Source organism: Lepisma saccharinum, chromosome 29 (assembly GCF_977018435.1).
Source record: "Lepisma saccharinum chromosome 29, izLepSacc3.1, whole genome shotgun sequence".
NCBI lineage: Eukaryota > Metazoa > Arthropoda > Insecta > Zygentoma > Lepismatidae > Lepisma > Lepisma saccharinum.
Window position 1 is genome coordinate 10,091,024 of NC_139257.1, and position 288,358 is coordinate 10,379,381.

General features: G+C 38.3%; 2 protein-coding genes across 2 annotated transcripts; both read right to left on the reverse strand.

Moving 5' to 3' along the window:
* Positions 1-9,127: 9,127 nt before the first annotated feature.
* LOC145981358 (sodium-coupled monocarboxylate transporter 2-like) lies at positions 9,128-219,197 on the reverse strand. Its single transcript, XM_083114590.1, has 15 exons — positions 219,122-219,197; positions 96,761-96,971; positions 90,401-90,560; positions 88,028-88,093; positions 84,646-84,697; positions 82,718-82,785; positions 79,624-79,778; positions 77,819-77,959; positions 40,954-41,062; positions 40,132-40,241; positions 39,678-39,855; positions 34,087-34,173; positions 29,386-29,555; positions 18,379-18,601; positions 9,128-9,335 (listed from the first exon to the last, which is right to left on the reverse strand). The coding sequence occupies exons 2-15, from the start codon at positions 96,967-96,969 to the stop codon at positions 9,216-9,218; spliced, it is 1,848 nt and encodes a 615-aa protein (XP_082970716.1). The 5' UTR covers positions 96,970-96,971; positions 219,122-219,197; the 3' UTR covers positions 9,128-9,215.
* Positions 219,198-221,329: 2,132 nt separating this feature from the next.
* On the reverse strand, positions 221,330-221,857 carry LOC145981380 (protein GVQW3-like). The gene has a single exon (XM_083114619.1). The coding sequence runs from the start codon at positions 221,855-221,857 to the stop codon at positions 221,330-221,332; it is 528 nt and encodes a 175-aa protein (XP_082970745.1).
* Between the last annotated feature and the right edge of the window lie 66,501 nt (positions 221,858-288,358).

Here is a 288,358-nt window from a genome sequence, read left to right on the forward strand (position 1 = left end):
GCAGCACCCTTAAAGAAATTACATATATTATTAACAGTGAAATGGTAGGTTAAATCACAAAAAATTATCTTCTTACAGTTATTGGAAATTTTATTTTCTTTAATTTATGTCTGAACACATTTTCGGCTCAGCCTTCACCATTTTTAGTTAATAAAGCAATTATGATCAAACGTCACCGTTCATCCGCCATTTTCCAATATGGCGGACAGAGCACAACTCGGATTGTCGGGGACTTTTAGTATGTTGTTTGAAATACCATACTGGTGATATCTACCAATTTTTATCTCTGTTTGAATATTTTCCATTCTTTTTTCTAATTTGCCTGGACTAAAAGGAAAGATTACTTTCAGATAATAATATTTTCTGAGCAGAATCTGAATGTATACCAACGATGAATTGTTCAACAAGTGCCTCATCTAAATACTGATCATACACACATTTGGCTGCTTGTTGTTTGATTCTCACTACGAATTGAGTAACTGATTCTCCTTGAGACTGAATACATTTTCGAAACTTGAACCTTTCTGTAAACTTGTTGGTTTTGGGCCTGAAGTGCTGAACCATTTTGTCTTGAATGACAGCACATGTTAGATTACATGGCATTTCAGGAGCCGTAATATTGCGAAGTACTTGGAAAGCCTTAGGACCAATGACTGCTAATACAGGGTGTCCCACGAATGGCGCAACTAGGAATTAAGAGTGGCGTTACTTTGTAACCGAAACCTGTGTATACATAAGTCATACACCAAATGTTAGCCCTGTCCAAGTAGATATTTTTAAACATAGAAACAACAAACGGGTTGCAGTGTTCTTCATGCAGTGTTGCCAAATGTAAGTGAAAGTGTAAATTTATTTTTCCACAAAGCATGGAAAATTGCATGTCAAACATTCGTACGGAAATTTGGACGTCAATTTCCACCTTGGGTAGGTGGACTATTTCGCCATCTGTAGTTCAGAGAAAAAAACCGATCGTTTTCGCGTATAGCCAATCCTGAAATGCCTCGTAAAGGCGTACCGATCCAAATGGGTGTTTTAAAAAAAATATGAGCAACACTGTTGATGTTTGAAGGCAACAAAAGGTGTGTTTAGTGATGGTCTATAACATGGAAATACTGGAAACAGGAAAAAAAGAAAATGAAAATTATGGTGAAAAAACTGTTACTTACCTACTCCTGGCAACCATGCAATGCGATAAGAGCGCTCACCAAACGAGAACAAAAGAATCAGTTAGTTGTGTACCCAGAACTGTTTGAGCCGTGCATTTCGCATTGTTCGTAGGGGAAGATTACAATTGTTCTGTGAAATGAAGAACTCTTTGGAAGAGAGGGTGTTCATTGTGGAACATTATTTTTGTTCAAAATCGTACGCTAGTGTAAAAACTGTGTTTCGCGAGAAATATCCGTAATTTTCTGGAACAGTGTTCCAGAAAATTCGACGATATATCGACTTGTTTCCAGATTTCGTGAAACAGGATCAGTTAATGACAAACTCTACCTCAGACAACCACCAGTTTTGACACAAGGTGTGCTGCAGGATGTGGAGCAGAGAATATCACAATCTCCCAGGAAATCTGTTCGTAAACTTGTTGCACAGTCAGGTGTATCAAAAACAACAACTCACCGAGCGTTAAAACAATTGCACCTACGTGCATATAAGGTACAGGCTGTGCAAGAACTGAAGGAAGCAGACAAATGTGCACGTGTAAGATACTGCCAGTGGTTTAGAAATTTTATTAGAGACAATGGTGTGAATATTTTGGATAAGATTTTTTTCACGGATGAACCATGGTTCCACTTAAATGGATATGTCAACAGTCAAAATTCTCGACACTGGTCAAGTAACAATCCCCATTTGTTACATGAACAATCACTTCATCCACAAAAGATCGGTGTGTGGTGCGCGATTTCGCGGAGAAAAATAATCGGTCCATTCTTTTTCAACACAACAGTTGACGGAATAGTTTATCCTGACCTTATCACACAGTTTATTTCTCTGTTGGAACGTGATGAACTTGATTGTTGGTTTCAACAAGACTCCGCAACATGTCACACGTCTAATGAAACTTTAGACATGTTGGCAGCGTTTTTTGGCGATCACATTATAAGCAAAAACTTATGGCCCAGTCGCTCCCCGGATCTGACGTCTCCAGATTTTTTCTGTGGGGTTATTTGAAACAAACAGTTTACATTAATAACCCAAAAACACTTGATGATCTAAAAATAAACATTTGCACAGCCATTAACAATATAAATCAATCAACCTTGCATAAAGTTGCTTCCAACATGATAAAACGTGTTGATGAATGCCTCAGGGAAAATGGTTGTCATTTTCAACATCTTTTGTAAAGCTACACTGCCTGTTACGCGCATTGCATGGTTGCCAGGAGTAGGAAAGTAACAAATTTTTCACCATAATTTTCATTTTATTTTTTCCTGTTTCCAGTATTTCCATGTCAAAGACCATCACTAAACACACCTTTTGTTGCCTTCAAACATCAACAGTGTTGCCACTGTATCTCATAATTTTTGTAAAACACCCATTTGGACCGGTACGCCTTTACGAGGCATTTCAGGATTGGCTATAAGCGAAAACGATCGGTTTTCTTCTCTGAACTATAGTTGGCGAAATAGTCCACCTACCCAAGGTGGAAATTGACGTCCAAATTTCCGTACGAATGTTTGACATGCAATTTTCCATGCTTTGTGGAAAAATAAATTTACACTTTCACTTACATTTGGCACCATCACAGACCCCCCACCATGTTTCACGGTAGGCACTAAGCAGTCAATATCAAATGCTTCAGCAGGAGTTCTCCACACATAAACACGTCCTGTGGTCTGAAATAATGTGAAAGACGATTCGTCTGACCATATCACATGTTCCCATTGCTGCTGTGTCCAATTATTGTGCTCTTGGCACCCCCTTCTTCGCGTCACTGCATTACGTGGAGTCACCAACGGTTTGGGGATGGCAACTCTGCCATGAATGTTCACAGAATGCAGCTCCCTTTGAATGGTTTTCGTTGATACAGGGTCCTGGAGGTGATTGTTCATCTCTGCGGTTATCTGGGACAGTGTTGTCTTGGGCTTTCGAGTCACTATTCGCTTCAACACACGTCGATCCCTGTTGGATAACTTTGTTTTTCGCCCACTATTCTCCTTTGCAGACGTTGTCTTTCCATGTTGTCTGTAGGCTGTCAGAACAGTTGACACTGTGCTCCGTGCTACACCAACAAGTGTAGCTGTTTTTGTCACAGATGCTCCAGCCAGGCGGGCTCCTATGATCATGCCTCTTTTGAAGTCTGAAAGGTCGGACATACCTGCATTTGACGGATAGCTGACTGCTCGCATGCAACTCTCACACCAGCTTCTGATAGACTGATATGTTTGCTTTCATCGCCACTAGATGGTTGAAATCTCTGCTGAGTGTTGTTCCTTTTCCACGACGGCGTATATAGGCCTTTGCAAACCAAGGTGTTCATATTATTTTGTCCATTACCTGTTTATACATACACCCCCTCCTCTCCACACACACACACTCACGCACCATCATATATAAATGTATGTGTGTGTGTGTGTGTATTTGCATGCATTCTCTTACAACATACTTGTTTCTCTTAACATATTGCACTCTCACCCCCACATCAGTCCTTTTTATTCCTCTTCTTACCTATGTTCCTCGTTTTTTAATTTACTTGTTGTTGCTATCCCCTGATACTACCCAGGTCTTGTGCAATATATGCCGTCAAATATTTCTCAGTGTTCACATTATGTATAGATATGTAGACAGAGGCAAAGGAATTGAGGTTGGGAAAGAAAAAAAAAATAATTCGCATTCAGTATCGATGCAAACAGGTAGATGCAAGCGAGTACTCGACTGTTTTCCCTATTGACAATGACGTTACTGTAACCACATTCGTTATAAGAACAGCATTCATATCATGACAATCAGATTTCCATTTATCTGGTAGAGGTTAAATCAACATATTTTCTTGACAGAAAATAAACTAAACTAAATGTTTGGTAATTGCAACGTTGTGTTCTCTTGAAATCGATACGAATTACATAGGGTGTAGGCAGCAGTAGCATATGATATTCGTAGTATCTTTGCCATAACTCACTTTGTTAAACGCAGGAAGGATCCATGTGGTTATTTATTAATCGAAACACTGACCGTGTATTATGACGGATTTCTTCCGGAAAAAAATGAAGTGAATCAGTTTATTGGGGGCAGGAAATGAAATGAAAAGTTTCATGTGCCCACATATGGGTTTTTCTTTGTGTTCCCTCCCCTATTCCTTATTCATGTATCTTTATCGTTGCTATTCTAGAGAAGTATAATTGGAACGTGAAGAAACCAAAATACGATTTGATTGATTGATTGATTTGCTTTATTGTACTCTGCTTTTGTACCAATTTTGGCTAATTACGAAGATGGGGATGAGTGATGAGATGATATGATATGATGAAATTAATGAATGGTGACTCACAAACATCCATGCACAAGCCGACAATCGAAGCCGGGACCCCTTACGTCGTATCGCTATGTGCTAACCACTCCGCATCAGGGTCCGGTTCAAAATAAGAAGAAAAAGAAGCAATGTACATTGCTCATCAATAAGGTAGTAATATTTTATATTCGTTATCAAGGGGTGTAGTTTGTTAGACGTAAACTTTATGCTCAAATAAGCTAATATCTACTGCACCTACAATTACAATGGGAGAAGTACTAAATTGTACACCAGCTAGAAGTGGAATCCTTGGATTTCAAAACGCAGAGGTGCAACAACCAATTTTTGTCGGGGGTGGGGGCAAGTACCAGGGTAAAAGTACAGTAGTAGTAGTATTAGTGGTAGTGGTGGTGGTGGTGGTAGTAAAATAATGACATTATTATTATTATTTATTATTATTATTATTATTATTATTAGTAGTAGTAGTAGTAGTAGTAGTAGTAGTAGCATCAAAAACGTTATTATCCTCTTAAATTACGCAAATAGAGGGTAGAAGTCTGTGCAAAAGCATTTGTTTGGAACAAGCGATATGAAACATTTTTCAAAACCGTCAATTTCACATTAGCTAATAATGAAAAACAAGCACACAAACTGTATGTTTGAATGGCAAAAAATTCACGATAAATGCATTCCGATTATAATTCTTTTCGTACACATGACATGTATAACTTTCATGTACATCATATGTTTTAGACATATGCAACATGGAGCGACGTAAAATAAGAAAATACATATGCAACATGCTGCCACAAAATTGTGCACAAATTCAAAATTTATTCTATAGATATATGTACACCAGATGTATATTGCCTAAATACATTACATTACAGAAAACAATTGTATTGCGAGCAAAGCGTATAAGAAAATTTTTAGAACCAATTTTTCCAAACTGAAAAGAATATTGATTTAATATGGCGCAAATAATTTCACGGGGCGCCATTTCATTCTCTCTTTTACAGCTTTTAAAATTTAGATCACTAGGCGTCTATGACCGACTCCCGCCGCCCCCTAACTACGGCTCTGAACTTGACGAGATTGAGAAAAGCATGGAGTGCGAGCGAAGCGAACAAGAAAATTTTACGAAATGTATTTTTAATTGCATAAAATTTTAAATCAAGGGGGGGCAATTGCTCCTATGTGCCCCCTGCAAAATGCCCTTGGCCCTTAACGTTTGCCCCCCCTAGAATTGACTTCCGTCGAAGCTTTGGGGGGCAATGCCTCCCTGCTCCCCTGTAGTTGCGCCACTCTCAAAACGACAGCGTGGACACTAGTCTGTTTGACAAAGAAAAGTTTATTTAACCACGACACGATACAATCAGCGATTCACGAATCAATGGAAAATAATTTTTGAAATTGACTGACATATTCAAAATTGTAGTACAGTAATATTGTACTTTGATCGTTGCTCTGTCTTCATAAGCACGAAATTTGTGCCTCGTCAATATATTTCCCCCTTTTAAAAGCTTCTACGTTCTATTTAGTGAACATATTTCCATTTCGAAGCTGACTTCAAGCTACTCTAAATACTCCTGTTCGCGGTTCAGATTTCAATCACGGTTTCCAAGAAGATCAGTGTATGGAACACAGATTAGAAATAGGTTGTATGGAATGTCTTTTTTCAAATCCAAACTGTCCTTGCAACCAAGAGGGTGCGGATAGGGGCTTTGAACGCCTGCGGGGCAAGTCTTTCTCATCTATGGAATTCCGGTAATTGTGACGTAGTGAGATCAAGTCCAACATCTCTGGGCAGAGAATGAAGTCATACAACTCAGATGCTTGTATATTATCATTGTTATAATGTGATAAACAACAAGAAATAAAGACGGAGCAGTTGCATCTTCTATTGATAAGGTGTTTATAAAGTGAACGCTACTGTCTGTGGTCCGCCCACAATACTGTATATGACACGATTTTTGTGACAACGTATAGTTAAAAATAATAAATATATTAAAAATAATAATTATACTTGATGTAAATTAATTATGCAATATATAACTCAAATAATCTTAGTCCAAAATTATACTCATTGTTAAACCTTATTGCTTAATAAAGAAAAGTTATTATTATTAACTTCCTTCACATGAATGAGTTAACAATTTCGCGTCATTTCAATGTATGAAATGCACGTGGTAAAGGAGCCAGTGATTTCTTCAAACATCGCTAACTCCCTACGGAGGGCAACCCTCATGAGAACAGATCTCAACCTCCGAAGACTTGTGAGGGTGAGGGTGAGATCGAAACATGAAGGTGAGGGCGTTTGATGGTGATCGTGAAATGCTAGTCATGAGGGTGAGGGCGTGTGAGGGTGAGGACGAAGCCGAGTTGTGAGGGTGAGAGCAAAGTCAATCCGTGAGGGTGAGGGTGTGTGAGGGTGAGGGCGAAAGGTGAGTTGTGAGGGTGAGGGCGTGTGAGGGCGAGGGCGAAGTCAATCCGTGAGGCTGAGGGCGAAAGGCGAGTCGTGAGGGTGTGTGAGGGTGAGTGCGAAAGGCAAATCGTGAGGGTGAGGGTGAGAGCGAAGTCAATCCGTGAGGGTGAGGGTGAAGGCGAAAGGTGAGTTGTGAGGGCGTGTGAGGGCGAGGGCCAAGTCAATCCGTGAGGGTGAGGGTGAGGACGTGTGAGGGTGACGGCGAAAAGTGAGTCGTGAGGGTGAGGGCGAGTGCGACGTCAATCCGTGAGGGTGAGGGCGAAAGGTGAGTTGTGAGGGTGAGGGTGTGTGAGGATGAGGGCGAAAGGTGAGTTATGAGGGTGTGTGAGGATGAGGGCGAAAGGTGAGTTGTGACATATCAGTCTATCAGAAGCTGGTGTGAGAGTTGCATGCGAGCAGTCAGCTATCCGTCAAATGCAGGTATGTCCGACCTTTCAGACTTCAAAAGAGGCATGATCATAGGAGCCCGCCTGGCTGGAGCATCTGTGACAAAAACAGCTACACTTGTTGGTGTAGCACGGAGCACAGTGTCAACTGTTCTGACAGCCTACAGACAACATGGAAAGACAACGTCTGCAAAGGAGAATAGTGGGCGAAAAACAAAGTTATCCAACAGGGATCGACGTGTGTTGAAGCGAATAGTGACTCGAAAGCCCAAGACAACACTGTCCCAGATAACCGCAGAGATGAACAATCACCTCCAGGACCCTGTATCAACGAAAACCATTCAAAGGGAGCTGCATTCTGTGAACATTCATGGCAGAGTTGCCATCCCCAAACCGTTGGTGACTCCACGTAATGCAGTGACGCGAAGAAGGGGGTGCCAAGAGCACAATAATTGGACACAGCAGCAATGGGAACATGTGATATGGTCAGACGAATCGTCTTTCACATTATTTCAGACCACAGGACGTGTTTATGTGTGGAGAACTCCTGCTGAAGCATTTGATATTGACTGCTTAGTGCCTACCGTGAAACATGGTGGGGGGTCTGTGATGGTTTGGGGGGCTATATCTTGGAATGTTGTTGGCCCACAGGTCGTCCTGCGTGGGAGAATCAACGCAGAGAAGTACTGCACTATCCTGGGTGACCACCTCCATCCCATGGTTCAGACTTTGTTTCCCGATGCATGCCCCATCTTACAAGATGATAACGCCCCTATTCACACTGCTAGGTGTGTTGATGCATGGTTTGATGAGCACAGTGATGAGGTAGAACATCTCATCTGGTGTTCACAGTCCCCCGATCTTAACATCATTGATCCTTTCTGGGGTATTTTGGAGGCCAAAGTACGTAATCGGTTTCCACCTCCAATGACACTTTCGGAACTTGAGACTGTTTTGTGCGAGGAGTGGCTACGTATTCCAGTTCACACTGTACAGGACCTTTGTTTGTCTATCCCACGTAGGATACAAGCTGTCATTCAGGCAAGGGGGGCCCAACCCCCTACTAATACAAGTTTTCTGCAATTGCATTGGTGTTCATATTATTTTGTCCATTACCTGTGTATGTATATATATATATATATATATATATATATATATATATATATATATATATATATAAAAGGTAAAGTGTTCCTCTGTGCATAGCACCACGCCATGAAGGCGTATAGGGGGTGTGGGGGTAACGCCCCACACTTTCTTGATCCGGTCGTGAGTGGGGGTAGGACATATTCTGGAACCTTTCGATTTGGATAAAGGTAACATTGATTCGTGTGTATATATATATATATATATACACACACACACACACACACACACACACACACACACACACAGTACGTTCAGTTTTCAGTTTTAATCGGGGCCGAGATTACTCTTACCTGAAGACGGAGAGATAAGGCGCAGATGCCGGCATTTTCGATCTGTAACGAACTGCTTATTTTTACGCACGTTTTTAGCATGCAGACAATTATATTTATATTGCATAACAAGTACTAACCTATGTTATACGTAGGGATCGGATGTTGACCTGAGAAACGTCAAATATAGGCGTATTGAGTAGCATTAGAATGATTAAAGAATGACCTAAAATGGCAAAGGGATTATTTACAATAATTTTCGCTCTGAAAATTAAAACTTGATTTTTCACAAATAATTAGAGCGTAATTGATTAATTCGATGAAAACCCGTTCTTTGGTTGTTTAAGGTACTGAAAGAGAGAGATAAATGCAATTTATGGGATTTATTTTTAGTCTGACTTTCATGTCAGGTAAAAAGGTTTACAATATATTAAAAAAATATTTAGAAAAATAAAACCATATCGATTGTACAGTCGCTAATTTCTTGCTTCCATTATTTTCGTAGCATTGGGAGAGCTTCCAATATCATCTCCGTTTGTCTTGGAAACAAAGGGTGTTGCTGCTTCTTCCACCTCAGCTTCTGGTATATTGTAATCCTGTAAAGAAACAAAACAAAGTTTTCTAATTTAGCATCCGTTCAGTTATTTTAAGACACAAGAAAACATTTGGCACCCGCTACTCTAAATATAAATCAAAGGCCAGTTTCTTTGGTTGCCATTTTTATTGAAACACATATTGTCCGTATTAAAACATGGGTCTTAGGTATTGCATTAATGGAGGGTTTTCTGCACTGCATCAGTTGTGATATGACTCATGAGATTTACATGTTGTTTCTCATGTAGTCTACAGTTGTTACAAGAATAAAAAATAGTTTTTTGTTGTGACATTTCAGGAGAACACATGCTATAATGTCATGAGAAATTTATTTTTAATTTTGTTAAAGATACAATTGTAACAATGGTTGGTTATTTTTTTTTAAAAAAATAAGAATCAGTTATACGATGGATATTGTCAATGTTACATTGTTGTAACATAGCAACGTAACTGTGAAACACGCAGTCTGTGTTTATTATTATTATTAGATCTCGAATATCATCAAGCAATTCAAAATCATCATTTTCTTTGCAAAGGTTCTTCATGTCTTCTGTTACATTAAATTTTAAAGATGGTGGCCTTCCCTGCTTGTTAAAAGAAAACTCTATAGTGGGTCTATGCTGCCATTCTCATAATTTATTTTCCTCCACTGGATAAAATTTAAAAAAAAAATCTTCTAAATAAATGATGACTGCTTGTTTCATAATTAAGTTTCTATGTTACTTTAATGTAACATTGACAAGATCCATTGTCTAATTGATTTTTTTGTTTAAAAAATAGCCATTATTATAAATGTAAAACTAAAAATTAAAGTCTGATGAAGGGAGCGTGTGTTCTTCTGAAACGTCATAACAAAAAACGGTGTTTTCTTGCTTGTTACAACCGTAGACTACAAGAGAAATAACTCTACTGTGCAAGCAATGTGTACATACAAAAAATATACACACACACACACACACACACACATATATATATATATATATATATATATATATATATATATATATATATATATATATATATATATATATATATAGTATTATGACAAATCATATCAATATTATTTTGGTGTTAAATGGACTAATTTATACATCAAGTCATTTTCTTGTAATGTTGAATGGAAAATTGAATTCGGATGCTTCCTTTGTACGAAATGAAATATTTCCATCTTTGATTTCGTAGCCAGTATTCTCACACCAACAGTTCCTATTATAGTGGAACCACGAGCAAAACAACCTGCGCAGACCCGCGAGTCCTGTGCACCGTACCCCCGCGAGTAGGGGGAGGGGGAGAGTGCACCATGTTTCCTTATGGCCGGAGGTGGAGGGAAGAAGTTGCGCGGGGACTTTTCGTCCCAAGGTTTTTTTCCTTGTGGTCGATCTATAGTAAGCAGGTCGAAAATGTTAATTTGCAGAATAAGTCTCCAGGAGACAGCAACATTGAAAGTAAAGTTCTGATTCGATTATTGTACAAAACAATAAGTATACTAACGAAATCAATACACTCTTTTCATGTAGGCGAGAGGCAGTAGTTATGTTAATTATTGAACAATTTTTAAAAAAAGAAGTTTATTTCATAAAGTCCCTGAAATCCTCCAGAAACACGACTACACGACGATAGTGACATCTACTAGGAGCAAGTGAGTTAGAGAAATGGCGGGAAATCTGTCGTTGAAGGATTAGGACCTGATAACGTCTCGTTTTGGAGTATGGAAATTCATCTTCCTTGTGGGGCGTTTGAGTTCACGGTCCCACAGTAAGTCTGCCGACCAAAGGCATGCACTCCAGAAGAACTAGAAGGACGTATCAGTGAAACGTAAGCAGATGTTTCCAAGATGTCATTTGAGATAATTTGTGACATCTCGCCCGGTTGACAGTGCAGACTCATAAGTTGAATATTTCTTTGTGACAAGGATTGTCACGGACTTGGTAACAGAACACTTCTTACTGTGTGTAAAGCTATATATTTTTAATAAAATTAAACCCATTTCAAAATAAGATACTGAAAAAGGTTGGTGCTACTTAATTTCAAATTCAAATTGAGATTAAAATGTATAGATTTTATATTTGTTTCCTGTCACGTTTGGCTATTTTAAGAGTGATGATTGGATGGAATTCATGAACGGACACTTACAAGGAGCGTCAATCCCCAAGGCGGGATTAAAACGTAGGAGATTCTGGCCTACGAGATCGAAAGTCGACCAATGACAAATATTAATAGTTTTGCATTAAATTTACGTATTTTGTGTAATTATCGTCTGTAATTGCTCAGTTTATATTTAATAAAGAAAGGGTTGTGTATTATGTGTGTTGTGATGTCATGGAAACTGCTAACAACTTTAAAAAGGAAGAAAGGGTTATCTCAATTGGTTGTTGTTGAAGATATACAGTTTCCGTTTGTTTTCAAATAAGATTTATATAACTTTTTATTGCAACAAATACTAACGAATTTAGCATCATGTTATATTCTTATAACATATGCCTTGACCCTCAAAGGCTGTTGGGACACGGGTTATTAATATTCTAATAAACTTTTTAATTAGAGATAGATTAAGATACACGACTAAAAAATAATGACATCTAAGTTTCTTTATTTGTAGAGGAAATTTATACACAGCGCATAATGGACATTTTACGCTCATAATATAACTGAAGATAAAAAATATTGAAAAGAACGAAAAATATAAAAAAATAACATTCTATCATTTACTTCGACGAAAATCCTACTCGGGCTCAGGGGAGCATTTTTCTCATTCGACCAACCAAAGGATTAAGATTTGGGCTGCTTGAGCTTAGTATCCATAACAAAGAGTAAAAATGATTTATTGCATGTAACCCAATATTCGACCATGAGTTCGCAGCCAATCAATACAAGCAATGCTACAGAGAAAGTGAGAGGCAGGCAGAGAGAAGAAGAAAGACAGAGAGAGAGAGAGAGATAGAGAAGAAGAGAGACAGGTGAGGAAATGGCTAATGATTCTTATAAATTGACAAGCCAGGTTTCCCCTGTTGGAATCCCGGCCTGAGCATGAATGTTTGTGAGGATCGCGTGCACATCCGCACAGTATTTTTATCTTGCAGTGTTATCCTGCTCATCCCCACGCACCCACCCAGCGGCCACCTGGTGCACATCTGGCCTCATGACCTTGGGGGAAATTCAGAAGGCTAGTGTAGTTTTGGAGAGAGATCACACATGTATGCCAGACTTCTCTGATTGCGAGATACGAAAGCGACTCGCAAATTGCAAGAGAAGAGCAGAGGAAGAAATATTTACACCGGTATGCCAGATTTTTAAACACGAAATGACAGCACCTGTAAACCAAGGTTTAGATTTCGTGACAACGATTCCGCTGTACAGCGATAAGAAAGGATATTTGAACAAAGCAAGAAGGAAAGCTCTCGGCCTTAAACAGGACACACCAACGCCTAGCAACATCTCTTTCCCTGACGATATTCTCCGATTTGAAGATGGATCCACATTCTTGCAATATGACAGATTGGAAGAACAGAAACGAATTATGTGTTTCGGTTACGAGGGTTTGAGTCAAGCACTGACTAACAGCGGAGAGTGGTTCATGGATGGAACCTCCAAGAGCTGCCCTAAACATTTTAAACAGCTCCATACGCTGCATGCAGACATAGGAAGTGTAAAAGGCAGTACATCGGGCGTACCTGTTCTCTATGCATTGCTGCCCGACAAACGAGAGGTCAAGTATAGGCACCTGTTTTCATTCGCAAAAACGTGGTATGGTGAAGCTAACCCGAAAATGCTGAAAGTCGATTTCGAAACTGCGGCTGTGAATGCTCTGAAGGTTGTATTCCCCGATGCTGAGGTCTCAGGGTGCAACATGCAAGCTGTGGGCATGGTGGAGGAGTACACTAACAACGAAGATGTGCGGATGTGTGCTTCACTGACACTTGTGCCCCTGGAGTATATTGACGATTGATGTTGGTCATCATGGAGGACTACCCACCAGTAGAAAAGATTGAGGCGTTCAATGAATATTTTATTGAACAATGGCTCGAAAATCCAAACGTGCTTAGGAAAATTTCGATCTGCAGTGACCAGCGACACTGAACGAACAACGTCGTTGAAGGGTGGCACCATCGATTGAACGGCACCATATCAAGGAAAACACTTCACATTTCCTCTCTGGTAAAGGTGATAAAAGATGATACCACATTAAGTTTCCATGCCCTTAGAAGACAGGAAGTGTACGGCAACCGGCAGAAGAGGAGAAACTTTGCATATATTAAACTTGATGACAGGATAAATGACATACTTGAAAATTTGAGAAAATATGGTGACTTGAAGAAATGTCTGAGGAGTTTAATGTATGTGCATAAACTGGAGTAGATAATGTAATTTGTGTAAATACTTTAGGGTACCCCATTGCCATGTAATCTTTTCAACGCAGTACTTGCAGTTAGTACGCAATAAACTTAACAAGGCTTTCCTTGAAGCCGCCTAGAGGCATGGATCGAATGCGGTATGAATATATAATCATTGCTTTCTTTCCATGCTCTTGAGCGGCATGTATTAAGTCGCTTAATTTTGCATGAATATGTTTTCTTAGGCTGTGTAAACAAGCCTCCGTGCCTCTAAGGTCATGAGGCTAGGTATGCACCAGGTGGCTGCTGGGTGCATGCGGATGAGCACGATAACACTGCAAGATAAAAATACTGTGCGGAGGAGCACGAATATCGGATTGTGCCGATGAGCACGTCACTGTTTGTGAGTGTCCATTCATCAATTTCATCACTCATCTCCCAAATTAGCCACACCACAGCACACAGCGAAGTGAAATCAAACAAATCAATCAATTATAAATTGATAAATAACCACGTACACCCAACAACGCAGGAACTATCCCAGACATTAAGTAGGCGCGAGAAAGCGGTCGTCCGTTTATCAAGAAGATAAATGTTTGAAATGATTTGTAGCCCAGTACAATTTAAATCCAGGAACATAAACACATGCGCACACAAATTTATAAATTCGAATCCCTCAAAACAATTTTAAGACCTTAACGTGCCTCTTATATCTTACGTCTATAATTTTCAGATAACACATTCGATAAAGAAATCTAAAACACTTTTGTGTAAAGTAAGCATTGAAATGTTACATTTAAAACTGTTTATAGAAGAACTGTGTTGAAAATGAACTTACTAGCATACAGTACACTGAAAAGGTATTAATACATTAAAAAAGTACAGGATTTAATTTTCCATGTACGCTCATTGAATACCATATACTCGTTTATCTCCTTCCCCCCTAAAATGTTCAATACATATAATACACACACATTCTATTTGATTTCTGCATTCCCCTCCATTGCTATACTTTTGCACTTTGAGAAACCATGTGGAGCAAAAGTCATCATCCTATATGAATTGACCTTTATTTTTACATCTTGTTGTTTATATCAGTAGTGTTTTGTCAGTTAAATAGAAGGTACTCACGAAATTTATTATGTGCGAAAATGAATGAGTATACCCCCACAAGAACGTGAAAAATTGTGACAATTTTGCGTGACACTTTTCCGGGCAGAGTAATATCCCGTTTTGGTGATATGCCATGGCCGGCCAGGTCCGCCGATTTGACCACTTAAGATATTTTTCTTTTGGGGATATTTGAAGTCATTGGTTTATGCGAATAAGCCAGATACGTTACAGCAACTAAAGGACAATATTCAGCATGAAATTGAAAACATTTCCCCGCAGATTTCCAACACCATGGAAAACGCAATAAAAAGGTCCCAAATTTGCATCAATTCGAATGGTGGTCATTTATTGGAAGTTATCTTAAAAAATTGAGGACATAAAACTTACAACTATCAATAAAAGTTTAACACAAAAAACCTACTTTGTTTAATTTAAAACCCAAGCTATAGGCTAAGAAAATCAGGTGATGACTTTTGCGCCACCTTGTATATACGAGTATATATGAAACGATGTTTAATTGAGATCTTGCAGGTTGTGGATAGCCCTCCTTGACTCGGTGAAGAGGTAAGGAAGACGGACGAGCAAAGCACACTCACCTAATCGGGCAGCAACCCCTGTGGCGTCTCGGAGTCTGGTGACGACCCCGGCACCATCGAGACAGTTACCTCGAGTAGCAGGCGTATGCTGTCATCACCTGAACGGTGGTGTGCGTCGACCGCGCGACCACGATAACGTTTGCACACTCCTGATGTTTCCCAAAAGTCTGGGTTACTTATCCGACTCACCACGTGCCGTGTATCTGATGAGCTTGCAAGCTACCTAGCCACAACTTCCCTCTTTCGATCAGGAACAGCAACCCAAGCTGGATTCTGTCTAGCCAGAGGAATTTTGTTATTGTCGCTGCCTTGATTGGGACAGTGTGCTCGAGTTAACTTGGTTTTTACTTTAAGCTTTTGATGCCCGTTCGCCTTCCCATGACTATATATATTGTGGAACGATTCAAGGGAGACTCTGTGAAAAGTTAAATCTCTCTCCTGACATCAGTGCTCGGTCAAGCGGCAATACACTACACAAGGTAACATTCCACAAATAGCGGGAGCACATGACGTCAGGAGTCTCTGCATACTTCGATACTAGCGGGTTCAAACCCGTCAACGGCTGACAAATGCGGAAGATCTGAGCATGCAGCTAGGAAGTATTTGCCAGCAGCTTAAAAGAAGTAGAATTCGTGAGTTAGTCAGACCTCAGAATTCAGTAGAAGCTGGAAGAGAATACCAGCTACCAGGCGAAGACCTCCGGCACTTTTCAGGGCTCAAGCCCAGCTCGGGAGACCAAGACGTAGCTTTCGCCAAGGCCACCGATAACACATGTGCTGGTTGGCCAACCTGCATATGTACCACGGTTTGTAAGTCACAGACGTAGGTCAGAACGTCGTTCGGACGCCTTCTCAAAGGCCGTCTCTCCAGACCAGCGTGTGCTTCGTTACCTGCCACGGGAAGAAGACCGTGGGCCGTCGAACTCTGGACTCCGTGCGCTGTTGCCTGACGTCCACAGTCAACCTCTTGGCCGAGAGGTAAGATGTACATCGTCGACATCCCTTGAATTCTTTCCACTCACCGATAGATGCCTGTCAGCGAGATTGTATGGGGACCATAAAACGTAACCTTGCTCTACCATCTGACCCGTCACGATCCTCCCCGTAGTTTATGCTCTAGAAACCAGTTAACGCATCAATACATACAGGAATACGATGAGAAAAAGTGCCAGAATGGCGGATAAACACAAACGATGAAGGAGACAGTAAATACTTACCACACGAAAATAAAAAAAACTTGATATTTTGTGGTATTTACCGCATTATCATCGGAGAAGGAAGACACTGTGCTACTTTTCCCTTCTCCGATGATAATTCGGTAAATACCAGTGGCGTCTCGTCCCTTGGGGCTTCCGGGGCTTAGCCCCTAAAGAAAAACGGACGTATTGACGTAATTATCAATCACCATAACGCATAACTATCACACAGTCTTTTAAAAGGCGATTTTTACCCACGTAAATTCATCGTCTGTTGCAATGGATACGACAGCGCTCCTAGCGGCATTGATGTCAATTATCGTTTTCCGGGGCACGTCGCAAAGGAAGGCGTGGCCTACACCCACCTACGCTACAGTGAAGGTCACGTGCTAGCAGAGAGAGAGAGGGGGAGAGTCCAATGGATTTGAGTGCTGATTCGGGGCTAATTCCTTTGCGTCGCGTTCGATCTCGCGTGTTGTTCTGTAGTGTTGTGGTGGCTTTCATTCGCTATGTTTGAGTGAGTTTGGCAGGGTTGATGTTCGAACACAAATTGATGAAGGACATAGGCTGTCAATTACAAGACACAATAAATTTGTCCGGAAAAATAGGCATATATTAAATAGAATTATCGATTGCTCAAAATTCTGTGGTCGACATGAACTTGCTCTACGAGGACATAATGAAAGAGAACAATCTTTAAACAGAGGCATCTTCCCAGATTTATTACCCTTCATAGAAGAGGGAAAACTAAAGAGTGAACTTCGTGTTCTTTATTGTAGTTAAGAGTTGAAAAACATAAACTCTATCAGTAGATTGCATTCATTTTTTATTTACAATTATTTAGAGGGTACCTTTTCAAAAACAGTAAAAATGACAAACATAGTTTTAATAACACCAGTGGCAACAGCTGAACGATGTTTCAGCACATTGAAGCGTATTAAAACCTGCTTAACAAATGCAATGGGACAAGACAGACCAAATGCCTTGGCACTTGCTTACAATAGAGATAGAATACATTTTAAACATAGAGGGCTTAAACGAAAAACTAATAACAAAATTTGCTGAGCAGAAGGACAGGAGTCAACGTTCGTAGAAAGGTATGTTTCACAACAATACCTGTTTCTTTTGTAATCATGTGAATTGTCATTATATTTTAAATTCTTTTAAAAAAATAAGTCCAGTTTTGTAGTTTAGAAGATAAATACCCGTTTTTTGTTAATTCATGTAATTTGTCATTACACTTTAAATTCTTTCAAAAAAGAAGTCCAGTTTTGTAGTCTAGAAGAAAAAATACCTATTTTTTGTAATTCATGTGAATTGTCATTATATTTTAAATTCTTTAAAAAAATAAGCCCCGGCCAAATTTGAGTCCACGAGACGCCACTGTATACTGTACGTATACACACACCCCAATTCCTTAGATAGGCAAGCCAACAAGCTATTCAATTCTGTCTGCTCTTTCTGCGAGGCTATACTCTGTCTCCACTGTCTTTGGAGCATGGCCAGACATAGCAGCAGAGAAGGGGTGAAATCGAGTTGGCAGACAGAAGCAGTACGATGGCTGGTAACTGAAGTCGCTTTCCCCGTCCATTGGTGGAGCCGTCTCGCGTCACTACTTGCGCCATTACTTGTTTTCGTTCGCTTGCTCCAGAGATATCCTAGACAGAGTATAGCAGTTGAGCAGGATTGCGTTCAGTATTCTCCAGGAATTTTTTGACGATGGATCTTCCCTTTATTGGGAATTACAGGAAGTAATGGAGATAATTCCTTTGCCACTACATTATACAATGCAAGTGTAGTTTTAACTTACCTTATTTTTGCATTTATATTCAGGTAAATGCAGTATTGCTCTGACCCTCTTTGGCAACTTTGTGAAGAGTAAAAGTGCTCCAGGAGATAGTAAGTCAGGGTTGACATTTTTAGGGTCTTCAAACTTCGTGAAAAAGCTTACAGCAAGCCCAACCACTATAGTCGTCATCATGCCCAGGGAGCAAAGCCACAAGTAAGACAGCTTGTACAGAGGGAACACGTAGCTGAAATGAAATATACGAAGAGAAAAATAGAACGTTTCAACACATAACAGGTACTCAAGAATTTGGAACCAATGGTACAATACTAAAGTCTTGCTTGCAGCTCTTTGCGTAAAGTAGGATGGATACACTGTTTAGAAAATAATGGTACACTGTGAAACAGCATGCTAAGCGAATTTTGATGCTCAAAGATTTGGATGAAACTTCTGTTGTTTCTCCTTCCATTCTGCTTCTTGTAAATGTATAAAGGCCATTTTAACGGGCCGGACCCTGTGGTCGAGTGGACACCAAGGGTCCCGGGTTCGAATCCCGCTTAGGCTTGGTTGTTTGTGAATGTCCATTCATCAATTTCATCATTTCATCACTCATCCCCATCTTCGCAAATTAGCCAAGAGGCACAAAACGCGAAGTAAAATAAACTAAATCAATCAATCAATCATTTTAATGTCAATCGCCGTTTAGATTTACAACATGAAAGCCTTTGATAAATAAGTTTGTGAAACAGATAAAATCTAACTGAGAGATACGAATTCAACACATGGATAGGATAACTGAGCTCAGAATGTTTATAGTAAAAACTTGAAACAATATCATACTACAGAGCGCTCGAAAAGTCCCTGCACTCACACATTTGACAAAAGGAACGAAGCATTCATCTTGATGAGTTGACAACCTTGTCAATAGGGAGTGGTATGACCTTGTTTAGATTAGTTGTGTCATGGACACTTCTGGGTTCTAACGATCACATTGAAAGTTGATGTGATTATTGCAACCCAGTATCATGTTCTTTACTTCTTAATAATATATTGAGTATTACTAACACAATTTGTACAATATTCAATTAAACGCATGGGTTCGAACATTTCTATATTTAACTCCACAAACCATACACAAGAATCAACAAGTAACCATGAACACAACATACAATAATTTGAATTCATGGATATTTCAGTCCATGGCTCCATACATAACTTCCAAGTAACATATAACACCCGGAAGTGTCCGTGGCTGTACAATTACAGTTTGTCAATAATACCATTTTCGCGTGCACAGGGAATCGCTTTGTTGGAAGCATATTTTGAGTTTGTCACATGAAAATGTGTGCAGAAATGGATCCGGCTCCAAAAAATGGTTTGCCATTGGCCTCACATTTAGTTCACAAAATATTTTTGTGTACTTCAAGATATAGTTCGCAAATGTATGTATTCATTATGTTGACAAGTTAAATGTATTATAAGCATAAAATTCTGAAACTTTAAGTGTGGCGACCTTTCAAACGCTCTGTAGTCTGTCATATTAGCAGATAGTTTTGTAGTACTTATATAGAATTTCGAAGCAATGAATAACACAAAGGGTAGGGGATGTGTGAGCTCAAGAAACAAGCGTATCAATTAACGGTCCTTCGTGAAAGTCATGTGCATTCCATCTCCTGTCCGCCTGAGAGGGCTTGGGGTCAGCACAAGCACACCTATGGATTGTGTCGCACAGCCCCTATGGAGAACATAGAGTTTCCATTCTGCTTGCTCCATGCAGGAAATTGCGGCCCTATTTTCCGTATCCCCCCTCCATATTAAAATATTATTTTAATACTAATTTAGAACATACTCAAAATCCTATTCTTAAACTTACTGTTCCAGCAAGCTGTGTAATGTTACATGAATTGTTTCCTTATTGATTCATTCTAGGAAACTGTTATTTACAGACGACCTAAAATTCTTCCAAAGAATAAAAAGTATTGAAGTCTGTGTTTGTTTACAACAAGACATAAATAGATTGAGTACGTGGTGCTTATGGAACGGTCATTCTTTGAATGCAGCAAAATGCTATTCCGTTACTTATTCTAAACAAAAAAGGTCTTAAATTTTCAATATAAAATTAATAATATCAATCTTAAGAAATCGTAAACGGCAAAGGACCTAGGAATCTATTTTGACTGTAAGCTAACTTTCACTCACCATATTAACAAAATAATAAGCTACGCTTACAAACTTATCAGGTTCATTATTAGAATGGGAAAAGGCTTTCGAGACACCCAAACCCTTAAGGTATTATATTACTCTTTAGTACGCTTAAAACTTGAATTCGAGTCTGTTATATGGAACACTGACAGTATAGTACAGACTCCGAATACACAGGCTTGACGATTGAAGGTCAGTTCGCGACCTGCTGGAAAATATATATTGGAAAACTTCGCTCTCCTCTTTGGATATCACAATTTAAATTATGCGTTTCTAAGAAGACGCGGCCCAATAATCAAACATTTTTTGTGAACAGAACGCGAACAAACATTGTCAAAAAAATCTCCTAACTAGAGAATGACTGTCCTCTAAAATGCGTTAGAAAAGCGTAACAAAAATATTGATTTATTCTGTATGTCTTATATGCAATTTAAAAACTCCGTAATGAAAACACTCTCAAATAACGCTCACTGAAGCATGTATGACAACCTGTGTCTCTGTTCCATTATGTAACATGAACTCTCTACCTGGGCGTCAGCCTGTTCGGTTCATTTATGTAAATAAATAAATAAATATTGTCTATTGGGCATTCCATGGGATAGTGCCCCTGAAGCTCAGCTTTTTAATTAAATGAATTGCTGTAACTTTATCATGTCTTCTGAGTGATCTCATCTGTTGGATAAACATTCAAGTATCATACAGTTAGTAAGTAAAAGGTATTTTAAATATTATTAGTTTATTTTAACTTTTAGATTTAGTTGTGTTCTCCATTGCGACCCAACCATGACACCAAAAATCAATTATTTGCTCCTCTTATTGTTGAATTTTCCCCTCAGCTGCACTACAATATTCAAAGGTCAATTCCTTTTTCTCTTTGTCTTAAATAATATAAATATCATAATTTGAAAATTAACAGAAAGTTAGATAAATTAAAGGGGTGGGAAGTCTGGTGGTTTCTTTCTAAAGTACATGTTATTTTGACACTGACAGCTTATTCGTGCTCAAAACCTTGACAGAAACACAGCAGCATATCTGCGCGGTACGAAATGAATCGTTTTACGCTGGAACAACGGTGGGAAATATTGGAAAGTTATTTCCAAAGTGAGTGCTGTGTTGCCGAAACAGAGCGAATGTTGAAATGAAATTTCGGACGAAATAATGCACCAACCGCGCCTGCTGTACGGAAGTTCGTGAAGAAAGTTCGTGAGAGTGGCATGCTAAGTGATAGTGTTGCCCACGGGACGGGACGAGACGATGCATGAAAAGTCTCGTCTCGTCTCGAAAGTCTCGAAAAAAATACAAACAAAATAATTAATCAGTTGCGAATATTAATTTACTGGGAATAAAATATTTCCTTTGGAAACTCAAATCAGCGTCTATTACATAAAAAAGGCTATCTTATTTAGTTTTTATACTCTTCCGAAATCTAGTATTACTTCCATTTTTCAATGTATTCAAGCTTAGTAATTTTATGTTGTATTAGTACTCCAGATAGAATTACTTTGCTAAATACAGATTCAGATATCTATCTGTAAAAATATTGTGAGAGAGAACTATTCTCGATAATTTCTTTGAATGGAAAATTTATGAAAATATTCTAAACCTTACGAACATTACGAAAATTGCGGGCTTTGTTTGCTTTTCCATAGTAACGAAATTTATTATATGTTTATCCTTAAAACAGCTTAAATATATTTAACGCCTTTAAAGTAAAAACAACTACTATAACGAGTAAACTGCAGTTATGTGAGACATACAACAGTTGTTATCGTCACAACACGATTATTCCCACACAAGGAATAAGGACTATTCCACATAAAATCGTGCCATCTAAGAAACGGACCCAAAGCAATTTTTGTAGTGTTCTCATGGAAGGAAGTGATTCTTGACATGTAACCTCCCTTTCTGTTTGTAATATTTCCCCATCCAAACCCTCTCGCGGTCAGTAACCATATATATATTTATTAAGCATTCTGTCTGTTAAAACATGAAATTTCCCAGCGAAGGGAAAATTCCCTCCCTTCAAAATATTCGGCGAAATGAGAATTCACCTGAATTCTGTGAGGAAATGTAATCAATTTGTGCCATAACTTCCCTGGGTGATCGTTATCCTCTCCTGCTTATTACTGTTGGTTCGTTCGCAAGCGACACTTCTCGCTTTTCGCCTGTCGCGTAATGTTTGAGGCATAAGTCAGACCGAAGGAAGAAGTAACCAGACCAAAGCAACAACCTATGTCACTTGGAAACGAACCTCAGTAATAAATAGATACAACCTTCCGAACCGAAGTAGCACGACGAGCTGCACGTGTCGCTGGGAAAAGGTATTTTCTATCACTGCTCATATCAGCATCTCATTTCTAATTAATTTCTTGCGTCGGTTAAGCATTATCTTACTTCTCCATATTTCTGGATGTTCCAACATTTCTTCGATTCTTTAGCAAGCTCTTTCGAGTTATTTCTGTAAGATTCCCCCTCGCAAAACCTAATTTGCCACACGATGCCCGTAACGAATTTGCACAGACTATAGCCTCGTGTTGCAGGTATCTTTACTTGCAAAATCCTGAAAGTTCTTCAACAACTGCTACCCCAAGGGCATCCTTGCGCCAAACGATGTGGAGGTAGCCACTGCCATTGTTTACTGCTAGACATCTTCCAGCCATATTGGGGACAATCGTCATAAAATTCTCGCCGGCACAAACAGTTCATTCATTGCGACTCCTCTTCTCAAAATCAACAGCTCCATCCTCAGTACTGGTTGCGAACTCCAAAGATTTCGCACCAAAAACCTGCTAATAGGCCAATATAGTTATATACTCTGCGTTGACGTAAAGAATCTATATTGGCTGAAGTCAAAGGAGTAAAAGCGACATGCAAGATGCAAGAAGCGACGCTTGCCACTTGGAAATAAACCCTCAGTAATAAATATAACCTTCAGAACAGAAGCGACATGACGAGCGGGACGTGTCGCTTTCCGCTTTCGTGTCGCTCGGACTTGGCCGTTTTGTAATGTAGTGCATCGTGTCGCCTCTGTCCGTTGGTATCGCATGCGTGGGGAAAGCCTGCTTATAGACTAAAGAAGCTTGTGTCGCTTGTCACTTCGATGCGAAACCCTCATGTCGCTTGGGGATTCCACCAATCGAACGCAGGCTCTCGCGGCGTCTCATGCCGCTACGGTGTGCAATGCTGCTGTTGATGGGCTAGTTCCCAAGCAGCATGTGTCGCGTGTCGCTTCGATTTGAACTCTCCTTTACATGAAACCTTGCAACCGAAGCAACGAAACAAACTGTTCGGGGTCGATTGTCGCTTGTGTGTTGTACGGATTAGACCGTTTTCTGAATACTGTGCGTCATGTTGCCTCGGACTGTGAATGCTTGTTAATAAACTGAAGTTGCCTGTGTCAAGTGTGAACTACCCTAACCTCAAGGGAGCTTGCAGACCCAAGCACCAAGCGATACGCGACAAGCGACAAGCACCTGCTTGGAAACGAACCCTCAGTAAAATGTGACCTCCCGAACCGAAGTAACACGACAAGGTGTACGTGTTCCTTGTCGCTGGAACTTAATATCGTGCATAGTGTAGCCTCGGTCTGTTAGTTGGTAGTGCGTATGGGGTGAATATTTGCCTATATACGAAAGGGGCTCGTGTTGATTGTAACTTCGGTGCAAATTCCCTGTGCAGCTTGTCGCCTGTCGCTTTGGTTTGAAAGCTCCCTTACTGTACGATGGATAAAAATAGTAGATTGAATGCAGAAAAACAACAAAGTAGATTTGAAGACTAAAATTGGTAAACACTGTAAGTGCCACAATAATTCAAACACCGTTTTCCACGTTAAACTGTGAAATGTGCCATGCTTTAAAATGTGGTAAACGTGGAATGTGGCTGGTAGCCCTCTAAGTAGTTCAAAGGGCGTGTAACGAGGTCACTAGTGTGAACGTTCTTACGGCCTGATGTGCTGAACGTTACGATTTCCCAACACTTTCGCTTTTGGCACTTACAACGTTTACCACTTTTAGTCCTCATTTCATTCTCTATTGGGCATCCCCGTTGGCGCAGTGGTAGCGTCGTCACCTTGTAATCAAGGCAACACGGGTTCGATACCCGGAGGAGGTACACAGTGGTTCCGATCCCACTTTAAACTGTAGGTCCATTCCCGATTAGCCTTACTGTGCATAAAGTGGACGTAAAACACCAAATCATCTACCTAGCTATTGGTAATCAACAAACATTATATTAAATATTAATGTCCTTATGGTTAACGAACCTTATTCTTCTCACTATACAGTGAACAGAATATTTAAAGGTCTTACCCACTTTCGGGAATAATATTTTGTGATGTCTCCCACCTTTAACTTTTGATGGCATTATATCCTGCATTACTTTTATGAGACGAGACGACACAAAACGAGACGGGATGGGACGAGACAAACGTATATTTTTGAGACGAGACGGCACTTTCACGAGACGGGACGAGACAGACCAAAGTCTCGTCTCGTCTCGTCTCGTGGGCAACATTACTAACAAGGGAGGTTATCTAAGTGTCCCCCTCCGATTTCCATGAAACTTGGCAGGTGTATAGAAGGGCCCAAAGGAAGAAATACGCGTTTCTTTTGTTTCGGCTAAAAGACTGGCAGAGACACAAGTCGAGCATTTGAGATATGAAGTGCATGTCACTGGGAAACACAGCTATCACCGACGAGACGAAGAAAGGCAAATATATCACACAAGAGCATACAATGTGACAAAATGCGTTACATAAGACACGATACATGCTTGACACAAATCATGTGCAACGCACCACCACGACGTATCATATATTGGCAGTCTGTCAGGAGATACCTCACAAGCAGAGGAGATAAGAGTAAGGAAACGCGAAATGGTGCCAGGAGGCCACAGTTAAACACAATTATCAGGTGTGCTGTAGTGGGATGGTATATACGATAAGACATCATGAATCTAAATTCTGTATGTGTGACCCCGTATATTAAGGCTCACAGAAGAAAATAAGGACAACCGTTCTGTATGGAGGTACCATGTTGAATGTAGTGAATGTGGTCACACTTTTAATATAGGCATTTAATGCCAGTAACCCATCTTCTTTAACAGCAGAGGAGGCATATGTCGCAGACATTGTGAAGGACGTCACTGAAAGATGTACCGAAGATCCTGCGTACATTGTTGAATTTGCTACTTCCTTGGACTTTGACCAGCAAGACGATACGTATGCACACGCTTTGGAAGATACAGATGATGACACGGAAGAATACTATACCGACCATTGTTCACCACATACTATACCGACCATTGTTCACCACATACTGTATCCATTGGATATAAACGAAGAGCAGTTGACTTTTGGAGGAGTGGACAGAAGCGACGTTTGTCTCTGACCACCGTCCAAAATCAGTATAAGAAGGTTACCTCAACACGGCAACTACAAAGATGGGAAGAGCAGGTACGTGCAGGAGGAACACGGAAAAAAAGCTGTGTCAGGTTTCCAAGTACATTTTAGAAAACTTTAATGATGCCGTGCCAGCACAGGTTCCAATTCATGACATTGATATTCGGAGATGGGCTCTGCAAGCTAAAGCTGAATTGGACCTTCCTCGGTTTACAGCGTCACGGTTTTGGCTTTGGAAATTCAAGAAAGCACATCACATCGTTTCCCGGAAGGTCACCAAATTCATTTACACGCACATCTGCTGGCAAGGGGGAACATGTTCAGAACGAACGTGACTGCTTTGTGGATACTGTTAAATCATGTATTGCAGAGTACTCTGTCGAAAATGTGTTTAACTCTGATCAAAGTGGTTTTCATTTAGAAATACACAGTGGCCGCACCCTAGCTATTATGAGAACGAAGAAAGTGGAAACTATCGTGCAATCTGTTGCATCCACAACACACAGTTACACCATTCAACCAATTATTTCGGCCGCGGGAGAGGTGTTGTCTCCTGGAGGTACCTTTGGACCCTATGTCAACCGAACACTGATCCGTCCAGCAAATGTGTTCATTGCAGCCTCTACATCGGGGAAACTGACAACAAATCACTTTAAGACCTGGCGTGCACTTCCCAAACACAGTTGATTTCGGTGCTCTGCTATTGGATTCGTGGAGCGGACATAGTGATATTGTTATGCGAGAGGTGACACCACGGGACAAAAACATTACTCTTTTGACAATACCTAAAGGATTGACTGGCACTCTCCAACCATTAGATGTGTATGGATTTAGGAATTGGAAAAATTTCGTGCGACTGTTTTCCGATCTTCTCCTGTTACTACACAGTGACATTAATCTCCACCTACGCAATAACATTATCAAACTACAATCACTCACACATAACCAGTTGTCCTCACCCAGGTTTCGACACGTCTTCCAATACGCATGGTATAAGAATGGGTATCTTCCCGAAAGGCCACCTCCATTTGAGAATCCGGTGGCATTCTGTTTTGGTGTTGACAGTAATCCGATATGTGATGTTTGTGGTGCAGTGCAGTAATCAGATGTGCATGGTGTAATCGAATATTATGTTTAAATCATTTTTTTTCGGAGTACATTTACTGTGACGGGTATGTACATTGACACCGTGGAAGCAACAATGGGGGCGGTTTTCAATGTGATGCATGGGTGCATGGGTGTCTTTACTTTGTGTTGGCAGATCGCTTACCATAACGTTGTTTCGTGTTACTTTCTGATGGTAATAAATGTTTTATACATGCTGTGCATTCATCCTTGGAACTATCCTCTTGGGTCATTGGCTATGGATATCACCTATATGATATCTAGGTCATGCTTCATAGGGTTATGGTTCCCGTGTGCGGCTATTTTGATGCTCCGTTACCATGCTCTGGTCGATCTATTGTTATGCCCATCCCTATCCGGGAACAACGGTGTCTATGAATTCGGCATCTCTCTACAATTGCACTGCGCTTGGTACCGACAATCCTACAGTTCTGTACTGTGTGTGTTACAATTATATGAGCGTGTTCTTCCTATGCCAGATTTACGTAGTTTCGGGGTCAGATCCCCACTTCAATTTGTCCTCATCTTGACATTTGAGGAGAGGGTTTGCCCCCTAAAACAGTTTTTTAGCCGAAACAAAAAACACGTATTTCTTCCTTTTGGCCCTTCTATACACCTTCCAAGTTTCATGGAAATCGGAGGGGTACAGGGGTCAGATCCCCACTTCAATTTGTCCTCATCTTCACATTACGGGAGGTTTTGCCCCCTAAAACCGTTTTTAGCCGAAACAAAGAAACACGTATTTCTTCCTTTGGGCCCCTCTATACACCTGCCAAGTTTCATGGAAATCGGAGGGGGACACATGGGTCAGATCCCCACTTCAATTTGTCCTCATCGTGACATTAGAGGGGAGGTTTTGCCCCTAAAACTGTTTTTTAGCCGAAACAAAAAAAAAACACGTATTTCTTCCTTTGGGCCCCTCTATACCCCTGCCAAGTTTCATGGAAATCGGAGGCGGACACTTAGATAACCTCCCTTGTAAGTGATAACACAAGTTATCCTCGTGTTCGTCCAGTGCGCTCCGTCAAGAATATTGCTGCTGTTGCTGAAAATGTCCACCGAAAACCGAGAACGTCAACTCGCCACAGATCTCAGCAACTGAATTGCTGACTTAGCCGTGGGCGAGCTTTGGTTCCAGCAGGATGGCGCTACGTACCACACAAGCCGTTCAACAATCGCTCTCTTGCGGACTCAGTTCAATGAGCTTGTAATCAGCCATTTTGGTGATGTTGCCTGGCCTTCGAAAAGCTGCGATTTGGCTCCGTTGGACTTTTTTTGTGGAGTGCCGTTAAAGATCGATGTTATGCTGACAATCCAGAAACGATTCAGGCACTTAAGCACAATATTCATCATGCTATGCGTGCAATAGAGCCAGAAACCATCGATAATGTCCTGCAAAATTGGTTTGTCAGAATGGGCTACTGCCAAGCGAGTCGCGGCAGCCATTTGAATTAAATTACATTCCATAACTAATCGGAAGGTGTACTCTTGTCAATAAAGCAACAAACAAAAAAAATATTGCACGGTGTTTATTTTATCGCACTTTTAAAAAGAAACCAGCCGATGGCACATCCTATACTTATTAACTGAAGAGGCAGTGTTTCGTCTGTCCCACTCACGACACAAAAGTGTTCACTTGTAGCTACAAATCTGAGAAAATTTAGGGTAGTTATGCTTAATCAACAGTGTTATGTTTCATATTACATTGCACAGAAACTGTAATTAAAATGTTGTTTAGCTATCAGTATAATAGTTACTTTAATATAAAAAATGTAGTACGCTTGTCCCAGCAGTGACACTGGAATGTGACATGTCATTCTCTGTTACTTTCAACATCCAGAATGAACGTATATGTGTTTTTTTTGTATTTTGTTTGAATGCAAATAAAGAAATTAATAATTTTAATGTCTATTTTCTTTTTAAAGTTACGTGTGCGGAATACAATTAAAATACTTTCTTCTAAGTGAGTAAGTTAAACCGGTCAGCTACCACATTTTACAATCCTGCCTTAGCTACAAGAGTGGTCATTATACTGTGTATTCGGTGCTGGAATGGTTAATCTATACTCGCAAATGCTACCATTATCATCCGTCAAAATTAATGACCTGAATTTGGGAGTGAACATTAAATTTCCTACCCTTCAGAATAAGTTGTTGGTGTAGGCGTTAGTACCTCATTGCACATGCAGCCACCAACAGCGCCGGGCTTCTTCGGATAAACGAATAACCATTTTTCTCTTGCGAGTTGAGGCTTCATTGCGATTCAGAATAGGAAAATCATGCTCACATATCACTCCAGACACTTACCCTTCGGAAGAAGTGGTTGGTGTAGACGTTAGAGTTTCGTTGCACATGCAGCCATCAACAGAGACAGGCTTCTTCGGATAAACGATCAACCCTTCTTCTCTTGCGAGTTGAGCCTCGATTGCGATCCAACAAACAAAAATCATGCTCACAACAACTCCAGACGAAGCCCCCTAGGAAGTAAAACATATCCATCATACAGCAACTATAAACTGAATATATCAAAATAAACCAAAAATGAATAAATTAATGATTGTGGTATATTCAAGTGATTTATAGGTACAAATTCTAGCCCAATACTTCCACATGTCCCCCTTCCCATTTAAAGAAATGAAGTTAAATCCAAGGTGGCGGTCCCCAAGATTGCAGACGTTGTCATGACATGCACCAAGAAAGTTTCCCCCTAGGCCTAACATATTACAAGGGAGAGTCCGAAAATAAGTTTCCCCTGGCGACTGTGGACAGAGATGGGAAGGAAAAGCTAGAAACTTAAATGAGAAAAGGAATAGCATACTTACTTTATTTTTCCACATAGGAACCCCCGACATTCAGACATTTGCCATACCACTTGATAAGCTTCAAAAAACCCTCTTGGAAAAAATGAGTGTCCTGTATACGGAAGAAGTGTTCCACGAAATGTGTCACCTCAGCATTGCTTCCAAAGCGCCTTCCTCCGAGAGCCTTCTTCAAAACCGGAAACAGATGGAAGTCACTCGGCGTGAGATAGGGACTGTACGGCGGATGGGTAAGGCGCTCCCAACCAAGGATTGCAAGATGGTGTTGCGTAGCCCTCGCCGAGTGTGGTTTCGCATTGTCATCCAACAACAGCACGCCAGATGTGAGAAAGCCAGGCCGCCTACGCCGTATAGCCTGCTTCAATTTGGACAGGGTCTGACAGTAACGTGCCGAGGGAGTTGTCTTGAACTTCTTCCGGACAGGAGATGACGGATGTTTCCACTCCATTCGGATGTGCTATGGTGGACCCACGTTTCATCCCCCGTCACAATCCGAAAGATAACGCATGAGATGCTCCATATCTGCCGGGCCACAACTGAGAGCCACCTCCCCTCATTTGCACCCACTACGCTCACGCCATCTGTTGGATCGTGGTCTTACTTCACCCACTGGTATATGGGTGTCTGTTGTGTTCCAACACGGTCTGGTTAACCCCATTTCTGTACAATTTCCCTTGCAAAACTAGGGGGGGGGGTCTTATTTTAGGACTTTCCTTCGTACTAGCATAACCAGTTGCTGCAATCTACACTCCCTTTTATATTATAAGGGGTGGTCAGGGACTTTTGACTCACCCTATATATATGAAGACTATTTTCTTTATATATTTAACTTTTGTAAAATATGTTACGTCAATTCCTACAAGCACGAGTGTTATGGACGTGGCTAGGTTTAGGCTCAATCTCGATTGAAGTGAACGAAATAGAGGCCATGGATATGACCAATCTTAACACTGGCCTGATGATTCCATTAACTTCATTTTTTCACTGCCTTTTTTTTTAAAAAAAATAGTTACAGGTGATTAGGGAGAGAGTTTCCTGATTTTGTAAATCAACTCATGCTGTGTGAGGAAGTGTGTAGTAAATTGTGAAGTTTTATACAGTGTGAAAGCATACTGGAGACGTACAGCAATTTTGGCTTAGTTGCGGTCACTTGACGATACGTCCATAGCAAGGAATGGGTTTTAGAAGTCACACACCGTGGCCATGCGGTCTAAGGCGGCAGGCTTTGTGCACTGGTTCGAGTCTGGTTCCCTGGTAATAACTTTTCTCTTTCTTCACCGGTGGCCATCCACCATAGTGAGGAAATTAGGGAGCTACGAGTGAGTAGCGTAACCTGGGCATGGAAATATACAGCAACGACTAAAGGTCCGTCGTGCTGATCACACGTCACCTCGTAACTCATTGGATGATCACCCGCCTCTGCTAAGGGGCGTAGTTGTAACGTTGTCGCCAGGTAATGAAGGGGTCCCGGGAACGATACAGGGTGAAGGCACGTTGCACGGTGGATCGTTTTGGTTTCACTGTAGGTCCATTCCCGACCAGCCTGTCATTGAATAAATTGGACTTAAAACAACTGAAAGAAACAAGTGAACATCTGCTGATGCTTGCGGGAGTGAGGTTGGCAATCCAATCCGTAGATAGACGCTGATTCTCAAGAGTCATGGGTTATTGTTATTATGGGCAACGATTACAATCATTGGACATAAAATGCATTAAAATGAAAAGGTAAAATTACTTAAAATAGGATTTTTCCAAAGTATGCGAAATGGTGGTAAAAGTGGAACACAAAATGTTGGTAATGTCACTGTTTGTATTTTGATTTACACGTTTCTGATTATATCTATGTTTACATAAGGTAGGACCCAGGGGCGCCGACTTGTCGAAATTATTGGGGGGGGCCTCTGATCACTGAAATAAATTAATGAATGACTCACTCTCTCCCTTTTATAAGTTTTGGCCTCAGTGTTCGGAATCTCATAAAAGCTCATGAATTCCTCAAAAATATCAAAATTTATATTCACAGTTCGAATGCAGAATAGTAATTGCCCACGGATGGATATGTCACAAGTTTCGTCAACCATAATAGCAAAATATTCCCGACTTTTAATATCTGCTACCACGTAGTGCAAAACAGATCCCTCTAATACATCAATGATCTCGTTTTGAATGTCATGTGAGAGCCATTTGTAGCACGAACGTCCCATCCACTACCCTAGTTCATCCACATCGTCTTTTGAAACTCTTTTTAGTAAAAAATTCAACAATACACATAATTACATACTTAGTATATAGTAATAAGTCATGTGTTTTGCTGTCTCTGGTCATAGCCCCCCCAAAGTTGATGGAACATTTGAAATGTGTATTTAATGTTAAGTTCATGTGGCGCAATTCAGAGTAAACTTTACAAGAGAAGCAAAATAATACATTACATCCTCTTAAGCAAAATTATTTGGGGCGGGGGGCTCTGCCCCCACATCGTTAACATTGGAGGTGCTCGAGCCCCCCCCCCCCCTCCAGCCCCATGGAGTCAGCGCATATGGTAGGACCATAGATATGTAAACTTCACTATTAATTCTAAAAGTACACATTTGATTTACAAAATGTAAGGGCTCGTTTCTTTTATTACTCACAAATTTCAAGACTTTTCTCCCGTTCATTACAGAAAACCTCCAACGTCGTCTGAAAGCCTGTGGCACCCCACGAAACAAATAACTCTCTTTTACTGGGCGTTTCTCACATAGGAAAAGCAAGTCTAATAACTATATTGAGTCCCTTCTGTGGAGGACCATTTCACCCAAAATTGAAAGATTGCCCCACTAGAACAGTGACGTGCTGGTTCTGTAAAAAAGTAGGACATTTTTTTCAAGTTTGTAGGAAGAAAATCAATAAAGCTATCAATCATTTTGAATTTGCTAATGTTAATGAACAAAACACTAACGAAAGAGCAAATGCGGAGGATATTTTGTAAGAAAAATTCGAGGATCTAGTTCCAATTCAGAATTTTCATTAAGGAACTTGCCACTACTGTTACTTTTTTGATAGATCCAGGTGCTGATTGTGTATGTGTACCATATAGAGTGTTACTTCCAAGTATGTTTTGTAATTTAAGTACAAAGCAATCGGGCCTTAGAAGACCACTATGGTACACAATTAAAGGTGCTAGGTACTACGAATTTAACATGCTGATTTAAAGGCAAGGAATTTTGTACAAGAGTGTATGTTGTAGAAGGGTTGCAAAAAGCATTGCTTGGTCGAAATGCAGGGACAGCTTTAGAAATGCTAAAAGTTAATAATTACAGAAAAGTGAGAGGTTGGTGAAGTTGCATCCCCGAATGGAAAGACACGCTCCAGAGTGGTTGAAAGATTATGTTTAAAATATGGTTTTGTTATTGTAATGGGTATGGTTATGGTTCAAAAAGTTAAATGTACAATTTTCATATTTTGGTTAAAAGATTGAGGTTCTGAATTTCAATTAAGTTTCAGAAACTTTGTTTAAAATATTTTTTAGTGAGATGTAAGATTTATGTAGCATATGGAAACAAAACACTTAGCTTCAATAAAGAAGGGGATGTTGTGTAAGGTGCTGCCACCAAGGCAACCAAAGCTTCACACTGCCAGTGTCTGGAGCAGTACGTCTTCCGATCCACAGCCAGATAAACGCTTTTCTTTCTTTCCTGCAAACATGACAATATCTGGCACTATTCAGGTTTGTAAACTTCTATTGTTAATCTCATGCACTCGATGGTGGTATTGTTTTGTTTGTTTGCGGGCCCCACAAAGTACTTCATAATTGGATGGGTTAAAGTTACAGTGGTGTAAGTCACTTTAAAAAAAAAAAAAAACACTTAGACATAGAAACCAGGTCGAGATAAGTTAAGTTAATCTGTGAACAGAAAACGTGAAGTCAATCACAGATTCATTCAACTGTCAACAGCCGACAGTTTAAGGTCTAGTGATAAAGAAAACAGCTACTGTGTTGATCAGCAAAGTGCTGTGAGTCAGACTGTTTTTTCTTTTCAACAAAGTGACTTACACCACTGTAATTTTAACCCGTCCAATTATGTGAAATCAGTTCATTATATTTTAATCCAATCTCATGTCTAGAACCTTACATTGTATGTGAAAAAGTCACACACGTAACCCTTAAATGTCCCTAAAATGAAATTTAGAACTATGTTATTATACTTACTTTCGAGTTACACCAGGGATAAAACATTCCCAAAGTGAACAATCCTCCTGTGGTGCCGCAAACCATACTGGTTACTGTAATCATCGACTGTAAAATAGGTGTATAATTACAATCAAACGGAAAGGAGGGAAGCAAATATTAACAATTTTGTATTGATTTTAATTCAATTGCTTTGTAACTACACTACGCGGCAAAAAAGAATCGCCCCCTTGTGATAAAATCTAATATTTTTTTCAAGCAGTAGGTTTTATTTTTTTTTGTAATTATTTTGACAATTGTACATACTTTACGTCATTTTAACATTTTATGATATTTTACTTACTCTAACAATGAAGGCAATAATGAAGAAATGAACAAAAAAAGCTGTTAGTCGATTAAATTGTTAAGCTTTATCGCCTTTTGCCTTACGCTATTGTTTAGTTATTTCTTGAAAAATGTAATATACTCTACATTTGCAATAAAAAATATAATAACAAGGAATTAACATAATTTGTGTCACAACAATAATAATAATATGCCAAAATGTAGGAAAATGTAAGAATTCCCTCCTTCATGTACATACGTAGTATGTACTTTAAAATATCACAAAAATATATATTACATTGTTGAAAAAATTCCACAAATGAAGAAATACTGCATCAAAGAAAATTTTTACACTTTATTACTAGAGGGGGCGATTCTTTTTTGCCGCGGAGTGTACTTCCGGCGGAGTGAATATTGGTATTATGTGATATTATATCAAGAAATGTAATACATTTAGTAATACAATGGGATTATTTAAATACGTATTTACAAAACCTATTCACTTAGTACTAACCTAAGCACTACCAATATGAATATGATTTATATTATTTGGATGAATGAAAAATACAAAACACATAACGTCGTGTGAGAACCAAATTTGCAGTAGAGAGGAAATGGTGTATTCTTAGGAATACGACTGAATCTTAATACGAGTCAGTATGTTGAAGATAACTGACTCCACCTTCCTGCTAAAGACTAAAAGAGGAAATATGTCGATTTGACTCCAAGTAAAGCTCTTAAGAAGAGTTTATTTAAACAAAACTGAAAACCGCATTTCTGGACTTAGATGCCTCTTGTTCTCGTACGAGGATCAACAGTGACCAAATAATGACAGGAACCTATGAAGGATTACATAATGATCATTCATTTTATTATATTTAATATCTCTGTAATGTTTTCCTTCGTTTCTTTCCCCTTGGCTCTCCCATACAGAAATTGTATCAGGATTAGGTATTACTGTAATTTTAGTGAATCCCATTTTATTAGAGAAAAATATAGGGCTCTACCAAAACCCTCCAAAGCAAGCAGTAATTGTAAACTTCTAGCAATATATATTAAAGTCCTACACGTCTATGGATAATGTGAAGTCTTAATCACTATACTAGGTGCTGTATATCAAGAGACAGAGTTTCACTGGTTTCATGTTATTATTGGAATTTGTCTAATTTGGCATATATGATGTAATATCTCACGCACACATCAAGTTGAATTTGAGGCAGTGGAGTAACATTGCCCTTTTGTAGACGTAGTTTGATTATTCCTGCATGTTTCAATTTAGTACTAAATATATATATATATATATATATATATATATATATATATATATATATTTATAATTAGTATGTAGTTAATACTTTTGGCTCCAAGCAAAAGGATTATGCTCGCATATAAATATTTATTGCACTACCTAATACACCAATAATTTCTACATTTACTTGTCTAATCACAATAGCTTTAGGCTCCTTATTATAGATATGTAAAAATAAGAACAATCATTGATCATAATAAAATATCCCTCTTCAAATGTGAATTTACACTCACATCGTCTGAACGAGTCCCATTCACAATACGGTTCTAAACTATATTTGTGAGTAAAAATCACATATTCATATTACGTACGAATTTTCTTCCTACTAATCCTTCGACTAGAGCAATACGACGAATGCAGTGAAAGATCCTTTGAATGAGACACTTGGAGCAATGCTAATATTTGGGCTACATTCAAGAAGAATAGTTACCATTATTCATAATATAATAAATATACTTGCTCCATTCGTACTAAAATATCCTCAATATTAGAAGATATAAACCAACTGACTAACGCACCAGTTTGAACTCGTATAATGTCAGAATTTATGACTGAACGGCCCTCATTATTGAAATTCTACACCTAAAATATCTTAACACAATATTGAGGTCGTAACCCCTCTTAGGCCCGCCTAATGGCCTAGTGGTAACGACGTCGCTTTATGACCAAGGGGTCTCGGGTTCGTTACCCGTGTAGCCACATTGTAACTCGAATCCCACGTTCGACTGGAGACCTAGTCCCAATTAGTTCACCTGTGCACAAAAACGGACGTAAAACAAAATTCAAGCGCAAATAATCTCTCTTGTAGATATGAATTCTGAAATGAACAATGTTACACGGTTATTTGTAAAATAAAGGAGTAATTTATTATATGTATTATATATGTATAGGTATTTATATATATCTCTCATATTAAACACTCACATTAAAAATACATAAATTTATTTATTGCAAATCTCAATCGAAAAATGTATTCGAAACATTTCCAGAATGAAATATTATCTGACTATTAAACACGTAGGCAATATAAAGTATACTTACATTTTATTTTATTTATTTTGATTTATTTTACTCCGCGTTTTGTGCCTCTAGGCTAATTTGCGAAGATGGGGATGATTCATGAAATTATGAAATTGATGAATGGACATTCACAAACAACCATGCCCGAGCGGGATTCGAACCTGGGATCCTTGGCGTCGCAGCGCGATGTGATAACCACTCAGCCACATCGTCGGGCAAAGTATACTTATAGAAGTTGCAACAAAAAATAGAGTTTTAATTCCATTTATAAAGAAAGGTGCAACTTTTCAACTTAACTACTTTATATTTATTATCCTACATTATACTTAGAAACTATCTCACGAATAATAATTCTCATTACTTTTCATTTGTTTACAACACAATATTTCCCCTTCAGATCGTGTTATACTTAAATATATTAACTTGTCTATTCTCTGCCCTCAATGAGTATTGGAATTGCATATTAAGGAAATATATTACTTTAAATTGAAGACAAGTACTTGCAATATTAATTAAATTTCAAGATTTCTCAATATTGTCCTAATTTGAAATCAGTTCTCAGTTTTTCTCATGTATAAATAAGATGTATTGAAAAAGATTATAGGGTGATGATCCCCGAATGATAGATAAAACGTAATTGTTAATTACATTACGTAATATGTCTTTGGGTTTAAAAGATTTGAACTCTCTCATATGATACAGAAAATTATATTGACGATGCACCAAAACACAGTGAAGATAGATAAGCTGATTAAGATAGCGGGCTCATATTTATTAAACCTTCTCTTTATAAAACCCCCAGAACAAAATATTCCTGATGAGCTTGACAAGAGCTTCTTCAAAAGTCTAGAAATTTATTTATTCATTTACTAAGAGTTTCAGATACAGTCTTATTTGGCCATTTTACACTGAAACAACATAAAGTAGAAAAAAATAACAAAATATAAAAACAATAACAAGATGGGATAGATTTACATGTTCTTGGTCAGTAATATACAAAAATTACGTTCTGGAAGGAAAATATCTACATTCAGGGGTAGTTTGTTGTAGATTTCTGGGAGTCTGTAAAACAAGGATCGTTGTAGAAGGGATAGCCTAGTGGTTGGGTTCTGGAAGAGTTGCAGGTTTCGCCTTTGCTTTTGGGGTACCCTAAGTGTGAATTCACTGATTAGGAGATCTGTTCTGATTTTGCCATTTATTATCTTGTATAAAAATTTCATGTCAGCTAGATCACGACGAAAGGATGGAGTGTGAATATTCAGAGCAGCCATGATGTCTGATTTGGATACATGTCGAAAGGAAAGTATTCTATGGCGAACAATTGCAAGAAAGAAACTGAGAACAGAATCTATTCTGGTGAGATTGGTTCTTGAGGCCATTGCCCAAATTGGGGAACAGTATTCGAGGATGGGCGAGATGAAAGATTTATAGAATAAAGCATGAGATGATGGGTTTTAAATTTCGCTAAATCTGTATAGAAGACCGAGAAGGCGCATGGCTTTTTTAGTGGTAGCTATAATATGATAATTAAAAGTGAGTTTTTCATCCATGATAATACCTAGGTCCTTTTGGGTGGAGACGTTTTGGATTGGATTGTTTTCAATAGAATAAGTAGACAGCACTTTGTTCTTTTTTAGGGAATAAGTAAGGAAAGAGCATTTCTGAGGCTTTAGTTCTAAATTCCACTGACGACACCATTTAACTAGTTCTGTGAGATCATTTGGAAAAATCATCATGTCATGATGCGATGAGATCTCCTTAAAGAGTTTACAGTCATCCGCAAACAAAAGTATATTGATAGGGAGGGAGGACAGTTTTTCAGGGAGGTCATCCATGTACAGAAGGAATAGGAGCGGCCCTAAGACACTTCCCTGAGGAACTCCAGACAAAACGGGAAGAAAGTTAGAAGAGGTACCTGAAAGAACAACACGTTGTTCACGCTCATGGAGGTAGTCCTGCAGTAAAGAGAGAAATTTGCCATGGATGTTAAATCTGGATGATAATTTATGAAGAAGAAATTTATGATTAATTTTTTCAAAGGCTTTCGAAATGCCCAAATACATAGTGTCAAGTTGGGAGTTATTATCAATAGCTCTGGCAGCATGCGAAAGTAAGACAGAAATATTTGTTAGGCAAGAGCTGCCTGGAAGAAAACCATGTTGTGCTGAGTTTATATATGGTGACGTAAACTGAAGTAACCTGTTTTCGATGATTTTTTTCACAAATAATTGATAGTGGAGATAGAAGTGAGATTGGTCTATAGGATTTTACACATTTTTTATCTCCAGTTTTGTGAATGGGCACAATGTTGGCCCGTTTGAAGTTTTTCGGAAACACACCCTTAGAGAAACATTTGTTGAGTAAGGCAGACAGAGGAAGAGCCAAGGAGTATAGTGGAGATTTCATCTGGACCTAGGGACCAGTGGATGGGCAATGAAATATCACATGAAAATGTATCGAATATCGAAAAACAAGCTACCAATTCAGAGTTAAAAATTAGAGCATCATTATTAAGAATGGATTCTCATAATTAACACAGGGCCTCCCCGATGGCGCAGTGGTAGCGTCGTCGCCTTGTAATCAAGGGGTCCCGGGTTCGATACCCGGTGGAGGCACAAGTGGTTCGGATCCCACTTTAAACTGTAGGTCCAGTCCCGATTAGCCTAACTGTGCATAAAGTGGACTTAAAACAACATATCAATCAATCAATCATAATTAACAATGAAAGTACATGGATACTAAATTTATTCTACTTCGTAAACATTTTTCAAGAATAGAATAACTACTTAAAGTGAAATGTTTCTTGTTATTACAGAAAATTCAATCATACCTTTGCTTTACTATGCACGTAATTTTCAGACAAGCTTTCATGTATGACAATATATTCTTAAAACATGAAACGTTTAGTAGCAGTAGCTATTTTTGGGATGACTTTCTTTAAGGTTTAGTTTTAGCATACCTGGTTTATTGTTCCAAGATACGGAATGAAGAAGACTACACCAAACACAATCAATCCGTATAAAGCAGAAACCCATTTGGCAATTCTGAGAACTTTCTCTTCTGGCATTCTCCATTTGGATGCAACGAAGTCCTCCATGGTGATGGTGGCCAGCGAATTGAAAATAGTCGACAACGTGCTGTTAATTTAATTCACATTTCATTAATATGTACTTGAAAGAGCATAGCTTTGCGATTACAGAGCTTTAATATCTTCAGTTGAAAAACACACATTTATTTAAACTTATTCGCATTGCATGAACACTGTAAAACATTATGTTTATCTTAAATAATTAACTTTCTCAAGTGGTATCATGCATTTTGAGTAATATATAACGAGGTTATCCAAATGAAACATCACCACTCATTTTTTTTATGAAGTTCATGAACAATTATACATTATCACATAATCATACCTTAATGTTGCACAAAGGATTCCTCCAATAAATAGACCAGGGAAGCCTGGATAATGCCCCATCACATCCATCATGAAAAAAGGAACAATCTGATCTGATTTTGCTATTTTCTGCAATGAAGAATTCATGCAACGGTTTTGTTACGTGCATATAAGAATGCAGTATCATAAAATAGTTACTCACGATGGAACTTAATAAATATATTTCCATCTCAGTTATTAATTTGGTTGGCCCACTATTCATTTTATGGTAAAAACTTTCAATATACAGCCATAGGGATGGCGACAAGGGTTGGCGAGGGTAGTGCAGCCGCTTCTAAAAATTACTGTCCCCCCCCCAGAACAAATTTAAATATTTACGCTCTGGGAAAAATGTGAATATTTCATGTATATTTTCACTTTCTAATATTATCATCCCATAAGAAGCGTTGCTGTGAATTGGCTGAACAAATGAATTCAAACTTTTCTTTCAACATTCTTAACTCTGTTATTCAAAAGCGAATAGGAATGACTGGAGCTATTGAAAATAATGTAAAATAATGTAAAATAATGTAAATATAGTTTTTCCACTGTAGGTGGACAATTATCTCTGATAGATCGTTATGTTCCATATAGAAGAAAGAGTTAGTTTGCCAGAGTGTATTCCAGTTCCCTTATAGGTTTATTACGAATTTCTAAAATAAAAAAATAACTAAAGGGTTTTTGGTTCTCCATATAATATAAGTTATTACAAAAGTATTTAGTACAGTATACTTTCAAAACATAATTATGCGTATCATTTTGCACACGAAATGTAAGAGATAAATAGAAAATAAATGCATACCTGGGATAGCAATGGATCGCAGTTGTAGTACTTGGCGTATATGAGCAGTCCAATTAAAATCGTGGGGATATAGATTAAAAACTTCAGAATCCCATAATAAATAACCGCTCTGAAAAGAATAATATATCATATTTGCAATATTATTCTGTTACGTTTGTCTCTGTGTAACTAAACGCACGGTCATGAAAGTAGACGGCAGGGCGGAATTGCGCTGTTGCCACATACGGGAATGCAAAACGAGAGCGGGACAAGAGTCGCTGGTTCCCGTGCACTGTGTGGCAACGTCTACCGGGCTGCGTTGCCTAGTTCGAGCGTCAGACCGACCTCTCTCCGGGGCACTTTTGTTTCATCTCTGACCTTTCGAGCAAATACTGTCAGTTTGTATCACATGGATTACAGAGACCGACTCTACAACAAGATCTTTCGTTCTCTTAAACCTTCGAACACACAGGGTTGTGTTTCGACGTGGCAACAGTGCGAACTTCTACTACACGCCTAATTTCATGGCCGTGCTGTCCCTGAGGTAGGAGAACGACGATTGCACGTGACCTGTGAGGAATTCTTCTAAGGATAGGGTTGGGAAAAACGTGAACACATAAGTCTGTTCCGAAAAGCTTGTTTTCGTCAGAAAGTTACAATGGCCTAACTGGAGTAACAGTAGGCGAATTTTATAATTAATGGGGGAACCCCCGAATATAACCAAACCTCCACCCGTATACATTCGAGGGTATACGCTGTGTCTCAGTGCCTTTGTAAATAAACTGGGACGTCAATTTCTCGAATTACGGTTCCCCCGTTAATCATTGCTCTACATCTTTATTGGTAAATTTAAAATACAGATAATAATATAAATAGAATATAAGGTATGCATGATGCATTTACAATTGTGTTGATTGATTTGCCTAAGTATTCACTGACATGCAGGTTATGCCGTGTTGATATGATGATGAAAAGTCTGTATTGATGATTCTGGCAGCCAGAATTACATTTAGTCTAGTTACCTGGGGTCCAGGTCTATTTTTTACTTGACTGGTGGTATGAGGTCAGCCATTCAACACGCAGCTGAGTTTTGTCTGCACGTTTGGTTAATTTATCTTGATTCTATTTGGTTGTAACTCCACCCCAAAGGCAAGGTGTCCACCACCATTTTCATTCGATCTGTATACACAATGTGATGACAACGAATTGAAATAGTGACTTCAATAAGCAGATAACAACGCCTACTTCGAACAAACATAGTTTCATTCCTTAAAACAACACAGGATGTAGAATAAAGAAGTAATTAAAAAAGCGGTGGACAATTTGCCTACCATTATCTTTGACGTTGACTGTACAATATATGCAGAAAGCAAAATATTTGCAATAACTGAGTCGGGTGACACCTACGCCCGTTTGCACCAACATTGCACTAACTCGGGAGTAAAATGATCCGTGGGTCAGGGTAATCCTCGAGTAACGATCATCTTCTGTTGCACCAACACGAAAGGTGCGATGAACACAGCGAGTCGCGCAACTCTGGATTATCCCTACGAGGGTAACTAGCCTCAAAGCATGTGCCTAAACTCATACAAATGGAAGTTCGTGATTGGTCACCTCGTTCGAGAAGGCGTGGTTCTGCACGTCGTGTGGTAGGAAACAAGAAAACGATGGAAGTAAAGGGACCTGGGCGTTGGTATCTTAATATCTTAAACAGTGACAAGCAACGGGCACTAGAAAATTTCAAGTACGGAATAAGGATGGGGAAAAACATATTCACATAAATAAATTTTGATATATTAGTGCAGTTTGGAATCGTAGTAAGTAGTGTTACAGTGATATTTGTAGTAGATTTCAATATATATATATATATATATATATATATATATATATATATATATACACACTATGTGGAAGAAAGTCATTGGATACCCCGGTTTCAACTCTGAAACGAACTCCTCATGGAAAAGACAGTACAGACGGGTATATATACGGCAGCAGGAGGCTTCTCAGATCATTCGCTGATAAAATAACGGACAGGAAAGAGCTCGGCATGTTTGAAAGAGGGATCATAGTAGGCTGCTCCATAGGAGGCATGAGGATACGTAACATAGCTGATGCCCGACAGGTCCCTAAATCAACTGTAGCCTTTGTCATCAAGAAGTGGAAGGAAAAGGGACACTGCAGCAATGCACCACGAAGAGGAAGACCCACGAAATTGGACGACCGGGACAGGAGAGTGCTGAAGAGGGAGATTCGGAAAAACAGGACCCGTCCCTTGCATTCGATTGCAGAAGAGTTTCAAAGTGCGACCAATTTGACTGTTTCGACGAAGACGCTTCGCAAGGAGGCCCATGCGCTCGGTTATCATGGTCGAGCCGCTGCCCACAAACCCCTGATAATAAAAAGCAATAAGCGGCAGAGACTATGCTGGTGTAAAGAGCGGATAAACTGGACGGTGGAGCAATGGCGGAAGGTCCTATGGAGCGATGAATCACGCTTCACACTGTTTCGATCAGATGGGAGAGTGTGGGTATGGCGATTACCTAGAGAACGTCTGTTACCCAAGTGTGTAGTGCCCACAGTAAAATATGGTGGTGGCGGCATTATGTTCTGGGGTTATTTCAGCTGGCATGGCGTGAGTCCACTGGTACCGGTGTATGGCCACATGACGTCTGCGTCCTACCGAGATATTCTCGACAAGTCCATTCTCCCCACATTGTGGAGTTTCCAAGGAAACAAAGATTGTGTGTTCCAGGACGATAATTCGACTTGTCATGTTTCCAGGGCTACCACGGAGTACTATGCAGAAAATAATGTCATCCGACTGGATTGGCCTGCTCAGACCCCCGACCTCAACCCTATCGAACATCTATGGGACGAACTGGAGCGCCAATTGAGGTCGCGATCACCTTGTCCTTCTACAGTTCCAGGGTTGGTGACTGTACTGCAGGAGGAATGGCGGAATATCACACTCGGTGTACTACAAGACCTTGTGGCCAGTTTACCACGACGAGTGGCTGCTGTTATCGCTGCCAGAGGCGGACCGACCTCCTATTGATTGCAAGAAAACTGATGGTATCCGCTGACATGTGGTGTCCAATGACTTTCTTCCACATTGTGTGTGTGTGTGTATATATATATTGTTGTAAGCCCGTTTACCTGGGCTTTGAGAGGTACAGGGAAGTTTCATTTAAACATTTAGGTAGAGCTTAATAATGTTTGATGGCTGAACCTGCTCCGTAGGAGGGTAGAGATATGGAAAGTTGGTGTAAAAGGTTATTCACGCTTGTTCATACCTGGTAGATGTGTGTGTTGTCTTGTCCTAATGCTTCTCGCAGACCGAATCGTGACAGTTCCAAGGTTCTATCCAGCGACCCTCAGTTCACCAAGCCAAGCGATCCCTTGCGCCTTGTAGCATGCTAGGCAGCGGTAACTCCGTGTTCCATCGTCGTAGTTAGCAGTGTAACGTGTTGTAAAGTAATCGGACTAGTTATCCATGTAGCGTCGATGAGTGTCAGAATCAAAAGAGAGCGAGCTCCGGGTAGGAGCTTGCTTTTATCATTCTCGGCTTCGAAAGGTTGTTAAACCTTTCAAACGCGGTAGATCCTGTTTAGATCCACGCGTTTGCCTTTCCAGTTCCTGGTTTTACGGAAGTTACAAGCTAGCGCATTCTTGAGATCGCTCGCTGGTCGGACAAGTTCAGGAAATGAACAAGTGTGAATATTAACATGACGAGGTTTTCTCGGTCTAATGGTCTCCATATCTCTACATTCCCCTTGTTGAAATACTCGAACCACTCTGTGATGGTCGACTACTTCGGCTGGAGTAGATTATATTTAAAAATTAGGATTTATTAACAAATCATACTTGTAGAAAACCAATACAATAAATCACTAGAAGAATCACATCACCGTAGAAAAAAAATTGAAATCACCAGAAGAATCATATCATATCGTGGCACTAAACACCGTTGAGAAAAAAAATATAAAAACACGTAGAATTAAAAAAAAACTGAAAACTGTAGGTTATAGCCTCGTATAAACTCAAAAAGTACGAGCACAACAACTAAGTCTTGAGGCATGGATAAAATAATTGCTTAAGCGTAACACTGAACTAGTTTTGATTGAGTGATGACAGCACAATAAAAAAAAAAAAACACATGTCAGCACAGTGTGAAGAAACGCCGGGAACCGCAAGCGGTTGTATTTACTGTTTGCTGAGTTCAAAGTACACTCGGCGGAACATACACAATGCTGGGCGGAGCCTTGAGGCATGTTACCTATGGCAACTCTGTAAACTGCATGCCGCCATAAGCTGGACGTGCTGTGCAGCTGACGATAAATAAAAACACAAAAGAAAGAGACGTATCTCTAATCCAATATGGGTAGTACCCATGGGCACTAACTTTGGCACTGTAAATGACATATGTTTGTATTAATGGCATGTGCCTTACGGTACTTGAAATAGCTGAGCACCGGAACACTTGTAGCCGATGTAAAATAACAAGAAGGATCATGTGTCGTCAGTAAACAAGAGCACAATGCACTCAGTGGGCGGGGCCTTGTCGATGTAGATCGTCATGGGAGGGCAGTCTTGAAGTCAAATTTGCAATGGCGCTTCGGGGCAAGAAACGTCCTGGGTAAAGCGCTCCACATCTGGGTCGCGGCGTGAGAGATGGAAAGATCAGCCATGGGTTCAGACGGGAACGGGTCCTTGTTGGTGCTGGAACTCCACAAGAACGTTGTTGGTCTCTGCGATGAGCCTAGGTCTGTCGCTCGATGGTCGTCATGGGTCCAATAACATCCATGGTGATGAGATAATGAAACAAGCGTAAGAGGAAAAATTAGGAAAAAGCAAAAGGTAGTGGAGCAGATTTTCAATAAGTAATGACGGGTTATAAAATCGATTGAAAAGGGACTTTCAGTTAAAACTGGTGAATCATTTTGGGGGGGAGGGGAGGTAATATCTAATTTGAATGACGGCGAAGGGGCGTTATTACTTGTATGGTGTAGAGTTTTTAAGGGGACCTGTTTTTGATTAACAGGTTTACCTGAAGAAAAATTCGCCGGGGCAACGGGGGGGGGGGAGTAGGCGGAATAATTCCATGTTGTAAGGAAAGTTCGCCGGAGCGCAACGGGGGGGGGGGGGGAAGTTAGAATAGTCGGCTTAGCCGGGAATGAAATGAGAAAAGAAAGGGAGAATTCAGCGATAATAGAACGAACTAAGTGATTACGAGACATTTCCTTCTGTAATATGTGTAAATGTCGTTTATAAAAGCAATGGCAAGAATTTTATGTGTCTTGTGGACAAAGGTTTAAGCGCCTTCGATTCGCTGCTAATAAAAAAAAATTGAAAAAGAAGTGAGAAAGAGTAAGTAATATATTTGTGTAATAGTTCATTGAAAAATAAAGTAAGTTTGTAATTTCATGGGATATGAGCTATACCATGTTGTATGCTATCAATATTTGAACTATAAAATTAAAGAGAGAGTGGGAACATTTGCCTATATGTATTATATGCTTTATTAACATATTTAGTGCATTGCAGCTTTCAAAGAAGCAGTTCGCGGTACACCTGAGCGTAAATAAAAAAAATTGCTATGGCCAAAAAGCCAATTGTTCAAGCAAGTTCTACGCAGTTCATTTGTTCTTTAAATCATTGATCTTGTTCTATCTTAGTTCATTCGTTCTTTATTTCTTTGTACCTTTTTCTTCATTTGAGCGTATATGTACCAGCAAATGGGGAAAAAAAAAATATTTGGTAGTTCGGATCATAAACACACTAAGTACTTATTAGTCAAATCAGCTAAGTGATATGTTCTGACTATTACTATGCGTTTAAACGCAAATTATAAAATAACATTAAAATATCTGTAAAAAAAATTAATTATTAGGCAAGAGATGTATTATAAATGTTCCGACGATTGAGATAGCATTCTGTAATCCTAATCTTGTTAAAATTAAAAATGACCATGTTGTATTAAAAATAAAAATGAGTTCGTTCTAACGAAGAAATGCAGTGCGTGCACGAGGAGTGGAAGAAGGGGGAGGGGGGACGGTGGATGAGCGTGAGAAAATGCTGGATCATGCATGTGCAATGTACGCAACGAGGAACGAGGAGGCTAAAGCGAGTGACAACGGAATGGCGTGTTAATGAATGTTAGTGGGGTTATCATGGCACTAGTCGTAGCGGGCTTTAAGTCTAGAAATAGTGATAGTGTCAGTCTTTTGTTTACTTCTCCCGTCGATGTAAGTTACCTCGTAGGAATTCTCGTTAACTTTGCGAAGAATAGTTCCTTTATACTTATAAGAGGACGCAAAGGCTTTTGACACGCCTGGAGTTGGAGTGGCATCTAGAATCCATACATGTTGTCCTGGTGAGTACTGTATTTGTCTAGAAGTGCTGTCTACGTACCTTTTCTGCTGTTCATAACGCTTGTTCAAGTTGTCATGTGCGGTCTTACGTATGGAGGTCAGGAGTTCAAGTCTCTGTGCGTTCGTCTGGGAAACATTGTCGGGGTTCGAAGGAAGGACAGCGTCAGCTAAGATCCTTGGGTTGTAGCCAAATAAAGTCAAATACGGGCTCTGGAGGGATCCAGAATGGATTGTAACGTTGTGGCTGAACGCTGCGCTAGCTAGATAATCACACCACGAAGCTTTCTTTTCTAACACAAAGACTCTCATAGCTTTCTTTAAGTAACTAAATGAACTCTCAACTAATCCATTCGTGAAATGGGCACAAGTATCTACATATTTTAGTTGTACACCTGTAATATTGGCTAACTCTCGTAAGAGTAAACTTGAATTGGGCGTTGAACGATCTAAATAGATCGTCTCTGGGATGCCATGGACTAAAAAGACTTTCTCAACTAAAGCTGTTGCTATGTTTTGTGCATCGTGATTAGCCAAAGGAGCTGTTATGACGTACCTTGTACAACTATCAACTACCGATAGGAAATATTTGTATTTGTGCGTTTTTGAAGAGACTAAAGGACCACATACGTCAATATGAATTCGTTGGAAAGGGATTTGGGCTGGTTGAAATGTTTGCAGCGTATGCGGCTTAGAACCTTGTGGTTTCTTTGAAATCTGACAAGGGATGCAATGTCTAACCTTATCGTACACAAATTTCTTCATATTGGGGAGAAAGTAGCGCATAAGCATTAAATTATATGTCTTTTGTGCACCTTGATGACTTCCATTCATTTTGTGTGCATGAATAAGATCGAAAACTTGATTTCTTAATGCATGAGGAATACAAAGTCTATCCCTATTACCAGTTTTGATTTTATTAGTCCTGTATAAGACTCCATTTTTGAGTACATAAGAATACGAAAGCTTTTCTAGTTTAGGGTCACTAGCTTTATCTTTGTTTTCTAATACATCAATAATGTCTCTGAAATAGGGGTCTTTACGTTGTTCTGAACTAATATCAAAATCTGCTGCTTGTGCATGAAATACTTGATGAAAAAATAAGTCATCATCATCATCATCATCTTTCTTGTCATGATTAGTCTTGTCAAGCGGTAAACTTGCACGGGAGAGTGCATCCGCAAGTTCATTTTTACTAGCGCTGACATGCCTTATTTCGAAATCAAAATTCTGAAAATAAAGGGCTCTTCTTCCTAAAATAGAACTATGGTGTTTAGTTGAACGAAGATAAGACAAGGCTTTATTGTCTGTGAGAACCACAAAATGTTGATTCATTAGAAAAAATTTGAAAGTTTTCAGTACGTAATATGCACCTGCAATTTCGAGTGAAAATGTGTCAGCTCTTTTCTCTGTGTCTGTTAAGGCTCGTGAACAATAGGCACATGGATGTAAATTTCCTTCGTCATCAGGCTGTAACAGCGATCCTCCGATGCCAATTCCGCTCGCATCAATGTATACATATGAGGGGCGTTTAGGGTCATAAGGGCGGAGGATAGGGGCGGACGTGATCATTTCTTTCAGTGTTTCGAAGCTTTTCTGGTGTTCATCAGTCCATTGAAACTTAACATTCTTTTTAAGAAGCTTAAATAAACATTCTGTTGGTCCTGCAAAACCTTGCACAAATCGTCGGATGAAATTGACAAGTCCTAGAAAACTACGAAGCTTGCGTTTGGTGGTAGGGGTGGGATATTCCAAAATAGCTTTAAGAATGTGTTCTGAAATCTTAACTCCCTTTTGAGATACCAAATTACCAAGGACTTTAACTTCGGTAAAAGCTAGCCTACACTTAGAGGGTGATAATTTAAGGGATGCTGTTCGTAACTTTTGAAACACTCTGTCCAGTATGTTAAGCATGTGTGGGAGATTTGAACTGTAAATAATAATATCATCAGTGTAAACAGAAAGTTCTGAACTGTCTATTCCGCTAAGGGCAAGTTCGCTTACGCGATTCATTACACCGGGGGATGTTTTCAATCCCTGGCATAACCTAGCATACCTAAAACTACCAAGATTGTTAATAGAAAAGGCGGTAATGTCTTTAGAACGGTCTGTTAATCCAACCTGAAAAAATGCACTGGACATATCTAAAATTGAGTAATATTTCTTTCCAGCCATCTCTGTCATGATGGTTTTTATGTCTGGGGATTGCAAGGAAATCGGAGCTATTATCCTATTTAAATCGCGGAGGTCAGAGATAAAACGGTAAGTCCCATTGGGTTTCTTAACTAATAGGACTGGGTGTCGATAGGGACTCCCTTCACAGCGCTCTATAACACCTTGGTCTAGTAACTTCTGAACTTCCTGTTTCATGGGTTCTCGGTAATGAAAAGGAATAGGGTAGGTTTTGGCATACACTGGGGTGTCATCTGTCAGTTTGATATCATACTCCAAAACATTAGTTTTAGTCAATTTATCCCCTGGCCAGAGAAAAATATCTGCATACGTGTATGCGAGCTTTAGGATTTTTTCTCTTTCTTCTCGGGGAATATCAGGGTTAACTGTGAGGAGGGAGGGGTCAAATTTCTTTTGACTTTCACTAAGTTGTTGCTTTACTATAGTATTTTCATTACAAGAGTATGAAAATGCAACATCTTCACTTTTATGTTCCCAAACGGAAGTAACGTCAGTTAAAATTTCACATGTCGATATTTCGCCTAATATTGTGTCACTTTCCAAAGTGATTGTGGTTTCCGTAGGGTTGTGTATGTGAATGACAGGTGACTGCGGGTTTACTGCAGCATTGGGAAGGACTACTGGATGTTGGCTCATAAGGGAAGCAGATGGTGTAAAAAGTACAGGCTTATGGGTATTAGGTGTCGTAGTGGTAATGTTCAAATTGATATAAGTCTTGGATCGTGGACTTAACTGAACTGTGTTTGAAAGGGTAGCTTTTCCCTCATACACATTTACATTCTCAATTTGAGTAAATATGTCATGCGACAGCTGGTGAGTCTTGTACCTTGATCTTAAAATACTATAATTAGGAGTACGTCCTAAATGACAAAGAGTTATTGTATTGTCTTTTAATGACATTTCGCACCTTTGCGTTCTCAAAAAGTCATTTCCTAAAAGGGGAGGGACGTTAATTGAATCTACTATTCTAAATGGGTGCGAATATTTACGCTTTCCAATTATGATAGGAAGAACTACAATTTCAGACACACTCAGTTTCGATCCGGACACACCTTGGATTGTGGATTGTACTTTGTATGTTTTTCTGTCAGTAGGGAGAAGATGGGAAGGATAAATTGAGATTTGGGAACCCACGTCAATAAGTAAATCTACCTGTTTTCCTTGTATACTACTATTAATAAAGTATAGGCCATTTCTCTCAATTATAGGAACTTTATCTAGTCTGGTATTATCTTCGATTTCGTTCCTGCAAGTCGAAGACGATTTTAGTTTAAATCACTGTCTCGTTGTGGCTTGTAAAAGCAGTTGTCGCTCTCGTGATTATAACGACCACAAAACTTACAGGCTGAGGTATTTGCATCGTCGCGATTAGCCTGATCTCGACGCTGAAACCTGTTGTTACCATTACTTCTGAACTGGTCTCTTGAGTTCGATCGAAAATTACCTCTGTGATTAGCTCTAGAATTATTATTATTTCTGTAGGAAGAGGACTTATTATTCCCCTTGTTGAAACCTCTGTTATGTGCGTTTTGATTAGCCGTTTTCGCAAATTCCAGCACATTTGAGCAAAGATTGAAGAGAGAACTGGCGTTGATCTCTTCGTTCGAGTGCAGAGTTAAGGTCGAGATTTGTGACGAAAGTTTGTTTATTTCGTCACCAGAGGTAGCACTTGGAGCGTGTTCTACTCTGGGTACGGCTGGTGTTGCCGCGGAGCGGGCACTATCAGAACTCGGTATATGATACATTCCTTGATACACTGTGTGGGAACTATTTACGAGAGCCGGACTTTGGACTTGATGTGTCAATGGTGGGAGAGAAGATGGACACTGGTTGTATGGTACAAAGTGCTGAGTCGGGCTGAGTGCACTACTGGAGAGGGGGGAATAGACCTGTGCATGCGAACAGCTGTGAAATGGTGACGGAGTGAATGTCTGGGGTAAGCTCGCCTGAGCAATGGCCTGATCAATTTCCAATTTCTCTTCCAACATACGGGAATTAATTAATGACTGCTGGCGTTCGAAATTCTGTAGGTGGGCAATTAATTCTTCTGTTCTAGCAAAATGCTTGTTGGTTAAACAGCCAATGTATTTGGCTCGCAGTCCCGTGATGATGTAAGAGAGAGTTTGTTCTTCAGTGGCGTTCGGGAAGTATTGCTGGACTAATGCCTTTTTAGCAATAACGTAGGTGTGAATGGGCTCGCTTACCACCTGTTTTCTCTGGAGAATTATCTGTACAGGATCTGCTGACAAGTATGAACCCTTAAATAACGTACTTAGCTCGTCTTTGATATGGGTGTATGTCAAGTCTACAAAATTGGGTCGTTTCTGTATGTCATGAAAATAAGTTAAAGCGGTGTCCGTCAAAAATAAAGGTAACATCTCTTTACGCTTAGCTTCCGACCATCCTGCGGCGTGTGCTACATTTTGAAACTTAAGGAAAAATGAATCAATGTGCTTAGGGTCATTTCCGCTAAATGGTGCCGGGTATAATGCAGTTGGAATTGGGGTAGCCATGTTAGTCGTGGGAATTTCTACAGTTAAGTGATCAGAATTATTAACAGTGTTAGAGGAAGTTGAAACGGGAGCCGGGGTACTCGCTAAGGGCTGGGGTTGGTTTTTGTTAGGTGTTTGTAGTCCAAGGACAAATTGAGGGCAATTTCTATTAGCGGACCTTAACCGTGTTAGTGGAGGGGAGGGAATTGGGGTTAAAGGTCGTGAATTTATTGGATTTGCCGTGATTGCAGTTGCTAACTCTATGATTTGGTCGAGGGAGGAATCTAGGTGTTCGTGCAACGCTATCTGTGACGTATTCATAAACGAAGGTTCGTCGTGCTGACCAAAGAACAAATGAAAGTATGGGTATACAGTTATTTATGTCATTAATATATCGCTGGTCAAAGAAGTATAAGCAAGTGTTCTCATTCCTGTGTGAATGATGCTTGAATACATGTTATGCAGAAGAACTAGATTTTGTTGAAAAAGGGGGGGCTCGGCATAAAAGAAAAAGAGGGGTTGTTTTCCATAAGGTAATACACAAAATTGTCACTGGGTCTGACGCATCTTAAGCGTTTTGTGGGAGTATGAATTGGAATTACTAAAAATTTACTTTAAAAATGCTCCCAAAGTGGGAGGGAGGGGTGGGAGGGAATAATTTAATGTAAAGCAATTCGTACAGGAGGGTACTTAATTGCAAAAAAAGGGCCTGAAGCAACTCCACCATGTTGTAAGCCCGTTTACCTGGGCTTTGAGAGGTACAGGGAAGTTTCATTTAAACATTTAGGTAGAGCTTAATAATGTTTGATGGCTGAACCTGCTCCGTAGGAGGGTAGAGATATGGAAAGTTGGTGTAAAAGGTTATTCACGCTTGTTCATACCTGGTAGATGTGTGTGTTGTCTTGTCCTAATGCTTCTCGCAGACCGAATCGTGACAGTTCCAAGGTTCTATCCAGCGACCCTCAGTTCACCAAGCCAAGCGATCTCTTGCGCCTTGTAGCATGCTAGGCAGCGGTAACTCCGTGTTCCATCGTCGTAGTTAGCAGTGTAACGTGTTGTAAAGTAATCGGACTAGTTATCCATGTAGCGTCGATGAGTGTCAGAATCAAAAGAGAGCGAGCTCCGGGTAGGAGCTTGCTTTTATCATTCTCGGCTTCGAAAGGTTGTTAAACCTTTCAAACGCGGTAGATCCTGTTTAGATCCACGCGTTTGCCTTTCCAGTTCCTGGTTTTACGGAAGTTACAAGCTAGCGCATTCTTGAGATCGCTCGCTGGTCGGACAAGTTCAGGAAATGAACAAGTGTGAATATTAACATGACGAGGTTTTCTCGGTCTAATGGTCTCCATATCTCTACAATATATATATATATATATATATATATATATATATATATATATATATATATATATATATATATATATATATATTGTTTCGTAAGTTCGTTTACAACGCTTGGGAGGTGATTGTACGAGTGAAAATAAGATGGAAAGTTCATGGAACGAAATTCCGGAAACGGCTTTGTTGCCGAGTTATTGACGTTTGAAAACGTGGGAAAATTATTTTCCGAAGTGAATAATGGCAAAAGGGGTGGAGAGAAGTCGTCGGTGTTGGGCGGTCCACTAAGAAATTGGGTACGCTTTTGTCAAAAAATCACGCGGCAATGTTGTGCAATGTCGGCGCAAGGGATTCCCCAAAGGACGTGAACGAAGATGTTGACGGGAGTGGGGTGGGTGTGCGTTCTGCGTGAGCTGGTATCGACGAAAATTGGCATGTGTTGAATGGCACCAAAAAACAAGGAAAATTTCCTGAGCGAAGGGCACCATGACGTAAAAACGTAAAAAATGAACTGTCATAGGTTGCGTACCCAGAATGGCAGATGGGTGTCCGTGTGATCTGGTTAAGTACCACATTTCCCGCTAGGGGCACCAACTCCCGTTTCCTCATGAAGGAGCGCACGTGTCTGTGCTATTCGTGCTTCAGGTGTTCTTCCAGCAGCAGGTTGTTAAACATTCACGGTTGAATGGAAATACGTGAGGTTCTTGGACAGTAGTGTTGGGCAAACATTTGACCTAGCAGTGTTACGTGTTAATTCTTTGCCACAGCCCATCGTGTTCTGTGAAGTGTACTAGTGTTAACGGCCATAAACACTTGTAGCCCGGTGTAAGGGATGGCTGCATACACGTCCCAAGAGCTGGCGGACATGCATCTGATGTATGGGGAAGCTGGAGGTAATAGCCGTGCTTAAAGGCGTCTGTATGGAGCACGTTTTCCAAATAGGGTGTTACCATCACACACCTTATTTCAAACTGTAGACACTCGACTTCGGGAAACAGGATCAGTGTTGCCACCTCGTCGAGAAGTTGGACGACCGCGAAGTGTGCGAACACGACGGTTTGTGGAAGATGTGCTAACTGCAGGCCTAGCGACTTTTACATTTGGAGCCACATGACAAGACACAGGTAAACTCGCAAGAAGAGCTCAGGGAGAGGATCTTAACAGCTGGTCAACACATCAAGGGCACCATCACATCAAGAGTTAAGAGACCAAATGTCCGTAAAAACCTGCGTGCCTGCATTCGTAACGGAGGTGCCCACTTTGAGCAAGACGTGTAATGTTCTTTAATTGTATTGTGCATTGATTCCATTCACATGAAGATGAATGAAGTATTATTTCTTGTACACAAATGTGAATGTTAGCAACATTTGTACCTTGTTGGATAGCAGATGTCACAAGGAAGTAATTTAAGTAATTTGTACGCTTCGTGTCATACCATTTTTGTTATTAATATGTTGCCAAGTAAACTAAGAATGCATTTTTTTTATCATCACTTGTAAGTTTAGACCCACCCGTTACTTACATGTGATTGTTATTTGGGAAAAACTTTTTTTTTAAACGAACCACTTATTTATTAGCTATCAGAAAATGCTGAAATAAGTTCCATACAATAAGCAGTTTTTTCTCAATTCATCTTTTTATGTGGAAAATTGTCATTTTTTAAAAAAACAATTGAAATTCGATTATCTCGAAAACTACTAATTTTCGGACGGGGTATCATATGGTCAAATTTATTGCAAATTGTCTCTACTTTAACCCCTTTCAGGGAATACATCTAATTACCAGTCACCCTATATATATATATATATATATATATATATATATATATACACACACACACACACACACATATACACACACGGTGTGTGATAAGGCATGGTCAAAAATGAAATCAGAGATACATCGCGTCAAACCCAGACGAAAGTTCCTCTTCCACTTTTCCGAGAGATGCTCAGTGTCGGAGCTAGACACCACCGAAAGTGTGGGAAAGTACAGTTCACACCTCTGTAGGACGAGTACTATGGCAGTTAGAAAGACGGTTCCAAAGAAATCATAAAGGAATCTTATGCGCTCTACTAGAAACGCACCATGGGAGATCTATGGGACCTAATTCGGAAAGGACTCCCCATAGGAAATGAGGTTCCCCGTAGAAAGGATACGTGAAAGGGGTATCTGAGGACGGTGAAATAAAATACATTATAATGACCATACTGAAATTTCTGACATTTCACACTCGCGGTTTGAATCCCATATACCAATGATTTTATCGCTATGACAAAATATTGTAAAGTAATATCTGTGGTAATACATTAAAAATTATCGAATATACAACAGATTAATTTTACAATTTAGTTCTTTCCCACACAGCACACAAATGTCCAAAATATATCCAATGGATATCTTTTGGATATTTGTGTCGGAAGTTCTGGATATCCAATAGATATCCAGGAATGTCCAATTGACATCCACTGGTTATCTGCTGTATATCCATTTGTCCGCATACGTGATATCCAAAAGATATCCAGAAAGGATATGTTTTGGACATTTTCGGATCACTTTTGGACATGTTTTGGACATCAAGTGGGACGTAATCTGGACATTATGCTTTGATTTAGACTTTTTTGTACGTACTTTGGATATTGTATGAACACGAAAAGTACAATTTTTGATCTCATCTGGATATTATTTCGATATGAAAGGATGCATGCAACAGTCAACCACCAATGCTTGTTGTTAATTCCCTTGCTCCCCCTTAAAATAGGGACTAGTCAAGTTCGATAGTTCAGTGAACTAACCGATCTGTAACTACGCGCTGGTAATGAGCAGGCTGGAAAGTTCATATGGATAATAAACCTTTTCTCGAGCAAGGTCTCATCTCCAGGAAGCTATCAACTCGCGGCAAGCCACGGCACCTGGCGATCTGTTTATTTATTTATTTATTTATTCCTTGTTTTGGATGGCGAAGTTAAGGCACAAGCCTTTTCTTCCACTTAACCATCTCTACATTACATTTTATAAATTGATTTTTATAGCTAACTGTATGTTAAATATATAAAAAACTAAATACTTAAGATACCAAGAAATGAAACCTATAAAAAACTAAGAACATTGAAATACCAAAAAATAAAAGAGAAAAACGCAAAGAACATAAAAAATAAAGACAAAAATACATACACACTAAGTAAAAAAAATACACGTAAAACATAAACACACACGCAACAAACATAGTCAAATTACAGAAAAAGTCGGTGGGTGTTGGTCCTACCAGTTTACACGAAGGTTTAATTTTATTTCCCTGTTTTCAGTTCTGGTAAGTTGACCCCAGAAGATGATTTGTTAATTTTGATTTGAATTGGAGAAGAGAAGAAGAGTTTCTTATGTCGTTGGGGAGGTCGTTCCACGCTCTAGTGACCGTTAAGGAATTTCCATAAAACGTTGTCTTGTGGGAGGGAATGGCCAGCAGAGAGTTGTCTCTCGAACTGGCAAAGGTGTGTGCTGAACTTAGGGGTTGAAATCGAGAAAGTAGGTAGGACGGCTCTCGTGAGTTTACTATTTTGTAGAGCGCTGTAAGAGCGTGAAAGCGGCGGCGAGTGGAAAGGTCGAACCAGCCTAGGTCCTTGAAAGCCAGGGTCAGGTGGTCAAAAAATTTGATATTATCGTAGCGTTCCTCTGAACGCGGGGATCTTAAATAGGGATGTAACTATTAGTACTAGTTGATGGTAGAGGCAGCCCTGAACGGGCAGGTACAAATATCTAACTATTCATTAAAATAGACTCATGATTCGTTTCTAGACTGAAGTGAGCAATGCAAATGGCAGAATGGGTGTAGACTAGCTTACCCTGTTCGGTTTAGAAATAAGACCAGTAGCTCCTGCTTCTCCGATGATTCCAGATTAAAAGACCTCGTGTCGCTCTCATGCGCACGTATATAAACCCTCGCTTGGCCTCTCGTCACCTCTTGCCAAAGGCCAGTGTTCTTACCATTTCCTGTAGAAAGCTTATTCTACACATTCTGAGCAGGAGCTGACAAGGCCTGCCAGGGTCAATATTTCTTAACCGAACGGGGTATGGTACGACACCCCCTCTTGCAAGACAATTTCTAAAATTGAAATTGTAGTCATGAAAAGTTTAAATTGAACCTTCTGCCATTCACCAAAATTTAAAAGGTTGTTGTTTATTACATGAAAAAAAAAGGTTACATAAAATAAAATAATAAAAAAAATGTCGGAGACCCTTCACCGAAAATTAAATGGAACAGAATTAAGCTCAAGCTTGAAAGCTGAAAGAAAGTATTTTGGTTTCATTAGCCACACGCTGGAAGAGTCTTTCGTAATCAACAATGCTGACGGGTGGTCAACATGCGATATAAAGTGTTGTTCGCAGGTCCGTGGAGTCAGCGGAAAGTTCAACACACTGCAGCGTAATGCGATACATGCGACTGGCCCCTAAACAAATGCTAACCAAGCACCAGACGTAATCCATGAGAATCTTTAATGCCGCATGCTCGCAATCTTCCGCCTCATCAGGATGACAGTTCGAGGCGAGAGCAAAAGACCGTGGTAAACACCAAACTCCACTGGACTGCGCACAACCACACGAAGATGAAAAAATAGATGAAGGTTATGTTTGCACTTGCCACTGACGTTCTTAGCACACTATGTGTGCACACTATGACCTGAGAAATGATACGGCAGGGCAATCCAAATACATTCCAACCCCGGAGTCCTGGGGTACGAAGCACTGTTCTGTGACATACACGGTCCTTGACCGATCATTTTCACTGGGGGACCGGATTCGAATCCCGGTGTGGAAAGTTCCGGAATACTGGTCAGCAAAGGTCAGATGAAAAGACGTGGGCCGTGGGGCGGGTGAACACAGGGTAGTCCATGGGAAGCCACTCCAAGTAGCGGTTCCAAGCCCCAAAAATATGCCTTGTCCAATGGCGAACACTGGGGGGATGTTAGGATAGGCCCCCGAAAGTTCACAGCAGACGCCATTGCATACAGTAATTATGGCCACTGGTAGGATGAAACGTCACAGGTGTCCTGGCAGGTTGCTGATCCACAGGGCTGGGTCTCAACACATTTGGGTCGTTGACTGTACCCGGAAAGTTCGAATATGTGGTGAAGGACACTGCCTGGCCTTACAGAGCAAAAGGGGACGATGTACATGAAAGATGTTTATGCTTCTTCTTAAGGGGGTTAGAGTCGTGGGGGGGGGGGTTTTTTGCTCTGTAAGATGACATTTCTTCTTATGGTTTCTGACGCTCTTCTGATCCTGGGATGTCACTTGGAATAGGGTTTTCGGTGCTGCTACGTGACATACACCGCTGAAGCCCAAAGGAGGCTGGTGGGCTCCAAAGCCTTCAGGAATGCGTTCTTCTTCCGGCCTCAAAAAATCACTGGACTTTTCGAAATTCCTTGAACTCTTGGAATTCCCGAACAGGGGAGGAAACAGGTTGGACATAGGAATAAACTACATTGCTCACAGTCATTCAATATTGAAAAATATATAAAAATGTGTAAAGTAATCGTCTTTTATAGGCAAGTGAAAATCATGAGTAAAAATAAGTAAAAATAAACTGCCCAATAAGTGATATAAAATATAAAACAAAGTTTGAATGAAGGCTAAAGAAAATAAAAGGCGGAAAATGTCATTTGACGCCTTAACACTGGAACACCATTAAAATGAAAATCTAACTTCATCAAAAGTAATATATGTATATATTGACTAAATTATATATATATATATAGCCCCTGGCTTCTCCCAAAATATAAAATAATGTGCAATATAAACTAAAGTTATGACATGGCACTAAATGCCTTTTTTTTTCCACATGATCAATATACAATAAAATAAACGAAAATATCTAGGTTTAAATATTGATAAATATATAAAAGTAATATGTAGATGGTATAAAATATATCCCCTGGTATCAGAAAATTAACCCGACGAAATCCATTAATATCATGTCAGAAGTGTCAAAGCATTGTGAAAAATGAGGAACTGACGAAAAAAAATAATTAACCCAAAATCTGGTAACGTCACAGCTGTTAAAACGGACCTAGCCACAAGTAAATTCGGGATCACTAAGATATAATAAAAGAGTAAATGACATGGCTCCAATGACGTTAAGATCATTAATTACAAAAGTACATAAAAATGGATGAATAAATCAAGGCGACATAGTGACGTACTGTTAACGCTCACTAGTCAAGGTTTGTTTGCGCTTGCATACGCCTGACGTATAGCATAAATAAACAGTTAAAATGAAGTTCCAAATTAGTAATAGGATAATAGTAACGGGAAAATGGGACAAAAATATTTCATGAAATAATTGATCTAAATAAACGGAGAAAAATGGAAAAAACGGTTTAGAATACTAACCAACCAAAAAAAATCAAATTAAAATTGCTCAAAGCAAACCATAAACATCCCGGGTGTGACCCTAGGAGGTTGCCTTGACCGGGCTGAAACCGTCGGCAAAAAAAGGGGGGGGGGCGCATTTGTCTCTCTTAGGTAAAATGTAAATTTAAAACTGAAACTAATCTGGGTTATTGATTTAGAAAACATTTCTTGGCTATCTGTGAATAAATTTACGGTTCTGAGAATAAAGGAAAAAAATATAAGGCATTGCGTTAAACAGAAAAGAGGAAAAACTACTCTACGTCATGCTATAGCTCGCCGTGTATTTTCTTTGTCACTTAGCACAAATGCTCGCCGCGTAAGAGATTACACTTGACCCATGACAACTGTAAGCGTCTAAATCCACTCTTTTGAGGTTTTAGCCTAATAAGGTAAACAAAAACTACTTTTATGGTCGCCTTAGGAAAAGAAATTGAAACGGAACCGTAAATGAAACATCATGACGCCGGGCCGGGAGAAAAGTATAGGATTTCGTATGATATTACTTCAACTAAAGTCTATGACGTGTGGGAGAGTAAAATATAAGCACAATTACTCGCTATTACCTACTTTACGAAGATTAACATGAAATTAATCTGTAAGAAGTAATTAAATTTCATTTGGGAAACTTTTGAAAATTCTGAAGGAACGAGAAAAACGTCGCATAAATAAGCGCCCTTGAAGAGGCTATTATTCACACCTCGTTTGGAGACTAGGAATTTCATTGACGAAGCCAGCTGAGTGTAAAGTTCATCTACAACAAAGAAAGGTGTCATCAAATTCTCTCTCTCCGAGACTGAAATAAGATATGTTTCGTCCGCTATCTCGAATGTGAAAATTTCCGCACGGAAATCTGGCGACTTACATGGGAGGAAAATCCTGGACTTGAGTCTTGCGACTGCACATATCCTGAGTTCGAAGGAACAAAAGGAAAACAACGAATGAATCGTGCTTTCGGTGCAGAGATTAAACTTGCGTGTTTAAACCTATCGTAAGCTGACGGAATGTAAACGTGATTATACCTAAGGGGACGGCTTGATTGATTATAATATTCGCAAAACTTCATCGTTATTTAATGAAAAAAATGACAACCGGTTTTGCCTTAATTTAAACAACCTTTTTAACTTTTATCGCTATTTAGTGATTTAGTGATTTGCGATGCGATTAAATAACCACACGAAATCTGTTGAATAATGCTGAAGAGTGTTTATTTAAACATTAAGGAATGCCGTAACTTGAAATATAAATATCATAATATAAATACACATGAAATTTAAGGTATTTAAAATTCAAAGCTAGAAAACGCAAAAGAAGGAATATTAAGCTATCCTTTAATAAATAGCTGAAGGAGACATAAATATATGGATAATAACAAAAAAAATCTCGTTAATATGTGAAATACTCCACGCCTTGAATACCGCTTACGTCTCGTTCTACTTTTCATTACAAGTTGGCTTACGCCTAACTATGGTGTTTTAACAAACTAAAAGTCATGCAGACTAAGTCATTCTTATGCCATTGCGCTACAATGACAGTGTCATTCCTCTTGCTACGGGTACCTCTGTGTACACAATTAATTCGTAGGGGAAGACATAACCTTAAAACTAATGGAAGGGAGCGTCACACTTACTACCTTTAGTAGCGGACATCATTGCTCCTCTATTCCTTAAAACATATATATAAACACTTGCGCACTCTTTTATATTTCACTACCGGTATTTCTGCGCGTACAACTAAAACACCTATTATTAATCCTTAGCTAGAACATTGAATCAACGAGCGGGTTATACTCTAACCGAATGGTAGCGTCACTCTTACTACTTACGCCAGCGTATAGTAGCGGACATATAATTGCTCCTCTATTCCTAGAAATATAATTAGCGTTTCGTTTTTTCACATATTAACTTTACTTTAGTAAAAACATTCCTTAAATAAGGTAAAAATAAAAATGCTCTGCGACTGACTCGTGTATTCTCTCGACTATCTCCTTATCAATTTGCACTACAATTATTAGTACCAAGGCTCCCATCTTCGGGGCGAGGAGATTTCAGTCATTTTAAATTACGAGTGAGTCGACCACTGATCCTTGTGCATTTCAAAACTATACGTGATAAAATTAAATATCCTCCTTGCGATAATCTTTAACAGTTTAACTTAAAACACATAAACACAAACGGCGTTACTTTTTGGATCATTAACATGTTACGGTCTGTTTTAAAAATATATATGAAATTGAAACTTTAAAAGGACTTTAATTAATTAAAAACACAATTAACTTCAGCAATACTCTCTGCTGTGACCCACTAAGTACACACACCATGGTGTGATGGAGTCGTATCGTTTATAGCCGAAATATCATAAGTTACGCACCAAATTTACGTTAAAAAAAATACCAAATTGTTCAAGAGACTACTGCAAAAACAAGGGTCATCAAAATCAAGTGCCACTTTCAAAATTTAGCTAAATCCTGGGAATTGATGAAAATTTCCCAGGTGGTAGTTTTGTCATAGCCATCAGGGCCTGACCGAAGGTACCGGGTTCGAGCGAACCACGGCGTTACTAGGAGCGGAATGACAAGGGCTCGTCGGTAGATGTGCCCGGGCTGGCCAAATTCTGGGCGGAATATGACACTCGAATGTCCGACATCGAACCTTCCGGCGCGCGGAATGACGGACGTACCTTATGCCACATCGCAACGACGCGGAAAACCGCGACTGTTGCCTCATTGCCCGTGGCTACCAAAGGAAACATTCTATTTTCGTTTCCTCCGCATTGTAATGTGCTTTAATGCAGCGGGTGATTAGCCTATTGGGTGGGTGTGGTGGGTAAGGACTGAATTAAAGCTGAGTATCGACATTAACCATCATTAACATTAAAACTGCGTGCTACGCAGCTTTCCCCAAAAATAAAGATTCGGGGAGAAAAAACAATTCTGACATGTCACTATTTAACAAATTTCAATTTTCATTTATTTCAGAGTGAAATAAATGAAAAAAATCCGCAAGTCCACTACGTAGCGATGCCTATCCTTTCAATTTTTATGTTTGTTTAGGAAAACAAGGCATGACGCTTTTCATTTCCAAAAGAAAATGAAAATGACCGCATCAATCCACCACGTAGCGTTCCTCTGAACGCGGGGATCTTAAATAGGGATGTAACTATTAGTACTAGTTGATGGTAGAGACAGCCCTGAACGGGCAGGTACAAATATCTAACTATTCATTAAAATAGACTCATGATTCGTTTCTAGACTGAAGTGAGCAATGCAAATGGCAGAATGGGTGTAGACTAGCTTACCCTGTTCGGTTTAGAAATAAGACCAGTAGCTCCTGCTTCTCCGTTGATTCCAGATTAAAAGACCCCGTGTCGCTCTCATGCGCACGTATATAAACCCTCGCTTGGCCTCTCGTCACCTCTTGCCAAAGGCCAGTGTTCTTACCATTTCCTGTAGAAAGCTTATTCTACACATTCTGAGCAGGAGCTGACAAGGCCTGCCAGGGTCAATATTTCTTAACCGAACGGGGTATGGTACGTTATAAATGTAGCGCACACATGCATTTTGTATTCGCCGTAGACGTCTTGCTAGTTCACCGTTGAGGTCAATATATGTCAAGTCACAGTAGTCTATATGAGACACAACTAAGGACTCCACGAGTCTTTTTTTTACTTCTTGTGGTAAAATATTTTTAAGGCGGTACAGCGAGTGTAATGCTGCGTAGGATTTTTTACATATGGCCTTCACATGGTCACTCCAAGTGAGGTTTTCGTCCACAACGACTCCCAGGTCTTTGACCGAGTCAAGGCAAAATGGATAATAAACCTTTTCCTGCTCCCACAAAAATAGGCAATAATTAGGCTGGAGAGTTCAGTGAACTAACCGATCTCTAACTACTGCACTGGTAATGATCAGGCTGGAAAGTTCATGCGAACTTACCGATCTCAGTGGGTTTTAATTCCACCACTTTCTCCCCCCCCCCATTTAGAAGGGTACACCTTCTCTTTGGTAAGTGAATTGTTTTCATAAATGTTTTCCCTTGCAAGGTGACGGCCTAAGTGTTTTTCAGTATTGGAGTGGTACATATTTACTTATTCTGAGGATATTTCATTCAGATCTTATTTATTCAGTGACGGTAGTGGGAAATTTACTTCAGTTAGGAAAGTAATAATTTGCTATGGTGCGGCATGTGTTGGATATATCACGTGCCGTAGTTCCGAAGGATGATGGATATTATACAGCTGATAGTCAAGATGCTGTGGATCTATCAGGAAGGTATACATGGGTAAGAGATGCTATAGTGGTGTGCAGTGGTATGTAGGAAGGCAGTCGTGAAGAGCATCTTCGTACATTGTCCTGAGAAGTTGTGGATGGTGCGAGTTCATTCGACCAGTTATATATTTGGGACGGACGGCTTCGATGTGAGTTGTGATTTCGGGAAAGGTTAGTCGTTCATACAGTAGTTGTGTAGGACTTGGTAGAACTACTCTGAAGGCCAAACGAAGAGCATGTCTTTCCAGAACTTGTAGTAGTTTGTGATAGAATGAGTCCGGGGCTGATATCCATGCAGTGTGGCCGTAAATAACTGTAGGTATGTAAGACGACCTGGGAGTTGAGTCCCCAGGATGTTACAATTAGCCGTTTGAGCAACCTCAGACGATTTGTAGCTTTCTGAGCAATGTTGAGCAAGTGAAGTTTCCACAGTGACGTGCGGTGACGTTGACACTTGGGGTAGCAATCAGTGGCGTGCTCAAGGGTGTGGGGTTGGTGTGGGTCATATCCCTCCCCCCCCTTTAGGACACAGTATTCCTAAAAATAGAACGTCAATAACAGGAAAAGATTGCAAAATGATGAATGAGTACTAAAAAAGTACACGTAACCTCCACTCCCATTCGAAAATAAAAAAGATTTGATTTGACTACTAAGCCAGAGATCCTGGGTTCGAATCTCGGCTTGACCATGGGCATTCTTTGAGTGTGTCCCTTCATCAATTATATTGTATCATCTTCGCGATTAGCCAAAAGTGGCGGAGAAGCGAAGTAAAATAAACCAAATCAAGCAATCAATCAATGGTTTGACTTGATTTTTGTTACTTAGCGCCGACACAAAGAACACCCATCCCCAGGTCGGGGTTCGAACCCGGAACTCCTGGTGTCGTAGCGTGTAGTGATAACCACTCCCCCGCGGTTGGTTGATTTGGTGTTTTAAGTCCACTTTATGCACAGAAACAAAACAGGTAACAAAACACACTTTTTTGTAGTTTCTTCAATAATATTCATTTGGCTTCTTGAGTTCTGAGATACATTTTTCATTTCAAATTATTTCATTATTAACTGCATAGTACAACACAGGAACACTAGAGCGTGCTCATCACAGGTTCGAATCCCGGCCTGGATTGTTCGAGGTCCCTTCATCAATTTCATCATATCATCACTCATCCTCATTTTCGCCATAACCAAATGTGGCAGAAAAGCGAAGTAAAATAAACCAAACCAACAACAATATGAACGTGCGTTCTCTTGCCCAAATTAATACATCCGTTGGAGGCGAAAAGATTAGTATATTTAAATAAAACACTACTAAAACGAGAGCGAGAGAGAGCCTGAGCAAATATTTGTAATTTAATCATTATATATTCCATGTTTGAAAAAAAATATAAAATAAAGAAAGCATAATATTATTGTCTGAACATAACACGTTCCCATTTCATAAATAATGAAACTACATCCCATAAGGTTCTGTAAATACAGAGAACATACGTAAGTACTGCAGAAAATTTTCCCTTGAGTTCTTTAGAGGATTTACAAAGAATCAAGAGAAACCAATCCACTATCTGTCCTATAGGAGAGGGACTGGGGGACCTGAAACCACGGGCTTTCAACTATTGCAGCGGGGGCGAGGGGACAAGGGAGGTAGAGGCAGAAATCTTCCCTTTTCCTTCGGGCGACCATTTCTACCTGGAACTGTTATGGCGGAAGAAGAGCGAGCTAGGCCAGTTTTGCCCGCGGATCACACCGAGGAACTAGAAGCGCGTGAAAAAAAAGTGTTGCATATGAACTGTGGCTTTAACAAGACAATAAATATTGTGATTTGAAAATAATTATAGATTTGAGATTGATTAATCTATCTCTGCCAGACTGCACGTCACTGGGTTTCCAGGTTAGCTTGGAGTCAAATATGACTCCCAGGTATTTTGCAGTAGTGGTAGGCAGAATAGGAGGTCCCCGTATTTTGATGTTTAATAATGTTGGGTTCCTTTGGATCTTCGAGCGACAGCCTGTCTGCAGAAACACCAATGCTTGTGTTTTGAGAGCATTAATTGTGTGACGCCATGTGTCACACCATCTTTGGAAGGAGTTTATAGCTGGTTGGAGAGCTTTGTTTATAGCTTGGATGGTTGAACAACAGGCGAGAAAAGCAGTGTCGTCGGCGAATTGGTAGATAGAAACTTGTGGGGTTTTTGGCATATCGGCAACGTATAGTATGTAGAGTAATGGTGATAAAGCAGCACCCTGTGGAACGCCAGAGTAAGGGAAAATCGGGTATGACATCGCTCCATTTACATTGACATAAGCGATCCTATTTGTTAGGAAGCTGTGGACTAATCTGACATAGCAAAGCGGTAGGTGGAATTTATGGAGCTTGTAGATGAGTCCAGTATGCCATACTTTGTCAAATGCTTTCTCCAAGTCGAATTGCACTAGAGATGATGGTTTGGAAGTGTTGAAGTGATTTGTGATGCGAGTCGTTAGTTTTAACAAATTATCTAGGACACTATGTTGAGGTCTAAAGCCTGCTTGGTGCGATGGAAGTAAATTGTGAGCTTGTAAGTGCATGCTAAAGGTTGATGTGAGCTGAATAGGTCGATAGTTTGTGGGGTTGGTACTATCTTTGTTTGGCTTTGGAAACATTAGAACCTTCTAAATCTTCCAGTCTGTCGGATAGTGTCTTGTGCGGAGGATAAAATTGTAGATAATGGCCAGAAAGGACAGCAATGCAAGTGGGGCCGGTTTAATCAATACGTATGTAATAATGCCCAAGCCGGGAGAAGTGTTTCTCTTTCTACGCACAGTATTGAGAATATCGTCTGTTGTAATAGGAACAGTTAGAGCATTATTAGGATCAATAGCGTACGTATTACTGGGTTGCAGTTGCCTGTTATTGGGATTGGTGACTCTGTCAATTTTGGTCTGGATGCGGAGATTTGGAGCTAGTTGTGGTGTTGGAGTGAAAGTGTCTTGTAAGACATTTGCAAAGGCATGAGCTTTTTCAGTGTCGGTGTTTAGAACTGCGTCCTTAATTGTTATCGGATAAGGAGTACTGCTGGATTGTCCAATGAGCACCTTGGCTTTCATCAGTCAATTGGTTGCACGTTTCAATCCATCGACATTGTTTATAAGCTTTTATATAGTTTTGAACTGTACGCAACCATTGACGGAGTAAGTTAAGGGATTCAGGATTTCTCGTCTGTAGGTAGTCCCTGTATGCTCGTCGTGATGCTGTGATTAGATGAAGATATTGCGGAGGTAGCTTTGGTTTGTAACTATTGAGAGTGGTCGTAGGTATGTTAGTGGTTACCGCACTGGTAATCTGTGCCGTAAAATGTTCCACTGCCGTATCGAGTTCCTCTGAATTGTTTGGTGGTGGATGTGGGTCATAAAATGCATGCTTTAGCTTTGCACTATATGCCTCACAGTTTGCTCTGTTGAAACACCAGATTTTTCGAGGTTGTATTTTACTGCTCATATTGCGGTTACCAAGATTTAAGGTGATTTTCACTTGGTCATGGTCACTGCCAATGGAATCCAGCACAGAAATGTTCAAATAGGCACTAAGAGATGTTGATGTTATAACAACGTCAGGGGTAGTGTTACTTATGGGACGTGTAGCTCTGGGCAGTACATGACATTCCGCTGTAGTGTTTTGGTCCAGAAATTGTAAAAAGTTTGTTTTGTCTTGCATGCTGCGGCTATGATAATTGATGTCCGCTGCTTTGATATAATGTTTGCTGAGGTTTTGTATATGTTGAAAGAATTGGTATGGAATAGTCTCCCCTGGTCTTACATAGATGGTAGCAAATGTAACGACCCGGGATGGAAAGTAGATGGTACTAGCAGTATGTTCTGGTAAGTAGAAGTTTGGTAGGAAGGTAACTGTTCGATAAGGTATTTTTCTATATATTCCAATAGCTGTGCCGCCATTTAGTCGTAAGCCCGGCGGACCATCGTGGCGTAAAATATTGTATGGTAGTATATAAATGCTCATTTTTGGAGCAAGATAGGTTTCGTTTAGAGCAAAGCAGTGAAGAGATTCCTGCACGAGCAGGTGTTGCAATATAGCTTTTCGTTTAGGAAATGATCGGATATTTAAAAATAGAAAATTATACATATTCCGTACTGCCATATTCAAAGCCTTAAACAGCAGTTTCCAAGTGAGATATGTGGAAATGCACATGAGGACCAGAGTATGTTGCATGGAGTTGCAAGTTGAAAATTGTTTTAGTAGATGCTGTTACTTGGGTTAATATGTGAGTTCTTAAAAATGGGTGCACATTTTGGAGAGTCAGTGTGAAGAAGCGTATTAGATCTTCCACTGTTACTGGATGTCGTAGTGAGTTGTTAGGTTTTGTAGCAGTGTCATTGGTGCGCAGCGGAACTGTTAGGTCAGAGTTTTCAGGTGTTGCATCTGGTTTGGCTTTGCATTTGTAACTGTATGTAGGATGATTTTCCGTACATGTGACACATTTTGGTGGAGCGGTTTGGTTTTGACATTCTTTGGTTGAATGGGGTCCTGCACATTATCCGCATTTATCTCGGTTTGGACATTCAGCGGTAGTGTGCTTGTTGTACTGTTGGCATTTTTCACACCGCAATGGAAGAGGTTGTTGAGAACGGGATGATTCAACTTTGTATCTGCATCTGTACATGTATGCTCCACTGTGTAGTAGTGTGTCGACAGCACTTTGTGAGTCAGTTAGGACCCGCACCATGTATGTGGGTCCGTTGTTATTGCGAATACGGATAAATTTGCGGATTTGTACACCTTCGAATTCCAGTTTCTCAAAGATCTCTTCGTCTGACAACTGATAGTAGTGGGGATTTATGTGGTGGTGGTGTTTGTTTTTGAGTGGAAGCATTCAGTGCTTGGATACTTGCTTTGGGTTCATAAATTTCAAAAGAGGCTTTGTTTCTAATTAGTTTTGCAAAGTCAGGATCTGGAGATTTCAATATGATGTCATTACGGGTGAACAGTATTTGTGAAATTTGTGCCCTTGGCACATATTTAGATGTTTGTTGGAACACGTGTTTTGCTGTATTGTATTTGGTGTCGTAGTTGGAAAGAAGGAAATTGTAAAGCACTGGTTTCTGTGTGTTTATGTCGGTTTCTTTCTGTCTGTAGTCTGTTCGCTCTGGAAGTTTCTGCTTTTTGTTATTGGCAAGTGGTGACCTAGACCGATTGCGGGAATCCATGGAAGAGCTTCGGGAATTTGGGTTTTCAAGCTTGTTCCGGCCTCTGGCTCTGACATCTCTAGAGACAGTACCCCCAACCTGTTGGGGGAGCCCTTCATGAATCGTTTCACTGACACTACTTTGCAATCGGCGAGTGTGGAAATGGCACTTTTCACGTGAAGGAGAGTGAGAGTCAAAGTATTGGAACATACACTTACCAAAGAAAGATTTTGGAACCAAACAGCCAGTGATAAAGAGAACAGCAACCAGAGCCAACGAGAAAAGGATTGACTGCTATTCAGCAGAAATCAGCAAAAATGGGAAAGAGCTGAATCTTCTCCAGTGCCGTGATGATAACTGTCCGCCCCTGAATACCTATGAACGTGCTGTGCTCCCTGTGCGTATGATACAAGTTCATCGCGTTGCACGTCGAATCGGCAAAGCAAGGTTAGAGATTCGGTGAAGAGGTCCCAGCCTTGAGATGGTCTCCACCACACATAGCTCCTGATTAATAGTCATGAAACAGAATGGTTGGTCATGGAAGATTCACTTTTATTCACTGCATTACATTTTCTTCTCATCCTTGTAGCTTAATGTTCACACATCTTTCGAAGGGTATTAAAACACAATTTTTCATTATATTTGTAATCAAATATACCATTATTTGTGTTATAAAAACTTAAGTTTCCTTTATACATTTTGCGAGTGCCATCTAGCGACTGCAGGTAACATCGACATCATAATGTACCCACATTTCACTTCATAACACTGTATTTCGGTTTTTATTTCATTTTGTCATTATTGTTTATGTCTAATGAGTATCTCTATTGTTATATTAAATGGGTGTCTATTGTTATATTTTTTAAAAATGTACCCACCCACGCTAAGTACCACATAATTACTTCAAGGTTGCGTCCAGCTTGCCATATCAAGCTTGCTATCGTAAGCTTTCCGCAAGCTTGTGTGCTAACTGGGTATATATATGTGATGCTATAAGCGAGCATTGGCCCGATTATTGTATGCAGTGTATTGTAGCGTTTCTGATTCTAAGATTTTGAAAGTTTCAATCGCTGATAGTAGCAAATAACAAGACGCTCACCAACAATAAAAACAGTCACGAGCTTCTGATTCACTCAGGCCTCACGCGTAAAGAACACAAACTGAAATTATGTGTATAGCTACTGTCTATGCTAAATATATATAAGCAACGGGTTTTCCCGGTTGAGCTAAGCAGGATTTACTCGATTTTAGTCTCCATTGTATTGTAGCGTTTAGTAAGACTAAATCGAAATTTTCGGATTCTAAGAAGAAAAATATTAAATCACTAAACATAACAAGTAAATAAGTTTAGAAACGCTAATGCTGCAATGCAATTATTGTTTCAATTGCCAGATAAAGTACAAAAAAGTATACAAAATGGAAATACGTGAGACGTATACGCCAGTGGAGGGGTCTTCCCTACATTCCACCGCGTGACAAGAACCACCAACTAATATTTCAACCTTGCCCGAAACTCCTAACTCAATTCCTAAACCATTCAATCTGTTCTCGTTTGTCTCGTCAGTAGCGCTAGAAGCTATGACTGGAGGGCCACAAGTGAAACTTATGTACATATAATGTGAATATAATGTGAATCCAAATAAACTTAATAAACTAGGGAAACCACCTTTCGTTGTCGACTAATCGCTCGTTATAGGTAATGTGGAGCCTAACTTCCACAACAATTCATAATGTTTTTTATTTATTTATTTATTAACAAAATATACCTTTCCTTTAGATACACCCTGTACGTTAAGTTAAGCCAAATCTGATTAAGTCTTCTAGTTGTTAGTTATCAAATATCATAACACTATCTCACTTTCTCGTTTAACTAAAATGTACCCCTTTTTTAGGCACACCCTATATGCTGAGTTAGACCAAACACAAATAATCCATCTGATTATTCATACGGAATCTCATGCTTTTGAAATTACGGTTTTCAAAGTGACAGATTATACTAAACTGGTATGCCACCTGGGATCAAAACCACAGACAAATCACACGAGAGATAACACGAGAACTTTACTTAAGGCCTATGCCACCATACTAGACTCCCTTGAAATTACAATGGGACTGATCATTCCGGAGATTGTGAATACAAATTCAAGCTAAAACTGGTTAACTTCTTAATAGTAATGTATGCTCCTAGATATCATCATAATCCCACTATTACCGACAATTCTCAGGATGAAAAGTGGGAGGTGGGCGTCCCCCCCTCTGGAAAGAAACTGGTATAAGTATACAAGATGCTAATATATTCTACACACAGAGGTACCTTTGGGTTAAATTGCAACACCGCGAGTTAACAATAGGAACTTTATTCATTAATTAACATGATAAAGAATTCTTATATTAAGGTTCACAATTATTAATCAACGTTACTCAAAGGCCATATGTTAAATATCAACTACCTTCATTTTACCCGTGTCTGTTTGAAATAATAATATTAACACTGCTCAAACTTTCTAGAAGTACACCGATCTGTGACAGACAACACTTTAATGGCACTCAAAAGATGGCGGTGTACTTTTGATTCAATCTTTACAGCCTATATGCATCTCTTACAGATATGGATGCCTAATAAAAAATAATGAACATCCGCCGGAATTCAAAATGAAAATATCATAAGACTTGTGTTTTTAAATGAGACATTGGTTACATAAACGACTTTTGCTGACATTTCAACATCTACTTTGATAAGAGCTAAATCATATGTTAACCTGCGTCACATGACCTTGACCTAATTACATCTTTGCGCTGTATACAAGCCAATGAATGAGAAATTAATACCCTTTTACAGACAATATGGATAGATTACCTATGTTGTTCATAAATGTTTATTAATGACTAGTCAACGATATACTTTCCACGTAGCTACTCTGAGAATCTTTCGTTACCGACCACGTTTTGCGGTATTGCGTTTACGCGAATATGTTATGGCCATAACTCGTTGCACACGAATGCTAGCATAATACAGAATGCGATGATTGGGGGTTTTCTCAATTATCCTTACATCAGCATCTGGTAGTCACTTAAATATAAAGAATTTTACGTACTTACACAGTCACCGTTCATTCAATCATAAAATCCCATAAGCCGAAAATAAATTCACTTATCCTTCGTAAAATCATCCATCGCTTCCATATTCTTATGAAAACATCAAACGTTAACTTTCGTGCTCAAATCGTGCTATTCAGTTCAACTCGTACGTCCATGATTGAGCGGATATCCATCTATTTCACTCATCTTGTCCAACTTACTCGTCCATTCGTTCTTCTTCTTCCCTCCAGAATCCTTTTTCGTTCAGTCTTTTTTCCGGGTTTTCCAAACAATTCGATTCTGCCGTACTCTCTTCCTCAGATGTTATGCACATTCACTCTTCCCAAGATAAATACATAAATCCCAGATAATATCGTATTAATAGTACAATTTGCTTTATTTGCATAATGTTATTACTTAATTCAATTATAATTTACACGAATATTTTTATAACCAAGCGACTAAAAAAAAGAAAGAAAGAAAGAAGACTATTTCTTTACAAAGTGTCAACCGAGGACATCTATTGGGTACAATTGGTATTATAAAAACTTCAAAATGTATTACCGCCTACTGCTGCCATCTCACGTGCAAACAATAAATTAGATAACTTGTAACGCTAAATAAGCAATTTGAGATTGGCAGTCCTGAATCAAATTTCTTTCAAATACTCACTTGAGTATAAAGCAAATTAATTCTCACCAGAATGAGTCTTATGACAAAGTTTGTCATATTCTATGACAATTTTCTAGGGGTGTGCGGACAGAATTTTTTTGGTCGGGACGAGAAATTGTTTAAATCCCGACATTCGGGACGAGAAAAATTCGCAATTTCGCGACAAAGTAGGAAAATTTTCGGGATGGGAAATGTTCAAAATTTCCCGAAGCTCTGGAAATCTCGAATTCTACACGTAATTTTCACTTTAAGTGATTGTTTTTGCATCTCTGGTAAAAAAAAAAAAAAACGAACAATTTTCGATAAGTTCCGGACATTTACAATGAAGAAAACGTCGATAATTAACGACTTTTAAACATGACCATTCGGTTTTTCCCGACTGCTTGGGATCCCAAAAAGTCGGGAAATCATTTCCCGTAGTCGGGATTGGGACGGGAATTTTTTTTTCCGATCCCGGTTCCGACTTTTCGGGATCCCGCACACACCTACCATTTTCTAATATTCGAAACATATCCTATTTATGTTCATTCTTGGATAACAAGTTCTTGATCAGTTCTAGACATGTATTAGATATCCAGAATTGTATGTATTTTGGATATCCAGTTTTGAACAAGATCATGGATATGTTTTGGATATCCAGAATTGGATGTGTTTTGAATATTCAGTTTTGGAAGAGATCTGGCGACGTATTGGATATTCGGAATTGAACAATGTTTCTTACAACCAGTTCTAGACGCGTTTAGGCTTTGCATTAGATATCAAGAATTTGTCGAGTTTTACATGTTCAGTTCTGGATATCCTACGACGTCCAATGGATATTCAGAATTGGATATCCAGAAATGATGTCATTACCAGTGCGTAGTTAGATATCGGTTAGTTCATTGAACTCTACAGCCTAATTATTGCCTATTTTTGTGGGAGCAGGAAAAGGTTTATTATCCATTTTGCCTTGACTCATCTCACTCAACAGGTCGCTAGGTGCCGTGGCTTGCCGCGAGTTGATAGCTTCCTGGAGATGAGATCTTGCTCGAGAAAAGGTTTATTATCCATATGAACTTTCCAGCCTGCTAATTACCAGTGCGTAGTTACAGATCGGTTAGTTCACTGAACTATCCAACTTGACTAGTGCCTATTTTAAGGGGGAGCAAGAAAATTAACAACAAAAATTGGTGGTTGACTGTTGCATGCAGGCGAAACTTAGCAGAATGGCCATGCAAGAGAATCCACCGACCCAAAGACAGATGGCGAATCATCTAAAGATGTCTTTGGAAACTGTTAACCGCACCTTGCACCTGCATACTGGTGGTGGCTTGTGTGCACGGCTCTGTTCTCGTCCCCTTTGTTGGAGAACCGAATGCTGGGGCCATGCAATCCTTATACTTGTCGATCACATTCTTGAATAAAGTCAAATTAACGTCACAATTCTTGCTCTTACACTACTTCCTGATCATTGACACACTGAACTTTGCGTCATAAAGGGCTACTTCCCAAAAGCGACTCAGTTTTGGCAGCATTTTCAGCCAAGCAAGAAAACACAAAACACTTGGAAAAGTTATACAACTTACTCCTCCCAAAAGCGGCTCAGTTTGGGGGGATTTTCGGCCCAGTGAGAAAACACAACCACTCTTTTACAGCTCACACACTACACTGACAAACGTGCCCGACCAAGGTTGGGCAAGTTCATTCTGAGCATGGGGGGAAGGAATTGCGTTTGGTCAAACATACGCTGAACAGCCTTTGTATATTTCTTTAATATACAATAATAAATCACAACTACCTAAAAATAAATATTATTTTGCATTTTCACATGCATATGTTTTTTTACGGTTAGAGTGTGAACTGGTACCTGTTTATTTAGATTGTTCTTTATGTTTCGTTCGTAGTTAAAGATAGGAAAAATGCTTGTGGAACGATTAGGGCTATAAGAATTCCGTCCGTGACGAAGTGGTTAGCACAGTGAGCTACGATGTCTGATGCCCTGGGTTCGAATCCCGTCGTGAGTATGGGTGTTCTTTGTGAGTGTCCCTTCATCAATTTCATCATATAACTCATCCTCATCGTCGCGATTAGCAAAAGTTGAAAGAAAAACGACACTAAATAAGACAATAAAAATATATTATAAGAAACATTCTTTTTTCCGAACGTGTCCTAGAGTTTATTGTTGTGTCTGGCCTCCGAAAGGAATTTGAAAGAAATCATAAATGTCTTATATGTATTTTGAGCATCACGTAACTTAAAATTAGATGAAGAAACATAAAATCTGAGGGGAGTCTGAGATAACGTGGTTCCTTGGAGACGTATGCTTAAATCAAAGAGTGTGCATGGTTGCTACTGGATGTTCGGAAAAACAATTATAATCCCAGCTCAGAAATTACTTCCCGATTTTCTAGATCCGAAAAAGTCCGGAAATATATATAAAAATGCTTACTTTGTGAAGTTTTATCGATACTATAAGTGTCGGTAATTTGTTCGAAGTAACAAGTTTCGTTTCAGAAATTATAAACAGTCCTTATTGGAGAAATAAGGCACACAATTCTGTTTTTTTCCCAGTGTATAGTGATTTTTTATATTTCAATAAACAAGAACTTCCAGACTTTGTTTACGAAATTATGAACTTTTTCCTTCCTGAATTTATGGATTTTTTCCCCTTCCTGGCCCCGTCTCGACGAAAAACGTTATGTCTTGCATACACAAGTTGAAATCACATACAGCAGTGCTATTAATTAGCAGTTGAGGAATTTTGAACTCAACCGTTCCCCTCAACATTAATTTTTGAGCTGAAGATGTGTCATATTCTCGTTATATGCTAAGATGTCCTAGTAACCTATTATATTCACTGCAAATGCGTTCGTGTCCAACATTTTGAGACAATTTGTCCTACTTTCCGCTGATAGCCCTATGTGTGATGAGAACAGATTTTACTCAATTTCTGATATGATTTATTCCAGCATTTCCTTCAACTTCTATTACCTTGTTATTACCTCCAAAGCTTACACGACTTTTCCTTCGTGCTCGACCTTTGGGTTCAGAAATGTTCACAACACCCCCATCTCCCGCGTGTAAATAGCAGGCAACAACACTCTGGAAGACCATTATGTATACAATTTGTTTACTACATATTTTACGAAAATTTTAGAATGTTAGCTTGATATAACTGTGGATTGAAACGAAATAAATAAAATACCTGTTTTATACGCACACTGGAACGAGCGCAGGCCTGCTGTGAGTCACTCTGGCAGTGAAGGTCACTGATCGAAGCAGTTGGTGCTTACAGGCGCCTTATCTTTGCTCAAAGAAACACGGAAATCTTCTTTCCTTTTTTTCGCCAGACTAATGGTGAACATTTATAGGAACGTAAGGAGTAGTATCATATTCTATTGGAATTAGATTTCGTAACGTTTAAAATATATCATAACAATATGTAAATCTCTTTTGTGACCTACAATGAATGAACTTACATTTAAGTTTCATTGACATACGAAAGCGAAAATTTAGAGATCCTTCTTCCTTACGAAGAGTGTGGTGAACGTGAAACTACTTATTGTTCGCAACAACGATATGTATTATACAAATGGTCTCTAATAATAATCCCTATTACATCACAGGAAGTGATTCTTAAGGCAATTTTACCACGTATCCAACGTAACCAATATTCAGATTGATTCCAAGCTTCCGTTTGGCTTATTTTGTGTCGCATTTTTACCTATTGTGATAATCGCGACGATGAAGATGGTGGGTAATGATACGAATGCAATGCTACATCTAAGCCTCAACAGGTTTCAATCCTGGATCCTCTGGCTTTGTAGAGAGTTACTGTGATTTTTATTTTTATTTTCATTTGGTATTTTATGTCCATTTTGTGCACAGTAAGGCTAATCGGGACTGCATCTACAGTTTAAAGTGGGATCCGAACCACTGTGTGTCTCCACCGGGTATCGAACCGGGGACTCCTTGATTACAAGGCGACTCCGCTACTACTGCGCCATCGGGAAAGCTAAGAAAGAGAGTTACGGTGACTACGGTAATGAAGAATTGAAAGTAGCAGAACGACTAAGCTATTTTTAGTCAATAGTTAGTTAATTAATATTATGAATGTCAGTTCAAATTGAAAAAAAAACCTACGAAATTCCCAGTGTGCCGTTAGTTTTTCTCTTTCCACACATTACTTTGCTACTAGATATTTGCATACTAAGATGTAGAAAGTGCTACATTTTCAGTGTGTGGAATTGAGATTTATTTCTGAGAATGGAGTAGTGCGAAAAGGATCACCTCACATGTTTGGATTATACGCCCCCCCCCCCCCACACACACACTCACACAAAGGATATCGGCTGTTGTTCTTATAAGGAAATATAACATGTATGAATTGTGTCAAGAAAAATTGGAGCCTATTCACATCCCTACGAAACTTGGAAGAAAGCCCACGTAGAGATTGGTAAGTTCTGTTCCGATAAAATCGGGATGTAGGCCTATAGTAAATTAAAAAGCAAAGTGCTACCTTGTGCTTTGCACCAAGCCATGAGGGCGTGTAGGGGGTGTGGAGTTAGGGCCCCAAGCTTTCTTCATCAGGCCGAAGGTGGGGACGATGTGATCAGCACCACGGCCCTGGCCTCCTTACCCCCCCTTCCCTACGTTTCCAAGGCAACGTACACAATTGTCGACTTGTTTCCTTATCCAAAAACATTCCTATCCACTCAATACTTATGAGTTTCATTTACAATTTTTGCCCACGTGAGTATGGGAATTATTTTTAAAGAAATAGCAAAAAAGGTCATTGTTTTTTGCGTGCAAATGCCAAATATTTCTGCTCGTTCAATCAGAAAGCATCATGGCTGCATGAGAATTATGATAATCTCAGAGATATATTTTATCTTAAAATGGATAAAAGCTACTTACTTCTGTGCTCCCTTAACCGTTTTTGTGCTCAGACACCGCTGCATGGCCCCTTGATTTGAGATGAGATTTGTGAAGCCGAAAATTGATCGTCCAATAGCAACCGACCAGAAGGTGTGTCGTATTGTTGGATCGGTATTCATGCTGAAAAAGTGTAAATGATTACTTTTTTTTACGGTAAATCAACAAAGAGATTAGCTTGTATGTACAATAACATACCAGAGATTTCATGGGAATAATAATAATCTCTTACTGTATGAATCAGCATACAACATACATTATTCTTATGTTTGTATGTATGTATGCAGTTGTCTATCTATCTAATCTAAGCTATCTATATACTCGTATATATATATACAGGGTGTATCATAAGTAATAGCGCAAACTGACACAGTTGAAAGTACACTTTAATAGAAGCAAAAAGTCTCAGTAACGAGCCATTTTCGAGATAATTGCGAATGTTGTAGTTACAAGCCGCCACTGACTTCATTGTTTGTAAACGTCGTCCTAGTTGGTAAAATGCTAATAATGTGTGGGAATGTGTGGTTAGAAGCCGTCACTGATTGCATTTTGTAAACACCGAATGCTTTACTCCTTGCGCGGTCCGAGGTTTGCTCTTTGTTTACAAAACAGAACATTTCCGAGAGGTGGCGTTGTAATCAAACAGGATGGATACAATCAGTAGAGAGTCTAATCGTACTGTGGGAGTCACGTCAGATGTGCTGGACTGCGTAGTAAAAAGGGAACCTTACAGCCACGAAGAGTATGCGGATATGCATTTAATGTACGGTTTGGATAACGGCAATGCACGGGAGGCTGCACCCCGAGAGTTGCACATTTACAAGGGTACATCAGCACCTCAGAGAACATTATTATCATTATTATTACTGTATTATTAGCATTTTACCAACTAGGACGACGTTTACAAACAATGAAGTCAGTTGCGGCTTGTAACCACAACATTCGCAATTATCTCGAAAACGGCTCGTTTGCAGACCCATGTTGACTGAGATTTTATTGCTTATATTATCGTGTACTTTTAATTGTGTCAGTTTACGCTATTACCTATGATACACCCTGTATATGGGGTAAGTCGGGGAGAGGTGAACCCCCTTTTTAAGAATCGCTATACTTTTCTTATTTATGGCGATACTGGCGAGAAAATTTGACCATAGAGTTTTGGCGAGATATGCTAACGATAAATAATAATTTGTTGTTAAATATACCTAGATATGAAAGCTAAATTGTGAAAAACTTGCCTCAGGGCAATTATAAATATGTATAAATTCAATGGAATTAGGATTAAGAACAGTTTCAATTTTTAACGTCTACGGAGAAAATTTCATGCAGAATTCCAGGAGCCAATAATTCACGGAATTCAAGGAATTCCCGTTAAATGGCCGCCCTAGTATTGTGCAGGAAATTATGCACATATAATTCATTTTTCATATCAACAAGTAACTTTTGGTAATATCATTAGTATAGTATTAGAATAATTTGTGTATAATTTTGAAAATGATGATACAAATGAAAATAAATATTACATCATCATCCTGTCAAACGTTGTCTGTCTGTCATGCCGTGTCAATATATCTTGATCTTAAAAACACATTGTATCCTTGTATTACTGACTAAGATTGGTCGCATTGTTTTAAAATTAGATCTTTCCAAACTTTCTTTCTGTTCATCTAAAATGACGGGCAGATCACAGGTAGCAATACGTGGACGATTATACACGTCCTAAAAATCTGTAAATCTAATTTTCGGTTAATTGTGTACTACAATTTAAGTAGATCCAATTTGCTTACTTAAAAAATTCTAGTCTGCCAGAGTTTTCGTTGCGCTGCCACATGGTGTTAAAACCGCCAACCTCCACCAGTCCTCCTACTAGAAGAGCTATTTGGCAGAAATATACGAGACAGCCTTGAACCGTGTCTGTCCATATGACGGTTTTGATGCCGCCCTACAAGAAAAGAAATAACCCTTATGTACACATCTTATAGTATAACAATGCTATTTACAATGGTGTGGTCATGAGGAGTTTTTGAGCTTTAATCCCAACGGAAATGTTCGATACATAGAGTCACTGGGGGGAATATGCCCAGCCCCTCGTATCTCGCGCAACGTTAATGTTATGGCAACCCTGCGACTCTTGTTTGAAAGCGCCCTCCGTGGTGAGACGAGGCAGCAGGTTTGGAGCTAGTGAGAAAAATCTGAAGCCATCCAGGGTTAATTTCATGAGGTAAGAAGACAATGTTTGAGGTAATAATTTTTTGGACGTTGCTGTATTAACAGCAAGAGAGAAAGAAACTGAATTATACTTGTGTTTGGTGTAAAGATCAAGATTGAGGGAAACATATCTGCAGAATGAAACTGCCGCATGGTGCTCAGAGTTGCCAAACCAGTGATTCAATTTTCTGCTTGTAGCTGTGGGGTGATATGCTCACAGAAATTAAGTACAATATGCCCATGGACATTATTATGATATGAAAGAACCACAATGTGACTGGATCCAGTGTATTCGTTGTAGTATGTGGATGCATGCAATATGTATAAAATTCATGTCCATGTGTCCAAAGTGCAATGCAATTTCTCACAAATGTAAACAGTAAAAGAGGCTATGGTAAATTCAAATTAAACGTTGTTAGAAACGCTGTGCTTGTCTGTACAAATGATGTTCTGTTTACAAAACAAACGTTAATAATCTTCCAGTTAATGTTGTGTATTATTTTCCTTTAAATATGTCATGTCAAGTATTAGAGCAATTCGTATCATTCTACAGAATGATGGGGATCAAAACCAGTCACTCCCACAATTAATCAATGTGTGATGTAACTTATTCATCATTCATCCTCAATGATGAGAGCACTCGTCATTAACATGACAAGTCAAATGCTTGGCAGTGCGAAAGGCACAATTAAAACTAAAGAGCTTAAAAATTAGAAAAGACAATGGTCACTCATTGGGTTTTATGAACCTTCAAACCTGAATCATGGCTGGGTTAGGATAATTACCTATCTATCTGAAGGTGATGATAAATTCGAAGAATAAAATAAATTAAGACCTCTCTAGACTTCGTTGCTCGTTGACCAGGAATCGCCTCACTTTCTCTCAAGTCCTTTCTACAAGCTCCTCTCTCTCTTCAATCCGAATCAAAAGTCAGTCCCTTCTCAGTCTGTCTCACCTCTATATCACCCAACCCATGGAGACCTTCTTTCATGCCGAATCGTGATTTTTACTATCTCTATTGCAAAACAACTGACTCCATAAACCTGATGGAACTTCCTATATCCTGAATACATCAGGAAGTTTGCATAGCACAACACTGTGCATTATTCACATACCACAGAGGTTGAGACAACTGAAGTAAACAAGTGAATGTCCTGGTCAACATGAATCATCCAGAGAGAGGTTAAATAAAATATAATCTTATAGATTAATACGAATTGTTTCTTGTATTGGGCATTTTACCACTAATGGGTGGGCGTTTTACCCTGAACACGTGGTGATTTGCCCATATTGACGTTCATCTATTTAATTTTCTATGGTTTTTTTGCTTTAAGACTTACAGTAATAAAACTTATAGGTAACTATAACAAAACATGTAGCTTTCATTTGACATCCCTTTCATTGCGACACTCCTTCATTTCGCGAAGTTATAAACCTCCAAAAAAAAAGTTGGGCGTATTCACGCGAGTGACTCTATATGTGTATGTAGAGAGTATATACAGTGTCCCACAAAGGGGTTTATACTATTTGAATGTTAATAACAGAGAAAGTATTACAGATAACCTGATGGAACTTGTTGTATCTGGATCTGTCATGATTAGTGCTTCATGCCATTCATTTATTTCTCCTTAATTTAAGTTCAGTTGCCAGTAGTGACAAGTAATTGACAAGATGGCTGGGAACATTTCCGTTGAGCAACGGAAGTGGATTTTAAAATGTTTTTTTGGAAATGTGAGAACATGAAAGAAGTGCAGAGACAATGGCGGGCAGAATTTGATGTGTGGATTTCTTGGGGGATCTTGTGAAAGTTTGTACCACTGCTTCCATCTCTCTTTCGTCCGATACTGATTTCTTCCTGCCAGTCCGTCCCAGATCACACACACTTCCTTCCCTCTCAAACATGTCGCGTAATTTCGTAATTGTTACACGTGACGGTGGCGCAGTATCAAATTCTGCACGCCATCGTCTCTGCACTTCTTTCATGTTCTTACATTTCCAAAAACATTTTAGAATCCACTTCCGTTGCTCAACGGAAAGGTTCCCAGCCATCTTGTCAATTACTTGTCACTACTGGCAACTGAACTGAAATTAAAGAAAAACAAATGAATGGCATCAAGCACTAATCATGACAGATCCAGATACAAAAAGTTCCATCAAGTTATCTGTAATACTTTCTCTGTTATTAACATTCAAATAGTGTAAACTCCTTTGTGGGACACTCTGTTTGTATATATATATATATAGATTTATTGTTTGATTGATTGATTGAGTTGATGTTTTAAGTCCACTTTATACAGTAAGGCTGATCGGGACTGGACCTACAGTTTAAAGTGCGATCCAAACCACAATGTGCCTCCACCGTGTATCGAACCAGGGACCCCTTGATTACAAGGCATCGACGCTACCACTGCACCATCGGGGAGGCCCGTTTTAAATATTGAAGATAAGACAAATTTAATTAATAAAATTTCAAAATATAAGTAATTAAGCTACATATTTGCTGGCATTTTTAATTCCTTGCATACAAAGCTACTTGATTGTATCGTTTCCTTTAAATTTCGGATACAGTAATTTTAATTCTGTCACAGAACTCAATATTTTTTTTTAAAATAGAGTATCAATGAAGATCCATATGCATATTAATTGTATATAGAAGTAATGTACAGTACTTACGACTGATGTGTAAACAACGCAGGCAGTAATTATAATACCAACGGAGATATTTATGTTCCATCCAGCCACTGGAAAAAAATATATATATATATATTTTCGTTAAGACATTCATAAGAAAATATCGGGGAGGAGAATTAAAATAGTAGTTATGACATGCAACAGGATATTTGTAATAAACAGATGTGAAACTCCAAAAAGATTGACAGAAACAAAAGTTACAGATATTCACAATAAAAATCAGTTTAATACAATCGTACTTAATCGTATGCTCGGCCTGGCTGGGCTTACCTAGTTGTTTGTGCAAATGACAGACTAACCCTAATATACCAACTTAAAATGCATTAATGTATTAAACAGTGGCGCATTCTGAAATTATGACCTGGTTTACCTCAATAATTCTTAGTTCTTGTATATATTTATTAATATTAATTAGGTATAAGAGAAATAAAACACTAATGCAGGACAACTTCAATTTTTTTCGGCAAGTTCTTAACAGGGAATATACCAGGTGCGTTTTTTCAGCTGGAATATTATTTAAATTATGTATATATTATTCGACTAGTATACATGTAAGTTCAAAGCATTTTTTGGTAAAATCAAATGAACGAATAAATTTTCAGGAGGGTGGATTGGCTTACACAATCGTCCATCATGACGTTTGTATGTTTCGATAAACAACAATAATTTTTAAATCCTTTGTATAAAATCACATTTACAAAAATATCAGGTTTCAATAGGAGTATGCATATACTACAAGTTTCAAATTACTCTAATGACTCCAACATAACATTATTCTGCAGCATTTTATGTCAGTCTTTATAAGTATCAAATTAAATGTGTTTTTTATGCATTTGTGATGTAATAGAATTTTGGAAAGCAGAAAATATCTTCTAATTCGTGGAAATATACTTATTTTTATTTGTTGTTCACTCTATATCTTGAAGTATAATTCTTATTCAATCGTGTCGTAGTCCTAATGGCTCGGCACTCGCTTCCTCATGTTCCCCAAAAGGACTGCGTTTAGGTACACGCTTGACCAGATTAAATAAACGAAATGAAATATGTTTATGAACCCATATACGTCGTGATTGAGAATGGCAGGCACACAAGAGCAGATGGAACTTACCTGTTCGGGCACGCAGAGTCTCGAAACCTCTCTCTCTCTCTCAAGACCTCCAGCTCTCATCTCTCTCAAAGCGATCTGACCCCTTTTCCGATCACTGCCGGCGCTTTCTGTCCTGTCGTACTTCGCAATTGCATTGCGTTCACCCCGGCAGTGACCGGATATTTACCTGAGAAACTCCCGTCTCATCATCTTTGAGTTGCGAGACTCATACTCGCACCGACAGACATTACACGCAATACACACAGACTACTTAATTTTTTTTGGCAATCTTTCTCTGGTCATTCTGTATCTTCAGTGTAAGTAAATAAACACAGAGAAATAAGTATATTACTGAAATAAAGATTTTGAAATTTTCTTCTACAAATACACGTATAATGGTTGCAGGAGTGTGAGGCAAATCCATTTTTACTACAACGATGAAAAATTCAGAGCTTTAAGTTAGAATGATTTCAGTCGCTAGAAACTGAAGGATTGATCTGAGATTGAATGACACTTACGGCTCGACACATTTGAAGATAAACAAGAAACCAATTTTCAATTTTTTAGGAAGCTTCAAATTCTGTTCATATTTGTATATATATATCATTATAAAGGAATTGATGGGATGAGGCATTAAGTGTATATTTTAATTCTGTCGAAATGTACGTGAGTATTAGAAAAAAGACGAAAGTTAATATTAGGTTATTGATTTCTTAGTCAATTATAAAACTAGGAAAATCGGATTAAAACACAACTTTTGAATATGTTTCAATGTGGCGTAATTATACGACTAAATAGAAGCTACTGTAACAAATGTTCTTACCTTGATTCAAAGCTAACCCAGCCGTGTAGGCTGATATTGGTGAATATAATATCTAAAACAGATTAAAACAAGGATAGATATATTAATGCAAATAAAATACACATCTATACATAAGCCACCACGCTGAAATACTTTGTAATATCTAAAAGTACAACAAACAACTGTTCAATTGTTACAGAGTATTATTACTCTGCAAGAACTGTAAGCATTCCACCGAAAAACGCTGTATGACACTTTTGGGAATGTGCTGAGTTACCAGTAAAAAATCATGCTGCGGCCCTGTTTCTACAGGCTACAAGCTGGCCAGTCATAAGGTCAGATGTTGCCCAGTGATTGCTACTGTGTTTGTATAAGGTTTTATGTTGCTTCTACTGTAGTCCACTAACATACAACAGGTTTTATCCGTTGTTCTCGCATTCACTGAAATGTGGCATACAGCCTTATTCGGTGGAATGCTTCAACTGAAAAGCGTAATGATTATTGTGTCAGTCGAACAGTATATTCAGAGGGATGTAACTCAAATTTATCAAATTTGAAGGAGACAGGAACTCATGTATTCCTAGGAATATCTCTGGCTCTTAAAAAGATTCATAAAATTGGAGATACGTGTCTCCATCATTTTGCTAACGATTACAAGTGGAGATCTGACTCCAAATAAAGAAAGCTCTTGAGAGAATTTTCTTCAACCGAAACTGAAAACCACATTTTTTGAGTTACCTCCTTTGGTTCTCATCCGACGATATGTCAAATATCAATATCTCAGAAACTACTATAAGTGTAAAGATGAAATTTGGTGGAACAATGCCAATGAAGCATACATTAGCAAGAAGGTCGGTCTGTCCGTCAGAAGGAACGAATTTCAGGCCACGTCAGTATTTCTTGAACCATAAGATAATGAAATATAATAGTCAGTGAAGTTTGACATAACTAGTACAGAAAAACTCTCCATAAACTACTCTGGGCGGTCTGTCAACCTGTCTATGGGGGTAATCATTCTACGTAACTATTCAAACAAACATAAATTTTTGATGTTCATTTATGGAGAATAACTTGTACACCTGGACACAGAACTTGGAATGTAAAAACAGATATACGTATGTAAACTATTGGAATAGAAATTTTGGATAATTCTACTACCTCGCCTGATTTGTGTTAAAATTTATAGGTACATGTATATTTAAGAAATTATTATATACTCTCATCACACACATTACAGATAAAATTGCTATTGACATTTATATGAAAAGTACTAATTGGTTGCTTGTAATCAAAATATAATCACTTCGAGTAACAGATTCCAAGATTTTACATTTTGTTGATTAATATGAGATTAACTATTAGTTAAATTATCTGTAAGCTACAGCACCTGTAGATTATGGCTGTCATATATGCAGTATCTCTATGTTGTCGGTACTTAACCCTTAGTACCACACATAGGTTATATCTCCCCTTTACACAATGATCACATTATTCGTACATTCATAATCATCACTTTCCATAGGAATTTCTTACTACTCTACAATATTTCTAACATAGAAATTTGTATTGTATCTTTAGATTTTTCACTATGAGGATTATGAATGCTACTTTTTGTGCTTTGCTAGATTCTACGCTCGGCTACACAATAATATTAGGCTGAATTTCTGAATCATCGCCCAACTGTGGGATGATAACTAGATTTCATTAGTAGTGTTTTATTTCTTCTCAACCATACCTTATCCTTTTGAAATAAGAAATTTTCACTTGGATTGAAATGAGGTCTGCTGTGGGCCAATTGTTGCACAGATAAGCTAATTGGGACTGGACCTACAGTTTGAAGTTCGATCCGTGTCACTGTGTAATGTTTCTCCATCGAGTATGGAACCCTTGATTTAAAGCGACGACGCCATTGGGTGGATTCCAGTATTAGCTTGTATCTTTCACATACTCTCTGTGTGTTCAGCTGTACTTCAGGTATAAATAAATGTTTTTGAATAGAAAATGTTGTTCTTAACAACTACTCACAAGTATTTGCACTTTTGCTGCTTCTAAATCTAACACTGAAGAATTTCTATACTCGAGAGGAGCTAACAAAACATAAGAATATTCCTCGTGACACTTTTTTTAAGCATTCCTTTGGTTATCCCTACTGACTTTTCTGCTATTCCATTTGAACGCTAAAGTCCCATTCTTTGGTAAATCATTCATGTTCAACAGAATTAAATGGCTATCCACGGAATGCTATTTGTTGCTAACACCAATTTAAGCTAATATATCACCTTTACATCAGTTTTGGATTTTAATTAATAACTTCCAACCATTTTTAAAAGTAGTCATTAGTAATAAGTGAGAAGTGTCTCCATATTTACAAATGTAAACACTATTGTTTTACGGTTAATCTGTAATTGATGGTGATATTCAAAGATTATTACAATTTGATGCGCCATATTTCAGAATTTTTTTTTCTATGTCTGTTGCCATCTCAGGGCACTGACCAACAGTGGGGAATTATAGACGTTCAAATTGAGTGGGGTGACTGAGGCTGAAAGGAGTATGATTATCGGCACCCACCAATTCGGACACTTCATCTGTGAGATTTCGGAAAAGTTGCAGATACCATGTGCAACAGTCACTGATGTAGTGACGAAATGAGAGCATGAGGGTGTGATCAACATACAACCGCGACGTGGAGAAAAACAGTCTGGTAGTGTTCCGACGTGTGTTGAAGTCAAACCGGCAGGCTTCATTGGGCACTGTGGCCACGGACTTTCGAAAGGCATTGCGGAGTACTCATGCAGTGGGATTCATGAGTATTACTGTGCAAATTGTCCATGACTATTTTAATTAGTTTTTCTCTTACGTCCTATATGTTTTTTAAGCGATGGATTTTTATGTATACTGGTGTAGAAGTTGTCAACAGCTTGTTTTGAGTTTTCTTTTAATTCTTGAAGCTCTTATTGGGTCAAATAAAGTGCACGAACATGGTGATGGACAATTTGCAATATAGTACTCATGGATCCCAGTGTACCAACCGTTGAGAGGTGGTGGCACTGGTATTCCATGCCGGGCTTTTGATGCCTGGATCCCTGAATGCCGATACCTATCACACAATATTAGACAAACTCCTTGCTCCCCACCAAGCTGTTCACCATTTTGTAGGACGGATGGAAGCGACTACCGCCGTCATTTACCGTAACCTGGTGAAAAGTCTTCCTCGAACGGTAGAGGGTGGTATAGCTGCAAGAATGGCCGACACCTCGTACTGACACCAGACCAGCTCCAGGTAAGGACATTTCTACGGACATCTGGTTACTAATAGAGAGACTTCTGTATCACTTATGGGCAAATAACTTTGAAATATATTAAGTCTCAATCACTATTAGCTTGTTTGCTGTGTACTTACGTTTTGAATTATGAACATTCCTGAAGCCAGCAGACAAATGTAGTTGTTGAATCTAAGTTTTAAATACTGAAATAAGAAACAAACCAAATAGTTAATTTCCTTTCAACACAAAGGGGTATATGCAAGTAATTTGTGGCCCAAGTACGGAAGAGATATTCAGGGAAAACGTTTACAGTGTGTGCATTGAATTTTTGCTTTGCGTGGAATGGCAGCCTTGCTTTAACATAAAGTAAAAATATAAATAATTATATTAAAAAAACTCCCTTCGAGAGGAGGTAAGTGTATGTTATTAAATTATTGCTACTAATATTCACACTATCCATAAAATATTAAAATATTGCACATCTTTCATTGTTGGTCCATACATTTTTATGAATTGGTATTATATTTGCAACATGTGTATTATCACTCTTTCCACGACAACAACTGTCTAGTGACAATATTATTATTCTTTTCCCTACGTTCATGAGAGTTTATCGATGTACAGTGATTTAATGGGAGAATGACGAAATAAGGAAACTGACTGATTTTAGAAAAATGGAGCCGATCTGCAGGGCTACGTTGCTTGATTTCGTTCTTTGTATTATCGTATTTTGCATCAAGAATATAATCCAAACTAAATCTTCAAGAAATTGCTTTCATGCACTGTCAACAGATCACTTTCTAAAAGTTGTCTTTGTACGTTAGATGCGATCACAAATTTGTAGAAAATTAGAATTCTAAAGTGTAATTTCATCAGTGAAGGCTTTACGAAGAAAATTTAAAATACGTTTAGTTTAAGCATATATAATTGAAGACATAAAGGCTGTAAACACAGCTCCAAATTATTTAAGTTCTGTTGATTATTATTCCAAACCGAGTTTTGAACAATTTCTACAAGATTGTGGTGGTGACCAAAAATTGCGCACCGGTCCAAGGGCAACCTACATAGAAAAGTTTTCTTAGAAAGCATGCGCCATCGGGGAAGTCCTTGTTATCTAAGACTATATATATTCGTTTGTTAATTTATAATAGTTTGACAGAAAAAAATATTACGTTTGGGTCCCCTCAAACTGATCAACCTAGCTACGTCCCTGGAATGTCAGCGTGATCTCGATGAGTTCCTAACACGTTAGGAGCATTCTAATGCCTTGTTTTTTACACCTCGAAAGGAGAAAATGGTTACAAGCATGCTGTAATAACTTTTTGCTCGTAAAATATATGTTGGAAAAACCTTCGCCGCTTCATTTCTCGTGAAATTCTAGCCTGATTTGAAATATTACATCACCTCCTTTCCTTTGAAATGTTTGCTTTGAATTCAATATGGCGGTCAACAATATGCCGGACCCGCGCTTGAGACACACAACTAGGGATCTCCCTGTGCCTAACCTTCATGACCAGGATAACTCCTTTACATTTTGTAGAGAGTGTTAAGGAGCATTTGACTCGTCATAGTTCATGTAATGAGGCTTTTATCAGTCACATAGTTACACATATTATTTATTTTCTTCTGATCCCATTGCAGTCTCAGAATGATTTTTTGATATGTTTTAGAGCATGGCATGAGGGACAAAATATATTTTTTCACGGTTTCTGGCGATGACATGTTTTGAGATATTCAAGGTCAAAGATCAAGGTCAAGTGACAAAATTATATTTTTATCCAGAGGTAGGCTTGTTATATATCACTGGAAGGCTTGTTCAATTCCCTGTACAATAAGCTTTATTTGAGCTTCCTAGGCGAAATAGGGGTGGAGTTAAAGCACATTTAGCATAGCTAAGTGTTCTCAAAAAGGGCAATTTATACGAACTTTGACCTTGAATAATTTAACAATTACTAGACGCACGAGACTCAAAATTTTCATAGTTACTAAGTTCCATGCATAGTTTCAACTCCCCAAATTTCATGAAAATCGGAGTTGGTCAGGTTGTGGGCTGTGTTGATTTCACATGGACTCACTCTTATCAGATTTTGAGTTTTAGTAATTTCAACTGAAATTAGAGAAACACACAACCAAAAACTCAATATTTTTTTCATTATTCCATTGTAAATATAAATGTGCTTAAACGCACAGACATGAAAATAGGCTGGTAAGCAGAATTGCGCTGATGCAACGTATTGGAAAAGCAAAGCTAAAACGGGACAAAAGTCGCTGGCACTTTTATGTCATCCCTGAACTTTCGATCAAATACTGCCATTTTTTGTTACATGGATTACAAAGACAAACACTACCATGAGATCTTTCATTCTCTTAAACCTCCCAACACAAGGGGTTGTGCTCCGACGTGGCAACATCGCGAACTTTTGCCACCCGCCAACTTTCATGGCCGTGAGTTTAAGCTAATACATAGCATGCCCTGCAAATGAAAATGTCAAAGGAATATTCAATGTTACCTTGTATGATGAGGTCAGTCCAAGTTGCCTGAACACAGGGACGTAGAGATAAGAAGCAATAATTGATTTAGGGACAAGCAAGAACATTATTACCGAGTACTGTGTCCCATACATGTACATTTCGGACGGGAATCCCAATATTAACACCGCAGATAGAACACTGAAAGAAAGAGAAAATGTACTTTCAATACATGGTGTCCACATGAAACCACTTTGATTTCAAATTACAATTGTGAGAAACTACTTGACATAGAGTCTTGTGGTTTGCGGGATTATGTAAACTAACACAAATAGTTTTTTTTAATTAGTGCACTTTTAGGTTGGTTTCTTTCGTAACCATTAGTATGTCTTTTGGGATGAAATTGGCGACTTCCTTTCCACATACCACACCACACACCGCGTTCTCTCTTGTGTTGTCTTCATCGTTGCTAATTACTCAGAACCTAAAAAACTTTTTGAGTTGCTTTACATGATTCCGCAAACCGCAAGATTTTATGTCGAATAATTTCCTCCCAATCGTAATTTGAAATTAGGATGGTTTCATCTGCACACCCTGTATATTCGGTTAAGGAATTATGGGATGTTTGGCAGAAAGTCAAGTCATATGATATGTTTTACTATTTGCTTTATATGTAACTGCAAGTAGCAACTTATAGTAACCAAAATATGTTTGAATAGTGGCGCCCATACATTATTCCAATGTACGAGGGACATCCGGAAAGTAGTACCCGTTCGCGCCGTGTGGAGCGCTACTGACGCGACTAGCCGCCGCTCAAGGTCAAACGACTTCAGTTGACTGTCTGCTCAGTGTGTGCGACGTTTCGTAGCGCTGCCATTGTAGTTATTCTGTGAGTGTTTACAATGTTAAAAAAAATGAAAACTCCGCCACATGAGAAGTTAGGGCTGTGAAAAGATTTCTCAAGCGACGAATGCGCGAACGTCCATGATGACGAACGTTCCGGGCGCCCGTCTGTCATTACGGACGAACTGCTGAGTGAAGATGACGAATTCATCAAGAACAATCGGAGCGTCACACTGGATGAAATCAGTGAACAGTTCCCTGACGTTTCACGAACAATTCTTCGTGGGAAAATTTGTGCAACGTGGATCCCTCGCTTCCTTACTGATGAGCACAACAAGACGCGTATTGATGCGGCCATGAATTTGAAACACTAAGGGAGCGTGATACGAAAAAGTTTGCGAACCCCTGCTTTAACACATGTATTGGTAATTTCCTCGCCATAATTGAAGCTTTGGTCTGCTTGTGTGTTTTCTGAAACCTTCATGATGCATCTTCTTGACGGACAGTCCTGGTCCGCACAGCCCGTAGACCAGGATTGGGTTTGATAGGATATCTTTAAATTTTCATTCTTCTAGTCTCCTGGGCTGATACTGCTTTCTTCTCACATTGCATATGCAGATTGCACCTCTAGAGGCACTTAGGTATAAAAAGTGCATTTATGGCCATTTCTGTTTGTGCAAACTCGTTATAAACAGGTATATTGATTAAAACATGTATGCTTCAGAAATTAACCACACATGGCCGCATAAGGAGTAGAAACAAAACACATCACACATGTGAACACAGCAAATTAAGTCCTAACTATTAAAGCATGTTATAAAACACCAAAAACGAAATATTTGACAATAAAATCCTTAGAAAAATATTTTGATCTAAAAGGAATGAGGAGCTGTAGAGAAGGTTACATAATGTAGAATTACATATTATTAGAATAATTAAATCAAAAAGGCTTAAGTGGAAAGGTCATATTGGAGGGGATAGAAGGGTTTACAGGATTCTTGTTGGGAAACCTGGCGGTAAGAGACCTGCAGAAAAGCCAAAACGAAGATGGAGGAATAACGTTGAGATGGACCTAAAGGAAATCGGTAAGGATGGAATATATCTGATTTATATTCCCCAGGATAGGAACAGATGGAAGGCTTGTGTTGCTGCAGCCAAGAAGACAAGAGAGTTTGTTACTGAGTTAATATTAAATATTTATATTAACACAAAATACTATCAAATACATTTGACAATAGTCTTCTGGAATTTTCTTCCCTTTAAATTTCAACAAATAAAAATCGTGGATGGTAGTCAGATTATCCAACTGGTGATTTGTTTTTTTAAAAAAATTAAATATTCATATACTCAGTACTCTGTTTTAATATTACTTACTAAAAATTACAGCGCCTTGAATAACGTAGTGTGGAAAACGGCATAGTTCTGCGCGCTCTGGCTGGTTCCACTCGAAAATGATCCGCTAGAGGCGCTGGTGTTGAACCCGGTGCTTGGTATTCGTCTGCTTATAATGGAAGTAAATGGAGTTTTCGCTGCAACGTCTGATTCTTTTACATGAAGCATTTCTATGAATGTGATAATTGCTATGATATTTGGTACAGTGGTCGCGAAGATATTAACGAAAATTCTAGACAGTCGACCACGTCCTGTTATCGTCATACTTTCGTTAATAATACGGGAGAAAAAATACGCGTGGAATGCTCTTGGCAACTAAATTCCTGTGTATGAATTACGTTCATTATTATTATCATCATCATCATTTCTTTTAAAGATATACACACTGAAGCATTTGTATTTTTGATATTTACTGTCTCTTTTCTTCCGATTTAAACTAATCGCGGCGATGATGATAATGATGATTCCATGAAACGACAAGGGGAACCCCACAAAACTTTCTTAGTGCCATCGACATGAGTGTAAGGAAACTTTCAAACCAATGGGACAAGCGACACGGGATGTTCACACTGTCACACTAGTGACACACACTTCCAGACTGTAAAATAGCATTCATTGCACACGTTCATGTGGCGTATTCGCGTGCTACTTGTTACTTCGGTCGGAAAGCTCCTTAAAGGAAGGGTGCTCAGACCGAAGCGACGCGCTACAGTGGGAGTTCCCAAGTAAGTGACAAGCGACATGGTGCCTTCAGACTATTGGCAAGCATTCGCTGCTAATTGTGCTAACAACAGATAGGCGACACGAAAAATCGCACATTACAACAACAGATCTAGGCGACGCGATAAGACACACGTGTCGCTTGTGCGTCGCTCAAACTGGGCCATTTCCTCAATAGCTTGCAACATGTTGCCGTGGTTTGTTGTTCGCTCATGTGCGATGCAATGAGTGTCTTGCTTTAGGGAGATTACGCACCAAAGCGACAAGGGGCACGCGACATTTATCGCTTGAGGATTTCACCAAGCGAACGCTGGCCTGTGCTTCCCGTCATGCCGCTACGTTGCGAAATGTTGCTCTTGATTGGCTCGTTTCCAAGCAACATGTGTCGCTTCGGTGTGAAAGTTGCCTTGGACCGAAGGACCCGTGTCGCTTTGGTGTGAAATCCTCGTATCGTTTGTCGCGTGTCGCTTTGGTGTAAAATCTCCTTGAGGAAACGGTGCAGTCAGAGCTTGTTTCCCTACGGTTCGAAAGGCTGCATTGATTACGGGCTGCTCGCTTCCAAGCGACACTTGTGATTTGTCGCCTCGGTATGAAATATCTCTCAGGATACTATTTATATTCCAATAACAGAAAAATAAAACTCTAATACACAATCCAACACCTGACGTCCGGAATCACTTTGCGATGTTTCTTCTTGTGTTACGTATGCTATTTATTTATTAATTTTATTTTACTTTTTTTTTTCCAAATTAATGTCATTTCGTGACTGCAAATTACTCCACAAATATAACTGTTTCCATCAATTCACATACCGCCTTTCAAGACAAACAAATCTACATAATATATTCCAAAAACTAACAAAGCCGCATTACTTTCATAAGAAAATTAGCATCGGCATTGATCGCACTGCCATCTATGTTTCTCATCCGTCTGGGGAACCAGTTTCTTGGGTCGTTTTCCACACTACGTTATTCAAGGCGCTGTACTAAAAATAAACTTCTGCAAGTGAAACATATTACCATGTTGTTGCTTCACGTATGATCAAGAATTGGATTTATTGTTTACTAACTGACTTGAAACTTGACTGTTCGCTTAATCTAAGAATCATCGAATCAACAATAGACGAAAACTAATAATTAACATATAACACTGTGAAAATGGAAACCACAAGCCACAAGAAGATGAAGGCATGGACTACTTCGCTCACCTCCCTTGCTGTAACAAATCATCACCACGTAGAGTGTAATTGTATATGAATACTATAATATGTACTATAAAGAGTATTAACAATTTAGTTCGCATTGAAAATAAAAATGTTTACATATCTAAATAATTAAACGAACCGGAATGGTTTGTTAACATTTCTGACGCCGTCTGGTTCGCTTCGGTCCATTTCCAGCCTTGGTTTAGTCTTTGCGACAACATCGTTGGGTGGCAGCAATATAAAAGCACCAACCAGAGGCGCAACCACGAAGTTTTGTCTTGGGGGGGCAAGTACCAAGATAAGCGTACTACTACTAATAATAATAATAACAATAATAATGATATTTTTATTATTACTATTGGTAGTAGTAGTATCAAAGACGTTATTATCCTCATAAATTACGCAAAAATCGGTGCTAGAGCATTTGTTTGGAACAAACGATTGAAAATAATTTTTCAACACGTTCAATTTCACATTAGCTAATAATGGAAAACAAGCACACAAACTGTACTTTTGAATGGCAGAAAATGAATGATAAATGCATTCCGAAGATAATTTTTTTGTACATATAACATGTATAACTTTCATGTACAAGATATGTTTTACACATATGCAACATGGAGCGACATAATATAAGAAAATACATATACAACATGCTAACACTAAATTGTGTACGTATTCAAAGTTTATTCAATACATATATACAACACATATTATTTAAATACTTTACAGAAAGCAATGACATTGTGAGCGAAGCGAGCAAGAACATTTTTTAGATCCAATTTCTGCAACTGAAAACAATATTGATTTAATAGGGTGCAGATAATTTCACGGGGCGCCATGATATTCTCCCTTTTACAACTTTTTTCATTTAGGCCGCTCGGCGTCTATGGCCGACTCCAGCCGCCCCCTAGCTACGGCTCTTAATTTGACGAGACAGAGAAGCAGGCATTGCGAGCAAGAACATTTTATGAAATATAGCTTTTTTTTTTTGCATAAAATTTGAAGTCGAGGGGGACAATTGCTCCTCTGTTCCCTCCTGCAGTTGCCCTCGGCCGTCAACGTTTGGCCACCTTGCCCCTCCTAGAATATACTTCCGTCGAAGGTTGGAGGCAATGCTCCCTGCCCCTCCTGTGGTTGCGCCACTGGCACGAACTTTGTTCACGTCAGATAACAGACCTGATCAATCTAAGGATATTACGTAGTCTAGACCAATCACAGCCATGACAAATTCAACTCTTCCAAAGATAATATCTGTTTGACATTTTTTATTATTTTGTCAGATATTGACGACTACTAAAACAGAGTTAAGAATAATAAGTTATCAGCTAGTATTATAGTGCAATAGCTAGTAATATTTACTGATCAAGAGATGACTAGTGAAATATTCGTCGTGCTAACCAAGTAACTATTAATTTACGGCATGTTGGAAAGGATTAGACAAGGGATCTCCAAACCGTCGATCGGGAGCTACTGGTAGCTCGCGGTGTTATTTCCAGTAGCTCTTGAGATGGTTGGCTAGAATAGACTACAGATAAGAATGGCAAGATTTGAGTAGCAGAAAGATCTGCTTTTGGGGACAGATGGACACCTGGACAACTTGTTACAATATCTGTGACAACCTATTCACCCAAATATTATGGATGAAAATGAGTGTCATCCTTCTCATTAACATGGAGAAGTAAGATGTTAATGATTAGAGACAAGTTTTAAAATTTTACTGTGTTTGTAAGAAAAGTATTTAAATGTTTTGAACTTTCTTTAAGAAATGACAGCTTTTGTACGTTGCATAGAAATTAAAAATAATAATTTGATGTGATTTGATGTTACTTTTGTTATTTAGTGTCACTTTTTGTCACTTTTGGCTAATAGCGACGATGAGGATGAGTGATGAGTGATGATATGATGAAATTAATAAAGAAATACTCAAAAAGGAAACACATGCTCATGTCGGGATTCGACCCCGAGAGCCCTGGCGTCTTAGTATTGTAAAAATGGTTACATGTCTCAAAGTTTTTATTAACCAAGAAGGATCGTAAAAAATCAATCCACACTTGATAGCTCGTCATGTATTTTCAAATGTGGGAAGTAGCTCAATAAATCGGTGAGTTTGGAGACCTCTGGAGTAGACAATTTAAGAAGTTACATTATACAAGCAGGCTATGAAAATACAATGTGAACTCGGTCCTTGGCTATGTAAAACAATTGCTGTTAGACAGAATGTTGCATTTTATTATCTTACCTGTTGACCAGGGACATGGCGGCTGGAAAAAAATGCATTTGTCTGCTACTCAGAAAATACTCATTTGTGGTATTGTCTTTCTTCCTGTACACCCCGTAGAAGAGACCGACTGCTGACGAGAATATCAGCATTATCACAAAGACACAGTAGTCTGGCCATCCAAGTCTTGGCATAGTAGACCCCACGTCGCAATTCTCTTCCATATTCATACCTGAAAACGATACAATAGATTACGAAGTTTACAATGCACTATTGCAATATTTTTGTAATATATCAATTAATAAGTAGTCTCGGAAAAATAACCCAGGCTTGATTTTCTAAAATTACTGTTAACCTAACCACCGAACACACGCGCTGTTACAGCTTTCTTGATTTGATTGATTGATTTGGTATTTTAAGTCCACTTTATGCACAGAAAGGCTAATCGGGACTGGACCTACAGTTTAAAGTGGAATCCGAACCAATATATGCCTCCACCGGGTATCGAACCTGGGACCCCTTTACAGCTTTCTTGATAACGTAGTGGTATCGTTGGACTTCCAAACCATACAGGTGATCCACTGAACATGTGTATCACAATTTAGCTCCATGAAATTGCATGAGTTGGCTAAAACAATCAACCATGCCGAATTTAACACATATGTAGATAAAAAATATAAATGCACAACGACAAAGCAAACTGAAATTTGTGTTTCGACGTTCAAATGTACGACCTATGTCTGCTGACGTCTGCAAACGTTACAAGACTTGTGTGACATTCCTGCTAATCACGTACAGTGGGATCCATGAGTATTACCGTACAAATTGTCCATGACTATTTTCATAAATTTTTCTCTTACATCCCATGTGTTTTAACCGATGGATTTTTATGCATGCTGGTGCAGAAGTTGTCTGCAGTTTGTTTTGAGTTTTCTTTTAATTCATGGAGCTCTTATTGAGTCAATTAAAGTGCACGAACATAGTGATTGACAATTTGCATGGCAATATTCATGGATCCCACTGTACAAAGCTTTATTATTGATTATTTTTGTTAGTATGGGTACGTATAATTTGTGACTAAAATTGTGGGTGAAGTACTTATTATCATATCTCACCTTCCAGTTACAGTTGCAGCACACAAGTAACCCATTTTATATCCCAGCAACGAGACAAAACCTGATGTTTTTGAGAATGAATCTATATGCAACACTTCTACGGTGAAACATGGATTAGACTCCGATCATCTGCCTGTAAACTTTGAAATCACCAGGCCACTAGATGATCTAAACAATCACCAATCTAGAAAATGACACACCAACTGGAAGTAGTTCCAAAATATACTTCATAATAGAACCGACCTATCAATAAAAAAAAAAAGAGTACAGAAAAAATGCATAACTCAGTGGTCTTCATAACGAAAGAATTATTAACAGCCTACAACCTCAACAACAAAAGAGAAGCAGTAGCAGAAGTAAATCAAGAAGAAGACTAACTATTCACTACATGAATAGCCTTTGAAAAACGGAATGAAAAAAATCAGATGAGCAAAAAATAGAGAATACAAGACAACATTGAATATACTTAAAAATTAAGTCAAAGATAATATAGAAATTAAACCATGCCAGATATTGGGAATGAAATTTAAAGAAGTTGCCATCTTAGACATAAATTCTGGAAAATACTAAAACAATATCAAATATGGAGGAACAACCCAAAATAATTAGAAATGACAACGCAGAATTGAACGATGAGTAAGACATTGTTACAAATAATGAAAGACCTGAGGTAGAAACCTTCAAAAAAAAAAAAAAAAGAACTATGTTACCGACAAATTTTCCAGATCTGACAACACCCCTAATAGGTAGCAAATAATATAACAAAGCTTAAAACAGACATAGTGGCTGGCTTCAACAAAATCAAGCTTGAAGTGCTGAAGAAAGTACAAAGAAGAACCTTTGCATTATTCACGAAAACGTTCAAATAAATCCATCTTATGATCTCAATTTAGCAAAGTCCTCGAGAGAAAATTACTCAAAATACTCCAATCACATTGTACTATAAACAAAATTATTCCAAGTGCACAGTTTAGATTCATTAAAGGAAACAGCACTGTAGACATTCTGGTAAAAATAACAGACCTCATCACCACCAATAATAACAGGAAACATTATATCCTAGGCATATTTATACCGACAGAAAAAGCTTTTGATATGGTGTGGCACCAAGGACTGCTGCTCAAACTTAGAAATGTTACCTTTCAAGACATCCACGTTAACCTATTAGCAAACTGTCTTGACGAAAGGGCGATGCAAGACATTTTTTGTCCAAATCGACGCATGTAAGAGCAGGAGTTTCACAAGGATCTGCTATATCGCCACTTCTCTACGCCATTTATGTAAGTGACGTCCCCAGCTCAGAACATTGTTCAGTTGGATTTTACTCCGCTGGCACGGCTTGTTTTGACACGAGTAAGAACCTGAAATCATTTTTTAAGTGCATGCAAAGACTTCTAAAGTATGAACGTCTTGACCAAAATACGGCGAATGAAAGTAAATGCTGAAAAAAGTAGCGGCATATTGATCACCAGAGATACTTTTAAAAAATAAGCAACTCTGCAGGCGCTATGAAAGACAATAGACAAAAATGGAAAATGCAAAAGATCTTGGCCTTATTCTGAATCAGAGACATGCCAAAGGAGAACTCCATGCACTCCATCAAGCCCTCAAAATTAAAGTTATAAATGAATCAAACAAGCTACGGCCCTACTAAATGGCAGTTATAACCACCATGAAATATAACTGCATTCAATGGAAATAGGCAGCCAAAAATCATATAAAGTTACTCCAGAGAGTGCAAAATGATCTCAGAGAAAGAGAGGAAGACAAGATTATAATTGCTTCACAAACCCTAGGAGTGTAAACTCTTGAAGAATTCATAGATAAAATGGTCAAGAAAAGATGGAAAGAATAAATTAAATGACAACGAAATCAAAAGATATATGGGCAATTCCACGGAAATGTCAACCTCCAGACCAAAAACTCAAAAGATTTATAACAGAAAATGAAGATGATATAATGCAAGAGTTATACTTGTAGTTAATTAAACATGCCGTAGTTTCATTAAAGCAATACGGTAGGTGGTTAGGAACACCATTTTGCAAGATAGCCTGTGATATCTGCAAATTGCTAGGTACATGGAATGATATGTTGAGTGTGCATCTTAACGATCCATGAACTCGATATACCGGGTGGTCCATTTATAATGATAGTATGGAATATCGCATGAACGAAAAATTGCACAGAAAAAAGTTTGATACTATTGAGGGGGTAAGTCAATGCCGCAAAAATTTCGTCGCCGCCACCCACCCCTTAGGGAAGCTGGGTGGGGGTGGGGTAAATATGAAATTTCAAATGGAACACTCCCATTGATTTTACATATTTGGATTCCGTGTTAAAAAAGAGGTATTTTTGTTCAAAAAATTTTGTAAAAAAATTGCAACCTTCGAACATTTATAAACATTTGGTAGTTTCAGTTTCATTTTGTTCCCTTCATGTAATAACAGTTTTGGCTTCCGTTGAGAAAATTGCAAAAACGAATTTTATTCAAAAAATGTGTGCAAAGAATTCGGCAAAAGAAAATTGTTGGTAATTTTGAGACGAACTAACTGTGGAGGGTTTATCCAATACTCTACAGCGCGATAAGGAACCCCTACCTGTTTCCCCAAACTTGCCCCTTAACTTCCAACTAAATACCGAACCGACAAACCCGTCCCTATTCGCCTCGCCAGTAGCATAGGTAGCTATGACAAGTGAGCCACCGCTGAATATTTTCCAAAAATTAAAGTATTAATTGCGAAATTTACACAACCAGCCAATCCCACCGAACCTTAACTTTTATCTATCATTACTATCTGGACACCCTATATATATATATCTCACACGTGTGCAATTCCTTAAATATTCTTTAATTAACTTGTCAATACCAACGATTTTTTTGCAAATCACTCTAAAATTGATATTCTATGAAGATATCTGTATATTTCTAAAGAGGATAATAAATTATGATCAGTGTGAACCTGAATTCCCCCCCTCCTGGAAGAGAAGACAGTTATTAGCACACAAATTATTAAATCTCTTTACACTGATAAATTATTTAGGTGAATGTGTAACACCACGGTTTCGAAATGCACATTTATTAACAAAGCAAGTAATAAAAATAAAGATCACTTTCAGACATGATTTCCTTTGCAATAGGAAAATTAAACAAAATAAAAAAAAAATGGATAGCTTTCAAGTTTAACTAATTTATGAAAACATGTCTTCAAACAGCTTGTTTAACACATTAAAGCTGATAACAGCGGTGATAGATTCCACACTTCAACTATAGGTTACTCATGTTTTAGAAAAGGTCACATGACCTGGAGTGACAATCATAACAATTCACTTTTACAATTAACAAATATGAAATGTTAATTTTATTCTCATTGTAGGTCCATATTCATATCCCTTGCAAATATTATCGTTCAGCAAATTCCCGTAATCAAATTATTTTCAATATGACGAAGCCACATCCTTTGTTATTTTCCTAGGTTCGTGACTCAAGAAGTTCACATATAATGGCCATAACACAATGCATGCATGCTTCAATCACTGAAACGTTATGTTTCAAAGCTTCTTCAACAACCACGCAGTTGTCACTTCAATACTAGAAGAATTTTGTACTTACATTATTGTTCCGAATACAAACCATGTGACTCTGACAGCCGGCAGTGAATTTCACTTATCCTGCAATCTGATAATCCTTCGTCTCGTTACATGATCATGTCCGTATTTCCCGAGCTCTTGCGCTTAGAACTTGATATCAATAATAGCTTGTACTATCTTTACAAATCCGATATCCTTTGATTTTTCACCGCTCGTATTTACTTGCTACTTTCTCGTTCTCCATCTTCTTTTCGAGATGCCTTCCCCCGCGTTCAAAAGTTCCAGTTCCGGTCAACACTTTTTTCTTCTTCTTTTATTTCTGAGAGATTTTATGCACACTTAATCTCTTTGAAGTCAATGACCATATTTCAATTTAAGCACCCATTAAAGACATAATCTTTCAATTAGTTACATAATTATCACTTTGCTGTACCAGTTATCGCGATGACCAAATATAAATAAAAAACAAATGAAGTAATCCGCCTTATTTTTACATACCAATACCCATCATCGATGCATCGAGAAACCGCAAAGCCCATCTATTGAGCAAAAAATCAAACTATTTGCGACAGCACTGCAGGCTACTGCCACCTAGTGAGTAAAAACTGTACTCATTCAAACAACACGTAAACTATTCACATCGAGTCATATGAAAATTACCTACACTTTTGACATGAATTATAAAATATTAAATACAGTCTGCATTTTAAATAGTGTTTATAACAATATTCGTTATAAATGGCGCCCAACAAGGGCAGAACCCATACAAAACACCTCACACAATATAAATGAACAGAGCACTCTAATTTAGAACAACGGCATATACGAAACATAATGATTAAGTTACCTAATATACACCAACATTACTCATTCTGCACAGTCTATTCATTTGAGATCTTCTCAGAGAGTGGGAATTCTCAGTTCACACTGGTCACTTCATCCATGCATACTCTGTGCATACTGAATCAGGAGTAGGATATCCATTTACAAGCTAGCCCGCTGTAAGGTTGCACCCACTTGACAAAAAGCCCTCCGCTGGTTTAACTATACTTGGCCCAAGTAACGGATATAAGTTCCTTTACTCCTAACCATTATCCTCTAGCATCATTTTATTTATAATCTTCAGATTGGCACAAAGCCAATAAATTAGGCGTGATCCTTTCAACAATTGCCAAACCCAATTCAATAACCTATGCAATTCATCCACTAACTTATCAATACCCTAATTTCCATGAAAGGAACAATTTGTGTTCACTTCCGTCCTCCCACAATTAGCAATCCAAGCACCCCTATTTGGAATAGTTTACCACCACGTGTCGGCCCGCCGCAAAGTCAAACCTACTTGACAAATCGGTCCGCCGCTGGTTTAACTTCACTTGGCCTTCTAACCAACAGATCTAGTCTACAAAGGACACCTTGTTACCTAGTGATCACCATTCCCAGAATTTCCTTGCTTGCACAGCTGTAAGAGACTAGACTCAATATCAGCAATTTCCTTTATACCCATATCCAAGACTTTATTTACCCAAAATTCTAATTTATCCTTAGTACAATTCCAAAGTTTGCAATTCTGTACAGAGTGATTATCTAATTTTTCCCCCGTCATGCAGTCAAGTAAGGTGACCGTGGAGTTACGCTTATTTTCAATGCATATATATGGACCCAAATAGAGATTACAATATTTCTTGATAACTTTATCCCCGAGGTTGCCAGGTGCAAAATTCTTAATGAAAACCAAACTTCCTTCTCTTATTTCCGGTCTATCGTTCCCTTTCTCGTTTGCTCGATTAAGCTTATTTCGTCTTCGAGACGAACTCAGCAGTTCCGCCATTAATAGTTTCGAATCCCAAGAGCAATTTCTCGAACGATCCATTAAAGATTGGAAGTCTATCAATGTGCTCGATACGTTCAGTCTTAATTCCGAAGGAGCAAAGCCCGTTTGACAGGACACAGAGTTATTCAACAAAAACAAAGCATGTTCAATACTTCGAGGCCATTTTGCATGATCGGATGAGCATAACACGCGCATGAGTCTGTTCAATTCGCTATGATAGCGCTCCACCAAGTTGGAAGAGGGGTGGTAGGTCGGCGTGTAAGTCACATGAACCCCCCACAATTTCATAGCATTTTGAAAATTCTTGGATTTAAACTGAGGTCCATTGTCAGTGACTACTTTTTTAGGAACCCCAAGATGGACAAAATAACACTTGATCATTTTATTCACAATTGTGTTGGCCGTGCTATTGACGATTGGATAAGCCACCAAATAACGTGAAGCCGCGTCTAATACAGTAAACAAGAACCTTTCCTTTTTTGGACCAGAAGCAAAAGGTCCTTGAAGGTCCAAAAACAAAGTATGTCCTGGTCTATCAATATGATGCGATTTCGCAACAAACTTGGACGGGTGCTTGTTAGGCTTGGTTCGTTCACACACTTCACAATTTTTAACATAATCTTTAACATTGCCCTTCATGTTCTTCCAGTAAAATATATTGTATATTAAAGCTAGAGTTTTAGCGGCCCCAAAGTGACCTGAATTGTCATGGCAATGGATTAAGATTTTACCAATCAAACTCACTGGGATACAGATCCTCAATTTATCTTGATCGTGGAAATCCCGTATGTATAAAATTTCTTCCTCCAAAACGTAAATTCGATCCCACGATCTTGAACGAGGAGACTTAGACTGCAATTCACCAGACAAATGCGAAATAATCTCATTTAAACACAAGTCCTCCCTTTGAGATATTACCAGTTCCTCCTTTGAAACTATAGGCATTCCCATGACCAAGGCAGAAGAATGATTCACTCGAAACCGAGAATAGGAAACACATGGAAAACTACGGCTCAAGGTATCTGCTAGAATATTATCAGAACCTTTACAGTACTCTACTACGAATGAATATTCTTGAATCTGGATGAACCATCGAGTTAATCTCGCGTTCCAAGTGTGGGCTGTTTCAAGCCATGTAAGAGACTTGTGGTCAGTTACCACCACGAACTGCCTTCCCTTAAGAAATGACGAAAATTTTGAAATGGTGTATATAATAGCCAATACTTCTACTTCAGTAGAGGTATAAGATTTTTCATACTGCTTTAGTACTCTACTGACAAATCCTAAGGGTCTGACTACTCCTTCTTCCAATTGATAGCAATAACCCCCTATGCCTATTAACGAGGCGTCTGTTTGTATGTAAAACCTTTTCTCAAAATTAGGATAGTATATCGTTACTTCCCTTTTGACTATCTCCTTCAATTTTTCAAATGCCCTACTGGCTTGATCAGTCCAAGTCCATTTCGACTTCTGCTTCAAAAGTTCATACAATGGATGGGCTATCAACGAATAATTTTGAATAAATTTACTAAGCCAATTAAAGCACCCAAGTACCCTTTGCAGTTGCTTTAAATTGTCAGGCTTAGGCAACTGTAGAATGCTTTCTACATAAGAAGAATCTTTGTGATATCCTTCGGTTGTAATAATGTGTCCCAAAAATTTCAACTCCTGTACTACAAATCTGCACTTATCAATTTTTAAAGTAAAACCTGCCTCCCTCAACCTTGTCAAGACCAATCTCACGTGATCGAGATGGGAATCAAAGTCCCGTGATTTAATAATAATATCATCCACATATATCACTGTAAAGTCTCTAAAAGAACCTAAAACCCTGTTCATTACATCGACAAAAACTGAGGTTCCGTTTACCGAACCAAAAACCACGCGTTTAAACTGGTAGAGGACCCCTTCAAACGAGAAAGCTGTGTACTTCCTACTGTCTGGATGCAAAGGCACTTGCCAGTATGCATTTCCAAGGTCGAGCGAAGTGAAATACTTGCACCCTTGAAATGAGGACAACAACTCATTAATTTTTAATGGAGCAAGTTGCTTTAATTGGACATGTTGGTTGATCTTCTTTAAATCAACACACAGGCGGATAGCACCATTTGGCTTGGGCACGACTAGCAAGGGCGAATGGTATACCGAATCAGATAGTTCGATAACGTCCCATTCTAGCATCTGCAACAGCTGTTCCCTCACCTTCTCACGATAAGCATACGGAATGGGGTAATTTTTGCGAACCACTGGTTCGTCCGTATTCAACTCCATTCTATGTACGTACTCCTTACATAAGCCCGGTACTTCAGTAAACATACCCTCAAAATCCTGCAACATGTCGACAAACAATGAGCTGTTCACCTCGTTCAACGTTAGAGATTCTCTGACCGAGTCTCGAAATTCCACCACGTGTACCTCTGACTCGTGAGTCAAGCGAGTCACCCTACAAGTATTGAGTTCCTGAACATTATCAGTCGAATGTTCAAGAGGAGTAAATTTCAAGAATATCTTGCCATTAGGCGTGCTATAAAAGAACGCATTGGCATCAAAGTTCATTTCTCCCTGAATTTTATAAATTACATCTAGACCCAATAAAACTGGTACACTTAAATTTTTTACAACTACAAGCTGCACAAAAATCTCATACCCTCCTAAATTTAGCATCAATTTAGTTATACCCTCAACTGATTTGGATTTGCAGCCTGAATAATCCACTAACTTAATATTTGATCCTGACTCCAGTCGAGGTCTTGACACAATGGTAGACAACTCTTTCCAAGTATTGTACCCTAACAGACTTATTTCCGCGCCACTATCACACAAAGCCAACAATTCTTTGTTTAATATCTTAACTTTAATCAAAGCAGAACCCTTATGGTTATAGTCAACGTTAATCGGTACTAGAGAATTTTTGGAGTCTACGGATTCACTATCGCTAGAACTATTATACATATTTACAAAGTGAATAGCAGGTACTAACATCTCACTCTTCCCCCCTGCGCGCTGAGAAGAGATCCGTTGAGGTTTTCCGAATCCCTATACCCGATAGAACCTCCAGGCAGTTCTCCCTCTGCCTGAACTTCAACAGTTTTACAATGGGAAGAATCATTGAACTCTGCTTGAGCCAAATTATTCAACGCACCTATTTGCCTGAGGAAATCCATAACCAGAAGCATTCCATTGCGGTTCCAGTGTACCTTATCAACTCTTCTCTGAGAAGGATTACCGAGATATTCCTCAAACAACTCTTCACGTATTTGTCCTCCCTCTGTGAAGAACAAATGAGATATGTCAAAGACCTGAACCCTGTCACCTTCCTTAAGTGAAAGAATGAACTTATTTAGTTCGCTCCACCTCTTCCAAACATTGGAATCTCCAGTTCTCATTACCTTTGGAATGGGTGGTAGAGTGAGGAAAGTAATATGTTTGGTTCGATCCCTCAATAACCTTACAATCTCACGCAAATTACCTTTGATATCTTCTAACTGTTTAAATTTCAGAATATCATTGGTCCCAATCATTATTATTACAGAATCTGCTATACTATTACAACCCTTCAATCTTTCTTTCAACTGTTCACTCGTCTGTCCACTAATACACAAACCTACGTGTCTATTCCCCTCTTCATCAAAACAGATTCGATAACCCCCAAATTTTTGTGCTAGGCGAACAAACATACTATCACCGATGAACTGCTTGTTATCTAAGATAGGTTCCGCAGGTTGACCACCAGATTGCGCACCCCTGTTCACCTGAGAATTATCTACAATCACTCTGTTTATAGGAGGATTATCCATGCACGTACCCACATCACCCCCTACGACGTGAGTCCTGTCCCGTTTCCCTGAAAGGAAGATTCAGTGTTATCCATGGAACTAAAGGGACGTCTTTTAAATTTAGGACTCGTACGATCCTTTCTACCATTTACCTCCTGTGAATTCTTTTTGATCTGAGTATCTCCCTTAATTAAAGTATCTGATTCCTGAGAAACTGTTGAAACTTTGTTGATACCTACTTTATTTATTTTTGACTTTTGATAAGGTAACTGTTCCCTTTTAGGAGCTGTTTCTTTCAAAGATTCATAATTTTCGATGGCATGAATGGCATCCGTAAATGAAGATATGTCCGACATAACAAAATGCTCCTTGAGCTTATATGGTAACAAAGAACTCAATTGAGCTACAATATGTGTCTCCTCGGCATTTGGCTGTATGGATCTTAACAATCTAAAATTCTTTGAAAAGAACTGCAGGACGCCTACTTCAGATGACTTTACATAAGGTGAGTTTAGAATCTTTGACAGGCAAGAACTCCTCCACCTTGAACTTTCATAATGGGCAATGAACTCATCTCTAAAACTCTGATAGGATAAGAACACGGATTTCCTTTCTTTGTACCAAATCTTGGCACTGTCAACTAAAAGTTTAGGGACATACATGAGGTAACTATCTTTGCTTACATTATATAATTCTAACATCTCCTCAACACGCTCTAAGAACTCTGTAGGAGTAACGTCAGTAATAAGCCCATTGAACTTGGGGAATTTCAACAGATCTTGCGGTTTTACACTTGGATGAGTATCTCGGAAGGAGCCAGGATCATGCCTAACTTCGTAATTACCATTCTTCTCCTTCAGTTCCAACCCACTGTTTACACCCAATGCCCTCTCCTTACTGGACTTAATTTTCCTATGTCGAGACTTAAAAAAACTTTTCCTACAAGAACGGTCACTATTGGCGGAATCTGTGCTCATTCCTTCTTCCACATTGCGCGAACTCAACCTGGGTTTGACTGTAAAGACCTCTATGTCTGAGTCCTCTGTGGACGTAGCTTTATGAGCCACAGCCTTTCCCTGAATTGACCTCACGACCTTGTGAGAACCCCCGTCACCCTTAGACACATATGCTTGGTGAAACGAATATTTATCATCCAACTTTGCCACCGTGACATTTAATTTGTTCAAAGAATCCTCCAAAGCCCTAAGTGTAAAACTCACTTCTTTAGGTAAAGTGGAAATGGGAGGAGCAGACACACCATCAGGCGTGCCCTCCTTTGAATTCAAAGACTGGTCTTGACCCGGCCAAGAGAAAGGAGAAGTCTCTAATTTAATTGATTTCAACTTATCATTTCGAGTTTCTACTCCTTCTCGCGACAACAAATCAATCTCTACCAATTCCCGTTTCCTCTCATCTAAGCATTCCTTTATCCTTTCATCTATGTGATCCTTCAGATCTTCAATCTGTTCTAACCTTTTATTAACACCCTCCATTTCACTCTCTAATCTCGTGGAAAGCAACTCATACTTCCGTTCAACTGTTTCAGCCCTGCTCATGCATTCGACTCGATATTGCGATATGCAGAGACGCAGATCCTCAGTTTCAAACCTAAGGCTCGCGATGCCCTCTGTTGTTTCCTTTCTCATATCGGCAAGATCGGTACACGACTGTACCTGTGCTAAGCTAAGAGCTTCAAGTTTCTCATTTGATTCCTGTTTACTTTGCACCATGAGAGCAAAAAGTGTATCTAAGGTCACTGGTTCTTGTTCGGTACCCATTTTTACGCACTACTAAAAAATTCAGTTTTTTTTTTTTTTTTTTTTTTTGAAAAGTTACAACTGTTATCAAGTCTCATAATCTTAATGAGACGAACTAACTGTGGAGGGTTTATCCAATACTCTACAGCGCGATAAGGAACCCCTACCTGTTTCCCCAAACTTGCCCCTTAACTTCCAACTAAATACCGAACCGACAAACCCGTCCCTATTCGCCTCGCCAGTAGCATAGGTAGCTATGACAAGTGAGCCACCGCTGAATATTTTCCAAAAATTAAAGTATTAATTGCGAAATTTACACAACCAGCCAATCCCACCGAACCTTAACTTTTATCTATCATTACTATCTGGACACCCTATATATATATATCTCACACGTGTGCAATTCCTTAAATATTCTTTAATTAACTTGTCAATACCAACGATTTTTTTGCAAATCACTCTAAAATTGATATTCTATGAAGATATCTGTATATTTCTAAAGAGGATAATAAATTATGATCAGTGTGAACCTGAATTCCCCCCCTCCTGGAAGAGAAGACAGTTATTAGCACACAAATTATTAAATCTCTTTACACTGATAAATTATTTAGGTGAATGTGTAACACCACGGTTTCGAAATGCACATTTATTAACAAAGCAAGTAATAAAAATAAAGATCACTTTCAGACATGATTTCCTTTGCAATAGGAAAATTAAACAAAATAAAAAAAAAATGGATAGCTTTCAAGTTTAACTAATTTATGAAAACATGTCTTCAAACAGCTTGTTTAACACATTAAAGCTGATAACAGCGGTGATAGATTCCACACTTCAACTATAGGTTACTCATGTTTTAGAAAAGGTCACATGACCTGGAGTGACAATCATAACAATTCACTTTTACAATTAACAAATATGAAATGTTAATTTTATTCTCATTGTAGGTCCATATTCATATCCCTTGCAAATATTATCGTTCAGCAAATTCCCGTAATCAAATTATTTTCAATATGACGAAGCCACATCCTTTGTTATTTTCCTAGGTTCGTGACTCAAGAAGTTCACATATAATGGCCATAACACAATGCATGCATGCTTCAATCACTGAAACGTTATGTTTCAAAGCTTCTTCAACAACCACGCAGTTGTCACTTCAATACTAGAAGAATTTTGTACTTACATTATTGTTCCGAATACAAACCATGTGACTCTGACAGCCGGCAGTGAATTTCACTTATCCTGCAATCTGATAATCCTTCGTCTCGTTACATGATCATGTCCGTATTTCCCGAGCTCTTGCGCTTAGAACTTGATATCAATAATAGCTTGTACTATCTTTACAAATCCGATATCCTTTGATTTTTCACCGCTCGTATTTACTTGCTACTTTCTCGTTCTCCATCTTCTTTTCGAGATGCCTTTCCCCGCGTTCAAAAGTTCCAGTTCCGGTCAACACTTTTTTCTTCTTCTTTTATTTCTGAGAGATTTTATGCACACTTAATCTCTTTGAAGTCAATGACCATATTTCAATTTAAGCACCCATTAAAGACATAATCTTTCAATTAGTTACATAATTATCACTTTGCTGTACCAGTTATCGCGATGACCAAATATAAATAAAAAACAAATGAAGTAATCCGCCTTATTTTTACATACCAATACCCATCATCGATGCATCGAGAAACCGCAAAGCCCATCTATTGAGCAAAAAATCAAACTATTTGCGACAGCACTGCAGGCTACTGCCACCTAGTGAGTAAAAACTGTACTCATTCAAACAACACGTAAACTATTCACATCGAGTCATATGAAAATTACCTACACTTTTGACATGAATTATAAAATATTAAATACAGTCTGCATTTTAAATAGTGTTTATAACAATATTCGTTATAATTTACGTTTTTGTGTAACAATAAATAATATTAATTTGTTCCAACTCTTTGGTTTCAAGGAACAATTTCATATGAACAACAAAATTAAGTATGTTACTACAAATTAGTTACCATTTGAGGTACACAAATAAATGTTTAAAGGAGCAAATGTTCAAAATGAGGACCGTTCTCTTCAATGCATTTCAAAACACGGTGTCTGAAGCTCCACACTGTTCGTCCCAAAATGTCGGGAGTGATAGAGGCACAACCATCAATAACTCGTTGCCGCATGTTTTCTGGCGTTGTTGGAAAAAATGTTTGAAGACAGGGTTTTGTAAACACACCCAAGGTCATCCTGTCATCATTTTTTTCGCACAGTTTAATGTTTTTTTTATGAACCTGAAAGCTCTTACATAGCTCCTGATAATCATATGAATTGTACATGTGGTCAGTAAACCAATGGCAAGAGATGAATCTACAAATTTTGCGTAGTGCGTCTGTTCCCTCTGGTAGAATGATAAATTCCAAACGCTTAGAAATTCCATCTTGCATTACTTAATTTAGGTATTTTCTGAACCTTCACTTCAAGAAATCCTCCAGTTTCTACAAAAAAGCGGAAAACCCGATTTAAACTGAATAGAACTTTCATATCATCACGCCATCCAGCTGTTTCAGTAATATTTTCTTTACCATTCTCGAAATTAATATTGAGCTGCTCGTAGTTCTTTACAAGTTCCGAGATAAATGGATATTTGATATTGGGCGATGTCTTGTTCCCTCCAAGTTATTCATCAATTATTATGCGAGGAACTCGGTCAAGAACATGATGTTGACAACCAATTAATTGTGGTTCTTCCAGTTTCTTTTGAGCAAACAGATTTCTAACTCAATTATAATCCCATTCTTTCTTCCAGTGTTTATATTCGTAGTGTCCGCAAGGATCGTCTTTATACTCTTCCATAATTTGTATTCATCGAGAACAGCTGTTATTCCCTTGACAATATTATCCGCTTTTCCGTCTGTTAGAATTGTTTGTCAAAATTGACGCAGGTAAGAGCAAGCGTTTCACAAGGATCGGTTATATGACCACTTCTCTACGCCATTTATACCAGTGACGTCCCCAGCTCAGAACGTTGCTCAGTTGGATTTTTCACTGACGATACTGCTTCTTTTGACACAAGTAAGAACCAGAAATTATTTTTTAACCCTCCGTCATCGGCGTCCTCATTGAAGCACAATTGTTGCGCGGCACTCAGTGCAGCCTCATCAAAACCAACGTTATTTACGTGAATTATTGGTGCAAATCTAGGTTGAATTACACTAGCACTTACTGGATATCAGACGACATATACATGAATGCAAACATATCCATTTCGGACATTTTTATAAACTATTAAAAGAAAAGTGAAAATAAATGATAAGAGTCTCATAGAATCACAACCTTCGACTCTTGAAGCAAATGCACCAAAATGTTATTCTAAAAGTAATTAAGACATTGGCACATAATGAAGGCACTAAAAAATTAACTCACCATTCACAAAATTATCAAACAATTTTCCAAAAATATTCAATGTATTTATTAAAAAAATTTAAACGTATTTTTTCGAGAAAATTCAAAGTATTTTTCTTGTATGGGCTTAGAAAGGAACAATTTGAACCAAAACTCTATGTCAAAATCTTACTGACTCGCAGAAAGAGCAATCAAATGTAGAAAACACACCTCAAAGAAACTTACAAAATATTTTTAAAATGTTCAAATCTCAATGTGTTTCTCGTAGTCTTACGAGATATACGTAAGCAAAGACATACTGACTCAAATATAAGGAACTGAGTGTTGTCACTTTTCAATATTGTTATCTTGATAACTCCGACATTTCGTATGCGTACAGCAATGGATTCTGCATACAAATAATTTGCATTCCGAACAATGTACCGTGGTTTCGTTCTTCTTATTTCCCCCGAATTCATGACTGGCAAGCTGTGATTTAAAATATGAAACGTTCCGCGCGCGGTACTGAGTGCCGCCAAAGGGGGATCGGTCACTTCAGAGGAGTGTAAGCAACTGAGAGAACACTAGAGAAAAGACGCCAACGCATCTAGGTTTTCGGGAGAATAGTGAAAATAAGTTACTTAGTACTTTCCCGACCATTAATGCACTGGTAAAGAAAATAATTCAAAATTTATGCAAAGACTTCTAAAGTATGAACGTCTGGACCAAAGTATGGCGAATCAAAGTAAATGCTGAAAAAAGTAGCGCCATATTGATCACCAGAGATACTTTTAAAAAATAAGAAAGCCTGCAGGCGCTGTGAAAGACAATAGACAAAAAAATTTGATGCAAAATATATTGACCTTATTTTAAATCATAGACATACATTTAATACGCATGCCAAAAGCGAACTCCATGCACTCTAGAAAGCCTTCAAAATCAAAGTTCTAAATGAATCAACCAAGCTACGGCCCTACTAAATGACAGTTAGACAGTCTCGACGGTTCTTGATTCCAAAACTTTTTCACACAGTTTAATGGTTTTTTTTTTTTCATGAACCTGGAAGCTGTTACATAGCTCCTGATGATCATCTGCATTGTAGATTTGGTCAGTAAACCAATCCTCTAGTTTCTTCAATAGAGCGGAAAACCCGAGTTAAATTAGATAGAAATTTCATATCATCACGTCATCCTGCTGTTTCAGTAATATCTTCTTTACCATTCTCTAAATTAGTATTTATCTGCTCGTAGTTCGTTACAAGTTCCGGGATAAATGGATATTCGATATTGGGCGATGTGTTGTTTCCTCCAAGTTCGTCATCCATTATTATGCGAGGCACTCGGTGAAGAATATTATGATGACAACCAATGAATTGTGGTTCCTCCAGTTTCTTTTGAGCAAACAGTCTTTGTAACTGAATTCCAATCCCATTCTCTCTTGCAGTGTTCACATTCATAGTGTCTGCAACAATCACCTTCATTCATTTGTATTCATCGAGAGCAACTGTTATTCCTTTGATAACAGTATCCGTTTTTCCGTCTGGTAGATTTAATGCTTTCTAACTTAACATCTCTTCGGTAATTCTTCAACATTAGCACTTATAATTCTTGGTCATCAATACGTTTACCATCAAAATGCAACGACCAGTTTTCTAAGTGTAGTGTTTTCTTCATTTCTTCTTTAACTTTAACAGCTTCTTTAATGGTGGACCTGTAAATACCAGATTGTGAAGGTGTCTCAAAGTCGATCTCATCTTGAAAGTAAATTTTTGCTACTTTGCTGGTTGATAACTTTGAAGATATTACTAATTTGGTTACACATTTGGTTTTGTTATACTTCTTCCTTGTCCTTGTAGACTGTTCATCTGAATTCTTGGACGCTTCATATTCACTCTCAGTCTCTGATGTTTCGGAAGTTGACGTAGTAGTAGTTCTTGTTGTTGCTGTTGTTGAAGTAGGCTTCAAGGGCATTTTTCTTCTTTTGGATGGATGGATGAATGGATAGTTTTGAGACTCGCAGCCTTCCCCTTTGCTTTTGATCGGAAGATGATATAACCTTCTGTTCTCACTGCACAGCCATTCACCATTTTCTTTTGTGATGTCAAAAACTTCATTATATTTTCCTAGTTTTACACATTCATCGTAAGTGCTCAACACCTTATTCAGATTTACTTCTACGACTTGAATTTGTAAGATTGGGAAATTTAATTTCTATTGCCATTACTTCTTTGGCGATTTCCTTTACACGTTCTTTCCTCCTTTTATTGATGCTCCAAGGAACACATAGCGACGAACAATTTGGATTTTGAGTGATATCCTTAGTCTCCTACCGTAGATTTCCCACTGATTACTCTTCTAATGGAACAATTCTTCTTTTCCTATGTGATTCTTGAAATCGTACTTGATTCTTCTTCCAGACATCTTACTTTTTAAGTGGTAGAAGCACTTTTATTATAAGACATTGTATTTGCAAATGATAGTTTGCGATTTGAATTAATGCGGAATAGTTCATACTTCAACAAAATAATGGCTAAGCGCACATTTGTACACAACACGCCGCACTGCGACGTCACAAGATGACACGACACAGCTTCAGTTTCCTAAGTTCCTTTGTTCCCCAAAGCGGCACGCGAACAATATTTGCGGAATATGGTCTGCATAATAGTACTTTTTCCCTCCCTTTCAAGTCACAGTCACATCTACTACTGGACCGTTTTATGGTGTCTCTTTCCTTATTGCTGCAGGGCGTCTTCTCTTTATTCTTAGATGTCCTGCTATTGGTTGGTGAGCTCTAACGTAAGTGACTCTCTCTCTCTCTCACTGCCTACCTGCATCTTCCAATACTACATTAAGACGACTCTGACTTGTCTGTCAGCAAGAGGGCATTCTTAACCAGAACAGAGACCCTTCAGAAAAAAAATAACGCTATTTAATTGTGAAGCTTATATACTCTAAAACAATGATTGTTCCAGAAAGTTCAAGAAATTTCTACTAAGTTCTGGAAAGATTCATAAAGTTCTAGAAGACTCGAGAGAGTTCTAGGATCCAGAACGTTCTAGAAAGTTCCATAAAGTTCCCGAAGGTTCAATAAAGTTCTAGAAGGCTCCAGAAAGTTATATTACTACTACTTTCAAAATGCATATATACTTATATACGATTTTAGAAATTTCTTGTTGGGGTTACTTTTTAACAGAACTAAACAGAATGAAACCCCTTTTGGTTAACGTTGAACAAAAGTTCATCAAATTATTACTCAGGAAATCATTTATTCTGTAAAAAACCAATAAAGTTATAACCCATATAATACAGGGTGTATCATAAGTGATGGTCATAAATGAACCCAGAGATAAATCGCATCAAACCTAGACGTAAGTTCCTCTTCCACTTTTCCGAGAGATGCTCAGTGTGGGAAAGTACAGTTCACACCTCTGTAGGACGAGTACTATGGCAGTTAGATAGGCGGTTCCAAAGAAATCATAAAGGAATCTTATGCGATGTACCAGAAACGCGCCATGGGAGATGTATGGGACCTATGCGGAAGGGACTCCCCATAGGAAATGGGATTCCTCGTAGGACGAATACGTGAAAGGGGTATGTGACTAAGCAGGTGAACGTCAATTACATGATATCCAGATACCATTTACAATTACGGAAAAACGATAGACGAAAATCGGATAATTTTAGCATGGTTGCGTTGCCGGAGGGGCAATGGGCATAGCAACACCGACAGTAAATGCAAGCAAATTGCTCGTTGGCTGACGAATGTCATGGGAAAACAGTGTTCAGCTGTGGTTGGTAGATTTTTAAAGATAGAAAGAATATGATATGTGAAGGGAGACGACGAGAGTCTATGGAAAGAATCTCCATCCCACCTTTATGACGGAAGAAACACCCGTACAAAAAAGAGAATACGTAAGATGAAAGAAACAATACCAATACCTACAAGGTAAAATGAATTGTGTTTTCCAATAATCACGGGAGATGAACCATCAACCTACTGAATGTAAGACGAACACTTTACCACTAGGCCATTGTGACAGAGTAGTGTTGTGGTGTGAAGGCAGGATGTAAGCATGATACCTACGTACGTATTGTTAATCGAAACTAGGGATGGTACCGAGCCCGAGATCATCTTGGTCTTGTCTCCGTCTCGTCTCGAATTCGAGACCGAAACGAGAACGTAACCGTCTCTCTGCAGACGAGACGAGAACGAGACCACCACCCTTGATACGTGTTCGAGACGAGACCGAGACGGCTACCTAGTACACGAGACGAGACCGAGAAGGAGATCACTGTTTGAACTCGAGACGAGACCGAGACCAAGGAATGTTTCGTTTCGTATCGTCTCGAAACCATTTCTAATCGAAACGTACATGACGTTATTGGAAATCACTGTACTTCATACTGTAGGTGCCTTTAAATCACATAAAAGGTACGACGTGTTCTACTAGTATTACGTAATATGTAATTTACGTAGTTCCTATCCTTACTGTCAGGGGCAGCGTGGCTTGCGTCAAGGCTAGAGGGCACACTGAGACGTAGTTCAGTAAGTGTGTATGTTCGAGGCGCATAACGTACAACAGTGTTTGGCAGTGAAGTGAATGTACTTCGCGGTTCAAATGGAACGTGTGTACACTAACGAGGAATATACGGACATGCATTTCTTCTACGGAAAAGAAGACAGCAATGCAGTGGAGGCTGCATGCCTGTACCAGGAAGCATTTCCTCGCCGAAGGCACCCTGATCGTCGCCTGTTCGTAAGATTACACCAACGCCTCCGAGAACACGGGAGTTTTGAATATGGAAAAAGAACCGGTAAGCCAACACATATCACAGTGGAAGAAAAGGGAAGCATTTTACAACGTGTTGAAGAAGCACCAGGGACGTCAACTAGGAGGATCGCGGTACAGGAGCGAGGTGTTTCTCTCAGCAGTGTGTGGCACATTTTACACCGCCAGTTGCTCTACCCGTACCATCTCCAACGCGTACAAGGTCCCCAAGCAAAGGATTGCGAGGCCAGGATTATGTTTTGTGAGTAAACTTGCATTACATCCAGGCTTTTTAGGTGACATTTTGTTCACAGACGAAGCTGAATTCACTCGTGACGGAATTGTGAACTTTCATAATACTCACGTGTGGTGTGACGAAAATCCCCATGAAATGTTTGAGTCACATCAGCAACGTTTCACCTTGAATGGGTATATTAGGTGATTTCATATTTGGACCTCACATCCTGCCACCTAACTCAATGGTCGTGTGTTCCTTTAGTTCCTACGTAATCATCTTCCACGTCTCCTGGAAGATGTTCCCCTTCACCAGCGGTTTTGTATGTGGTTCATGCACGATGGGACACAGCACATTTTGCTTCACCTGTGCGGTGGCACCTTACGCGACGCTATGGTCGGCACTGGATAGGTCGTGCGGGGCTTGTATTGTGGCAACCACGGTCACCTGATTTAAGTATATTGGATATTTGTATTTGGGGTTACATGAAGAGCATGGTATACAGCTCTTTTGTCGATAATGTTGCCGAGTTAGAGGAACGTGTTATTGATGCATATGCACAAATACGAAATACGTCGGCGATATTGGAAAGAGTGCAGAATTCACTACACTGACGGTTGCGCTGTTGTGTGGAAATGAAGGGAAGTCATTTTGAGCACTTGCTGTAACTTCTTGTACAGTGTTCTACCTCTGAAGTAAAGTCGTGTTCAGGGTATTTTTTAATACCTTCCTTGAAACTGTTTCTCATATGTGGTCACATTCAACCACAATGTTTTCCCATGGCATTCGTCAGCCTACGAACATTTTGCTTGCATTTACTGTCGGTGTTGCTATGCCATTGCCCCTCATGCAACGGAACCATGCTAAAATTATCCGATTTTCGTCTATCGTGTTTCCGTAGTTGTGAATGGTATCTGGATATAATGTAATTGACGTCACCTGATCCTCACATACCCCTTTCACGTATTCTTTCTACGGGGAACCCCATTTCCTATGCTAAGGCAGCAAGGGAAAGTGCATTTTCAAAAGACCTCCGAGTTCCCTTAACGGGATGAGCAATAAAATCATTAAGGGCAGCTCCTTCGTTGCATCTTGTTGTTTTTGGCAGGCAAGAAGTAGCAAAATGAGGATTCGAAAGGCAAGTCTTGCTTTGACGTTCATATCGCGGAAAATTTAAGAGCAGTGTTTCAAACTGTAAGCCAAATTTATTGAAGAATAATTTCCAATATTTGCCATCAAAGTAAAATTTCTAGTAAAATACAGAAACATTTGCCGGAGCCACGTGGGCGTTTGGCGCGGGCCAGTGATCCCTCCCTAACGACATTCCTGAATGTATCTTAATGTTAGATTTTATAAATATATTGCTAACTCATTTTAAAGTGAATGTGTAACGTTACTGGAGTATAATGGCTAAGACAGCAACTGAACTTCAATGCGAAAGTAGGCAGAAAAGGTAAAAAACAGGTTTCTGTGATAAAATGAAAGAGAAATACCATAAACGGAAGCGATTGAAGAGGAAGCATATGAATTTACAAACACTGATAAGAATAAGGGAACAGAACTGAGTGGCATTATGGTGCTTTGGGCACTCCAAGCATCAATGGTGACCATCAAAGAGGCTATTCAAGGGTTATATCGCCATATACGACTCGTCAAATTCTTAGCAAACCATATGCCGTGTCCAGCGAAGTTACACAAAATTGTACAATGTCTTCAACATTAGTTTAGTGCATCATCACCATGACCATCAGGTAGTTTTCCATCAAAATGTAGGGGGATATGCTCTAAAAGTACGCCCTTAACTTTGCAACCTCACAGAAGCTAAAGAAATAATTATAACGACAAATAGTTTGCATTAAAACACATATTGATACATTGACTTTTGAATATGAACACACTTTTTATTGCCAACGAAATTAGTCATTTTGGGGTATCTTTGCCATTGTGATTTCGAATATGATATCAGTTTTTCTAAATTGGCTCTAGTTTTTGAGTAATGGTGTCCTTTAAAAAACAAAAAAAGAATGAAATATAATTGTTAGTCAATCTTAATGATGAGAAAAACGTTGAAGATCCCATCAATAGTCTGCCACACTAGCGACCAAAACGGGGAGGAGGGAGGGGATAGGTGGAAGGACAGTTTAGTCTTCCTTAGTAGACATGGCTTATCATTAAGATATCATAGTGCGGAGGCAAAAAAGTGGGTGGGAAATGTCCTCCACACCCCTCCTAATCGCCACCATTCAACTGCTATCTCGTATCTGTGCAATCTGCTTTGCAATATTTCCTCCATCATCTCTTTTATATCTTGGTGCGTCCTTCCCCTTGTTTTCCATTAAAATCACCAAGATTATCTGGAAAACTGTCAAAGTGAATGTGGAGGAAATTTCTCTTTATGCTCATATTAATTACAAAATATTTGAAGTTTGTGAGCAAGTTTTACGCAAGTTTTCGTGTTTGTGTTTGCCGAAGAAGTTCTTGACAACACAGATATAACTGAATCATGCAGAAGCTTCAATATCATTCTTAAAATTTGAAAGATTTGAATTATTAATGAGTTTACGAGTTCGAGGCTCATCAAAGATACCCGTTCTTAGTTTCTCAATGTTTAGTCCATGAAAGGATCCATAGATGTAATGAAACACTCGACAGCCTTTTTCCAAGACTTCACAAACTACTTATTATCTTCAAAATGCAAGATATGCTTCCTTTACAAAGTCAGTAAAAAAAAAGTTCCTCACAGAATATTCACCTCAAATGCAGCACAATCCATCAGAATCATGCACGCGACCTGCACTTGAAAAACTCATGTTTCATTCCCCTCAAAAATAGAAATAAAAATAAAAAATAAAACAAATAATGAAAAACGAACTTTTAATAAATATATTCTGTGCAATGGATGGACTTATGAAATAGCTATTTTTATATTCTAAAATAAAAGTCAAGCCCTATTTCATGTCAACTCTTATTGAGATAAACTTAAAATCTAAGGATATCAAGTATCTCAAGAACTGGAGCCAACTTGGCAAAACTGTTGTTCATTTTAAATTCAGCACTACTAAAATACCATAAATTCGTTCAGAAATCTTTGGCAAGTTAAAAACATATTTTTGGTAGGCCTGTAAACTTTTATAATTTTTAAACATTTATGAAAAAAATGTAATTAGGAACTCTAAGATTGCGTACAAGGTCCTTCAAGAGTACGCATTAACAGGTGTCACATTTAAATATACCCATGTCCTCAGAAATGAGCATGCTTCGTGTCACGATTTAACACAAACTACGCACTGAACTTAGTCTTCAGTAATGGGTTCCTCAAAATGTCCATTACACGCTGGGCAGAAGAAACTTTCTTGTAATGACGCTATGGAGTTGCATCATCAAGGGGTCTCATAATCTTTCTTGGAGCCACTGATTTAATTGTCACTCTTGTTGTAAAGACAGCCGTCTCACGGGGGTTTCTGTTATGTACACTTTTATTTACACCCTCCCCTTCTCCGTATATACATTATGAGTATTATGACCAATCTAATGTACCAATTACCAATTATCATTACCATCGACCTTTCTCCGCACTCCTCAAAGATCTCATTTTTCTGCTCGCTGAGAAAAGGATAACCGTCTTAACCGAACCAGCATTCTTTCCCATGAAGCCCTGGATATACAAGATTACATCACCGCACCTACTTCGAGAGAAAGAAGCCAGTGTTTTCCCGCAATAAACTTTGATATCCATCCGGTCCACATTCGGTTCACGTCACCATCAATTCAAGTTCGGCTTGATGGTTGAACGGAACTTCAGGCATTTTAAAATTTAAAACCCACAACGAGACTCTCGACCTCGTCCTGAACAACGATCCTCTGTTCTCGGGGAAGTAAGAAGTTGCGCAGGCTCAGAATCAAAACAATAGTTCTACACATAGCACTGACTCAGTGACAGTGAAGTGACAAGGGTAAATAGTACGGAATCTTCAACCCCGACCTCGCTCGAAAATATATCTCTCCAAAGTGAAAGTTAAGACAGCGAGAAAACACATCAGTCAACCAAGTGTCAAAAGGAAAGTGCTCAATGTAAAATTATTAGAGACTTAAATTTAATTAGGGCCAGATACTTCTTCGCCCTCCAAATTAACTTATGAACAAGGTCCGTGCAAGGCTATCATAGTTCGCATGAACGACGCTATTTATTTATAAGCAATCCCATAACAGATCAATGCTCCAATTACAATGGGATATTACAACAATACTCACATTATGCAACACAAAAAAAGAAAAAAGAAAATAAAAAGATAAAAAATACAATACAAAATACAATACAATATACCCACCGACAAACATAATACAACTAATACAACCAAAAAAATTATAAAACTAGAATAATACTATAGTACCAATATACAGGAAGCTGAAGCTTCAGACTTCAAACAGTATAACGAAACTCCATATTAAAACCCGCACGAAACAAAAGAGATAAATACCTAACTCTTATTTTAATATTTTTCAGATTATCGAACATATAAACATAAAAGATAATATACAAATCCATAACGTTAAGTGGAATTCAATACATACACGACATAAAAATAAGAAAATTAAATACCATTCATCGTTACATCTTAACTTTGTCTTGAATAGTAGCCCTTTATTACTGATATGTACTTTGCGTAAGGGAATGCAAAATCTACATCAATTTTATCCTTAACAATACTATTATGTAGTCTACACATACTAATGACCACAGAATTCTGATGGACCAAATTTTTGGAAAAAGTGCATATAAACGGTTGACGCAATCTTAATGATTGAAGTTTAGTACAGAACTTTAATCTTTGCAAAACTTCTTCTGTTTCGGTGAGACCATTAACAACTTTATATAATAAAATATGCTTTGCAATATCAGATCTAGTTTTCAAAGAGGAAAATTCAAATTCAGTTAGTAGCATATTATGAGGTATTCTTAACACATAAGACGATTTTTTTATATTTTTTAAAGAACAGACATCTTAAAAATTTATTCTGGATTTGTTCGAGTTTATCAATATATAATTGGAAGTAAGGACTCCAGATTACATTAGCGTATTCCAATTTACTCCTCACCAGAGCATTATACACAACTGTTAAGGCTTTACTACACTGCATTTCCTTTGTGTTTCTAAATATAAATCCCAGAGTTTTGAAACCATTAACTACTAGTTTATCAACATGGTTCTTGTAAGTGAGTTTAGAATCCAGAATTATTCCTAAATCTTTAATTATATTGACTCTCTGAAGACCCATATTACCAATAGTATAATTAAATGAAAATGGAGATGAAATTCTTGCAAATGTCATGGAAAAGCATTTAGCAGCATTAAAATAGAGCTTATTTCTTATACACCATTGATGGCATTCACTCAAATCGGACTGTAAATCCGTAAGAACCTTAAATTTTACAATATTCTTGTAGAGTTTTAAATCATCTGCGTATAAGAGACACTTTGAGTATTAACAACAGAAGGTAAGTCATTAATATATAATAAGAACAATAAGGGACCAAGATTGGATCCCAGTGGAACACCCGAATGACTAATATATGTACTCGATGAACAAGCATTATAAAGAACATACTGCTCTCTATTCAATATGTAAGACTGAAATAAAGCAACTAAATCATCCGAGAAACCGAACTGTACCAATTTTTGTAAAAGGATGCGGTGATTTAGCTTATCAAACGCTTTTGCAAAGTCAGTGTAAATTACATCTACTGTTTGATTTCGATTAACTGCCTCAGCGATATATTGAGTAAAGGTAACTAGATTAGTTACAGTAGATCTTCTCGGTATAAATCCATGTTGACAAGAAGATAAATAGGGTTTAACATGGAAAAATATTTTATTGTAGAGTATTTGTTCGAATATTTTAGCAGGTACAGATATTAATGAAATCGGTCTATAATTTGTGATGTCACTAGGGTTACAAGATTTTAATATGGGACAAACTTTACTTATCTTCCATAAAGTAGGAAACTTACCCGATTTTAAAATCAGATTATAAATTTTACATAAAGGATAACACAACCACTCACCACAACCTTTAAATACATACGAGGGTATTCCATCTGGCCCACAAGATTTACTTGATTTTAATTTCCGAATAGACTGTTTACATTCATCCTCCTTGATCTCCATTACAACTAAACAGTGACTCACATCCATGGTTAAATTACCAATATCCAACAGCTCTGTATCCTCTTTTTCATAGACACTACTAAAATATTCAGCAAACGAGTCTGCGATAGACTGATTAGAATCAAGAACCGTACCTTTATACGTCATTGTATTCACTCGAGTATTCCCTTTCTTTTTATTGTTAATAAAATCCAAAAAGCACTTCGGATTAGTTTTAATAGCTTCTTTGGAGTTACTAATATATGCTCTATATGCAGCATTAATCAGATTCTTTGATTCTTTACGAACCTCCTTAAATCTTAATAGATTATTAGCTGAATGTTTTTTTTTCTTCCTATAATTTTCCTTTGACTTTAACACATTTATAATTTCTTGAGTGAACCAGCATGGATAAGACCGTTTCTTATGTTCCTTTTTAGGTACTCGTCTCGTGATGACATCATTTAATATTTTGTAAAAATACGATACAGCTTTATCTGGATCATCAAAGTTACCTAATGCATCCCAGTTCACTTCCTTAATGTCTTTATACATATTATAAAAGTCCGCCTTCCGAAAATTAAGAATGTTAGTAGTTCTGTTTTTAATATTACTTTTTGCATTACCAGTGTTGACATGTAATTCTAACGGTGGATGATGTCTATCAATCTTCACAGGAGGATCTGTACACATTCGAACTTCCGGCAAATTATCTACGTTCGTTAATACTAGATCAAGCGTTCTATTAGTGATATTTTTAGTATTATTTATGCTAACAAGACCAGTCAGAGACACAAAATTATGCAATTCCATTTCAATTTGATTCCCCTGTGTCAAATCATGAGTCGACCCAATAATAGACGGAATATTAAAGTCTCCAATTATTATAATTTTACAGCTACATATATTAAACATATCTTCTACAAATGCATAAAATGTTTGATAAGCTATAACATTTTACTTTGGCGGGAAGTATACACAAATTACAATTAAAGAGTAAATTTCAAGCCCAATCTTAATGCATACAATCTCAACATTTTCAATATTAACATCCATGTTTCTTACATAATAATTACTTTTTACAGCTATTAAAGCACCTCCACCCCTTTTATCCATTCTATCCTGACGAAAAATTACATACCTATTATCGCTAAATTCAGAGTCCGTTACATTAGCCGTAAGCCAAGTTTCAGTTATGGAAATTATGTCATAATTGTTCACTAACACACTCAGATACATATCCGTTAGTTTAGTATTTAAGCCACAAATATTGTAAACATGTGTAAACATGTAAATATGACCACGTGTGGGAGGAGTTAAAAGTGCAACAACCAATTGAGAAGAGCGACAATTCCTCCTGGAGCAGCGTACTCGAAGGAATGAAGGGTGAAGAAAGAATGGTATAGGACACTCTAGCATCAGCAACTTCACGTATCGGAGAGGAAAATATTTTCTCCTCACTTTTAAGTTTAAACTCATACCATTGAATTCAGTTTTCAATCAGACTTTTTAACTTTTTTAACTAATTCAGAAATGGAGCGTTCGTAAAGATTAGTGTTTGTGTGCAACGCTGGCCATCAGCGGCCTCCTCTACTAACCTGTTTTGACCCAGTGTATCATGGGTGACTGTATTTTGCCTGCAAGGTTTGTGGAGATTGGTGGTGAGGTGTTCTAAGTATTTCAACTGCAGCCTATGAAATACTATCTCATAACATGTTTCAGAGTTCTGATTTCTGATTTCTTTATGAAATAATAATTTTGTCAAGAACTTGGCTCGTGAACGAGGACCAACGAATTAGGAACTTATGCGTCCTTATCCGTTGGCCGAGCTCTGGGCCGTTTAAGACAAGCAACCTAGCCATGTCTAAAAATATTCATGGTACATTTCTTCTCAAGGTAAATGAACTTTCAAGTCTAATGTTAAATAGATTCGAACTTCGTAAACCCAGATTCTATTTAAAATATCTTTCCAATACAGATAAAAGCTCTAAGTATTCTTTTGCCCCATTACCGAGGAATGCACTTTTCCCGACTTTACTCTACGAGTGCATTATTTACCATGGCGCTAACTCGCTCTCCGAGTTTATCATGCACTTGAGAGTACGCAGCGCACGCAATATGTAGTGTTTATGTGAGACAAGCTACTACGAGCGACACAATTTATCATAGCGCCAACCCGCCTCTTCAGATTATCACGCAAGCGTTTCCACGCAGTTCTCTTAATATGTACTGTACATGTGAGACAAGCTACGGGCGCACGATTTATCATAGCGCCAACCCGCCCCCTCAGTTTATCACGCAAGAGTCTCTAAGCAGTCCTCTTAATATGTGATGTACATGTGAGACAAGCTAAGAGCGGACAGTTTATGATGGCGAAAACCCGCCCCATAAGTTTATCACGCAAGAGTATCCACGCAGTCCTCTCAATATGTGCTAAACATGCTTGCCAAGCTACGAGCGCACAATTTATAATAGCGCCAAAACGCCACCTCAGATAATCATGAAAGAGTCTCTACGCAGTCCTCTCAGTATGTGCTGTACATGTGACACAAGCTACGAGCGCACAATTTATCATAACGCTAACCCGCCCCTACACAGTTTATCATGAAAGAGTCTCCACGCAGACCTCTAAATATGTGCTGAGCATGTTAGGCAAGCTAAGAGCGCACAATTTATCATAGCGCCAACCCGCTCCCTCATTTAACATGAAAGAGTCTTCACGCAGTCCTCTTAATATGTGCCGTACATGTGAGACAAGCTACGAGCGCACAATTTATCATAGCGCTAACACGCCCCATCAGTTTACCATGCAAGAGTCTCTACGAAGTCCTCTCAATATGCCTGTACATGAGAGACAAGCTACGAGCGCACAATTTATCATAGCGCCAACCCGCCCCCTAAGTTTATCATGAAAGAGTCCCTAAGGAGTCAACTCAATATGTGCTGTACATGTGAGAGAAGCTAAAAGCGCACAATTTATGATGGCGCTAACACGCCCCCTCAGTTTATCATGCACGAGTCTCCACGTAGTCCTCTCAATATGAGCTCTGCATGTGAGACAAGCTACGAGCGCACAATTTATCATAGCGCCAACTCACCTCCTTAGTTTATCATCAAAGACTCTCTACGCAGTCCTCTTAATATGCGCCGCACATGTGAGGCAAGCTACGAGCGCACAATTTATCATAGCGCCAAACCGCACACTCAGTTTATCACTTAAGTCTCTCTGCGCAGTCCTCTCAATATGAGCTGTGCACGTGAGACAAGCTAATAGCGCACAATTTCTCATAGCGCCAACCCGCCCCCTCAGTTTATCACGCAAGAGTCACTACGCAGTCCTCTTAATATGTGTCGTACATGTGAGACAAGCTACGAGCGCACAATTTATCATAGCGCTAACACGCTCCATCACTTTACCATGCAAGAGTCTCTACGCAGTCCTCTCAATATGTGCTGAACATGTGAGACAAGCTACGAGCGCACAATTTGTCATAGCGCCAACCCGTCCCTCCTTTATCATGAAAGAGTATCCACGGAGTTCTCTCAATATGTACTGTGCATGAGAGACAAGCTACGAGCGCACAATTTATACTGGCGCTTACAAAGCACCTCAATATATCACTGTAGAGTCTCTACGCAGTTCTCTCAATATATGCTGTACATGTGATACAAACTACGAGCGCACAATTTATGATGGCGTTAACACGATCCTTCTATTTATCATGCAAGAGTCTTTACGCAATCCTCTCTATATGTGCTTAACATGTGAGACAAGCTATGAGCACACAATTTATCATAGCGCCAACCCGCACCTCAGCTTTTCATAAAAGAGTCTCTACGCAGTATTGCCAATATGTGCTGTGCATGTGAGACAAGCTACGAGCGCACAATTTATCATAGCGCTAACACGCCCCATCAGTTTATCACTTAAGTCTCTCTGCGCAGTCCTCTCAATATGAGCTGTGCAAGTGAGACAAGCTAATAGCGCACAATTTCTCATAGCGCCAACCCGCCCCCTCAGTTTATCACGCAAGAGTCACTACGCAGTCCTCTTAATATGTGTCGTACAAGTGAGACAAGCTACGAGCGCACAATTTATCATAGCGCTAACACGCTCCATCACTTTACCATGCAAGAGTCTCTACGCAGTCCTCTCAATATGGGCTGAACATGTGAGACAAGCTACGAGCGCACAATTTGTCATAGCGCCAACCCGTCCCTCCTTTATCATGAAAGATTCTCTACGCAGTCCTCTGAATATGTGCTGTACATGTGAGACAAGCTACGAGCGCACAATTTATCATAGCGCTAACAAGCTCCATCAGTTTACCATGCAAGTTTCTCTACGCAGTCCTCTCAATATGCGCTGAACATGTTTGACAAGCTACGAGCACACAAGTTTTGCATAGCGCCAACAAGCCCCGTCAGTTTATAATGAAAGATTCTCTACGAAGTCCTCTCAATATGTGCTGTATATGTGAGACAATCTACGACCGCACAATTTCTCGTAGCTCTAACAAGCCACATCAGTTTATCATGCAAGAGTTTCCACGGAGTTCTCTCAATATGTACTGTGCATGAGAGACAAGCTACGAGCGCACAATTTATACTGGCGCTTACAAAACATATAAATATATCACTGTAGAGTCTTTACGCAGTTCTCTCAATATATGCTGTACATGTGATACAAACTACGAGCGCACAATTTATGATGGCGTTAACACGATCCTTCAGTTTATCATGCAAGAGTCTTTACGCAGTCCTCTCTATATGTGCTTAACATGTGAGACAATTTACGAGCGCACAATTTATCATAGCGCTAACACGCCCCATCAGTTTATCATGCAAGAGTCTCTACGCAAGCTTCTCAATATGTACTGTACATGCAAGAGAAGCTACGAGCGCAAAATTTATCATGGCGCTAACAAGCCCCATTTGTTTATCAATGAAGAGTCTCTACGCAGTCCTCTCAATATGTTCTGTACATGTGAGACAAGCTACGAGCGCACAATTTATCATAGCGCTATCACGACCCATCACTTTATCATGCAAGAGTCTCTATGCAGTCCTCTCAATATCTGCTGTACATGTGAGACAAGGTACGAGCGTACATTTTATAAAAGCTCCAACACGCCACTTCAGTTTATCACGCAAGAGATTCCACGCAGTCTTAAAATTATGTACTGTGTTTGTAAGACAACTACGAGCGCACAATTTCTCATGGCGATAACTCACCCCCTGTATATATCTTAAGAGTTTCTATGCAGTTCTCTCAATATGTGCTGTACATGAGAGACAAGTTACGAGAGCACAATTTAATATAGCCCTAACAAGCCCCATCTGGTTATCATCCAAGAGTCTCTGCGCAGTCCTCTCAATATGTGCTGTGCATGTGAGACAAGCTACGAGCCCACAATTTATCATGGCATTAACCCACCCCCTCAATATATCACTTGAGAGTCTCTACGCAATTCTCTCAATGTGTGCTGTACATGTGAGACAAGGTACGAGCGCACAATATATGATGGCGTTAACACGCTCCGTCAGTTTATCATGGAAGGGTCTCTACGCAGTCCTCTCAATATGTGCTGAATATGTGAGACAAGCTATGAGCCCACATTTTATCATAGCGACAACCCGCACCCTCACTTTTTCATGAAAGAGTCTCTACGCAGACCTCTCAATATGTGCTGTACATGTGAGAAAAGCTACGAGCGCACAATTTATCATAGCGCCAACCCGCCCCTTCAGTTTATCATGCAAGAGTCTCTACGCAGTCCTCTCAATATGTGCTGTGCATGTGACAAAAGCCTCGAGCGTACAATTTATCATGGCACTAACCAACCCCCTCAATATATCACTTAAGAATCTCTACCCAGTTCCCTCAATGTGTGCTGTACATGAGAGACAAGCTACTAGCGCACAATTTAGCATAGAGCCAACCCAACCCGCCCCTTCAGTTTATCATGCAAGAGTCTCTACGCAGTCCTCTCAATATGTGCTGTGCATGTGACAAAAGCCTCGAGCGTACAATTTATCATGGCACTAACCAACCCCCTCAATATATCACTTAAGAATCTCTACGCAGTTCCCTCAATATTTGCTGTACATGTGAGAGAAACTACCAGAACACAATTTATGATGGCGCTAACACGCCCCATCAGTTTACCATGCAAGAGTTTCCACGTTGTCCTCTAAGTATGTGCTGTGAATGTGAGACAAGCTACGAGCGCACAATTTATCATAGCGCTAACACACCCCATCAGTTTATCATTAAAGAATCTCTATGCAGTCCTCTCAATATGTGTTGTGCATGTGTGACAAGTTACGAGCGCTCAATTTATCAAAGCGCTAACACGCCCGATCAATTTATCATGCAGGAGTTTCTACGCAGTCCTCTAAATATGTGCTGTGCATGTTAGACAAGCTAAGAGCGCACAATTTATCATAGAGCCAACCCTCCCCATCAATTAAGGGGGGAACCCCCGAATATAACCAAACCTCCACCCGTATACATTCGAGGGTATACGCTGTGTCCCAGTGCCTTTGTAAATAAACTGGGACGTCAATTTCTCGAATTACGGTTCCCCCGTTAATCGTTGTTCTACATCTTTATTGGTAAATTTAAAATACAGAATAATATAAATGGAATATATGGTATGCATGATGCATTTACAATTATTTTTTGATTGATTTGCCCAAGTATTCACAGACATCCAGGTTATACCGTGTTGAGTGATGATGAAGAGTCTGTATTGATGATTCTGGCAGCCAGAATTACATTAGTCTAGTTACCTGGGGTCCAGGTCTATTTTTAACTTGACTGGTGGTATGAGGTCAGCCATTCAACGCGCAGCTGAGTTTAGTTTGCACATTTGGTTAATTTATCTCTATTCTATTTGTTAGTAACTCCACCCCAAAGGCAAGGTGTTTCTGTCGTCAAATGGCTAGCCTCACCATGTTCATTATTTATTTATGATCTTTATAGTTTGTTATGATGATTGGGATTGTGTAATGCCTGTGTTGTTAAATTTTTGTTAGGTATTGATCATATAGTTAGAGTTTAGGGTTGCGTGGTTTATCCAGTTATGTTGCATATACAAATGTTGATTGTTCTTGTGTTTGGTACTTTTGATTGATGTGTAGTGTGTGGTGTGTGTTGGTGTTCAAAGTGTAAGGTGGTTTTTGTTTAATATGTTGAATATAATGAAGTTAAATGAAATATAAAATATATAAAAAAGGAAGAAGAAAAATAATATCAGTATCTATATAAGCCAAAAATAAGTAAAACGAATAAAAACTAAACAATGGAATATAATAAGGATATGGAATAAAATGAGATAATATTATATGAACAGTAGTAAGTTTGTTTCAGGCATGTGAAGGAAGGATTATGGCAATTTCTGCCTACGGGTTCGATATCACTTCAGGAGGATCACAGGAGTACCGGTGATCTGCGAAGACTATGGTCTTGTCGGCACTCCTGAAGTGTTAGCATAATTGATTAGCCTTGGTTGTTACATCAGATCTTGGGGTTGAAACCAATACTCTTACATGGAATTGTTTCTAGCAAGTGCCACTCTGACCAAGTAGTCTTTGTGGCGTTCACCCTGCATTCGAACTGGTCGAATTCTCCTTCTCTCCGCTTCTTCTCTTCTCCCGGACGACACGATGAAAAACCTTCGTCTAGATGCACCCTCTGGGGCCTCCTCTTCTTCATCTTTCTGCTCCTCTCTGGGGGCCACTGGCGTCGGAGTTCGTGGAGTAGACAGGGTTCTCTTTGGTTGCACTCTTGTCTTCGCGGATGGGGAGGGAGGGGGATTTCGGGCCCCCGGAGGAGACCGACGCCTGCGGGGTTGAGCTCTGTATTTTATTAGCTCCACATCAGAGATGGATTGAGCGAGCTCATTAAGCTTCTCTAGTTGTTGTTTGCACAGAAGGGTTCTAATGTCCGCAGTTGGAAGTTCAGATCTGAGTCTTTTGATCGATTCGTCAGCCACTGGACAGTGAAAAACTCTGTGTTCAGGCGAGTCTCGGTCACAGCCACAGTCTGCACATCGTTCAGTGCCCCTGCTGCCTATGCGGTGGAGGTAGGTACCGTATGGGCCATGACCTGTTAAGAGGTGGACCAATCCTCTGGATATTCTGGTTCCTCTAAGAGGGTTGCTCAGGACGTTAGGGATGAAGTCGTACAGCCTCCTACCATTTGTTGAATTGTTCCATTCCCTCTGCCAATCCGCCAAAAGTTTGTTCTTGATCTCCTGGAGTGTGGGATAGAATTCCCCCACGCAGTCGACCAGTGCCGCTTCGTTTCCTCTTTTAAAGTGGTATTTCGCCGCTCTCCAACGAATCTCACAGTCAATGGGCATAGTTCCAGTCAGGGCTAGGAGAGCCTCGGTGGATGTGGTTCCAAAAGCCCCCGTAATTCTCAGTAACACCCTGCGCTGGGATGATCGGAGTGTCCGTAGATTTTTCTTGTTTTCTAAGGCTGTTCTCCATGCGGATGCTCCATAGGTAACTATAGAGTCATAGACAGCTCGGACGTATGTTGCCATAATTACGGGTTTTAGGTTGTAATCCTGCGATGCCAGCCTTGTTAGCTTATTCATGATTGCTTCTCCTTTTGCAGTAACCTTCTGTATGTGCTTTCCGAAACGGACGCCCTCCTCTGTCGTCACTCCCAGGTATTCAAAGTCCCCGACTCGCTGTATTGGAGCATCTCCGACCCTAATTGTTGGGTTTCTTTTGGTACTTAGTTTTCCTTTCAGGACAAGGTATTTGGTCTTGTTTAAGGACAGTTGGAGTTTTGCTTGATTGCACCATTCCTTAAGTGTCCGTAAGGAGTCGTTAACCGCCATTTCCACACCTCTTCTGGAGTTTCCCGAGCATATCAGCACAATATCGTCCGCGTAGGCTATTACTCTGTCTATGTGGTCATTATTCGCGAGAGCCTGCAGGCAAGGCTCCAAGTTCAAATTCCATAGGTGCGGTCCCAAGACCGAACCCTGTGGGCAGCCCTTGGTTGTGGTTTTTGACACTGTTTCTCCGTGTAGGTCCAGGTATACCTTTCTCCCTCTAAAGTAATCCTCCAGAATGTGAGTCAGGGTGGCTGGGCAGTCCAATTCTCGCAGGGTTTTGAAGAGGTGGGGCCACCAGAGATTGTCGAAAGCTCCCGTTATGTCGGCGAAAACCGCCACAACCAGCTTATGGGGGTTTGTGTGAACAGCTTGTTGGAGTTGGTTTATAGCATCTTCCGTGGATCGTCCCTTGGTGAAGCCGAACTGTCTGTCTGATAGTGCTTTCATGGTGAGGAATTCGGATAGCCTTTTATTAATTAGTTTCTCCATAAGTTTTCCTAGTGTGTTTAGGAGGCATATGGGTCTGTAGGACTTGACACTTGTCTCGTCCTTTTTTCCATCCTTCTTTATAACTACCAGCCTACCCTCCTTCCAAGACAGAGGAAAGGTTCTGGTGGCGATGCACATATTAGAGAGGAAAGTAATGAAGGGTAGTGTTTTTGATGATGAGAGTTTCAAAATTGAGGCAGGAATCCCATCAGGGCCCGGAGCTTTATTGTTCTTCATGGTGGCTAATTCCCTTGCTATCTCCTCCATGGTGAAGGGGATAATGGGACGGTTATTGGGAATTGTGCGGTTGGTTTCCCTAATAGCTTTGTTCTCATCGCTGTCATTTTCCGGGTTGTCATCTGGCAGGAGACCATTCAGAAGGAGTTCAGAGGTTTCCCTTAGGTTTGTGGTGTAAGTTCCATTCTCCTTCATGAGAGTAGTTAGGCCCGTTCCTGGCTTGATCTTTCCTGTTGTAATTTTGTATGGGAGTCCCCACTTGTCCTTATTTAGACTTTTTTCCACGAATCTCTCCCAGTGCTTTTTCCTGAACGTAGTCAATTCATTTTGATATGCAGTTTTGGCTCTTCTGTAGTGTTCCAGATTTATTATTCTTAGGTGGTGATTATTAGTTTTTTGATATATCTTACGAGATTTCCTCATGTTAGCTCTCAATTGTGTTAATTTGTTTGACCAGGGGCGGTTTTTTTTGCCATATTTTCTTTTGGGAGTGGCCGCTTCGATGGCTCTTTGCAGGGTGTCCGTCAGTAGAGTTGCCCATACGTCCACACTGACCCCAGGATCTGGATTATCAGGGAGATCAATGTTTTGTAATAGGATTTCACGGTCAGTTCTGGACCAGAGATAGCTATTTGTCCTCGACTCATTAGTGACATTCCTCGTTCTCTCCGATTCTACCACGAAGGTGATCAGATTGTGGTCGCTTGTAGTTTCCATGTCCAAGACCCTCCACTCTCCCACAAGATCAGCCATCTCGGCACTAGTTAAGGTCAAGTCAATATTGCTGCTGGCCCCCGCTCTACCCCTGTATGTGGGAGGGTTGTCCGGTTGATTTTCAATGTTTAGATTAAATTCAGCTATAAAGTTCATCATCCTTTCTCCATTGGGATTAATGTCTGCACCATACCACAAAGGAGAGGAAGAGTTGCTGTCCATGGTTATCAGAATCTTGTTTCCTAGGTAGGCATTACAGGCTTCCCTAAGTTTTGCTATGTAGATTTCTATGTCATCGCTGAACTGGCAGTAGCAGTTTAGTATTACGAAATTGAGATTTCCAAGGTTCACTTCAATGCAGTTGACATGGGAGTCAGAATGTTGTGCAATTTTGAGGGTGTTTATGTTCTTGTTTAGGACTACTGCAGCTGCCTTGATGTTATTATTGTTACTGCTGATTATTATCGTTGAGCTAGCTGGTGTATGGAAGATTGTATCCCCATCAGTTGATCACGCAATAGTTCCTACGCAGTTCTCTCAATATTGCTGCATATGTGCGACAAGCTACGAGCGCACAATTTATTATAGCGCCAACCCGCCTTATGATTTTATCACGCAAGACATTCCATTCAGTCTTCTCAATATGTACTGTACATGTAAGAAAAAACTACGAGCGCACAATTTACCATCGCGCTAACCCACCCCCTCTATATATATTACTTAAGAGTCTCAATGCAATTCTCACAATATGTGCTGTACATGAGAGACAAGCTACGAGCGCACAATTTACCATCGCGCTAACCCACCCCCTCTATATATATTACTTAAGAGTCACTACGCAGTCCTCTTAATATGTGTCGTACATGTGAGACAAGCTACGAGCGCACAATTTATCATAGCGCTAACACGCTCCATCACTTTACCATGCAAGAGTCTCTACGCAGTCCTCTCAATATGCGCTGAACATGTTTGACAAGCTACGAGCACACAAGTTTTGCATAGCGCCAACAAGCCCCGTCAGTTTATAATGAAAGATTCTCTACGAAGTCCTCTCAATATGTGCTGTATATGTGAGACAATCTACGACCGCACAATTTCTCGTAGCTCTAACAAGCCACATCAGTTTATCATGCAAGAGTTTCCACGGAGTTCTCTCAATATGTACTGTGCATGAGAGACAAGCTACGAGCGCACAATTTATACTGGCGCTTACAAAACATATAAATATATCACTGTAGAGTCTTTACGCAGTTCTCTCAATATATGCTGTACATGTGATACAAACTACGAGCGCACAATTTATGATGGCGTTAACACGATCCTTCAGTTTATCATGCAAGAGTCTTTACGCAGTCCTCTCTATATGTGCTTAACATGTGAGACAATTTACGAGCGCACAATTTATCATAGCGCTAACACGCCCCATCAGTTTATCATGCAAGAGTCTCTACGCAAGCTTCTCAATATGTACTGTACATGCAAGAGAAGCTACGAGCGCAAAATTTATCATGGCGCTAACAAGCCCCATTTGTTTATCAATGAAGAGTCTCTACGCAGTCCTCTCAATATGTTCTGTACATGTGAGACAAGCTACGAGCGCACAATTTATCATAGCGCTATCACGACCCATCACTTTATCATGCAAGAGTCTCCATGCAGTCCTCTCAATATCTGCTGTACATGTGAGACAAGGTACGAGCGTACATTTTATAAAAGCTCCAACACGCCACTTCAGTTTATCACGCAAGAGATTCCACGCAGTCTTAAAATTATGTACTGTGTTTGTAATACAACTACGAGTGCACAATTTCTCATGGCGATAACTCACCCCCTGTATATATCTTAAGAGTTTCTATGCAGTTCTCTCAATATGTGCTGTACATGAGAGACAAGTTACGAGAGCACAATTTAATATAACCCTAACAAGCCCCATCTGGTTATCATCCAAGAGTCTCTGCGCAGTCCTCTCAATATGTGCTGTGCATGCGAGACAAGCTACGAGCCCACAATTTATCATGGCATTAACCCACCCCCTCAATATATCACTTGAGAGTCTCTACGCAATTCTCTCAATGTGTGCTGTACATGAGTGACAAGCTACGAGCGCACAATTTATCATAGCGCCAAAACGCCCAATCATTTTATCACTTACGTCTCTCTACGCAGTCCTCTCACTATGTGCTGTGCATGTGAGACAAGCTACGAGAACACAATTTATCGTAGTGCCAACCCGTCTCCTCAGTTTATCACGCTGGAGTTTCTACGGTGTTCTCTCAATATGAACTGTACAAGAGAGACAAGCTACGAGTGCACAATTTATCATTTCGCTAACCAAGCCCCTCAATATATCAATTAAGAGTCTCTACGCAGATCTCTCAATATGTGCTGTACATGTGAGAAAAACTAGGAGCGCACAATTTATGATGGCGCTAACACGCTCCATCAGTTTATCATGCAAGAGTCTCTACGCAGTTCTCTCAATATGATCTGTACATGTGAGACAAGCTACGAGATCACAATTTATCATAGCGCTAACACCCCCTCAGTTTATCATGCACGAGTCTCTACGAAGTCCTCTCAGTATGTGCTGTGCATGTGAGACAAGCTACGAGCGCACAACTTATCATAGCGCTAACACGCCCCATCATTTTATTATGCAATAGTCTCTTTGCACCCCTCTCAGTATGTGCTGTGCATGTGAGACAAGCTACGAGCGCACAATTTATCATAGCGCAAACACGCCCATCAGTTTATCATGCAAGAGTCTCTACGCAGACCTCTCAATATCTGATGTGCATGTGAGACAATCTACGAGCGTACATTTTATCACAGCGCCAACCCGCCACATCAGTTTATCACGCAAGAGTTTCTACGCAGTCCTCTCAATATGTGCTGTGCATGTGAGCTAAGCTGCGAGCGCACAATTTATCATGGCGCAAACCCACCTCCTCAAAATATATCTTATGAGTCTCTACGAAGTTCTCTCAATGTGTGAGTACATGAGAGACAAGCTAAGAGCGCACAATTTATCATAGCGCTAACCCGGCCCATCAGTTTATCATGCAGGAGTCTGTACGCAGTCCTCTAAATATGTGCTGTGCATGTTAGACAAGGTAAGAGCGCACAATTTATCATAGCGCTAACACGCCCCATCAGTTTATCACGCAAGAGTTTCTATGGAGTTATCTGAATATGTACTGTACATGTGAGACAAGCTACGAGCGCACAATTTTTCCAAGGGTCAACCCGCTCCATCAGTTTATCACTAAAGAGTTTCCACGCAGTCTTCAATATGTATTGTACCTGTAAGAGAAGATTCGAGCGCACAATTTATCATGGCGCTAACCCACCGACTGAATATATCTCTTAAGAGTCTCTACGCAGTTCTCTAATACGTTCTGTATATGTGAGACAAGCTAGGAGGGCACAATTCATGATGGCGCTAACACGCCCCATCAGTTTACTATGCAAGAGTTTCTACGTAGTCCTCTGAGTATGTGCTGTACATGAGAGACAAGCTGCGAGCGCACAGTTTATGATCGCGACAACACGCTCCATCAGTTTATCATGCAAGTGTCTCTACGCAGTCCTCTCAATATGTACTGTAGCTGTAAGACAAGCTTCGAGCGCAAAATTTATCATAGCGCTAACCCGGTCACTCAGTTTATCATGAAAGAGTCTATACGCATTCCTCTGAATATGTGATGTACATTTGAGACAAGCAACGAACTCACAATTTATCATGGCGCTAACACACCCCATTAGTTTATCAATGAAGAATCTCTACGCAGTCCTCTCAATATGTGCTGTACATGTGAGACAAGCTACGAGCACACAAGTTTTGCATAGCGCCAACAAGCCCCGTCAGTTTATAATGAAAGATTCTCTACGAAGTCCTCTCAATATGTGCTGTATATGTGAGACAATCTACGACCGCACAATTTCTCGTAGCTCTAACAAGCCATATTTAATCCATTAGATGAAGAAAAGAAAGTACTTAAGGGCATGGGTGCTCACAGGTGGGTTTGTGAACGCCCGTTGCGTCCACCCAATTTTGGGGGGGGGGGGTTATGATGGAAATTTGACGTGAACAATATAGCATTGGACACAAGTTGCCATTGCTGTTATATAAATAGTAATTTGTAGACTTCCAAGGGAATTGTAATACGTATTATCGGGAGGGGAGATGGAAGGAAATATCCAACTCTTACATATAGACACGTGGATTCTGGGGGGATTCAAAATTAAACTTTTTGCGGGAGAGGGGCAATATACAACTCTTGAAGATCAGTGTTATGTCTTAGATTATAGAGGATATTTTAGTTAGGGGGGATTGAGCGTTAACTTGAGGGGATATCCAAATCTTGTATACTGAAAATTCTGGGGACTGAGAATTATTTGTTTTGGAATGGAAAAGGCTTTTTTGGAATGGAAAAGGCTTTTTTTTTTTGTACTATTTCCTGTTGTTCACCTTGTAGTAAAAATTTATCTGGGATGAAAACAGTCAATAAGAATTAGGGATGGGACAGATTAATTGGTACTCTGTCTATATCGGTGTATTGGTTTATTGGTAAAATTACGAATTATTATACCAATCTGATGTGTGTATATATAAATATCTTACAATTTAGTGCTGTCTAATTCGTTTGTGTTTGTCTTGTGTAGTATAGTTGTGGTGTGTTTGTGTTTATATTTTGTTATAGTTGTGATGTGTTTGTGTGTGTCTTGTGTAGTAGTTGTGCTGTCTAATGTATTTGTGTTCGTCTTGTGTAGTAATTGTGCTGTCTAATGTGTTTGTGTTTGTCTTGTGTAGTAGTTCCTCCATTCATATTGGGGGTTAGGCGTAGAGCTGACAACTCTGCACTGTAAAAACACATGTCAAGAAACAACAATATAAGGCCATGGATGTTCCCAAGGTAAAATATTCCGGAGGTAAAATAGTCCCCCGTTCGGATCTCCGGGTGGGGACTACTTTGGGAGGTCTCTGGACTAAGGATAAGATGTACATTAGGAATAAATATATTAAATTAGGCACCTGGAATGTTCTGAGCCTTTACCGGCCTGGGGCATTTCAGTGTACAGTTAATGAGATAGTTAAATATAAATTAGATGTAGTAGCTGTCCAGGAAGTTAGGTGGCCAGGAGAAGGGAATTGTAAAACTAAAAATTATACTTTTTTCTATGGTGGTACTGAAAATCATAATTTTGGAACAGGCTTTTTCATAAATAATAGAATTATCTCGGCTCTTAAAACAGTAGAATTTATTAATGATAGGATATCATATGCAGTTTTACAGGGTAGGTGGTGTAAAATTATTTTAATAAACATACATGCACCAACGGAAGATAAAGATGATAATACTAAAGATGATTTTTATACAGAGTTAGAACAGGTCTTTGATAAATTTTCCCAGTATGATATGAAAATTCTGTTAGGTGACTGTAATGCACAAATTGGCAAAGAAGAGACATTTAAACCCACAATTGGTAAAGAAAGTCTTCATGAATTAAGTAATGATAATGGTATAAGATTGATTACTTTTGCAACCTCAAAGAATTTAATTGTGAAAAGTACCACTTTTAAACATAAAAATATCCATAAATATACCTGGTCTTCTCCAGATGGTAAAACTCATAATCAGATAGATCATATTCTCATTGATAAGAGAAGGCATACTAGTATAATTGACGTTCGTACACATAGAGGTGCTGACTGTGCCAGTGACCATTATTTAGTAATTGCTAAATTAAGAGAAAGACTCTCAGTGATAAATCATAAGCAACAAAATCTAAAAGTTCTAAAATTTGATACAGGAAAGTTTACTGATGAAAGAATTAAGAAACATTACCAAATTAAACTGTCAAATAGATTTGATGTTTTGCAGGATTTAAATGATGATGAAAATATAAATGAAACAGACGTAAATAAGAATTGGGAGCACATACGTAATGCAATAGAATCAGCAGCTAAAGAAAGTATAGGATACCATAAACCGAGAAAAAGTAAGCCATGGTTTGATAATGAATGTCATAATTTAATAGAAATGAGAAATCAGGCTAGACTTAGGTGGTTAAATAACTCTGATGATACAAATCTAAACAATTATAATAGAATAAAGCGAGAAGTTAACCGCACGTTTAGAAGTAAAAAAGAGATTACTTAAAAAGCAAAATTAACGAAATTGAAACAAACAGCAAAAATAAAAATATCAGAGATTTATATAAAGGTGTAAATGAGTTTAGAAAGGGGTGGCAACCTAAAGTAAACTTGATAAAAGATAAAGACGGTGATTTTCTAGCTGACCCAAGCGATATTCTAAATAGATGGAAGAACTACTTTAATGACCTTTTAAATGTCCATGTAGGAGATAAATCAGAAGTGAATAAAGTACACACAGCAGAACCTTTAGTTCCAGAACCTAACTTGACTGAAGTTAAAGATGCTATTAAAAGGCTAAAGAATAACAAAGCACCTGGCATTGATTTAATACCAGCTGAGTTAATTAAATATGGTGGAAATTCGTTAATATGTCAAATTCATAAATTAATTTGTTTAATATGGAATAAAGAAGAAATACCTCAACAGTGGAAAGAATCCATAATTGTTCCTGTGTTTAAAAAAGGTGATAAAATGAACTGCAATAATTACCGTGGAATTTCTCTACTCTCAACAACATATAAAATATTGTCTAACATTCTTTTAACAAGACTAACCCCATATGCTAATGAAATTATAGGTGATTATCAATGTGGATTTAAACGTAACAGATCAACTACTGATCAAATTTTTCACATCAGACAGACACTTGAGAAAAAGTGGGAATATAATCAAAATGTCCATCAGCTATTCATTGATTTTAAAAAAGCATATGATTCAGTCAAAAGAGATAAACTATATAATATATTAGTAGAGTTTGGAATACCTAAGAAGCTTGTTAGCATGATAAAAGTATGCACCAGTGAAACAGAAAGTAAAATTCGTGTGGGTATTAATATGTCTGACAAATTTACAATTCATGATGGGTTAAAACAAGGAGATGCATTATCTCCATTGCTCTTTAATTTTGCCTTAGAATATGCTGTTAGGAAGGTAAAAGAAACTAAAGAAGGACTAAAATTAAATGGTGTGACTCAGTTGTTAGCATATGCAGATGATGTAGACTTACTGGGGGATGATGTGAATACAATTAAGAATAATGCTAAAATATTTTTCAAAACTGCTAAAGAGATAGGTTTGGAAGTTAACAAAGAGAAAACTAAATATATGCTTACAGGCCGAAACCAAGTGTTAGGTAATAATCAAAATCTAATTATTGATAACAACTCGTTTGAACCAGTTTCCAAATTCAAATACTTAGGAGTAATATTAACAAATGAAAATTATATTAAAGAGGAAATAAAAAGTAGGCTTAATTCAGGAAATGCATGTTACTTCTCTCTTCATAAACTTTTGTCTTCTCGTTTAATATCTAAGAAGCTAAAAGTTAAAATATACAAAACCGTAATTTTGCCTGTAGTATTATATGGATGTGAAACTTGGTCCCTTACATTGAAAGAGGAACATAAATTGAGAGTATTTGAAAATAAGATCCTTAGGAAAATATTTGGACCTAAAAGGGATGAGGAGACAGGTGAGTGGAGAAGGTTACATAATTTAGAACTACATAATTTGTATTCATGTCCAGATATTATTAGAATAATTAAATCAAGAAGACTTAGGTGGGCAGGTCATGTGGCACGAATGGGAGAGGAAAGAGGAGTTTACAGGATTCTTGTTGGGAAACCTGATGGTAAGAGACCTGTAGGAAGGCCAAGACGAAGATGGAGGGACAACGTTGAGATGGACCTAAGGGAAATCGGTAGGGATGGAAAAGAGTATATAGATCTTGCTCAAGATAGGGAAACATGGAAGGCCTGTGTTGCTGCAGCCATGAACCTTCGGGTTTAAGAAGGCTAGAGAGTTAGTTAGTTAGTTAGCTAACAAGCCACATCAGTTTATCATGCAAGAGTTTCCACGGAGTTCTCTCAATATGTACTGTGCATGTGATACAAACTACGAGCGCACAATTTATGATGGCGTTAACACGATCCTTCAGTTTATCATGCAAGAGTCTTTACGCAGTCCTCTCTATATGTGCTTAACATGTGAGACAATTTACGAGCGCACAATTTATCATAGCGCTAACACGCCCCATTAGTTTATCATGCAAGAGTCTCTACGCAAGCTTCTCAATATGTACTGTACATGCAAGAGAAGCTACGAGCGCAAAATTTATCATGGCGCTAACAAGCCCCATTTGTTTATCAATGAAGAGTCTCTACGCAGTCCTCTCAATATGTTCTGTACATGTGAGACAAGCTACGAGCGCACAATTTATCATAGCGCTATCACGACCCATCACTTTATCATGCAAGAGTCTCTATGCAGTCCTCTCAATATCTGCTGTACATGTGAGACAAGGTACGAGCGTACATTTTATAAAAGCTCCAACACGCCACTTCAGTTTATCACGCAAGAGATTCCACGCAGTCTTACAATTATGTACTGTGTTTGTAATACAACTACGAGCGCACAATTTCTCATGGCGATAACTCACCCCCTGTATATATCTTAAGAGTTTCTATGCAGTTCTTTCAATATGTGCTGTACATGAGAGACAAGTTACGAGAGCACAATTTAATATAGCCCTAACAAGCCCCATCTGGTTATCACCCAAGAGTCTCTGCGCAGTCCTCTCAATATGTGCTGTGCATGTGAGACAAGCTACGAGCCCACAATTTATCATGGCATTAACCCACCCCCTCAATATATCACTTGAGAGTCTCTACGCAATTCTCTCAATGTGTGCTGTACATGAGGGACAAGCTACGAGCGCACAATTTATCATAGCGCCAAAACGCCCCATCATTTTATCACTTACGTCTCTCTACGCAGTCCTCTCACTATGTGCTGTGCATGTGAGACAAGCTACGAGAGCACAATTTATCGTAGTGCCAACCCGTCTCCTCAGTTTATCACGCTAGAGTTTCTACGGTGTTCTCTCAATATGAACTGTACAAGAGAGACAAGCTACGAGTGCACAATTTATCATTTCGCTAACCAAGCCCCTCAATATATCAATTAAGAGTCTCTACGCAGATCTCTCAATATGTGCTGTACATGTGAGAAAAACTAGGAGCGCACAATTTATGATGGCGCTAACACGCTCCATCAGTTTATCATGCAAGAGTCTCTACGCAGTTCTCTCAATATGATCTGTACATGTGAGACAAGCTACGAGATCACAATTTATCATAGCGCTAACACCCCCTCAGTTTATCATGCACGAGTCTCTACGAAGTCCTCTCAGTATGTGCTGTGCATGTGAGACAAGCTACGAGCGCACAACTTATCATAGCGCTAACACGCCCCATCATTTTATCATGCAATAGTCTCTTTGCACCCCTCTCAGTATGTGCTGTGCATGTGAGACAAGCTACGAGCGCACAATTTATCATAGCGCAAACACGCCCATCAGTTTATCATGCAAGAGTCTCTACGCAGACCTCTCAATATCTGATGTGCATGTGAGACAATCTACGAGCGTACATTTTATCACAGCGCCAACCCGCCACATCAGTTTATCACGCAAGAGTTTCTACGCAGTCCTCTCAATATGTGCTGTGCATGTGAGCTAAGCTGCGAGCGCACAATTTATCATGGCGCAAACCCACCTCCTCAAAATATATCTTATGAGTCTCTACGAAGTTCTCTCAATGTGTGAGTACATGAGAGACAAGCTAAGAGCGCACAATTTATCATAGCGCTAACCCGGCCCATCAGTTTATCATGCAGGAGTCTGTACGCAGTCCTCTAAATATGTGCTGTGCATGTTAGACAAGGTAAGAGCGCACAATTTATCATAGCGCTAACACGCCCCATCAGTTTATCACGCAAGAGTTTCTATGGTGTTATCTGAATATGTACTGTACATGTGAGACAAGCTACGAGCGCACAATTTTTCCAAGGGTCAACCCGCTCCATCAGTTTATCACTAAAGAGATTCCACGCAGTCTTCAATATGTATTGTACCTGTAAGAGAAGATTCGAGCGCACAATTTATCATGGCGCTAACCCACCGACTGAATATATCTCTTAAGAGTCTCTACGCAGTTCTCTAATACGTTCTGTATATGTGAGACAAGCTAGGAGCGCACAATTCATGATGGCGCTAACACGCCCCATCAGTTTACTATGCAAGAGTTTCTACGTAGTCCTCTGAGTATGTGCTGTACATGAGAGACAAGCTGCGACCGCACAGTTTATGATCGCGACAACACGCTCCATCAGTTTATCATGCAAGTGTCTCTACGCAGTCCTCTCAATATGTACTGTAGCTGTAAGACAAGCTTCGAGCGCAAAATTTATCATAGCGCTAACCCGGTCACTCAGTTTATCATGAAAGAGTCTATACGCATTCCTCTGAATATGTGATGTACATTTGAGACAAGCAACGAACTCACAATTTATCATGGCGCTAACACACCCCATTAGTTTATCAATGAAGAATCTCTACGCAGTCCTCTCAATATGTGCTGTACATGTGAGACAAGCTACGTGCGCACAATTTTTCATAGAGCCAACACGCCCCATCAGTTTATAATGCTAAAGTCTCTACGAAGTCCTCTCAATATGTACTGTGCATGAGAGACAAGCTACGAGCGCACAATTTATACTGGCGCTTACAAAGCACCTCAATATATCACTGTAGAGTCTCTACGAAGTTCTCTCAATATATGCTGTACATGTGATACAAACTACGAGCACACAATTTATGATGGCGTTAACACGATCCTTCTGTTTATCATGCAAGAGTCTTTACGCAATCCTCTCTATATGTGCTTAACATGTGAGACAAGCTATGAGCGCACAATTTATCATAGCGCCAACCCGCACCTCAGCTTTTCATAAAAGAGTATCTACGCAGTATTGTCAATATGTGCTGTGCATGTGAGACAAGCTACGAGCGCACAATTTATCATAGCGCTAACACGCCCCATCAGTTTATCATGCAAGAGTCCCTGCGCAGTCATCTCAATATGTGCTGTACATGTGAGACAAGCTACGAGAGCACAATTTATCATAGCGCTAACACAACGCATAAGATTATCATGCAAGAGTCTCTACGCAAGCTTCTCAATATGTACTGTACATGTAAGAGAAGCTACGAGCGCACAATTTATCATGGTGCTAACAAGCCCCATTAGTTTATCAATGGAGAGTCTCTACGCAGTCCTCTCAACATGTGCTGTACATGTGAGACAAGCTACAAGCGCACAATTTATCATAGCGCTAACACGCCCCAACACTTTATCAAGCAAGAGTCTCTATGCAGACCCCTGAATATCAGCTGTACATGTGAGACAAGGTACGAGCGTACATTTTATAAAAGCGCCAACACGCCACATCAGTTTATCACGCAAGAGTATCCACGCAGTCTTCAAATTATGTACTGTGCTTGTAAGACAAACTACGAGCGCACAATCTGTCATGGCGCTAACTCACCCCCTGTGTATATCTTAAGAGTTTCTGTGCAGTTCTCTCAATATGTGCTGTACATGAGAGACAAGTTACGAGAGCACAATTTATCCTGGCATTAACCCACCCCCTCAATACATCACTTAAGAGTCACTACGCAATTCTCTCAATGTGTGCTGTACATGAGTGTCAAGCTACGAGTGCACAATTTATCATTTCGCTAACCAAGCCCCTCAATATTTCAATTAAGAGTCTCTACGCAGATCTCTCAATATGTGCTGTACATGTGAGAAAAACTAGGAGCGCACAATCTATGATAGCGCCAACCCGCCACATCAGTTTATCACGCAAGAGTTTGTACGGAGTTCTCTCAATATGTACTGTACATGAGAGACAAGCTACGAGCGCACAATTTATCATGGCGCTAACCAAGCCTCTCAATATATCACTTAAGAGTCTTTATGCAGTTCTTTCAATATGTGCTGTACGTGAGAGACAAGTTTCGAGCGCACAATTTATCATAGCGCCAACCCGCCCCCTCAGTTTATCATGAAAACGTTTCTGCGCAGTCCTCTCAATATATGCTGTACATGTGAGACAAGCTACGAGCGCACAATATATGATGGCGTTAACACGCTCCGTCAGTTTATCATGGAAGGGTCTCTACGCAGTATTCTAAATATGTGCTGAATATGTGAGACAAGCTATGAGCGCACATTTTATCATAGCGGCAACCCGCACCCTCAGTTTTTCATGAAAGAGTATCTACGCAGTCCTCTCAATATGTACTGTACGTGTAAGACAAACTACGAGCGCACAATTTACCATAGAGCTAACCCACCCCCTCTATATATATTACTTAAGCGTCTCAATGCAGTTCCCTCACTGTGTGCTGTACATGAGAGACAAGCTACGAGCGCACAATTTATCATTGCGCCAACTAGCCTCCTCAGTTTATGATGAAAGATTCCTTACGCAGTCCTCTCAATATGTGGCTGTACATTTGAGACAAACTAAGTGCGCACAAATTATCATAGCGCTTACAAACCCCATCTGTTTATCATGCAAGAGTCTCTACGCAGTCCTCTCAATATGTGCTGTGCATGTGAGCCAAGCTGCGAGAGCACAATTTATCATGGCGCAAACCCACCCCCTCAAAATATATCTTATGAGTCTCTACGCAGTTCTCTCAATGTGTGCTGTACATGAGAGACAAGCTAAGAGCGCACAATTTATCATAGCGCTATCCCGCCCCATCAGTTTATCACGCAAGAATTCCCACGCAATTCTCTCAATATCTGCTGTATATGTGAGACAATCTACGAGCGCACAATTTATCATAGCGCCAACCTTCCCCATCATTTTATCACGCAAGAATTTCTATGGAGTTATCTGAATATGTACTGTACATGTGACACAAGCTACGAGCGCACAATTTTTCCAAGGTTCAACCCGCTCCATTAGTTTATCACTAAAGAGTTTCCACGCAGTCTTCAATATGTATTGTACCTGTAAGACAAGATTCGAGCGCACAATTTATCATGGCGCTAACCCACCGACTCAATATATCTCTTAAGAATCTCTACGCACTTTCTCTAATACGTGCTGTACATGTGAGACAAGCTAGGAGCGCACAATTTATGATGGCGCTAACACGCCCCATCAGTTTACTATGCAAGAGTTTCTACGTAGTCCTCTGAGTATGTGCTGTACATGAGAGACAAGCTATGAGCGCACAGTTTATGATCGCGTTAACACGCTCCATCAGTTTATCATGCAAGTGTCTCTACGCAGTCCTCTCAATATGTACTGTGCCTGTAAGACAAGCTTCAAGTGCAAAATTTATCATAGCGCTAATCCCACTCAGTTTATCATGAAAGAGTCTCTACGCATTCCTCTGAATATGTGCTGTACCTGTGAGACAAGCAACGAACTCACAATCTATCATGGCGCTAACACGCCCCATTAGTTTATCAATGAAGAATCTCTACGCAGTTCTCTCAATATGTGCTGTACATGTGAGACAATCTAAGTGCGCAAAAATTATCATAGCGCTAACAATCCCCATCTGTTAATCATGCAAGTCTCTACGCAGTCCTTTCAATATGTTCTGTGCATGTGAGACAAGCTACGACCGCACAATTTATCATGGCGATAACCCACCCCCTCAATATATCACTTAAGAGTCTCTACGCAGTTCTCTCAATGTGCGCTTTACATGAGAGACAAGCTACAAGCGCACAATTTATCATAGCGCCAACCCGCCCCTCAGTTTATCATGTAAGAGTCTCTACGCATTCCTCTCAATATGTTCTGTCCACGTGAGACAATCTAAGTGCGCACAAATTATCATAGCGCTAACACGCCCCATCAGTTTATCATGCAAGAGTCTCTACGCAGTCCTCTAAATATGTGCTGTGCATGTTAGACAAGCTAAGAGCGCACAATTTATCATAGTGCTAACACGCCCCATCAGTTTATCATGCAAGGGCCTCTGCACAGTCTTCTCAATATGTACTGTACATGTAAGACAAGCTACGAGCGCACAATTTATCATGGCGTTATCCCACCCCCTCAATATATCACTTAAGAGTCTCTACGCAGTTCTCTCAATATGTGCTGTACATGAGAGACAAGCTTCGAGCGCACAATTTATCATAGCGCTAACACACCCCATCAGTTTATCATGCAAGGGTCTCTACGCAGTTTTCTCAATATCTGCTGTATACAGGGTGATTCTAAAGGTATAGTACTGACGAAAACCACAGATAGCTTCCATGAAATAGAGACGAAAGTTCCTCTTCCACTTTGCCGAGAGATGCCTCCGTGAGGAGCTAGACAACGTCGAAAACGTGTGAAAATGAACTTCACACCTCTGTACAGCCAGTACCAGTGAAGATAGAAAGGCGGAACAAACGACGTCAAAAGGAACACCAAAGTCGCCCATCCAAAAAACACTAGGCGGCAGCTGCGCAACGCTTGCGCATGGGGTTCCACAAAGGAAATAGGAGTGTCCCGCAAGACAAGTGAAGGGAAAGGGTAGCGATCGACAACGGTTGGGACAAAAGAAGGAATGAAGAATGAAGTAACAATTGCACAGCGGGAAACAAACACATGCAGCGCGTAAGGAGTCGCCAAACACAGTGGGGAGACACCGCAGCAAGAACAAAGCACGGTTCAACAAAAGAGAAAGAGGACCGGACGGGGAATGGTACCTGTCAAGGAGACAACAAATGCGGGACGAGGGATTCCCCGTAGCCGCACCGAGGGGATGTTACACAGAGGTCGTGCGCCAGCAGGACAAACACAGCAACTACGAGCACAGGAGGTTTATTGCCACGCAAAGGTGCACTTACAGATAGGAATAGTACGTAGTACGTAGTCGTACCCGGACTGACGTTGTTACAAATGTTGCTCAAATTGAAGACCACCACATTCAATGCAGTCATTGCAGCGTCGCAGGAAATTCTGGCGAACCCTATCAAAAATCCCTGGCATGGTACACACCTCGGCCGATGCTGCAAGTATCCGCGCTACCAATGTTTCCTTGTCAGGCACCGGGGTCTCGTAGACGAGTGTTTTCACATGGCCCCACAAGAAGAAATCCATTGGTGTGAGGTCAGTCGAACGGGCGGGCCAGGGGACGGGGCCCTCTCTGCCGATCCAGCGCTGTGGGTAGGTACGGTGCAAAAGGGTTCGCACTGTGCCATCAAAATGTGGAGGCGCTCCATCCAGTTGAAACCACATACGATGTCGCACGCACGTTGAGGGGTACATCTTCTAGCAGCTCTGGAAGGACTGATGCAAGAAAGGTGCGATAGAGGCGGCCATTTAAACGTGGTGGCAGCAGGTATGGACCGATAATCTGTTCATCGATGATACCTGCCAAGATATTCACTGCAAACTGGGTCTGATGGTGCACGTCGACTGCTGCATGTGGGTTTTCATAATCCCATACATGGCTGTTTCGGCAATTGAAGATGCCCTCACGGGTGAATGTTGCCTCGTCCGTGAAAAGCACATGGCGCAAAAAACGGGGATCGTCGGTACAAAACTGCAACAGTCGTTGACACAATTCCACACGTCGTGGGTAATCCCCAGCCTGCAACGCGTGGACTCGCTGTGGATGATAGGGATACAGCAGATCATCATGAAGGACACGCCACACTGTCGACTGTGATACTCCCACTACACGTGCAATGCTACGGGTGCTAGTGGACGGTGTGTCGTCCACGCGAGCAAGTACGTCCTCCTCGACCGCCGCGGTGCGCACATGTCTTGGCTGACCGAAATGATGGCCTGCACGTAACACACCCGATTCACCAAGGGTACGGTGCACGTTCGAAAACAACCTGCAGTTGGGTTGTGGCCTCTCCGGATACCGTCCGCGATAAAGGCGTGCAGCTGCTCGGCCATTGCCATCTGCAAGGCCGTAGACAAAATGCATGTCCCTCAGTTCTACAAATGTGTAGCGTTCGATGGTACGGTGAGGATAGTGCCAATTATGGAATACTGTACTGCAGTGCACAGGTGGCACACAGACACACACACTGGTCACAACGGCTTCGAAACAACGTACTCAATTGTCGTACGTCAAGCACACTACCACCGCACCGGCTCTTTCACTGACACGCTCCCTGACGCTGCACTTCCAATCAGCCCACACGTCCGCACGGCGCTGTGGTACAATCAGCTGACGTTCCTGAGCCACCCATGCCTGTGCTCTTCACTACCTGACCACTGCCGTCAGGTGGGGCCATGTACTCTGGGGCCTTGTCATCGTGGAACACATGTAGCGTCCTTCATTCTTGCCCCATTCACCCACAACACGTACTTCGTCCGTCTTGCTCGAGCCGACGGGGCGCACTATGTACGATCGTGTGGTGTTTGTGTACACCAATGTGGGTAACCCAGCAGTTGAACAGACGTGCATACCCCCACGTAGCTACATTACACGATTGTCCCACGCAGTTTATCTGTCCAGCCTTGCTCGGCCCGGTCTCACACCCACGGGGAAGTGTGCGGCTACGGTGGTGTGAGGCCACGCTTGGTTTCGGAGCGGAAGGCTGCGGCCGAGGAGGGACTCGAGTTCTTCGGCTGGGGTTGCGCTCGGAAGCAAGCAGCTGCGTCAGGTCTGGGAACGGTAGACCTGGTGATCGGGATGGAAACATTCCGACTTCGTCCATTAGTGTCGTCCACCGTACGGAGTGGTGGGGTCCGTACGACACTCCAGCAGCCTTTCGCCCGCTCCCAACCAGCGATGTGCCTCCGGCTTCATTTCTAAGAGGCTGATTGGGCCCCATAACGACGTTTGTTACAACGTCAGTACGGGGTACGTGATCCTACCTGTACGTGCACCTTTCATTAGGAATAACCTCCTGTGCCCGTAGTTTCAGTGTTTGTCCTGCTGGCGCACGACCTCTGTGTGACATCCCCTCGTTGCTGCTACGGGGAATCCTTCGTCCCGCATTTGTTGTCTCCTTGGCAGGTACCATTCCCCGTCCGGCCCTCTTTCTCTTTTGTTGCACCGTGCTTTGTTCTTGCTGCGCTGTCTCCCAATGTGTTTGGGGACTCCCCTTGCGCTGCACCGCCTGCGCCGCCATTTCTGCCCCGAACCATGTACGCGTCTGTTCCCTGTAGAGTGTCACGGACCACTTTGCTTGTATTCCCGGTGTATTTTTACATCCTACGTCGTCCTCCCGTGGTTCTGCAACCCCGCACTACTTTTCTCGACTGCAAAGCTTCAGTCATGGTGTTTGTTTCCCGCTGTGCAATTGTTACTTCATGCTTCATAGCTTCTTTTCTCCCTACCGTTGTCGATCGCTACCCTTTCCCTTCACTTGTCTTGCGGGACACTCCTATTTCCTTTGTGGAACCCCATGCGCATGCGTTGCGCAGCTGCCGCCTAGTGTTTTTCGGATGGGCGACTTTGGTGTTCCTTTTGACTTCGTTTGTTCCGTCTTTCTATCTTCACTGGTACTGGCTGTACAGAGGTGTGAAGTTCATTTTCACACGTTTTCGACGTTGTCTAGCTCCTCACGAAGGCGTCTCTCGGCAAAGTGAAAGGGGAATTTTCGTCTCTATTTCATGGGAGGTATCTGTGGTTTTCGTTTGTACTATACCTTTAGAATCACCCTGTATATGAGACAAGCTACGAGCGCACAATTTATCATAGCGCCAACCCGCCCCATCATTTTATCACTTAAGACTCTCTACGCAGTCCTCTCAATATGTGCTATGCATGTGAGACAAACTATGAGCGCACAATTTATCATAGCGCTAACACGCCCCACCAGTCTATCATGCAAGAGTTTCTACGCAGTTTTCTGAATATTTGCTGTATATGTGATTCAAGCTACGAGCCCACTATTTATCATAGAGCCAACCCACACCATCATTTTATCACGCAAGAGTTTCCACGCAGTCTTCTCAATATGTACTGTACAAGTAAGAAAAGCTACGAACGCACAATTTATCATGGCGTAAACCCACCCCCTCAATATATCACTTAAGAGTCTCTACGCAGTTCTCTAAATATGTGTTGTACATCAGAGACAAGCTTGGAGCGCACAATTTGTGATAGCGCCAAACCGCCATATCACTTTGTCACTTAAGTCGCTCTACGCAGTCCTTTCAATATGTGCTTTGCATGTGAGACAAGCTACGACCACACAATTGATCGTAGTGCCAACCTGTCCCTTCAGTTTATCACGCAAGAGTTTCTACGGAGTTCTCTCAATATATACTGTACATGAGAGACAAGCTACGAGCGCACAATTTATCATTTCGCTAACCAAACCCCTCAGTACATCACTTAAGAGTCTCTACGCAGTTCTCTTAATATGTGTTGTACATGTGACACAAACTACGAACACACAACTAATCATAGCGCCAACACGCCCCCACAGTTTATCATGAAAGAGTCTCTAAGCAGTCTTCACAATATGTGCTGTACATGTGACACAAACTACGAGCGCACAATTTATGATGGCGTTAACACGCTCCTTCTGTTTATCATGCAAGAGTCTCTACGCAGTCCTCTCAATATGTGCTGAACATGTGAGACAAGTTATAAGCGCACAATTTATCATAGCGCCAACCCGCCCCCTCAGTTTATCATGAAAGAATCTTTACGCAGTCCTCTCAATATGTGCTGTACATGTGAGACAAGCTACGAGTGCACAATTTATCATAGCGCTAACACGCCCCATGAGTTTATCATGCAAGAGTCTCTACGTAGTCCTCTCAATATGTGCTGTACATGTGAGAAAATCTTCGACCGAACAATTAATCATAGCGCCAACCCGCCCAATCAGTTTATCACGCAAAAGTTTCTACGCAGTTCTCTCCATATCTTCTGTATATGTGAGACAAGCCACAAGCGCACAATTTATCATAGTTTCTAACGGCCCCTTTAGTTTATCACGCAAGAGTTTCTACGGAGTTCTCTAAATATGTACTGTACCTTTGAGACAAGCTACGAGCGCACAATTTCTCCAAGGGTCAACCCGCCCCATCAGGTTATTACTAGAGAGTATCCACGCAGTCTTCAATATGTATTGCACCTGTAAGAAAAGCTACGAGCGCACAATTTATAATTGGGCTAACCCACCCCATCAATATATCACTTAAGGGTGTCTACTCAGTCCCCTCAATATGTGCTGTACATGTTAGACAAGATACGAGCGCACAATGTATCATAGCGACAACACGTCCCCTCAGTTTATCATGCAAGAGTCTCTACGTAGTCCTCTCAATATGTGCTGTGCATGTGAGACAAGCTACGAGCGCACAATTTATAATTGCGTTAACACGCTCCATCAGTTTATCATACAAGAGTCTCTAAGCAGTCCTCTCAATATGTACTGTACCTGCAAGACAAGCTACGAGCGCACAATTTATCATAGCGCTAACCCGCCCCTCAGTTTATCATGAAAGGTCTCTACGCAGACCTCTGAATATGTGCTGTACATGTGAGATAAGCTACGAGCGCACAATTTATGACGGAGCTAACACGCCCCATCAGTTTATCATGCAAGAGTCTCTACGCAGTCCTCTCAATATGTGCTGTACATGTGAGACAAGCTACGAGCGCACAATTTATCTTAGCGCTAAAACGCCCCATTAGTTTATCATGCAAGAGTCTCTACGCAGTCTTCTCAATATGTACTGTACATGTAAGACAAGCTACGAGCGCGCAATTTATCATAGCGCCAACCCTCCCCCTCAGTTTATCATGAAAGATTCTCTAGGCAGTCCTCTCAATATGTGCAGTACATGTGAAAGAAGCTACGAGCGCACAATTTATGATGGCGCTAACATGCCCTATCAGTTTGTCATGCAAGGTTCTCTACGCAGTCCTTTCAATATGTGCTGTACATGTGAGACAAGCTGCGAGCGCACAATTTATGATGGCGCTAACACGCCCCACAACAATAAGAGGGAACCCCAAATGTATTCTAACCTCTACCCGCATACATTCGAGGGTATGCGCATGTCCCAGTGCCTCTGATAAAAACTGGGACTGCAGTTGCTCGTTTTGCGGTTCCCCCATTATTGTTACGCTCGTTTACTTTATTTGAAGTTTGCATTTTACAAAAATCTGGAAATAAAAAATGGACAATTACAATAATATTTAATTACATAATATATAACATAAGTATAATTTGTATAATTACATTGGTATGAGTACAGTACAATGTTAACACATCTATAACTTTCATTTTTTACATGAACCTTAGCTGGAATATGTTAGAAAAACGATATGAGTATTGTGTGTATGTATGCATTGTTTAACATATACCGGATTTCTGGATCCGAAATCTATAGTGTTGACAACTCACGCGCCCTGCATGTTACAATTTCTTGTTATAAACAGTGCATAGGGAGCCAGAAAGCAACAGTAGATCAGCATGTGGTTTAAGACCATTGATTTAATTTATATTAATACAGTGCGATGGGTATGCTTCACCTCAGAGGCCAGGTGTTCCGCTGTCGGTCTCCAGCTAACATATTTTGAAGATAGTTTGATGTGATTATTTGCGGTCAGTTCCCATTTGGAATTGTAAAAATGTGTGCAGTATTGTGTGTGTGGAAGAAAGTTACCTGCTGCCTTGTATATATGTTTGCTGAAATAAATACACTTCAGCAGAAAGCAGCATAGTTGATATGAATTATTGAATGATAAAATAGAGGTAGTACAATACAAAAGGTAAAATTATTTGAAATAACACGCCCCACAGTTTATCATGCCAGAGTCTCTACGCAGTCTTCTCAATATGTACTATACATGTAAAACAAGCTACGAGCGCACAATTTATCATGCCGCCAACCCGCCCCATCACTTTATCACTTAATTCTCTCTACGCAGTTCTCTCAATATGTGCTGTACATGTGAGACAAGCTACGGGCGTACAATTTATCATAGCGCCAATCCCATCAGTAAATCACGCAAGAGTTTCCACGCAGTCTTCTCAATATGTGCTGTACATGTGAGAGAAGCAACGAGCATACAATTTATCATGGCGCTAACGCGACCCATCAGTTTATCATGCAAGAGTCTCTACGCAGTCTTCTCAATGTAGTGTACATGTAAGACAAGCTAGAAGCGCAGAATTTATCATGGCGCTAACACGTCCCATCAGTTTATCACTTAAGAGTCTCTACGCAGTTCTCTCAATATGTGCTGTACATGTGAGACAAGCTACGAGCGCACAATTTATCATAGCGCCAACCCGTCCCATCAGTAAATCACGCAAGAGTTTCCACGCAGTCTTCTCAATATTTTCTGTACATGTGAGAGAAGCAACGAGCGCACAATTTATGATGGCGCTAACACGCCCCATCAATTTATCATGCAAGAGTCTCTACGCAGTCCTCTCAATATATGCTGTGCATGTGAGACAAGCTACGAGCGCTCAATTTCATAGCGCTAACACGCCCCATCAGTTTATCATGCAAGAGTCTCTACGCTGTCCTCTCAATATGTACTGTACATGTAAGACAAGCTACGAGCGCACAATTTATGATGGCGCTAACACGCCCCACAACAATAAGAGGGAACCCCAAATGTATTCTAACCTCTACCCACATACATTCGAGGGTATGCGCATGTCCCAGTGCCTCTGATAAAAACTGGTACGGCAGTTGCTCGTTTTACGGTTCCCCCATTATTGTTACGCTCCATTACTTTATTTGAAGTTTGCATTTTACAAAAATCTGAAAAAAAAATTGACAATTACAATAATATTTAATAACATATTATATAACATAAATATAATTTGTATAATTACATTGGTATGAGTACAGTACAATGTTAACACATCTATAACTTTCATTTTTTACATGAACCTTAGCTGGAATATGTTTAAAATACGATATGAGTATTGTGTGTATGTATGCATTGTTTAAAATATACCGGATTTCTGGATCCGAAATCTATACTGTTGAGAACTCACGCGCCCTGCATGTTACAATTTCTTGTTATAAACAGTGCATAGGGAGCCAGAGAGCGACAGTAGATCAGCATGTGGTTTAATACCATTGATTTAAGTTATATTAATTCAGTGGGATGAGTATGATTCACCTCAGAGGCCAGGTGTTCCGCTGTCGGTCTCTAGCTCCCATATTTTGAAGATAGTTTGATGTGATTATGTGCGGTCAGTTCCCATTTGGAATTGTAAAAATGTGTGTAGTATTGTGTGCGTGGAAGAAAGTTACCTGCTGCCTTGTATATATGTTTGCTGAAATAAATACACTTCAGCAGAAAGCAGCATAGTTGATAAAATAGAGGTAGTACAATACAAAAGGTAAAAATATTTGAAATAACACGCCCCACAGTTTATCATGCAAGAGTCTCTACGCAGTCTCCTCAATATGTACTGTACATGTAAGACACGCTACGAGCGCACAATTTATCATGGTGCCAACCCGTCCCATCACTTTATCACTTAATTCTCTCTACGCAGTCCTCTCAATATGTGCTGTACATGTGAGACAAGCTACGAGCGCACAATTTATGATGGCGCTAAGACGCCCCATCAGTTTATCATGCAAGAGTCTCTACGCAGTCTTCTCAAAATGTACTGTACATGTGAGACAAGCTACGAGCGCACAATTTATGCTGGCGCTAACACACGCCATCAGTTTATCATGCTAGAGTCTCTACGCAGTCTTCTCAAATTGTACTGTACATGTAAGACAAGCTACGAGCGCACAATTTATGATGGCGCTAACACGCCCCATCAGTTTATCATGCAAGAGTTTCTAACCTGTCCTCTCAATATGTGCTGTACATGTGAGACAAGCTACGCGCGTACAATTTATCATGGCGCTAACGCGACCCATCAGTTTATCATGCAAGGGTCTCTACGCATTCTTCTCAATGTAGTGTACATGTAACACAAGCTAGAAGCGCAGAATTTATCATGGCGCTTACACGCCCCATCAGTTTATCACTTAAGAGTCTCTACGCAGTCCTATCAATATGTGCTGTGCATGTGAGACAAACTACGAGCGGACAATTTATCATGGCGCTAACGCGCCCTCTCAGTTTATCATGCAAGAGTCTCTACGCAGTCCTCTCAATATGTGCTCTACATGTGAGACAAGCTACGAGCGCACAATTTATGATGACGCTAACACGCCCCATCAGTTTATCATGCAAGAGTCTCTACGCAGTCCTCTCAATATGTGCTGTACATGTGAGACAAGCTACGAGCGCACAATTTATGATGGCGCTAAGACGCCCCATCAGTTTATCATGCAAGAGTCTCTACGCAGTCTTCTCAAAATGTACTGTACATGTGAGACAAGCTACGAGCGCACAATTTATGATGGCGCTAAGACGCCCCATCAGTTTATCATGCAAGAGTCTCTACGCAGTCTTCTCAAAATGTACTGTACATGTGAGACAAGCTACGAGCGCACAATTTATGCTGGCGCTAACACGCGCCATCAGTTTATCATGCTAGAGTCTCTACGCAGTCTTCTCAAATTGTACTGTACATGTAAGACAAGCTACGAGCGCACAATTTATGATGGCGCTAACACGCCCCATCAGTTTATCATGCAAGAGTTTCTACGCTGTCCTCTCAATATGTGCTGTACATGTGAGACAAGCTACGAGTGCACAATTTATCATAGCGCCAACCCGCCCATCAGTTTATCACGCAAGAGTTTCCACGCAGTCTTCTCAATATGTGCTGTACATGTGAGACAAGCTACAAGCACACCATTTATCATAGCGCTAACCCGCCCCATGAGTTTATCACTTAAGAGTCTCTACCCAGTCCTATCAATATGTGCTGTGCATGTGAGACAAACTACGAGCGGACAATTTATCATGGCGCTAACGCGCCCTCTCAGTTTATCATGCAAGAGTCTCTACGCAGTCCTCTCAATATGTGCTCTACATGTGAGACAAGCTACGAGCGCACAATTTATGATGACGCTAACACGCCCCATCAGTTTATCATGCAAGAGTCTCTACGCAGTCCTCTCAATATGTGCTCTACATGTGAGACAAGCTACGAGCGCACAATTTATGATGACGCTAACACGCCCCATCAGTTTATCATGCAAGAGTCTCTACGCAGTCCTCTCAATATGTGCTGTACATGTAAGACAAGCTACGAGCGCACAATTTATGATGGCGCTAACACGCTCCATCAGTTTATCATGCAAGAGTTTCTACGCTGTCCTCTCAATATGTGCTGTACATGTGAGACAAGCTACGGGCGTACAATTTATCATGGCGCTAACACGCCCCATCAGTTTATCATGCAAGGGTCTCTACGCAGTCTTCTCAATGTAGTGTACTTGTAAGACAAGCTAGAAGCGCAGAATTTATCATAGCGCTAACACGCCCCCGCAGTTTATCACATAGAGGTCCTTACGTACGGCGCTCACTCTCTATGCATCCATGCAGCTCTGTGTCTTTGTAACTCTCCCTGGCCCTGTATCTGAGAGACTGTAACAAGTCGGAACCCGGTACGTATACCTCCGACAAACTAGCCCGCCCCCAACCACCGGGGCGAAGTCCCTTTGTTACCTTTCAAACAGGAAAATCGTTGTGGAAAAACAATCGTTTGCTTCCCCAACTACCGGGCAAGAAGCAACCTTGGCAAGAACATTTACAATCATTCAATCTTTTACTTATATATTTCCATTTTCCAGCTGTGTGCCTTAAAATCACACAGCACTGTGTCGTTCCGTTTTTACAAAGTCCCGGAAGTTGAAGCCAGAAGTAAGTTTTGGGACGGTGAAGATGTGAGGACTTCTTATTTTCTGACTTTTCCATTCACTACGTACTCCTAAAGGAACAAGATAAGGTTCAGAATTCATCGGCCAGGAGTAGCAGCATGCAGGGGGTTCATTGCTGGGAAACGATTCAAAGATAAAAGTCTGGGAATCTGTTGCTAAGACACGAACGGTCGTAAACAAATATATTTTCAGCTCGTTGCTGGGAAACGATTCAGAGAAGAAAGTCTGGGAGTCAGTTTCTAGTAAACGTATCGTCGTGATCAAATATATTGCAGCTCATTGCTGGGAAACTTTTCAAAGAAAACTGGGAGTCTGTTGCTAGGAAATGAATGCTCCTGAACAAACATATTTGCAGCTCATTGCTGGGAAACTATTCAAAAAAGAAAACTTGCAATTTGTTGCTAAGAAACGTATGGTCCTGAACAAATATATTTGCAGCTCATTGTAGGGATACGATTCAAAGCAGAAAACTGGGAGTTTGTTGTTAGGAAACGAATGGTCGTGAACAAATATATTTACAGCTCATTGGGAAAGATTTAAAGGAAAAGTCTGGGAGTCTGTTGCTAGCAAACGAATGGTCCTGAACAAATAGCTTCGTAGCTCATTTCCGGGAAACGATTCAAAGAAAAAGAGCTGGGAGTCTGTTGCTAGGAAACTTATAGTTCTGAACAAATATATTGCAGCTCATTGCTGGGAAACTATTTAAACATGAAAACTAAGAGTCTGTTGCTAGGAAACGAGTGGCCGTGAACAAATATCGTTTCAACTCATTGCTGGGAAACGATTCAAAGAAAAACTGGTAGTCTGTTGCTAGGAAACGATTGGTCCTGAACAAATATCTTCGCAGCTCATTGCTGTGAAATGATTCAAAGAAAAAACGAGACTGTTGCTAGGAAACGAATTGTCTTTGCAGCCCATTGCTGGTTTCTTGGTCAAGATGTTAATTGCCAGTTAAATTATCCTCAGTCAACCATTTCAAAGAAAGACACCTGTTTGAAAATATAGTATGCTTAGAAACATTATTTAGCTTGACTCACATGGAATAGATTTTTTGCCAACGGACTGAAGCAGGCCATGTAATGGACACCCGTAAATTTTTTCCCAGGGAGGGGCAAGCAAGATATTTTTTCCATTTGATGGGCAAATAAAACATATTTCTGCCACAATAATATTGTCCCCAACAACAATCGAAATATCTTACTTAGAATATTCGATATTTTAAATAAAATCGAATCATAAATAGCTGAGAAAGAAGGGATATATTAAATGAAATCCGCCTCTTTGATTCCGGCATAACACCAAAGCACAAAGTTTCTAGACAACTTGAATGTGCTCTCTCAGTGATGCTAGTAATGGTAAAATGAGAAGTGTTAGTATTAAGATATAGGCTTTGGGAATGGGTTAATATTTATGAATCAATTTTTTGGAGAGAACGTGTAAGGATGGGAAACGCAATAAATATTTGCGCAGGTAAGATACCCCGCACATTTAGAAGTAAAAAAAGAGATTATTTGAAAAGCAAAATTAACGAAATTGAAACAAACAGCAAAAATAAAAAATTCAGAGATTTATATAAAGGTGGAAATGAGTTTAGAAAGGGGTGGCAACCTAAAGTAAACTCGATAAAAGATAAAGACGGTGATTTTCTAGCTGACCCAAGCGATATTCTAAATAGATGGAAGAACTACTTTAATGACCTTTTAAATGTCCATGTAGGAGATAAATCAGAAGTAAATGAAGTACACACAGCAGAACCTTTAGTTCCAGAACCTAACTTGACTGAAGTTAAAGATGCTATTAAAAGGCTAAAGAATAACAAAGCACCTAGCATTGATTTAATACCAGCTGAGTTAATTAAATATGGTGGAAATTCATTAATATGTCAAATTCATAAATTAATTTGTTTAATATGGAATAAAGAAGAAATCCCTCAACAATGGGAAGAATCCATAATTGTTCCTGTGTTTAAAAAAGGTGATAAAATGAACTGCAATAATTACCGTGGAATTTCTCTACTCTCAACAACATACAAAACATTGTCTAACATTCTTTTAACAAGACTAACCCCATATGCTAATGAAATTATAGGTGATTATCAATGTGGATTTAAACGTAACAGATCAACTACAGATCAAATTTTTCACATCAGACAGACACTTGAAAAAAGTGGGAATATAATCAAAATGTCCAACAGCTATTCATTGATTTCAAAAAAGCATATGATTCGGTCAAAAGAGATAAATTATATAATATATTAGTAGAGTTTGGAATACCTAAGAAGCTTGTTAGTATGATAAAAATATGCACCAGTGAAACAGAAATTAAAATTCGTGTGGGTATTAATATGTCTGACAAATTTACAATTCATGATGGGTTAAAACAAGGAGATGCATTATCTCCATTGCTCTTTAATTTTGCCTTAGAATATGCTGTTAGGAAGGTAAAAGAAACTAAAGAAGGACTAAAATTAAATGGTGTGACTCAGTTATTAGCATATGCAGATGATGTAGACTTACTGGGGGATGATGTGAGTACAATTAAGATTAATGCTAAAATATTTTTCAAAACTGCTAAAGAGATAGGTTTGGAAGTTAACAAAGAGAAAACTAAATATATGCTTACAGGCCGAAACCAAGTGTTAGGTAATAATCAAAATCTAATTATTGATAACAACTCGTTTGAACCAGTTTCCAAATTCAAATACTTAGGAGTAATATTAACAAATGAAAATTATATTAAAGAGGAAATAAAAAGTAGGCTTAATTCAGGAAATGCATGTTACTTCTCTCTTCATAAACGTTTGTCTTCTCGTTTAATATCTAAGAAACTAAAAGTTAAAATATACAAAACAGTAATTTTGCCTGTAGTATTATACGGTTGTGAAACTTGGTCCCTTACATTGAAAGAGGAACATAAATTGAAAGTATTTGAAAATAAAATCCTTAGGAAAATATTTGGACCTAAGAGGGATGAGAAGACTGGTGAGTGGAGAAGGTTACATAATTTAGAACTACATAATTTGTATTAATGTCCAGATATTATTAGAATAATTAAATCAAGAAGACTTAGATGGGCAGGCCATGTGGCACTAACGGGAGAGAAAAGAGGAGTTTACAGGATACTTGTTGGGAAACCTGATGGTAAGAGACCTGTAGGAAGGCCAAGACGAAGATGGAGGGACAACGTTGAGATGGACCTAAGGGAAATCGGTAGGGATGGAAAAGAGTATATAGAACTTGCTCAAGATAGGGAAAGATGGAAGGCCTGTGTTGCTGCAGCCATGAACCTTCGGGTTTAAGAAGGCTAGGGAGTTAGTTAGTTAGTTAGCAGGTAAGATACCACTTAAACAGCTTTACGATATGCCCATAATCCATAAACTGGAGAAACGCCAGTATCTCAAAGCAATTTAATTAGTAGTTTACAGGTAGCAAAATTTCGGGGCAAATTCATGGCAACATTTGACGCGGGATTGAAAAAATGACCTTCATAGAAGCAACTCTGGCGCCCCAACCAAACAACCTGTAATTCTGAAAGTTTGCAGGTCTCCATGTGGGATTCATATGCACAACCAGTAGAAGTTCCGTCAAAATTGAGGAGCGCCGAGCGGGGACCTTATCTGAAATTAAACCACTTGACAATGACACAGAAGCAAAAACTCAAGAAAGAGACACAGACATAATCAAGAATTATGTATGAAAAGATTCTCTCGGGCTATCGACCAGATGAGTTGTGGAAAATATTCCAAGCTTTCTCTGAAGATGAGAGTGACGTTGACTCTCGAAAGCTTGGAATCTTTTCCACAACTCATCTGGTCGATAGCCCGAGAGAATCTTTTCATCATTCGTCGCCAGGAAAGCTTCAACACTTCCTTCAAGAATAATATACTTCCTATCAACCCGGAAGAGAAAACTAACTTGCTCCTATTCTTCAAGAGCTGCCAAGCAAAAGTTCCTGCCATAAGCAATTAGGATCTGGATCTTCTCACATCATATTCCTGACAGTTTTCTGAAATATTATACAGAGTTATTAAGACCAGATTTGGAGTCGAAGGACACATAATCTGCAAATAGGTTTCCTGTTGCCGACCGAACAGATCTGCGAGATCTGGTACGTTTTATAATACTGAAGGGAATCTTAATTTTATATGATGCATTAAATGGCAATTTGAAAATAAATTTTGAAAACAAATGAGAAAAGAAATTCAAATAAGATACCATAACATAATTACAAAATCGGCTCTTCTATATAATAGCAAATGTTGAACTCTTCGTCAAGATGATAAAACTGGAATAATTTTTTCACAAAAGTGTAGCAAACTTCCCATACAAAATTAGAAATGAACAAATCCAAAATAAATCGATGGTCGCAGCAATAGTGGAATAAATTCAAAATTATCAGTTAAAATACAGTAGTAAGACCCCCCCGTCCATTCCACCTAAACCGGAAATGAGATAAAATAAGAGCGGAAATGATAAGATAAGGGGTAGGCGTTTTCTGAGTTAATGAGTGTGTTTTGAGCCTGACCGGAAGTGATAAGATAAGAGGTGGGCGTTAACTGTGTTTCTTGGAACGCGGGAGATAAAGGGGAACAGGAGGAAACTTGTTCGTGGAAGGAAAAGTTTTAAATGTGTCTCGTCTTTTGTTTTGTAATGGGCGGTACCGTAACGTCACCTGTGTTTGAACGGAACATGTTCGGACAGGTTTAAGGAGTGATGACGTAATAGGGGAGGTGTGGGTATATATATAGGTGTTATAAAAAGAACAGCAACGTGTGTCACGATGGCAGAGTATCGTATATCATCACCGGAGAAGAAGGTTTTGAATTTCTACGAGCTGAGTTGAGGATGGATGTAAGCGGTACACGTTTGTCTGATAATGGTGTGAATTTCTACGAGATCAGCTACGAAGAGTTCTGGGAACTTGTTCGGTCTTGCGGCGATCTGGACAGCGATCGAACGACCCTGGATCGGTTGCTGAGTTATTTCCCGTTTATGTATGTAGCGATACCTGAATCTCCCTGGTGTGGATGTCACGTGGTTAACGGTTCAGGAAAAAGACTTCACCGTCGCTGCGAGACTTTGAAGGAGATAGAAGAGAGGAAAAGAAGAGGTGACGAGAGAACAGGATTTCCGAGTCACGGGTGTATCTGCGAACTACGTCGCAGGAAGGAAGAGTTGGGCGAAGCTTTGAAGAAGAGAGTGAAAGAGTGGCTTTCTTTGTTGGCAGACAGAAATTCCGTGTGGTGTTCTGGCTGTGATCGTCCATTGTTACTTAACTTAGAAGGTCATCCTTGTTTCCCTGTGGTTCCTCCCGAAGGTTTCTATTTTCGCAGACGGCTGTTCCCCGACGATCCTGAGGATATTCTGGCTGAACCTTTATCGCCGTTACCGAGGACCCCGTCACCTACAGTATCTGATTTTGAGAATATTCTGGCTGAACCTTCATACCCGATACATACAACGCCACCACCTACGGTATCATACGAGTTTTCTTTGTTCGACATATGAGAGTGTATACTTACCATACTCGTCTGATAGCAGGCGGTCCTTTTACCACCGATTATATGTCGGTGAATGCGAGATACAAGACTTACAGAAAATGGCCAATAGGATTACGTCAGACTGCTGAAGAATTAGTCACTGCAGGTTTTTATTATTCAGGATTCAGTGATAAGGTAATATGTTTCCATTGTGGGTACGGAGTGTGTGATTGGACATCCGAAGATTGCCCGATTCTAGAGCATTACCAGGCAATACCAGCCTGTAGTTACATACAGAGTGTTGCAGCGATACACAGTGATTCGAAAAGTTGCAAATATTGCGATAGTGTGGAAACTACTGAAAAAACATCCGATAATCTGAGTGTGGATTCTGTGCTACTCTGTAAAATATGTTTTGAAAACTCTTGCAGTGTGGTAATTCTTCCGTGTCGACATTTTGTAGCCTGTGGTCTCTGTGCCTCTCAATTGGACAAGTGTGCCGTATGCCGGGGCAGCATTGAAGATACCTTAACTGTTTTCACCTGTTGAACAAAATGGATGCCTGTTTTTTGGACATTCAAGGTCTTCGCGGAGCAGGAGGAGAATTTGTGTGGAAAGAAGTGGGGATTTTAAAATTTCCTTTCGACAGCGCATTTGACTGTTTAGTGAAATCTCCATATGGTTTTCACTTGTTGAGTGAAAAGTATCGCCGGGTGAATTACTGGCTCCGTACCAACAAACACGGTTTGAACTGGGGAGATGGGTGGCTACCGTATGAGAAATTAGGAGACATTTTATATTTTATGCTTGTGAATCAGGAAGTGTACGTCAAAGGTATGGAGAAAATTAAATGGTTGGAAAAATTACTTGGAGAAAAACGTATGGGTAAAATATCTGTGCGCAACATCGAAGAACTTGAATGTCCAAAATTGGATAGTGTGAAAAAGACTGCAGGAAAATGCAGAGAACATAGTAAATGTGAGAACGTGAAAAAAAATTGTGCAGTTGAAAATGTCTGGAAGATGTACAGTTTCTATTGTAATAAGTACGAGAAATAAAAGATTTTTTGAACATTTACAAATGTTTTATTTATAATTGTAGATATAGGTTAACAATATGATTCGATCACGATGTGAAATATATTTACATATGGACACCGATAATGGTAATTTTACAAAATACATAAAAGTAACAATGGTTTATTTACAATATGAAATACAATGGATAGTTTACAACAGCAAATATATAACAGATTTTATTTACAATACCAATGTGTGTCCAAGATTGTTCTCAAGATATATTTCAATCATCAGTTCGTTGTACCAAAGTACATAAAAATAGTTCAATACATCGGGTACTTCTTTTTTTTCTGAAACCATATTCTTTTTTATACAATATACAAAAGCCTCCATTTCGGGTTGTAATTTATGATAACGTTCGTTCATTAATTTTTGCAGAGGTCTGAAAAGATTACACATAAATAAATGTAGTTCAGAGGGTGTGAAAATAAAAGCATCCGGTGAATGATGTTGATACATCGAGATGCAACGTTTCCCGAAAAAATTTACACCACTGACGGTGATATTTCCAGTAACCAAATAATTGAATCGTCGACCAGTGTCGACGTAATTCAGTAAGTCAGATTTTAAAGCACACAGTTCTCTAATCTGTTTAGAATCGATGCGTACGGGTGATCTCCCCTGTTGCGAAAACTCCCACACCAAATTGAAAGGGGATTCCTTTTCGAATCCTATGGCTACGTACTTGTTTTTTTCCTTGTTCAGAAAATATGTGTTTGCAAGATAGAGATCTAAACATACATCTACGTCATGTAGTTTAGGACACTCGATTTTGTCTGTGAAAAAACCAATTTCCCTACGTCTCTTTATGAAATCACAGTCCGTAGTCACATCCATTCCTTCGTCAGCCGTCTCGTTCTTGATAGTAACGGTTTCTAATTTAACGGGTTGCACACGTTTTCGAGGTTTACGTTTGGAAACATCATCCTGATGGGTCATGCGTGTCACAAGTTTGTCGTGTTTCTCCATTATAGAAACAGCAGGAGGTTCCATGGTGTGTTCACTAGAACTGTCTCGATGGCACTGAGAGAAAGATACGCAGTACACATTTTAAATAGATATTTTCATGACACGAGCCCGGATCGTGTGGATAGAACAACACGTTTGTTCCCCTCTGGGACACTTGGAATGTGGTAAACATTTGAAGATCTGACGAAAACGGTGCAGGATATATCCATCTTTACTGATACCTGGTGGAAATGTCTGGATGAAATCCTTGGTTGTAACGTGACGTGCTTTGTAATAAGCATACACGCAACAGTAATGACCGCATGTTGTGGCCAATATCCCCTGTAAGGGAATGTTGTTGTAAGTCCAGACCGAGGAATGACTGTTCAGGAAAGTTACGAATTCTTGATAGAAAGGATGAAATCCGTATGAATCGAAATACTCGGCCACATTGTTTTTGTCGAAATAGAAGGCCACCCAGTGTGTACCCCGGGAGTCGGACTTGTCAGTGTTTGCGATGATCAAGGCCGGGGTAGGAAACGTCCGAGGTAAAAGATCTCTCGGGTAAACACCGTAAAAAATGTTTCTGGTGGAACAGTTACGAGATAGAATCTGTCTGATCTGCGATGTGTTCATGCTGCTTATGTTTTCAATAACGTATAATAATGTGTCTGTCTTTGGTCATTTCTATGCTTCCAGGGCTGTTGTCAAGTAGTTCGGGAAACAATTGTATGTTCACAGGTTTTGAAGTTGTCACTTTCGAAGAAACACTACTATGCTTAATAGTACGGGTTATCACTTTGGTATGTTTTTCCATCACAAACAGTATAATGTTTACATCGGAGCTGTTTCGATAACACTGTGTGTCAGAAACACAGGCAGACATATTTATGGAAAATTCGGTCTCACTGATGGAGGATGACACTTCTATATTTAGGTATATCTACTGCAGATTCAAATTCAGCATACAAAAGGCATGTTATATTTTCCGACAGCTGAGGAGAAAACTGCATCTCGGCTCCGATGATGCCTTGTTCCTGGAGACTGGTGTGCGTGTCGTTTCCTGAAGAGTCTGGCGTTATGTCGTAAATCAGGAAAAAGAATCCGTTCTCGAACATTTTCCGTGTGATCTGGTGTCCGTAATTAGCGTGGTGAATGCCTGTACCGGAAAATAGAGTTTGATAGGCACGTGTTATCAATCCGCTGTTTCCTCCTGTGGTGATCCGTAAAGGTTCGGAAGGTACGAGTTCTCCATTTTTCACAAGATGGAAAGAAGATAGGTTATAACTTCTAAAGTCGAACGGATTTTTCTTACTGTCTCCGAGAAAGCTGGCGGTGGATACCATAGCAAAAAGAACAACATTCGGAAAAGGACCTTGAAAAGCATTATCGATCGAAATCTGCTGCGTTCCGGAGACGTAAGAATAAGCTTTGATGACGCTTCTGGTAAACGGATAATGGGCAGGAGCGTAAGTGAGTGCTCTGTCTATGGCCAAACTGGTGGTAGGAGTAGGAATGATGTGATTTATTTCGAGAACAGCCTTTAAAATTTTTATTCTGACTGTAGGTGATGTCTGGTCTCCCCAGATGTAAAAAGCGTCACGTGATCTAGCTAGATCGATGCGTACTTCAACACCGTTGATCAGGTATTTAGACTGGTGGAAGAAATCTATGTGAAGTTTTCCCATAAGGTCGACCACGGCTGTCACTTCCGTAGGATTTCCGGTCGTCGGAACATACTGGAAAAATTTTTTTCTGGTGGTGAAACCTGTGTTGTCGGCAGTGATTTCATCTTGATGTTCAGGTGTGTCCAAATACCATAGGGCATTCGTGAGATGCGTGTTTGCGGCATCGCTTCCGTAATTGATAGCTGCTTCGAAGATCGCTTTATATGCGTAATTGTTATCGGCGGTTGTTACAGCAATGCCGTTGAGAGTCACTGTACATTGGGAAAAGAGTGAATGGAGAAGATAATTCACGACCCCGCAGTTTTTTGTGAGGGCATTTTCGGTTTCGGAAGCACTCATGGGACTTCCATCCTGTTTAACCATTTGCGTTTGCAGACGGAGATATGCAGATGAAAGATCGAGAAAATCAGTTCCTGCCGCCGGTATGACATACTGAATTATATTCTGATTATCGATGGAAGCGATAGGTTTGTAGGTGGCTGTGTACGTTTTTTCCACATTTTGCTGAATAGGTTTTTTCCGGAAGAGGTCGAACTGCGATATCATGCACATGTTATCCTCCATCATTATCCAAAAATATCTTTCCCTGAGACCTTCTGTTTGATTTTTCTTTTACGTGTTCTCCTAGATTTTGCGGATGTTTTCCTTCGTTTTTTGGATGCTCGTTTTTTACGGATCGTAGATGTTCTAATACGGGTGGCTGAACGTTTTAACATCAACTGAGCAATTCTTGTTGCAGGTTTTCTTCTTATACCGGAACCTACCAGAGAGTCGATTTTCCGTTGTGCTTTACTTTGAAGATTTTGACCTGCTTCACGTACCCGTTGACGAACAATAGTTTTCGGAGTTTGTTGGGTTGTTGCAATGTCGGTGATAATGTTAGCTCCTGTTTCTAAAGCTTCTCTTCCGATCGTCTTTGCACCGCTCCAGAGTAGAGGTTTCACCATTCTAAACAGTCCTGCGAAAAGTGACCCCAATCCTCTCCCTTTTTGATTTCTAGTTGAACGGTAGATGGGCCCAATTCCTCCACGGATTTGGTTACTATAATATTCGGTCTGCGAATTCATGGTGATTCATTCGCTTTTCGACAAAGACTGAGAGAAATAGCTGTCTACTGTTTTTTAAAAGGACTTTGCTTTTCTACGAAAATGTAAAACAGCGATTGTGGGTACGGACCCAGTTCTCAAAGGTAAGAAATTTCCTTTTCTATCGTACAAAGCAATTTCTATTGTTTCGAAAGAGGCTTTATCCAGAGGAACGTAATGAATCGGGTCGAATGATTGATGGGCTACGGGTACTGTGCAAGACGTATTTGTGTCCGAACACTGTTTTCGGGTAAGACGCAAGAGACGTACCATTTCTCCCCCGACCAATTGTTGTTTCACCAGATCGGAGTAAATAAATATATATGGGTTTTTATCCACAACGCTATTGGACTGTGCGTGCGTAGAATAAATAGATTTCAATATGTCATATCGAAATTTAGCATAGTCATCAGTTTCGTTTATGGGTGTAACGGTATTTGTTGGTGCATCGTCAGGTTCAGGCTTGGGAACCCCTATCACGGATAGATGTTTGTACACGGCCTGTTTGAAGAAAAACCTGAGATGAGTAGGAACAGCTACATTAGCAGGGTCTGTTTTCAGGAAATAAATCAGATCCTCTATCGTATATGTTGTTGCAGGAAAATAAAATGGTTGTTCGTTAATATAGAGTGTGTTATCCGCACAAACAGTAGATCCAAATGTTCCCCATTGCGGTTCCGTCAAAAAATGCCAGAATTTCTCGAGAACGGATCTCCTTATTTCCAGGTCGTCGGGGAGAGATTCGATGATGGTAGAGACTAGGTCCTCAGCACTTGCATATGTCCGAACAGGAATAGTTAACATTCCAGAATCAGTTTCCAAAACATTGTCGTATAGAGTTGAATAATGTAGTTCTGCCAATCCGACTTCCCACAATTCTGGAGACAGATCGATCCGTTTAGCAAGTTTTACGGTGAAATGGGTGAGTGTGTTGTCTGGAAAATATTCCTCCGATGCAGATGATAGGAGGTAAACGTAGAAATTATCATCCATTCTCGCCGAACACAGAGGACTCACTGGATCGCAGTACCGTTATATTTTGATATAAATATGTTTTGGAAATTATTTTCCCGATAACTGTTTTACGGAAGATGCCTTGATCCATGAATCGAAACTAGGCGGATATCCGAGCCAACGAACCAGGTATTCCAAATTTTTTCCTTTTCCTCGGGTGTTCAAAATTTTATCAATTTTATACTCTTCGTCAGGATCCGAATAAACTTTCTGCAGTTCATGTTTGTAAAATGTACCTTTTACAGGTTCTTCATTTAAGTCGTCTAATATGTATACAGGTACAGGTGTTCGCTGAACAAGGGAATGGATTTTGAAAAGTTCTCGTGACCACGTTTGTTCGTATCCTTTCTCAAAATGTCCTTTGACGACCGAAATTCGTACAATATCACCTACATTAAAATCTGAAGACGGTTGCGAGACATGTTTGTCAGGTTTGTTAAGACGTTTCCACACAATGTAAACATTTGTCTCGTTGACATCTCGAGGGGCCATTCCTATGGAACTATGGATTGCCGTATTGTAACCTTCGAGAAGTTGCGGTAAAATATCTACATAGCGTCTTGTCTGTTTTGAGGTGAAATATTTCCACATCCGTTCTTTTAATGTTCTGTTGAAACGTTCCACTACACTCGCTTTCACAGGATAATTTGTTGCTGTCGAGAACTGTACATGTTCATTTTTAAAAATTTCTGGAATGTAGAATTTGTAAATTCCGTTCCTTGGTCGGTCTGTAGTGTAACAGGTTTCCGTCTGTTTTCTTCGAAAATAGTTTTGAAAGCTTCGGTTACCGAATTGCTTGTTTTATTTTTTAGCGGTAATGCAAAGGCATATTTTGAAAATACGTCGATCACTGTCAGAAGATATTTGTATCCGTCGTTATGTTTTTGAATCGATGCCATGTCGTTGAGATCAGCTTCCCAAAGCATGTCTATGTTCCATACATTGTAATGATTTCGAGGAAACCTTTTTCTCGCAGGTTTGTGGAGAGTGTAGGTTTCCTGATGCATCAGCCATTTTTTCACCGTATCGCGGGATATATTTTTATCCCGTACCGCTTTCCACAGACGATCTACAGATGAGAATGAAGCATGGTGTTGGGGATTGTAATATATTTTGGTTAGAATTTTATTGTGTTTCAACTTAGAGACTCCCATGACCGATCTCTCTGTCTACGGCTTTTTCTCAGAGGAACCAGTTTGTAAGCATCAGGTGTTCTCAGAAAAGGTGTAGTTTTCCTGGAAACACGGACGGTCACTTTCTTTTTCTTCTTCTTCTGTCGATGAGACGGTCCAGGGCTTTCCGTTGGCGACGATGAGAAGTTCAACGTTTTCGGATCCGGAAGTGTTTTTTCCTGACGTTCGTCTATCAAATGTTGTGCCGTAGATTGGTACTCATCTATGATATTCTGTAACTGATGACGTGTATTACGGGGTAATGTCTCTGCTAGGTTCTGAGGAAAATACGTTGATTCTGGTGAAATAGTAGAAGAACCGTCGTTATCTTGAACAATAGGAATCTGTAATGGTTCTTTGGATTTGCGACTCAGCCATAAATACTCGTCCAGTTCCTTTCTGTAGAGACGCCATTTTTGATCGTCTGATATATTTTTCATTTTTAGAATATCATTCATCTTCTTATCTAGAACGGATAATTTTTGAGTTACAGACAATTCGGAACCACGAATACGTGCTAACTGTTCCGGTGAAAGGACGATCATCTTTTTGTAAGAAGATGTCATTTCTCAATGAGGAATGAGAGTACCGAGAAGACCCGATAACAAGGAGCCTAGAAGTAAAGGTAGAAATCCTCCTTTCTGAACAAGAAGCTTTCTGCGTTTCTCGATGTTCACTTTCGGTTTCACTAGGTTGCGTATGACCGACTTGTAAGGTGTCAGACGACGTTTTGCGGACGGTTTAATTTTCACGTTTCCTTTTAAAACGTTCAGGCAGCATTCGCTGATGAAACGTATTGTCTTTTTCGGAGCACTTTTCAATAATGATTTACGGATTTTGGGCGGTGAATTTTTCAACACGTGCAAAAAAGGTGAATGTTTCTTGAAAGAATTCGAATGTCTATTCCTGTTAGAAGGTGAGTTGATACGTGTCTTCCTCGTTTTCCTCATCTCGATGTTTTAGACATTCGTGAGGAAGATATGCTGTCGAATAATCCTTGTTAAAAATATCTGTTTGATAACGTAGAGGATCAGGTGTTGACTGGGAAAGATCAATATACAAATAACTGAAAGGGTGTTTTGTTGCATCTATATATACTTTTTCGAGTTCTTTCATACGGTGAGGATGAAGTTGTCGTGCGAACACGGTGAATTGGTTCATATCTCGTGGATTTTTGAATATGACAAAATGTTTTACGTTTAAAGAGATATCTCTACAATTTTTTCCCTGGTGGAAAAGATTCTGTGTTATGAAGACTACCGAAATATTCTTGTGGTGACTACCTTTTGTGAAAAGATCGGCAACTTTTTCTCCTTGAGCAACCATCATAAGATCATCTAAAATTACAAGGGTGGGAGTTTTAGCGTTCCACGATTGCCAATCAACAATTCCTTTATGGTATTCTACATTACCAATATTTTTGGGGATACTGTTTTCCTGATCGTAACACCATACTATTTTTTTAACAGGTCCTTCTACAAGATGAGCAATAGAGTCGACAAGGTTTGTCACGAAAGTAGTTTTACCACTCCCTGATGCTCCACAGACCATCATTGTAAAAGGATGAACAAGTTTAGGAAACACCATGTTATAGAATTTTTACGATAGTGAATTGGAGGAAATCGAAAGAAGAATGATAGTTTTTGGTTCTGTTACCATAATATATATCTATATAAAAATTGAGAACATATTTACACAACTCTACTTTTTATATAAAATGTGTAATAGATATTTATATAACTACTTTTATAAAAATTGTAAAACATAATTACAAACTACGTTCTTGCAAAACAGATATTTATTACATACAAAACCAAAAATTATAATTGAAACATAAAAATATTCACCATTGATTGGCAATATTAGAAAATTATCTGTCTGTACATTTAGTAATACGCAAATGGGTAGAAGATAACACAGTAGTTTCTGACTCTGTTACCATAATATATACATAAATTGACAATATATCTACATAGCATTACTTTTTTTACAAAATGTGAAACATATTTACATACTACATTTCTACAAAAACACATATTTATTACATACAAAACCACAAAATGTTATATTTTAAACATAAAATTATTGACCAATGTCAATTTAGAAAATTATCTGTCTATACACATAGTATTTATTATATACAAAAAATATTTTATATACAAAACAAAAAATGTTATATTTCACACAACATTGTTCACCATTGTGGATATTACAAAATTATCTGCCTGTACATTTAATAATACCCGAATGGGTAGGAGAGGAAGTCTTCAGAAAACCTACGTTTTAATAACACAGCTTGAAAAATTTTTTGTTCGTTTGTGGTGATTACTCTGAGTTCTTTGGTTCTTCTTATACGAAAAATATTTTTCACCACAACTTCTAATTCTTCACCTTTAATCATACGGCACATGGTGTCGAAATTTACTACCTGTGAGGCTCCTACATTCAATGTGATTCCTTTAATTTTACATATATATTCGGGTGCACATTCTGGTTTACATACCTTAAGACTGTAACATTTTGGTCCTGTTGAAACAAATTCCCTACAAACTGCTTCGTTACCAAAAGATTCTAGTTCATCTGTCAGTTCACCGAGTGCATCACCTATTTCAGGATGGTAGATCATATCAGGGGCATCTATATATATGACTGAATCAGTATCACAATAACATACTCTGTCCCCTAATTTCTCCAGCAGTTCATACAATTTTAGACGAGCATGACATGTAGTAAAGGCTGCTATAGGAACATTAATTTTCGTGTTCTGTTTGAGAACTTCCTGGATATATTTCCAATGCACTATAACAGTCTCCTGATTCAGATATAGTACACTGTTAATTGTTATGTTAGGATCAGTCATTTTGTCTAGAAAATCCTTTGTTTCTGTAATGATACTTGTTTGGGACAGATTTTCCCGTTGACAGAATTTTCCCCACAAAGAATTTAGACATAGTTTTGCATGGGTACGTTTTCCAGGGTTTATCTCTATTTTGGATTCATCTAGAAGAATTCCTTCTTTGCTGAAATAGTTTTGTATGTAACGTTCTTTATCTTCTTCAGTGAGGCACCATGCAGGCCACCCACTTGCTTCTTGTTTAATCTTAAGTAAAGTATTTACATATCCTGTAAATAATCCTCCTGTCTTAGATGATGGATCATACTGAACAGTTTCATACTGCCACACTTCCAGAACAGCTAGAACGTTATAACCTAAACTGCATGCTTTTCTAACTTCGGCTATAACCCAAGTTCCATCTAGTGCACGTTCGTCTGGAGAATGTTCACACCTTTCTTCACACTGTGTTTGAAGAGCACATTTTTTACACAAAACGAACATTAATTTCTGGTTAATTTTTGCCGGTAGAACGGGGTGTAGAAGATATCTTGGAGGTAATATTCTACATTTGATGAGACCTTCCATTTTCAGAATTTCATCTACGATAGGAATATCTTCACCAAGAAATATTTTAGGGTGTCCAACAGGATAACAGCAGTATTTGTTTACATAAGGGTATAGACTGGTGAAATCCCTATAACAGATGGTTTCATTTTCCTTTGTTTGGTAATAGGTTCTGACAGTCTCTACTCTACCACCGTAGAGAGCATCTCGAGGGTTTAAGGGTGTGCATTCTACAATAGGATGAGATGAAAGATGCACATTTATAGCAGGATTTTCTTTGAGGAATCTGTTGAAATCACATTCCCACATTACTTCAACATTATACCCTTCAGTCCTGAGTGCTGCTAACTTACGACATGTCATCTCATATCGAAATCCTGCAGTATTCAATAAATCTTGTTCATTATCTTCTTTCCCACTCTGTTCATCACCATCTACATCTGTTTATTGGGGGTGTGTATTTCTTCTGACGGGCATACATCGTTGACAACCATGCCAAAAACATCCTAATGCTTCATATACTGTGTTAGTCTCTTCATGATACCCATCTACTTTGTATCGCCCACCTAATACATATTTCTCACGAGTTCGTCCCCCGTGAATAAGAATGATATTTTTCTCCTTCTCAATGTGTGTCAACCATTTTAGAGCAAATTTCGACATTGTATCAGCATGGTGGTATCCTCCTTTTGGAATTATTCCAATCGTGTTGGCAGACATGAATTTGGACCTGTATATCAGAGAACAGACAGAGGCTATGGTGATACATTCTCTAAAGATGTCTATCTTACAGATTTCTATGAAATCCGATCTCAATTTCAAACACCCCTGCCTCAAAACAGTAACATCCTTGATACAATATGCTAAAAGTTCTTTTCTGTTATCAAATATTCTGTTTGTATTTTTCTCTTCGTTGTACCACAATAGAAATGTTTTCTGTTCATCTACATTTTTCATGCGATCATACCCAAATGCTGACGGTGGTGGTATTTCTCCGGCATAATTCTTGTTTTTTTCTGTATTCCACAAGTGGGGATAATGTCCCTTCTGGGTAGGTAATCCAAAAATTTTAGAAAACTCTGACAATGCCGAATGAACAAAATTCAGGCTGTCGATAAAATACAAGTTTTCATATCTCATACTCATAATTTTCGTCCCATTGAGAATAACACTCGGATTCATTTTGGTCTCCAACATCCTTCGTAAAATAAACGTGCAATCGTACCCTCGTGCATTATGTGCACAGATGATGATGTGCGGAAATTTATTCTGTAGTTGCAAATAGGATAGGAATGTGTCAACAGGATCCTCCCAAAATATATGTTGTCTAATTCCGCAAACCTTACACGGTGTAGATAGATCTTCCGAAAGATAACATTTATGACATGCTGTTTGTAACACGATTAAATTAGGTACATGGATGAATGAGTTTTCTTTATCAGTATTAGGAATATCTGTATAACACTCAAAATCGTAAAATATAAAAAGAAATTTAGAACCACCTTTCGGTTTTGGAACACCCATATAACATAAATGGTTTATAGGTTTTACCAGACTACATACTGTACAATATTTTTTCTCACAATTGTGCACTTTTTCACGTCGGTTATTTGTTAGAATTATTCTGTGGCACTTTTCACACTGCTGAATCTCTTTACACACAGTTCCCTTTCTAAAAGGTGTAGACATATGTTTTGTAAAGCATTGACTGTTTTTGAATAAACGGTGGCATATTTCACATGTTTTTCTAAAATTACTTTCCTGTATACATGGTGGTATTCCACGACACATTGGACACATTTCTTTACACCTGTGGGTGTGTGGTTTATCAAAGATAAGTTCATTACACCCTACACACACGTCTTTTGCTGCAAATGCACCCACTCTGTTTATAATGACATCAAAATGTTGCCTTGTACTGTCATACAAAAGATATATATGTTTCGATGCGTTCTGTATCTGACCTTCGAATAAAATATCTTTTGGGTCACGAAGATTATTATGGACAATAATTTTGTAATCCACCAGATACTGCTGGAATTTTCGAAGTTCTGGAATTCCTCCTCCGTTAATTCCTAAATTCACTCCTGCTTTACTCATGAGTTCAAATACAGGTTTCTGCAAATTTCTTCCCTTTACATATGATTTATAATTTGGATCATTGTAAGCACAAGCTTTACCAATAACTAAACTCTCTGCTAGACATAGAGGTTGTTTTAAACTCTTCACTGAAACTATACTTGTTTTCTGTGCAACCAATATATGGTTTGGTGCACTGTAAGCACGTAGTCCTCCACCCCCCACAGGAATACTTACATGATCAGCACGTAGAACTAGATGATCAGTAATCAAGAATGTCTTTGCACTTTGGAGTATTTTGCCTACAATATCCCATAACATATCTGCATGTAATTGGTCACTTCTGTGCCATGCTACATAGATGTCATCTACCTTTACATCTGATAAGTTAGATATTCTCAAACCAATTTTATCTTCATCTTTAGCATGTCTTTTGATAAAGTTAAGAAGGTTTGTGAGCCCCTCTCGAATCCATTCACGAGGATCAATATTTTCCGAAGGAGGTTCAAAACTAAATTCTATACGATGACCTGTAGATCTAAATCTAGGATACTGCATATCTTTAATATTATGTACAGTAATGTTACCGATAGACTCAGTATTTGGTAAAACATATTTTCTTTTACGAGATTTCCTACCTTTATTTTCTACAACTGTAGGATTTTCTTCTGTTGTTGAGTCTGCCAATAATTCAGCACTGTTTCTTCGAGATGGTCCTGGTTGGTTTGTGCTCCATGATGATCTTGACTGGTCAGTCCTCCACGATGGTCCTGGTTCCTCAGTCCCCCATGGCGATCCTGCTTGATTTATCCTCCATGATGGTCCGGGTGAATCAGATCTCCAAGACGGTCCTGAACGAGACTCCGTATCTGGTCTGGATAAAACATTTCCCGAAGTTTGTGGTGATAAAACTAGATTCGATGTTACAGGATTCGATGTCGATGCTGGTACAGTCTGTTCCAAGGATGTCCGTCCTCGTCCGGAAAGTTCTGGTACGGACGTTGTCACTGATTGTAGTAATCGGTCATACTCGCCAATTAACGAGACATTTTCCCCTAAAATGATTTTTTGGGCGACGTATGCTAACACTTCACGTAACTGTTCGGGTGTTTTGAAATACCCATCCCTATATAACGCCAGTAATTCGTCAGCGGATAACAGGGAGTCCATGATCGTACGTCGGTGGTATCACGAAGACTGACTCGTGGAGGGCCATCGTGCTTTTATATGTAGACACGGCAGCACTTCCGCTATATTCTTACCGGTTTTAAGCGTTCCACCCCTAATAATTCTTCTGGTCGATTTATAACCTTCCTCGAAATAGCTGACGTTTTTAACGTTATCTGTTAACACAGGATACAATTCTTCGAAATGTTTATCTGCCTCCAACAGATAAATAGGAAACTGTTCACTTACCGGAAACTGTATGATAGCTTAAGAACATGTTTATCATAGACATCCTGTTTCCTGTTAACCACATGTGGTTGTAGTATGACATCAACTTAGGGGTCAAGCGGTCGCGTGGTCAAGCGTGGTCAAGTGTGGTCAAGCGGTCAAGCGTGGTCAAGTGGTCAAGCGGTCAAGCGTGGTCAAGCGGTCAAGCGTGGTCAAGTGGTCAAGCGTGGTCAAGTGTGGTCAAGCGGTCAAGCGTGGTCAAACGGTCAAGTGGTCAAGTGGTCAAGCGCTCAAGCATGGTCAAGTGGTCAAGCGGTCAAGCGTTGTCAAGTGGTCAAGCGGTCAAGTGGTCAAGCGTGGTCAAGTGGTCAAGCGTGGTCAAGTGGTCAAGTGGTCAAGCGGTCAAGCGTTGTCAAGTGGTCAAGCGTGGTCAAGCGGTCAAGCGGTCAAGCGGTCAAGCGTGGTCAAGTGTGGTCAAGTGGTCAAGCGGTCAAGCGTGGTCAAACGGTCAAGTGGCCAAGCGGTCAAGTGGTCAAGCGCTCAAGCATGGTCAAGCGGTCAAGCGTTGTCAAGTGGTCAAGTGGTCAAGCGTGGTCAAGTGGTCAAGCGGTCAAGCGTGGTCAAGTGGTCAAGCGGTCAAGCGTGGTCAAGTGGTCAAGCGGTCAAGCGTGGTCAAGTGGTCAAGCGGTCAAGCATGGTCAAGTGGTCAAGCGTGGTCAAGTGGTCAAGCGTGGTCAAGTGGTCAAGCGGTCAAGCGTGGTCAAGTGGTCAAGCGGTCAAGCGTGGTCAAGTGGTCAAGCGTGGTCAAGTGGTCAAGCGTGGTCAAGTGGTAAAGTGGTCAAGCGGTCAAGTGGTCAAGCGGTCAAGTGGTAAAGTGCTAAAGGGGTAAAGTGGTCAGGTGTTGGTAAAGTAATAGGTAACCACGGGGTCTTGATACTTGTCGGGCTTACCGGTGTGTTATCGTAGCAGTTTAATACTACAATCTGTTTTACCATATGTACCAATTAAGCTGATTCTGTAGATTAAATGATTACCTTTCTATTTGAATTATTTGGTAATCAGTTTATCGATGGTTGAAGTCCGGTTTACCATATGTATTAAGGTGGTTCTCGAAACAAGGTGATTACGCCTTCTACGAATTTAGTATGACAATCAGTTTACCAGATGGCTGACAGGGTGGAACAATCACCAAATTTGATATGGCCGGATGTAGCAACCCACTTTTTATCTTGCACGTTCATATAATATCGTAATCGAATCCTGCAGTGTTCTTGATACTAATAGTAATAATCTATTTGAAGCAACACAAGTTTCACTTAAATCATTCTACACTTTGCATTCATAGACTCGACAACAGAATGGTTGACAGGGAGAATGTAAGTACCATACATTGGTTTTATGTTGTTTAAATAATAAGTTGTTGTATATATATATATATAGTAAATTTATTTACGTTATGATGAAAGAAGTTCATACAGAAAATATACATACATACTAAATTTTTGGTCACAACATTCTATGGTCATGTATTGGTGTACGTTGATATACCAGCACTCTTTAAAGTGATACAGATACTATACAGTAAATAGCTTATTACATTAGTCATGAAAGTAGTTTTCAAATACATACACAAAAATATTGATTGAATAATAAACATTTACAATTGTACACTAGTATTTCTACACTGTTACATGTTTATTATAACAATTTACATACTAGTACATATTTATTATATAGATAATAAATATACAGATTAGTCTGAAATAGAGAAAATTAAACACTAGGGTTAGTGTATTAGTAGGATTGGTTAGGCGTTTAATTTTCTTTTTTTGAGAACTTCCATCATTCTTTTTTCTATTTCTTCTTCTTCTCCTTCACCCCCCGTTTTTTCTTCTCCTTTCTGCTGTCTTACACCTTTAAACACTTCCATCAAATCGAAACATACTCGAAGTGATAAATAGGAAGGTATATACTGCCCTTTTTTTATGGTTTCGATAAAACCCTCGAATACTGGGGATTTTCCTTTTTTCTCGACTATGTACGAGAAGATTTTCACTAAATTATCAATTTCAATTTCACGATTTTTACAAACTTCCTCAAGGTTTCTCAACAGGTCCTCCGATAAACCATTCTCTTCACAGAAGTCCACATAACGTGTAATTCGTTTTTGTACTTGCTTCGTCTCGTTTTTATTCCACAGATTTCTTCTTTCACACTTTTCATTTCCATTGTCCAGGTCAGCATACAAAAGGTTAAAACTTAATGGTAACACCGCCATCTGAAAATGAAAGAAAAACTTATTTATGTACACAGTAAACAGTATTACATAGTTTTAGTGTTGGGGTGCAAGTGCTTCTGGTACATGTAGTTACTTGAAATAGGAAATATTGGCTGTGTAACTGGTAAAGCTAGCTTTTTGTAGTACTTTGCAATTATTTTGAAAAAATTGTATGTATATATATATATATCCAACAAAATCACTAAGCATTGCAGTCTACTAGAGATACACATAAAAAACACAAGATGGAACCAGAAAGCCGCTACAACATTGATAACAACATGGATGTCGTTATTCGAGGTACTTTCACCGACACTGAATTGATTTTGAAGCATGAAAACAATTACATTGTCCTAAATAGCGATGAGTATCCATCATGCGTGTACAAATCAGATGCGATCTTCGACACTTACAAGAACAGATTCCCCACACGAGAAGAGAGATTCAGATCTATAAACATTATAGGAGAACTTTACTTCACCTTCGAGGGCAGTGGAGAAAACATAAAAGTGGAAATCAGCAACGCCACTGGAGAAGTCACACTAAATTTTGAACAATGGCGAACATTTCTCTCTTACTATGACACCCTCATGGAGGAATTCCAGCGGCGGCTAAACTGTAATGACTATGTGATTTTCGCTTATTGGTAGTCTACTTTTCGTGTGTATAAATCTGATATATTCTTGAATAAAAATAAACTTTAAAAAAATAATGCAATTGTTTCATTTGAATCCTAAATGAATATGTAAACTAAAAAACAGATACATGTCAGCATTATTTCTCGATGTAAAAGGTTCTTGCACAGTAATAATACTCTGTCGTCGGGGTCTACGGTCAGCTTAATCTGTGGTTTGTGTGATTAACCAATCAACATGCTATAGAGCCTAAGCTTTAAGGTTCAGTCAGTGGAATTTAGTCCTGACTGTAGTAAAAATAAGACTCGCATGATATAACAGCCACAAATTGTATATAAACAAAAAATAAAAAAACAAGATTAAACACTTATATTGTTTTACGTCTAGTACTTAAGTTTTCCTTGGGATGAAAAAGTAGTGACGAAGACGAGAAACTGTAAGTAGTATAAACAAAAAATATATACTCGAAATAGATAATAGATTTCACACCTTCGATCGGTTTTGTTTTCAGGTTGTGAAGTATCAACTATTAAAAACAAGATGGACTACTTATATTGTTTTTACCTTTAGTATTTAAGTTTTTCTGAGGCTGGAGGACTAGCAACGAAAACGACAAACTGTAAGTAGTATAAATAAAACTATATATCTGAATAGATTATATTTTACGCACCTTAGATCGATTCAGTCTTCAACTTCTGCTCCAACGTGCCAGCTTCGAAGATGGTTGCTGCTAATAGTATGTCCGGTGAACAGTGGAAGTAAACTGACAGCAAGTATCTCGAACGTGTGAAGAATTTTCAGATGGATACTGGCTAATATGAGGGTGTCTGTTGAACAGTGAAAGTTGAACGCAGGGTAGGGCTTTATATAGCATCTACCCCTCCTCTTCCTTTCCCGAAAGTCCTTGATATTCCCTGCGCATTCTCTCACGCAAGGCATCTAATGCCCACGTGCCTCGTCGGTCCTCTTCCTTCCCCGGTACACTGTACACCCTAACCTCCCCCGAGAACCGAACGTTTCTTTTTCTATTTGTTCCATCCACATCCTCCTTGACCAGAACTTTTTTTTCCTTTTGCCTGTTCTCCATCACTCACACCAGCAATCTAACACTTCCTCCATCCAGACCTTACTTATCAACCGCCCCACGAACATCCATAACTCACCACACACCCATTCCACACATCCATCTCCTCATATTTCCTAACACATGTTCCACATCCTCTTTTTACAACACATTATCTCAGCACCACCCAAAACACACATCCTTTTCGTTACATTTATCTACCCACTTCCCAGAAAACACTCGCCCACATCCGTTTCCTCCACACTCTAAGGTCACCTCATTCTCCTGACATTTCCTAACACGTGTTCAATATCCTTTTTACAACATATTATCTCATTACTACCAATCTCCCAAACATGTTTTCTTCTGTTCCCCTTTATCTCCCGAGTTCCACGAAAAACAGTTAACGCCCATCTCTTATCTTATCATTTCCGGTGAAACACGACTCCAAAAACCCTCACACCACTAACAAACGCCTACCCCTTATCTTATCATTTCCGCTCTTATCTTATCTCATTTCCGGTTTAGGTGGAATGGACGGGGGGGTCTTACTACTAATACGTACAATCAACATGTTCTGAGGATGTCAGATAGCCGTTTGTCTCGAAAATTATTAAATTACACACCAAAAGGTAAAATAAATTTCGTATGATCACATCGGCGATAGAAATATCAATCTTGGTTGTCGCAGAACGGGTTTGCTTACCCAGACCTGCAAGAGGAGGAGAAGAAGAATATTGATGAATAAAATACTGTTTTTAAAGCACCTAGGTGCAAAACCATAAAACTGCTAAGTATTTCTATCAACGTTTTAGGGTTTGCTTAGTTGATGTATTAACACAGTGAGTGAACAAAGTGTTGTTATCGGGGAGAATTGGTCTGTCTCGTCGAAGAAGACCAATTAGACGAAATTAATACAGAAAGTTCAGCACCTACATTAGTCACCGAAATTAGACCCATTAGTATTTTGTATTGTGATTTAGAATTAATCAGTAGATGTACCGGACTTTAGTAAATATATGGACCAGCCCGTGGCGGAGTGGTTAGTGAGTATAGTGAGTGTCCATTCATCAAATTCATCACAAAATAATTCATGCCTATCTCCGAAATTAGCCATAAGTGGCAGAAAAGCGAAGTAAAAGAAACCAAATCAATCAATCAATCAATTAGTAAATATTTGGAGAAATTTTTTTGTAATACTCAATTTACCTGCAATACTAAACATAGCGTACATTCATTTCTTCAAACTGTGCAAGATGTATTTATTACGCACGAGAATAGCTTAGCTTCAGAAGCACTTCCATCACTGGACTATTCACAAGTATGTGACAGAGCGAGTGATGAACACAGACCTGAAGTTGTACCAGACCAGAAACGTTGGCCTTGCAACATGGGTCAACTTGAAGCCAAAATTTCGAAGCCAGGGAGTGGTATCATGGTGGCGAGCATGCCTCATATTTCCATTTCTAACAACTATTTTGAAGATTGTAAGTCATTGCGCCACACAAGATTGCAATTTTCAAGTTTACTAAGAAGGATATAACTTTACATATTCATCTCAACAAGTGAGTACAAATAATTTCTTCATAAAAGTACAGCGCCTTGAATAACGTAGTGTGCAAAACGGCACAGTTCTGCGCACTCTGGCTGGTTCCACTCCAAAATGATCCGCTAGAGGCGCTGGTGTTGAACCCGGTGCTTGGTATTAGTCTGCTTATAATGGAAGTAAATGGAGTTTTCGCTGCAACGTCTGATTCTTTTACATGAAGCATTTCTATGAATGTGATAATTGCTATGATATTTGGTACAGTGGTGGCGAAGATATTAACGAACATTCTAGACAGTCGACCACCTCCTGTTATCGTCATACTTTCGTTAATAATACGGGAGAAAAATACGCGTGGAATGCTCTTGGCAACTAAATTTTTGTGTATGAATTAGGTTCATTATTATTACCATAATCATCATTTCTTTTAAAGATATACACACTGAAACATTTGTATTTTGGATATTTACTGTCTCTTTTCTTCCGATTTAAACTAATCGCGGCGATGATGATAATGATGATTCCATGAAACGACAAGGGGAACCCCACAAAACTTTCTTAGTGCCATCGACATGAGTGTAAGGAAACTTTCAAACCAATGGCGTATTCGCGTGCTACTTGTTACTTCGGTCGGAAAGCTCCTTAAAGGAAGGGTGCTCAGACCGAAGCGACGCGCTACAGGGGGAGTTCCCAACTAAGTGACAAGCGACATGGTGCCTTCAGTCTATTGGCAAGCGTTCGCTGCTAATTGTGCGAACAACAGATAGGCGACACGAAAAATCGCACATTACAACAACAGATCTAGGCGACACGATAAGTCACACGTGTCGCTTTGTCGCTTGTGCGTCGCTCAAACTGGGCCATTTCCTTAATTGCTTGCAACATGTTGCCGTGGTTTGTTGTTCGCGCATGTGCGATGCAATGAGTGTCTTGCTTTAGAGAGATTGCGCACCAAAGCGGCAAGGGGCACGCGACACTTATCGCTTGAGGATTTCACCAACTGAACGCTAGCCTGTGCTTCCCGTCATGCCGCTACACACAGAACCCAAAACGTGACAATTGACATATATATATATTTTGATTTCAATAACACGTTAACGTGCATAAACTGCAAATGATGCACCTTTTAGTGTGTCGAAATACACATAGAGATGTATAAATGGGTATTTTTATCAGATAAAGTTCCCTGTGATGCACTAAAATGCATCAATTTGGAAGATCAGACAAGATCATTTCGAAGATAAGAAAATTACACATCTATCTGTGTCAATTGATGCATTAAAAAGTGAAAGTTTTTTTATCTTCGAAATGATCTTGTCTGATCTTCCAAATTGATGCATTTTAGTGCATCACAGGGAACTTCATCTCATAAAAATACCCATTTATACATTTCTATGTGCATTTCGACACACTAAAAGGTACATCATTTGCAGTTTATGCACGTTAACGGGTTATTGAAATCAAAATATATGTGTCAATTGACACGTTTTGGGTTTTGTGTGTACGATGTGAAATGTTGATCTTGATTGGCTCATTTCCAAGCAACACGTGTCGCTTCGGTGTGAAAGTTGCCTTGGACCAAAGGACCCGTGTCGCTTTGGTGTGAAATCCTCGTATCGTTTGTCGCGTGTCGCTTTGGTGTAAAATCTCCTTGAGGAAACGGTGCAGTCAGAGCTTGTGTCCCTACGGTTCGAAAGGCTGCATTGATTACGGGCTCCTCGCTTCCAAGCGACACTTGTGATTTGTCGCCTCGGTATGAAATATCTCTCAGGATACTATTTATATTCTAATAACAGAAAAATAAAACTCTAGTACACAATCCAACACCTGACGTCCGGAATCACTTTGCGATGTTTCTTCTTGTGTTACGCATGCTATTTATTTATTAATTTTATTTTACTTTTTTTTTTCCAAATTAATGTCATTTCGTGACTGCAAATCACTCCACAAACATAACTGTTTCCATCAATTCACGTACCGCCTTTCAAGACATACAAATCTACATAATATATTCCAAAAACTAACTAAGCCGCATTACTTTCATAAGAAAATTAGCACCGACATTGATCGCACTGCCATCTATGTTTCTCATCCGTCTGGGGAACCAGTTTCTTGGGTCGTTTTCTACACTACGTTATTCAAGGCGCTGTAATAAAAGTGAAAACAATAATACGCATATTTCACCCCTTCCTATACCGACGAAACAAGTGTAACTGTACTTCATGATTCTGATCCTAATTGTGCAAGTGAATGTTCATGCTGCTACACGAGTGTAATACGTATAATAGCGATTGATATGAGGACAAATAATATTTAAACTGAATCGAGAGAAAATACTTCTATATTCAGTACAATATAAATATATCTGGTTACAGAAATTCCCAAATAGATAAACAATGTATTATACGGTAGCTACACTTAATTCTTCGTAGCTATTTTAAAGTGTTTTTACCTTTTTGGAATGGACTTATATTTCTAAAAGGACAAAGTAAATTGATTATTATGTAAATTATTCGCTATGATTTGCCGAATCTTGAAATATTTTAACGAATGTCCTATTTAAGTACAAAGAAAATGTTGTACATGTATTAAAGACGAAGCCAAATGTATGCATCAATCTTTGGACAAGGTATGAAATATTCCATGCATTGAAACTACGATGGTTTACTGCTACAGAATGTACAGTGTTATTACTACTTTCAGTGTTATTGTAAAAAAGGTTTGAGATTTGAATCTTGAAGTTTTGTAAATGTTCCTTAATGAAGAAACGTTAATGACTGATCTGAAAATTCGGTGGGAAGAATGGCTAACAGGAGTATCCCATACCAATGTTCACAATACCAAAAACGTATGTACACATGTGCACATTTTATTTTGCACAATTTGAATAGTAAAAATTGTATCTTGGCTGTCATGTTAAATATACTTAACCAGATACACATAACAATATTGCTCCAAGATATAGATTTATATCAATATTATTACATTAATAAAATAGTACTAAAATTACACTAACTTCCTGGTGTAGTTACGTTCACTAAACACACAATTCATAAATATATGTAACATATTAATAATAAATACAGGTTAGAAGTGTTAGTGATTAATTACACACTTATCGCTTGTACGTAGTAACACAACAACAACGTGGGCATGTTAGGTGGTACTCTATGCACGTCAACATGCTCTCGGGTGTTGCAATTTGTGTCTTTTGAGTAGGTTCGGTTCGTTACGTTTGATCGCTTTCTTGCTTCCGTACTTTTCGTCCCCTTCTGCGCGGGAAAATAATGTGGAACGAGGTTCACAATAGTTAAGAGGGAGATCACACGTACAATTATTTCTAATTCTAATTTTCTAATTTTCCGTCGTTTTGCTACCATTTTAGCTAATCACAACAATGAGAAATTAGGTATAATCCATGAAGTGATACTTGAAAAGAAATATGCAGGACAAGACCAGGGCTTCAAGCCGAAATCTTCGTTTATTTGGCGACTTACAGAATCCACTTTTCAATACATAATTTTGCATACATAATTTCTTTGTTACTTTAAAAGGCATATATTACTTTCCCCTAAAATTATCTTACCCCCACAGCCTGTTGTGAAACTTGTCAAAATCATGATACACTCGGAAATGAGTTTTCAAAATATTATCTCTGTATTGTGTATTGATTGGGTTTTTTTACTTCGCTTTTTCTTCCACTTTTGGCAAATCGCGAAGATGAGAATGAGTGACGTGGTGAAATTGCTAGAGGGACTCTCTCAAAGAACACCCGTGCCCAGTCCCGGGTTTAAACATAGGACCTGTAGCGTCGTAGCGCGCAGTGCTAACCACTCCATCACAGAGGTCTGCAATATTCTGTCTGAATAATTTGAATGTTACAGATTCGAGTTTAATATGTTTTATATATAGCATGTGTAAATGCTCTGACGCTCTGATAGCGCTGTAATGATCAGTGGATGCAAATACAACAAATTAAAAAAGTTATGTGGGCAATATAATACAGGTTGGCAACAATGGTTTATTCTGCAGGTTCAAATCAGATGCGCATCTCCGCCATATTGCCACCCACTGGGGCTATGCGCGAACGACGATGCGCGGCTTCAAACAAAAGCGCAACGTTTCCAGTCTGCTACCTTGAGGTCTGTGGTGATGAACATGTGTACGTTTTCATCGCTTATGGATTCGTAGATATATTGATGTATTGGTTCCTCACGTCATAAAACTCAAAATTAATGGGTTCTTAACCACTATGTTTCGAATGAAGCCTGTTGAGTACATCCCGTATGTCCTAACAATAGCTCCTCTTCTAAGGTGACTATTACACCACTTCTAGTGACTCTTTTTAATGCATTCCCCTCCGATACATTCTATTTGCACAATACTTGACTGAAAATTTCTTTTTTTCTGAAATATAAATATGATATCCTGAGTTAGTTTTTTTTTCAGAAGAAAACTGAACGAAAGAGAAATTATTTCTAATACCCCTGTAGGATCAAAATATTTAGGCTCGCTTTAGACGAAATCATTTTCCTTAGAATTTTTTCAATACGAGTTATGCCATGATCAAAATGTTACCGTGTAAAGTGAGAAATATTTTGGCATTTCAGATGCCACTGCATGAGCGACCTCTAGGTCACGAGTGAAGATGTAATGACGCTTACAAGGCATGCATACTTTACAACGTTTTTTGTACACGTATGGAAGAATATTTTAGTTTTTTCAATTGTAAACACCGTGCACTCCCATATATATGGATAACTAGATATGCCTTTCGTGCTGTATGAATTATAGGAGCGGCGGGGGCTAGTTTGCAACGCTTCTAAAATTTTCAACTTCAAAAATTTGTATAATTTTTGCTTTTCAACATACGTCAACGAAACTTTGTAGTTGAAAGGCGGGATACATTTCACTTGCACAGAAAATTTGAGAACCTCAACACTCATGTACTTTTCTTGGAAATTTAAAATTTCCAAACCCCTAACTTTTGTTGCAACTTGCCCCATATGCGGGGCAAGTTGCAACAGTGGATGGGGCGGGGCATATTGCAACACATGGAAACATAAATGTAAGCAAGAACGTAAATCTTAATATTTTTAACAAATGATACAAAAAACGATATGAATATTATGTTAGAAACAGTTCAACATATGCTGATATTGTAACAATATTTTAAACTTCAAGTAGGCCTAGAACTAAATTTAGCATATTTGTGGTTTAAAAATGTAGATAAAGGAGTATACAAACAAAATAAACAATTTCTTTAATCTGAGAAACAATGATGACAGACATAAAACGCATCTTCTTTCGCACATTTCTTGCAATGTGCCCACCCGTCACACTCTATACACTGTACCCACTCCCTTCCATCATCTTCATATGCCTGTTGCAACTTACCCCTCACCCACTTTACTTAACAAAAGGACGAAAATGTCTTCAACGTGAATCTCATTGTAAACATGGCTGTTATTATTTTACAGGTGAAAGGACATGTGGATCATTAATAGCAACATAGACAACGACAGTTACTTGTCCCAGTCGCCAGTCACTTCAAAATAATTTTTTCAAATTTTACTCGCCTGGTCTGAAAACAACAATTCTTCTTTCCTGTAACTGTTTGTTATCAGCTAGCGTGCACCAACAATCTAGAACGTTTCTTCCTCCACAAAATGCTCATGCGCGAAAGGCAAGTTCGTTCTCGTAACTCTTCACGTTGAGGAGATATTAACAGTGTTGCAACCTACCCCTCCGCTTCCCCTACATTGTGATAGCAAACGTTAACCGAAATGATCCATGAAATGTTTCCGTGTATGTAAAGTACTACCTACTATAAGATTTTTGGAAGCATTTACATAGCATCTGGGCTAGCAAATGCTTTCGTCTAAAGCCGGCCTTAGAGTGACTACATGCTATGCCAATCACTGTGAAAATAAAAGTATTAGGTGTTTATTTCCCAACAACATTGAAGGAACTATAGACGTAAGCAATACGTTGACACGCTTTAAGCCGATTCATGTAATCAGGAAAAACAAATGCGCTTTTTTGAGTTTAAAACCATTACTGCGATTTACCAACATTGTCGCCATATCTACACTAGGTCAGGTAGGGAAAAACTTGCTCTTCTAGTTCCTGCGCCTAGTAAAAGTGAAAAAACGAGTTTATGTGTTCTTTTGGTACGCTACGTAGTTTTGTATCACTTTGAATGATACAAATGTCACTATCAGAACAGACTGGAGAATTGATATTTCTCAAAGTTGCCATCAAGAAAGAGCATGGTGTACACTGACTGTCTCTGACATGGCGTTTACCTTACAAAAATCTCCCATCGGCATGATATTGCTACCAAACAGATTTACGATCTAAAAGAAACATTGTTTTGAACAGATGCTAGGGACAACTACCTACCAAAATGCTATAGAGTGAATTCACCTGTGTGACGCAGAGGTTTACAAATAGTAAGAAGCCATCAAGTTCACAATTTGAAACCTCTATGGGAAAATCCGAAGAAAAAAAACTCATATCGAGTAAAGAAAAATACACTAAGTTATAGTAATAGAAGATGGAGGCCACTAGTATACGTACTAGCAGGGTGTACACGGACTGTACTTGACACATACTAACACAAACGAACCTTCAAAGCAAGTGAAGCTGAATATGGCGATCGTCAATGACGTTCCCGTGGATCAACTTTCGCTATCAACGAATCAACGAGCAGTGGAATGGTTAATTCAATACCAAATATGTACTGTGGTGATAACAAAGCTACATAAGAAAATATTGACTGATATTATAAATAAATTTTGTGACTATTAAAAAAAATAAGAGTTCTAACGCTGATGCCTTATAATCAAGGCGGGTTTTGACCACTGCTGGAGGCAAATGGTTGTTCTGATTATACATTAAACAGTACGTCTAGTCCCGGTTAGCCTACTTGTGCAAAAATGGACGTAAAATAAACTTTTTTGCCTCTATTTGTTAAAATGTAACAATCCTAAATGTACGTCTCTGTTGTTGTTGATAATATGAAGTATATATGCTGGTGATGCCTTACTATGTTTCTATTTGTCATATACAATCAAAACACACATCCCTATCCGAAACAAATGTGTATCGTTTGTTAGATGTTCCCTAATGATGTGAGTACTAGTGTTATGTAACTGCGCGATGGGGTAGTTGACTTGTAATCAATGGGTCCCGAGTTCGATACCCAGTGTTTCGGATCCCACTTTACACATTAGATCCAGTCCCAATTAACCTTACTGTGCATGAAGTGGACTTAATTCAATCAATCAATTATGTAACCTGCTGTTTATAAGACAAATCCAAGTGACCTGTCTGGAGTAAGATTTTTCAACTTAGAATTACGCTCAAAATTTTCCAGAGTGGCTTGCAATAAAAGTATTGAGTTTTCGTTTTTTTAAGTCAATTTTATGTACATAAAGTCTAATCATCACAGGACCCCTACGGTTTACAGTGGGATCCGAACAACTGTGCAATGTGCCTCCACTGGGTATCAAACCCTTGACCCCTTCATTACAAGGCAACGACGCTACAACTACTACATCGGGGTATCCCTCAAAATCAATGTTGTCAACTCAAAATCTTAGTTATTGTCGTACATACATTGAAATCATTATGAGTCTGAATATGCGGCAATACCTCAGAAATGGATTTTTCATGCATAGAGAAGAAGAAAAAATATCACTTTCACTGCCAGGATGCCCATATGCTGGGAACTAAGTTTGGGTAATTTCTTGTCCGTGATGCTCACTGTATGGACACCATGCTATTCTGTTCCTTGAGACGCGGTACTTAGTTTAAGAGCACCAACGTCATGAAGATTCGTGTGTATTTGAAGTATCTGGCCTGGTAGTAACCCACACCACCATTGGCCTCTGAATACATACATGCTTTATTTTAGTCATTGCAAATGGCTGCCATATTGAGTACTTTTAGTATATTCGTAATGTTTGTTTACTAACAACTTTGAATCACGCCGTTTCCATTGAAAATGTTTTAGCTTAATTCATTATGGTGAGCAACACAATGGCGAACCTCTGCTTGACACACACAACTATGGTTCCCCCTGGGCTTAACATATTTATATCATGACCAAATGTACCCAGCATAGCTCCTTTACATTTTATAGCTGGTGTTAAGGGATTTTTGACCGTACTTGTACATTGTAATGAGGCCTTTATCAGTCACATAGCTATATACAAATATATTATTTTGTATCTTCTGATCCCATTGCAGTCCCAGTTTGATATTTCCATAAGTTTTAGAGTATAGCATGTAGTGCTAAATTAATTTTTTCACGATTTTTGGCGATTACATGTCTTGAGATTTTCAAGGTCAAAGGTCAAGGTCACGTGAAAATATTTTATTTTTACATATTTGCATGTTTTTTTCTTAAGCAAAATTCATGTGCTCTCAACGGATTTATTCATTTCACTTGATGTGAATTACTCTGGTAAAGTTTTATATTGCATATAAATGCATATTTGGGACGCTAGTGCATATTTCAGCTTAATGTGCATATAATTTGAGTAGTGGGATTGATGATATTATAAGGACACTTATAGCGTAGAAATGAAGAGGTTATTTGATTGAACAATCCGATTTGGCTACACTTAAAACAATGTGAAGAGGGGCATATGCCCCAATTCTTCAAGTGTGATATGCTCTTAATTTTAAGAATTCTGAATTCTAGTGTAGAAAAGAAGAAGCCCCAACAGACAGATTTGCCTACACTTAAAACTATGCCAAGTTCCCATATGATCTTATTGTTTACAGTGTGTTTTTCTGTCAAAATCCCAGGAATCTTGAATTCTAGTGTAGAAATGATGAGCCGCCCCTCAGATTGATTCCGCCATGTGTATATTGATATAAAGCTCATAGCTACTGGGTTCTGAGACCCAGTAGAGTGTGGTGCATAGCCCCATGGTTTTTATTGCCTTGTAATCAAGAGGCTTCTGGGTTTGAGTCCTGATAAAATGTGAAGCCTCCCCTGATTGCAAAGTGTTAATATTGTTGCCTTGTAAACAAGAGGCTCGGGTTTGAGTTCTGATAAAATATGTAAGATTGAAATACACGTGGCAAAATAATATCTCCACACGTGAGATTTTGAGAATAATTACTGCTAGTTGATATACAACTGATAGCTCCCAGATCTGAAACCTGGTAAAATGTGTTGTACAACAGCATAATAGAGCAAAATTATTTTATATTGGGGATTACCAGAGCCTAGTTATTGCTGTTGTCTGGGTATAAAAGCACCAGCTCAGCCACTAACTGCTGTTATAATTGTTTTGGCATAGATCTGTTTTTTTGGACCAAGAAATTTTATATAAATAAACAATAAAAATGCCAAAACAAAAATATTGCAATCAGTGTAATAAAAATATATCTAGTTCTAATTGGTCTAGGCACCGGCATATTTGTGACTCTAAGAAATGCAGAAAGGCCACAAAAATGTGTCCAAGATGCCATAAAATATTAAGCAAGGCATATTACAAATGGCACAAGTGTACTTGTTATGTACAGTCATCAACATTGCCCTCACAACCATCTACATCTCGTCTGAAAAGGAAGCATGAAGCACCTGTTAATGCTAGAGCAGCAAAACAGCCACGCTATGCACCACCTATTCATAGCAGTTTTAATGGCCAATTAAGGGATCACTGTTTTGCATCAGAGCCAAGATGTGGTATTAAGAATTTTTTGAACAGTGTAAATCCTGATGTGCAGGCAATTCTAAATGCACAAAATGGCTCTTATAAGCTGTCCCTCAAATTGTTTACACAATATAAGAAACCAAATGGCACAAAATTTACACAGCCCCACATAACAGAAACTGTACCTGTATACTCAAATACAAATTCAGACAAAATAATAAGCAGTTTGATAGATCAATTGAATATTAAACACTCTGAATTTGCAACAAAAGAGTCAGGATGGAGCCTATGTGGATCTCCACACAAGTTATATGTTAATATTTCCGAATTCAGCCCATTACAAGGATCTACATATCTGCCATTACCTGACAATATTAAAAACAAAACAGCCGTGGTTAACATAAAAAAATAATGATGAGAAATGCTTTTTGTGGTGTATTTTAGCTGCTTTGTATCCAGTTTTAAGGCATCCTGAGAGAATAAGTTGTTATAAACAACATGAAAATAATTTTGATGATGCAATGAAGGGCTTAGAATATCCAATGTCTGTTCAGAATATTGATAAATTTGAAAAAAAAAAGCCAGGGATATTAATGGTAAACAATTATCTATTAATGTATTTATTTGTTCCACTGGTCGTGGCAATTGCTTGATAGCACCTCTCAGAATCAGTACACTTGATGATGATTCTGCTGTTCCGATTGATCTGCTCTTAATTGAAGGGGATGGCACATATCATTACACTCTGATACACAGTCTTGAAGCTTTAGTCAGAAAACAACAAGGCAAATCCAATAGAATATTCAAGTTGTGCCGAAGATGTTTAACTGTATTTGATGGTCAAAAAATGGTGAATAGGGTTCGGGAAGTGAATGCAGAAATTGCTAAAAACAAGTTAATTGAACATTTAAAATACTGTGGCAATCATAAACCTGTTCATATGGTGATGCCTAATCCAAGTGAAAATGCCAAATTCAAAAAGTTTGAAGCCTTGTTGGAACACCCAGCATATATAGTCTGTGATTTTGAATCAAATCTCAAACCTCTTGCTTTCTGTAGCCCAGACCCTGAGGAATCTTCAATTACATCATATCAATTACATGAATCTTCTAGTTTTTATTATGTGATTGTACAGGATGGTGTTGTTACTAAAAAAGATTTATACTTGGGACCAGATGCCATCAAAAAATTTGCACATAGAATAGAAAATAAGTGCCATGACATAGCATCTAATGTTTTATTAAAATCAAAACCCATGTTGCCTTTAACAGAGGATCAGATTGAAGATTTCAACAATGCAGAAAAATGCCCGGTATGTGATTCTGAATTTTCAGATACAAATATCAAGGTGAAACACCATTCTCATACAGATGGTAAATTCTTAATGGCCCTGTGTAATAGCTGTAATATTAAGATCCAGAGACCAAAATTTGTCCCCATATTTTGCCATGGAGCATCCAATTATGATTTCCATCATTTGATTAGGTACGAGGGGTTTGACAAGCAGAATTTAAATATTTTAGCTGAAAATGATGAGAAATATATTGCCATTAGCAAAATAATTAAAGTTAATGGTGTTCCTATTCACTTAAGATTTCTTGATTCATACAGAATGTTATCGGCTAGCCTAGCTACACTGGCCACTCAATTATCTGATGATCAATTCAAAATCACATGTGCTTTGTTTCCAAATCAGGACCTGAAATTAATTAGGCGGAAGGGTGTATATCCATATGATTATGTTACAGATTTTTCTAAATTTGATGAGTGTTCTCTGCCACCACAACAAGAGTTTTACAGCAAAATCAGAGCATCTGGAATCACTGATGAAGATTATCACCATGCCCAGTTGATGTGGAACAATTTAAAATGTCAGACATTTGGTGATTATCACATGGCATATTTAAAAGTTGATGTCACTCTCTTAGCTGATATACTTCAGGCATTCAGAAAATCTTCTATGCAAAATTATAAGCTGGATCCAATGTATTTTTACAGTGCGCCAGGCCTAGCATGGTCTGCAATGTTTTTGAACACTAAAATGCAATTGGATCTGATCCAGGATCAGGACATGTATCTGTTTATGGAGCAATGTATAAGAGGGGGCATGGTGCAATGCTCTCAGAGATATGCCAGAGCAAATAACAAATATATTCCTGATTATGATCCAGCACTGATATCAAATTATATACTGTATGTAGATGCCAACAGCCTCTATGGTTATGCTATGATGGATAAACTGCCATATGCAGGGTTTAGTGGGTTGAAGATTTCTATATTGAAGATTTTAAGGATTTTGATGACAGTGACTATGGCCTCTTCTTAGAGGTTGATCTGACAATTCCAGATGATTTACACAACACATTTTCTGATCTGCCCCCAATTCCTGAGGTTGAGTGCTCACCTGGCTCTAAACAGAAGAAATTGATGATGACTCTAGAGCCAAAACAGGGTTATGTCTTATATTATAAAAACCTCCAGTTCCTGATGCATCATGGTCTTCAAGTGACCAAAATTGGCAAAGTTTTGAGGTTTAGGCACTCAAGATGGTTGAAGCCATATATTGATACAAACACAGAGCTTCGAACATCTGCAATCAGCCAATTTGATAAGGCCTTGTTTAAATTAATGGTCAATTCTGTATATGGCAAAACCATTGAAAATGTCAGAAAACATACTGATGTTAAAATAATTACTGACCCCAGCCTGAGCAAAAAATTGATTGCAAAGCCTAATTTCAATTATAGAAGAATTTATGATGAAAATATGGCACTTTTTAATATGAAAAAAACAAAGATTATGTTTGATAAGCCTATTTATGTAGGGGCTGTGATATTGGAATTGGCCAAATTACACATGTTAAAATTGTATTATGATGTGTTGAAGCCTTTTTATAAGGATCGTGTAAAACTGATGTACATGGACACAGATAGTTTTGTTCTTGATATTCAGACAGAAGATGTTTATCAAGATATGTCACAGCCTGAATTGCTTGAATATTTTGATAGCAGTCAACATACAAGGATTCAACCCCACAACAAAAAGGTGCCTGGCAAGTTAAAAGATGAGACACTTGGTGATGTTATTGTGGCATTTGCTGGGTTAAGGGTCAAGATGTACAGTTTTGAAACATGTAGTGGTGTTGTTGCCAAAAAGGCCAAGGGCATTGCCAGAGTGACTGTAGACAAAGAGCTTGAATTTGAAGATTACAAAAATTGCCTCAAATCATGTAGCACAATCAGAACATCAGAAAATAGAATTCAGAGTGTAGATCACTTGTTGACTACAAATGTTGTAAGAAAAGTGGCTCTGGACCCACATGATGATAAGAGATGTATTTTGTCATGTGGCATACATACTCTACCATGGGGTCATTGTGATTTGAAAAATGGCAATCAATGCCCAATTACAGAGCATGATTTGAAATAAATAAACATGCCTATGAACTTATTTGGGTTCAAAAAACAGGCTATTATGGACCTGCCAACACCACAACCCTCTCCTGATATAATATCTAAACTAAGTGGTTTCTTAATTATTTATCTGAACAGCATACTTACAGATGTTGATGATGAAACAGGTAAAACATTGTACATATTTAACAATAATTTAAATCATTACCAATTACCTGTAGGTGGTCAATTGCAATTTATTACAACCTTTGAGGGTAATGTCAAGATTTCAATAGGGAGAAATATTTATAGAATTAAGCACTCAAACATGATTTCTGGCACTGTATATACTGTTTCTGCTGGTGACTGCTTATATATTGAAGTCCCGGGATCCTATGACAAGCTTATACCTTTTTTTATAGAATTAAGAATTAGATACTCTATAATAAATAACCACTAAAACAAAATGCCTAATGATATATTTGGCCATACAAGACATGAAGATCACAGTGATGAGATTCTGATGCTTGATGTCAGAGTCAAGAAATTAAGAAGTGATTTACAAGCTTTACAAACCACACTGAATGCCAGTCTTCAACTAGAAATTACAAATTTGCAATCACAATGCATGGACCCTCTTCTTAAAATTGACTCAGAACTCAAATTGCTGCTTCAAAAATATACTGATTTGGCTACATTGGATAATTTTCAAAGTTTAGAAGAAGCTGTAGCAGCTCTTCAAGCCAAATTTAAGACCCAGGCTAACAACTCTGAGCAATTGAAACAACAATTAGAAGAACAGATAAATAATGTCCAGGCACAGCTCCAAACAATTGTCAAAAGCATAAAATCACAAGAAGATTTTGATCTAGTGATTTCTACTCTAAAGGAACAGATTCAATCATTACAGATACCTAATCTGGACCCCTTGAACAATGCCATAGCTGAGGTTAAAGAAAAAATTGAGACACTTGAAATTTTTATGAACAACTTGCCATCTTATGATGCTTTGAGTGCAATAACTCGGAGTGTTGCCAACATCAAGCTGCAACTTGAAACATATGAAGATTTTGGAAAAATTCAAAGTACTATAACCCATCTTGAGGGTACAATAGCAGCAGTGCAAAATGATTTGACAAATGTACAAGAAACTCTAGAATCCCGCCTGCCCGGTATTGTAGACACACTTATCAGTGTCCAGCAACAGATCACAAAACTTGAAAACCTCAACACTGAATCTGAGCTATCTCATTTTCATCACTTGATCGATGATATTCAAACAAAGCTTGAAATTTTACAAAAATCAACACCCACTCAGGCAGATATAGCCCTGCTCCAAAATGCTATGCAAAATGTGGCTGATGCTTCTGAATTAAACAATATAAAATTGGCACTTGAATCTTTGCAAAATACTGTATCAAATCTGCCTACATCACAGGAACTTAAAAATATTAAGAGAGCTGTGAATCGCATATTGAAATCAGAAGATATCAAGAATATCCAGACAGAGATCAAACAACTCACTCAGACAGTGGCCACTCTACCAACCAATCAACATATTAATGAACTGCATGTCCTGTTTGAGGATATCAGAAGACAAGTCCATGATCTTACTGCTCAAAATTCAAAATTGGCAGTTGTTGAAAATTTACAGCAAATTGTAGCTAATATCAAGCAACAGCTAGGGACCATGGAATCCAATCAAGAAAAAGCTGTATCTGTTTTTGCCACCCAGCTACAAGAAATTGTGCAACAATACAAGAAACTTGTTGTGGACATAAAAATCAAGCCAGACCATGATGATGATGTTAGGACCATCAATGAGCACCTTGAATCTGTAACATGCAGATTGCTTACAGCAGAAAAAGAAATAACAGGCATAATCGAGAATCCTAAACATACAGTAATTCTTGAATTGTACAGCATCCCCAACAAAGAATATGATTCACCATTTACACCAGGAGGCAAAATATATATATGCTGTCCCCTGCACAATTTTATTACCAGTTTTTTGTTGGGGGCACACTTAGACCAATCAAGATCAAATATTGGCTTCAACTACAGGCACACCACTACCCTACCTTATCAATAACAAATGCTGATAACAAAGCAAAACTCACCAGTGTAGAATTAGAGGATTTTACAGATCCCAATACATTAGAAACATCTTATGTTGAAGATGATGGCTCTCTGGAATTTCATATACAAATAGGAGACAAATTATATTTAGAAAATCCTGTAGTATCAGCTGCTGAACACCCTATAGTTGCAATATTCTTGTTTACATATTATGTCTAGACAAATTATTGTTGATGAATTACACAGACAAGCCAGACATAATTATAAGAGACTGCCAGTAGTCACAAAAGGCATAGATGATTTATGGCAGTGCGACTTGATTGAGATGGCAAGTGGACAGCTGAAAAACTTAGACAAAATCAACAAGGGCTACAAGTATCTGCTCACTGTAATAGACACATTTTCAAAATTTACCTGGGCTGTGCCACTCAAATCCAAGACTGGAAAATGTGTTACAGAAGCCTTCAGGACAATCATCAATCAGAGTGGAAGATCACCGCGCTATTTGCAAACAGATAATGGCAAAGAATTTTATAATTCTGTGTCCCAACAATTTATTAAAAGCCAGTCAATACAACATTATTCGAGTTACAGTGATCTCAAGGCCTCAATTGTAGAGAGATTCAACAAAACCTTAAAAAATCTTATGTATAAACAATTTACACTTCAAGGTAATTATAAATGGTTCAGTATTCTTCCAGAACTTCTACATAAATATAACAACTCTGTCCATTCCACAATCAACATGAAACCCTCTGAAGTAACTTCATCTGATGAACAAAAATTGATCAGTACTGTTTATTATCCTAAATATCAGCCAACAACAAGAAAAGCCAAATACAAGTTGGGTGATCAAGTAAGAATCAGCAAATATAAGCACTTATTCAAAAAAGGCTTTACAAGAAACTGGAGCACTGAATTATTTACAGTGGTTCAAGTTAAACCTGGGACCCTTAACACATATATAATAAAAGACCACCGAGGAGAAATTCTCAAAGGCAGATTCTATGAAGAAGAACTCACCAAAACTAAACAGCCTGACACATATCTCATAGAAAAAATCATCCGCAGAAAAGGCAACAAGTTATTTGTCAAATGGCTAGGACTTCCAGAACACAGCTGGATCGAGGCAAACAAAGTGATAATATGAACACTTGGGATGTTATAAAAAGGCTGCCAGAACCTGAACAGCAGATTAAGAGAAATTGCAAGTTGCTACCTGATAATATTAGATGTTTTATTGTTGGGCCATCGGCTTGTGTTAAAACTACACTAATGATTGATAATTTTTTATTAGCACCCAACTGGTTAGACTGGAAAAACAGGCACTTGTATGTCTTCTCTAAGAGCTTGGAACAATTAAAATATCAGCAGCTGATGAAGCTATATGATGGACTGGATATTGCCACTTTTGAATCAGATGTTAAGCCACTCCATGAATGTCTCGATAATTCTGTTGTTGTGTTTGATGACATTATACTGGATAATCAAAACAAGGTTAGAAATTTCTTTACACAGGGCCGACACAAAAATATTGATTGCTTCTACCTGGCACAGACTTTTTCTAAACTTCCGAAGCAGCTGATCCGAGACAACAGCAATTTTATATGTGTGTTTCATCAAGATCATGCCAACCTCAAACACATACATGATGAATATGTAGGTGGGGACTTGAGCTACAATGATTTTTCCAAGTTTTGCAGTAGGTGCTGGAACCAGGATAGTTATGGGTTTGTCACAATTGATATGACAAGAACACCTAATACTGGTAAATATAGAAATAAAATTAACAATTTTCTAGACATTGAAACATATATAAATAACCATGAAAAGGCGAATTATTGATGATTTTAAATTAAGAGATTATCTTGTAAAAAGATTTAAGGGATGGAAATCAGAGAACCGAGGAATCTATGAAAAACACAAACAAACAGACCAGCCTATTATTGATGCTATTAGTGAATTAGGTAAAAATATCAAAACTGTTACAGAGCAAAATCAAAATTTGATCACAGAGCTTGTACCTGTAGCTGCTAGGAACATATTAGATTATCCATTCACCCCACTTTCTAGTATTCATACACCTAGTCCTATTGCTCCTCGAAGATTTGAAGCTACTCAGGATCCTATTGAAATGGGTCTTCTTGCTCAAAAATATTTAAGCACACCTAAAGACAACAAAGATGAGGTCTTTTAGCTTATATGCTGACACAGAGCGTGATGGTAGCATCGCACATAGAATTGGCAATTTCAGAGTAACATTTATGGGAGATGATCTCATTGTATATTCAGAATCTCATCTTGGAGAAAAAGGTGGTTTTGTTAAATATCCCGGCACACCTGGATTGTGGGAACTGATGACTAGGGAAAGGCCTGGCAGCTATACAGATCAAGATTATGATCATTACAAAGAAATATTAATAAAATCAGATGCTCTATACCAGAACAATGATCCCACACAAAAAAGAGTCAAGTCTAGCAGGGGAGCAAAATATAACAACTTAATCAAGCCCATATGGTCACAGATCAAGACTGGCAGTGGAATCAAACAATACAACACCCTGCCCAAAGAATTTGTGTGGGTTGATGATGTCAGGAAACTTGTAGATAGGTTATTGGTGATAGCTGGGGAGGAAAATGCTGGCAACCACAATTTTTACAATGAAAAGGTTGGAATTATGGACATGATAAGCACAAAATTGTCTAATTTTATAGTGAATGACACTAAGGGGATTGGATATCTTATAAAAATTATTAATACTCTACCACCTAAATTTTGGAATATTTCTGAGGGTCGGGGGCTGGTTAATGACATTATAAACAAGCTGCCATTTGAACTACACATTCCAGGCTATCAGTATTGTGGTCCAGGCACAAAATTGGACCATAGATTAAACAGAGGTGATCCTGGTGTTAATCCCCTAGATGCTGCTTGTAGAGACCATGACATAGCATACAACACACATTCTGATCTTGACAAGAGACATGTTGCAGACAAGAAATTAGAAGAGGCTGCATTTGGTAGATTTGTAAGCAAAGATGCTTCTTTAAGTGAAAGAATAGCAGCATTGGGAACCACCATAGCTATGAACACCAAACAAAAACTGGGGGTGGGGGTTGTGAATATATATATAATAAACCTAGGATGAAGGCCAAGGGTGTTATGTATCAGGTACCTTATGCAGGTCTTAAATCTCTTAAAACTATTGATAGCCTTTTGACCAAAAAGCAGCGCAAGAAAAAATTCTTGTCTTGCCAAGGGCCATGGTATGAAATTGTTACTTAGTACCCCTCAATTAAAAAAAATTACAGCAATCCAGGAAAAAATCACATGTAGGTGGATTTATATTTACTATCCCTGCCATCTTAGCTGCTCTCGGGGCTGTTGGGAGCTTGGCTGGGGGATCAGCCGCCATAGCAAAAACAGTAATAGATGCCAAAAAAAATAAGGCAGAATTAGATGAGCACAGGCGCCATAACCTGGCCATGGAGAAACAAGGCAAAGGTGTTAAGAGAGCCATGAATAAGTTTAAAAAAAACAAGAGCCGCTTAAAACCAAGATATTGAAGCTTTAATCAAGCCACTGGGCATCAAACATTTTAGAGGTGTGTACATGTCTGATTCTTTGCCAGAACAACCACTCAACAAAGAGTGTGGCATTGTTAATTTGGATAAGTACAAAAATCAGGGCACTCACTGGATCTGTTATCTTAAATATTTAAAAGATGAGGCATTTGTGTTTGATTAATTTGGAGGTGTTCCACCTGAAAATTTAATAAAATATCTAAATTCAGCTAATCTTTATTACAATAATGCCCGTGTTCAAAATTTCAAAGATGTTAATTGCGGACATTTGTGTTTATCTGTTCTTAGATATATGTCTCAAATAAATAAACCATCAATTGAAAATTTTCAAAAAGCCTTGTGGTATCTGAAACATCATGGGGGTATTCCATCTCACCAGCCAAAATTCAATATTGAAACTTAGATTACATGATGACATAGTGTATCCCAAAGCAATAGCTCTCAGAGCATTTTATGGCATGTACTTGATCCCTAATATTACACACCACAACAACACAATTGCAGTAGGGGATCAAAAAATTGTCATCACTCCAGGGCAATATAATCTATCTACTCTAAATGCTCAATTACCCAGAGGTATAGTATTAACTCAAAATTCTGTCACTCACAGAGTAGAGATTGTATCTGCTACAGAGACAGTGGATCTGGGTACTACAGGAGAGCTGTTAGGCTTTGAGAACAACACAAAACTTGAAGCGGCCATCAAACACACTGCTATTAATATACCTAAATTCTTAGCCATAGAGACTCTGAATATTCACTGTAATGTGGCTGAGGGTATGATCACCAAATCAAATGGCATAGCACTCACAAACAAACTGGCATCATTGCAACATTTAAACCTAATTCTGAATTTATGGAGCCTATCATCTACACTCCATCCCCAACATTATATTTTCCTGTGTGCCATAATAGAATAGATTACATTGAGTTGATGGTCACTAATGAAAAAGAAGAATTAGTTGATTTTGCTGGAGCCACAACAACTGCAATCATAGAAATTAATATTTAAATAAAAATACATACAAAAAAATGGAAAATATTGAAAGTTATGAGCTACAATCATTCCCCCCAAACAGGAGGACATTTGCAAATTTAAATCAACCCAACACAGAGATTGAGGTTGATCTTGATGTAGGGGATGGCTTCATACATCCCCACAGAGCAGATCTATACATCAAATTTGATGTTGTAAAGCTCGATGGTACAGATTATCCGGCAAATTCAAATATAAGATTGGTGGACAATTTTGTGCCACATCTGTTCTCTGAAATTGAGATCAGAAAACATGGTGTTGTTATAAACAGAGTAGATTATCCCGGCATTACCTCCACAGCTTTGGCCACACTAAAATTATCCAAAACAGAGGCTTCTTACTACAAAATAGGTGGATTTGAGGCTGGTGATAAGATATTATCTAAAAACCACACAGTGCTGTTCCCCATGCGCCTGTTGCCAGGATTCTTCTCAGATTACAAAGATATTATGTGGAAGGGTGGTTTAAGAATCACATTTAGAAGAGCTGCCAATGATAATATTGCTTTGATGAGGTACAGTACATTAAACTCTACAGGGGAAGCTATGCCTAATACCCTACCTGATGAGGGCAAGTGCATTATTCAGACTATGGAGCTAAGAATCCCGGTTGTTGAGTATGAAGCCAGTTATGCCCTTAAATACAAAGCAGATATAATAAAAAATCCACAGGTTCCTTTACAATTTTATACATATCAATGTGTACAGAAGCCCGCAACTGGTACCTATTATGATTTTGATGCTACAAATTCATTCTCCAGTATACAATATGACATGCCGGATTTTGTGGTGGTACTGTTTCAGACTGGAAGACACAATAATCAGGAAAAAAATTCAAGTAAATTTGATAGCTGCAACATCAAGAACATATATCTTAAAAATGGCAGAAATGAGTTATTTCCTAGAGAAAATTATAATTTAGACATGTCCAAGGATGATTTCCTCAAATTATATGAAGCATTTACAGCATACAAAAGGGTCACTACTGGCAATACTGAGATGTATTACACACCAGATGAATTCAAAGCACAGAGACCCATGTTTGTAATCAACACTTCAAAAAGAAAACAAGTTGTGGTTAATGACAGGACAAACATTAAAATTATCTGTGAATTCCACGATACACTCCCCGATGACACCATATGTAGTGTTATTCTCATAGGGGAAAAATCATATGTTTATGATGTAAGAAATGAGAGAGTCGCAGAGCAATTCTAGAGGGCCGACTCAAACACAGAAGCCTCTTAATTACAAGGCAATAATACCAACATTTTGCCGTCAGGGAGGCCCACACACTCTACCAGGTTTGAAACCTGGGGGGCCTCTTGATTATAAAACATATAAGCCATGGAACTATGTCTACAGCACTTCTGCTTTTTGCAGGAAAGCTCAAATACAGCACTTCTGCTTTTTGCAGGAAAGCTCAAACACAGAAGCCTCTTAATTACAAGGCAATAATACCAACATTTTGCCGTCAGGGAGGCCCATACACTCTACCAGGTTTGAAACCTGGGGGGCCTCTTGATTATAAAACATATAAGCCATGGAACTATGTCTACAGCACTTCTGCTTTTTGCAGGAAAGCTCAAATACAGCACTTCTGCTTTTTGCAGGAAAGCTCAAATACAGAAGCCTCTTAATTACAAGGCAATAATACCAACATTTTGCCGTCAGGGAGGCCCACACACTCTACCAGGTTTGAAACCTGGGGGGCCTCTTGATTATAAAACATATAAGCCATGGAACTATGTCTACAGCACTTCTGCTTTTTGCAGGAAATCTCAAATACAGCACTTCTGCTTTTTGCAGGAAAGCTCAAATACAGCACTTCTGCTTTTTTGCAGGAAAGCTCAAACACAGCACTTCTGCTTTTTGCAGGAAAGCTCAAATACAGCACTTCTGCTTTTTGCAGGAAAGCTCAAATACAGCACTTCTGCTTTTTGCAGGAAAACTCAAATACAGCACTCCTGCTTTTTTGCAGAAAAGCTCAAACACAGCACTTCTGCTTTTTGCAGGAAAGCTCAAATACAGCACTTCTGCTTTTTGCAGGAAAGCTCAAACACAGAAATATGCAATGAATATTCTGTAAGTTATATACTCGGGTATATATTATCACAACAAGACAAAACCTGAATCCAATTCAGGCTTGCATGTTGTCATGCAAGAGGCCAATATTCTCTTTACTAAGAATTTCCCTTGGAGTTAATGACATGATGGATGGCATGCAATTTTCCCTGAAAGGGCACAGTGTAGATTATATCTCTTGCATGCCAGCAGATATAATCTCCCAGGCGTGCATAATTTATTGCTGGCCGGGACATGGAATTGATCAAAGATTAGAAAGAACATGCAAGCAATTTGCACGCCTGCCCTTGCCCTAATGTATTGTTCTCTAAGTTGAAGAGCATGAGAATATAAGTATTTTTGGTTTAGTAATCAAAAAGCTTCTGGGTTTGAGTCGGCCCCCTCTAGAATCAATCTGAGGGGGGGGCTCATCATTTCTACACTAGAATTCAAGATTCCTGGGATTTTGACAGAAAAACACACTGTAAACAATAAGATCATATGGAAACTTGGCATAGTTTTAAGTGTAGGCAAATCTGTCTGTTGGGGCTTCTTCTTTTCTACACTAGAATTCAGAATTCTTAAAATTAAGAGCATATCACACTTGAAGAATTGGGGCATATGCCCCTCTTCACATTGTTTTAAGTGTAGCCAAATCGGATTGTTCAATCAAATAACCTCTTCATTTCTACGCTATAAGTGTCCTTATAATATCATCAATCCCACTACTAATTTGCATATATTAGGAGTAGGCTAATTTTCATGTAATTGTTGGTTTAAGGTTTGTCTGCTTCATTTTCCCCGTTCTTGGTGTCAGCATAAAAAAATAGTCTACTTCGTCTGGTCTTGGGTACTAGTTGGGTCGAGGACATTCCAAAACTCATGGTGTTGCAGGTGGTCTGGTTGCGAATATCGAAAGAACCCACCCTTTCATCAACCAACGGGGTCATTCCATGTCAATTCATCCAGACCATGTCACCCACCATCCCCAATTTTGATGAAATTCGGTGTACGTATAGAACTTTTAATGCTGATTACAAAAATGACAATTTCTTTTTAGATTGGTCAAGAGGTTCAGAAGTTACGCGCTTTTTAAAATCTCCGTGTACGCCACTTGCGGCTCCACTTTGAGTGACATGCATTAGGTTATAAATGATAGTATCTTTCCTCAGGTCAAGTTTGCTTTCTTTTGTTCAGAGTAGTGTAAGCTTACATTTAAATAAGGTTTCAGATGAGTGTATCAATAACCATGTATTTTATGTATAGTTTCATGTATTTTTTAGAAAAATAAATGACTAACTTCTAGAGCGAATTTCGTGCAATGCCCCCCTTCAATTTTCTCCCAATTTTATATGTAGGTACCTCAGAGTGTGTACTAATGCCTGATGGAAAAATTGGGATGGGCGGTTCAGAGACAGGGTGATAAGAAAATCATTTGCATCAAATTATATTAAAAGTTAATCTTATTAAAAATGGTTATGTATTTTACACAAAGCTTAAAGTACAATATGGTTAAAGGTATAACATTTTAAATTGTGTATATTATGTGTGAAGGTAAGCATAGGCGTAACCTGGCGGGGGAAAAGGGAAGCAACTATCTGTTAGTTGACTAAGTTGTACTTTTCACTAGACATGACATCTTCCAGAAATGGCTTGTTTGTTTTAATAAATGTAGCTTCTATAGCAGCACACTCCAGATCACCGTTATTCCCATCTTTGGCTTTAAAAAAAGCTCTTATGTTTGCTGAAGCAGTACCATTAATAACACTCCTATGTTTAACTGTTTTCACGTGGTCTTCAATATCACCTCTTCCTTTATGTGCAAAAGAAAATACTCCATTACAGAGTGTACATTGCACACGTTCACTGTCACTGTCGTTACACAGTTTTAAGAATTTGTATTCCTGTTGCAGGTTAACGTTAAATCAAATACACACTTTATTTTGCCCATTGCCAAATGCAAAGCCCTTGTAAATAGTTATAATTATCAAAAACGTGTAGACGAGTTACTTCACACGCTTGCAAGACCACCAAAACGCTCACGGAAGTACGGAGACGGAACCGCTCGGAAGTCGATATCTCGAACTCGAAGGAAGAAAAGGTGTAATCAATCCTTATAATCGATCGATCCTTGCCGGTCATAAATTCTGGTCGTGAATATACAATACCGGTAGCTATTTTCATTTTTAGATTCTCAAAAACCCCGGACATTTGCAATCCCGGACATAGCCCCGGACAGCACTAGAAAACCAGGACTGTCCGGGGTTATGGTATGGTATGGTATGGTAAGCCTATCAATATGTCTAGAATATATTTATCTCCGTGCGAATTTTATCGCCACCAGAACCGCACGTTAAATGTAGCAATCCAGCATTGCTTGCTTTGAATTGACGGTTAAGGTGATTGATTCACATTTGGAGTGTTTGCAGGTTGAATCCCCTCACTAGGCCATTCAGACCATTATGGTATGTCTGTAGTTGTACATACCATGTGCAATTTATGATTGTGTTGTTAATTTGAATCAAAATGCAGTTAATCTGAATCTTAAATGAAGTATTAAAAATATAGTAAAATTTGGATGATAGTTTTGAAATGACAAAGATTAAATTTTCTTCTTCCTGTGTCCATCCAATCTCTTTTCGATATTGTTCAAAAGAAAATAGTACCAGGATAAGTTGAGAAAGCTGAATTGGAGCAGTAGTCAGCAATAGCTCCCAGAAACCCAGATTTGCAGTTCCTACGACGGGTGAATTCGATGTTGGGGGTGGGGAGTACCTGTGCAGGATTTGCCTGAGTATTCCACAACTGAAAATTATTTATTTTTATATTTGAAAATTCTCAATACAGAAAAATCCATGTTACATCAGGATATCAACAAACAAATGAAACTAACAAATACTGTCCAGTGGCATCTTGTGAAATGAAAAGAACATTATCAAAATACCAAGACTTATTTTCTGACAATCGAAATAGTCTGTTACCTGAAAACATCGATAAATAACTTCTAGTGTATGCTAATGTAAAAACATAAGATATTGATTAATGCAACAAAAAAAGCATAATGTTTCCAACAAGATACGTATATTATTATAATTGCAATATTGCAATTTTTAGAGCTAGCCTCCAGACAAAGGAAGCGTGTAATATAATCATTTTGTTACATGAAACTAAAACATTTGTAAATTAGTATTTTTGGTGACCCTAGACAGCAAAATGTATCACACTTTCATTTCTAAAATTGAGTTCAGCGAGTTATTGATACATTTACTTCGCATATAATTCGTACAGAACCTTAAAGTACGTTATTTTGAAAATTTTTAGTGCATATTTTGGATTTTCTTAGTGCATGTAAATCTGCCCCTTACTTATTAAATATCATTGGAAAGCTTGTTCAATTCCCTGCACACTTTATTTTTAGCTTCCTAACTCACATAGAAGCAGAATTACAGCGCATTTAGTGTAGCTAAACGAGCTTAGAAAGGGCAATTTATGCGAACTTTGACCTTCAACAATTTTACAATTACAAGACGCACGTGGCTCAAAATTTTCACGGCAACTAAGTTCCATGCATATTTTCAACTCCCCAAATTTCATGGAAATCGGAAATGGATCAAGTTGAAAATTGCACATATCTGTGTTGATTTGGCATGGAATGACTCAAATGTGAAATATTCACATTATTTACGAAGTAAAAACACAATTTATATCACACCATGCATATAAGTATTGTGAACTAAACGTTGTAATATGCATCCTACTTTGGCCTGGAGATAACATTCACCAAAATTACTCTGGAAGTGAAAACATGGGGCCAGAAATGCTTCATTTCTGAGTAATGAGACGAACATCTGGACTTACCGGTATAATTGAACTTCTCATACTGAGAGGCTTATGGAGCCTGCTCGGAGAATCGGATTTTGATGAACGTGGTATACATACTATGAAGACCATGAGTTGGAAATGCTGGCGAAAAAAGTAGTCCAAAGTTTCATCAGCAGGTGGAAATGTGGTGCGTAAGTATATAACACGTATTATATGCTGCTAGTAATAAATAACATGAAAAAAAATATTTCATACAAGTTCTTGCATTGGAGTATAGGTGTGTCAAATTTGTCAATACACAAAAGAAGAATAACCCGTGATTCTAGAGCCCGTAAGGGCCTTGAACTACTGCCAGTCTTCCTCCCACAGTCCTACTTAGAGGTGTAAAGATCTCCAACCGGTAATGGGGTGACGTGGGTTCAGTACGTCGAACCCTCAGGCGTTATAGGAGATTTTTATGATTGGGTTACGCTACTCACTCGTAGCTCCCCTATTTTCTCACGATGGTGGGTTGCCATCGGTCCTACACACAGGCCGAGAACCCACAGACTGAACCCAGTTGCACTCCAACCCATGCCGTCCCGCAGTCCAAAGCACAGCGCCTTAGACCGCAAGGCCACGGAGGAGAACATGCGTTTTGAGAGCAAATGTTTACAGCATACAAAGAGCGGCAACACAATATTGCTTTAAATGTAATATAATTCTAAGGCAGTAGTATTTCACAACATCTTATTTATCAATAATATAATTTTTGAAGTTTCCTAATAGAGCTTACAATATCTCTATAATTCCTCCATCATAAAGCCAAACACCCATTTCTCAATCCTCATTTGCAAATGATACTATACATTCCATTACTCAGTCCCCTTTTTTATCACGACGTTGTAAACTTCTTGTGATTCTGGCAATACTATTACTTTCACGTGGCGCTCTTTATTTGGGCGTACGGGAGGACCAATCCTCAACGACTTGTGTTCTCCGCTTCATCTATCAAGGGGCCCGTTCCGAAAGTCGCACGAGTTTGACAGGTACCTCTCTATAAAGACCACTTTCCTGCCATAGGTATAACGAGGACTCTCCTATAGGAACGTTACTTTATCGTTTTCTAAGAATCAGGACGCTCCTATACAACGGCCTCTTTCCAAACAGACATTTTGTGGACTTTGTTGGAAATGCAGACAAATTATATTTTGTTAATTTAATAAAGCCGCAAATATTAAAGAAAATGAGGATTTTAGAAGATTGCTAGAAATTGAAGAATGATAATTATATATTACTTACAAATTATGAAAAGCCAGAAAGGCAGAAGACTAAATTATCAGCTTAGCAACTATCAGACAGTTGAAGATTACTTAGTTACCATATTAACAAACTCGGGTATAAAAGCGAGAAAATTACGACAGCTAATTAGAGACATATAGCAAAAAATATATATATGAGGATAACCCAGACCCATAAGCCATGGCGAACGCGTAGGTCACTAAGAGGATACGGAAGTTGCTAGCGCCATCTAACCGCTTGGACGAAAACTAACAGCCCTGTCGAGGTTGTCATTAGTTCATGATCAGAAGCTAACTCATAAAACGATCGTATAAATTTAAGGGATGTACATTATAAAGTATATTTGTATTCAATTTATGTAGTACTGCGTTACGTCGTACATGTTCAAGCACTTGAAACTTTTAATGAACTGTTGTAAAGATTTTAGACTTTCATAGAAAATTGTGACGCATTTCACTATTCTCAAAGTTGGTCATTGACTAACCTATGGTAACGGATCGTGGATCAAGTTTTTGTTATAAGTACATTTCGATTTAGTGTGGCTATATTTTACTTTCTGAACCAAAATTTAGTTTCCTTGTGGAGAATTTAAGAGCTTCCGCGATTTTCCTTATGCCATTCCTAGAATGTTTAGGAATTAGTGGTGATTGGTTTTGTGATTAAGCCTGGTGCTGTAGAAGATGTGTTCGATGTGTTTAATGTCTTATGTCAAGCATAGTATAGAATAGTCTAGGAATTGGGTTATAACACCATTAAGGCCGGGGGGGTGCTCGTTGCTATGTGAAGTACGTATGCATTACGTCATCTGGGAGGATCGGGTTTGACGGTGCTCGTTGTTATGTGCAGTAAGTTTGGTGCGGGGTACATTTAGCTACTAACACGTCGCAAAAATCGGAACAAGCAGGTTGTTGATTTTGTAGCTTTCGATTTATTTTTATTGTATTTTTGTACTTGTAGACTGCAATCATGTATAATTGTGCTGTAGCAAGCTATGAAAACTATAACCAGAAAACTAAAGGAACTGACATAAAATATCATAGACTTCCAGTCGATAATTGCGTAAGTAAACAGTGGATTCATGCTTGTAGACGAAATGTAAAATATGCAAGTGTGCAGTGCCAATTATTGTGAAGAAGACTATGAGCGAGATCTAAAAGCAGAATTTCTGTATTTTCCACCAAAGAACGTGCTGAAGCCAACTGCAGTGCCATCGCTAAAATTACACCCAATTACTTTAGTACCATAATCGAGGAAATGGTGTATTTCTCCTAAACACTTATCTTCACAATATGATTCGCTTGTAGGACGTGTTGATAAGGTTTGCAGAGATGTACGCTACGAAAGATATGCAATAAGGAGACGTGCCCTAAACAAGCTAAAGACTGTGCTGCCAGAAAAGAGAAAAATATATAGACGAAGGTATATGCACAAACTGCAAGCAATGGTTCGTTGTTGGAAAACATATTCAATCGTTTACAAAGGAAAAACACACGTCTGCATAATGAAGCAAATAAATTAAATATTACAAACAACCTATTTCAACCTGCTTTATCTAAATAAAGAAGTTCAAAATCTACAACGTAACCTAACCGACAGTACTACAAGAAAAGTCATCAATATCTGGAAAATGTGTTCAACTAGTGCGAAGTACGTAGTGAGCCTAACTGATTTGTTATGTACATTTTATGTAAGTCGGATTTATAATTACTAACAAATTTATTTATTTAACACAAACCGATGTTGATTGTGATTTGTATGTTCACATTATTGTGAAAAACGTTGTCGGGAATGGGCATTTCGAAGATCGCATACTAACTTTCACTCTATTCGAAATGAAATTCACTTAGTACATCTTCAATTCGAGTTTCATAGCGTTGTATGCACGATGGTAAATATTGCATGAGTGAATATTACACCCATCATTGAAATTTTTGCAACTTTGTTCAATTTTGGTATTTCACAAATATATTGTGAATAATTTTGTACCCTTGTACTCAATATAAACCAATGGATGTTACATTATTTATTTGTAGTACATTTCTGTCAAAAAGAGCAAGATCTAAGATTAGTGTAATGCAAGTTACTTTGTTAATGCACAAATGTGTGTCACATATCAGCCTTGGAGTATATTTTCCGGTTATACAACTCAGACACACATGGAAATGGAAATGGAAAATCTGCGGACAAATTCCTTTAACGAATAATGATTCGTACAGTTGCACGGTCAATCATTGTGAGTTCATGTAACTTTTCTCCTTTATTGTTCAATTAAACTAAGAACTAAGATATTTTCATGGATATTCTCAAAGCGTTTCATATACCGTGTGATCATAAATCTATTTCTATAGGCTTGAATTAGTAGGTTAAGACATTTATGTTTGATGTTCCTAGTACTCATCAAGTATTTCGAGTAGGTTAACTTAGTTAAATTAGTACTTGTACACTTTGGCTCGTCTTCTGCACGCGTTTGTATGTAAAGTTCTTAATACGAAAAAATACTTTTTAGAACTATGACAACGATAACTTGCAGCCAAATTTGAACCAGAGAAATTAAAAATATCTCCAAATTACAAACTGAAATTGCGTTTTCAAAGTCTGAAACTACTATCTTACAAACTATTTCATCATTCTTCTTCCACATAAAACTTTCCAAAAAATTTTTGCATGTGGAACTTTGATCCGTACGTAAATTATTGTACAGTAAATAAATATATGAAGAAGGTTGGGAATTCTTTCGAATTTAGAGTAAGTTTCAAATGCAGAGTAAAATTTTATCTAGATTGTATATTGCTTCTTTCACTTGATAATTTCAAAAATAAAGTTACATTATGGAGAATGGTAAAGATTGAATTTTAAGTATATCAGTATAATTTTAATACTTTCTGATGTTATGTAAAATTTGAAATGTTCCTGGAAATGATCGCAACGTTCTGAATGAATAAGAAGGAACTATTCAGTCAGAAAACTAAATATTAGGCTTTTGTACTGCGTTGTGTTAAATGTTGTAAATAGATTATACCGGACTACTATCGGATTAAAAATTACGGATATTCAAGTTTGGACTCCAATTAAAAGTTAATCAGTAGAACCACATAAAAAAGAGTTACATCAAAATTCAGCTTATTCAATTCTGTGTCAATCTATAGTTACCAATTTATTTTTGATTATGCCTTCTATTTTTATCATCGTGAGAACAAAATAGGATTATTTTTTAGTTTGGCAAACTATCGCTCTCTTTGAGATTCTATAAATAAAGAACGGGTGTTTTTTTATTTATAGATTATATATTATATAATTTATTTAGTTATTATCCAAACTCTAATATCCATAATTTATAATTCGATAGTACTTCTGTGACGTTCTGTGAGGCCCGTAGTACCTCGGAGGCCTCTGTCGATCTCTTTGGCGTAGTGGTTAGCACATCGCGCTTCGACGCCAGGGGTCCCGGATTGTAATCCAATCGGGTAAGACTTTGATTTGTCCTTAATGAGAAAATTGAGAATTTAGAAAATGTGATAGTATATGTGAAAACAAATATTGATTGATTGATTTGCTTCATTTTACTTCGCTTCTTGTGCCACTTTTGGCTAATTTGCGAAGATAGGGATGAGTAATGAAATGATGAATGAACACTCACAAACATCCATGTCCAAGCCAGGATTCGAACCCAAACCTCTGGCGTTGAAGTGCGATGTGCTAACCACTACGCCAAGGAGGCCGGCTTGTGGAAACAAAGAAAGAGATCGAAGGGGGGAGACTACCTCTTATGGGTTTTCCTTTCATATTTAAAAAATAACAGAAAAGCAAAAATAAACCAAATCTGTCAATCAATTCTTTCTTTGTAACTCTTTCACTATGCAATTCTTCTTTAGCATGCAACGTTTCTTATCAAAATCATAATACCATTTATGAAATGATGAAATCTGAAATTCTAATGAGAACACGGACAACCTTCTGTGTAATATATCGATCAGGTTTCAGAAACATGAATTTTTGCAATACGTTTGCATGTGCAATTTTCCCTCTTTTAAAAGTAGTATATTTTAATTATGTTACTAATCATTAAAGGAATACCTCAATACCATCCCGAAGTATAATAATTAATATTTACCCCTCAAAGTAATGAAACACTTTCCCTCTCTGAAACTCGCATAGAAATGATAGCGGCCGTTTGCTTCGGCCAACCCCGAACGAACATAACCGAAGGGGCACCGAGCATAGCCGATCCTCCCACATGACGTCACGCGTTCGTGCATGATCGGCAATTTTCGGATGGCGCTACCTTATATATTAAGTTACCTTGCATTAAGCCTTGTTTCCATGATATGAAAACTCAATATGTTGACCAAGGCAGAAATTTATTTTATTATAAAACATAAACTAAACGTAACGTTGCAACCTTCTAGCAAGGTCTAGCAAGGTCTTCTACATTTGTACTTGGTACATAGTCTGAAGAAGACCTTGCTAGAAGGTTGAAACGTTACGTTTAGTTTATGTTTTATAATAAAATAAATTTCTGCCTTCGTCAGCATATTGAGTTTTTTCAGGAATTGGGTATTCGTGTTTAACGTATATATCTCATTCCAAAACTTTCACATGCGTCAATTACCTTCTATATTGATTAATATCATCCTCTACGAAGTCTCAAAGAACACAGGTTGAGTTTGATCGTTCTAAGCAAAGGTAGAAAGAAACTCTACATATTTTATGTGTGTATGTAATTTAAATTCGTGTAGAATTAAATTTAAGTTTAGTTGGAAAATAAATATTTCTTGTATCCTACAAATGAGTTTTGGCTGCATTCGTGAATAGTTATTGTTTTAAAGAAAACCCTAGATATATTTACAACATTTTGGAATAGTAAATGATTTTTAATTAATGCCTGTAAGAAGAAGACAATGTGCAAGTTCAACTTTGACGAATCAAATTAAAAGAACGTATATAGTCAACGTTACAACGTTACACATTCTTAAAGTCTGACATTATGTGGCTATTTCTTCCTCTATATTTGCATACGATGAATTTTCATTGTAATTCCACAGTACAATATTTATTTTTGGTAAATGTTTTGCGTTACGGGTAGTTTGTTATTTTAGTGCAAGGGGGAGATATTTTGGTTCTATTATTGATCATCTCATTGCATATCACGTTAATTGCAATCATTAAACTCCAAGGTAAATAATAGAAAAATCCCGAAATCAATACAATAATGAACCATCAAGTAAGATTTTTAGTGTAAGAATTAAAATGTTGTTTCTTGTCTTGAATTTTACGAAAACCAGAATATAACCCAACATCATAATATATGTTTAGTAAATGTATAAGAAATTATAATATTTTTCTAGATATTTCCTTTGGACAGTCCAAGACTAGACTCCACAATTTTAATTATTCCTTTTTTAAATGTATTACATTCCAATGAAAAAAGTCCATTTGCTTTCCAAGTATCGAGCTCAAACATCGATATGCGTATTAATCGATAGTTCCTCGCTGTTCGAGTACGCCAGATGGCTCTACTTGTACTGGATATGAATAGTCTGTGGTTTATAAGGTCTTAGAAAAGTGTTCGCACAAGTCAATGGACAATATGCTCAGTGTCCCATCCTGTAATAGATAATCCTTGCATATAAGGTGTTCACCCCGTGTGCTCTCTGCTCAACAGGGTCTTCACCCTCGAGACGTAGGCTTAGCTGTCTGAGGATCACTTCGGAAATCTGGAAGGGGGAGAGGTCTTCACCTAACCCAACCAGGACCTTTCCTTTGATTATCATCAGCAGAATCAGATATAAGGCGATCCAGGGTCTTTACCCAGGGGTACCTAATTCTCATCGCTAACGAGATATTTAGTATTTCCCTAGGATCAAGCAAAATCAAGCGGTATTACATGAGCTGATAATATTCAGATCAGATTAGAAAAGACAGCAACATTATCATCATCACAATCTGTTCGAGGACAGAACAGATAAATTCCGACCTGTATCGCTGGCAACGGACTAGGTGTTACCTCAGCCTTACTAAAGAGTCCGATATAGAAGGTAACGATACCTGTACATTCTCAAAATGAGAATGGAATTTAATGGAAAATATTAACAGGAATGTTTCCTGTTATTGTGCAAAAGAAATTACCACACGTACCGGTATATTAATTACACGTCCTTGCATTTCTTTTAAAAAAATCGGATGTTTTCAAATCAATAAGTGATTCTGAAATTATTCTGAACAGCTTATCACGAAAATGAAAACCATTTTTTCCCATGACATCAGGATTTTTCACAATTTCACAATCAAAATGATCATATTCGCCATTTCATTATGTCTCTTACAGAAAGCAAGAAATGGTAACACTGCTAAACCTTGCTCCCATGTTAATAAAACATTAAAATACTGACCAAGGTAAAATTTATTGTATAAAAAATATATACAGTAAAAAAGTAAAGTTTCCACCCTCTAACAGGTATTTTTTATACAATAAATTCTGCCTTGGTCAGTATTTTAATGTTTTAAAAGCAAGAAAGGAAATTTATAGAAGGGAAATTTCTGTTGTTTACAATATTTTGAATGCTGATCACGGAAATGACATCAATATCTTTCCACCACGTCAGGATTTTCTCCCACGTCACTAAGTTCAACGTACCAACCATATTATAACATTGATTTTTGGACATTTTGCGAAGGAATTTTCATGAGATTTCGAAAATAAATCTTACATAATCAAAGTCCATACAATTTTCATTCCAATATGTCTTGTGAAGGTAGAACGTGGATTGAATGCTTACTATTTTGTATGCATTTACAGTTCAAAATTGTAGAATTTGTATTGTAGAAAACCAACATTTTGCCACCATCTAAACAGAGTCATCTATTGGGGAAATGATGGAAGTACACATTTTATTGTGAAATTACAGCGCCTTGAATAACGTAGTGTGGAAAACGACCCAAGAAACTGGTTCCCCGAGACGATGACAAGTAGATGGCAGTGCGATCGACCGAGGTGCTAATTTTATTATAAAAGTAATGCGGCTTAGTTAGTTTTTGGAATATATTGTGTAGATTTGTTTCTCTAGAAAGGCGGTAAGTGAATTGATGGAAACAGTTATATTTGTGGAGTGATTTGCAGTCACGAAATGGCATTAATTTGGAAAGAAAAGTAAAATAAAATTAATAAATAAATAGCATGCGTAACACAAGAAGAAACATCGCAATGTGATTCCAGACGTCAGGTCTTGGACTGTGTATTAGAGTTTACTTTTCTATGTTATTAGAATATAAATAGTATCCTGAGAGATATTTCATACCGAGGCGACAAACCACAAATGTCGCTTGAAAGCGAGCAATCGGAAATCAATGCAGCTTTTCGAACCGTACGGACAAAAGCTCTGACTGCACCGTTTCCTCAAGGAGATTTTACACTAAAGCGACACGCGACAAACGATTCGAGGATTTCACACCAAAGCGACACGCGACAAACGATTCGAGGATTTCACACCAAAGTGACACGGGTCATTCGGCCGAAGTGACACATGTTGCTTGAAAAGGAGTCAATCAAGAGCAACATTTCACATAGTAGCGGCATGACGGGAAGCACAGGCCAGCGTTCGGTTGGTGAAATCCTCAAGCGATAAATGTCGCGTGCCGCTTGTCGCTTTGGTGCGCAATCTCACTAAAGCAAGACACTCATTGCATCGCGTATGCGCGAACAACAAACCACGGCAACATGTTGCAAGCTATTGAGGAAATGGCCCAGTTTGAGCGACGCAGAAGCGACAAAGCGACACGTGTGGCTTATCGTGTCGCCTAGATCTGTTGTTGTAATGTGCGGTTTATCGTGTCGCCTATCTGTTGTTCGCAAGCAACGCTTGCTAATAGACTGAAGGCACCATGTCGCTTGTCACTTAGTTGGGAACTACCCCTGTAGCGCGTCGCTTCGGTCTGAGCACCCTTCCTTTAAGGAGCTTTCCGACCGAAGCAACAATTAGCACGCGAATACGCCATATGAACGTGTCGTTTGCTGTTTGGACCCTCATGTGCAATGAATGCTATTTTACAGTCTGGAAGTGTGTGTCACTAGTGTGACAGTGTGAACATCCCGTGTCGCTTGTCCCATTGGTTTGAAAGTTACCTTACACTCATGTCGATGTCACTAAGAAAGTTTTGTGGGGTTCCCCTTGTCGTTTCATGGAATCATCATTATCATCATCGCCGCGATTAGTTTAAAGCGGAAGAAAAGAGACAGTAAATATCAAAAATACAAATGCTTCAGTGTGTATATCTTTAAAAGAAATGATGATGATGATAATAATAATGAACCCAATGCATACACAAAAATTTATTTGCCAAGAACATTCCACGCGTATTTTTTCCTCCGTATTATTAACGAAAGTATGGCGATAACAGGACGTGGTCGACTGTCTAGAATGTTCGCTAATATCTTCGCGACCACTGTACCAAATATCATAGCAATTATCACATTCATAGAAATGCTTCATGTAAAAGAATCAGACGTTGCAGCGAAAACTCCATTTACTTCCATTATAAGCAGTCGAACACCAAGCACCGGGGTCAACACTAGCTCCTCTAGCGGATCATTTTCGAGTGGAACCAGGCTGAGAGCGCAGAAGCATGCCGTTTTTTACACTACGTTATTCTAGGCGCTGTAGTGAAATTAAGGCAGTTAATACGTATATTGCTGTTTTATGAAACAATAGACGTGATGGGTATAAATGGATTTCATTTTTGGAATCAGCATGCTAAAATAATTCGAAGACAACAGTCATCTGCGGAACATCAAAACCCATGCAGGCCGGTGAATTAATAAACATGATTAGTCAAATATTTGTCAGTTGGAAGTACTCTGCTAACTTCTGTGTTAATGATTTTTTGAAGTAATACTTGATGAATATATCGAAAGTGGAAAGTTAACAATACCTTTAAGGATCAATTGTAGTCCCGTGCTCAGTTATCCACTATGAAGGTATGGACAAAACTATTCCTCTGTTCGACAAAGTACACTTTGTGCGAGACATTTTTAATACGCAAAACTTCCAAGCAGGTATTACGTAACACTTGAAAAAACGTGTTTGTAATCAACAACTGCGACTGTTGTATTGAAGATAAACGACAATTATTTCTCAAATCAAGTAGGGTAATTTTGGACGGATATTTACGGAATTTGCCTCGTTCTCTTTCAGCCAGGTTTTACCATATGACGCCATAATGATTACGAGGTTCACAAAATATGTTTTCTTAATTACGTTTAGGAGTCGTACGTACTTATATTAAATGAAGTTCCACGTACACTTTTTCCCATTTCATGAGGCATACATGGAAGGAATAGGGTAGGTCACCAAACATTCTTCGATTTCTGCTATTTTTTGGGTGAAGTGATAATCATCACGCTCCGGCCGCCTTTACCATCCAAGTTTTCCTCCAGGTACCCATTATTTGAGGCTGTGTGCAGCACCGAATTAAGACGAAATTGGGCCTGATGCTTGAAATCTTCGGTGAACAATAAACACAACGACGTTATAGTTACGTCACAGCGCAAAGATTAATAGTAACTGTATAATAAGTAACGCTGTGTCTAGGCGTCCGAAATTGGGCTCCAAATTTCATTCTAAGATTTATTTCCAGGTTAATATAGCAAAAGAAAACTGTTCGGCTTTCGGAAAATTCTCGTCTGTTTTCATCTGGGCCTATTTCAGGAATGGGCCTAATGCTGCAGCATCAATAGCACCCACCTTGATCCGGCCCTGGCTGTGTGAACCTCAGAGCCACTTCAAGATTGACACCCACCGGGACGCAGAGAAACGCGGCAACAGATCGGCCTCTCAGTGGGCGATAATCTTTAAGAAAACCTGCAGACTTCTGGCACGGAAATTCCGCGCTTCGGTTCCGCACGTTTACGTGTAGGGGTTACACATTTACAGCATATTTTTCACACAGTTTTGTTCGACTGTAACATGCTTTGTGTGTTGTATGAATTCGATGATATTTTTTTTTTCTGGAAACATTATATCGTGTATGTACAACGGTGTTCGATTAAACTTTCATATTCAATGTTCCTGGGAACTAGAGTGAATATGTTATATTTAAAATACAAACGAAACGTTATTGAAATTATGCACAATTTCTTCCTACTACAGGATCTTTTGTCCAATTCCTTTTCCAGCATTCAAGCAGTGATTCAAGTATCTGGTCAGCTATGGCGGTAAGACGAACGAAATGATTGATTGATTTGCTTCATTTTACTTAGCTTTTCTTCAACTTTTGGCAAATTGCGAAGATGGGGATGCTGATGTGATGAAATTGATGAATGAACACTCACAAACATTCATGCACGGGCCGGAATTCAAACCCGTGGCCCCTGGCGTCGAAGCGCGATGTACTAACCACTCCTCCGGAGGCCAGCATTGCGGAAATGACTTATGCGTATTACAAGTTGTGAACATTTGTGAATATTAATTTCACGGCACACACAAATTCACGATCTACTTCACATAAAATAACACCGACTTAACTGCATAGCAACTTGTGTATCTAAGTTCAGGCAGCTTATTTCTATGACTTGTCTGAACATGGCCCAATTTCCTTGCAGAAACTTTATTAGCTACACATATTCACCGTATGAGGTAGGACACTGGTCCCACTTTGAAGCAAGGTTGTGAATTCCTTGGTAGAAGAAGTCCTTGTGCTGGGAATGAAACCATTCCCTGGCAGCTTCCTGCAGCTTAGGACTCGAGGCAAAGCGTCGTCCTCTGAGGTGTTTCCGAAAATGTGATAATCACATGGACTCAAGTCAGGACGGAATGCAGGGTGGTCTAGCACTTCCCAATGGAATGATTGCAACAGATCCTGTGTCTGTATGGCTGTATGCGGACGAGCTTTGTCCTGGAGTAAAATGATGACTTTGCTGAGTTTTCCTCGACGCTTATTCTTGATTGATGTCCGTAGACGATGCAGTGTTTCACAGTACGTGTTTGCGTTAATTGTGTGTCCCTCCGGAAGGAACTCCACTAGCAGTAGCCCTTGGTAATCGAAAAATACGGACATCATAAGTTTGCCGACCTTAGGTTGTGACTTGCTTTTCTTTGGTTTTGGTGATTCTGTATGCTTCCATTCCTTACTGTCCCTCCTTCATTCTGGCTGGTAATACGGGCAGATGGATTCATCTCCAGCAATGATTTTGCTGATAAAGTCCTCACCTTCATTCCTGTATCGCATCAAATGAGCCAATGACATTCCCACTCTGCACATTTTTTGTTCCTCTGACAAACAGTTTGGCACCCATTGTGCGCAAACTTTCCTGTAACCCAGTCTGTGCCTCACAATGTCATGCACACTATCCAATGACACGTTCACTTGTTCGCTAATGGCTGCCAGGGATATTCGTCTGTCTTCTTGAATAAGGTTGTCAATAGCAGCCACTGTCCAATCAGGAATGCGATTTTTCAACTGTCCCGGCCGAGCATCGTCCTTCAACGTGTTTCGTCCACCACGAAAACGCCTACACCATTTTCTCACTGACTTGTCCGATACATATTTTTCATACACAACTTTCATTCTCCTATGAATGCCCGCTGAATGTACTCCTTCGGCATATAGAAACCGAATGACACCCCGCTGTCCTTCCTTGGACACGTCCCTCATTAATGGCAGCTCCATTGTTCAGCACAGCGTTCTACCTGCGGGGAAGAAAGTGAAGGTGATTAGATAACGGACACGTGCTACCTGGACACACTTGCGCATGCGCAGATGCCTCATTACTAAAACGTCACATATACCTCTGGGTATACAAAACACATGAAATTACTCTCTCGCATAAAACGCTTTTTTAGAACAAATAAAATGGACCTTTTCATTTGAATGAACTAAGTATATCTCATCCCAAGCAACTTGTGTTTTATGATGAAAACGTGAACGAACAAAGTCAGGCAAAATAATAAAGCCTTCATTACTTGAACTAGAGCAGGAAAATATAAGATAACCGTTTTAAAAGCTTTTTGTTTTTGTTAGAAAATAACTGAAGCTGAATAACACACGTGTAACAGATCAAAACAACACCAGTACATAATATGATGATACTTATCTGCGGTTACCATTTCAAAGTTTCCTTCTTCTTCCGATTTACGAGAGCCATTTTTCTTGTAGTGGCAGCATGTATGAGAAAGAGACATGAAAGAAGATGCATACCTGGAATCATTTACAATCCTTCAATGTGATCTCCTGCTTCTGCGTGAACACGTTTCCAAACTTCTGGCAGTCGTTGGATGCCGTTGATAGCTCCCGTTCGTGCCAGTGTGCGCAGAGACCGCCCTGTGGCCGAGACGATGCTCGGGACGTCTGGAAAGCGTCTCCTCCTCACCGGTTCCTTCATCTTGGGAAACAAATCAAAGTCGCAGGGACTCATGTCAGGAGAATAAGGTGGGTGCTCCAACAATTCCCAACCCTATTGTTGAAGAACGTTCTGCACCACTTGTGTTGTATGACATCGCGCGTTATCGTGGAGAATGACGGGTCCCGATTGCAGGAGATGTGGTATTTTGCGCCTAAGAGCAGGGCTGATTCACGACCACTTCCAAATGCGTTGGCCCATCTGGCAACGGTACGATACGGTAAAGCGTGGTCTGCACTTGCCTCCCGCAAGCCCTTGTGAATTTGTCGCGCATTCCTTCCACGAGCAACCTAAAATTTGATTAATATTCGCTGTTCTTCACGCGTGAACATTGTTCAGGGCGGTATTGTACACACACACTTCACTTTAACGTCTTCTAACTACCACAAAACAGTACTATTCAGCAGTGGCGTAGCTTTATAGTACGCCCATACGACCGGCGTTCCCTGATTTAAAATTTCAAAAATACGTAAATGCTGTAAATATAAAGCAAAATTTGACTAATTTCATATATGTTTGACCTTCATGGCATTGTAATAGCTATTTTTCGCGATTCGCTTACAACGCTCCACTAACAACACTTGTTCTAGCATTTTTTTTAATGCCTTTCCTGGACGGAGCGAAAGCTTGGATCTCTACAGCACGTACGCAATGCTGTCTTGAACACCGGCGTACGGAGCTCATGTAGGGCTCATGTGACCCTTCCTGCCTTCCAACGCAGACGACAGGAGCAGAATTCCTACTACTTTCTTCGCGCTTGTGCTGCGTGATGCTACAATACGCAATATTGACTGACGTAACTTTACAAACTCAAATATACAATTCTTAATGCTCACTGCATTGTATAATTTATCGCACGAACAGCGATGTGCATTAGAAAGTAGAAAATAAACGCAGTTTTTGTCAGATAAATTGGTGAAGACCTCGTGGTAAAAGTTCAGCCTGTGGCTCCTCTACCACTTAACCCGCAAAACTAATCTTTTGTTATTATTATTATTTTTTCGTTAGTATCTAACTGCTTAATATTGTGTCAATGGAAATATTTAGCATTCATTTAAAAACTCTTAACATCGAATGGTCTCTGGACAAAATTATTTTAAAATGTTTGTCAGCATTCTCAAGATGCAATAAACAATGGTCAGAATTACTAATCGGCACTGTTACGTCAGTAAAGTGTACGATAGTTGGATCATCCACCCATCTCCGTTTCGCGATTAACCAAAAGTGGTAGAAAAGTGAAGTAAAATAAACCAAATCATTCAGTACTTTTCGAGAAGCGATGGAACGGGAAGACACCAGAGCAACTACGGCGGAAGGGAGTTCTGTGATGAAACCACAGGGACACAGTGGAAATTGCCCGTCCCCAACCTTGGGCGGAAATCAATTCTAAGGGGCAAACATTGAGGTAAAAGAATGCAAGACTAGTACAGTTATGAGTAGCAGGACAAAAGGATACTCAAGATGGAATTAGTCTTCACGTCTATCTTGCATTATTTCTTCCAGACAACCCCCTCGATATCAAATTTTATACAAATAAAAATACATTTCGTAAAATTTTTTGTCAAGTTCAGAGCCGTAGCTAGGGAGAGCGGAGGGAGTTGGCCCTGGGCGCCGAACGATCTAAATGAAACAAATTGTAAAAGAGAATGTCAGGCGCTCCATGAAATTTTTTGTGCCATATTAAATCAATATTGTTTTCAGTTTGCAAAAATGTGGATATAAAAATTTTCTTGCTCGCTTCGCTCGCAATTTTCTTGATTTTTGTAATGTATTGTACAGTCAGAGAAAGTAGTTTATGGGCCACGTGAACTACGATATAGTAACATCTTGAAGCCTGTTGTCTATGCAACCCAAATATCAAAGTTATCTCTTAGGTTTGCCTGGTGAACCTGGTTTCTCGGGAAATATTGAGTATTGACAGCAGCGTGAGTCATACCCCTAGGACCAGCCATAACAAACAACAGCTGGGTGCCATGAGACCTCCAGAAATGTTTCAGGATTTGGTTTCTTAACAACTACTCGTAAGGAAATGTTCTCTTTACTGATATTAGAGTCATTGTCAAGAAAGTTCACTAAAGTGGTGGATTTTATCAAATCATCATCGCGCAACACACATGCTGTCAACCCAAAACTCCTTGAAAAAGAATGGAGTTGAAGACAACTACTTGACAACTCATAAGACGAATTGATATTCATTAGTCCTAACTTAGAATTTTGTGTAAGGCATGGATCATCATGTCCTATCATCCATTTCATAACTTCATTAATCATCTTCATCGCCTTTGTTGACCCAAGTGCTAGAAAAGCAATATAAAATAAACAAAATTAATAAATGACATTTTCAGCGATTTCACGCAGCGACTCAGTTGCATGTAGAAAGAGCTTTTTTTTTAAATTGAGATCCAAGGGCTACCCCTCGTTCTGCTTCATTGTCATTTTCCCTCCACTTTGCCTGCCGCGATTAACCTGATGTTGATTAATGCAACATTAATTAAAATAACCAACAATCCACAAAATACACCAAAGCGGCGCATATTATGAATAGGTAAACTATGTGATATTATGCTAATTTAGAATTTAGTAATAAAATGGGATTTTTTGGGAGGGATAAGTTAAGTGGCTGCACATCCATTACGTAATTGCGATATCATCAAATTGTACGAAGCATGACTACACCTACGTAAAGTGTCAGTCCCCGTGATGGAATATGTAGCGCAAAGCAATGGCTTTAAGATCAAATTTGTTTTGTTATTGTTTTTATTAGTAATTGCCTCAGTTTTCTTCCTCTGAAGTTAAATTATTCATGTCGACGATTTATTATTACATTAAACACATGAATGAACATACACAATGAACCCATTTTGGTCGGAACTCGAACTCGGAACCTTGTTCGGCAAGAAATACAAATATCCATAAGGCATGAGTGTTTCATTGGAGATGTTCCTCTACTTCCGTCATTTTATCACTAATAAATTTCTTTAATATACAATAATAAATCACAACTACCTAAAAATAAATATTATTTTGCATTTTCACATGCATATGTTTTTTTACGGTTAGAGTGTGAACTGGCACCTGTTTATTTAGATTGTTCTTTATGTTTCGTTCGTAGTTAAAGATAGGAAAAATGCTTGTGGAACGATTAGGGCTATAAGAATTCCGTCCGTGACGAAGTGGTTAGCACAGTGAGCTACGATGTCTGATGCCCTGGGTTCGAATCCCGTCGTGAGTATGGGTGTTCTTTGTGAGTGTCCCTTCATCAATTTCATCATATCACTCATCCTCGTCGTCGCGATTAGCAAAAGGTGAAAGAAAGATGACGTTAAATAAGAAAATAAAAAGAGGTTATAAGAAGAATTCTTATTTCCGGACGTGTCCTAGATTTTAGAGTTGTGTCTGACCTCCGGAAGGAATTTGAAAGAAATCACAAATGTCTTATATGTATTTTGGGCATCACGTAACTTCAAATTAGATGGAGAAACAGAAAATCTGAGGGAAATCTAAGATAACGTGGTTCCTTGGAGACGTATGCTTAAATCAAAGAGTGTGCATGGTTGCTACCGGAAGTTCAAAAAAAAAAAAAAAAAAAAAATACAATCCCAGCTCAGAAATTACTTCCCGAATTTCTAGATCCGGATATATGTATACAAATTCTTACTTTGTGAAATTTTATCGATACTATAAGTGTCGGTAATTTGTTTCGAAGTAACAACTTTCATTCCAGAAATTGCATAAACAGTTCTTATTGGAGAAATAAGGCACACAATTCTGTTATTTCCCAGTGTATAGTAGTCTTTTACATTTCAATAAACATGAACTTCCAGAGTTTGTTTACGAAATTGTGAACTTTTTCCTTCCAGAATTGATGGATTGTTTTCCCTTCCTGGCCCCGTCTCAACGAAAAACGTTCTGTCTTGCATACACAAGTTGAAATCACATACGGCCGTGCTATTAATTATCAGTTGAGGAATTTTGAACTCAACCGTTCACTTACTTCAACATTAATTTTCGAGCTGAAGGTGTGTCATATTCTCGTTATATGCTAAGATGTCATAGTAACCTATTATATTTACTGCAAATGGGTTCGCGTCCAATATTTTGAGACAATTTGTCCTACTTTCCGCTGAAGAGTGATCTGATAGCCCTATTTGTCATGAAAACTGTTTTTATTCAATTTCTAATATAATTTATTCTAACATTTCCTTCAACTTCTATTACCTTGTTATTACCTCCAATGCTTACACGACTTTTCCTTCGTGCTCGACCTTTGGGTTCAGAAATGTTTACAACACCCCCATCTCTCGAGTGTAAATAGCAGGCAACAACGCAACAACACTCTGGAAGACCATAATGTATACAACTTGTTTACTACATATTTTATGAAAATATTAGAATGTTAGCTTGATATAACTGTGGATTGGAAAGAACGAAATAAAATACCTGTTTTATACGCACACTGGAACGAGTGCAGGCCTGCAGTGAATCACTCTGGCAGTGAAGGTCACTGATCAAAGCAGTTGTTGGTGCTTGCTTGCTACAAGCAGGCGCCTTATCTCTGCTCAAGGAAACACGGAAATCTTCGTTACTTTTTTTTCTTGCCAGACTAATGGTGAAAATTTATAGGAACGTAAGGAGCAGTATAGATCGTGTATTCTTTTGGAATTAGATTTCGTGACGTTTAAAATATATCATAACAATATGTAAATCTCTTTTGTGACCTACACTGAACTTTATGTAAAAGTTTCATTGACATGTGGAAGCGGAAATTTATAGATCCTTCTTCCTTACGATTTCTAAACAACCGAAGAGTGTGGTGAACGTGAAACTACTTATTGTTCGCAACAACGATGTGTATTATACAAATGGTCTCTAATCATAATCCCTATTACATCACAGGAAGTGATTTTTAAGACAATTCTACCACGTTTCCAACGTAACCAACATTCAGATTGATTCCAAGCTTTTGTTTGGGTTATTTTGTGTCGCATTTTTACCTCTTGCGATAATCGCAACGATGAAGATGGTGGGTAATGATACGAATGCAATGCTACATCTAAGCCTCAACAGGTTTCGAACCTGGATCCTCTGGCTTTGTAGAGAGTTACTGTGATTTTTATTTTTATTTTCATTTGGTATTTTATGTCCATTTTGTGCACAGTAAGGCTAATCGGGACTGCATCTACAGTTTAAAGTGGGATCCGAACCACTATGTGTCTCCACCCGGTATGGAACCCGGAACTCCTTGATTACAAGGCGACTCCGCTACTACTGCGCCTTCGGGAAGGCTGAGAGAGAGAGAGAGAGAGAGAGAGAGAGAGAGAGAGAGAGAGAGAGAGGGGGGGGGGGGAGAGAGAGAGAGAGAGTTACAGTGACTACGCTAATGAAGAATTTGCAAGTAGCAGAAGAACTAAGTTATTCTTTAGTCAATATTAAGATTGTTAATGAATATTATGAATGTCAGTTCAAATTGAAAAAAAAACCTACGAAATTTCCAGAGTGCCGTTACAAATCGTTAATTTTTCTCTTTCCACACATTACTTTGCTACCAGATAATTGCATGCTAAGATGTAGACAGTGCTACATTTTTAGTGTGTGGAATTGAGATTTATTTCTGAGAATGGAGTAGTGGGAAAAGGATCCCCTTACATGTTTGGATTATACCTCCCTACACACACACACACACACACACGTGCACACAAAGGATATCGGCTGTTGTTCTTATATGGAAATATAACATGTATGAATTGTGTCAAGAAAAATTGGAGCCTATTCACGTCCCTACGGAACTTGGAAGAAAGTCCACGTAGAAATTGGGAAGTTTTGTTCGGGATGTATAGTAAATAAAATGCAAAGTGCTACCTCGCGCTTTGCACCAAGCCATGAAGGCGTGTAGAGTGTGTGTAGATAAGGCCCCAAGCTTTCTTGATCAGGCAGAAAGTGGGGATGATGTGATCAGCACCATGCTCCTGGCCACCTTACCCCCCCCCCCCCCCAGAGTTTCATCCAGGTACCCACTTTATACGACGATGAGTGGGCACCGGAGCCGCTTGAACAGGTGGACAAAATCCCGATTCTCCCCCGTCGGTGATCGAACCCAGATCTCTTGCATGATAATAAAACGCCCTAACGACTAAGCTACTGCGGCACATATAGTAGTATAGTAGACTATGTAATGAAGACAAGAATTATTTTAGCGTTTCATTGAACGTTTTAGGGGAATCATTTTCGGAGATATAACGTGTAGCTCTTGTCGGTTCTGCGACCTGGCTTGAGAAAAGGCGATTTTCTGACGAAGAACATTCCACCTGACAAGTCACGTGACTTTCCTACATTTCGTGTGTCTGTTGGCTATTGCATGAAAGACGAGTTGCTCTTGAGACAGACAGAAAATCACCCGATCACCTAAACGTGCAATGTGTGTTGCCTACCCTTCCGGCATTATTTACTGCCATTAAAGTCTTATGGGGAAGAACTTTTTTCCACCACTGTACGTACAGTACCAGAAAGAGAAGTACTTCAGATTCTTGCTGCTAACGCATAAGCATAATTGTGTGGAAGAAAATGAGCGCGGCACATTTGAAAGACAATTTATTTATTCGTTACGGTGCCTCTATATTGCTGCATTTTAATATATATGCCGGATCCATGGCCGAGTGATTAGCACATCGCGCTGTAACGCTAAGGGTCCCGGGACCGAATCCCGCTCGTGCATATCTGTAAATGTCCATTTCATCCTCATCCCATGGAAGGCAATGGCAAACCACCATGGGTTCACCTTGCCCAGCGACTTTCCGGTCAAAAGACGTACCTCATCATATATATATATATATATATATATATATATATATATATATATATATACACACAGGGTGTCATTTTAATGGCGCCCACGGACCACGGAAACTTATAGAGGACATCAAAGCAAACAACATTTATCAGTAAAATTTTTCTCGTTGGTGCATCATTTCGGCGCTACAGTCGTTCAAAAAAGCTCGTTTTGCCGCCTGAATGCTGGCAACCACACACAACATTTGATTGCATTTGGGACGTCATATCCCGTAGCAATGCGTTCCAGGGTTGCCAGGAACACTCATATTCTGTGAAAAATGACATAGCTACAATCAGCCACAGTATGTACCGTAAAAGAAAACGAGAAAACACGTTCTGTAACCTAACAGGAAGTAAACAAACGATACGAAAAATGGTAGAAAGAAAATAGAATTCAAGTGGAAGTAGTCATATCGAATTTTGTCTCAGCTTACATGTCAAATATTTGCAAATATAGTTACCAAGTTGGCATCTACAATTTTTTAGTCTATCTACTTCGTCCTTCTGATACTAGTTGACTGTGACACACTGAACAGACAACAAGAAGGAAATGAAAGAACTCAAAATTCCAAAGGTAAGCAACGCATAATATAATATATATTCAGGGCATTATCAGGCAAGTGACAAAAATGGTTAAAATACAGGGATAAAAGTAGTAATAACACAAGCTCTCGGACGACTGTGTTTATCTATGCACACGTAATAGTTTGCAACTCTGAACAGGGCAGTATATTCGCTACTGATTCATCATTAGATTGTTACTGTGGTTGGACTTGTTTTAGCCGTAATGTAACAATGTGAACCTCTGATACTTCCGCTATCAGCACGAAAGTACCACAAGGCATCTGGATACAAACCTGTAGATATCAACCTTGCAACGAGATTTGCAAATATTTGACATGTAGCTGGGCGTAAACAGCCACATGTAAGCTGCAAGTCCAATAAAATGTATTGTTGTTGATATTTGAGATGTAGGCTGAGACAAAATCCGATATTGGCACTTCATTTTGAATACGTTCTTTACCATTTCTGATATCGTTGGTTCACTTTCCTCTTCCCCTGAGATGACTGTTGATCTTCTGGCTGGTAGGCTATGATGTTCGGCCTACTGGACGCGTTTCTCGATTCGTTTTACACCTAATCATGGGGTTGGTAGTTTGTAAATTTTCAGAAAATTTGTGTGTTCCTTGGAACCCTGGCGTGCGCTGTTTCGCCGCAGGAAATGACGTCACAGATACGATCAAATGTTGTGTTGGGTTGCCAGCATCCAGGCGGCAAAACAGTCTTTTTTGAACGCCTGTAGCGTCGAATCGACGCACCAACGAGGAAAATGTTACTAAGAAAAGTTGTTTGTTTTGATGTCCTCTATGCGAATCTGTGGTCCGTGGGCGCCATTAAAATGACACCCTGTATATATATATATATATATATATATATATATATATATATATATATATATATATATATATATATATAATACACACACACACAGAGTGACTGGTAATTAGATGTATTCCCTGAACGGGGTTAAAGTAGAGACAATTTGCAATAAATTGGACCATATGATACCCCGTCCGAAAATTAGTAGTTTTCGAGATAATCGAATTTCTATTGTTTTTTTAAAAAATGACGCAACGTATTAATAACAAAAATGGTATGACACGAAGCGTATAAATTACTTAAATTACTTGCTTGTGTCATCTGCTATCCAACAAGGTACAAATGTTGCTAACAGTCACATTTGTGTACAAGAAATAATACTTCATTCATCTCCATGTGAATTGAATCAATGAACAATAAAATTAAAGAACTTTACACGTCTTGCTCAAAGTGGGCACCTCCGTTACGAACGCAGGTACGCAGGTTTTTACGGACATTTGTTCTCTTAACTCGTGATGTGATGGTGTCCTTGATGTGTTGACCAGCTGTTAAGATCCTCTCCCTGAGCTCTTCTTGCGAGTTTACCGGTGTCTTGTAAACTAATTCTTTCATGTGGCTCCAAGTGTAGAAGTCGCAAGGTCACAAATCTGGGGATCGAGCCGGCCAGGGAATCGGGCCGCCTCGGCCAATCCATTTCTTTGGGTAATTTTCATCCAGCCACTGTCGCACGCCCAGGCAGAAGTATGGATGGGCGTCATCAACAATCATTTGATCGAGCCATTTTTCCTGCCCAAAATCTTAAATGGCATCACTTATGAACATTTTTTGAGGAACGGGATGGCAATGTTGTTGGATGATGTGCCTCTAGCTACAAGACGTGACATGATTTACCAGCATGATGGCTGCCCAGCTCGATCCCCCGATCGATTTGACGCCTTGCGACTTTTACATTTGGAGCCACATGACAAGACACCGGTAAACTCGCAAGAAGAGCTCAGGGAGACGATCTTAACGGCTGGTCAACACAACAAGGACACCATCACATCACAAGTTAAGAGAAAAAATGTCCGTAAAAACCTGCGTGCCTGCATTCGTAACGGAGGTGCCCACTTTGAGAAAGAAGTGTAATGTTCTTTAATTGTCATTGATTCCATTCACATGGAGATGAATGAAATATTATTTTTTGTACACAAATGTGAATGTTAGCAACATTTGTACCTTGTTGGATAGCAGATGACACAAGGAAGAATTTTAAGTAATTTGTACGCTTCATGGCATACCATTTTTGATATTAATACGTTGCGAAGTAAACTAAGAGTGCATATTTTTATCATCACTTGTAAGTTTAGACCCACCCGTTACTTACATGTGATTGTTATTTGGGAACAACTTTTTTTTCAACGAACCACTTATTTGTTAGCTATCAGAAAATGCTTAAATAAGCTCCATATAAAGAGCAGTATTTTCTCAATTCATCTTTTTATGTGGAAAATTGTCATTTTTTAAAGAAACAAAAGAAATTCGATTATCTCGAAAACTACTAATTTTCGGACGTGCTATCTATTATATGGTCAAATTTATTGCAAATTGTCTCTACTTTAACCCCTTTCAGGGAATACATCTAATTACCAGTCACCCTGTATAAGGTGTGTGTATTTGTATGTATGTATGTATGTATGTAATGAAACTAAAACAGTCAGATAAAATGAGGCTTTTCTTTCCCGACTGAACTTTCCTCAAGGCTCTTGCCCCCCCCTAATCAGAGGGGCTGCGCACGCGTATAATGTCAGTATGTAGAAGAGCTTTTGGATATTGCACTCTTTTGAAGCTTATATATTTTATTATATTTAGTGTCAAACACTTGTTTTTCCACATTTTGATTATTGTGATTCTGTATGGTCTAATTTATCAGATGAAATGTATACAGGGTGATTCAGAATTCCACACACTTCTAGGGGTTGTAGAAGAAACTTAGTAGATCAAGTTTTGAGAAGGAACCCATGTCCGGAAATGTAGCGTTTTGGTACTGCACAGATGACAAGATCACATAATTTCACATCTCCCGCTTCACGGTAGGCAACCCACATTGACGGATGGCATGTGTTCTGCTTCCAACGTCCTCTGTTTACAATCCGGTGTACGTCAGTTGCTATTCAGTCGTTGCGGAAGACACGACAGTATGGTTGAATACACTTTTGCCGAGAACACCGACATGTTGTTAATTTACGGCGAAGCTGGACGTAATGGTAGAGCTGCGCAACATCTGTATGCAGATCGTTTTCCGCATCGTGTCACTCCATCACATACCATTTTTTTCAGGTTAGAGCAACGGCTGCGAGAAACAGGTAGCTTCAAAGTTAACAGGGTGGTGTTCGTGTGGTGCTCCACGGACATGCCGAACTCTCGACGTTGAAGAGGAGACGAGAACCCGTCGACGAGTACTCGCACCATTGCACGTCACATGAATGTGTTTCAGAGCAGCGTCTGGTGTATTCTTCATTACCAGCAGCTTCCCCCGTACCACCCCCCAAAGGGTACAGGCAATGGATCCGGCATATTTTGTACCACGTGTCAATTACTGTGCATGGTTTCTACACCATTGTGTGGAAGTTTCCGAGTTTCCTCGGCTTGTTCTTTATACGGATGAAGCTCATTTCACCAGGAAAGGTGTTTTCAACCGTCGGAACAGCCACATTTGGGATGACGAAAATCCTCGTGAAATACATTCTCATGGATTTCAGCAACGGTTTGGCATCAATGTATGGGCTGGTATCATCGATGGTTGTCTGATTGGGCCTTACCTTCTTCCGGGCCACCTAACGGGTCCGAGGTACTTGACCTTCCTGCAAGAAGTATTGGCCGCTGCACATTCGCCAGCACATGTGGTTCCAACATAATGCCGCACCAGCACACTTTCCCATGATGTCCGACAACATCTCCATCAAGCATACGGGGACAGGTGGATAGGTCGAGGTGGACCAAGTCCTTGGCCACCACGATCGCCGGATCTAACTCCTCTTGACTTTTTCGTGTGGGGCCACATGAAGAGTCTTATTTATGAGACTCCTGCAGTGTCAGAGGACCTGGTTGCAGGAGTTCTGGCTGCAGCAGACACGATTCAGCAGACACCAGGTATTTTTGAGCGTGTATATGCAAACATCCTTTTGAGGTACACTGTTTGCAACGAACTTCAGGGTCGCCACATCGAGCAGCTGTTCAGACTTGAGACGAGACCAAATTTTGCCCCTCGAGATCGAGATTGGTGCTTACAACTAGAGCCGAGACCGAGACTATGCTAAGTCTTGTCTCATCTCGATTCCTAATTCCAATTAAAAATTTTGAATGAGTTTGTAGTATATTGAAGAAAATTATTATGTCATGTTATTTATTGTTGTTATGGGGAATTCGAAAAAAGTGGTTTTCGTATTTGAAACTCAATTCCCCCTTCACGAGAAATAATTGATAATTTGTCCCCTCCCTACAGGAATACTTTCCGCCTCTTATGAATAATATAAATATATGAAGACTTACACAATTAAGACTTATTAAAACTTTCGAACCAGCCAGAATCATAAATAAAATGCGTGTAAGTCTTCACATATTAGTTTATTCGAATTAATGTTTTTTTTTAAAAACAAGTAACTCAGTTACTTTTTAACTGTAACAGTTTTAAAAAATTAACTTTCCGAACACTGATATCAAGTTATCATATGTCCCTGCGATATTCATTTAATAATAAACACAAAGGACATATCAAATAAAATTATATATGCGAAATATATATTTTTAGGTTGACCTTCATTTTCCATGGAAGGGGGCACACCTTCCTGTGCCCTGCCTTCTGGGAATTATTTAAAATTTTATACTCTAAGGAATTGCTTCAATGATAATTTGAAGCTAAAATCTTCGATTTTAAGTTAATTTGAATAATATATAATCCGGTAGACATTTTTAAAAATTTTCAGAAATAAGTTGTCAAATTTTCAGAAGGAATGAAAAAGTTTTCAGTTTTATTTCTGGGTAAGTTAGATCATATAAGTTCATTATAAAAATACTTGTGTTGGTGTTGCACCTTTCCCTCTCCATGATAATTGAAATTTTAGTAAACCATGTTTTCGGTCTAAAGAAAAATAGAAAATACTATTTTATTAATTCATTAGTGTACTAGCTGTTGAAATATATTTTTCTAGAATCCTTTTTGTTTGGTTAAGATTGTTGTATAGTTTAAAAAAGATTGAATAATTTTTAAGAGGGATAGGATGATTTCTCCAAGACAGCGCAGTTCATACTTGGAGGCTATGTGAACGGAAGAAAGGATGAATCACTGAAACTTCGAGGGGCTATAAATATGAAACCAGGCAAGTAAGAGACAAAAGAAATGTAGTTTCTCACCACCATGAAAGGATTAAATTTGTCAAATTTCATCAAACTTTGAGATCATGGGTAGCATGGTCTGGTTGAATTAACATGAAATGACCGATAAATCTTCCAAATTTACTCAGAAGGAACACGGATTTCTAAGCACTAAAGCACATTTAAATCACGGATTTTAAAAGATTAAACAAATTTGAAAAAAAAAATTAAAACAAAGGCATGTGTTTTTTCAACATTGAATATTTTTGTTTCAAAATCATGGCTAGAAGTTAGTTGGTATCTGTGTGTGGTTTTACTTTACATATGGATTCAAATATCTCCGAATATTACTACCCTTATAAGGTCTTTATCCATTTGGCAACGGAAAAAATGGCCAAGTAAAAATGGCAAATGGAAAAAATGGCAAACGGAAAAAATGACCAAAATGAAAATTGCAAATGGAAAAATTCCGAAAGTAGAAATCACAAACAAGAAGCAAAAACAAATGATAAATTTAGTATCGGAAGCAGGCCTATCTCAAGTCAACCCCTTCCCCAACCGCAAGAACCGGTTTCTAAACCTTATCTTTGTGAACTCAATAGAAACCCACCCGAGCGTGTCACTGGAGGAACCGCAGCAGTGTTGCCATGTCTCGTGTCACCAAGGCCGCTAACATTAAAAGTGGTCACTCCTATGCTTGGCATAAAGCGAGTATTTCTGAGATCAAAAGCCTACTTGAACGCGTGCCGTGGGACATTATGCAGCTGACAGACGACGTTGACGAAATATGCGAAACCTTCTATGAACTGTTATTCTCATCATTTGATGACACTGTCCCATTAGCTCGTAATAAGCGAAGGAAATATCCGGCCTGGTTCGATGGGCAATTAATATGTCTCTTAAAAGCAAAAGAACGTGCGCATGGAAGATGGAAGCACTCACGACTACAGGGTCACTATGTTGAATTTTCCGCACACAGATCGAACTTTAAAAAGATGCAAAAATCAAAATATACGGAATATTTAACCGGCATGGATGAACAAATTGACAGTTACCCGAAAATGATGTGGAACTTCCTTAAAAGCAAATCCCGCACGAGTAGAATACCATCCCATCTTTACTACCAGGAAACATCATCAACACATCCAGAATCCTCATGTGAACTCTTCTCTGAATATTTTTCTAGCTTCTATTCTCCCGAGCAACGCCAGCTGCTAAATAACACACTGGAAACTAACAACCTGTTCGCGATACCGCAACTCACACTGACAAGTGGGGTAATAACATAAAGCTGAAGGGCGTACAAAAAGGCAAATCCACAGGTTCAGATCTTCTTCCCTCACACTTCATTTCTGATTGCGCAAATGAACTCACTCCCCCGTTAGTAATCCTCTACAATAAAATCCTGGAAACAGGTTTATTGCCCCTCCGATGGAAGAAAGCTCTCCTGACTCCAGTTTTTAAATCAGGAGACAAACACAATATTAGCAATTACCGTCCAATCTCCCTTCTGCCATTATTCACCAAAGTACTCGAATCACTCATTTTCGATCACCTCAGATGGAATCTTAAGAACTGTCATAGCCCCTCAGCAGCATGGTTTCGTGCAGGGCAGATCCTAAACCACGAACTTAGCAGTGATAACACAAAGCATAGCGGACTGTATAAACAACAAAGGACAGTTGGACGTAATCTACACAGACCTCAGTAAAGCATTCGACAGAATAAACCATTCCATCCTTCTCCAGATACTACTTAGTGTTGGAATCTCGGGTAACTTGCACAAATTACTAGCAAGCTATCTTTCTGATCGCACACAAGCAGTTGTATTAAACGGGTTCGCCTCGGCCGAGAGAAGAGTTTGGTCGGGAGTCCCCCAGGGATCCAATTTAGGTCCGTACGTTTTCCTTCTGTTCGTCAACGATATTTTGAGCCACCTGCAAAAAGTCAATATTCTAATGTACGCAGACGATATGAAACTGTACTATCCAATCAGCTCATTGAATGACTGTCATACGCTGCAGGAAGGCCTAAACTTCTTCCCAAACTGGTGTAAACAGACGGCAATGATCATAAATATGAATAAGTGCAACGTAATGTCATTCACCAACAAGAAAACAACCATCACACACGAGTACAAAATTGGCAGCTCGACGGTGAGGCGTACGAGAGTTGTTGTTGACCTCGGTGTCCACTTCACATCTCATCTGTCGTTCAACACCCATTATCAAGCCTTTGTGAAAAGGTGTATTAAGCTAGTTGGTTTCATTAGAAGAAATTTTCTGTTTAATTTTTCTGTACCTACGGTTGTAAAAATATACGTCACACTCGTTCCTCCAGTACTGGAATACTGCAGTCCCATATGGAATCCATGGTACAAAACATGACAAGAGGAAGTGGAGAGCGTCCAAAGGCAGTTTGTGAAATGGTTGTGCTTCAAGGTGAATATTCAATATCACAAAATGAACTATACATCTTTATGCAAGCATTTGGGTCTGGAAACTTTGTTCAACAGAAGGGTCGTCAGTGACGTCATTTTTTTTTTACAGAAACTGACTAATCACGGCTGTGAGTGTTATGCACTGTAAAAGTAAAAGTAAAGTGTTCCCCTGTGCATAGCACCACGCCATGAAGGCGTACAGGGGGTGTGGAGGTAACGCCCCACACTTTCTTGATCCGGTCGTGAGTGGGGGTGATGTGATCAGCATCACGCCCCTGACCGCCTTTACCCCCCAGGGTTTCCCCCAAGTACCCATGTTATTCGACGCTGGGTAGGCGCCGGAGCCGCTTCCACCATTAGAAAAGTTCCCGGATTTGAACCGGCCGGGGATCGAACCCGGGACCTTGAGCATGGTAGTCAGACGCGTTACCGACTGAGCCACCGCGGCCACTGTTAGAAAGTATAAATTTTAATGTAAGACGACATAGTGCAAGAAACCGAAAATTATTCTACACGGAGAGGTCAAGGGTCAACACGCATAGGTTTTCACCTGCAGTGCTCATGCAGGACACGGTGAATGAACTATTAAAAACTGTAGACTTCGATATGTTCACAGACTCACGTAGTGTGCTGAAAAAAAAGATAATCACAACAATAAGTTCATAAATTGATGTAAATATTGTGTACATAGACGTTCATACTTTCATGTATTTTTCTCTCTCTTCTATCTTATTATTTATTCACAATGTATTATGTTCAACGTAATTGGGAAATGTATCCTGTGCTGAACAAATAAATAATAATAATAATAATATAAATAATTCATATGTAAATTGTAAAGAAGAAAAATATTGATGCTGTGTTTAACAAAATTAGTATTTATTCACCTTTGATTTTGTCACTTTACATGCATTGCTAATTGGGTTATGTGCTACTCCTCGTAAGAAATCCTGCATTGTTCTTTTGTTAGCACTGTCGGTATAAATTATCCTGGATTTCTTCTTTGGCACTTGTCAAGTATATTGTATGAAATGTTCTCTTATATCATCCAAAATCGAATCTTCATATCATTAGAACACTTGCTATCATTACAGCATCGTAATCAGGTGGATGATTATGGTTGTAGGAACACACATGATTTTGTTTCAATAAATTTGTTTTGAATTCCGAGATTTATCAATTTTGATTTTGAAAAAGTAAACAAGTTCGTCTCTCTGAGAGAAATCAGTGACACAAATTAGGGCGAGGGGTTAGATAAGGGCTGGCCTCAAGTCCTGCTAGTTTGATTTGTCAGCAGGTGTGCCCAAGGCGTAAACTTGTTTTCAGTCAAGATGAAAACCCATGCTATGCTACACCCGCCCCCTTAAGTTTCATGAATCACACATGCTTCAAATTATTTACAAAGGTTACCTTTACTAACATGTGATTCTATAGCGGCAGTAACTTCTGCCAGAAGAAATAAAGAAATGAACGGCATTATCATTATTTTTGGAAACGTCAAATAAAATGTATCCATTCAAAGACAAATTAGTGTTAAAAGACAACAAAATTATATTAACTTTTAATTTCAAACTATGAAATGCAAGACATTTAATTTCTCAATTTTCGTGTAAAATCATAATACATAATATATTGTATTTGCCGTTTTTATTCTCGCAATTTCTACCGTTGCCATTTTTCCCTTTGCCATTTTTTCCGCTTGCCCTTTTGACTTTGCCATTTTTTCCTTTGCCATTTTTACCTAAATTGCTTTAAACGTATTGGATTGTTCTTTCTTTGTCTAACGTAAGTAAAGCTCTTCTAGTCAAATGAAAATATCTGCCGTTATATAAAATACCAGCAGTCTTCCCTTCCCGCGGACGCTTTCTATGAATCATCCAGCGCATTCTTCATGGTTCCATAGGTACGCACACTGTCAACTAGCAGGGTGGAATGTGCAGGTAATTCTTGGAATAAGGCTCCAATTCCATTAACGCCTTAATGCCTCAGAAATAGACATTAGACACTCATAGAAATTTGTACGAGATCATCACGAATAAATCGTAATATCTCTTTTTAGCTTCAATTCCATTCGATGTCAGGTCAGTTAGTATTCAATGTAAGTTACAACGGGCACAAAATATCATCGAAAAATTGATATACGTATTATATTGGGTAAAGGAAATTTATAATTATTCTTGAAAAAAAAAATTAGTCCTATCTCCTAGTGTCTTAATTTTGGCCACGCAATAACCCTCACCCTCCATCGCCCTCCACCACCCTCCTGTTGCCCTCACCATCCAACAACCTCCACACGCCATCACCCTCCACATACTCTCACCTCCGAGATTGCAGTCGCCCTCCCCTCCTCCGCCCTCACAAGTCTTCCGGAGGGTAAGGGTGAGGTCTGCCCTCACGAGGGTCACCCTCCGGAGGGTGAACACCTCTGGTGAGAAGCAACTTATTTAACACGACAGAATCCGTTCACCGCCTTCACTGTTAACAGCGAGACCTCAACTGCTTACCTCAAGCGTGAGGCGTAGCATAACAGATTGTTCTTTTTACAATGCTAACAACTCATAACATAAAAATATCACAAGAAGAACTAATATTTTATATAACATATCATGGTTATTAGCGATAGTAAGCTAAAGTTCAGGTTGGCAGCAATTAAAATTGCCAACGTGGAAGTTTTTACATCGCCAAAAACACGTAGCGTGGTTCCCCCACTCCTAAAATTAACAGCCAATAAAAAACGATATATTATTGAAAGTGAGATAGTGAATTATATGCTTACATGTTACAATATTTAACTAGGGCAAGAAATAGCGAAATTGATTTTATAAAGAAATTCATATTTGTCCTTGCACATGAAAATGATTAAATAAAGATTTAGTTTACGTATTTATAATTAAGACAAATTACTTCAATCTTGTACATTGTTGAACAAAAATCGATATTAAGAAAAAGAATGTATTTAACTTGTGCTTAAACAACAAGATTTGATTGAAAGATAGAAATAATCCTAGCCATTTTGGATTTCACAAATAATGAAAATGTTGCATATATTGTTTGGGATAATTATTAGGCTATAAAATCTGAATTAGATGTTGCGAAAAAATGGGAACAATACAATAACATAAGATAGAACATAAATATATACATAAATTATGAAAACAATTAAGTATAAATAATTTAATCCAAGTTCTTAACTTGAAAGTATACGAATAAGATAAATGCCAATATACAACTGAAATTTGCCTAACATGGCGGTCGTTACAATTTCGTAGTTTTGTGGGTCAGGACAAGTGAAAAGTTTGTCTTTCCACCCCGTGAAATCAACAAAATGACATTTCTAAATAAATCATGGAAAACGGAATTGACTGACAGAAGATTGGCATTAGAATTAGAAATTAGAACTTCTTTATTCATGGGCGAAGTTCAGCCTGTGGCTGCTCTACCACTTAACCCCCAAAATCTAGTACAATAAAACAAACAAAATACAATTACTACTATAACAAAAATTCCATTACATTTTCACTTCTAAATATTTCAGTATATAACACTCTAAAAAGAAAAAAAACAACAATTATACTCATTCACACACATCAAAGTAGTTATGAATTATAATGAATGAGTTATAATTATGCATTCAGTAATTAACACCCTAGAAAGATGATGACAATTTTACTCATTCACACACATCAAAGTAATTATGAATTATAATGAATGAATTGTAATTATGCGTTCAGTAATTAACACTCCAAAAAGATAGACAATTTTACTCATTCACACACATCAAAGTAATTATGAATTATAATGAATAAATTATAATTATGCATTTAGTAATTAATACTCTAAAAAGATAAAGACAATTTTACTCATTCACACACATCAAAGTATTTATGAATTATAATGAATAAATTATAATTATGCATTTAGTAATTAATGCTCTAAAAAGATAAAAACAATTTTATTCATCCACACACATCAGAATGTTCGACTTGGTTTGAAATCTGCTCATTTTTTTTTATTTCAACGTAAGCATGCTGAATCTAGTCATGTGTACTGAGGATCTGGCCGGGGCCTCTGAGAGATACTTATACTTATGTACGGGCCTCACACCAGCTTTCGTGACGTCACAGGATTAGTCAAGTATAGTCCATTTACAACATTTAACAAAGTGCATTGTTAGAGTATAATATTTATTTTTCTGACTGAATAGAACGTTGATTTCACCTGAAAAACGTTTCAAATGTTATATGACATTGGAAAGTACGTAAATAATATTGATAAAAATAAAATCCAATCTTTACCGTTCTGCATAAAGTACCTTTATTTTTCAAATTACCAATGGAAAAAGAAGACTTAACTCTTTTTGCACTTTAAACTGCACAATTTCAGACATCTTATGAGCAATAGGGTGTATCGAAAAAAACTTTTTTTCGTAATGTTAAGGTGGCTAGTGCGGAAAAGTGGCCATTTGTGACCAAAAACACGTCTGATTTTTTTCAGATTTTTTGGAGGTCGTTTAGGTGGCGCGCATCGACCTTGAAGTTTTTATAGTGATTTGGTTATGCAACACGCACAACAATTTCACAAAAATGTCATTATTTGGCTATTTCATGTGCTTTTTTCTGCATTATGGTCGTTTATTGTTTTGTTTATGGCAAATATGTTACATTCGTGCCTTAGGGGTGGTTTCCTATGCTGTTTACGTATGCTTTTGGTCAAAAATTGTCAATTTGAGGCTAAAAACTCCATATTTTTCTATTGATGGTTTCCAATTGGTTTCGACTGTGTTTTATTCGAAGGTTTTCCGATATAAAAGACTAAATAAAATATTTTGGCTTTCTAATTGCTAACAGTTTCTCAATTACTGTCCAGCGCTTCGCTTATTTTCATAGCTTATTATGCTTTGAAAATAACCCAGAGCTCACCACGAGGAGGTGGCTTGACTGCGAGCTCCACCCACCCAAATGATGTTGGAAAACATAATTTTACTAAGGGGCAGGCCAAGATTTTCTTCTAGTTTTCTCCTTGAACTTTATAGTTACTTTTTGTTCGAAATGTCGGCATATGTTCTCTAGATTCCAATTTCGCTTTGATGTAGCCATCACGTGCGCTGGCGCCGAAAACGGAAGAAGCAGCCTCTGTGAAGTCTTGAATTTCCGCTATATATTTCTTTCTATTGTAGTCATATACTTCTTCATTTGTAATATTATTGGCCAACGTAGGCTCGTGGAGGGAGCATGAAGCCCAATCAACCATGTCATAGTATTGGTCTGCATTAAAATTGATGGTTGGTAAAACAAAAGTGCGAATTCTTTTGCCATTTTTCAATCCTCTTGCTTTCTTAATTCCTTGCCAACCAAAACTTCTTATTTCTGGGTTTTGGTCGGTTATTAAAGCCAGAAGGAGATTTTCAGGATGGGCCAAGAATGCGTTTTGTTGAATGACCCTATTAATCAGATCTCTCAAGTGGTGTGGGAGAAATCTGGGCAAATTCCACATACTACATAATGAAGGTGTACGCACCGGTGTGGTTTGGGATCAAGAAGGAACCATCGATAACTGACGGAGCGCGACACCTCTGGAATTTGATCCACTTGTCCAGATTTCTCCCACACCACTTGAGAGATCTGATTAATAGGGTCATTCAAAAAAACGCATTCTTGGCCCATCCTGAAAATCTCCTGCTGGCTTTAATAACCGACCAAAACCCAGAAATAAGAAGTTTTGGTTGGCAAAGAATTAAGAAAACAAGAGGATTGAAAAATGGCAAAAGAATTCGCACTTTTGTTTTACCAACCATCAATTTTAATACAGACCAATACTATGGCATGGTTGATTGGGCTCCAAGCTCCCTCCACGAGCCTACGTAGGCCAATAATATTACAAATGAAGAAGTAGATGACTACAATAGAAACAAATATATAGCGGAAATTCAAGACTTTCCCTGCCACACACAAGGAGTGGAGCGACTTGTGAAAATTATCACAGAGGCTGCTTCTTCCGTTTTCGGTGCCAGCACACGTGATGGCTACATCAAAGCGAAATTGGAATCTAGAGAACATATGCCGACATTTCGAACAAAAAGTAACTATAAAGTTCAAGGAGAAAACTAGAAGAAAATCTTGGCCTGCCCCTTAGTAAAATTATGTTTTCCAACATCATTTGGGTGGGTGGAGCTCGCAGTCAAGCCACCTCCTCGTGGTGAGCTCTGGGTTATTTTCAAAGCATAATAAGCTATGAAAATAAGCGAAGCGCTGGACAGTAATTGAGAAACTGTTAGCAATTAGAAAGCCAAAATATTTTATTTAGTCTTTTATATCGGAAAACCTTCGAATAAAACACAGTCGAAACCAATTGGAAACCATCAATAGAAAAATATGGAGTTTTTAGCCTCAAATTGACAATTTTTGACCAAAAGCATACGTAAACAGCATAGGAAACCACCCCTAAGGCACGAATGTAACATATTTGCCATAAACAAAACAATAAACGACCATAATGCAGAAAAAAGCACATGAAATAGCCAAATAATGACATTTTTGTGAAATTGTTGTGCGTGTTGCATAACCAAATCACTATAAAAACTTCAAGGTCGATGCGCGCCACCTAAACGACCTCCAAAAAATCTGAAAAAAATCAGACGTGTTTTTGGTCACAAATGGCCACTTTTCCGCACTAGCCACCTTAACATTTCGAAAAAAAAGTTTTTTTCGATACACCCTAATGAGCAATAAAACGTACATATTAATAACAATCAACATTTTTTTCGTGATAAATAAAGTAATATAATAGTTACAAAGTCGGCATTCATGTAATTAATATTACCATTCAGCTATGTTCACAAATTCCTAAATGTCGTACACATCGCACGAATTGAACACAGACTTTTTTTTTTTACCAACATCTAATTAAATGTTGTACTACATACAAACGCATAAATTTACTTGTAACTGATCAGGAGACAACTATGTTTAGTTTGTTATAACAATTATTGTTGTTACTTTGAAATGAATAGATTTACAGGAACTCTTTATAGTAGAAATCTCTCATTCAAATACATGTATTTCGCCAAAATACATGACTAATCCTTTGACTGCGGCCCGTATACGGAGAATACACGAAATATACGCAAACGGACGCCCCGCTCTGTCTTTGCTCATGTAGAAGTTCTTTTGTTACTGCCCTTTTAAAGCTGTTGTACAGAGGGGGTCACTCCGCGACTTGCACGTTATTGGCTAGAGCTTGTGACGTCACCAAGAGGACACGAGCGCAAGAAAGCTATGCGTAGAATGTAGCAGATGGTCCATGAAACGCTGTGTTTTCATGCATCTTATGATATTATATACAAAGGTAAAAGGTAAAGTGCTCCCTGTGCTTAGCACCACGCCGTGAAGGCGTATAGGGGATGTGGGGGTAATTATATACTAAAGCTGTTATTTTAATTTGACAACAAGAGATCAAATACGCGATAGAAGAATACACTTATTCCGAAACAATGCATAGTTTATTTTTCAGACATTATTTGCGTGATATCTTGTCCCTGTAGGCTGTAGTCCACTGCCAGCTTTTCTTTCCAGCTAACTTATTGCATTTATTTTAAATGTCTAATTCTAAGGAAAGTTCTTGTCCGGGCATATTGTGATATGAATATTTACTGAATGTCCTGGAATTTCCCTTTAATAATTTTACGTTACTATTCAGATTCTCCAGTTGATCGCCAGGATGAGGATAAATTTGTTTTTGTTATTTAGCGTCTTCTTCCACTTTTGGCTAATCGCGACGAACAGGATGAGTGATGATTAGTTTAAATTAATGAAGGGACACTCGCAGCAAGCACGTATCCAAGGAGGGGCTTAGGGGGATCGAACCCCCCCCCCCAGAAAGTTTTCTGTTTACAATAGGTAAAATGAGGTTTTTGGTTTCTTGTGGTGTAAAGTAAAATAATGTGACGATACTTTAAGGAGAGAAATAATTTTCGAGTCAAGCACGTATCCAAGGTAGGAATCAGGGAGCTCCAGCACCCCCTTCAGGAAATTACGCTACATAAAATTAGGTTCATGGTTTCTTGAATAATGTGATGATAATTTCAGAGAAATAATTATCGACGCAAGATACAGCATGTTCTATAACCCTGTTATTGGTAATAGCGCGTATCCAAGGTGAGATCAGGCTGCTGGAACCCCCCTTTTTTCAGTTTACACTACATAAAATTAGGTTTTTGTTTTCTTGAATAGTGTGCCGATAATATAAGGATAGAAATACTTACCAAGGCAACACGGAGAATATTCTATAACCCATTTGTTGATAATATTGCATTAAAACTTTTCTTGCGCTTTAGGTGTTGTCGCAGCACTATGCAAAGACTTGTCAGCATTTGGAAGCTGCAAACGTAGCGCCACACGTAGGGCGATTCATTGTAATTTTTTAATCTCTGCAAAGCGCGAGAGGGAACGTTCTTGAATAAGAAAACGAGTCGAACTACTGGCAACATTAACGAATCGTTTTATCTGCGGAAAGTTCTAGAATATAATGAGGTTAAAATACGCGGCTTCAATTTCCAGGTTAATCTGTACAACAGAATCGGTTAATGAGAATTCAAAGGTAAGTGTGACAGTTTATACAGTCGATTAGTGATCAGTCAGTGTCCATTGGTGGCTTTATAAGATCTAGTGATTCGAAGATGAAAAGGACTAAATACCGTAAAGTAACGAAGTCTACTACTAGTTCCAGTTTGGGTCCAAAGCTGAAGACATTAACGACAGCGGAATTTCCGGAGCCTCAGAGTAGTACTATTTCGGGTCGAGGGCCGAAGAGATCAAAGGTCTCTCTCTAAAGTGAATATTTAAGCACTAACGGGTATTGGAGCGGTTAATTAAAAAAAGAAATAAGCTGCATGCAGAGATCAACTGAAAATCAAATTTTCCAGGATTTTCGGAGAGGAGGGTTATGCATACTATTTTTGGTGGTCAGTTCTCATTTTGCCATCTTTTCCACTCCTTGACGTTCTTTTTTTTAAGGAATACTTGGTCAAATTGGGTTATGACCTCACCAACCCTCCCTTGGGCACGTCACTGGAGATAAATGAGTAAGCATTTAATCATATTGGGAGAAGAAAGACTAGATGTGTTGGGAGCGGAAGGGTTTTCACTGTGAATTAATTGTTTCGAACTGTATTCGAGAAGAATTACTTTGTTTCGTGCCAATATATGACAAGACTGCGGAAGCTGTGACAGAAAATTGAGAACACTTGCGAGTGCTTACGCCTCAATATGAATAATTTGGTGGGTTTTATAAGAACTGCAAACATGGGAGGACAAGACACAGTAGTGGTGTTCAGGCTCGAATCAGAAAGAAATATTCGAGAACTTTCTGCGTCCAGTTCGCAGTCCACAGTTTGAATCTCGCGTTCTCGAATGGCTTGTCTATCCCGTGCGTGTGTAATAGCTTCGTAAAAACACTCAAAGACGCCATAGATGTTTTGATGCCTGATGACAAGAAATGGACAAACACACATACTGATATGGTTCCGGCACACAATGTTAATGCATGGAAACAGAAGAGTTGAGTGGTAAGAAATGTTCCGATTTCACGTTCTGAATAATTTGGCAACAGTGGCGACGAGGATAGTTGCTCCCCATTATTTTGCCTTCACACTATGGCATCTTAATGCTAAGCCTTGTCTATCAATAGAAAGTAAACTTTTCTTGCACCCTCACCCCCGTTTTGGAACCCAATTGCCACCACTGACCTTAAACATACAATTGTGAGGTTCTATCTATAACCCTTAAAAATATGGTGTTTACCTCCCCCCCCCCCCACACACACACAATACGTGCCTGATCATGCTGGGACTTCAATCGGGAACTTCGGAGGCGAAATCGAAAGTCGACCACTTAACGCCTTCAGCTACTGAACCGGTGAATGAATTAGATGATGGCTATTGTATAAAGGGAAACATTCAAATAGCAATATTTCTTCCAGGTAATATATCCTAGGAACTTCATTCTTGCGGGCTTACTAGGCTCTGGCATGTGGGCTAACAATCTGTGTATTACTCTGTACTGTTTGCGATCCACATGGATTTGTGATCATCACTTCATCCATTTCATCAACTCATCATTCATTTTCATCTTTGCGATTAACCAAGTGGTAAATTATACTTAAAATAAAACAAAAGCAATACAAATACAAAACAAAAATAATGGAACGATTATGCTGTTACGTTTTCCTGTATTTTAGGCACGTCGCATTTATCAGCCAACAGTCAGAGATTGCTTTTCGATCGAATGAAACTTCTAATAATGCAAGCTGAGAATTATAATTTGGTCTCTTATCCACCAAAGGTGAGGATCTAAATTTTTAGATTTTATTTGTAACAATATTTACTAGTGCAAGGAATTAGAAAAGAAACTTACGGCTAATTTCGGCACTGGCTTCCTATTCTGTAATAGTTACATTTGTTGTAAGAACATAATACATTAATTTACTTTGTATAAATATTACATTATCCATCGCTTTTCCTAATTAAATCTCATACCATATCCAACACACACATAAAATGTGTTTTACTAGTAATACAGTTCGCAATTAGAAAATAAGTCTTGTGAAGCAACACAAATATGGCCTCCCCGATGGCCTAGTGGTAGCGCCGTCGCCTTGTAGTCAAGGGGTCCCGGGTTCGATACCCGGAGTAGGCACATAGTTGTTCGGATCCTACTTTAAAGTGTAGGTCCAGTCCCAGTTAGCCTTTCTGTACAAAAAGCGGACTTAAAACGCCAATTCAATCAAGCAACAGAAATATGAAATATTAAATCTAGTTTTCTGATTTTTTAATTGGTTTATTTTACTTCACTTTTCTGCCACTTTTGGCTAATTGCAAAGATGGGGATGAGTCATAATGATGAAATAGATGAATGGACATTCACAAACATCCATATCCAGGCCGGGATTCGAACCTGGGATCCTTGGTGTCGTAGTGCTAACCACTCTGCCACGGATGCCGGCTATTAAATCTACTTGGAAAGAGTTTCTGCAGTATGTTTGAGTTGAGTCAAACAAATTTCATAATGTGTATTCTCGCGGCATGTATTCAAATGTGTACTCATACAGGGCTAAGGCCTACCTACCGACTGCCGGCCTCACTTCCACCTGCCGATGCGGGAGATCATCCAACCTGTTACGAGGTGACCTGTGGTCAGCACGACCTCCCCCAGTCATTTTTGCAAGTTTCCATGACCGGATTACGCTACTCATTCGTAGCTCTCCAATTTCCTCACAATGGTGGGTGGCCGCCGGTCTCATACACAGTCCGAAACCTCAGAAGGAAAGTTGCTACGCTTCCCCTAGGAGACTCGAACCTGCGCGTTCCGTAGCCAGAGCCCAAAGCATGACGTCTTAGACCGAACGGCCACGGTGTGCGACTAAATATGCAGTAAGTTTTAAAAGCAAAAGTACCTTATGCGCGTTGTAACATGCCATGAATGAATATAAGGATTATGATTTACAATCTCGGACATTTATGAAGGTGGTGTTAGCATCACGTTCCGGCCCCCAAAATACAATTGTTTTAGACTCCTGGTGAACCTCAAAGCAGTTTTCATGCAAGGACGTTGCTGAGAAAATCCCCCTCGAGACCAACCACCCTGGGAACAGAATCCTCGTCTTCAGCGTGACAGTCAGATTATTTACCGACTGAACCTACGAGGCTTTTTAAAGCACATATAAAATAAATTAAAGCCAGCAAAATAGCATTATATTTGTACGATATCTTTAAATTATAATATAATAGACGTGTACAACATATTATATTGATAATACAAAAATCATTGATAAAATTGTCCTTGCTTTACATTGAATAGCTTCTTTGGGCATTATTTACATGACAGCTCTTCTCATTGATTGACGAGAAGATTGAAAGGATGTGAAGGGGAGAAACGTCTGTCCTGTAAGTCGTACATTATATTTTCAGCACAATTTCTCAACAAACGCACATAAAGTAAAGTAACACAGTGCAATTGTTAATTAGTGTTGTCTACCTACGAGATGGTGAAAGTATTATTTTCGCGGGCGATGTTTCAACTTCAAAGCTAATAAATCTTATCTTGCACTCAATATCAATGAAGCTATACTTAGAAACTGAGTTCCGATTGTGTAATGGTTTTTGAAAGTTGCATACGTGATGATACGGAAGGCGAGTGTGGAAGTAAGGCCAGAGGCGCAACCACGAATTTTTGTCTTCCGGGGGCAAGTACCAGGATAAACGTACCAATAATAATAATAGTAATAGTAATAATATCATTAATAATGACATTATTATTACTAGTAGTAGTAGTATTTGAGACGTTATTATAATCATAAATTACGCAAAAGGGGGATAGATGTATGTGCTAAAGCATTTATTTGGAACAAACGATTTGAAATATTTTTTCAACACCAGCAATTTTACATTAGCTAATAATTGAAAACAAGCACACAAACTATTTTTGAATGGCAGAAAATGAATGATAAATGCATGCTGAAATTATTTTTTGTACATATAACATGGAGCGACATAAAATAAGAAAATACATATGCAAGATGCTAACACTAAATTATGTACGTATTCAAAGTTTATTCAATACATATATACAAAACATAGTATTTAAATACATCACATTACAGAAAACAATTAGGCCTGTATTGCGATCGAAGCGAGAAAGAAAATTTTTAGATCCAATTTTTGCAATTTAAAACAATATAGATTTAATAGGGAGCAAATAATATCACATGGCGCCAAGGCATTCTCTCTTTCACAACTTGTTTTTTTAATTTAGATAATTTAGCGCCCATGGCCGACTCCCGCTGCCCCCTACATACGGCTCTGAACTTGACGAGACTGAGAAAAGCAGGCATTGCAAGCGAATTGAGCAAGAAAATTTTACGAAATGTATTTTTATTTGTATGAAATTTGAAATAGAATGGGGCATTGCTCCTCTGTGCCCCCTTCAGGTGTCCTTGGTCATCAATGTTTGCCCCTCCTAGAATTGACTTCCGTCGAAGGTTGGGGGCAATGCTTCATGCCCCTCCCCCCCCCCCCCGGTTGCACCACTGAACAAGTCCGAAATTTGGAGGAACAAATTTAATCAATCCTGTTGCAGCAACTTATTTTTTGGGAATCGATGATCCCTTTATTCCAGGCGATTTTCTTCTATTATTATTGCACGTGGCAAGAGCACAAACAGGGCAATTTGTACTCATTCTGCCGGCATTCAAGAAAAGGTGTGTATAAGTAAAAAATCGACCCATTTATCTCAACCTTCCGTATACTCTACCGAAACAAGTTCCATTCTGTCCTCTTAATGACGTCATAACGCGCACAGGATCATGGGAAAAAATCTCGAAACCTCGGGAATGGCCTACCTAATAAAGGTACCTTGGCTGTTGTATGTCGCACACGAGGTAGCATCTCGTGGCAGCGCATTCCAACAATATGCAGAAGTAGCTTTGAAGGATGACAGGAAAATGGATTTTGAGAATCTGTCCAGATGAAGTTTCTTAGAGTGTCGAGTCGTGTAGTTGTGTATGTGGTGTCTAAATTGGAGTCTCTCGTATAAGTATGTCGGTGTTTTTGTTTGCAGAATTTTTAATATTGCGCAGGCCAGATGTAGTTTTCTGCGCCGTGTCATATTCAGCCAATTAACGTCATTTAAGAAAGGCAGTATGTGATTCCTTCGTTTCAAGCTAAATGCAAAACGTATACAAGAATACTGTACTTTATGTGCAATTTTAGCATTCCTTTTTGTTAAATTAACACCGTAACAGTAATCGAAAATAGTAAGAACGAGAGCTTGCATAAGACGCAATTTAACATCAGTCGAAAGTAAGTGCGATGATTTATAGAGTGATCTAAGTATACCATAAGCTTTTGAACTCTTAGACTTTACGTGGTTTTGCTAGCCAAGTTTCTGACTAAATATCACACCTAAGTTCTTAACAGTTGTGCAGTGTGGGACCCTCACATCATTAATATTAATTGATAACCCATTTATTTGAGTTTTAGTTAAGGCAGCGCTAGAACCAATTAATGTAAAGCAGCATTTCCGGAGTTAATTACAAGACCATTACGTCTACACCATTTATATGTAGCATCATGGTCACGGTTCAGGAGACCAATTGCTAGTTTTGCATTTTTGGAGTCTACTGGCATCATCAGCTGCGTGTCGTCTGCATAACAATGAGGTACACTGTGTCGTACATGCAGTGGAAGGTCGGCGGTGAAGAGGGAATATAGAAAAGATACTCCTGAAGGGGAGTCGATGTAGCTCCTGAGGGAGGAGTAGGGGAAAGGGGAGAACTTAAGATCTATCCCCCAAAATCTAACAATTTTATAGTGAGCTCTCTAGTGTAATTTAACTGAAAATCAAGATTTTAGCTGATTTTCCAAGTGTAAAAAACTGAAAATTTGCTTCACGCAAGAGTTAAAATTCCAATTTTGTTGTATAAAAAATTCTAAGATTTAGATAATTTCCCCCTATGATACCCAATTTTTTAAATTTCACTTTTTCAAATAATTAAAGCGAAATTCATTATTTTTCAAAGTGTTAAAAAATAATTGAATGCAAAGTTCAATCTTAAAAATTTTTGCAAAATACCCCAGTATCAATTCGTTTCATTTATATCTGAACCGAAGATACTGCACTCAGTGACGTGCGGTGATGTCGACACTTGGGGTAGCAATCAGTGGCATGCCAAACGGGGTGGGGTTGGTGTGGGTCATGCCCCTCCCCCCTTTAGGACACAGTATTCCTAAAAATAGAACGTCAATAACAGGAAAAGATTACAAAATGATGAATGAGTACTAGAAAGTACACGTAACCTCCACCGCCATTCGAAAATAAAAAAGATTTGATTTGACTACTAAGCCAGAGATCCTGGGTTCGAATCTCGGCTTGACCATGGGTATTCTTTGAGTGTGTCCCTTCATCAATTATATTGTATCATCTTCGCGATTAGCCAAAAGTGGCGGAGAAGCGAAGTAAAATAAACCAAATCAAGCAATCAATCAATCATTTGACTCGATTTTTGTTACTTAGCGCCGCTTTTTTCTCATATTTGGTTAATTACGAATATGATACGATAAATTAATGAAGGGACAAACACAAAGAACACCCAAGCCCAGGTCGGGGTTCGAACCCGGAACTCCTGGTATTGTAGCGCGCTGTGATAACCACTCCCCCACGGTTGGTTGATTTAGTGTTTTAATTTATGCACAGAAACAAAACAGGTAACAAAACAAACTTTTTTGTAGGTTCTTCAATAATATTCATTTGGCTTCTTGAGTTCTGAGATACATTTTTCATTTCAAATTATTTCATTACTCACTGCAGAGTACAACACAGAACAAGAATGCACGCTCATCACAGGTTCGAATCCCAACCTGGATTGTTCAAGGTCATCAGAGACTTGAAGCAGATGGTTTGGCAAAATAAATCCAAGTAAGGTCATAGGTTTTCTTTGTAGCTCTCTAGCAGGTCATAGGTTTTTTTGTAGCTCTCTAGCATTCTTAAACCCGAAAGTTTCATGGCTGTAGCAAACACAGGCCTTCCATCTGTCCCCTATCTTGATCAAGATCTATATACTCTTTCCCCATCCCTACCGATTTCCTTTTAGCTTCATCTCTATGTTGTCTCTCCATCTTCACCCTGGCCTTCGTACAGGTCTCTTACCATCAGGTTTCCCAACAAGAATCTCGTAAACCAAATGACTGTTTGTCTGATAGTATTAAAGCATAATACGCATAGCGTGTGAAGAGAGATCGATGATAACTTGTAACATGACATGGTAAAACAGATTCGACTTGGAATATAGATCATTCTTCGCACGCTATGCAATGTGATGGATTGTCTTATCATCTTTTAGTTTATCCCCCTTAGTGTTGCCCACGAGACGAGACTTTGGCCTGTCTCGTCTCGTGGAGTCTCGTGGAGTCTCGTGGAAATGCTGTCTCGTCTCGAAAATATTCGTTTGTCTTATGACACATGGTCAATCTCGTCTCGTCTCGAATATTTAAAAGCCTGTCCCGTCTCGTCCCGAGGGCAACACTAATCCCCTTTAATCACTTTCCTCTTAATATTTCTTTAAATAATTAAAATACTTTTATCTCAAGAACCAAGCAACATAGAAAGATGGGATTTTTTGCATTCGCTTCGCCTCGACATTGTCTTTAATTTGACACCAAACTTGACATAGGTCATGATAAAAGATGATGCAATTTTTATTTTATATTTGATATAAATACAAGTACAAAATGTTTTATTTCTAATAATGTTTTGTATGAAAATATCATGAGGGATAGATAATGCTTCGTTAAGTATTGTTTGTACTGTATGTAATCTTGTACCTTTTGTTGTACCTAAAAATATAGGTGTATTTCTAAGTCCACCACCATTTTGTATATTATTTACCCATGCTGATATTTTTTTTATTTCTATTTGTGATAATTTTATATTAACTAAAAAGAAAAAATAATAATGCCCATGAATGTATTTGAGTTTAAGAAACAACATATGCAACAACTTGAGAGAATTCCAGTGAAGAAGGACGTGATTAGCAACCTTCTCCGTAAACTAAAAGCCCTGGTTATTATTCATCTTAATAGTATTTGGTACCAAGTTGACGAAAATACAGGTAAGCAATTACACATCTCCCCCCAATGCAGCAATCCACATAGGTCGAAATTTGTATAGAATTAAACACGATAATATGATTGCCCACACAACATACGAGGTGGAAAAAGGCGACTTTCTGTATGCTGAAATAATTGGGGAGTGTGATAAGTTAATTCCTCTTTTTATTGAAATAAGAATAATCTATCCTCTCATGAATATATAAAAATACCAAAAATAAAAACAAATTAAAAATAAAAATAAATAAATAAAACAATGGATATATTTGGAAACAGAAGGCGTCAAGAGATCCCAGATAATTCCAGCGATATTGCCAGATTAGACGAGCGTCTTAAGAAACTTAAATCAGATTTATTAATTTTACAAAATTTACTACATTTAAATATACAAGCTGAGATTACAAATCTCCAAACTGGATTAATTAACCCCATAGTGAAAATTGATGGCGAACTGAAATCCCTACTCCAAAATGTCCAAAATTTGGAAGAAAGTATAGCCAAGTTGAAATATGAACTTAATAAATTTCGACAACTCCAAACAACTACTTCGGAGCAATTGAAACAAGAATTAAACAATCAAGCAAATACTATTCGTACCTAACTGCTTTCTATTATTCAAAATAATAAAACCCAAGAGCAGTACGAACAGCTTAATGCCAGTATTCTCGAATTATGAGAGCAATATCTATTCCTACACTAGAAAATATTAAAACTGAATTGCAAGCTGATGAGTTACACAGGGCCATAACAGAAGTTCAAGCCGAACTGCAAACGTTGGAAGATTTTATCAATAATTTACCTTCATCTTCCGAATTAAATGCCATCGTACGCGGTGTTGGCAGTATCAAATTACAGTTGGAGACTTATGAAGATTTTGGGAAGATACAGGGTACCATAGCTCATATTGAAGACACTTTGACAACCATGAGAAATGAATTGACAAATGTACAGGAAACTCTGGAATTCAAGTTGCCAAGCATAACCGAATCTTTAAACATAATTCAAGAACAGATTACCAAGCTGGAAAACCTCAATACTGAATCTGAATTATCCCATTTTCATCATCTCATAAATGATATTCAGAACAAATTAGAAATATTACAACAATCTACACCTACACAAGATGACATACAACAACTTAAAGATGCTTTGAGCAATGTTGCAGATGCTACAGAGTTAGATACTGTCGAGCAAGCTTTGACCACACTTCAAAATAATGTAGCTAATTTACCCACTTCCCAGGAGTTAAGATCTGTAAAAAGAGCGGTAAATCGAATACTCAAGTCAGAGGACATCAAGAACATTCAAGCGGAAATTGCTGTAATGCAAGATATCATCGCTACTTTGCCTACCAACCAGATAGTCAACGAACTTTATGCATGGTTTGAAGAAATCAGAAGTCAGGTGCACGATCTTGCGAGCCAAATTAGTAAATTGAAACTTGTAGAAAATTTACAAGAGATTATTTCTAATATTAACCTACAAACCTATTTGAAACAAGTCAAGAATCTGCTTTATCAGGTTTTACCTTGCAACTTCATTATCTCAAAGAACAATTTAAACAACTCTATGTCGATGTGAAAATCAAACCCAGCTACTATGAAGTGGTACGCACCATAAACGAATATCAAGAAACAGTATTAAGCAGATTAGACGATCTTGAATTACGTCAATTTTCCACTGTTGAGATAGTTAGACTTGTAAGTGTAGCAAATGTACGAGGCTACTGGACTTATGTTAATGCAGGTAATGTTTAAAAATTGTATCCCTACACTCAGTCTCATGAATTTTTTCTTGATGGTAATATTAAATTTTTCAAATTTGGCTATGTAAAGAAGGGGAAACATGTGGAAGTACCACATTTTACCATACAGAGAAAAGATGGTGTGTACAGAGCACTTCAGATACCTACTGCATATTGGGATGAATCTGCAAATAAATGTAAAATACATGAGGATGAACAATTATCTGGTTTTCATGTGGAAGCTGGTGACAAATTATTATTTGAAGTGAAACAATTATAGCCTGAGAATAATCCATTTTATGTCATATTTTCTTATAGAACCCGATGTCATGACAAGACATAGTTAATGAATTACACAGACCAGCTCGTCGTAACTACAAACGACTGAGTGTCGTAACGAAAGGAATAGACGATTTGTTTCAAGCTGATTTGATAGAAATGAGCACAGGAGCTTTAAACAATTTACATAAGATAAATCATGGTTACAAATATATTCTTACAGTAATTGATACATTCAGTAAATATGGGTGGGCTATTCCTCTAAAAGCTAAGACAGGTACTTGTGTTACCGAGGCTTTAAAGTCCATATTTAGTGAGAGAAGGGTACCGAATTATTTGCAAACAGACAGAGGAAAAGAATTTTACAATTCCACATTTACCAAGTTAATGCAACAACATAATATTAAACATTATTCTTCATACAGTGATCTGAAAGCTAGTGTAGCAGAACGATTCAACAGAACATTAAACAATCGCATGTGGAGACAATTTACTCTACAGGGTAACTATAAATGGGTACAAATTTTACCCGAGCTAGTTCATAATCATAATAATTCAGTACACAGAACTATTCACATGAAACCTGCTGAGGTAGCCAAGTCTGATGAGTCTAGGTTGATTTCTACTGTTTATTGTCAAAAATATAAATTCACTACCAAAAAAAACAAAATACAAAATAGGATAACAAGTCAGGGTCAGTAAATTTAAACATTTATTTGAAAAGGGATTTACCAAAAATTGGAGTACAGAGATATTCACTGTGGTTCAAGTTTTACCAGGGAATAGAAATACATATATCATAAAAGATAATTATAATAAAATATTGAAGGGGAGATTTTATGAAGAGGAACTCAGTAAAACAAAATATCGAAATACATATTTAATTGAGAAAATATTACGTAAGAAAAATAATAAATTGTATGTTAAATGGGTAGGAATGCAATGGGGAGTTGTTACCCGATAATATAAGGAGCCTCATTGCAGGTCCCTCTGGTTGCGGAAAAACCACTTTGCTGGTAGATAATTTCCTGCTCGCCCCTAATTGGCTAGATTGGGAAAATAGACACTTGTATGTATTCTCTAAAAGTTTAGAACAACCAAAGTACCAACAACTTATGAAGCTGTACGAGGGACTTAACATAGCTACATTTGCATAAAAATAAAACCTTTCAATGATTGTTTGAAAAATTCTGTTGTAGTTTTTGATGATGTTATTCTGGAAAATCAAAACGAAATCCGAAATTTCTTTACACAGGATCGTCACAAAGAAATATACTGCTTTTATTTAGCTCAAACTTATTCCAAAATTCCTAAACAGTTACTACGAGATAATACAAACCTAATTTGTTTGTTTCGTCAAGATCATACTAATCTTAAACATGTATACGATGATTACGTGGGGAGTGATTTAAATTATAACCAATTTTCAAAATTCTGTTCATCTTGTTGGAACAATGACGATTTTTTATTTCTTACTATCGACATGACTAGAAAACCTAACAATGGAAAATTTAGAAATAAAAACAACGACTTCTTGAACTTTGAAACGATATAAAATAACCATTAATCAAAACAATCAATATGTCAAAACATAAAATTGAAGATAATTTAAAATTACGTGATTACCTGTCCAAGCGTTTCAAAGGTTGGAAGATTGAGAATCGTGGATTCTATGAACAACACAAACGTCAAGACCAACGAATTATCGATGCAATTATTGGTGTTGGTAAAGAGATTAAGGATGTGACACAACAAAATTAAAATCTCATAAATGAATTGGTAACTCTTACTGCTAAAAATTATGCAGACTTTCCCCCTACCCCTTTATCCAGCATTCACACACCTCTGACCCTCCAACAGCCACCTAAAGCAGCCATATATGAACCAGAGAAAATTGAGTTGGGTCCCCTGGCAACAGATTACCTGAGTACAGGTAAATTTTAAAAAGATGAAGTGTTTGGATTGTATCCGACCATGGAAACAAACGAAGGTGTGGTTTGGAAAATTGGGAAATCTAGAGTAACATTCAAAGGGGAAAACATAAAAATCAATTTGGGTGGGAAAAATAGCTGGTCCAGATATCCTGGTACATCTGGCTTATGGGAGCTCATCACCAAGAAACAATAAAAAAATTTTACAGAAGAAGATTACACTGAGGAACAAATTAAAACTTTTTGTTTTGCCGCTGGATGAAAATAAGTTATCTTTAATAAATCGGGTGCGCTGATTTAAAAAATCATAACAAAAATGCTGTATCACGTACCATTTCTGGGGGAAACCATTTTGAAAAATTTTCACCACATTAAAAGAAGGGTAAAATATAGCATTTTGTCCAAACCTTAATGTGATAGTGTGAATTTTAGTAATACATTGGGTTCATAGAAAACCAAATATGATTGTAAATGATGTAGTTATGACATGCACTAAAATTTGCAGTTGCAGTAAAATAGAAAACAATAAAGTAAACAGTAAAAATAATGCACTTTCAAAACGTATTTCTGTATGATTCCCGCTTATAGCAGGCTTGTTGAATATTTGAGACTGTGTTTGAGCAGTAATCCGCTAGTAAACTGGTAGACCATCTGCCTTTATAACGTTTTTCCATTTATGCAATTTGTTGGTGAAAGAGCTCGCCCTGCTCGTCACTCACTGTACCCAGATTAGAGGGGAAAAAGTCTAAATTGGAACACAAAGTGTAACTTGAGAGACATATTGCATCCCATTTCTTTGTATGTTGCCAGCATACGTTCTACAAGTTCAGAATAATTGTGAACCCTATGATTGCCAAGGAAACTGTGACACACACCCTTGAACGCACCCCATGCTGCTTTCGCACATTCACGTAACAGTTCTTCAAAATTGGGATCGTTCATTACCTCCCGGATTTGAGGGTCAACAAAAATCCCTTCTTTTATTTTAGCATCGCTTACACCAGGAAATTTGCTTCGTAAGTACTCAAACCCTTTTCCTTCTTTGTTCATGGCCTTCACAAAGTTCTTCATTAACCCCAACTTGATATGCAGTGGGGGGAGTAACACATTGTTGGCGTCGAGAAGAGGTTTGTGAGAGACACTTCTTTCTCCAGGTGTGTAACACTCTCTGGGAGGCCAGTGTTTAGTTTTGTAATGGGAAACTGTCCCATGCACAGAGGAAACAACAGAATTTCGTGAAACCTGATTGCATCCCCTTCAGATCAGCACAGATTTTTCACTGGTGTTTGTCGTAGCTAACACTTGTAAGAATCAAAGCAATGATTTCGTATGTGTCCTTCATTTCACTCGCATGAGCAACTGGTACTGAAGGTTTCTCATTTCCATTATGCAGGAGGACCGCCTTGAAGCTAGTTTTTGACGCATCGATGAACAACCTTCATTCGTCTGATTTATAGTTTTCTCCCAACTCCTGCATTAATCCAGTGACATTGTTGCAGGATACCAGGGACCCATTCATAGAAAAAAAAATAAGAAAATTTTAGTTGACATTTTCTGAATGTAATACTTGTCCCTGATTCCAGCAGGTTCCACCCTTGCAGTCTTGAACCCAGCAATTCCGTTTCTTTCTTTGTAAGGTTCAAATCACATACTAAATCATTTAATTCTGGCTGGGTGATAAGATGCGGTGTCTTCCGTGACTCTTGAAAGCCAGGATCATGTCCGAGAGAAGATATAGGTTCATCTGAGGAAGTATCTGTTTCCTCTTCCAAAGACCATTCCAATGGTGGCTTTGGAACAGGTAATGTCTCATCATGTTGCACTGTTCTTATCGCAGAAGGTAAATTTGGATACTGTAGGATATATTTGGACTTTCTTGAGAATCCCGTTACATTAGTTAAAAAAAAGTAACAATCAGTAATGTGATCTCGAGGTTCGCGCCATACCATGGGAACAGCAAAGTGCGTGGATAGATGGGTACCATGTAACCACTCTCGTAAATATCGCCAGCATCTACTGCAACAGACATGAGGAGCCCACCCTTTATCTTGGTCTCCGATTTTGCATCCGAAATATAGCTCGTAAGATTTCTTCACTATTGGTGTAATTGAGTTTCGAACTCACCACACTTTTAGCAAAACAGATTGGGTGAATTTACACAGTTACGAGGCATCACTGCACTATTTTCAAATACCACACAAAACAATCATGATGAAGCACACAATCTAACACACAACCTACACTTCCAGCAAACAGAACACAACTGATAAATACACAGTACAATGCATCACCTTGCCTCTTTAACAAAGACTTTTCTCTACTCTTATCTTATCGGATAACAAAGTAAACAACAATGTTTGCCCTGTTTTTGTTGTTACAATGCTTTCTGCATATTGTGCAGGAAAAACAGCCACACGTGTTCTCTTGAAGAATCCTTGTATATCATATGGGGAAAAACAGCTGTGTTACATGTATTTTAATTTCTTGTTATTTCAAAAACTAGACGTGGTGGAGAAAAAAGTACATCATTTTGGTGTTCAGCAAGTCAAAAAACATAGAAATAGGTTGTTTTCCGGTCGCGGCAAATTTCATTGTTCCTCAGTGTTATCAGAGTTACTCAGATATTTTGATACTATCTGATGCCTTATATCAAAATAACAATGACAGTCAGAATAGAGTTAAATCGAGCAGTGGGGACAAATACAAGAATCTTATTAAACCTATCTGGAACCAACTCAAAACTGGTAGTGGTATCAAACAATACAATACTTTACCTAAAGAATTTCTGTGGGTAGATGATGTGAGAAAACTCATAGATAGATTGCTGGCTATAGCAGGGGAGGAAAATGCTGGAAACAACAATTTTTACAACGAGAAAATGGGTATTGTAAACATGATAAAAATAAACTAGCTCATTTTATTATAAATAATCCCAATGCTACAGGATACTTAATTAAAATTATTAATACTCTACCTCCTAAATTCTGGAATGTAGCAGAGGGTCGAGATTTGGTAAATGATATTATTAATAAGCCCCCATTCGAGTTACATGTACCTGGTTACCAATATTGTGGTCCGGGGACAAAACTTGAGAAACTATTAAAAAGAGGGGCCAGGGGAATCAATCAACTCGATGCAGCTTGTAAAGAACATGACATTGAATACAACACACACAAATATCTAGATGCTCGTCATGTGGCTGATCAAAAATTGGAAGAGACTGCATTTGGAAGATTAACCAGCAGAGATGCATCATTAGGTGAACAAATAACAGCATTTGGTAAAACCATTGCTATGAATACAAAACAAAAACTACCTCGGGGTCTGTAATATATAAATATACAAATATAAATACCCTGAAAAAAATAGTAATAAAAAAACATGAAACCAAATGGAATTGTATATCAAATTCCATATCAAGTAGTCATAGAGGGGGCACGAGTGGCTAATCCCCAAAATGTAACAACTTCTTAGTGTAATTTAACTGAAAATCATGATTTTAGCTGATTCTCCAAGTGTAAAAAACTGAAAATTTTATTTTACGCAAGAGCTTAAATTTCAATTTCATTTTATAAAAATTCTAAGATTTAGATAATTTCCCCTATGACATCCAATTTTTTAAAAATTTCAATTTTTTTCAAATAACTAAAGCGAAATCTATTACTTTTTAACTGTAAAAAGTAATTGACTCTTATGAGTCAATTTTAAAATTTTTTGCAAAATATCCCAGTATACATTCGATCCATTTATATCTGAACCGAAGATACCGTACTTGCATATTCTCATATTCACCAAGTGTTAAACAGATTTTTGATCAAAGTAAACAGAGAAGAGGTTTGTTAATTACCAAAAAATATATAGTTTTGTATACTAACATATAACAAATCAAATATTTTTTACAGTATATAATATATTTTTAAATTTTTTGTTTTTTAAATAACATATATTTTTTACATTTTTTTAATTAAAAATATGTCATCTTAAAAAATGTTTTTCGTATATATAAAACCAATCTCAAATTTTATAAATTTTTAAAATTTAATTTCAGAAACCAAAAGAAAACAATTTTGTATATTTAAAACTAATTCCAAAACTTAATTATAAAAAATGAATAATCAAAACTTTTTAGATCATATTATATATGATACAACTGATATAAATAATGAAGCATTAGATATTCCCCTTTTTCTAACTAAACTTAAACCCCAAATTATAACAGTCAACTTACAATATGTTGTCTCAAAATAAATTTTATTTTATCATCAAACTATAGAAATTCTTCTAATAATCAAGAAGACATTTTTTATCATTATACTCTTACAAAAATTCTACACTATAGTAACAAACATCAATTAGATGATATTTATGATAGCTTTTGTGAAAAGCTTAAGTTAAAATATGAAAATTTTGAAAAAAGAAATTCAGGATGGTCACTTTGTGATACAGACCATAAACTTGAATTGAAAATAGCAAAATATCACCCTCTTGGAGGGGGAAGTGGATCTAGTTATTTTAGATTACCAGAACAGATCAGAAACAAAAAAGTTGTATTGAATATTCAAAATGACGACAATAAATGTTTTCTTTGGTACATCATAGCATATTTTCATCCAGCTAAAGATCATACATATCGTGTTTCCCAATATAAAAATATGAAATAGAATTTAAAAAAGCTATGAAAGGAATAAAATATCCAGTAGACATCTTAGCTATCGACCAATTTGAAAAACAATACAAACAACAAAATAATCTACCGATAGCTGTTCATGTTTATGGTTCTAATGAAAAAATGATGATATTTATGTACTCAAGCAGAATCATTCATCACCACCTGGTAAATATACTATAAATTTATTATATGTTAAAAACTAACAAAAAACACTACTGTCTCATACAGGATCTCCAAAAATTAACAAAAAGTCAAGTAACACCACATCATGGTAAAATTACTATATGTGATAGATGTCTGAAAACATTTTATGGAAGGGGTAAAATATCAAGCGAACAACAATTAGAGCAACATATTAGAAATTGTAATACTCATCCTCATGTAACTTACAAATTTCCAAAGAAAAGTATAAAATTTTCTATGTTTAGGGCACTGCTGAAACATCCATTTATAATCTCTGCTGATTTGGAAACAATACAAAAGCTAATAGCAAACAACTTTAACCAAATTTCAAGTACATCATATACAAGACATATAGCTAAGCATGAAGCTTGTAGTTTTGGACTAAAATTAATAAATACTTATGGGATCCAGATATCAGATAACTTAAGAGAACCGTTTATATATCGAGGTGAAGATGCAGCCAAAAAATTTATTGAAACACTTCGAGAGTGGGTAAAAATTCTTGCTCCATTCTTACATACAGAAAAACAAATGAAGAAACTTACACCAGAACAACAACAGGAATATGATAATGCTATACGTTGTAAATACTGTAAAAGTAATTTTGATTTAGATAATCGAAAAATTCTACACCATAACTATTTTAATGGAGAATATATCCATACGATTTGTAATTCATGTAACTTAAAAATACAAAAACCATTTTTTATTCCAGTTATTATTCACAATTCAAAAAAAATTGATACACATTTAATTATTAAAGAATTAGATTGTGATGCAGAGAATATTAATATTATATCACAGACAAAAGAAAAATATATTATTGTAGAGAAAACTATCAGATTAGAAAATAAAAGAACAGTTGTTCTTAAATTTTTGGATTCATATCAGTTTGTTTCCAGCAGTTTAGCTACTCTGGTTAAACAATTAACCAAAGACAAATTTATTTATACAAAAAAGAATTTGGGCAATATGATATATATTTGCTAATGAGAAAAGGAGTCTATCACTATCAATACATATGAAAAATTTGAAGAGAGACAGTTACCACCAAGAGAAGCATTTTATAACCATCTTCAAGATAAAGAATGTAGCGAGGAAGATTATCAACTTGCACACAAAATTTGGGACATGCTAGGTTGTGAAACAATGAGAGATTATCATGATTATTATTTGAAATTAGATGTTCTCTTGTTGGCTGATGTGTTCGACACTTTTCGAAAAAATTGTTTTGAAAAATATAATTTGGATCCTGTTTTTATGTGTACAACACCTGGTTTATCTTGGCAAGCTATGCTTTTAAATACTGGAGTTGAAATTGGTCTTCTCGAAGATAGTGAACAGTTTACATTTGTTGAATCTGCTATACGTGGCGGTATAGTACAGTGTCCTTTAAGATATATAAAAGCAAACAATAAATATTTTTCTGATTATGATGCTAATAAAAAATCCAAATGTATTCACTATATTGATATGAACAATTTATATGGGTATGTTATGACTCAATCACTCCCAATTGGTAATTACGAATGGATGACTCAGGAAGAACTTGACAAGGAGGATTTCTTTAAATGGTCTGAAAATCATTAAAAAGGTTGTCTTTTGGAAGTTGATATACTATACCCACCATGGTGTCATGAGAAACACCATGGATTAGCTATGGCACCAGTATCTCAAAAGGTTTTAGGTACAGAAGAAACAAAATTAATGTTAACATTCGAAAACAAAAATAATTATGTACTTTACTATCGAATGTTACAATATTACGAAAAGCAAGGTATGATATTTACAAAAATCCATAGGGGTTTAAAATTTGATCAAACAAAATGGTTAGCACAATATATTGAGAAAAATACAAACAATCGAATACAAACAAATTCTAAAGTTTTGAAAGATCTTTATAAATTAATAATTAATGCCATATATGGAAAATTTTAAGAGAACAAAAAAATCGATTGAGGTGTAGTTTGGTGACCAATTGGAAAAAAACTTTTGAAACTTATTGCTGATCCTACATACAAAAGTTTTAGAGAAATTACTGAAAATATGACTCTTATTGAAAGAAGTAACACCGATGTAGTGTGTGATGTGCCAATAGCTATACGTATTACAATTCTTGAATTATCTAAATTAGAAATGTATAAATTTCATTATGATGTGATGCAAGCTAGATATTAAAATATAAAAGTAGCATACATGGATACTGATAGTTTCATATATGAAATAGAAACAGAGGATTTGTACAAATATATACTAGATATGAAAAAAACATTTTGATTTTATTAACTATCCAAAAGATTGTAGATTATATAATTTATTATATAGTGTTGAAAAATTAATGATCCCTGGGAAAATGAAAGATGAAGCAGCAGGATGTATAATATCAAAATTTGCCGGACTCAGAGCAAAAATGTATTGCATCAAAATAGATGAAAAAGAAGAAGAAATTAAAAAGCTAAGGAACTGAAACGATCAAATATAGTAAGACTAACAATGGATAATTTTAAAAATTGTTTATTTGAAAATAAAAATGAAAAAAATAATGTCTGCATATTATCTTACCAACAAAAATCATGTTGTTTATACTACAATAAAAAATAAAATAGCCCTCGATGGCCATGACAATAAATTAGAAATATTAGATTGTAACATTCATACTAGAGAATATGGACACTATAATATAAGAAAACATTGTAATAAATGTAAATTAAAAAGTTGATAAAAATATTTATATTTTTTTAATGTTATATATAGTTATTCATATATTTTTATCGAGAATAAGGCTCTGAAGTAAATAATAAAATAATAAAATTCTATATTCTATTCTATTCTATTTCAAATTGTTCTATAACTCTCTCATTCTTTACATCATATACATATGACTTCTCTACTATTAATATAGTAGCACTACATGTAGTATTTTCTGGTAGAGTTTCATGAAATGTACATATCAATTTTATATTAGTTTGATCACTTATAACTACCAATTTTCTTTTTGATGCATTTATTAAAAACATTGGTCTGTGAATTATGAACTCATCTGGATTATAAAACATGTCTATGTTACCTTAAGTCACTAGTTTCAAAGCACTAAATGCTTCATATCAATTCAAATAATCTTGTTCTGCAATGTTTAAATTATAATTTTCACGAGGGAACGCCTCATTTCTGCCATTTCTCAGATACACATTTTTAATTTTACAATTATCAAACTGGCTGCTATCTTTTTCTTGATTGTCATCTCTCCCTCTCTGAAACAACACAGCTACCAACTCTGGCATGTCGTATTGTAGAGATTGGAACTGATTAGTAAGGTCAAATTAAAAACAAATTACCCTCCACAGGCTTCTGAATGCATTGATAAGTATAAAATGTAATCGGAAATTGAGGATTTTTAAAAATGTTGGCTTTGTATTTGAGAGCATAATTCAATTCATATTCAACTATAGGCATTCGCAACTCCATAGACTGGATCACACATTTCACAGCTTCGGGTAAAGTAGCCTCATTAGCTGTTCCATCTGTATTCAAAGTTTTGTATCTCATGATGGCATTATGATCATTGGGTGATCTGCGAAATATGACACTCAAACCACCTTTTCAAATAATTTCTTTATAATCAGATAAAAATCCAAATAGCAATCTCATGGGGAATAGTACCGTGTGACTTTTTGCTTGAATTTTTGTTCCAGCTTCGAACCCACCAACTTTATAATATGCACTCTCTGATTTGGACAGTTTCAATGTCCCCACTGTAGTGGATGTAATTCGAGGACAATCAATCGTGTCAATCACTATACCATGCTTCCTAATTTCAATTTGACAGAATAAGAATGGAACAAAATTATCTATAAGTTTTATATTAGCCCCGGGAGGGGATATTCTTCACCATTACTTTGATTTACAATATCAAATTTTATACACATATCTGATTTATGTTGATGAATGAATCCGTCCCCCACCGTAATGTCATACTGTATCTCTTTATTGGGCTGATTCAAATTTGCAAATGTCCTCCTGTTTGGTGGGAAGGCCTGTAATTCATAACTCTCAATATTTTCCATTTGGTATTTATTTATATATTTTAAATATTAATTTATATTATTGCAGAGCTATGAGCACCAGCAAAATCGATGATTTCATTTTTCTCATTCGTAATTGTTATTTCTATGTAATTACCTTTATCAATAGAAACAGGGAAAGAGACTGGTGGGATTGGGGAATAGAAGATAGGTTCCATAAATTCCGAATTTGGTTTAAATGTAGCAATGATACCTGTTTCCTTGTGACTGACAATCGAATTTTCCTCAGCTTTGATAATCATACCTTTGGCAATGTTACAGTGAATATTTATTGTCTCTATAGCTAAGAATTTTGGTATAAATTTACCTATGTGCCTAACACCTGGTTCTAATTTGCTATTGTTCTCGAATCCTAGAAGTTCCTTCATGGTAGATAAATCCACTGTTTCATTGGTAGCTACAATCTCCACTGTGTGTGTTACAGAATTTTGAGACAGTAATACGGTGTTTGGAAGTTCAGATTGTAAAGTAGATAAGTTATACTGTCCAGGAGGAATAATTATTTTTTCACTACCTACTAATATAGTATTGTTGTAGGTAGTTACATTCGGAATCAGATAAATAGAGCTATGGGTTTTGGATAGATAATATAATCGTGAAGATGTAGTTTCAAAACGAAAGTCTCGCTGGAGAGATTAAAAATTCCCATATTTAATATATAATACAGCTTCTTGAAAATCTTTAAATTTGATGTTTGGTATTTTATTTAAAATTCTGAGCATCGTAATGCAAACATGGCCACATATAATTTGATCGAAATCTTGTATACGATCGTCGTTGTAATTAATTTTAAAATGTTTCAAGTAACGAATTAATTCTGTTAAGGGGTACCCCTCCGAAAGAATCGAAAATAAAAGCATTGTTATTTTGTTTGTAATAGTATATCCAGTGAGTACCAATGTTTTCGGACACATTCTCGAGAGTGAGGACTACCTTTAGGGAGAGAATCAGACATGGAAACCCCCTGAAATGTCTAATTTTAAATATTTTAATTAGAGATTCAATGTCTTGGCTGGTAAGAGCTTCTTCTATTTTTTATTTTTTGAGCGCTCTAGACTTCACACCTTTGCCTATTTTTTTCTCAATGGCCAGATTATGACGCTTTTGCTCTTCTCGTTCTGCCTTATTTTTTTTCGAATCAATCACAGTTTTGGCAATAGCAACACTACCCCCGGCTAGGCTCCCAACTGCCCCCAATGCAGCCAGGATAGCTGGAATGCTAAATATGAATCCTCCAATGTGTGTTTTCTTTCTTGCATTTTGGAATCGTTTTAATTGTGGCGTACTGAGTAATAATTTCATTCCATTTCCTTTGGCAATACATCGCCTCTTTTTTTCTTGTTGTTTTTTAGTTAAAATCGAATTAAGTTTTAAATTTTTAACATCGTGATATGGTATTTGGTATACAACTCCTTATGGTTTCTTGTTGTTGTTGTTATTATTATTATTTTTCAGGGTATTTATATTACAAACCCCACCCTAATTTTTGTTTTGTATTTATAGCAATGTTTGAACCAAACGCTGTTATTTTTTCACCTAATGATGCATCTTTGCTTGTTAATCTTCCAAAAGCTGCCTCTTCTAATTTTTGATCAGCCACATGCCGATCATTCAGATCTTTGTGTGTGTTGTATGCAATATCATGTTCTTTACAAGCAGCATCCAGAGGATTAATACCTCTGTCTCCTCTTTCTATTCGTTTCTCAAGTTTTGCCCCGAACCACAATATTGGTAACCAGGTACGTGTAACTCGAACGGAAGTTTATTAATAATATCATTTACTAAACCTCGACCCTCTGATATATTCCAGAATTTAGGAGGTAAAGTATTGATAATTTTAATTAAGTATCCTATACCTTTAGGATCGTTTACAACAAAATTAGCGAATTTGTAACTAATCATGTTTACAATACCCATTTTCTCATTCTGGAAATTATTGTTCCCAGCATTTTTCTCCCTTGCTATAACCAGCAACCTATATGTAAGTTTTCTCACATCGTTTACCCATACAAAATCCTTAGGTAGAGTATTGTATTGTTTTATACCACTACTGGTTTTTGGTTGATTCCAGATGGGTTTAATCAGATTTTTGTATTTATCCCCGCTGCTCGTTTTCACACTGTTTTGACTGGCTTCGTTATTTTGGTACAAAGCATCAGAGAGTGTCAAAATTTCAGAGTAACTTTGATAATCATCTTCTGTAAAATTTTTGGGTTGTTTTTTGGTAATGAGCTCACATAGCTCTACGGTACCAGGATATCTGGACCAGCTGTTTCTCCACCAAATTAATTTTTATGTTGTCCCCTTCCAATGTTACTTTAGACTTGCCAATTTTCCATACTACACCTTCATTACCCTCCATAGTTGGATACAAACGAAATACTTCATCTTTTTCGAATTTTCCTGTACTCAGGTAATCTCTTGCCAGGGGACCCAACTCGATTTTCTCTGCTTCTTCTATAGCTGCTTTAGCAGGTGGTTCCTTAATTACCAGAGGAGTGTGGATACTAGATAATGGCGTAGGAGGGAAATCTGTATTTTGTTCTGTAACACTCTTAATCTCTTTACCGAGACCACTGATTGCATCGATAATAAGTTGGTCTTGACGCTTGTGTTGTTCGTATATTGTTTTGTCATATTTATTTTTTGATTAATGGTTATTTTACGTCGTTTCAACGTTTAAAAAGTCGTTGATTTTATTTCTGAACCTACCATTGTTAGGTTTCCGAGTCAGGTCGATAGTAACAAATCCAAAATTGTCGCTGTTCCAACAAGATGAACAGAATTATGAAAATTGGTTGTAATTTAAGTCTCCTCCCACATAATCATCGTATACATGTTACAAATTAGTGTGATCTTGACGAAACAAAGAAATTAAATTTGTATTATCTCGTAGTAATTGTTTGGGAATTTTGGAATAAGTTTGAGCTAAATAAAAGCAGTCTATTTCTTTGTGACGATCCTGTGTAAAAAAATTCTAATTTCATTCTGATTTTCCAGAATAACGTCCCCGAATACCACAACAGAATTTTTCAAACATTGGTCGAGAGGTTTTATTGTTGATGCAAATGTAGCTCTGCCCAGTCCCTCATACAACGTCATAAGTTATTGGTATTTCGGTTGTTCTAAACTTTTAGAAAACACATACAAATGTCTATTTTTCCAATCTAGCCAATTGGGGGCAAGCAAGAAATTATCAACCAGCAAAGTGGTTTTTCCACAACGTGATGGGCCTGTAATGAGGCATCTTATGTTATCAGGTAACAACTCTCCATTTTTTTAATTAGTTTCCACTACATCTGGTAAACGCTGTACCAAATTCCATGTTGGTGTCAAAGAATCACTTGGTTTGCTTCTATCCAACTTTTGTCTGGCAGACCTAACCATTTCACATACAATTTATTATTTTTCTTCTTCAATATTTTCTCGATTAGATATGTATCTCGATATTTTGTTTTACTAAGTTCCTCTTCATAGAATCTCCCTTTCAATATTTTGTTATGATTATCTTTTGTGATATATGTATTTCTATTCCCTGGTAAAACTTGAACCACTGAGAATAACTCCGGACTCCAATTTTTAGTGAATCCCTTCTAGAATAACAGTTTATATTTACTGACCTTTACCTGATCCCCTATCTTTAACTTTGGCTTCTTGGTAGTATATTTATATTTTTTACAATAAACAGTCGAAATCAATCGTTGCTCATCAGATTTGGTTACCTCAACAGGTTTCATGTGAATAGTATTGTGTACTGTATTTTTGTAATTATGAACTAGCACGGGTAAAATTTTCACCCACTTATAATTGCCTTGTAGAGTCAATTGTCTCCACATGCGATTTTTTAATGTTCTGTTGAATCGTTCCATTATATTAGCTTTCAGATCACTGTATGTAGAATAATGTTTAATATTATGTTGTTGCATTAAGTTAGCAAATGTAGAATTGTAAAATTCTTTCCCTCTGTCTGTCTGTAAATATTTTGGTATCCTTCCCTCACTAAATATCGACTTAAAAGCCTCGGTAACACAAGTACCAGTCTTGGATTTTAGGGGAACAGCCCATGCACATTTGCTAAAGGTATCAATAACTGTAAGCATATATTTGTAACCATGATTTATCTTATCTAAATTTTTTAAAGCCCCCCTTGGAGGGGCCATCTCAATCAGATCAGCCTGAAACAAATCATTCACACCTTTCTTTACCACAGTCAGTCGTTTGTAGTTACGACGAGCTGGTCTGTGTAATTCATTAACTATATTATGTCTTGACATCGGATTCTATAAGAAAATATGACATAAAATGGATTATCCTCGGGGTATAATTGTTTCACCTCAAATAATAATTTGTGATTAGCTTGCACAATAAAAACAGATAATTCTTGATCCTCGTGTATTTTATATTTATTTCCAGATTCGTCTCAATATGCAACAGGTATCTGTAGTGCTCTGTAGACGCCATCTTTTTCTCTGTATGGTGAAATTTGGTACTTCCACATGCTTTCCCTTCTTCACATAGCCAAATTTTAAAAAAAATAATTTCGCCATGAAGGAAAAATTCATGAGCTGACTGTAAGGGTACATTTTGTAAACATTTCCTGCATTAACATAAGTCCAGTGCCCTCGTACATTTGGTACACTCTCAAGCCTAACTATCTCAACAGTGAAAAATTGACGTAATTCGTGATCGTCTAATCTGCTTAGTACCGTTTCTTGATATTAGTTTATGGTGCGTACCACTTCATCGTAGCTGGGTTTGATTTTCACATCGACATACAATTGTTTAGATTGTTCTTTGAGATCGTGAAGTTCTGATGTAAAACCTGATGAAGCAGATTCCTGGCTTTTTTTCGAGGGTAGCCATTTGTTCTCTAATGTTGGAAGTAATCTGCAGTAAACTTTCTACAAGTTTCAATTTAGTGCTCTGGTTTGTAAGATCTAATACCTGTCTTCTGATTTCTACATACAATTCATGTAATTCATTCACAATCTGATTGGTAGGCAAAGTAGCAATAGTATCTTCAATTATGGCAATTTCCGCTTGAATATTCTTAATGTCATCCGACTTCAATATTCTATTTACTGCTCTTTTTACAGATCTCATCTCCTGGGAAGTGGGTAAATTGGATACTGTGTTTTGAAGTGAGGTTAAACCTTGCTTAACTACATCTAATACTCTAGCAGATGCTACACAGGTTAAGGCATTTTTAAGTTGCTGTATGTCATCTTGCGTAGGGGTAGATTGTTGCAGTGTTTGCAATTTGTTCTGTATGTCGTCTATGAGATGGTGAAAATGAGATAGTTTAGATTCAGTGTTGAGATTATCTAATTTTGTGATCTGTCGTTGAATTACATTTAAAGATTCGGTTATGCTTGGCAACTTAAATTCCAGAGTTTCCTGTACATTCGTCAATTCGTTTCTCATGGTTGTCAAAATATCTTCAATATGAGCTATGGTACCCTGTATCTTTCCAAAATCTTCGTAAGTTTCTAATTGCAATTTGATGCTTGCAACACTGCGAGCGATGGCATTTAATTCGGAAGATGAAGGTAAATCATTGATAAAGTCTTCTCATACTTGTAGTTTGGATTGAACTTCTGTTATGGCTGCATGTAATTGGTCTGTTTGCAGTTCGGATTTAATATATTCCAGTGAGGGAATTTCAAAAGATAAAAATTACTCCCGTAATTCAAGAATGCTTGAATTAAGCAGTTCATATTGCTCTTGAGTCTTGATAGTTTCAATTACGGAAAGTAGTTCGGTACGAATAGTATTCGATTGGTTATTGAGCTCTTGCTTTAGATGTCCCGAAGTAGTTGTGTGTATTTTTGACGGAATTTCTCAAGATCATTTTTTAATTTAGCTAAATTCTCTTTTAATTTTCAACATTATCGAGAGACGGGAATTTAGTATATTTTTGAAGTAAAGACTTGAGTTCCCCATCAATTTTTACTATGGGATTAATTAATTCAGACTGTAGATTGGTAATTTCAGCGTGTAGGCTTACATTCAAAGCATTTTGTAATATTAATAAATCAGATTAAAGTTTCTTAAGACGTTCGTCTAATCTGACAATGTCGCCGAAATTATCTGGTTTTTCCTGCCTTCTTCTGTATCCAAATATTTCCATTTTCTTTTGATTATTTGTTTATGATTCATTTTTTATTTATTATTTTATTTTAGCTTCGGTATTTGTATATTCATAAGAAGATAGATTATTCTTATTTCGATAAAAGGGGAATTAGTTTATCATAATCGCCAATTATTTCAGCATAGAGGAAATCACCTGCTTCCACATCATATATTGTGTTGGGAATCATATTATTGTGTTTAATCCTGTACAAATTTCGACCTATGTGTACAACTGCTGAATTGGATGGAGAGATACTTATTTGGATCTTTCCTGTCACAGGGATTTCATATGATGGATAGTTGTTGTTAAAACATATAGTTGCTTTCCGGTATTCTCATCAACTTCGTACCATATACTATTAAGTTGAATAATGACCAACCCTCTCAATTTATGATGAAGATCGGAAATCACTTGCATGCTGCTGTCTGGACTTCTCTCTATTTGGGGAATATATTGATTTTTATAGCCAAATACATTCATTGGCATTTTTTTCTTTTGGGATATTTTCATCATTTTAATATATTATATTTTTCAAAAATTCTTATTATATAAAACATTCTTTATGATAAGCTATGTCGACTTTGGTCTCATTTTAAAGAGTACATTGAGACGAAGCGAATAAAAAAAACAGCACCATTCTACGTTGTATAGTTTTCGAGATATGAGTATTTTAATAATTTGCAAGTGAACACTAGGTCAAGAAAACTATAAGACAAAATCTATTACTTATTGTCTTTCTTTATTACACGCAAAGAAACAAATAACAATCTTTATTCCAAGTTGAATCTGTTTAGCGTGTCATGTAACGAACTGTCATCGATCCCCTCTTCGCACGCCACATATGTCAGTGTTACACGCTGAAATTGATTTATCTTGGCACAACATGACCTCGCCTCTCATGCATAGTTTTTTGTCTCTGATTTTTTAGAAGGAGAAGAAAAGAGAGGGAGAAAAAGGGGTTAACATTCCCCCCCCCAAGACAATATTTATTAACATAACTTTCCCTAACTAGCCAATATTTTTGCCTTGCAATAAATCATGTAACCTTAAGCAACCTACACAAAACAAAAAAAACATGCTTCCCTCGGGGAACTTTTCGATTTTCCGAACAACACTGTTTTGCAAATTAAGAATATTTCTAACAGAGCATTGCCTGTTCCTGCATATTACCGAGCCTCCGAAGAGAAAAAGGTTATTTTTTTACACAGTATTGCCATCTAGTAGCAAATAATTGTACTTGGAGAAACATAAAAACATAATAGAAGCATGCGTGTGCGTGTGAGTATATATGTAAGTGCTCGCCATCTAGTTGCAATAGAGAATACTAATATAGCTTTCATAACTGACCATGCGTAACTTTCTCCGAGCTAGTAACATTTAGCAATGCCTCAATATTTGTACATACTCTTGCATATTACACTTTTCTAGAAGAGGTAGAGGGGGGTTACTAACAAATAGAAGTATGTCTGTGTAAGTGCTCGCCATCTAGTTGCAAAAAAAGTACTTGTCAGACACAAGTTTCATTGCCTAATGTTTTATAACATGTTCAAGCAGTAACGGGATTTAGCTGAAGACTATAATAGAGCGCTCTTAAGTTGACGTAGCTAAGTTTGTGCCCCCCCCCCCCAATACTAGAATACATTAAACTTGTATATTTCTTGTACCGCCATGATGTTACTGATTAGTTACAAGCACAAACAGTGTGAATAACAACGTCATAACACATGGAGGATATGAGAATATGCAAGTACGGTATCTTCGGTTCAGATATAAATGGACCGAATGTATACTGGGGTATTTTGCAAAAAATTTTAAAATTGACTCTTATGAGTCAATTATTTTTTACAGTTAAAAGGTAATAGATTTCGCTTTAGTTATTTGAAAAAAGTGATTTTTTAAAAAAATTGGATGTCATAGGAGAAATTATCTAAATCTTAGAATTTTTATACAATAAAATTGAAATTTAAGCTCTTGCGTAAAACAAATTTTCAGTTTTTTACACTTGGAAAATTAGCTAAAATCATGATTTCCAGTTAAATTACACTAAGAGAGCTCACTATGAAATTGTTAGATTTTGGGGGGTGGCGCTCGTGCTCCTCTATGACTACTCATATCATGATCTTAAAAATTTAAAAATTAATGAAATTTTAACTAAAAAACAACAAGAAAAGAAGAGGCAATGTATAGCAAAAGGAAATGGGATGAAATTATTACTTAGTACACCATAATTAAAACATTTGCAAAATACAAGAAAAAACACATAGTGGTGGATTCATATTCAGCATTCCAGCAATTTTAGCAGCATTGGGGGCAGTGGGGAGCTTAGCTGGGGGCAGTGCTGATATTGCCAAAACTATAATTAATTCAAAAAAGAATAAGGCAGAACTAGAAGAGCAGAAGCGTCACAATCTTGCCATGGAGAAAAAAATAGGTAGTGGTGTGAAGTCCAGAGCACTCAGAAAATTAAAAAAAAAGAAGAAGCGCTCACAAACCAAGACATTGAATCTTTAGTTAAGATATTTAAAATTCGACATTTTAGGTGGGTTTTCATGTCTGATTCTCTCCTTAAAGATAGTCCCCACTCACGAGAATGTGGTGTGGTGAATTTGGACAAGTCCGAAAATATTGGATATGCTATTATTAACAAAATGACAATGTTTCTATTTTCGATTCTTTCGGAGGTGTACCGCCTACAGAATTATTTCATTATTTAAAACATGTTAAGATTTATTACAACGACGAACGTATTCAAGTTTTCGATCAAATTATATGTGGTCATGTTTGCATTACGATGCTCAGAATATTAAACAAAATACATAAATTACAAGATTTTCAAAAAGCAGTGTGGAATATTAAATATGGGAATTCTTCATCTCTCCAGAGATACTTTTGCCTTGAAACTACATCTCCACGATGATATTATCTATCCAAAATCCATAGCTCTGAGAGCCTTCTACAACATGTATCTGATTCCAAATGTAACTACCTACAACAATTCTATATTTGTGGGTAATGAAAAAAATATTATTCCCCCTGGACAACTTATCAACAACTTATCAACTTTACAATCTGAACTCCATAACACTGTATTGCTATCTCAAAACTCTGTAACACACAGAGTGGAGATCGTATCTACCAAAGAAACCTATCTACCATGGGCGAACTTCTAGGTTTCCCCAACAATAGCAAATTAGAAGCAGGTATTAGGCACATAGGTACATTTATACCAAAATTCTTAGCTTTAGAAGCAACATTGCTAAAGGAATGATTATCAAAGCTGAAGAAATTTCAGTTTGTAACCACAAGGAGATAGGTATTATTGCTACATTTAAGCCAAATTCAGAATTTATCGAACCTATCCCACCAGTCCATTTCACTGTTTCTCTTGATAAAGTTGATTACATAGAGATAACAATTACAAGTGAGAAAAATGAGATAATCGATTTTGCCGGTGCTAATACCACAGCAATAATATAAATTAATATTTAAATATACCACTGCAAAATAAAAAAAAATAATATATAAATAAATACCAAATGGAAAATATCGAGAGTTATGAGTTGCAGTCATTCCCTCCAAACAGGAGGATATTTGCTAACCTCAATGAACCGAATAAGGACATTCAGTTTGACATAACAATAGGGGATGGGTTGATTCATCACCATATATCAGATTTGTATATAAAATTTGATATTGTTAAGAAAAGTAATGGTGAAGAATATCCCCCTACTGCTAATATAAAACTTATAGATAATTTTGTTCCATTCTTATTCTCACAAATTTAAATCAGAAAGCATGCTACAGTCATAGACAGAATTGATTATCCTGGAATTACATCCACTACAGTGGGGACATTGAAACTATCCAAATCAGCGAGTGTATATTACAAAGTTGGTGGATTCGAAGCTGGAACAAAAATTCAAGCAAAAAGTCACACAGTACTGTTCCCCATGTGATTGCTATTTGGCTTTTTCTCTGATTATAAAGAAATTATTTGGAAAGGTGGTTTAAGTATCATATTTCGCAGATCACCCAATTGTTATAATTCGATAATGAGATATAAAACTTTGAATCCAGATAGAACAGCCAATGATGCTAGTTTACCCGAAGCTGCGAAATGTGTGAGTCAGTCTATGGAGTTACGCATGCCTATAGTTGAATATGAATCGAATTATGCTCTCAAATACAAAGCCAACATTTTGAAAAATCCTCAAATTCCTATACAATTTTATACATATCAATGTATACAGAAGCCTGTGGAGGGTAAATTCTTTGAATTCGATATTACTAATCAGTTTCAATCTCTAAAATACGATATGCCAGAGTTTGTAGCTGTATTGTTTCAGACAGGGAGAGATGACAATCAGGGAAAAGATAGCAGCCAGTTTGATAATTGCAAAATTAAAAATGTATATCTGAAGAATGGTCGAAATGAGGTATTCCCACGTGAAAATTACAATTTAAACATTGCAGATCAAGATTATTTAAATTATATGAAGCCTATAGTGCTTTTAAGAGGATCACTGAAGGAAATATCGATATGTATTATAATCCAGACGAGTTTTATAATTCACAGACCAATGTTTTCAATAAATGCTTCAAAAAGAAAATTGGTGATTATTAATGATCGAACAAATATTAAATTAATATGTGACTTTCATGAAAATTTACCTGAAAATACCATATGCAATGCAATTTTAATTATAGAAAAGTCATATATTTATGATGTAAAGAATGAAAGAGTAATAGAACAATTTTAATTTTTATGCTATTTAATATTTATATATATATATTTTAATAAATAATAGAATAATTTTTAATACTATTTTTAATATTAAATATTTAATACTAATGTATTATTTTTATAATTTTAATATTTGCAATTTATTATCATTGCTATCAAGAGCTACTTTATTTTTTTTGTAATATAAACACCAGCTAATTTGCTAGTTAAATAAACATTCTTTAAAATATTTCATTGTAAGTTCCCTTGTTTATGCTCAACTTACATTTATAACAATGTTTACTTGTCTTATAGTGTCCATATTCTTTAGTATGGACATTGCAATCTAATAGTTGCAATTTATTATCATTACCATCAAGAGCTATGTTATCTTTTATTGTAGTATTCACACCATCCTCCAATTTGCTAGTGAGAGTAAGTGCAGACATTAATATTTTGTTATTATTAAATAAACATTCTTTAAAATGTTTCATTGTACGTTTTCTTGTACATACTTGATTCACACCCTTAACTCTTTTAATGTCTTCTTTCCCATCTATTTTTAGACAATACATTTTTTTCTCTGAGTCTAGCAAATTCAGATATTATAGATTCTGCTGCTTCATATTTCATTTTCCCAGGCATCATCTGGTTTTCAACACTGTATAATAAATCATTTTCTGGAAAGTTACTAAAATCAAATTATTTTTGTTCATAGAAAACAAATCACTGTACAAATCATCTGTTTCTATTTCATATAAAAAAACTATAAGTATCCATATATGCTACTTCAATTTTATTTTTCTATCTCAGTTTTATCACATCATAATGAAATTTAGACATCTCCAATTTAGATAATTCTAAGACAGTAACACCCGCAGCTATTGGTGCATCACATATTACATTGACATTAGATCTTTCAACAAGAGTTAGTTTTTTAGTAACTCTTGTAAAACCTTTGGATGTAGGATCGGCAATAAGTATCTGAAGTTTTTTTCGATCTGACATCAAATTACACCTCACTCGATTTCTTTTGTTCTCTAAAGTTTTCCCATATATGGCGTTACTCATTAATTTATAAAGAATTTTCAAAATTTTAGAATTTGTTTGTATTCGATATTTTGTATTTTTCTCAATATATTGAGCTAACCATTTTTTTTTTTTCAAATTTTAAACATTTATGAATTTTTGTCATACATCATACCTTGCTTCAAATAATATTGTAACAATCGATAATGAACCACATAATGGAACCTTTTGAGATACTGGTGCCATAGCTAATCCGTGGTGTTTCTCATGGAGATGTGATGGGTATTCCACATCAACTTCCTATAGACAACCTTTTGGATGATCTTCAGACCAGTTTAAGAAATCCCTGTTTTTAAGTTCTGTATCGGTCATCCATTCGTAATTACCAATTGGGAGTGATTGAGTCATGACATGTGCATATAGGGCATTCATATCAATGTAAAATATGTATTTAGATTTTCATTAGCATTATAATCAGGTAAATATTTATTGTTAGCTTTTGCATATCTTAAAGGACACTGAACTATACCACCACGTTCAGCAGATTCAACAAACATGAATTGGTCAATATCGTTGATAAGATCAATTTCAACTTCTGTATTTAAAAGCATGGCCTGCCAGGATAAACCAGGTGTTATGTACATGAATACAGGATCTAGTTCATATAATTTAAAACAGTTTTTTTCGAAAAGTCTCGAACACATCAGCCAACAAGAGAGCGTTTAGTTTCAAATAGTTGTCATGATAATCTGCCATTGTTTTGTAACCTAGCATGTTCCAAATTGTCTGCGCATGTTGATAACCTTCCTCGCTACATTCTTTATCCTGAAGATGGCTATAAAATGCTTCTCTCGGTGGTAACTGTGTCTCATCAATTTTTTCAAAATTATCCATGTATTTATAAGGTTAGACTCCTTTTCTCATTAGTAATTTTATGATATTACTACCAAATTGTTTTCTTGTATAAATAAATTCATCTGCGGTTAATTGATTGACCAGAGTAGCTAAGCTGCTGGAAAGAAACGGATATGAATCCAGGAATCTAAGAACAACTGCTTTTTGATTTTCTATTCTGATAGTTTTTTCTATGGTAATATATTTATCTTTACTTCGTGGTATAATATTAATTTTCTCTGCATCATACTCCAATGCTTTGATAAATAAATGTGCATCAAAATTTTGTAAATTATGAATGAATACTGGAACGGAGTTAGGTTTCTGTATTTGCAAATTACAAGAATTACAAATTGTTCTAATATATTCTCCATTAAAATGGTTGTGGTGTTTCTTTTTTTGATTATATGAATTTAAATTTCTTTTGCAGTATTTGCAACGTATAGCATTATTATATTCCTGTTGTTGTTTTGGTGTAAGTTTCTTTATTGGTATTTCTTTATGTAAAATTGGACCAAGAATTTTTACCCACTCTCGAAGTATTTCGATACATTTTTGAGATGTATCTTTGCCTCTATATAGAAATAGATTGGAAGGTAAATTTATTTCTATTCCATAAGTATCTACTAATGTTATTGTAAAGCGAGAGGGTTCATGCTTAGCTACATTTGCTGTATAAGATGTACTTGAATTTGGAAAACTTGTTGCCATTAGTTTCTGTATTGTTTCAAAATCAGCATACATTACAAATGGATATCGTAGCAGTGGCTTATAATTAGAAAATTGTATACTTTTGGATGGAAATTTGTAAGTTACATGAGGATAAAGATAACATTTTCGTATATGTTCATGTAATTGCTGTTCGCATGATTTGAAACCCCTTCCATAAAATACTGACAAGCATCTATCACATATCGTAATTCTACCACGATGTAGTGTTGTTGGTTTTCTTACCAATTTTGCAAGATCCTGTATGAGACAATAGTGTTTCTTATTTCTTTTTTTAACATATAATAATCTTATAATATGTGCATCATATGGTGGTGGATTCTGTCTGAGTATTTATTTATTTATTTATTTATTAACGCCTTGTTTTAAATGGCGGTGTTAAAGCCGTACAAAGCCTTTTCTTCCCCTCAACCATACACATAAAATTATACATTAGCTATTATATTATACACGAAGTACATTAAGTCGTTTCACATAAGTCCACACACACACATTATACTCATACACACAAGTATTAACGCCCTGAATATAAAATACAAAATATATAATACACAAAAGACGATATTGGAATGCAAAATTTAAAATTGTATAGAAGTAATTACAAAGCATTTTAAGAATTAATGCACTTGCATATGCCCTTTGGTCTGCTTGACAGGGAAAGATCTAGCCTAACGAGAATTTTGAAGAGAGTGGCGAACACTTCTGCTAAAGGAAGCGACGGAGCTTACTGTTCTAGTGCTTTCAGGCAACTGATTCCATAGTCTTACAGTCGATACAGAGAAAGAGTTGGAGAAGAAGTTTGATCTGTGGACGGGGATAGAGAGAGATGAGGAGCTGCGTGATCTGGTGTCGCGATCGTGAAATTCGTGAAGAAATTGGAAGCGAGAGAGAAGATAGGAAGGTGACTTGAGGTTGAGAACTTTGTAAAGTAAAATCAGTGTGTGCAGCGTTCGTCTTTCTTGCATACGTAGCCACCCCAATTTGAGAACATAAGCTGATATTTTAAATTAAAAATGTATCGTAAGCAGGCATTTTGAACACTCTGCAGACGTCTACCTGACTCACCCGTTAAGCCGGAATACGCTACGTCACAATAATCTAAATGGCATAAAACTAGGGTCTGACATAGTTTGGCCTTGATAGAGGTGGGGAGGAACTTGCCCATGCGTCTTATAGAATACAGAGATGCGAAGGCTTTTCTACACGCCGAACTTGTGTGATGTGACCATGATAAATTTCCGTCTAATACAATTCCCAGATCTTTAACAGTTTGGTTAAATGGAATGCGAGTCGAATCTACAAGAATGGAAGGCTGAATGTTAAGATCTACGTAACGTTTCAGTTTATCGGAAGCAATCAAAATCGCTTGTGTTTTATTAGGGTTAATATACATGCCATTGTCTAGCGACCAGTTAACAATCCTCTCTATATCTTCATTAACCTTGGAAATGCCATCGCTTAACATTACTGGGGGTGCAGAATAGTACAACTGGAGGTCATCGGCATACAGGTGATAACGGCAGTGTTTTAAGATATTTGGCAGATCATTAATGTATAAAGAAAATAGGAAAGGGCCGAGTACGCTTCCTTGCGGAACGCCACAGGTGATCTCAGATAGCGCCGAGCATTTGCCATCATAAATCACCCTTTGTTTACGTCCAGTTAAGTATAATTTGACCCAGTCCGTTGCAGAGGTGGTAAAATTAAAAACTGATTTTAGCTTGGAAACGAGAATATCATGGTCGAGTGACTGGAAAGCTTTCGTGTAGTCCAATTAAACTAAAACTGTCGCCTGTCTGCAGTCCATCGCTTGTCTGACGTCGTCGGTTATGTGAGTCATGGCGGTGCTAGTGCTGTGATTAGGTCTAAATCCCGACTGAAACGGAGCCAGAACTTCATTTGTATGTCGGCTGATTTGGTCGTGAGCAATGTATTCTAATGCTTTCGATAGCGCGGGAAGAATACTGATAGGTCGGAAATTGTCAATGGAAGTGGCGGGGTCAGTCTTGGCGAGAGGAAGAACGTGTGCTATTTTCCACTTATCTGGGAAAATACCAGAGCGGAGAGAAAGATTAAAAATGTCAGTGATGTATGGCAATACATGAGGTAAAATCATCTTTATTGGTCGCAATGGGAGGTTGTCGGCTCCTTCAGAACCATATTTGATCCGATCGATAGTAGTTGCAACTTGGAACTCATAGACTGGGTTAAAATTAAACTCAATCATTTCTGTTTTGTGGTTTGCTATAGCTCTAATAGTAACATTTTTAGCATCGTTATTCATTGAATTAAAGAGAGAGAAATGTGTATTTAATTCCTCAAGGGACGAAACACGAGTAGGATCTACGTTACGTTTCATTCCTAGCCCTAGATTTCTTAAGTTATTCCACAGCATTCGGGGGCTGCCTTTCATATTTAATAATTCGTAAGAAAGCTTCCTCTTTGCGTTGCGCACGGCCTGATTACATTGATTTCTCAACACGCGGTAGTTATTAAAACTATTTAAAGTATTTGCAGATTTGAGGCGCTTGTCAGATTTAAACCGGCGGTGAGCCGAATCGCGCTTCGCGATAAGTGCGAGAATGCTGTCGGTCATCCAGGGGGAAGCAGGCCGCGTGACGCGTTTTTTCTTTAGTGGAGCATGTTTGTCGAAAAGGTGTAAGATTAGACTATTTAATTCATTAAGCTTATCGTTAATATTAGTGAACCTGTTTATTGAATTCCATGGGGTTCTTGTACCATCTTCGTTTAGTGAAGCGAGATTAATTTTCTTTAAATCCCGGTATTCAATTATGTTTGGCTTGGATTTCGGAACATTGAGCGAGTAAGCAACGTAAATAAGGTCGCGGAACGAGAGACCGCAGGCGCTCGTTTGTCCATGTTTGGTGATTCGAGAGCAGTCTCCTGTTAAGATTACGTCTAGCCAAGAATGCGAGTTGGCCGTGTGGAAGGTAGAATCGAGCTTCAAAATATTTAGATTGTAAGAAGAGATAGCAGCACGGAATTTATTTACTTCAGGTTTGTCAGTTTCTAAATGAAAGTTCAGATCGCCCAGTAATAATACATGCGAGTACATGGGAATGAGTTTAGCCAGTTCCTCTTCACAATTTACAAAGCACGTTCCAGGTGGACGGTACGCAACAGCCAGCAGTAGCTTCTGTTTGTTGATGGTTCGTGCATAGTTACCGTCAGATTTAGCCACAACCACCGCAGTAATATCTTCCCTTATCAGTGCCATCACCCCGCCACCTCGTTTCCCCAACCTGTCGTTTCGGAAGACGTTGTAGCCTCGCAAGGAGACCATGCTGGAGGGTGTGAGGGGATTAAGCCACGTCTCCGATACAAGAATGCAGTGGAGATTCAGGGGGGAGAAAATAGCTTTGAAGCTATCGAGGTGCGCTTCTATGCTCTGTACATTCACGTGTGACACCAACAGTGAGTTCGGACAAGGCTTCAGCTCGTTTCCGAGAATTTCGGCTGTGCTGACCGCAGGGGGCGGAGTGCCAGGGCAATTAGCAGAGCGACGACCCTCTTCAGAATTTCGTCCAGTCACCGAGATGCGTTGTTGCCAGATTAGCCATTTTTAGAATTGAGGTTTAACGAACAGAAACAAGATGGGAGAAGAAACATTAACATACCAAAATTAAATATAGAATTATTACTTACCCTGTCAAGCAGAATAGCATGGAGGAAAGCATCAGGGAATGACACACACACACTCACATTAAAAGACGATAACATAAACAAGAACCCGGACAAAAAACCCACACTAAACACACATGATTTGAACACATCACACACACAATTATTCATACACAGCGTATCATAACGACAAAAGTCACATATGCTCTTCATTACACTTCATAGTCAGTTCGCGTTGCACCCCATCTCAAGGGAGAACGTCAAGATCCTCGGGGGAAGATATAAGGTAGCGACGACCTCCGTGAGATACGAAAATGCGCCCGTCTTGGCTCCAGGCATTGCGTGTCCCTACGCGATCCTTTGCCTCCCGCAAAACCCTCTGTCTGTAGGGAGTTAGCGACTCTGTAATTAATAGGAACGAGTTCTTTAGCATCTTCTTTGACTTCCACACCTCGTTCCTGGAGCGGTAGCTTACAAATTTCACTATGATGGGGCGTTTTCCCGATCTCAAGACTTCCGCAGACGATCTTTTCGGAGGGCCAAGCCTGTGGCACCGGTCAACGTGCTCGAGCTTGATGTGCTGCAACTGAAGCTTATTTTGAAAAGTCTGGAGCACGATGCTGTCCACGTCCTCGTTGGTGGTTTCGGGAACTCCATGTAGCAAAATGCAGCTCCTCCTAGAGTACTGCGCTAGGTCATCTATTTCAATGGTGTTCTTGTGTATCTGCTTGTCCATGCTGTCTAGGTCTCGCCGCAGCGCTGTCATGGAGTCGCTCGTCGATCTCTTAAATTCCACAAACTCCTCTCTGAGGTTCAGGAGTGACTTGCGGAGGTCAGCATCTTCTTGCACCGATCCACGGTTGTCTAGCAACTCATCAAGCCGTTGCTGGAATGCTTCCATAGTTTTGTCTATTTCTTCCACTTTGGTCGAAACAACTGATAGTGTAGGCTTGATAACAACCCCGAAGATTCACACGGTGAAGCTATTGACCTGGCGGAAGATGTGGCAACGTACAGCGGTGGAGAATAGAATGCCAGGCTAGCTGAGGGGTGAAAGCGCGGAGCTCTATTCAAGCACGTCCATCCACTACCACACAAATATCATGATTTTCTTTATTATAACTATAAACATGTACAGCTATCTATTATTGTATTGGTTGTATTGTTTTTCAAATTGCTCGATAGCTGAGATGTCTACTGGATATTTTATTCCTCTCATGAATTGTTTATACTTTGCATCAAATTCTTTATATTGGGAGACACGATTTTTATTAATTTTAACTGGATGAAAATATGCTAAGATGCACCAGAGAAAACATTTATTATCATCATTTTTAATATTCAATACAGCTTTTTTGTTTCTGATCTCTTCAGGCAATTTAAATAACTAGATCCCCAAAGGGGACATCTTTTCAGTTCTTCACAAATGCTATTATAAATAACATTTAATTGAAAAATGTCATTATAGTATAGAATTTTTACATTAGAACAATGATAAAATTCTTGATCTTCTTCATCACGAGAATTTCTATAATTTAATATTAAAATAAAATATATTTTGAGAGAACATTCTGTAAGTTTTTTACAGATTTCATTTTTAATTTTTGTTTTAAGTTTAGCTAGAAAATTTGAAATATCTGAAGTTTCATTATTTATAGCTGTTGTATGATATATATTATGATATAAAATCTCTTGTTTATTCATTTTTTGTTTTTTAATTTTTTTAATTAATTTTTTGTTTTTTTTTCAAAATTTATAAAAAATTATAAATTTTGTAATTAGGTTTTATATATACAAAAATATTTTTAAGGTAACATGTATTTAATTAAAATAATTATAAATTTATATTATTTAAAAAAACAAAAATTACAAAAATATACTATACACTGTAATAAATATTTGTTTTTTTATGTGTTTGTCTACAACAAAACTATATATTTTTTTGGTAATTAATGATTAACAAACCTCTTTTTGATGCTCAAATGAAAACTATTCAGCTTCTATCAATAAAAAATAAGAATAATAGACAGTAACCTCTCTTTTTTTATACTGATAGCCAACTATTAGTTTCGAGTACAAACAGTGTATGAGATTAGTTAGTATACATGGCGGTATGGAAATATGCAGGTGGAGTATCTTCGGTTCAGATATAAATGAACCGAATTGATACTGGGGTATTTTGCAAAAAAATTTAAGATTGAACTTTACGTTCAATTATTTTTTTAACACTTTGAAAAATAATGAATTTCGCTTTAATTATATGAAAAAGTGAAATTTAAAAAATTGGGTGTCATAGGGGGAAATTATCTAAATCTTAGAATTTTTATACAATAAAATTGGAATTTTAACTCTTGCGTGAAGCAAATTTTCAGTTTTTTACACTTTGAAAATCAGCTGAAATCTTGATTTTCAGTTAAATTACACTAGAGAGCTCACTATAAAACGGAGGCGTCACCGATTGTACTCGCCCAGTAAAGTAATTGATTGATTTGTTGTTTTAAGTCCACTTTATGCACAGTAAGGCTAATCGGGACTGGACCTACAGTTTAAAGTGGGATCCGAACCACTATGTGCCTCCACCGGGAATCGAACCCGGGACTCCTTGATTACAAGGCGACGACGCACCACTGCGCCATCGGGGAGGCCACCCAGTAAAGTAAGACCGGAACCATTTTATTGCTCCCGGCGAGAAACCGTAGTAACTCATTTTCGAAAGGAGTAGCTGATGAGATACAAGATTAAACGCCTTGGACAAGTCAAGCAACACCAAGACTGCAGCCTTACTTTCGTTTAGCGTTTGTAAAATGTCGTCTGATACTTTCATGAGCGCCGTTGCAGTGCTGTGGGAAAGTCGGAAACCAGACTGTACTGCAGTTTTGGTAACAAAACTTTCTATATGCTTGTACACTGCTTTCTCGATAACTTTTGATAAAACAGGTAACATACTAATTGGTCGTAAGTCGATCTTATCGGTCACGTGTCGTTTCTTCGGTAAGAGCAGGATTCTAGCCTCCTTCCATGCAAGGGGAAAGGTGTTCTTATCTAACGAGAAATTTATCAAGTGAGTCAGAGGTGGAAGAATGTGTGGAAGAATTATTTTTATCATTTTTAGGTTTAAACCGTCTGTGCTACAAGAATTGGAACTGATTTTGGACACGAGTTGTGCAATTTCTGCTCCTTTGACGGGCCGAAAGAAGAAGGTGACGCCGTTTTCAGTAAACGTAGTTGGAAGGAAGCGTTCGCCCTCTTCGAGAATAAGATCGGTTTCTTGGTTAGAGGGACTGGAACTGTCAATAAAGTGGGTGTTTAACAGATGTGGATCATTTAAAAAGTGTGGGACACTCGGCTTCACCTTTCCGTAAATACCACATTTCTTTATATCTTTCCACATTAAATTCTACTCCTGTCTTATAACCGACGTGGTGAAATTCCGAAGTTCTTTATAATAATCCTAATGTGACGGATTGTTCGTCAGCTTATATTTTCTGAGAGCATTATCTCTAAGTTTAATTAATAGTTTGGTATTGTCGGTTATCCACGGTATTTTTTCTTGGTTATTCGTGCAGTACGTATAGGGGCATGTTTATCGAAAATAGTCTTAATACCATTATTAAGAAAGTTTACTTTTTCGTCAATACTCTCTAAATGTTTAATATTGTCCCAGTGAAAATGTTTAGCGTCCGTTTCAAAACTCTCCATATCGAACGATAAGTAGTTTCTGTACAAAATTATTTTGAAACGTTTATCGGGTTTCTTGAGAACAACCGTGATGTAAGTCAAACAATGGTCTAAATTACTGATCGGCACCGTTACGTCAGCGGAGTGTACAATGGATGCATCATCAATGACGACGTCCACTAATGTTTTAGAGTTGTTGTTTTTTTATTCTAGTGGGTTTACGAATGACTTGCGTCATGTCGAAGGTGTTTACTATTGATTTGAAGAAAACTGTTTCTGGTTTATTTGGTGATAAATAATCGCTATTCATGTCACCGGATACAATTAGATTATCCACAGTAGGAAACACGTGCGCAATGTAATTTTCAAGAACTGACAGCCTAGTATAGGGGATATT

What these genes read in the sequence shown, in the direction of transcription:
- LOC145981358 (XM_083114590.1), bottom strand. Translation starts at nt 96,969, where the DNA reads ATGAATATGGAAGAGAATTGCGACGTGGGGTCTACTATGCCAAGACTT. An exon ending in GCGATCCATTGCTATCCCAG is followed by an intron (nt 40,242 to 40,953) that starts GTATGCATTTAT and finishes TCTTCATTGCAG; the next exon opens with AAAATAGCAAAATCAGATCA. An exon ending in ATCTTGGAACAATAAACCAG is followed by an intron (nt 34,174 to 39,677) that starts GTATGCTAAAAC and finishes CCTATTTTACAG; the next exon opens with TCGATGATTACAGTAACCAG.
- LOC145981380 (XM_083114619.1), bottom strand. Translation starts at nt 221,857, where the DNA reads ATGGAGCTGCCATTAATGAGGGACGTGTCCAAGGAAGGACAGCGGGGT.